This window comes from Crocodylus siamensis, chromosome 3, assembly GCF_052110815.1.
Source record: "Crocodylus siamensis isolate JL-2025a chromosome 3, ASM5211081v1, whole genome shotgun sequence".
Classification (NCBI taxonomy): domain Eukaryota; kingdom Metazoa; phylum Chordata; order Crocodylia; family Crocodylidae; genus Crocodylus; species Crocodylus siamensis.
Genome location: NC_143397.1, coordinates 167,043,415 through 167,248,513, shown reverse-complemented (window position 1 = coordinate 167,248,513; position 205,099 = coordinate 167,043,415). Strand labels below are relative to the sequence as shown.

The 205,099-nt window shown below is 43.1% G+C and overlaps 3 protein-coding genes across 11 annotated transcripts; 2 read left to right on the top strand and 1 right to left on the bottom strand.

The window, feature by feature from the left end:
- Window positions 1–906: 906 nt before the first annotated feature.
- Window positions 907–42,121, top strand: TWSG1 (twisted gastrulation BMP signaling modulator 1). 4 transcript variants are annotated; one of them, XM_090039685.1, is made up of 5 exons: window positions 907–1,052; window positions 4,167–4,330; window positions 21,649–21,748; window positions 29,303–29,569; window positions 39,881–42,121. In XM_090039685.1, the coding sequence occupies exons 2-5, from the start codon at window positions 4,208–4,210 to the stop codon at window positions 40,060–40,062; spliced, it is 672 nt and encodes a 223-aa protein (XP_089895811.1). In that variant the 5' UTR covers window positions 907–1,052; window positions 4,167–4,207; the 3' UTR covers window positions 40,063–42,121. The 4 variants fall into 4 exon arrangements, with proteins under 4 accessions (XP_089895811.1, XP_089895812.1, XP_089895813.1 ...); XM_090039686.1 differs by having other exon boundaries at window positions 932–1,043; XM_090039687.1 differs by having other exon boundaries at window positions 961–1,048.
- An 8,121-nt stretch (window positions 42,122–50,242) lies between these two features.
- On the top strand, window positions 50,243–96,760 carry RALBP1 (ralA binding protein 1). 2 transcript variants are annotated; one of them, XM_090039682.1, is made up of 11 exons: window positions 50,243–50,374; window positions 72,517–72,586; window positions 74,376–74,672; window positions 81,337–81,795; window positions 83,857–84,206; window positions 86,452–86,613; window positions 87,765–87,896; window positions 88,669–88,776; window positions 91,075–91,196; window positions 91,862–91,985; window positions 94,911–96,760. In XM_090039682.1, the coding sequence occupies exons 3-11, from the start codon at window positions 74,429–74,431 to the stop codon at window positions 95,175–95,177; spliced, it is 1,968 nt and encodes a 655-aa protein (XP_089895808.1). In that variant the 5' UTR covers window positions 50,243–50,374; window positions 72,517–72,586; window positions 74,376–74,428; the 3' UTR covers window positions 95,178–96,760. The 2 variants fall into 2 exon arrangements, with proteins under 2 accessions (XP_089895808.1, XP_089895809.1); XM_090039683.1 differs by lacking the exons at window positions 50,243–50,374; window positions 72,517–72,586; window positions 74,376–74,672 and adding an exon at window positions 80,662–80,797.
- Window positions 96,761–102,922: 6,162 nt separating this feature from the next.
- Window positions 102,923–175,907, bottom strand: PPP4R1 (protein phosphatase 4 regulatory subunit 1). 5 transcript variants are annotated; one of them, XM_090039680.1, is made up of 21 exons: window positions 175,523–175,906; window positions 175,359–175,403; window positions 154,494–154,554; window positions 148,322–148,406; window positions 139,236–139,342; window positions 132,762–132,904; window positions 131,649–131,795; window positions 128,327–128,434; window positions 127,491–127,556; window positions 126,044–126,202; window positions 125,011–125,141; window positions 124,114–124,643; window positions 118,257–118,429; window positions 116,078–116,173; window positions 114,960–115,145; window positions 110,129–110,290; window positions 108,960–109,060; window positions 107,607–107,727; window positions 107,383–107,517; window positions 105,640–105,781; window positions 102,923–103,975 (listed from the first exon to the last, which is right to left on the bottom strand). In XM_090039680.1, the coding sequence occupies exons 4-21, from the start codon at window positions 148,378–148,380 to the stop codon at window positions 103,812–103,814; spliced, it is 2,730 nt and encodes a 909-aa protein (XP_089895806.1). In that variant the 5' UTR covers window positions 148,381–148,406; window positions 154,494–154,554; window positions 175,359–175,403; window positions 175,523–175,906; the 3' UTR covers window positions 102,923–103,811. The 5 variants fall into 5 exon arrangements, with proteins under 5 accessions (XP_089895806.1, XP_089895804.1, XP_089895802.1 ...); XM_090039678.1 differs by having other exon boundaries at window positions 148,322–148,457; window positions 175,523–175,905; XM_090039676.1 differs by lacking the exon at window positions 154,494–154,554 and having other exon boundaries at window positions 148,322–148,457; window positions 175,523–175,907.
- Between the last annotated feature and the right edge of the window lie 29,192 nt (window positions 175,908–205,099).

The window sequence follows — 205,099 nt, the reverse complement described above, 5'->3', positions numbered from 1 at the left end:
ATGCGCGTGGCTCTCCTCTGGACTCTCTCAAGCTTCTCCACATCCTTGTTGAATTGTGGAGCCCAAAACTGGACGCAGTACTCCAGCTGCGGCCTCACCAAGGCCGAGTACAAGGGGAGAATGACGTCCCAGGATTTGCTTGAGAAGCATCTATGGATGTTTTGGTAAGTTCCTTTTCTGTTTGATGAGCAAAATTAACAAGAGCTTGTTGAGTTTGGGAAGAGCCACACTATGGCTCGTGGAAGACAGTCCCTTTAGATTTCAAGTTCCATTAAATATGTAAAGAATGAAGACTAATGCCTATTAGTGCATTAAGGCACTTTTTTCTAATGTACATTAAATTTACCATCTTCAATGTGAGGTACTAAACACATGCATGGTAGGCTTTCTTAATACACAGCAATGAACGTGTGTGGTTTTTAAGTGACAATGTGCAGTAGCCTATTTCATTATGTATTGGTGTAATTGCACATTTTTTAACCTGATGCTTTAATACACAGTAAAATAGGCTACTGCGCATTAAAGCGCACGTGTAGACACACCCAATGTATCTAGTTCACTGTGAAACTTGGTTACCTCTGCAGAAACGGACTTTATTTAGTGCTGCAGTTCACACCCCTTGGAAATGAGGGTTGGAAGGGACCTCAGGAGGTCGCATCTAGTCCAGTCCCCTGCTCGAAGCAGGACCAGCCCCGACTCCCATCGCAGCCAAGGCTTTGTCTGCTTGGGTCTTAAAAGCCTCCAAGGATGGAGGGCCCCGCACCCCTGGGCCGCCTGTCCCAGAGCTTCCCCGTTCTCCTTTAATTCAGTCAGGACGGAGCCGGGGCTGGGCCGGGGGAGCTCCCTCTCCGCCCCGCAGCTCCCCGGGGCCCGAGCTCTCCCCTCTCCTCCCCGGGCACGGACTGTCCCTGTCCCCGTCCCTGCCCCTAGGCGGGGCGCTGCCTCCTCGGCGGGGCGCTGCCTCCTCCCCCGCCTCCTCCTGGCTGCGGGGGGAAGCGGCGGGGCCGGGGCTGCCTCTGCCTCCTCGGGAGCGGCGCCGTGCGGTGAGGCAGGTCGGGGCTCTTTGTCCGGAGACCGCGGGGGAATGCGGCGGCCGCGCCGGGGCGGGGAGAGGCCCCGGGCCCATCTCTCCTCAGGGCCCGCGAGGGGGCTGCTGGGGGAGGCAGGCCGTGGCGGCCCGGCCGGGCCCAGGCGGGCTTCACCGCCACGCAGATGCGCGGCCCCGGCAGGCGCTGGGCAGCGGCGCCTCGGCCGGGCCGGGGGGCGGGCGAGGGACTGTGCCCACCTCGGGTTCACTTCGTCCCAGGCTGGGACCGGCCGCGGCTCGCGGGGAGCTGGTGCTACAGCTGTGCGTGTGCGCCCAGCCGGGCTGTAGGTCTCCGTTCATATCTCCGTATGTAATCTCGCTCCCTCTTGTTTCTCTCCCTCTCTATAGATCTCTATATCTAATCCATTATCTCTCCATTATATCTCTCTATACAGATATCTCTAATCTCTGTCTCTCCTTGTCTGTGTATACATTTAATCCCTCTCCCCATGCCTCTCTATATCTAATCTCTCTCCCCCCTCCATATATATAGCCATATCTGATCTGTATCTATATATCAATATATAGATAGATATCAATATCTAATCTCGCTCCATATTTAGATAGATATATCTATATTTATACTCTTTCTCCATATATATATATATATATATATATATATAAAAAATCCCTCTTCCCTAATATATCTACTTTCTCCCCTGTATTTATGTCTATAGCTATATCTAATCTCTCTATAAATCTGTATCTCATCTTTCTCTCCCCCTTCCTGTCTGTCTATATGTAGTTAATCTCTATGTATAGACAGATAGATATATGTGTGTGTATATATATCCTTCTCTATAGATATATAGCTATGTCTAATCTCCCTCTCTCTCTTTCCATATCAACTTTGGTTAGTTTATAAATTATAAATCTGCGCTGCCTTCTTGAGACACCACCATACTGGGGTTTTGCCGACTTCAGGAAAGTTTTGGCTAAAACAAGTTTGCTTTGGGCCGGGGAAGGTCAGCAGATTGGGTTGGCTGGAAGCATTGACTGTTTTACAGCATAGATCTAAGGGGAGTTAGCTCCAGGTTAACTAAAGTTGACCAGGAGTCAACCAGAGCCCTGTTTGTGGTTAGGCACACAATTTGGGAAGTGAATAACTGGGAATGAGTGGATTGATGTACACAAGGAGAAACCAGGGTAGGTAGCAGAAACTGAACAGGGGTAAGGGATAAAGATGGTTCACATTCACAGCAGTGAATAGTTTGAGGGCAAGCAGGATGCAGCAGAGATGTGTGGAGTAAAGATGCAGGAATGGGAGATGCAGGGATGTGGGGTGGGGTGGGGAGGGGGGCAATGAAAACTAAGCTCCTCACCCTGTTACAGGCATCTGTATTAATGGGACACTAGGAGTGTGTTCATACAAGGAACATCTATCCAATTTGATATTCAGAAGCCATTTATATACATAATTAAATCCAAACTGATGATGATGATGAAACAAATGTTTTGATTAAAAGCCCATTTTAATCATCCTCTATCAAAGCTTAATGTTTGCACTAGCTTCTCTGCTTGGGCTTCCTCTCTTACTTCGTTACCTTGAAGGATCTTTACTTTTGTCTCCTGCTTTTTTATTTAAGATAATTATAGTGAAATCTAGATTCTAATTATGGTGAGCATCAAACCTCATATATGTTTGATGTCTTAATAAACAGTGAATGTAAATGGTTTGTGGTTTTATGAAGGATCCTGTGTCTGTGGCTTGGGTAGAAGAAGCCCTGCAAAACTCTAAGTGAATATGAATCATGTTTTTCTAAATTAAAAAATGTATATTTAAGGACTTAACCTCTCTATTTCAATCCTACATCTTTATTTGTTTACATGTTAACATTCTTGACTCTCTTCCCACTTGTAGTCTTAAACTCCTCCAGAGGATGTTTTTGCACTGGTTTCTTAAATTAGTTTCCTACCTACTTGTGGAACTGGAGATCACATAGAAATGTTTTCTGAAAAGTAGTTTCACACTTAAAATGCTCATTGCTGCAAAAAAAAGACTAATCTAGAGTCTCATTAACATCCTCATGGTGAAAACAATAGCAATTCATTGTAAGCTGCTTGAGACTGAACTTGTCTTTTATAATGTTTGTGTACAGTTTGTAGCACAAAGGGGTTTAGGTTTATGATTAGAGTCCTTAGGCTACCATGATGCAAATAATGAGGAATGGTAAAAGCAGTATTCCATACTACCTTTGTAATAAATACTACTTACCTACCTACTAATAGACTTTCATAAGTGGAAAAAATGGAATGGCTTTAACTGGACTACTTTCCTTTTGGCAGGGTTTGCAGTTACAGGTGCACCTGGTCCCCTTTGTGCTTTGAAAAAAAATCACACCCTTAGCATTAGGTTCTTATTTTTGAAAGTTTGGGGTTGAGTGTAAAAATTTCACAATCCTTTTGTTGAAATATTCACATGTAAATTAGACTTTGTGTTGACACAAGCAATTTTATTTTGAACTGAAAGAGATTCCATGCCATTAAAAATGTTTTTGATACAGATAGAATTTTAGACCTTGGTGCTGCAAGTGAATAATTTTCATGTGAGAGAAGTTACGTACCTGATTACAAAGGCAGCCCCTTAATTTTTAGTATTGGCATGTGATTTTTTGGGGGGGGAATTATAACACTCAAATAAGATATTCTGTTAGTCATGGCATGTGAAAAACACAGGCATTTCATAATGTTTCCTCAGCCTGACAAAGGATGTTTGTGCCTGAAAGCTTGCTAAGAAGAATTTTTCCAACTATTTGAGTTGGTCTAATAAAAGATACCAGATTTACCCAAAGAACCTTGTCTGCCTGTGTCCGTAGACCAACACGGCTACAGCCTACACCCCTGAGGCATTTTATAATGTAATTTAGAGTAAGTTATAATCAAAAGTTATATTGGCACAAATATTCAAATTGTTTTTTCTATATATTCATATACACATATGCACTTAATTTGGTTTAAATTAGTTCACCCTACCAGAAATAATAAATGGTATCCAAAGAGTTACGTGAAAGAAAACAAAAAAGGACTTGGCTTCCACTCTAGCTAAAGCAGCCTTTTCAGTTGTGGTTTCTGATTTCAGTGCTGCTTGGAGGTTCCAGAAATTACCTGCCTGCAGGAAACATGAGGTCACAGTACGTCACAGCGCCTGCTGTAACTGTCTTAATGTTTTTATTATGGATTCAGCCATCAACAAGCTGCAATAAGGCCCTCTGTGCAAGTGATGTCAGTAAATGTCTAATCCAGGTATGAAAAGGTACTTCTGTTCTTTACCTTAAAGATTTAGAAACAGATTTGAAAAGATACGTCTCAAGTAGATCTAGTGATCTAAACAGTCAACAATAATAATATCCCAGTGAAATTTAAATGATAATTCTGGAGTCAGGCCCTTCATTTTCAATATGGCGGGGGGGAAGGGGGAGGAATGTGAAATATGAATCAAAACGCTGGGATTTTGAAGACACAAAGCTTTATTTTGCTTAGCTACTTATTAAGGAAGTTGAATTTTTTTTGGAAACTGTTCTGTTTTTGTATTCTTTTACTGTATGTTTTGTGAATGTTAATGGAAACCATTCATTTCAGATTTTAAATAAATACAAAATGGAGCTAGGCTCCTGTCCCTTATCTCCCAAATAAAGGTGGGTTCTTCTGTTTATCACCAAAGCGAGTTGGTTGGTTTTTTGTTTTTGTTTGGTTTGGTTTTTAAACTGGATTATAAATAAATATAAGTTCTGTTTTTCACAATTTTAGTAGTAAACATGAGGAATAGAGGATATATCTTATTTAAAATTAGGATGCTTTCAGAGTTTTTTGTAAAGTACCTGATGCTCTTTAAAATGGTCTATGATGTGAACATCAGTATCTACTTAAGTACCTGGTTGCAGGAAGAACTTCTTTTGCTTTTCTGTGGGCAATTAAGAAACACGGCATCTGGATGGGATGGCTAGCTTTCTAAATGCATAGCTCAGCTCAAGACTGCATAATGCAGTTAGGAATTGTGGGCAATGGGATTCTAAACTTTCAAAGCTCAGGTTTTAGATTACTGAAGTTAGGAAATGAGGGCGAGAAGGAAAACGTAGTAAGTCCGTAACATATTTTGTGTGTTTACTATACGTGTGGTTGTAATATAAAAAGTAACTTTAAAATGGCATCAAGAGTTTCCATGTTCGTTTCATTGGCTTCCATATAAAATTTGCTCAGTTTACAAATAAAAATGTCTGCCAGACTGGCAAATTCCTTTGGGCTCTGAAATGGGTTCTTTCAGGCACATGAATTGCTACTTGTAATAGGGCTTTTGCTAAGGGAACTAGTTAACAATTCTGTAGATGTGTGAGCTCAGAAAGCACCAACAGAAATTGGAACGGTTCCTTTTTTTTTTCTTAAGTCAACAAATAGGGCTCTGTGCTTGCAGTGAGTGGATGTTGTAATGATAATTTTCTTTATCTTATTTCCAACTACAAATGTGCTTAAAGCTCTCTAGAAAAGGACTGTCCTAATTGTGACTTTGAAGGTACATTGCAGTTCAGCATATAAGTGTTTACTGGAAAGTTCTTCAATAATGTCTGTTCCCAAAAGAAAGTGCTTCGTTAAAGTAGTTTAAGATGCCTACTAAGTAAACACCCAATGCTCAGATGTTTTGAGCACTTGCATGTCTTGCTGAATTAATTTGGAATCTGGATGCTTGAAACCACTGCCATTTGGATCAGAAAACTTCAAAAAACTTCAAAGACATCTATAACATTGAGAACCACAGCAAATGCAATTATATGTGGTCTCCTTGAATTGGCTTTGTCAGCTACTGTTCCCTTTTAATATACATATACTAAACTTCATATTTTGTAGTGCTCTCTTTGGCCTTGTGTAGACCAGCAATTTGCCCCAGTTACAGCTGGTGGCATACACTTGTACAACCTCAAAGTTGCTGTTTGTACTAGTAGGCCACATTCAGACATGCAGACACATGCAGTTTTCAGCACTGCAAACCACACACCCAGAACATTAAAATGTGCTCCATGCTGAAAATTTATAGGACAAGGGCAAAATTTGTTACCAGGATTTCCCAGTAGCAAAAAAAAGAAAGAAACCTACCAAGAATAAAAGCAGTGCATGCTACAGTAGCGTGAGCTGGAACAAATAGAGGCCCAGTCCTTTAAGGAGACACTCTGGCTGCTGGCCAGAGCCTCTCTACTATTTCATTTGTGCCCCAGCTACTCCAGCATGCTGGGAGAAGTGAGGCAAGGGCAATTTGCCTGAAGCAGGACAATTTGTCCCTCACCAAAGTGCACGTGCAGGGGTGTGCCCTGCAGTACAAAGTAGCAGCACAGATTTGTGCTGTTACTAGCGCATGCCCCTGCACATCTGGATGTGGCCCCAGAGTTTAGCCATTCTTGAGATAGTTATGTTCCACCTGCGCAAATAGGAGCTTTGTTTTCCTGTAGAACAGGTTGCTTCAGTGCAGCCTCAGTGATGGGTATCAGGGCAAATGTAGAGGGAGGTTTTCTTTTATTTTCTCGACTAATTATCTTCTTACTGGTATCTCAAACATTCATCTACTTAGAAGAAGAGATCCTGTCAAAGTCAGGAGACCCAACATTTAAACTGGCCTTTATACCTTGTTCTTAGTCACAGTTATCTACATCACTTCAAAACACCTCCCCACTATGAAGAATGCAAAATATATGTTATTCTGCAATAAACAAGCCTTTGTTTTATCCCTAGTTTTGGGGTAACCAGGCAGTTTGTTTCAGGCCTGTCCTTTTCTTATGAGTAGTCCTGACCTGCTTTGCCATTCTGTTTCCACAAAACATAAATTGGGTAAGGACAGTGAGGGAGTCACCTGAGTGTGCAGAGCAAAACACAGCTCATGGGGTTTTTCATGACTCCTAAAGCGTCAGCTGCCTCTCTAAATCAGTATATCATCCTTTGCTTGTTTCCGTAGCAACAGCATTGACTATGTTAGTTTAGTTGTGGGGCTAGTGTTAAGTGCCATGTGAGATGTACCTAATTATTCTTTGATTCTGAGCTCTGTGTATAAGTGTGCAGGTAGTCTAGATTCTTTACATTTTCTTAAAATTATCTTGGTAATACAGTTGTGAACTTAAGAAACGAGCAAAACCTCTTGATACGTTAAAACTAGAAGATAAAAGGCTTTCCCCGTCAGAGCAGGACAGCTGTGGGATAAGTAAAATTTGTGGCCTTAAAGTGAATAATGTGTCTTTTAATTTTGTTGGGGAGATGAGACAGCATGGGAATACTTTTTCATTTGTACAGATAGTGAAACTGCCTGGCTTGGAAAAATTGAAATAAAAGACAATCTCGCTTACAGCATGCAGTTGTATAAATATTTTTGCCATCATGGCTGGAAATCAGTACAGTCATTACTGCCACTCCTTACAAGCTGCAGTGTTTAAGGGTGGTCCCTACATAAATATTTATTTTGTTAGCATGAGATCAAGAACTTTGTATTCATTCAGCTTTCTAAGTACTCTTGCTTCATTTGTGTTCTTGTTTTGCTGGTTATAATTTTTGTATTCCCTGTCAAAAGACTACAGTGAAGTATTTTACAGCTTCTCCATCTTAAAAAGAAGCCACAATGCTCTAGAAACAGGCTTTTGTCTGAGAAGTTGTAGTGAAGCTTTCCCTTTTTAAAGGAACTAAGTACAATAAGACCATATAACAGCCCTTCTGTAACTAGGCATGTACTTTGGGGGCCCAAAGTACTTTCTTACCATTATGAAAACCTCCTTCTTGTGCTGTTGAGGTTTTGTGGACATTTGGGTTTGAAGGTGCAAGATGATAAAGTAGCAAACTTCCTTTATAGGGAGATAATTCAGTCCTGAATGCTTTTTAAAAACAAATGAGTAGCTAATATAAATTAGCTCTCTGAACAGAGAGTAAATTCTTGTTCCCTGCCTCTGTACATAGAATAGGTTAGAGAATGACGGGGCCTACAGACTTTTAGGGCCCTGCTCTAACTCATGACACTTTACACACAATGCCATGAGCTAGAGCCTTCCCCCCCCACCCAGCAAACATTTGCCTGTTGGGTGAGAGGGGGAGCTGGAGGCTGCCTGCTCCAGCCCTGGCCAGCAGGTGGGGGCACTCCAGGAGTCTTTGAGGAGATTGCCTAACGGTTCAACCCTCTCCCCAGGCCCCCCTCCTCCCATCTCTGGGCTGTCAGCAGGGAGAGGGAGAGAGGGAGCAGCACAGAGCTGCCAGCTGGTTTGCCTGGCCAGAGCTGGAGAGGAGTATGGGGTGGAACAGAGCTCCCTTGCCTCACGCCCCCCCAGCTACCCCAACTGAGGCATGGGGGGGAGCCGGGCTGGGCCCATGAGGCAAGGGATAGCTGTGGGGGGGCTGCAAGGAGCGAGGCCTCCATTCCACCTCCCAGTGACTGTGCTGTTCCCTTCCCCTCTCCCTCCCTCCCTCCCTCCCCACGGACAGCCCCGCAAAGCAGAAATAATCAACCCTGGAGGGAACCAAGTTCTCTAAGGCACTCTGCTTTAGAGCACCATCATCTTTTACCTGACTTGACCATGGTTAATTTTTCATGCTGCTGGCTATTTAAAAGTGCTCTGCATCCATGCATGTGTGTTGTGTCACAGCTTTAGAGAGCCTTCATGCAAAAAATGTAACTTGTGTAAGCACGCTGAGATTCATTCTAGTGTGATAGAGCAGAAGCTTTGTTAACAGTTTTGTTGTTTCCCTTCAGTACACAGAGTAAGTCATGAGAAGCACATGATTGTATGATGTGGTATCATCCCAACTGCTAAGGGACTGGCTTAGGAGGCAGGTCTGAGGTTTGCTTGTGGGTAGGGATCATTGGAATTTGTGCTGGAAGTGCGCTTCATGGTGGCTCCTTCAATTTTACAGATTCCCCCATGTGCCCCCCCCATTCCCCTTCTGATTGGTGGAGTACTAGCAGCCCTCCCACTTGCTCCTGGGAGCTGAAAACCAGAGTTTTAAATATGCCACAGTTTTTGTCTCCTGGCCAGTTAGGACCGTGTGGGGGCTGCCAGAGCCCTTCCACCAATCAGCAGCAGCAGGCAAAAAATGCATATTTAAAACCATGCTTTTTGCCTCCCTGTCAATCAGGGGGCAAATGCCAGCACTGACAGGGCACCTCCACCAATGAGCAGCAGGGGGCTCCCCAGGGGAATTTGCAAGATTAAAGAAGCTGTTGCACAGCACACTTCCAGCACAAATTCCAGTGGTCCCTACTTATGGAGAATGGGGCCCACTCTGGGGTAGTAGGAACTAGGGTATAGACACTTGTGCAATAGGGTTCCATAGCAGCATTGAGTGATAGGTATATGCTGCTACCATGGTATGAACAAACTCCTTAAAAAGTTCCTATTCTTCTTACTCCTCCTACCCAAGGACTTGTAACATGAGAAACATATTTCACCTTTGCCTTCCTTGCTAAAGTCTACCAAGTTTGAGCAGATGTATAGAATTACTTGAACTCTATTGTAGGGTGCTACCTTTTTTTTCAAACAGCTGCTGTAGGTAGTGGAGCAACCGCTGTAAATTGACACTTGAAACGCATGCATTTCAAGAAGTGTGTTCTACGAAGTGAAAAGATGGCCAGTGATGTTTCATTTTGATTTAATTTTTTTTAAGTGAAGATACAATCCACTGTTAATGTGCATGCACACTTTTAATAGCTGTAAAGGATGTTGACAGCCCTTCAGCTGTGTAATATCAAATAAAGAATATTTTTATAATCTTGTTTTTTATACAAAAAAAAATTAATGTGAGGTTTTTATGTGTAGGTTGAGCACATAATAAAATTGGATTACCAAATAGTTTGCATGTTTGTTTCCAAATTTGTCTTTTACCATGTTAAGAAAAAGTATTAGCTTTTGCGGTTTTTTAAATGTTACCAGTGCATTCAATTCAGGTTTCTCACTGCATTGAGAAAATAAGAGGTATATGTTAAATACTTTGTATCAAAGTTTTGTTAGTAAAGCATCTTTACAGGTCCTTTAATATGGAAGTATCTTCACAGGATGATCTTTTTGTCTTCCTACTTCCTGGTATATTTTTAAACTAAAAGGTCTCTTTCTTTGCATCACAAACATATACTCTGAGGCATCTTCAGCAGTTCAATTTGGGGAGTAGCCAAGATTGCTTATGAGTAATAATTTTTTTCCACTGTATTCTTACCACTCCCAGGTCTTAACAAGGAGTATTTTCATCCTATTCTGCTTTACTTCACCCACATCTTATGCAACCTTACTTTAAAAAGATATATCCTGTGCAGATATCCAGTTTGGATGACTCAGTTTGCGGAACTGTGAGTGGTTTAGAAAAACAACATATACGTATTTTATGGAAAAATATGTGGTTCTTGCCCTAAAAACATACAATCAAATTCTGAGGGGGTGGAGTTGAAGAATTGTACAAAGTATATTATCTCTTCTCCCCTTCTTTCCCACCTTTCTTTCCCCAAGTGTTTGAAAAAAATTAAGTAACAGTATTCATGAATATTTCTACTTTTGAAAGACTACTGTTTAGTATATCACTAATTCTATTCCAAGCTACAATAGAACAGCATTTCTAAAGCACTGGATATATAGAATTCAGAGTTTTATCTAGTTCTGTGGGAATACGCTTGCATGAACATAATCAAGAGTGTATCTACGGACTAAGCCAATTTAGTGCTCTGGCTCTGATTCAAATATTTTCAATTTAATAGCTTATAGAGAATAACCTACTCCCACACATTGGCTTGTTCATATTTCAGTTGCATGTGTAAGGTGGCTCACTCAGTTTTACTTGAAAACTTTCCATAGCTTCATATATGAATAATTATACACTTTCAATAGTCAAGGTAAAACACCATGCATTAGGGTGGTTAAATATTTTTTTTTGTTCAGGATTGTTATTTTAGTAAATGATATTGTACGGTTATCAAATATGGCAATAATGTAATATTGAAATATCATTCACACTGAAAAGGCATGAAGTGGTCAGACTGGCTCCCAGAGGAATTACTTCAAAGCAGTGTTATGCTTTGTCCCTATACAGGTGCCAGTAGAGGTCACTGAGCCATTTTCCCCACTTCTCTGCCACCACTTGTACCAACTTGTATAGTCAAGAAGATTTTTATAGGCAAACTTTCATAAGCACCCCTGTACTTTCTCCATTGCTACAACTTTTATATAGAAGAAATTCTCCTAGAGTCCTACAAACCCAGTAAATCAGGGGTTGGAGTGTTTTTGGGCAGAGTGCCAAAAACACCTATAACCTCGATTTGTAAAATGTTGGCATGCCAGGGATGGATGGCGAGAGAGCTGTGAGGGGCTTGATCCTCGCTGTGGGAGCACAACCCTGGCCTCTTCCCCACCATCCACCCAAGGTGCATGTGCTAAGTAAAATGCCTTCATGTGGCACACATGCCAGGGGTTGCCTACCCGTGCCCTACATGATTCTCCTGTCAGCTCTTTTCTTTCAAACCTGCATTTAAGACCACATTAGCCATTGTACACAGGTAGTACCATTGCTACTCTTTACTGCAGCAAATGCAGTTGTTTTCAGTGTCATCTTTTGTGCTACCTGCCATCTGTTTGTTGTAATCATCTGATGTCTCTAGTTTTATACCTAAAACTGCAAGTATAACTGGCTGGTAAACAGAAGTAACTTCCCAAAATGTATTTTTATTTTATTTGCTAGGCCTGCCCTGGAACAAAAAGTCATATTTGAAAATTCTCTTGGGAAGAAAGTCTCAAATTCCTTTTCAAGGTAATTTTTACAATTGGGTTTTTAATAGGGGTGTGCAAAATGGGCTGTATTCGATTCGAATTCATATTTGGCCCGAATTGGGGACAGTGGTTCAATTCATTGATTCAGATCACGGCCCAGTTCGATTCAGCTGAATCCAAATCTGAAGATTCAATGCTGATTCAGCCATAGACACAGCTTTAAATGTTTTTTCTACATACCTTGAAGTACCAAGTGCAGCTTATGAACACTGCAATGGTGGGGTGGAGGGAGCGTCCCACAGGAGCATGGGGGAGTACTTCCAGTGCACTTCCAGGTCTGCTGCCAAGCACATGCCCTCTCCCTGCACTGCACCAGCATGGCAGTTGGCTGTGAGGGTCCCTGGGTGCCCCCCCAGACGTAGGAGGCACCAGTTGCTGAGTTAGGAGGCACGGGGAGGGGCCCCCAGTGTGCTCCCTGGTGGACCTGGAAGTGGACCAGGAGTGTTTCTGGTTCACTTCCGGGTCAGCTGCCATGTGCGCTGGGGACCACCACCCCCCACACTCGTGTGGGATGTTCCATCCACCCCAGCATCTCAGCATTCATGAGCCGCCTGGTACCTTGAGATATGTAGAAAAAAACATTTAAAGCTGTATCTATGTCCAAATCTTTCCAAATAGATTCGGGGGGTTCCAATTCAATTTGGAGAGATTAAAGGGTCTCCTGATTCAATTCAGATATTCAGCTGCTGAATCGGGCTGAATTTCCACCGAATCAAATCGGCGACCGAAGCTTCACACAGCCCTAGTTTTTAGACCCCTTGCACAAGGATTATAAAAGCCCTCCTGCTCCTTTCCACCCTGACATTTCCTTTTCCATTTGGAAAACTTTTGACAAGGTCTAATTATAAAATTATTTGGAACAAGGTCTACCTTTTTATTTATTACTAGGGCTACCCCTGGGGTCTAAAATAAGTTCTCTCTTCTCCTGCCCCCTCTCTACCAACTTGAGACATCACCTCAAAATAAATAATAAACCTATATTTTTAGAAAGATAAAAACAGATGGTTAGCTTTCAACCACCCTTTTCTCTAACATTCTATAAAAGCCAATTGTAATAAAAGCAAACAATTGTTTTGTCTTAAAATGTGTGATCTAATATCCTTCAACTCTTCAAAGATATTTCGATGTCACTTTTATGTATGATTTAATCTATTGTTGTTACCACATTAACTCTTCCAGTGTTTTTGTCGTAGTTGTTTTTTCTATAACATACAAGAAACTGACCAAAAACTTTGTTCAAAATAAATTGGGTAAGTCAGGGTTGCCAATCTGCAGTGTACGTGCCACAAGTGGCACTGGCAGCTTCTTTATGGTGCACAGCAGATCAGGACGGGGCAAAAAGCAGAGCAGCAGATCATGCAGAGAGCACAGGGCAAGGAAGAAAGTAGAACAGCAGATCAGGAAGAGGATCAGAGTGGCACTTGGGGAGGGTATTGGAGCTAATTTGCAGCATGCCCATGAAAAAGGTTGGCCTCACTGAGCTATGTAATTTGACTTGTACAAAATTAGAAGTATTAAGGGTTACATGCATACTTAACTACTAAATTAAGGTCAAAGGGGTCTGAACTTTCCTTTCTGATGATGTATTAGCTGTGCTGATTACTGCAGGAGCAAATTAATGAAAGCCTTCCCAGGGCTATTGCTTATGTTGGAAAAAATCTATACTTGTGCAGATGGCCCTCCTGTCATCTGGATCCACACTGACATTTGTAGTTTTCACTTTTTAAAAGTATAGTTTGTCTGCGGTACAGTGAAAATTTGATGCTGATTTAGGTGTTAACACTTGCAATGACTGGTGCTTTGAGAGTGAAGTGAAGTGGCAGTCATATAGAAAAATATCAAAATAACTTTTCTTTCCATCCAGAATAAGTTAATTTTCTTGTGAAGATGTTCTTTAGAATAATTGACATGACTTACTCCCCACCTGTCAGTAGCTCCTGTCCTATCATGTAACATTTATACCTAATTATAAATCAGTAAATAGTATACAAAAACTCCGATTTTTCCCATACCAAAAATATACATGAATAAGTTATTTATTAAGAGGATGTAACAAACCTATTTTACTATTTACTCACCAAGTCATGTTGAAGTAGTTCTGTAATGTTCCTTGGCTATTACAGGCAGTGCATTATAGAGAAAAACCAAGTTTCTGTACTCTGTTCCTAAACTTTGATTAACAAAAGAAGGCCTTTGATATGTAGAGCTCCCCCCACCCTCCCCCAAGTGTTCTTTAGTTTAACTTAATTGAAATTTCTGTCTTTGAAGAGAATCAGGGGACTGGAGTGAGAGTTTTCTCTTGGCTTTTATCTAAAGCGTTGGAGCTAGTGAAACTTTATTTAAGAACATTTTCTTTCTAATTGGTTGTTGATTGTCAGCATGCCTGCCCGGTACCCCCCATCCTCGAGATTCTCACCTGCTACGACTTGGATCTTTAAGAAAAAATAGGGAGGAGGTGAGCGTTATGCCAGGGGGTACCTACAGGAAGTACCATGCTGGATCAGATCTATTTTAGATGCTTTTAGTCTGACAATTTCTGTTATTTATGGGTACCTGCTTTACGGGGAGTAGGCAACTTAGCAGATAGATCTTGGGAACCCCCAGGTCTCCTTGCCAGTCCCAGTCCAGCAAAGCAATAAATGGGTGTTGCACAAAGTCCCGGTCTCCGCCGCTAATTATCCTATCAGCTGCTTGTTGCTACTGCTGCCTCCACAGCTTCCGCTGCTAATTATCCTATTAGCGGCTTGTAGCAGCCGCTGCCTGTGTCCGTCTCTCCGGCACAGCCGGCGTGCAGGCTCTGCAGCCCTTTCTCAGGCCGTCCTACCCTCTCAGTCCCCGGCATTTCTCTCCTCTGCTGGAGCCTTGGACTCACCCGGATGCTTTGGGGTCCATGGCCTGAGTCACTCTCTGACAGAGCCAGCGTGTAGGCTCAACAGCTCGGCTCTGCTTATCCTGATCCTCACTGCTGTTCCTATTGACTCCAGATACGTTGCGGCGAGGTCTGTGTTCCAGGCTCTCCCTTCCCAGATCCTTCTCTTCAGAAGGTCTCCCTTAGCCACTCCTCACTCTCTTGCTCTCTCCCTCTGAGGTGCCCGAAGGCAATCTCTTCTCCACCTTCTCCCCCTCTTATCTGGAGAGTCCGGTCTTCTTTAGTTCTCTAGGGGCTGGTCCCCTCCCCCATGTCATAATTGTTTTCAGCTGTACCAGATCCTTTAGTGACAGGGTCTCAGTCGGGACCCTGTTACACTGCTATTGGAGTTAAATAGATGCTGTCACCAAAACAAATTTAGTCTGACCTAAAAATGACACCACTCTGAGCTGTTTAAGTTATATTTTGTGCTGTGATCTAAAAGTACCTCTGCTGTCCAGACAGCCACTATTTCCTAGTTTTAATTGCTCTATTTTTACAAAAGAACTTAGTGTCTGTAGGATTGTGTGACCTGCAGATCTGGGCAATTTTGTAGGCTTTCTGAATACACAAGTGGTGGTTCAACGCTAGGAAAACTGAAAGTAAGCTTAAGGGTTGTGCAAAGCTTTGGTCCGTGATTCAATTCAGAGAAGCTTTGGCCTGATTCAGAGGCCAAATCACCAAATCTGAATCAAATTGTGAGAGGGAAAAACCTCCAAATTGATTTGGAAAAAATTCAGAAGCTAGTCTTTCAGGGGAACAGAAACTGAGAAGAGAGAGGTAGAGCAGGTGGGGAAAACTGACATCTGTAGCTGACCTGTAACTGTGATCTTTCCCTGAGTCCCTTTCCAATCACAGTCCTCTGGGGGAGGGACGTAGAAACAGCATATAAGCCTCTGTCTGCAGGCTTTCTGTGCCTTCTATGAGCTGCTTCTGCTTGAGCAACAGCATCTGAAAGGTACTGGACTGGCTTGGCTTTCTACCTAGTCAGTGTCTTGCTAGTTTCTGTTCTTGGAAAGGATTGTCTGTATCTTACTAATGAGAATCCCTCTACTTATCTCAATCCAATCCATTTCTTTTAACTTATATTTGTTTTTGTTTTTTTCCCCACACTTTTTAAAAAGAAAGTTGTTTTCCCTAGCAGTGTGATCTATCACTGTGCAGGAAAGCACATACATTACACACACTCATACACATACAGCAAAGAAGAAGAAGTCAGATAGAGATTATTAAACACAACACAGAAGAAGTCTGATAGTCATACATGAGAGGAGAAGAGGAGGAGATATTATTAGTTAGTTACACACACAGACATATTTTCCAGCACAGGAAAGATTAGTATGAAGTGTGCTGCAAAGGCAGGTGCCAGGTCTTCTGGCAGGAGAGAGAGGGGCTAGTGGGGGGTAGGGGGAGAGCTAGAGCTGCAAGATTCTCCCCCCACCCCCTCAAACATAGTTGCATTTTCTGTCTTGGCAGCCATGAGTCTTCTGCTGCCAGTGGGAGCAAAAAGGTGGGAGCAGTACCTGTCCCTGCACCTGTACAATTTCCCCTAACACCAGAAATACCCACCAGCAGCAGAATGACGGTCTCCTCCACCCCAATTTCATCTCCCAGCATTGAGCCTCCCAGTGCCAGAGGACGAACTGGATCTGGAACCAGGGGACCTGAGCGCCCTAGCTAAAGAAATTATGGGGACCAAGGGGGAATCTGAGGTTGTGCTCCACACCCTGCCAGGACTGAGGATCCCCCTTGTGAAAGGCAGGTAGGAGGCGCCATAACCTCCAGCCACTGCACGCACACACACAGTCCTGGCTGGGGAAAGCCCAACCTGTCACATCTTTGATAGGCCTGAGGCTTGCTGGTTGCACTGGACTTCTGAGGCTCCAGGTCAGCTCAGCCCAGCTGCCTGGGATGCTAGCTTTCAGGTTGAAAAACACTTTGTCAGGCTGAGGAAGCACTTGCAGTTGGTGTGTGTACGCGCTCTTCCTGGATGGAAGGAATAGTAAAGAAGCCAGTGGCTGGCATGCAATGCAGGCAAGAAAGCCAGTCTGTGAAAATGGAAGTGGAGGCGTCAGGGGTGAGAGAGACAGGCTGGGGTAGCAGGGAAGGGGGACTCTCCATGTGGGTGCTCCCCTTCCTGCTTCTTCCCCTTTTTGTCACGCTCCGGCAGCCACAATGTTAGTTTCCTTATTTTGTTTCATGTATGGTCACCTTAGGGTGAGGGGTTTGTGGTGAGAGTATTGATTGTGTTCCCCTTTTTAGGGTTTATCTACTTTAGTTTCCTGGAGAGAGCAAATTAGCAGAAGCTCTTAGCACCAGGTTAGGGTAGGCAGGATTTCGTCCAGCAGCGGGAAAGGGACCATGTGAGAAGGCAGGGAGGGCCAATGGCTTCAGATTTAGACGGCTCAGGGCATCAAAAAAAACAAGCCCAAAAGCGGCGAGTGACCAGACCCTCCAGGTCCAGCCAGGGCCCAGGGTACTCATTGGCAGGAGGAATCGTGGGGACCAGGGAACCTATTGGCTGGGGAGTGCCACGAAAGATCTGGAGGCCCGCCCCAAAGGGTGATGCGTGACCGGGGTGTAGGGGAGTTTGGAGCCCTGTGAACGACCGCCGTGATGTGTGACAGCTCTGGACGCATCCTCAAGGGGACCCCCCTCCACCGAAGGAACATTCAGAGTTGTGGCAGGCGAGTTTGAGGATCACCCTGAAGGTAACCGAGGCATCCTCTGGGATCTGCACAAGGGTCCCTGGCAAGGAAGGTCAACAGCTCGGGCAAAGGCGGCGCGAGAGCGACCCACTGAGAGGAGGCGAGCACAGCCGGTTTTATGTTTTGAGCTGTAGGAAGTTGGCTTCTGGTGATGAGGTTAGGTTAGCAAGGTTTGAATTTACAAACCACTTTTCACAAGCAGGCTTATGAAGTTCACTTCATCAACCTCCTAGATACAGAAACTCATGGACTCAATATAGACATTGGATTTACGACACACTACAACCTGCCGGACATCTGACTCCCCAGATACCTCTCCACTTTTATCTGCTATATCCCCCTTCCCTCCTACCCCAGCCTGTCTCTCTCACCCCCTGACGTCTCCATTTCCATATTCACTGACTAGCTTTCTTGCCTGCATTGTATGCCAGCCTCTGGCTCTTTTACTATTCCTTCTTTCCATCCAGGAACAGCACACACACACCAACTGCAGGTGCTTCTTCAGCCTCATGAAGGATTTTTCAACCCGAAAGCTGGCTAAGACATTTCTTTAACTATTCAGTTGGTCTACCAGAAGATACCAGATTGACCCAGAGGACCTTGTCTGCCAGCGCCATGCTGTTAGACCAACACCCCTATCACCTGTCCCCAGTCAACTGACCAGAAGGACGCAAGGCCCTGGGCAGTGGGCACATCTAAGCCCCAGGGCTGGAGCTGTCAGGAAGAGTTTTCTAGTAGCTGCTGGTGAAGAAGGTCTTGCAGGAAAGGAAAGAAAGGCTGTGTGACAATTTGGTTGTCTGAGATGCTGCTACTAGTATTACTGTGCTGCTTACTAAATTATCACCTGTTGTTATTTAAAGTGGTGGACTGGACTGAGGCTGTAGGGGAGAAGGAGCCCCAACTGGGGCACACTTCCATGTCTTGTAGAGGCCCCAGCGCCAGTGGGGGTGCACCTTCACACAGACACACAGTGTCACACACGTCATGAGTTTTACTTGTCAGCAGCCTGAGTTGCTGTTTCCCAGAAACCTCTGCACCTGTCTCCTTGAAACCTAGCAGGCTTTGTGGCCTCAGCTGGGGGTACCATACCTGCATTTTTCACCCTGCTGCACCTTAACATACACGTGACACAAGTTTTGCTTGTCAGCAGCCAGAGGTGCAGCTTCCCAGAAACCCCTGCACCTATCTTCTTGAACCTTGGCAGGCCTCATGCCCTCCGAATGGGCTACCATTCCTACTATTTTTATCCGAATCAGCCAAAAAATGACAAAGTTATAGATACTTCAGTGATTCTTCATTATAGTCTATGACCAAACCTTCCGAAGTCAATTCAGTCGAATCAATTCAGGACAGTGATCCGAACTGAATACTTCCCTATTCACACAGGCCTAGTAAGCATTCATTTTTTTGCAGCAGGGCACCTCTGCCAGTTTTCCCAGGTCTAGGTCCAGGGAGTAGATGGTTTATCCTCTTATTGCTTCCATAGTTACTAATGTGGAAAAAAGTGACTAATGTAGGCAAATTTAATAAAGAAGCCTCAATAGAAGTGCATTCTTTCTGGTATCTATCACTGGCTTCATTTTTTTTTCCTCTTAGCAAAAAGAAAGCTAACACACGTTCTTTGTAGCACGTATCTAAGTGCTCTTGACTATTGATGTTGTTTTTGTTTCAGTTAAATCATAATGACCTGTTGATGATGGCAAATAATTCCCCTTTCCCTCTTTAGATGACAGTGGGCACATCTACACATTCATTAATGTGCCTTTGGTACTGCACATGGAGTTTAGTACCTCTGGGCATTTTTAGATGTGTAAGAGACTTGGCACTGGGTGCTTTTGAAAGCACCTGGTACTGTCTTGCATGCATTTGTATAAATGGCAAAATGCCTGTCAGCACTGAGAAAATGGCAGTGGCGCACTTTTGAACTATAACACCTCAAAGGTGTTTCAGTTCAAAGGTGCATAACCATCATTTTCCCAGTGCTGATGCACATTTTACCATTTATACAAATATGTACAACTCAACACCTGGCGCATCAGCTTGTGCATAGAGCAGACTTGATTAATCGAGTCTGCTTCAGTGTGCCAGAGATCCAGCGCATTGTAGCACAAAAAGGTATGTATATAGTATGTATGTATGTACATAAAAGTACCTATAGGTACATATAGGTCTGTTAAAAGGTATGTCTAATATTAGATACTAGATAAAGGTGCAGTAGCTGTGCTGAGGCACGGTGGCAAAGGCAAATGATTTTTTTTTTTACACTTAATGCACAGTAGACTAATTAATGCATTAACATGGTTTTTGCCATGACGTGCTAATGCACAATAGAACAGTCCACTGCGCATTAAGGTGTTTTGTGCAGGCATCCTCAGTAAGAACTATCACATAAGTGTATCAAAAGTCTTATTATCAACAATTTTGCTCTCTTTCTCTGACCATTGATTTTTGTCACTTTGATGGAGCAGCTTGGGTACTCCATCACTTTAAGGGCTGGGGCAGCCAGCCGCCAGGTGTCTGAGAGCAGCCGTTTTGGAGAGCTGTGATATAAAAGCAGAGCAGTTTGTGTTCAGAAGAGCTGGGAGCAATATCACCTGGTAGAGCTTCTGTTCTAGGAATATCTCAGAGGTGAGGGTGAGGCTATGGGGAAGGAGGAGGCCTCACTGGTCCTGGATATGACCTGAAACTGTACCCTGCTAGGATAGAGAGGCCTGGTGGTCCTGCCTGTGGTGGGACAGGGCCACTTAAATGCCAGGTTTGAGGACCATCCCAGTGTAAGGCGGGTCAGGGTGGCTAAACCCCTGCCCAAACCTTTGGGTGGGCTTTGGAGGCAGTTCAGGGCCAGGCACACAGAGAAATTGCACCTGAGCCCTGTAGGGTGGTAGACCCTGGAGGTGGGCCAGGCACAGCAGGAAAGTGCTACCTGAGCCTGCAGAGGTATTCTACCTCGAGCCCCAAGTAAGAGGGAAAAGTGGTGGGCCAGGCATGGCAAGCTGAGTGCCACCTGAGCTTACGGTGGTGGTTGACCCCGAGCTCAAATGGTAGGGTGGAGTAACAAGGCCCTGAGTCTGGGGCGGAGTAGCGAGGCCCTGAGTTTGGGGCGGTGTTGTAAGAGGTAGTTGAGTTGTGGGGCACAGTGGTGAGGCCCCGAGGTAGAGGAGGCAGTTGACAAGGCCTGGTGGGTGCCTCTTGACTAGAGGCCAGGTGCAAGGCCACATATATGAAGACCCGGTATGTGCCCCAGGTTGTAGGCTGGGTGCTAGGCCAGATATGGAAGGCCCAGTGTGTGTACCAGTAGAGAGGCCAGGTGCTAGGCCTGAAAACATCTGCGGGGGCACTGGGACCTCAAGCTCTGTTGGGGAATGAGAGTCTCACATGAGACTCTAGAGCTCAGGTCTCAGTGCTGCCTAGCTATGGGAAACATCTGCGAAGCATGGGATACGTGTAGAGGTGGTTGGAGCATTTGCATTTGGCCCTTGACAGGATGGATCGAAGGACAGCCTCCCACCTATTAACATCAAGGCATGGCAGGAAAAAGAGGTGGCCAGTTGGCCCAAGGACAAAGGAGTGGGCTGGTCTCCTGACTGGGCCGCAAGTTGGCTCCTTTTATCTTTAGTGACTGTGACAAGAATACAAGATGAGAGAGATTCTTAAAGTTAAATAGTATGATGGAAAAGTTAAACATTTAGTGATATATTTCAGATATAAATTAATGCATAAGAGGCATTTGTCTTTGTCCAAATATCTTGGGTTCAAGTGACTTCACCATTATGCTTCTATCAGAATTCACAAATAGATCATCTGCAGGCTACTTTTGATTCTAGGCAGTATGTGCATATTTATAAAGCTGTCTACAAGTTCTCTATTTTTTGAGACAGAAATTAAACCTTAGCAGACAAACACCTGTGAATGCTTTGTCCTGTATGCAAAATGATTTACTTTATTCTGCAGTGTTTTTAGGTTCAAGCATTCATGGGAAAACGGTCCTTTCCCTCATTTTGTTTTTAATACTCAATAACTTGATATCGCAGGTACTTATTAAAAATAAGTTTCTCAAAGATGCCTAAACTATTAAATCTCATCCTTTGTAAAAGAACAAAATAACTCTTGCTAAGGAAAGAACTGCTGTGATGTGGTGTTCTGTATCTCAGAAATCTCTGATGTAATGTGCTGTGTTTCTAGGAGTTGTGTCAGTGCCGACCTGGTGAAGGAAACTGTTCCTGTTGTAAGGAGTGCATGCTCTGTCTAGGCACGCTGTGGGATGAGTGCTGTGACTGTGTCGGTAAGTTTCATATTTATTGCCCCTGCTATTGATCATTGTCAGATCTGTATTTAGGTAATAAGCTCTTCAGAGTACAGCTTGAACCATTTGAATAAATTAACAGCACACTGGGTGTTGAATTCTAAACAAATGTCAGGTCATTTTGGTTGGTGGAATTGTTGACTTGACTTGATTTTTGTCAGTGTCATGCTAACTGATTTACTAATTCAGATTTAAATCATTTCATCTTGTTACTTTAAAGCAGGTGAGCTCAACCTTCTTTGCCTGGTAGGCCGGATGGGCAGTGCCCAGTCCGTCCATGGTCCAATCTGGCCAGTGATCCTGATCCAGTACCTGGGACAGATGCAGTAGGACCCTGTTCAGCCACATGGAGAGGGCTGGAGGGGCAGCCTGACCCTGATCCAGCTGTGTGAGGGAAGGGGACTCAGCCTGGCCCCAACCTGGGCCCACAGTACATGACTTGGCCTTCATCGAGCTGCACAGTGTGAGAGGGCATGACCTGGCCCCATGGGGACAAGATAGCATGGGCCAGCCCTGATACAGCATTCAGGAGAAGGGACAGGACTTGGCCCCTTGGGAAAAAGGGGGCATGGCAACACCCTAAGCCAGCCATGCAGAAATAAGGGGGCAAGCGGCCCAGCTCCAATCTGGCTGTGTGGGGGAGGGAGCATGGCCCTGCTCTAACCCACCATACTGGATTTGGAAATTTGGCAGCAGGGAGGGGTGCCGGTATTAATTGCCACTACTCTCCTGCTTCCAAATTTCCTGACGTGTGGAGACTTGTGGAACAATTGAGCATCCCTTTTTTTAAAACAACACTTGATACAGCAACTCCTTCACCAGATGTAATAACTGAATGCTGTGATGGTCTTCACATAGTGAAGTGCAATTAACTTATAATGCAGTTGCAGTGTAGAGTCTGCTCTTGTGTTTACTTTTATGAGCAGAGGACAGAACTCTTGGATCAAGTCTGTACAGTGAACCCATCTGTTTCTGGATAGTAGGAAAGATGACTGCTTCAACTATGAGCAGTACTAGTAACAAGAAAGTCAGGATGTTTGTGAGTGAGTGCTGCCCTTGCTTAGAAATGCCATCTTCTTGTTCAGCCACTTGCTAATGGAGCTCTGCAATAAAATTCACTGCTAGAAAGGTGAGCAAGACATTTCCCTTTCCTCTGGAGGTCCTCTTCACTTCTGTGAAAGGGGCCAGTTTCTGTTGTTCTGTATGCCCCAGGCTCACTGTTTCATAAAAGACTTACGTTTGGTGGGCATAAATGTTCAAGAAGGAAAATGTCCACTTGGCATTTGTGCAAGTACTTGGATTTTATGAATCCTCCAAGTGCTGCTGAACAGGAATGATTCCTGCCTTTCCAAAGGCATAGACTATTTCTAACCCTGGAGGTTGCATGAAATTGAGACTAAAAGTTGTGTTGCTGTAATGACTAACCTGGTGCTCATTTCTTTTCTTTTTTTTCTTTTTTAATTACTGTTGTGCTTTTGCCTTTATTTTTGGTAGGCTTTTTAGTGTGTAAATATTTAAATTTTTAACTGGGGGTATGTTTCATTCGTGTAACGTAGGAATAGGAATGTGTACTTCTTTGTCATTATCGTGAAAATCTGTTCCCCTGGGGAAGTAGGATACTTCTCTGTGTTAACATTTTTTGCCTTCTTCAGATTGGAAGTTTTGTCATATGCTTAAAAGCTGGCGCTCTGGTGTAGGGCCTGAAGACTGGAAGAAGGCCAATGTGGTGCCGATCTTCAAGAGAGGAAGGAGAGTGGATCCAGCTAACTACAGTACCATTAGCCTGACTTCTATCCTGGGGAAGATCTTAGAAAAGTTTATTAAGGAGGCCATCCTTCAGGGACTGGCCCAGGCTAACATTCTAAGGGATAGCCAGCATGGGTTTGTTGCAGGTAGGTCTTGTTTGACCAATCTCATTTCCTTCTATGACCAGGTGACCTATCACCTGGACAAGGGAGAAGAGATTGATGTCATATATCTTGACTTCAAAAAAGCCTTTGATCTGGTATCCCACGATCACCTCTTGGCCAAACGAGGCTCCACCACTATCCGCTGGCTGGGAAACTGGCTCCGTGGTCGGACCCAGAGGGTTGTAATCAATGGCAGTCACTCATCATGGTGCCCTGTGACCAGTGGGGTCCCTCAAGGCTCTGTCCTGGGACCCATCCTGTTCAACATCTTCATTAATGATGTGGACATTGGAGTCAGGAGTGGACTGGCCAAGTTCGCCGATGACACCAAACTTTGGGGCAAAGCTTCCACGCCAGAAGATAGGCGGGTGATCCAGGCTGACCTGGACAAGCTCAGCAAATGGGCGGACGAGAACCTGATGGTGTTTAACACCAAAAAATGCAAGGTTCTCCACCTTGGAAGGAAAAACCTGCAGCACCCTTATAGACTCGGCAGTGCTACGTTGGATAGCACTACAGAAGAAAGAGACTTGGGGGTCATCATTGACCACAAGATGAACGTGAGCCTGCAAGGCGATGCTGCGGCTAGTAAAGCGACCAAAACGCTGGCTTGCATCCATAGATGCTTCTCGAGCAAATCCCGGGACGTCATTCTCCCCTTGGCCTTGATGAGGCCGCAGCTGGAGTACTGCGTCGAGTTTTGGGCTCCACAATTCAAAAAGGATGTGGAGAAGCTTGAGAGAGTCCAGAGGAGAGCCACGCACATGATCAGAGGTCAGAAAAACAGATCTTACGATGACAGGGTGAGAGCCATGGAACTCTTTAGCCTGGAAAAGCGCAGGCTCAGGGGTGATCTGATGGCCACCTATAAGTTTATCAGGGGTGACCATCAGGATCTGGGGGAACGTTTGTTCACCAGAGCGCCCCAAGGGATGACAAGATCGAACGGTCACAAACTCCTGCAAGACCGTTTCAGGCTGGACATAAGGAAGAATTTCTTTACTGTCCGAGCCCCCAAGGTCTGGAACAGTCTGCCAGCGGAGGTGGTTCAAGCACCTACATTGAACACCTTCAAGAGTAAATTGGATGCTTATCTTGCTGGGATCCTATGACCCCAGCTGACTTCCTGCCCTTTGGGCAGGGGGCTGGACTCGATGATCTCCCGCAGTCCCTTCCAGCCCTAATGTCTATGAAATCTGTGAAATCTATGAAAAGAGTCCTAATCTCTACAGCTGTGATGAAGAGCTTCCAAACAAGAGTCAGGTTTGAACAGGTCTCTGCCCTGCTGTTGCTTCATGTAATGCTACCCTGTAGCACAGGGGTGGGCAATTATATTGGCTGGAGGGCCGCTTACCAAGTTTTGGCAAGCTGTCAGGGGCTGCATGGGTAGCCCTGCCCCTTAACAGATGCCCTACCCCTTGGTTGCCATCTTGTGGCTGGATGTTCCACCCTAAGTCCTGACCTTTGCCACCAGAAGTTCCTCCCCTTGTCCCTGGAAGTACTTCTTTCAGCAAGGGGTTTTGCCATCTCAGAACTGGAAAAATACTAAATTATGTTCTAAAAAGTGAACATCTACAACATTCATTAATTTGATTTCAGAAAATACTTTTGTCCTGATTTACATGCGTTTTGTGTAGTGTACATAGAGGTGCACAATAGATTCATAGATGTTAGGGTCGGAAGGGACCTCAATAGATCATCGAGCCCGACCCCCTGCATAGGCAGGAAAGAGTGCTGGGTTCAGATGACCCTAGCCAGATGCCCATCCAACCTCCTCTTGAAGACCCCCAGGATAGGGGAGAGCACCACCTCCCTTGGGAGCCTATTCCAGACCTTGGCCACTGTAACTGTGAAGAAGTTCCTCCTAATGTCCAATCTAAATCTGCTCTCTGCTAGCTTATGGTCATTATTTCTTGTGACCCCCAGGGGTGCCTTGGTGAGTAGAGCTTCACCAATTCCCTTCTGCACCCCCATGATGAATTTATAGGCAGCCACAAGGTCGCCTTTCAACCTTCTCTTGCGAGGCTGAAGAGGTCCAGGTGCCCTAGTCTCTCCTCGTAGGGCTTGGCCTGCAAGTCCTTAGCCATACAAATGGCCCTTCTCTGGACCCTCTCCAGGTTATCCATATCCCTCTTGAAGTGTGGTGCCCAAAACTGCACACAGTATTCCAGCTGCAGTCTGACCAGTACCTGATAGAGGGGAAGTATCACCTCCTTGGTTCTTTTTGTCATGCATCTGCTGATGCATGATAAAGTGCAGTTAGCTTTTCTGATGACTTCGTCACACTGACAACTCATGTTCATCTTGGAGTCCACTAGGACTCCAAAATCCCTTTCCGCTTCTGTGCTGCCAAGCACAGGTCATTTCCTAGGCAGTAGGTGCGCTGGACATTTCTCTTCCCTAGGTGCAGCACTTTGCATTTCTCCTTGTTAAATCTCATTCTATTGTTTTCTGCCCATTTGTCCAACCCATCCAGGTTTGCCTGTAGTTGTTCCCTGCCCTCCAGTGTGTCCACTTCTCCCCAGTTTTGTATCATTGGCAAACTTGGACAGAGTACACTTCACTCCCTCGTCCAAGTCACTGATGAAGACATTGAAGAGTATTGGTCCAAGGCCCGAGCCCTGTGGGACCCCACTGCCCACGCCCTTCCTGGTTGATACCGACCCATCCACCACCACTCTCTGGGTACGACGCCTCTAGCCAATTTGCCACCCACAGGACTGTGTAATCATCCAAGTCACAGCCTCTTAACTTGTTCACCAGTATGGGGTGGGATACTGTATCGAAGGCCTTCCTGAAGTCTAAGTGAATGATGTCAACCCCTACTCCTGTGTCCAGGTGTTTTGTAACCTGGTCAAAAAAAGAGACTAGATTAGTCAGGCATGATCTACCTGCTATGAACCTGTGCTGGTTTCCCTTCAGCATAATTTTTCCTGCTGGGCTCTCACATATATGAGCCTTAATAATGTTTTCAAAGACTTTGCCAAGGATGGAGGTGAGACTGACTGGCCTATAGTTGCCTGGATCCTCCTTCCTCCCCTTCTTGAAAATAGGGACCACATTGGCCCTTCTCCAGTCCTCTGGGACCTTTCCCATGCGCCACAAGTGCTCAAATATTCTTGCCAGTGGCTGTGCAATGACATCAGCCAGTGCCTTCAGTACCCTCGGCTTAACATGAAGTTTTACTTTTGTATATTGTGGGGAGGGTGGGGGGCACGAGGGGGTGGATATAGGTTTGTGGGGGGCTGTGGTATGTGGGGTGTGGGGGAGGGTGTGGTTGTGTCTATGAGGGGTGGACAGGTGTGGGGTAAGGGACCATGTGGGTGCACATGTGGATATGTGAGGTATCGGTGGATATGGGGTTTGTGGGGGGATGTGTGGAGGTTGGGGTCTGCATGTATGGCAGTGTGATGGGGTGTGAGTACATGTGTATGGCTTGTGTGAGGTGTGCATGTGGGACTCACCATACGAACAAACACACGCACGCACACACACCCCTCCCATTCCTGGCCCTAGGGTCCTGGCATGGGCCTCGTGCTCCCTCAGTCCAGTGATGCAGCCAGGAGCAGTGTGGTGCTGGAGCACTGTGGGCAGCAAAGCAGGGAAATTGCTGGGGGTGGGGTGGGACTGGGCTGCCAGGTCCTGCTGCCAGCTCCCCCTGGGTCCTACTGGCCCTGGCTCCTGTCATCCTTGATAGGCAGCCAGGAGCAGATAAAGATTAATTTTCTAAATACAAATTTCAGATAGAATGGCCTGATGGGCTGGATTCAGTCCGTGGGCTGTATTTTGCCCACCCCTGCTGAAACACATGCAGGGTAGAATTAACAAGGTGTTGGTCAGTTTTATTACTCCATTTAAAAACATTCTTAATGACTCCACTGACGTCATCAGAAAAGTCAACTTTGTGTTGTCCTTGTGTGAACTGTGAGTAACAGCAGAGGCAGTAATTGCAGCTAGTAAATGTGAAAAGTGGTGACTTGGAAAGTCCTAAAAAGAGAATGGGGTAGGAATAAGGGAGGGGTTCTCAAAGTTTTTATGCTGTGGCCTGGCAAACTGCAGCCTAGCAGTCACAGCTGATTGCAGCTGGAATTTCTAGCCGGCAGACAGGTAAGGATACCTCCACCCCCAGGCTGGTGGGGGTGGGCCAAACCCTGTACTGCTGCTGGCCCTGCAGAAAAGCCATAGCCTCTCTGCCCAGCTCTGAGGTGGGGGCTGCGGTTTGCCGGTCTGCAACCACTTCTGGTCCAGCAGCTGACTGCTGTGGACTGGCAGCTGACCAGGGATTAAGAACCCCTGGAACAGGATATCTGAAGATCCAATCACACTTGAAACAGCCAGGAGAGACTTTGGGGGTGGGCAGAAAAGTAGAAGAAGGACATTGGGTTTTTCACCTGACCTGAGATTTGTACATTAAATCATAATGTGTCTTCTGAGCATGTGGAGTTTAAAAATGTTTTAAAGCCCTATATATGCATGAGGGAGTGGTTAGAATTAAGGGTGAAGGGCAGTTGATAAGTGGGCTGTTGACAGACTGAGACTAGAAATGCGGCTAGTAAGATAATGAGAAGAGAGTGTAAGGAAAGATAGGAGTCGGGGGGAAGAAAGTAAATAGGAAGCCTACTGGAAAGCATCTAGAACACAGTGTGTCAAGAGGTATGACAGAATGAAAGCAAAAGAAAACTGCATAAAAAGTTGCCATAAGTACTATAACACCACATCTTTATTGCCTTCCGTCCACTTCCGAAAGGGCTGCAGTTAAGCAGCTGGTGTTTATTCATCCTAGTTTTTAGGTCACTATTGCAAAAGGTCTCTACCAGGAATGCCAAATTTAAATTGAGGTGTTAGAACTGGTGTGGAAGGGAAGGCATGTTTTATGAGCTCCAGTGTTTCTGTTCTGCTGAGAAGGCTTAGTCAGTCCAGATGGTCTCACACACATGGACAACTGGAATAGTCTATCTTTTTATTTAAACTTGTTTTATTGAAACTTTGCATTTGGAGGATGGCTGCTGAATGAATGTGAACATTTGTTTTAAATGTATATGATAGTGCTACCAACAGCTTCCACAGCTACTAATCCTGGAAAAAGAAGCAACAGTGTAATAAAATATAATGGAATTAAGAATTTTAAAAACTAAACTAATTTAACTAAATTGAAAGTGGAGTGAAATTATGATAGGACCTTCTTACATGTTCTTGTATTAGATGTCCATACACAGACCTTGCACTCATCAAATAATAAATCAGCAATTACTTGATATCACCTTTTGATGCTGGCTTGGGTTTGGGGCCCGGCCCCTCCCCTCCCCTCCCCTCCTCCAAGTGCCCCAAAACAATAGAAAGAGATTTCAAACAAGCTGTCCAGACATGGACTCCTTTTGTAGACATGTTACTTCTTTCAGGTTTACCATTTACTAATGGTATTGTATTAATATCTCTATGAAGCTTTTATGCCTAGGAAAGTTTTTAGACCTCCTTTAAATAAACTTTTAGATGGTCTTTCCTTCTTACAGGACACCTCTTCTAATTTAATTTCCCAGATGTTGCTTTTCCTCAGTCAAGGGAGAGCTAAAGGTATAGGAGGGCTTTTCCTTAATTCTTTGTTATCTGTTTCTCTCTCCTGCAGGTATGTGCAATCCTCGCAATTACAGTGACACACCTCCAACTTCCAAGAGCACTGTGGAAGAGTTGCATGAACCAATACCTTCCCTATTCCGGGCGCTCACAGAAGGGGACACACAGCTGAACTGGAATATTGTTTCCTTCCCTGTAGCAGAAGAACTGTCACATCATGAAAATCTAGTTTCATTTTTAGAAACAGTGAGCCAGCCACAGCACCAGAATGTGTCTGTTCCAAATAACAATGTCCATGCACCATACTCCAGTGACAAAGGTAATAGACTGTTTGAAGGCTAAATTCTCTGTCAAGAGCAAAATAACTTTCTAACCAGGTTCAAGTGTGCTAGGTAAAACAAAAGTCGTGCAGTAAAGAGTTTGGTCGAATTCTGAACAGGTTATAAAGGAGCGTCCAACTTAAAATTGGTTGTAACGCCACTGTAGGGACTGGAGGAGGACAGGGTTATTGGAAAGGCCAGTTGTAGGAAGTAATGACCCACATGACATCTTGTCAACATGAAATTCCATCTCCCAAACAGGGGGTTTTGTTTACAATGTTCCATAAAAATCTTGGAAGTCAAAGCAATACTTCTGATTCGGAACCTGAAAATGACACTACAACCAGGAACTGAACTTAATCCACCCCAGAGCTAAGCCATTAAGAAAGAGTTAGCTGTTTTGTTTGAAAAAAGAAAAAAGAGGGGGTGGAGGGGGGCAATACCAATTGCTATGGGTATGCAAAGCACGCCCTATTCGACTCGGATTTGGGCCAAATCAGGGACAGTGATTCAATTTGGCTGAATCCGAAGCTAAAGATTCGATGCTGATTTGGAGAATCAGCTATTTGGACATAGACACAGCTTTAAAGTTTTTTCTATGTACTTTGAGGTAGCAGATGCACCTTGTGATCGCTGCAGTGCATGGAGCATCCCACAGGTGTGCAGGGGAGGCCCTCCACATGCTCAGCAGCAAACCCTAAAGTGGACAGGAAGTACTTCTGGTCCATTTCTGGGTCTGCTGGGGAGTGCGCTGGGGGGGCCCCCTGCACCTCCCCGGCTCAGCAGTCAGCCACAGGAGGACCACAGGTACCCCCTCCAGACCCAGGAGGCACCAGTCACCGAGCCAGGTGGGACACCGGGGGGGAGGGGGAGAGGGGAGAGGAACAGCACACTCCCCAGAGGACCCAGAAGTAGACTGGAAGTGCTTCTGATTCACTTCCAGGTCTGCTGCTGAGCGCACTGGGGGGCCCCCTGTGCTTCTGTGAGACACTCTGTGCGCCCCAGCAACTTGGCACTCACGAGCCCCTGCTACTTAGAGGTATGTAGAAAAAACATTTAAAGCTGTGTCTACATCCGAATCTCCAAATCTTTTTTAATTGATTTGGAGGGTTCTGATTCAATTCAGAAAGATTAAAGGGTCCTCTGATACAGTTTGGATTCGGAGATTTGGCCACTGAATCTCCACTGAATTAAATCGGGGACCAAAGCTTTGCACAGCCCTACCAAGTATCTGGTGTGGTTTTTGGGGTCTTTACCACCACCACCAGATCTGAAAGACATGTTAAACACTTGTATGCTTGAAGCTGACAAACTAAAATTCTAGGTAATGCAGGCTTAACCAAAGCTCTGGACAAGCTTATCATTCCTGGCTTTGATGATGTCTTTAGGTGTAGTGAGTGACAGTTGTGGAGGAAGGAGACTTTTGAATTCCAAACAAAACTTATATTATCTTTCCCAGCAAATGTTCCTGTCAAACTTGGAGCAACTTCTTAAAATGTTCCTCCCTTTCATAAAATTTATCCTTAAGTCTGGTGCCTTTCCTTTTATTTATTTATTTATTTATTTAAATTGTTAGCCATATTTGGAATCAGCATTGGCCTATTGCTTGTTTTTCTAAACATTGGTAGCTTTCCTTTCTGCTCTTGTTCTGGCCTTCTAGCTAATGAATGGGATCCTAATTGATAGACCCATTGTTTTCCGTACTAGCTCAAACCTCTGACCTAGTTAGGTTTCTAAGCAAGACTGCTTTTAATTAAATGGAACTCAAACAGAGAGACTTTTATAATTTCCTTTGGTTAAGGCACATTAGGAAAATAAATTAATTCCAGATCCAGGAAACCACATGGGCAGAAAATGTCTAGTTCATATCTGTGTTTGACATTATTAAAATACTTGCTCTCTGTTATTGGAATAATGCAAATAACTATGTTAAATGGTAAGCCACAGCCATGTGTGTTGAACAGTGCATGCAATACAAGTGAATTATGCCTGCAAAAGAGTTATGGTAACTATCCTGAATCTGTCCCAGATAGCTGTGTTATGCTACCTGAGTATTGCCATCTGCGTACCTTTAAGGTGGACTAATAAATTAATTTTCACCATTACTGTAAGTTTGAAATACAGCTCAAGGAAGTGAAAGAGATAACATTAATAAATGGAAATAAGAATGTAAAACATCACTAACCTTGTTTAATTAAATGCCCCAATCCTGGCACCTACTTACCACACCTTGTTTCATGAAACTGAGTGTTTGATAAGGGTGTGCACACGATACAATTAGCACAGAGTAATTTACCCTGGATTTCATTCAATAGTGGACACAATTTCTTGCAGAAGGTGATATTACAGGACCTTGCCACTAGGTGGCAGGGGACCTGCTCTGTATTGGACAAATGGCTACCTGAGAATGAAGCAGGAGCAGAAACATGACACTTACACTTGGTGATTTACCACAGATTTTTTTGCAGGATAACTTTACCCTGGAAAAGAGGAAAATTATGCTGTATTAAAGGTATTCCTTGTGTGCTCACTCTATTTTTAGTCTTTAGTAAACACATAGTGTCTGCACTCCAGGTAAAAGCTAGGTTAAGTTAAAAAAAAAAACTTGCATGCTAAAAAGGAATTCCCAAACTGGCAACTGAGTGAAACTCAAATAGGTACTGAATGCATCTGTTACTGGACTGTAGTAGGCACTTAGCACAGAGATAAAAGTTAATTCTTTCTGTAAATTAGAATTAAGCAGAACTAATCCTTGGAAAGACTGAATTCAGATCTTCAGTGAGAATAGATCCCAAATTGCATTCAGCTTCATGTACACTGAGAAGAAACAGAAATCACTGGACAGCAGGACTGCTTATATGGATGGGCATGTGGGTAATAAGATCACAGGATACAACTGTTTTGCATTCAGGCTTCTCTACAGCTTATGTACAAACTGTTGTGTCCATACCCTCAAAACCGGAGAAGTTAGACAGGGCCTAAGCTAACCCAGAGCAACATGAATTGATCAGTCACATTATGGTAGTACCTGAGGACCATGTAAGAATGCCATCCCATTGTACTAGGCACTGTACAAGCTCAGATCAGTGGTAAATAGAATAGCTCCAGGGAAAAAGTGTGAGCTCAAGCAGAGTGAACTGAGGACTGGTGGCAGTTGTGTTAATTCCATGACTTTTGGGGGCATCAGGTTTACTTTGAATTGAATTAGCAGAACAGGAGAAGTGCAAGGGGGACAGGAATGGGGATGGAGTGGGATGGGATTTGCAGAGTAATAGGCAAACGTAGAACAAAGCTGAGATGATGAAGACTGCTCCAAACCTCCTCACAAACAGCTGGTCAACACATAGTAGAGGCAGTCCATTCTAGGACGGTCTCTGGAGAGTCAAAGAGCTCTGTTTTGGCTTCCTCTGTTCCCACCAGCTGGAGTTTGTCTGGCTCTTTTCTGTTGTTGTTTCAATCTTGAACAAAGAGGCTGTATCAGCAGTGAGCAAGGTTTAGCAAAGGCAGTGCCCTTCATACCAGTATACCTATGCCCATTCGTAGAAAGTACCTCTCTAAATCACTGGGAGCTGGAGCAATGTTTGGTGCAAAGCATTCTGTTCTAGTCTTGGCAAAGCATGAGCTATTGCACCTCACAATTGCTTGTTACCATCTCTCTGATTTCTTTCCTCCTCCTCTCTATCCCCTGCAAACTCAGAGTCGACATATGAGATGTTGCTTTGAACTGCTGGAACTGTTCAAATCTGGCTTTCCACCATTAAACTGTGTTGCAAAAGTTGATTTCCAGTTCTTTGCAATCTGATCTTTGCTTTCCCCTCCCCTCACGTTTTTAGCTTATTCTTCTAGCTGGTAACTTCAGAACCCTGAACTTCTTGTAGCTTGTTACCTTTTTAGAATTATCCCAGTTGTCACAGATGACAGAATCCTAGCAATAAGGAAAAGGTAGTAAATAACGTTTTGAGAACTGATGGAACAAAATCCATGCTACAGTCAAGGTTGCCTTGATTTGACTCCAACTCTTAATTGACTTTTAGCTCCCTTTTTCTGTAGCTCCAACTACGTAAGAACTTTTTCAGAAATGTAGTATAGCTGACTTGCTGAATGCAATAGTATGTTATTATAACAGTCTCTCTCCTTCACTTTTAATAGCCATGCAATGACATCCTACTTTGGAACTATTTGTAAAGCACTTTGAGTTTTACTGATGAAAAGTACTATACAAGAGCGAGGTGTTAGTTATTTGTTTGTAATCAGAGTCTATTTTGTAATCTTTTTTTTCTCACTCATATTTGTTTCTCTTCATTTAATGGGCAGAAATTTTATGGAAATTCTAAAATTTTGGCTTTAGAAGTTAGGAAAAATATTGCAGATCAGAAGTATGATTGTGCTCCATACTTATGTAGTACATCAGCCTGAGCCACACAGGTCACCTGAAAACCAACTCCCACCTGAACAGCCACCTCCCTGCTGGGCCCCCCTCGGGCCCCAGGGGAGGCACACCTGGGCCATGGGTTAGCGAGGATTTAGTTAGGGAGCTTCTGGAGGGGTTGGACGTATTCAAGTCAGCCGGCCCGGATGATCTCCACCCTAGAGTTCTAAAGGAACTGGCCGAGGTCGTTGCAAGTCCCCTGGCACGGCTTTATGAGCACTCGTGGTGTTCTGGTGAGGTACCGGAGGACTGGAAGAGGGCCAGCGTGGTTCCCATCTTCAAAAAAAGGCAGGAAGGAGGACCCGGGAAACTATACGCCAGTTAGTCTTACCTCGATCCTAGGCAAGCTGTTCGAGAAAATTATGCTGGCACACATCCAGGAGGGGCCAGCAAAGGACTGCATGCTTAGGGGCAACCAACATGGGTTCATCAGTGGCAGGTCCTGTCAGACCAACCTGGTGGCCTTTTACGATCAGATCACCAGATCGTTAGACGCAGGGGTAGCAGTGGATATAATCTTCCTGGACTTCCGGAAGGCTTTTGGCACTGTCTCTCACCCCGTTCTCATTAAGAAACTGGGGGGCTGTGGTGTAGACACCCACACAGTCAAATGGGTCGCCAACTGGCTGGAGGGCCGCACCCGGAGGGTGGTAGTAGATGGGTCCTTCTCAAGCTGGAGGGACGTGGGCAGTGGGGTTCCACAGGGCTCGGTCCTCGGGCCCACACTGTTCAACATCTTCATCAGTGATTTGGATGAGGGGGTAAAAAGCACCCTGTTCAAATTTGCTGATGACACTAAGATGTGGGGGGACCTGGGCACATTGGAAGGATGCAACAGGCTACAATCAGACCTAGACAGGTTACAAGGGTGGGCGGACGAGAATAGGATGGGTTTCAACATAGACAAGTGCAAGGTGATGCACCTCGGGAGGAACAACCGGCACCATACCTACAGGTTGGGGAACTCCCCTCTTGTCAGCAGGGAGGCGGAAAAGGATCTGGGGGTCATCATTGACTCCAAGATGAACATGGGCCGGGAGTGTGGGGAGGCAGTCAGGAAGGCCAACCGCACCTTGGCATGCATCCACAGATGCATCTTGAGCAGGTCCAAAGAGGTGATCCTCCCCCTCTAGGCAGCACTGGTCAGGCCGCAGTTGGAGTACTGCATCCAGTTCTGGGCGCCGCACTTCAAGAGGGATGGTGACAGCATGGAGAGGGTCCAGAGGAGGGCCGCTCGTATGATCAGGGGACAACAGGGCAGGCCCTATGAGGACAGGCTGCGGGACCTGAACCTGTTCAGCCTCCAAAAGAGAAGGCTGAGGGGGGATCTTGTGGCCTGTTATAAACTAGTCGGGGGGATCAGCAGGCACTGGGGGAGTCCCTGTTCCCCCGAGCACCGCCAGGAGTGACCAGGAATAATGGTCACAAGCTGGCAGAGGGTAGGTTTAGGTTAGATATCAGGAGGCGCTACTTCACAGAGCGGCTAGGGTCTGGAACCAACTTCCAAGAGAAGTGGTGCAGGCTCCTACCCTGGGGGTGTTTAAGAGGAGGTTAGATGAACATCTTGCTGGGGTCATTTGACTCCAGTACTCTTTCCTGCCATGGCAGGGGGTCAGACTAGATGATCTGCTCAGGTCCCTTCCGACCCTAGAAACTATGAAACTGTCTGCACACAGACATTGCAGTTCGTCCGATGAGCTCTTTAACTGTTGCACTATCACTTGTGTTTCTTCAAAACTCTAGATTTATGCCCTGACTGGAGCAAATGGTTGGGTTCAGTTGGGTCTGGGTACTACCTTAGGTTTTTATGCAAAAATTTAATAGCCTTTGTTAGCTTTAAGATTTCCCTCCCTTTCCGGGTTATGTATCTTTGACATTATGTAGTCCACTAACTCATAACTTAGATCAGTAACTCTAGCCTGAACCTTTATCACACATGCTACATTTGAAGGCAGCCTGCATAAGCATGTGGATTTTAGAGCTCTTAAACTGATCTTTAAAGGGTGAGGGTTTCTCGGTATTATTGGAAGCTGAGCTGGTGCTCTAATGTTGTATGAAATTAATCGTCAGCATGCACTTTTACTGTCTGAATCCCTGGCACAGGATAGAGCTGAAAGGATGGAGAGAAGGAAAAGGTACTACACATCTATCTTCAGTGGCTGGGTGTCAGAGGTGACTAATTTCCAACATCTCCTTGAGCACAATCCAGGGAGATGGATGGAGCCTGATACAATAGGCCTGAGATGTTGAAACTGCTCCATTATTTTTAAAAGGTGTCCTGATCCCCTGATACAAAGATAGTGCTTGAGCTCCTCACGCTGGTCTCAGCACTGTATACTTCATCTCTGTTCCCCAGCTGAAGAACAGGACTTCACCTCCTATCTCCGAGGAGAAACAAGTATATCTTATCAGGTACAAAGGAGAGTAGAGAGAGGACATGACCCAAAATCCTAGCACATGGGGAGGAAGAAAGTAAGTCTCTAACCTCACCAAAGAGGAAAAGCCCCCCAGGTCCTGAGTCACACCTTGAAAGTTGCAGTCAGGCAACCCATTTCCTTGATCTGAGCTCTATCTCCTGTATTTATTTATTTCTTCCTTTAATCCCTGCCTCTGAGCCCCCTCCTCTCCTAGCAAGTGTTCACATGTGAGATTTTAATCTCTCTACAACAAATGGAGTGAGCATCTTATTTAGTAGCTGATGTTTATGGTTTACATTTCCCTAAACTACCTCTCAGTAGATTTTTACAAACTGATTCTCAAGCTGTTTTTCAGATGGTATCCAGGGGTTAGAGTCAAACTGATATTTGTGCAGGTGTAGGTCAGACTAAAGGACCACAACATATCCCCTTGTGCCACCCAGCTTATAGGAACGTTGCTTTGCACACTCAACAATGCTAAGCGTGTGGCACCTTTTAAAGGATCTTGTCATGGCACCCCAGCTGAGAATCTCTGCACTAGATTGAGTGTGTACATAGTCACAGTCTATGAAAAAGACATGCTCTGTTGATTACTTCTACTTAACCTTTTTGTTCTTGACTTCTCCATAGGACAGCCAGAAGCCCTGCTCTTATTGTTAGATCATATAAATTTTCCTTAACACCTAGCACAAGGAAAACTAGAAGAGTGAGTTTGTTGTTAAGAGATGCTAAGAACAGCTGGGATCAAAAAGTCTTCAGCTCCTGTAATAGGCATCTAGGAAAGGAGGATTGGAGTTTGGGGTGAAGCTGTGGCCGAGGAAGGGGATTGTGGGAGTGAGTGTGGGGTTTCAGAGAAAGCAATCTAACAATGCTTTCTGAGCAGGGACAAGGACATCCTCCGCACTGGGATTCCAGCCGGACCCAGGGGAGGCACAACCAGGCCTAGGATCAGTGAGGACCTAATCGGGGAACTAGACATGTTCAAATCAGCAGGTCCTGATGATCTCCACCCCAGAGTGCTTAGAGAATTGGCAGAGGTCATTGCAGGACCTCTGGCACAACTTTACGAGCATGCGTGGTGCTCTGGTGAGGTGCCAGAGGACTGGAAAAGGGCCAGTGTGATCCCCATTTTCAAAAAAGGGAGGATAGAGGACCCAGAAAACTATAGGCCCGTTAGTCTTACGTCGGTCCTGGGGAAGCTCCTTGAGAAAATTATCCAGGTGCACATCTGCGAGGGGCCAGCAGGAGAGATTATGCTTAGGGGCAACCAACATGGGTTCATTGGAGGCAGGTCCTGTCAGACCAACCTGGTGGCCTTCTACGACCAGGTCACAAAAGCCTTGGACACAGGTGTCGCGGTAAACTTAGTCTTTTTGGACTATAGGAAGGCCTTTGACAATGTCTCTCACTGCATCCTCATTAAAAAATTAGGTGACTGTGGTGTTGACACCTACACAGTCAGATGGGTCACAAATTGATTGGAGGGCCGTACCCAGAGAGTGGTGGTGGATGGGTCATTTTTGACCTGGAGGGATGTGGGCAATGGGGATACCCAGGGCTTGGTCCTAGGGCCTGCACTGTTCAGTATCTTCATCAACAATTTGGACAATGGGGTGAAAACCACCTTGTTCAAGTTTGCAGATGACACTAAGATGTGGGGAGAAGTGGGCACACTAGAGGAGAGGAACAGGCTGCCATTAGATCTAGACAGGTTACAAGGGTGGACAGATGAGAATAGGATGGGTTTCAATACAGACAAGTGCAAGGTACTGCACCTGGGGAGGAAGAACCAGCAGCATGCCTACAGGCTGGGGAACTCCCTTCTCGTCAACACGGGCAGAAAAGGATCTTGGAGTCATTATTGATTTCAAAATGAACTTGGGCCACCAATGTGGGGATGTGGTCAGGAAAGCTAACTGCACCTTGTCATGCATCCACAGATGCATCATGAGCAGATGCAAGGTGATCCTCCACCTCTATGTGACATTGGTCAGGCCGAAGTTGGAGTACTGCATCCAGTTCTGGGTGCCGCACTTCAGGAGGGGTGTGGACAACATGAAGAGGGTCCAGAGGAGGGCCACTCGCATGATCAGGGGGCAGCAGGGCAGGCCCTATGAAGAGAGGCTCAGGGACCTGAACCTGTTCAGCCTCCACAAAAGAAGGCTGAGAGGGGATCTGGTGGCTGCCTATAAACTTGCCAAGGGGGACCAGCAGGCAATGGGAGAGTCCCTGTTCCCCTGATCACTACTAGGGGTAAGAAGGAACAGTGGCCATAAGTTGACTGAGAGTAGATTCAGGCTAGATATCAGGAGGCACTACTTCACAGTCAGGGCAGCTAGGACCTGGAACCAACTTTCGAGGGAAGTGGTGCTCGCTCCTACCCTTGGGGTCTTCAGAAGGAGGCTAGACGGCTACCTAGCCGGGTTCATTTGACCCCAGCCTCCCTTCCTGGCCATGGTAGGGGTTTGGACTTGATGATCTGCTTACATCTCTTCCAACCCTACCAACTATGAAACTATAAATAGTTCAATAAAAAGCCACAAGAATAGTGGTGTGTTAGAGATTAGAGAAACAAGGGATCTAACAATGCGTATCAGTCTATGCATATCTCCAGTAGTTTACTGATTCTTTGAACTGCACCCTTAGTCTATTTATCCTGTTTAGTTCATAAATTACCTGCTTGTAGTGGTCCAAGTTTACAGCACACTTGACACTGTTTTTACATTATAAGATCATGAAGATTGTACAGCTAAGTACTCAACTTGGGAAAGGCCAAAAGTTTATTCTTACTTCTGCCGCCTTAGTAAAGAGCTCTTACAGCATTGTGTTGGCTGGAGTACTTGAAAGTTTCTTGGGGTGGGGAGGTGTTATTTGCTTTTTAAGTTTTACAGATATTGAGACCTGGAGGCCAGGACTCATTGTATAGCCCTGCCTCATTTTCTCTGTGTTTTGCAAGGTGCCCCTTTTAACACTGTGAAAAAAGTAAGGGGTTCTTCTACATGAGAAATAGAATGTGATTCTAAAAATAAAGACCACTGGAATTGCTGCATTTGTCCCACGGTCTTCATAAATGAATGACTCCAGCCGGGGCAACTGCCCTGAGTGCTGAAGTGAAGGGATGCCAACAGGTGGTGCCCAGCCGGGGCGGGACATAAGACAGAGCTGCGAGTGGCTCATTTGGGGCGGGGGGGGCATGGGGATGGGGAAGGGTGGCTCCCACTGCTGCATTCACTCCCAGCATGGGGGAGGGAACACATGTGTGCCCCCTGGATCTGTGTGTGGGGCGAGGGGAGGCTGCCACTGTAGGTTTTGCCCCAGATGCCAAGCTGCTTTGATACGGTACTGACAGGCCTAATATTCTCACCTCTTCCCTTTCCAAAATCACTGCTTCTGTCGTCTTTGTCTCCTATGGCAGGTAATTTGAAAGACTCTAAAGTGCTGTCTTTTTTTCCCCTTTTGTTTAGAACACATGTGCACTGTGGTCTATTTTGATGACTGCATGTCAATACATCAGTGCAAGATCTCTTGCGAGTCCATGGGAGCATCCAAATACCGCTGGTTTCACAATGCCTGCTGTGAGTGTATTGGGCCAGAATGTATAGACTATGGCAGTAAAACTGTAAAATGTATGAACTGCATGTTTTGAAGCAGAGAAGTTGTATAATGGTATAGCCTGGAGGCCAAAGTAATCTTTCTTAATTAAAGAGAAGAGGATTTCAAGTATTTAATGGGTGGGATAGGTACTGGTTGCTACTAAATATCAGAGATTTGAGAAAAGATGTAAAAAAATTTTGAAACAACTTCAAAATTTGAAACAGGTCATTTTATTTGCTTTTTAACTTGTGTAAACAGTGCTGATTAGCAAATGTTTCATTTGTTAAGTTTATTCTTAGTTGAAGAGCACAGCCATGCTCATGCTTACTATCCTGGTTGTTTTGCTTTGTTTTGAATGTATCGTCTATATTGTTTTTCACAGTATAACATTGTAGTTAGTAAATTAGAATAGTGAAACCTCAAGGAAATAGCAACCAGATTCCCATCATTTAAGTTCCATCAATTCTCAAATGCGTAATGCTTGTACATGTTTGTTTTTATTACTCTCCACAATAAGGCTGATGTGGTTTATGGTCATATACCAGCGGTTAAGACTCCTACCATGAAAAAGCTGTTTTCAAAAATGGAAGAGAGAAATTGGGGTAATTCTTTTTCTTTGGCTTTTAAACATAAGATTTAACAGATAATATGGAAGCTTCTCAGGAGCCTTCCCACCACAATATGTGATACGAGCCCTCCTACTGTCATCTGCCTTCATTCTTGTGATTAGGCAAGTGATTACCTTGTATAAAGGAATGGTGTTCTCCTAGGTTCTCTGTTATGAACCAAAACAAATCTGTTAAGTTTAGTTGCATCCATTTCCTAATGCACTCCTTTTTCCTGGGTTATTTTTTATCCCTGGAATCTCAGTGCAGTGGTGGAAATATGGAAGACTGCAATGAACTAAAAGATGGTTTAAAAATAGGAATGAAATTGCAGATCCTTTGAAGCTCAGTGGATTTATTGGTTGACAGTTGACATGTTCCTGCACCTGGTAATATTCTGTGCAGAATTTTTTTCTACAGGTTTGTTTGGTTTTGTTTTGATTTATTCTTATGAGTAGAAGTGTCGTGATGGGGCAAGAAGTATCCTTGAAAATAAATGAGGATGCTCTGACTGCGGAACATTTTGTCCACTTCTGTGACTCATATTTTAATATGTGGAAGAGTTGAGTACAAGGCAGTCGCTATGGTACAAATATTTTTTTTAGTGATAAAGAATAAAATCAGAGTAGATAGTGATTCACTAGAAACTCAAAATGGTGTTAATAATCCTGACTTTTTAAGGTTGCTAATATGAATAGTCAAATCCATAACTATGTGTGTTTCCCCAACTCAGTTTAATCTTTATAGGTAAAGTGCCTTCTACTTGCATATTCCTCTGTCATGTACTAATAAGAGCAGTTATTTTGAACTTGCATTTTATTTGAAAAGTTTACTTGGGAGTCGTTAGTTCTCAATATTAAGCTCTTTAACTAAGATGAAGCAAAAAAATGACCGCTCTTGTACAGGAAAGTTACTCTCGGCTCTTTTCTAGATATGCGGAACTGTTTGAAAGTTGATGGTTTGCTTAGAAAATTTTAAACTGGAGGATAATAAAGTAGAGAGAGAATTTTAAAAGAGAGTTGTTTTATAGTTATGTTTTTTTTCCTGGGAATAGTAACAATGAGATTAAAATGAAGGAACTTTCCCTCCAGTTGCCTTTAAATTTTGACAGTTTATAACTTGCATTTTTTATATGATGTTCTGTTTAGGAGCCTGTTGCCATGGCTTTATGACATTACTATAACCTACATGGTTATGATTTTACTGTAAAATCCAGTGGGAGAGATGGCTGAGTTGTCTGGAGGAAGGGTTGAAACTAGTTTTGTTTAAAATTAACAAACATCCAGAAAAAGCCATGGAAAAAACACAAACATCGTGCAAAATACCCTGAAAGCTTTACTGAGTGAGGAGAACACACTTTAAATAGGATTTGCTTTATTTTTGTAATTCATGATACTCTCTGGAGAGTCTATGCTGTAAATTGTATATGATCTACAGCAATATCCAGTGTATTTTCTTATATTATACTTGTTTACAAAGTTATTTTAATAAAGAGACTTTACTGGGTTGTTTGATTTCTTTATTGCTGCTTGCCTCTCCTTAAACTCTATATGAGCACGATAAAGCTTTTTATCAGGTTCAGAAACCAGAACTGAGTTTATACTAATAATTCTATTTTTCTTAAATTGTGATTGACAGGCCTTTTCAGTAGTCAGAGAACCCTAATATTAGAATTTTGTTTTTAAATTTAATATTTTTGTTTTCCATAAAATGTAAAATCTAGAGAAAGTAATTTGTGAATGTTCTTAGCAATGAAAATTTCATAATATGGTACTACTGTGTGTTTTGTCAAAGCCATCTGAAAGTGGGAAGATCATAAATTTATTTTGGGGACATTTATTTCACTAGGCCCTTGATTTAAGCATGAGATTAAGTGCTTTGCTAAAATTCTAAATTTAACTATATACTTGAACACATTGCTGAATTAGGGCCTTATCCAGTTGAAGCACCTGAGTAATTTATATTATTACGCACTATAATATTGTAAGTAATTTTAAAAACTCAATAAACATGCCTTAGTGTAATAACCAGTTATATAAATTCCATATCTTTCAATCAGGATTGTGCTTAGCTAGATGTAGTTTACGTGACATTTTAAATACAGAAATATAGAAAACATTTTTTCAATGGGATTATGGTACTAACATATAGAAATGATTCAGATGCATAATCCCTGGTTTACTAATAAAAAAGTTAGTGTAGCATGATTTCATAAATTTTATATACATTAAGACTGGAAGGGACCTCAGAAGATCAGAGTCCAGCCCCCCGCCCAAAGGGCAGGAAGTCAGCTGGGGTCATAGGATCCCAGCAACATAAGCATCCAATTTACTCTTGAAGGTGTTTAATGTAGGTGCTTGAACCACGTCCGATGGCAGGCTGTTCCAGACCTGAAATGGTCTTGCAGCAGTTTATAACCGTTCAACCTCATCATCCCATGGGGCGCTCTGGTGAACAAATGTTCCCCCAGACCCTGGTGGTCACCCCGATAATTTTATAGGTGGCCACCAGATCACCCCTGAGCCTGCGCTTTTCCTGGCTAAAGAGTCCCATGGCTCTCAGCCTGTCATCGTAAAGGTCTGTTTTCCTGACCTCTGATCATGTGCGTGGCTCTTCTCTGGACTCTCTCAAGCTTCTCCACATCCTTTTTGAATTGTGGAGCCCAAAACTAGACACAGTACTCCAGCTGCGGCCTCACAGAGGCTGAGTACAAGGGGAGAATGACGTCCCGGGATTTGCTCGAGAAGCATCTATGGATGCAAGCCAGTGTTTTGGTTGCTTTACTAGCCGCAGCATCGCATTGCAGGCTTATGTTCATCTTGTGGTCAATGATGACCCCCAAGTCTCTTTCTTCCATAGTGCTAGCCAGCGTAGCACTGCTGAGCCTATAAGGATGCTGCAGGTTTTTCCTCCCAAGGTGGAGAACCTTGCATTTTTTGGTGTTAAACACCATCGGGTTCTCGTCTGCCCATTTGCTGAGCCTGTCCAGGTCAGCCTGGATCACCCGCCTATCTTCTGGCGTGGATGCTTTGCCCCAAAGTTTGGTGTCATGGCAAACTTGGCCAGTCCGCTTCTGACTCCAATGTCCACATCATTAACAAAGATATTGAACAGTATGGGTCCAAGGAAAGAGCTTTGGGGGACCCCAGTGGTCACAGGGCACCATGATGATCGACTTCCATCAATTACTACCCTCTGGGTCCAACCATGGAGCCAGTTTCCCAGCCAGTGGATCGTGGTGGACCCAAGTCATAATTGTCCAGTTTGGCCAAGAGGTGATTGTGGGATACCAGACCGAACGCTTTTTTGAAGTCAAGATATATGACATCAAGCTCTTCTCCCTTGTCCAGGTGATAGGTCACCTGGTCATAAAAGGAAATGAGATTGGTCAAACAAGACCTACCCGCAACAAACCCGTGCTGGCTGTCCCTCAGGATGTTGGTGTCGGCCAGTCCATTAAGGATGTCCTCTTTAATAAACTTTTCTAAGATCTTCCCCAGAATAGAAGTCAGGCTAATGGGTCTGTAGTTAGCCAGATCCACTTTCCTCCCCTTCTTGAAGATCGGCACCACGTTGGCCTTCTTCCAGTCTTTGGGCACTACACCAAAGCGCCAGGAGTTTTCAAAGATCTGTGCCAGGGGATGGGCTATGATGCTCCCCAGCTCCTTGAGTACCCTGGGGTGTAGATTGTCAGGGCCAGCTGACTTGAAGGTATCCAGCTTCTCAAGGTGTTCCTTCACAAGGTCAGCATTGATGGAGGGCAGGGGATCTCCCTCACCTGGACCTCCCTGTCCCCTAGTGGACATGGATGTCCCATGGGACTGATGAAAGACTGACGCAAAGTACCCATTTAATAGGTTGGCTTTTTCCTGGGCATCAGTTGCCCCATCTGGTTCAGCAGGAATCCAGTGTTGCCGTTGCTTTTCCTCCAGCTCCCCACATATCTGAAAAAGGACTTTTTATTGTCCTTGATGCTTGAAGCTAGTTGAAGTTCAGTTGCAGCCTTGGCTTTCCTGGTTTGCCCCCTGCAGGACCAGACCAGTGCAGAATATTTCTCCTTGGAGGTGAATCCCATCCTCCATCCTTTGTAGGCATTTCTTTTTAGCCTCAGGAGGTCTACTAGGTCCCTGGAGAGCCAGGGGGGGCTGCTGTGCCCTCTTGCTGCCTTTTCTCCAAGACGAAATAGACTTCGCTTGCGTATTGAGGATCACTCCCTTGAGCAGCAACCACTCTTCCTGAACTCCCCTCCCTCTGGGGTCTTGGTCCCTTAGGTCCTCACTGATGAGCTTCCTGAGCTTGTCAAAGTCAGCTTTTCTGAAGTCAGGGACTTACAGGTTGCTGACTGACTTGCCAGCTTTACAGCAGATGGTGAAGGTGATCGGCTCATGGTCGCTGTCACCCAGCTTTCCATCGATCACTAGGTCGCCAGTTAGGTTATCCCCAGTAGCCAGTACCAGGTCGAGCAGCACTTCACCTCTTGTTGGCCCGTAGACTTCTTGAGTCAGGTAGAGGTCATCCACGCATGAGAGGAAGCTTTGCGACCACTCGGATTTTGCTGAGTGATCTTCCCACAAGATGTCTGGGTAATTGAAATCACCCATGACAACCACAGTCCTGGAGCATGTAGCCTTAGCCAGTTCCCAGGCAAACTCCTGGTCAAGCTCTTGACATGCTATGTGAATATAAAACTAAGGCTTGTCATACAACAGACTAAACCCAGTGATACTGTTTTTTAATCCATCGGGTCAGGCTATCAGCTGAAGCATATTGGTTTTAGTCACTGGCTTCACTTGAAATTATGCCAGCATAACTCGTATTTGGCCCAGCAGTATCTCCAGCTGGTTTGTATATCAATTCTGGGTACCCATTCAACCCTGCAGTGCACATATCAGAAATAATCAGTCCTTTTCCTCTCATTCTTATCAAGTTTTATTAAACTTTGCCAGGTTATAAAATGTCCTGCCCCCCACTACAGAAAGGATGTGGACAAATTAGAGAGAGTCCAGCAGAGAGCAAGAAAAATGGTTTGCGGGCTGGGGCACATGACTTCCAAGGAGAGGCTGAGAGAACCGGGCTTATTTACTTTGAAGAGAAGACTGAGAGGGGATTTAATAGTCTTCACCTACCTGAAGGGAGGTTTGAAAAGGGATGGAGCTAAGCTATCCTCATTTGTGGCAGATGACAGAATGAGGAGCAACGGTCTCAAAGTTGCAGCAAGGAAAATTTAGGTTAGATATTAGGAAGAATTTTCTCACTAGGAGGGTAGTAAAACACTGGAACAGGTTACCCAGAGAGGTGGTGGAATCTCCATCCTTGGAGGTTTTCAAGACCTGGCTAGACAAAGCTTTGGCTGGAATGATCTAGCTGCGGGTGATCCTGTTTGAGCAGGAGGTTGGACTAGATGACCTGCCGAGGTCCCTTCCAACCCTCATTTTCTAAGATTCTATGATCTATTTGTGCATTTTCCAGGAAGTGACTAGTTGTTCCTAGTAGTAGTGTTCATGTGCTGCTATAGCCACGATGGGTCACAAGATGTGTAAGAAGCAAGGGGTCTTCTGGTGATAACTTTTATTTGAGCCGTTTGTACAGTTGGGAGAGATGGACAAGTATTTTGAGCACAACCTACCTTTACACTGGGAAAGAAGCACGTATACAATCTAAGTTTTGGCCTATTCTAAGGTACATTTGGGACAGACCCAGAGGGGACAGAGTTGCAGGAGTTGCTCCCCACTGCAGGAGCAGCAGTTGGGGAATCAAGTGCCCAAAACAGGTAGGAATTTCCCACCCTGTCCTCTGTGTTGAGCAGCACATCCCCTCCCTTACTAGCTTCTGGCAACTGTCTCCAGCTGCCCTGTGAGTGGGGGGAGCTCCAGAGCCTCTCCTGCCCCACTCTAGCGGGGCTCTGCAGGGACCCAGACTCAGCCAGGGATAGCAGCAGTGGCTGGGATCTTCCTCCCTGTTCGGTCCCTCTAGACATAGGCAATGCGCAGGAGAGGCATGGATGGGGATGGTACATGCCCCCCGAGACTGGTCACTGCCAAAGCAGCTGATGCTGGTTTCTGCAGGCAGTCCCCCATCACTCCCACCCTGCCAACACTGCCGCCAGTGCCTGTGGATGATCCCTGCTCATCACTGCTGCCACTTGCAGGCAGTCCCCACTCACTGTCAACACTGCCATTTACAAATAGTGCCCCCCAGGTCTTGGGAGGCACCAGTTGTTCATGCCCCTGGGTGTTCCCCACCACTTCTCACTTGGTATACAAGAATTTGTTTCCTGGATGACCAAGTAAAAGCATGACTAGAGAAGATCCTTAGTGCTTATGGTAACCCTAATCAATACTAGAAATCTGCTGGTTTGCAATTTTCCATATTTCCAGTTCCAAAAAAGAGGACACCTGCCATGTGCATGGGGGGCATATATGACTGTTAAGGGCAGTGATATGTCAGTGTCCTGGCCCTGCACATTCCATTGCCCCTCACTCCCAAGCCAAAGCCCCTCTGGCTCTACTGCTTCCTGTTACTCCTGACCTAGGGACCCCTGGTCCTCCCAGTGCCCTTCACTCCCAACCCATGCTATCCTGTCCCCCTGGGCCATGCTGGTGCCCCTCACTCCAGACGCACAACTCCCTGCCCCACATTCTGGACCCACAGTCTCCCACCCCTGACTTTCAACTGCAGCTCCCTGCTCCTTCCATCTCCTGGCTGCCCTGCCCTTGCAACACTTCCCTCACCGTGGACTGCTGCCAACAACACAGCGCCCTCCACAAGTTGCAATTCCAGACCCCAGAGTGACTAGATGCTGCTATAAGAGGGAGAGAAAAAAGCAGGTGCTAGGACACTGGGGTTCTTTCTCTGTTGTGGCAGAGAAGCTAAGCTAAACTTGGTAGGTGCTAGGATCCTGCAGACATCTCCTCTGCCCCCAGCTGGCCACCCAATTCCCAGCTGCAGCCCCAGCTTCTCCCAGCCTCTGCAGGCACCCACCCCACCTCACATAGCTGAGCTGAGCAATATCCCAGACATTTGAGCAGATTTAAAAAACCTGCTTGGAAAGAGATCAGAGGATAAAAAAAAAACTGAGACCTATGGTAACCCTAGTATCCATAGATGGCATAAATTATTATGCCAAATGTACATGTGGTGGAAGCCTGTTACCAGACCTGATCAAACAGAGTTGTGTCAATCATGAAATGAGCTGTTCTGGCAGTTATGAATACTAGGCATCTTTCATTAACCACAAAACAAAAGAAAAACCTGTCACGTCTTTCCTGCAGGAAGGCTACAATCTGGCAGGAGGTGGCATGAAGGGGAATGCTATTAATTCATATATCAGTGCTTTTTTCCCCGTTTCTTCCTTCCCTGCTTTCCAAAACTCTTCCCCATTCTTTATTGCACTGATTGAATGTCAGAGAAGAGGACCTGCCATTTCAAATACTTTAGCCTGGCTCTTGTTTAAAATAGCCAGCAAGAATTTGCCAACAGTAAATGTAATGAGGCATGTGGAGTGAAACTATCTGAGGTAATGAGGACCGAGACAAGAGAGAACTTTTGTAAAGGAACAAATCGCCCAGTGAACACACACAAATTGACTAAGCTAGAGATGCTCTTCATGCTTTTCACCCATTTGCTCTCCTCAGCAATTAGGGAAAGCATCGTTTTGCATCATGCATCTTATGGACCTTTATAGGCTCACAGTGACAATAGCCCATAGGAATCCTTACTCTTGGGGGGTGAAGTGGCTCTGGTGAATGTGCCTTAGAGCAGGGATCCACAGAAGCAAAGAACTACAGTAAGTAGTAATCTTTCTTTCCTCCTATGGCCTGCTGTGTTAGTCTTTGTATAGTAAAAACATTTGCTTGTGATGTTAAGTAAAATAAAACAATGAGTACTTGACATTAAGATAGCCTCCATGGGATAAAAAGGGATTTATGGGAGTTGCATAGTACATAATACATTATAAAGACAACATATCTGTGCTCAAAAGCAATCAGAGTATTTACAACCCTCTCTTTTATATTTCCTACTGAATAGACACACACACAAATTCCTGCGGGGGACCTTTTACATTACCACAGAAGGTTGCACAAAGAGCCCATTTGTAAGGGCTGAGGAGCACTGAATGTCAAGTGAATAAATGAAGCAGGTGGCAAGCTGCCATTGTATTCATGTGTCCAAAATGCTAGGATTATGCCTGGAGGCTGGGGAAATGAATCAGTCCACTTTTCAGGGAAACAAATTCCCTTGTTGACTAGGAGCCCTGAAAGAGATTCAAGATCTGCAGGTGTCTAACATATTCAGAAATTTGCAGTCGAATGGAGGCAGAATACAAGAAATTATTTCAAGGCCAGAGAAAGAAAGTAGGCACTGAGATGGAAGATGTGTTTCCAGGCATAGAACATGTACTCGCACAACAGTCAGACCCTTTCTCTGTTCTCTGGCATTCGGTGCACAAGCAAAGAAAAAAGATGCAAGACCAACTTCTTTGTCAAAGAAGCAGCCAAAATTGATTGCTGCTTTCTAGTCCCATTAAATTGCTTAGGGACACAAAGCTCTATAGTCAGGATAGTCGAGGAGCAAAGGAACAGTTCCAATCCTTGCAGCTGCTGGAACACTGATGCTTTGGTGTCCCTTAAACGCTGGTTGAATTTTCCCTAGTTGCCACATTTAATGGCCTTCTACTATGATAATTTTAACTCCATTCTAACAAGATCAGCAAATGCTGCTCTTTTCAAACATATCTGCTCAAAAGAACAGACCTGTGGCTGTACCGGCGGGTTCAGCACTGCTTTAGTGCACCAGGGAACCAACCTGCTTTGACAGATTGTACCACAAATTAGCTCCGATCCCCTGCCCAATCTGCCACTTTTCTTTCCGCTCCCTGCCTGCCCTATTTCCAGCTTTGCTTCCTGTCCTGTCTGCTGTTTTGGTTCCCAGTCCCTGCCTGATCTGCTTCTCTAGTTTCTGCTCCCTACCCCTGCTCAATCTGCTGCTCTGTTCCCCCTTCCTGTCCTGTACTCCTTCGTCTGCTGCTCTGCTTTCTGCTGCCTACCTAATATGCTGCTGTGCTCCCTACCCGATCTCGGGCTCTGCTTCTTGCTTCCTGCCGCGTTCACTGTGCCCCCACGTGCTTTTCTTTCTGGTCCTTGCCCCATCCGCTGCTCTCTTTTCCACTCCCTACCTGATCTGATACTCCCCCATCTGTTTCCTGCTCCCTGCCCAATCTTAATGCTTTGCTTTCTGCTCCCCACCATTTCTTCCGCAGCAACAAAGGATCTCTCCCCGGCCACTAAACTAGCCCCGCCCCGCAACAGTGCCTGCCGCGCGGCCCGCCGGGACCTGTAGTCTGGCCCGCCACTCTACCCGGGCATCTGCAGCTACACAACTACAATTCCCGGCATGCACCGGGCGGGCGCCGGCTGGAAGACGGTAGAACTTCCCCTGCGTATCCCCGCCCTGGCTAACGTTCAGGCTCCACCGCCGGCGCGCTGTCAATGCGCATGCGTATTCGCTCCCTCCGCCCCTGTCAATGCGCATGCGTATTTACCCTCCCCCGCTCGCAAAGCCGCACACTCCAGCCTAAGGCTGCTTCTCCTTTTGCGCAGGCGCAGTCTTCCCTCCTGGCCTCAGCTGCTTCCCTCACTCTTGGGGGTGGGGGGTGGTGCGCATGCGTCAGTAGGCTCGCGCTGTTGCCGGCCTGTCTTTACAGCCGCGGGCGGCGGCACCATGGGGCGCGCGTGAGGCCGAGGGGGGTCGAGCCCCCGGGTCAGTACTGAGCTCGCGCGTGTCGCGGGGGGCGCGTCCCCTCCCAACGGGCGGTGGGCGTGGGCCCGGGGCAGCCACTTCCGGGCTGGAAAGGGGCGGTTAACGGACGTTTCCTTCCCCCTCCGCTCCCCCCAGACTCCCGTCGTGTGTGTGTGTCCACGTGCACGTCCACGGGAGGCGCTGTCGCTTGTAGCAAGGCACCCACGCGAGGAGGCTGGGGGCATGGGCTGGTGCAGCATCTCTCCAGGCTGGGACGTACCGTGCCCCCCCCCCCGCCGCATGGCGGCCCTGGGCCCACCCCACGAGGCAGGGCATGGGGTTGGCGGTGGCAGCATTAATAGCTCCCAGGGTGGCCCTTTTTCTAGGCTGGTGGAAGCCCTGTGAGCCAAGTGACATGGCCCTGCACCGCAGCCCTCCCTGCAGAAATGCCCGTCCTGGAATAAGGAGGCCTTGCATATAGCAGTGGGGCTGTGTCGGTGCAGCCAAGGCGGTGCAGCACACCAGTGCCAACAAGCTATGTCGCATGTGTGCGCCTCGCCTGGTGCATGGGTTTCAGCAGGGGACTCCAGCAGGGTTGGAGTGATGTTGTGACTGTGATGGTCTGGCAAATGGATGACAGGCAAGAAGCTTTTGTCAGTGTCTGTTACTGGTAGTCGAAGAGTGATGGAATAGCTATGATGGCCTAGAAGTGGTGGGAGAGGCAAGGATTTCTTAGGGCAGTCTCTTATTGGGCCAAGTCTGTAGCTGGGAGAAAGTCAGACAAGCTCCCAAATGTATGACCTGAGGATGTGAGATCTAAGGAAAAGTGTCTGGCATTTAAAAGCTTGTCTGATTATGTCCCAACTACATGGTTGGTCCAATAAAAGAGATCACCCTAAAAAAATCTTGGTCTTTTATTGAGTATACCATATAGTTGGGAGAGAAGCTATACCAAAACGGTGCCTTCCTTCCAGGCTCTCCCTTGTGTCCTGTGCTGCCCTGGCCCCACTCCCTCCCTTGCCATAGGGGCCTCAATCTGTTCCCCTCCATGCCCCTTTCCACCCATAGACTTACCAGCCAAACGCTGCTCTCCAGGCTGATAGGCTACATTCCTGGCTGCTTGAATGCTGTGGCTGCATGCATGTGGCATTTATTGGTGGTATTATCAGCTACACCTGCCAAAAACCAATTGCTTATAATACCAATTTTCTTTTATAGGTGCCAATTTGATATAGACTGATATATCAGTGCACCTCTACAAAAAAAAAAGTTTTTAACATTTAAATGTACAGTATAATTTTATTTTTAGATACCTATTTGAAACTGGCATATTGCATAATATTATAAAATTATATTCAACCTGTATGTTTGCTAACTAGGTGTAAAGAAAGACAAAACCGGTTGAAATGCCTGGCTAAACAACTGGAACTACAAGTTTTTGAAGTAATAAACCAGCTCTTGAGAGTTGTAGCCACCTCTGCAGGTTTAAAAAAGAACATGTTCTTAATTTCAGTTTTAGTTCAATAATGTGTTTGCTCAGATTTGAGAACCCACTCGACCAATGATTCACAGCCTTTTTTAGACTCAAGACATTCCACAGTAGACTCGAGGCACCCTTCAGAAAATGCCAGCTCTTACCTTTCAATTATTTTTTTAAAATACAAAAAATAATAGCACAATTCTTCTGTTACAGAGTACTCAGAAAAGCCACAACAGGCAGAATGTTTTTGACTGTATTGATTCCTGTTTGAAATCTCTGAGTATATCTTGTGAATTGTGTGTCTGCGTTTGCAAGTCTAACAGAGCTGATATTGCATGACACACTTAAAAGGATATCAGGGTACCCTGGTATGCTGTGGCACCCTGGTTGAGAATCACTGTGCTTGAGAGCTGAAAAAGCTGGGACACTGGTTTTCCTCCTCTAATCTGTGAATAACAACTGAGTGAGAGAGGTTGAAGTCTACCAGTTCTAAAATATTGAAGTATGCAGTGAACTGAAACAACTGGTTCAGCTTAGTAACTACAGAATCTTTTCTGTGCTTATTAAAATGTTGCCTTGAAATGCAGAATACATTCTGATAAACTTTTTCTTGTATATCCGGAATATTTAATATATTATTTTTAATTATTAAAAATAGATTACAATTAATTAGATTAGATTTAAAATGCTGAACTTTAGCAATTTCAATTTTTGTCCCAAAGCAATTTGTTGTAAACCACAAGTAAAAAATTCATCATCTAGTAAATAAATAATGCAGTTCACCATTTTATAACACAATAAAATGTAACAAGTATCTGAGTACATGTATATAGTTGCTTAAATGTGTAAGTATCCTGGTTAGCAAAAAGAAGAATCAAATTTAGTATAAAAGCTATTTTTAGTTGTATAGCTACATGTTTTAATGGTTACCAACCAATGAAAATCAACTTAGGAAAATAATTAGAAGCTCAACAGTTATAACAATTAAAAGTGTTAATGTAAAACAAGATTAACATTGATGATGTAAACTGAGTCTTCCTGCTTGCTGATTTATATCAGTCCATCATGATGGGAATGTCTCTCAACATTGTTATTCCGTTATCACATTTCTTTTCCTCTTGCACGTTGTATTTCTGCCTGTTAGATCCTAATGTTTACCGCCAACTTTTCCCAATACTTTATTTTAAATATAAATAGCACTTCTTTTTCAGAATATTCTAATTTACTGTTGCTCAGATAACATCACAGGTTACTGTAAATGAAAAAGGTTGTTTATGCTTGGTTTCTTGATTTCCTTAGCTCTGGAAACAGTTACGCATGTACTTAACTTCATGCAGCAGAGTAGTCTATTACAGTCAAAGGGATTGTTCATGTATAAATGTTTATAAAGATTTGGGGCCTCATCTGTCCTTTTAGTAATGTTTTTCATACTGCAGAAAGTAGAGGGGGAAATTATAAAATGTGACTGCAACATATTCCGTATTTACTATTTGTATAAGAATTCATGGGGCTTTTAATTTTAATTTTTTATTTTATAAAAATACCTATCTTAAGCTTTTCAGGACAGAATAAAGCTGCTCAGGTTTGGCACAAAAACTTTTTGAAAAGTAAAATCAAATCATAGTATTGATGAATCTCTTCCCCCTACCCCCATTACATGCTGGTACATATCAGCAATGGATCCAAAAACACTTTACTGATCTCATGGAAAGAAATGAGAGATGTGTTTTTCATAGAATATTTGGGCACCTTCATAAAAGTGGAAAAAGTTCCCCTAGTCTAGTTGCCTCCCTCACATTAGAGTTTTGGGGAAATTTTAATCTTTGCAGGATTTCCTCAAGTATTTCAGGACTTCTGCTAAGGAAGTAGTATGGGCTCGGTTGATGGGAAAGTGACTTTGAATTGAATTGGTTTTGCTCAGGCAAGCCATAAAAATTATTTTTTGATAATCTGTCTCATCTGTATTCTTCTAATGTATACTGTTTTCCTGACTTAAACAATATATTAAGATTTTTTTCAATGAAAAAGGAAATGAGTAAACCAAGAGGAAACCTGCAAACTTTCCAGTCTCCCTTTATAGGAATGCATGGCCTTGACTCAGACTAAAGTAAAGGTTTGGTGTTCAAGTGTTTTAAAACAAACATACAAAAAACTAGAACTCTTGGTTCCAAAATGATACCTTTTACAAAGGGTATCATTTTGGAACCAAGAGTTCTAGTTTTTTGTATGTCTTTTTGTCTCAGACTGACACAGCTACAAAGTACTTCTCTTAAAACTAGCGTGAAGTAGTTAAAAGCAAATGTTAGCTGAGTAATAGTCAACCTGTGCTGGTTTTTGTGTAAATAAGGAAATGTCACTAAGCATTGCTTGTGGTTGTCTTTGTGTATGTCAAAATTGTTTATACCATCTCCTAAAATCCAAAGGACAATTTTTGGTACTATGGTCACTCTCCATTGGATGTGCCTGTGTGTAGCACGTAAACTTGCTTCCTGCTTTGCATCTCAATTTCAGCAACAGGACCACAGGCTTCCTGCACAAAAACATATCCCTCAGAAATGCTGTTCTAATAGAGAGGAACTCTCAGGGATTGAGTGAGCTCTTATGTTAATAGAATAATATGAAGAATGGTTTAGGAATGCCTGCACGCAAGTGAAAGAAGAGGCATGAGAATGTTAACAATTGTGGCAAGAATTATCATCAAGAACAGTATCCTAAATGTTTCAAATCAATTTTAACATGGATCTCATTTTTACACAAGGAAAGGAAGACAATGACTCTGATACTGACAAGTGTGTTTTTAGCTTACTTGGTTCATTGAAGGAATTTAAAAGTCAGTGTCAGAAAATCTATGTAGGGTAAATATTTAAGTTAACTTTCCTTAATAGACCTGATCATTAACTTTAATTGTTTGTGTTTGTATTCTACTTGATCTTTCTTCAATACTGTAACTATCATTTTTAACAAGCCTCTCCATCCCCCATTACCTTGCATGTTACATCTAAAATAAACTGATGTATGTTAATATTATTAGAACAGAACACATGGATGAACAGTGACCACCTTCAAAGTTAAGCATTTCAGCTGTTATGCTCTTCCATTTCCTAGTGGTAACAGTATTTTTCCTCTTCACATTCCAGAAAAGCTCATAAATTCTTGGTTAGTGTTTTTTTTCTTTAAACCAGGAAAAATAATATAGTTTATTGGACAGTACTGAGCAGGACTCATTAAATAGCACCTGTGAAGTAACTATGTAGGATAACGATTGTATGGGGAAAGATGGTCATTTCTAGTAATCTATTCTATCTAATATTATGAGCCAAGTGCTGTATCTCTTGCTAGGAACAAATGTAACATTAATCCAGCAAGGGTATAAAAACACTTAATTTTTCTTCATACACAATAATATTCCATCTGTTCTCATGTTGATATTTAATATTTCAATCTGTGAATCAAATTAAGTTACTCAGTACCAGCCTGATATTTTTCATGTGTTTAAAAACTAGTTGCAGAAAGAATTTTTCTTATTGAAAGGGCTAAAAATAATAATGACAGAGAAGAAATAAGGCTATAGGTTGTAGCCTCTGGCTTCTTTACTATTCATTCCATCCGGGAAGCGTGTATACCAACTGCAGATGCTTCCTTAGCCTGACAAAGGGTATTTATACCCAAAAGCTTGCTAAGAAAAATTTTTCCAACTACTTGAGTTGGTCTAATAAAAGATATCAGATTTACCCAAAGAACATTGTCTGCTAGAGACGAAATAAGCACTAATTCCTAATACGGTAAAGGGGGACTGAATGTTAGATTAAACCCACTGGTTTACTTCAATCTAGTTAATATATTCTTGTTTAGAAGTTTTAATCTCTACAAATTCTGTAAGAAGGGCTCTTCATATTGCTACTTGTCTTCTCCAAAGTAATCTCAACTGATAAGATCTTTCACAATGAACAAATGGCGCACTTCTGAAAATGTTTAATCCAGCAATCTGGCTTCAGAGTTCTCTGAATTTGCATAGCAACTCAAAGATTACGCGATGATAGGGTTTGTTTGGCTTTTTCTCAAAAATGATCTAAAGATGCTTTTAGAACGTTGTTGGAGGAAATGACATTCAGGAGATAAAATTTAGCAACTACAAATTCCAGCGCATAGGGTGGAATAATTGCATGAACAAGTTCAGACTGGGGAATGACTGGCTAGGCCACAGTACTCACAGAAGTACCCCGGGGTGACAGTGGACCATAAACTGAATATGAGCCAACAGTGTGCTCTTGTTGCAAAAAAACCCAAATGAACAACTGCATTCTTCATGGTATTAACAGGAGTGTTGCTTGCAGATCAGGGGAAGTGATTCTTCCATTCTGTTCAGCACTTGTGCAGTCCAGTTTTGGTGGTCTGCTCTTTTTTAAGATGTAGAAAGATGGAGAGTGACAAAAATGATTAGAGGCCTGGGAAACGACTTGTGAGGAAGGGCTGATAGTAAATAAGTTTCTGCTGAACTCGAGGAGGCAGCTAGTCAATTTTCGCAGGCAAATCCAGCAGTTGGCTGCCATTTTCATGGGCTAAGCATGGTGTCCCCCTCCCCCCCACCTCTGATTGGCCAAGGGGCCCCAGCAGTCCAGTTTGTCTCCACAGATTGCCAGATGCCCGAAAACCATGGCTCAATTACCCTGATTAAATCCAGGGAAGCCATTAATCCTCATGCTATTAAGCATGGATTAATGGCTTCCCCAAGCTTAATCGGGATAATTAAGCTGTGGTCTGAGGCCATCCCCGAGCAAGGAGGATGAAAACAAGCGCGCCAGGATCCCAGGCTGGCTGTGGCAGGTAGACAGGAGGCTGCAAGCAGCTGCATCATGATCTGCAGAGCCACAGCCCAGCTCACTGCTGATGGCAGGTGCAGCACAGCTCCAGCTCCTTCCCTGCCATCCACCCCAAGGTGCATATGCACCCAGTGTCAGCAGTGGGCTGGGTCAGGGCTCCATTGACCCCAGTGCAGCTGCTTGCAGCTTCCTTGCCACCTGCCACAGCTAGTCCAGGCTTCCCAGTGGCAGAGGCCTGTCTACAGCCTATGCCCAAGCTGGCTGTGGCAGGCAGGCAGCCAGGAGGCTGCAGGCAGCTGCACCAGGGTCTATGGAGCGCCAGCTTGGCTTGTTGCCAGCAGCAGGTACACACATGCAACAAGTTTCATGGACTCCGGAGCAGCGGCTTGTAGCCTCCCCGCTTCCTGCTGGGTTTAAACATGTAAGAGCAAATATCCTCCCTCACTACTTGTGATCTGGATCTCCATTACATGTAGTTTGAGGGAAGGAAAGTCTTCTGCACTCAGTTAAGCTATATAAAATTCTAATTATCCACTTGGTGCAAGTCAGTTGGTAAGCAAGTAAAATATAAGGTAAAATGAAATACTGTTTTTTGGAAGCCAGAAAGATTTTTCTGGAGTCATGGTCAACTATATGACACAGAGTAAGTCCTCCTGAAAATGTAGTGTCCAAGAAGTGTGGCATTTCAGTCTTGGTGAGACAGCAGGGCATTCCTGTGTGGCAGGACAGACAGCAGGGCTGATTTTGAGTTGGGGCGGTGGGGGGAGGAGTGCCTGTAGTAGCTGAGTAAATATAGTAGATTGTCTGGTTTCCTTTGTTCATTTTTGAGTACTTTTAAAAGGCTGAATAATGCATCACAAGTACCATGCACTGTAGGTGATTGTATTAATCATAATTAATAATATACTAACTATGCTTACAGATTTAAATACATCTTCACCCAAGTCTTCACTATAAATTATTCACTAAGATGAGAAACAGAACATAGCAATCTTGTCTCCAAGTAAGGCACTGAAAACTTAATAAATAAGTAAAAGTTTAGACATGGCATAAAGGAAAGTTTTTTTTCCTATAATTTTACTGCAGTACTTTTAATTCACACGGGGCAGGGGGGCAGCTGTTGTGGAATGAGGAGAGTATACAGTCTGAAATTTATGCAGTGAACCATAATCACAAATGGAATTCTGTATTTATTTGCTGGATGAATTTGTTACCCTGTTACTGTACCAGTAGACCCATACTAACAAATCCCGCTTATATAAATAAAGTTTGACCGGTCAAAGAGATTTTCCTTTTTTGCTAGTACCGTTCCAACCAGATCCCTGAATGGATCACCAGCAAAAAGGTCCTTTTGTTGGTAACTTTACACATGCACACGCTTTGGTTAGTCTAGAAGGTGTAAATCTATCTTGCTTTCCAAATACCTAAATGCCATTTTTAGCCCTTACACAGTTGGTAGTTCAGCTCTGTGCATCTTCATGTCTAGCATGCATGCTCAATAGGGCTGTTCAGCCCAGGCAAGGAGGCACATGAAGCTAGGTAAGTCCCAAAACTGCACTTTACATTTAATAGTAGATAAAGAGCAGCAAGGAATATCTCTGTCTCATACAGCATATACAGGACTGCTGGCGGTGGTACGGCACGACCACTAGCAGAGGGTAGTAAACAACAGTAATTGGCAATATGTGTTGCTCCCCCATTTCTTTCTTTCTGTATTAAGTATTCTGTATTGTTTATGCAAGTGCTGGGGTAACTAATAGTAATGCCCCCCCACAACATGCCCTGGCTACCTGCAGTAGGCTGTGGGAGCAGGGGAAGGGAGGGAGGGATGAGCAGGAGCCAAAAAGACAACAGCTGCAAAATAACAGCAGCACCTACTGGCCAAAGGCCTGAACTACAGAAATGGGCAACACCACCTGGTGGCAAAAGAAGCAATTACAAGTCTTTGAGTCACTTGGTGTTTACTTGCCATGAATCCATAGATAGAATGACATAATTAGTGGTGACACAAGCTAAACTATGTACGAGCAGTTTTACTCTAACGTGCTGAAAAGACTTTTAAACCAGTGGGAAATCCTACTTGGGCAAATACAAATGCAGTTGTGGCACCGTAAACAGGAAATCTTGTGGTGTGTACATGCAGCCATAGGGAGCAGTGACCAAGGGTAGAAACCAGGCCCCCTCCCATTTAGAGCAGAATCTGTCTCCCTGAGCCTTATACCTTCTACCTTCTGTTCCTCCAGGCCTCTCATATTTTTCTGTCTTGACTGTCCAGGGTGGGTATTTCAACGTGCAAGTTGAAGAGTTGTTTAATTCTATGAATTAGTGCCTGCCCTGTGCCCTGTACTAGGAAACAAGTGATGGAGGTTCAAACCTGCTTGAGGTAGGGGTTCGAACTTGGGTCTCCTACTTCTTGGGCAAGTGCCTTAGCCAATGGGATAAAGCAGTCTCCTTCAGCTTGTCCTGCAGGGTGATTCTGTTTTCCTGTCTGATGAAATAGAATCCAAAATTGTGTGTAAATGCCAAAAATAGCATTTATGCAGCTGCGTAACTGGCACTTAGGTGTGTAAAGCTAAATAAGATTCTGCCCTAAGCCTTTGTAAGCATAACTGCACGGGTTCTGCTGATGAAAAGCATAGACATGGGCCACAAATGGATTTTCTTATATCAGATCTGAACTAGTATCTGTTGAAGTCAGCAGTTATCTTTTCATTGACATCAGGTGGCTGCTGGCTCAGAAACACACAATACACAGTGTTCTTTACCACAGTGCCTCCTCCTTCAGAGTTGAGGCTTAATTGGTTTTCCAAGGCATCAAAAGTTCCTATCATTCAATGGAACTCTTATGCAATACATAGAAGCAATACCGAATCATGCCAGATTGTAAGCTTTAACCTTTTCTTTCGTAATCTTTTCTTTCTCTTCTAGCACTATTGTACAATGCGCTTTAAATTTTAATTGCATTTTAATTACATGAAGTTGATTAAATGTTTGTTAGAGGTTGCAGTAAGTTATAATGTTACATTGTATCATCCATACCAGTATGATGTCTTCATTTTTTTTCATGAATGACTTCTTCAAGTTTATCTAATTTTGTGTCTTATCAGTCCATGGAGAGATCAGAGCAGTTATTTTCAGCTTCTTTTTGTGTTTTAGGTTTGTCAAGGTAAATGACATCTTGTGTTGTTAAATGCAGCTTTTGAGCCATTTGCAATATTTATATGGAAAAAAATGAAGAGGAAGCAACACAAATTTACTTACAATATCAGTTCTAGAAAAATGCCACTGTATTTACTTGAATCCAAGATGAATCCCTTCCCGTGCTGTTTTACATGGGGGGGAAAAAGACCCTCATCTTGGATTCCAATGTGAGGTGTCAGTGGGGCAGGTATCTGCTGCAGCTCTGACTCCAGCCTTGACCTGGAGTCAGAGTTTCCACCCCCGCCCCTGTTCCAGCAGGGCCCCAGCCCCAGACAGAGCAGCATGTGGTTGCTCTGGCCCATTCTGACCGTGCAACAGCGGCAACAGCTCTGGCCCTGGCTCTGGGGCCTGAGGGGGAGCTGCTGTTGCTACAACAGCTGCTGCATGGTCTAGCTGGGACTAGAGCAACCATGTACTCTGTACCGTGGGCTAGAGTGGGTTTGGAGACATTCTGGAGCTGGAGGGTAAACAGAAGGGGGTTAGGTGGGGCAGATGCCAGCAGGGGAGGCACAGAGTGGGGGAGGCAGGCAGCAGGGGAGCGAGTAGTGCGTGGGCCAGATGGCAGAGGGCAAGGTGGGGAGGCAGCCAGGAACAGGGATCAGGCCACTTGTCTCCCCTTCCTCCTACTGCTTGCTGACATTGCTTTCTCCACTGTGGTGGTGGGAGGGATGATTTTAAAATGATCCTCTCATAATTAGATCCTGTACATGGAAAGTTACAAGAAATTTATACATTTTCCTTCTATATAATCATTGGGGGGAGGTCATGTTAAATTCAGGGTTGTCTTGGATTTAGGTAAATATGGTACTTCTCAATGCATATTTTAAGGTTTGCATTGTGTTATCCTAATGGCAGAAGATACTTTAGTTTTACTATAGTTTTTGTGAATTATAGTTCCCCAGTATTAGAATAACCATGGATCACACAAAAGTAGACTTTTTTTTAATATTGTTCTCCCAGATAAAGGATTGTAGAGCAGCTTTCATAAAATGGACCCAAGCATTTTTCTGTTTCCAGTTCCTAGCCCATTTTTGTCCCTTCCCAACTCCTAGTTTACGTGCAAGTGTGTGGGGCCGGTCAGTGGGCTGGCTTGTCCCTACACCACTGACCTTGGCCCTGTGTCATCCTGCAGAGGCCCAGTCAGTCCTTTGCCACTCTGCAGTGCCCCACTCAGCCTCATGCCAACTAGCTTAGTCCTCCATGCTTGGTTTAGCACTCAGGGCCTTGCCATCCAGCCTGTGGCACCCCCTCCAGGTTTGGAAATTTGACAGCAGCAGACTGGCAATTATCTGTCACCACTCCTCCTCCCCCCACAATAAATTTTCAGATCTGTGGGGAGTCTTGTAGGCCAGATGACATGCCTCTGTTGGGATTGAGCATCCTTGGTCTAGGACCTAATCTTGCATGACATAGAGGAAGTCCTCCTAGGAACATTGTGTGTCTAGGAAATGAGGCATTGTAGGAGACAGCCTGCCACACGGAGAAGTTACTGATGCCATGCTTCCTGGACACTTATATTTCCAGGAGGACTTACACTATGTCATACAGTGGGCCTTTGCTCTGGAAAAATTTTTTTTTTCTACATTCTGCCTTCCAAAAACAAGGTATGTCTTAGTTGGTGACATGTTATATGCAAGAAAATACAGTGATTTCCCACTTTAAAATTAAAGGTTTTGTTTGTTTGTTTGTTTAAATAGGCAAACTAATGTATTTTCCCCAAGCTTTGTTCTCAGAATATGTTGAACTGTTTTGACTGAATTTTTTTGTGTCTGTTGCCTGCTTGAGGTTTTTGTTTTGGTTTTGTTTTGTTTTGTTTGGGGGGGTTAAGGGGAAGGGTGTGGGTTTTTGTTTTTTTTATGGAATTTCACTCAAATAGTTTGATAAAATTTATAAATAACTAAGGACAGGGTGACACAAAATTAACTATGGGTTAAAATACTTGCTACACCTGGACTACTAGAAGGTAACATTTATGACTTTTTATTGTATGTTATAAAACATTTTCATTCTGGAAATTATACTTTTTTAAGTTTGACCTCATGTCCACACTTTGCTACTACAGCTCTTGACAGCAACAGTAATTTGTTGCTGTATATTTGCCAAATGCCTAGAAGTGGCTTGGTCTGCAGTATTTATACCTAAAACACCCTACAGAAAAAGGGAGGAAAGTAGAATACAATAAGAACATCTGACAATAATTCCCATATTTGTTTTTACGTAGTTAAGTACCATAACACCATCACCAGAGGTGTATACGTTTTACATGATCTACAGTTTCTGAAAAAGTCCTGGAAAGGGCCCATGATTCTGAGTGATGATAAGTCTAAAGCAGCTTCATCTTGCTAGTGGGCAAAATGTATTCCTGTTAATAATCAGTGAGTTAGTCTCATTTTCTTAAACTTTTCAACTGGTTTAAGTGAAATAATGCAACTTATTTAAGCCTCTTAATTATTGTACTGTATGTAACAATCTCAGACACACACACTGATCTCTATATTTAAAGCTTTATTTGCTTTCAAACCATTTTAGTCACCCTGGTAAAAACAAGAACATTCAATTAGCTGAGTGTTCAATTCAGTTCAATTCAGAAAAAATATCAAAAGAACCCCAGTAGAAATAAAACAAGTTGTATGCAGACACCAGATCTGGCACAAGGTGTTTGAAGAGTTGTGTGCAGTTTGGTGCTCTTTCAGCTATGTGTATGCATAGGTAAGAAAACAAAAGGACAGCAACTGATTTTCTTTAATAGGAAAAACAACAACTTCATACCTTTCATTCCGTTACCTTAGTCAACCTTATAACAGTTTTTTGCTTGCAAAGTTAAGTTCAAAACCCAAATACTGAATTAGTTGTGCACTTAATTAGGAGGGTAGTGGGTCCCATGAACAAAATAGTATGCATGATCATGTAATTAAAGCATATGCATGATCATTATGCATATGCACAAGACAGCTGAATTAGGAAACCTTAATTCCAGCATTTCCTAAATTTGAGGGCTTGACTTTGCAGACAGAATAGTGTCATTTTAATATGGTTTTGTTAAACTTGGTATGCTTGTGTAACATTTGTAAAGCAGGCTTTATTCTTTTGAAGGAAAGCATGTTAATTGATCATCTGCTGAAGTTGTACAGGTAATCATTTTGCAAAACACATTTTAAATAAAAAATAAGTTTTTAGTTATTTTAACTTTAGAAGAAATGACATTAGAGAACTCTTTAGTTGAATAATATAAATGCTGTTATTTAATATAGCCTTTATTATCTTCTATGAATCTTCAAGGAGGGTCTGTACAAAAGTTTTAATTAGTAGTTGTGCAGGGTTTATGAGTCACCTGTTTGATTTGATGCTCATCTACGCCATTGTGCTGACTTGTGGAATCTAGGCTTGTTTTACCTGTGTATAAGATGTACTTTCTGTAAGTGTCATAAAGAAGAGTAAGCCTGGGTATAAATACAGGCCTGCATACTGAGAGAGGTGATCAGGATTGAAAAATAAGCGTCTCAAAAATAGCCCTTGAGTGTACTTAAAACCTAGCACAATGATGAACAAGCTTTATTCTGACAGCAAAATTATACTAGGTACCTATTTTAATAGTTAACTCTCATAAATTTTAAATTACATGTTGCTTCTGAATTTGAAACTTACTTTGTGGGACTTACTTGCAGAGACAGATCTGGAAAATGAAACTTCTCTACCTGTGCAAGAGAGGGCTTCTGTTTCATTTTTATGCATCCATTCTTTACACAGAGCCAGGAGGACTGTTTGAATTGTTATTTAGATTTCAAAGGATGTTTTTCTACACACGCTTCAGAGGACAGCACTTTAAGTAGAGTGGCTCAGAGAGCCATTCTAATGAAAGCACCCACAGTGTCACATGTATTCAGCATCCTGCACTTCAAAATGGTAGCAGGGGCGCTTTAACTGAAGCTCATTTGGTGAGCTTTAGATAAAGTGCCCCTGCCGACATTTTGAAGTCCCAGGATGTTGAGTACCCATGATGCAGAGGATGCTGCAGCGTGCTACTTAGCACGCTCTAGCAGACTAGATTAATCGAGTCTGCTCTGACACATGCTAATTAATGTGTTGGAGCAGACATCCGGCACATTTGTAGGTGCCTCAACAGACCAGGCTGATATTGTGGATGCTTACAGATGTAGAAAATAAAAACCAACAAACCACTTTACTTTTAGTTTGGCTCAGCCCCACGCTAAGTGCAGCACATGCCCAGAAGAGGAATCATGTCAGTTTGACCCAGTTCCCCAGCGTCTATATAGCTTGCATGTTTCAGCAGGGCTTTTTGGCGCTCTTATCTAATAGCCGATTGAATCAGCTATTAGATAAAAGCACCAAAAAGCCCCACTGAACCACACAAGATATACAAATGCTAGGTGAGTCAGATCAAACTGATGTGATTCCTCCTCCAGTAAAGCAGGTTTTTTGGTGGGGGGAGGGGGTTTCCACATCTGTCAGCACCCAAACATTTTTGTTTCTGTTTTCCTTGGTCACTTCACCTTGTTAGATTACTTACGGCTGCACTTATTGCACAACTGAATTCTTGTTTTTCAAATATTGTAACTTGACTTTGACACCGTTGTTTGTTCATGGGTGTCAAAGATACAGCCCGTGGGCTGGATTCAGTCCACAGAGCCCTATCATCCAACTTGCAGTGCTTCCTATGGGACTGAGATCCATGCCACATGCAGCATGTGCTAGCCCTGGTTCTGTGCTCTACATCTGTTGTGTGGAGCCTCTCTGGCATGGGCTACACATGGCTGAAGCTACTGCACACAGGGTTGATCCGGGCCATGCTCTGTATGAGGCACCTGGACCATACTGGCTCTGCACCCTGGATCTGAGGCCAATCCATATCGAGCCCATAGACCAGCCACATGTGCTGGGTCCAGCATACAAGGCCAGTCTGGCTCAGCTGCCACATACAGCACGCTCCCTGAACTGTCCCTGTGCTGTGCAAGACTGCACTCAGCATGTGGGTCTGGGCTGGGGCCAGCCCTGTATACAGCATGTTATCTGAACCCATCCCACACCCCATGTGCAGCACACACCAGATCTGTCCTGCACACTGGATCTAACAGGTGGGGCTGGTCTGTGGGCCATTTCCACCTGCAGACCAGCAGCTGGGGGGGGGGCAGATGAGTTTGATACCCTTGTTTTAGATTACAAGTAATTAATTAAACCAGTAAAAAACCTTACCTACTTGAATAATATTTGAGCTATGGCAATATATTGTGTGATGTTTCCTTCAAGAAAAGACTGATGGGAATTATTTTGATGTATTTTGTAGAAAGCAGATAAATTTTTTATTGCAGTTTACAGTCAAATTATTTAAAACTAATAACATCCTGGGTTTTTTTTGTGGGGGGTTGCTTAAATGGTTGTCAGATTTGACAGCTGTCAATTTATTTATGGAAAGATTAATTTTAATAATTCTTACCTGAGAAATCACACTTTTGTGATTAACATATTGGTGTCTGTTTGTTACACATGGGTTATGTATCCAGCTCTGACTGATGTTTATTACTGCAGTTATTTTGTTCAAGGTCACTGTTCTTTATTTACTTAATATGTCCAGGTCTTTTAGATCTAAAGCCTAAGATGATCATGCCATTCTGTATTCTGGGGTTTGCTTTTGTGTCGCTCATAAAACTTGTTCCTCCATAGTTGTTGGGGGCCTGCTTTGGTCCTCCCCTCTGTTTCCATCTCTTGTCCGTAGACGTCTCAACATCAAGGAATTCATCTTCTAGTAACAATTGACATTTGCAAGACTCTGAGGAAACCGTATATTCTTTGGGTTTTGGAACTATGTATGTAGGCCGGCCTTGTTGTAGGCTGGCCTAATAATTGCTGCTACAGTAGAAGTGGCAATACACCTCACCCTGCACAGCAGTTGTACAGAATAGCAGTTGTACATGCTACTGCCTCTCAGGGTGGATTTGATTAGAATCACTGGTCAGTGATTTAAGCATTGTTTTCTGTAAAAAGTGTATTCTTGTTTGATATCCTCTGTTCATTTAACTTCTTGAAACTTTGCACTTTTAGAGAAAGGTAAGGGCTTGACTGTGTGTATACAAATTCGCAGGAAGACAGTAGGGCTGATAGGTGGGTAATCAGGTCTGTTATCTCTCATCTCCATATACTGGTGTTAACAAGGATGTTATCTTTGGAGACGATAAACTCTCTCTGTGCCTGAAGAAGGGCATTTGTGCCCGAAAGTTTGCAAAGACCAATTTTTCCAACTATTTAGTTGGTCTCATAAAAGATATTGTATGTACCCAGAGATCCTTGTCTGCCTATGATCTCTGGAGAAACAAATCCGCAGTTTGAGAACTAAAACTAACCATTACAGAGATGCTAAATGGCATCTTTTAGAGACTGAGTACTGAATCTCATTGAGTAGATTAGTTTTCTTTAATCATAGATTTCATAGACATTAGGGCTGGAAGGGACCTCGGGAGATCATCGAGTCCAGCCCCCTGCCCAAAGGGCAGGAAGTCAGCTGGGGTCATAGGATCCCAGCAAGATAAGCATCCAATTTACTCTTGAAGGTGTTCAATGTAGGTGCTTGAACCACCTCCGCTGGCAGACTGTTCCAGACCTTGGGGGCTCGGGCAGTAAAGAAATTCTTCCTTATGTCCAGCCTGAAACGGTCTTGCAGGAGTTTGTGACCGTTCGATCTTGTCATCCCTTGGGGCGCTCTGGTGAACAAACGTTCCCCCAGATCCTGGTGGTCACCCCTGATAAACTTGTAGGTGGCCATCAGATCACCCCTGAGCCTGCGCTTTTCCAGGCTAAAGAGTCCCGTGGCTCTCAGCCTGTCATCATAAGGTCTGTTTTCCTGACCTCTGATCATGTGCGTGGCTCTCCTCTGGACTCTCTCAAGCTTCTCCACATCCTTTTTGAATTGTGGAGCCCAAAACTGGACACAGTACTCCAGCTGCGGCCTCACCAAGGCCAAGTACAAGGGGAGAATGACGTCCCGGGATTTGGTTGAGAAGCATCTATGGATGCACACCAGCATTTTGGTCGCTTTACTAGCAGCAGCATCGCATTGGAGGCTCATGTTCATCTTGTGGTCAATGATGACCCCCAAGTCTCTTTCTTCTGTAGTGCTAACCAACATAGCACTGCCGAGCCTATAAGGGTGCTTGCAGGTTTTTCTTCCCAAGGTGGAGAACCTTGCATTTATCGGTGTTAAACACCCATGAGGTTCTCATCTGCCCATTTGCTGAGCTTGTCCAGGTCAGCCTGGATCACCCGCCTATCTTCTGGCATGGATGCTTTGCCCCAAAGTTTGGTGTCATCGGCGAACTTGGCCAGTCCACTCCTGACTCCAGTGTCCACATCGTTAATGAAGATATTGAACAGTATGGGTCCCAGGACAGAGCCTTGAGGGACCCCACTGGTCACAAGGCACCATGATGAGTGACTGCCATCAATCACAACCCTCTGGGTCCGAACACGAAGCCAATTTCCCAGCCAGCGGATCGTGGTGGAGCCAAGGCCACAACTGGTCAGTTTGGCCAAGAGGTGATCATGGGATACCAGATCAAAAGCTTTTTTGAAGTCAAGATATATGACATCAATCTCTTCTCCCTTGTCCAGGTGATAGGTCACCTGGTCATAGAAGGAAATGAGATTGGTCAAACAAGACCTACCCACAACAAACCCGTGCTGGCTGTCCCTTAGAATGTTAGCCTGGGCCAGTCCCTCAAGCACGGCCTCCTTAATAAACTTTTCTAAGATCTTCCCCAGGATAGAAGTCAGGCTAATGGGCCTGTAGTTAGCTGGATCCACTCTGCTCCCTTTCTTGAAGATCGGCACCACATTGGCCTTCTTCCAGTCTTCGGGCACTACACCAGAGCGCCAGGAGTTTTCAAAGATCCGTGCCAGGGGCTGGGCTATGACGCTCGCCAGCTCCTTGAGTACCCTGGGGTGCAGATTGTCAGGGCCAGCTGACTTGAAGGTATCCAGCTTCTCAAGGTGTTCCTTCAGGAGGTCGGCATTGATGGAGGGTAGGGGATCCCCCTCACCCAGATTTCCCTGTCCCATAGCAGGCATGGGCATCCTGTGTGACTGATGAAAGACTGACGCAAAGTACCTATTTAATAGGTTGGCTTTTTCCTGGGCGTCAGTTGTCAGTTGCCCCATCTGGTTTAGCAGGGGTCCAACATTGCCCTTGCTTTTCCTCCAGCTCCCCACATATCTGAAAAAGGACTTTTTGTTGTCCTTGATGCCTGAAGCTAGTTGGAGTTCAGTTGCAGCCTTGGCTTTCCTGGTTTGCTCCCTGCAGGACCGGAGCAGCGCGGAGTAATCCTCCTTGGAGGTGAATCCCGTCCTCCATCCTTTGTAGGCTTTCCTTTTTAGCTACAGTAGGTCCGCTAGGTCTCTGGAGAGCTAGGGGGGCTGCTGTGCCTTCTTGCTGCCTTTCCTCCGTGTTAGAATAGATTTAGCTTGTGCACTGAGGATCGCTTCCTTGAGAAGCAACCACTCTTCTTGAACTCCCAACTCCCTGGGGTCATGGTCCCTGAGGGCCTGACCGACTAGCCTCTTGAGCTTGTCAAAGTTGGCTTTTCTGAAGTCAAGGACTTCTGTGTTGCTGACTGACTTCCCAGCTTTACGGCGGATGGTGAAGGTGATCAGCTCGTGGTCGCTGTCACCCAACTTCCCATCAATCACTAGGTCGCTGATTTAGGTCGTCCCCCGTAGCCAGTACCAGGTCAAGCAGCGCTTTGCCTCTTGTTGGCCCATAGACTTCTTGAGTCAGGTAGAGGTCATCCATGCACGAGAGAAAGCTTTGCGCCTGCTCAGATTTAGCTGAGTGATCTTCCCATGAGATGTCCGGGTAATTGAAGTCACCCATGACAACCAAGGTCCTGGAGCAAGCGGCCTCAGTCAGTTCCTGGGCGAACTCCTGGTCAAGCTCGGGACTTTGAGTGGGAGGTCTGTAGTAGACTCCCACCGTTGTGTCCCCTGTGCCGTATTCCCCATGAATTTTTACCCAGAGGGTCTCTAGCTGGCCATGCCAGTCGCCAACATCAGCTTGCAGGGTCATGTAGCTTTCCTTCACATAGAGAGCTACACTCCCGCCCCTTTTGCCAACACGATCCGTCCTGTATAGGGTATAGCCCTCTATACCCGTGGTCCAGTCATGGTCTCCGTTATCCCAATGACATCATATTTCTTTGCACTGAGCAGGAGGACGAGCTCGTCCTGCTTGTTGCCCAGGCTCCTGGCATTAGTGTACAGGCAGGCAAGTGTGCCCTTGGGGGCTCTTACCTTGCCCACGGATTGTGCCAGGGCTGGGGCAGAGGTGGGCTCCCTTAAGTGCCCCCTTAAGTGCCTTGGACCGCTGGCTTTGCAAGGGCCGTTCAGCAGGCCAACAGGGACAGTAGTCCCCCCATCCCCCAGCGGGCTTAGTTTAAATCCCGGTGGAGCAGGTCAGCAGCCTGGCTGAGAAGAGCCTCCTCCCCAGGGGAGAGGTGGAGGCCATCTCTTCCCAGCAGCTCACTGCCTCTCTCTCCAAAGAGCGGGCTGTGGTCATGGAAGCCAAAGCCTTCCCGATAACACCAGCGCCGCAGTCTTTGGTTCACCATTTAATCTTTACTAAACTATACAGGAACCTCCAGGAACCCCCTAAGATTGGGCCTCTAATATAGTCCATGGCCTGTTGTGACCTATTGATAAAAGTTCTAAAATATTATATGAATATGTTGTCTCAAATAGTATATAATTAGAAGTTATAATCCCTATTCCATGATGATATCTTTGAGCTTTAACATATCTTAAATAAAAACTATCTTTATATGTTTATTTTTTAATCATCTTAATAAAAAAGTGGTTAAATAAAAACATCTGATTTAAATTTAAAAATCCTGTGTTTTAATTTTTAAAAAATTGTTGATTTTTATCCACCCTGCGGCCTATTTCAATTTGGTCCTGTTGTTGCAATCTGACACAAGGCACAAGGTCAGGAGAGAGGCTCAGCAGAAAACTGAAATAATGGAGTCCTCTGTACTGAAAGAGTTTATGGTATAGTTTGGAGAAGCACAGACTGAAAGTGTTATAGTCCAGAGTGTCAGTTTTCATCCCCCCTATTACAATGCGTGCAGCTGGTAGTTTGCCTCACACTTTCCAGCCCAGCCCCTATTTTCTGCTTCTTATAACTTATCCCAAGCAGTAAAAGTCTGGCAAAAATGTTACTTCCCAGGTGTCTGCCTGCAGCTGATATTTATTGGAAAAATCCAGCTGTTTCCAAGAATGGGCCAGGGTAAAAGGGGAAAATGTTGTTTACTCCATATAAAAAAAAAATCTGAAGACCTTGTCTTCAAAAAGCTATAGCACTCCATATTTTGCAGCAGGAACTAGAAATTTACTGGGGGTGTTTGGCATTAGGGATCTGTCTTTTGCTGTCCCTTTAAAACAAAACAAAACAAAATATACTAGTTGGTCAAATTTCAGTCTTTGAAAAGTAGCATTTTTTCACATGCTCAATAAAGGTGCCTTAGGGTTTTGGTTTTTGGAGGTTTTTTTAGGAGACAGTTTCCTTGACAATTTTACCAGTCTAAGCAGGGCATGCTTCACCATGGGGCTGAACAAGGATTTCTCAGATCTGGGTGTCTGCACTGAGAGCAAGGAGACATTTTCTTGCCCTTCAACACTTGAAAGAACCTCCACCCAACCTGGTGCATTGTGGAGAGTCTCCAGGCTTCCTGTCTCTTCTCCAGCTTTTGCATCCTGCCACTATCCCGTGGCGGAACAGGGTGTGGGCTGCAGCCATACACAAGGTGCTGTGCAGGGGGAGCACCTCTGCGTGGTGTGGAGCAGTGCAGCGTAGCATACACAGTATGGTGCAGCAGAGCCAGGGGTGGGAAGGGGGAGGGGAAGTATCCATGTGCACAGTGTGATGGAGTAGAGTGGGGGAAAATGGCAAATGGGGAAGCGTCAGTATGTGCAGTGTGGAGCAGTGTGGTAGAGGGGGGACATGTGTTGCATGGTGGAGCTCAGTGGAAGGAAGGTGGGAGCACATGTCCGTGTGTGTGGCTCTCAACAATTCACCACAACTCATTAAGTGGCCCTCCAGCTTAAATACTTGCCTACCTCTGGTCAAGACTGAAGCCTAGGATCTTGAAATGAGAAAGAAATAGACTGGAAGGGCAGGGGAAGAAGAGGTCAAGTTGTGTGTGTGGGGAGGGAGAGGAGGAGGGGACACTGAGCAGAAATGAGTGACCAGTAGAGAGGTTCTCCTCCAAAACTTTGAATGGGACCTTTGATTCCAGATCTTACTGGTCCTCTGTTGTCAGCAAATATCTGTAAACCATATTATTGAAGTGTACTGTTTTCCATCTAGGTCTGGGCTGTCTGGAGCAGAGGTGGCCAGCCAGCCCATGGCATGTGTGCCACAAGTAGCACAGCCAGCAGCTGTGTTTAGCATGTGTCAGATAGGTGGGACAGGGAGCAGAATGGCACTTGGAGATGGGGTGGGACTTAACTTGTATGCCTGCCAAAAAGGTTGACCATCACTGATCTAGATGAAGATGACAACTTACCATTGCTGTCATTTACTTTGTTAGCCCAAGTGTCAGAGGTCCACATCAGGAGATTTAAAGATTCTGACCTTGCTGATAAATCATGAAAGTGAGAACATAATCACAACCTAATGGAATTTGTATTTATTACAGGGGGTTTTTCTTTTTGTTTTGTTTTTAAAGAAAACTTGGAAATTATACACACACTATTTTTAAAAAGTTAGGCTGCAAAGTCCAACACCCAAAAGTAAAGAAAAGACTTTTGAAAGCTGCTCCTTTTTTATATGTACATTATGATAATCTCTTTAATTATATACTCACATATTGTTGCTCAATGTTTTCTTTTTCTCATCATTGCTTGGTGTGGTTCTAATCCTTGTTCAAATCCTGGGTATAATTGGCTGTTGGGTTTTGGTACATTGCTTATTCCTACACTATCTGAGCACTTCACAAACAGAAGTTACTTTTTCACTACACCATTTCACTAGTGAAAGGGGCATTATTGTCCCCATTCTGCAGGTATAGAACTAAGACACAGATTAAGGTAAAAAAATACCTGTTTATTTGGGGCATCAGAATTGAGAGGCCTATGCCTGAATTTGCACTTCTGAGTATGCACTTCTGCCATTCTGATACTGGGAACCCAGGAAATGACAGAAATGCATTTAATGAAAGTGACTTTAGTAGTATCAGTTTTAGGAACTGTTTGGTGAAGGGAGGGATAGAATCAAATTCTCTAAATAGCACTGAACACCTTTAACTGTGAGCATATTCTTTCTTTTCTGTCAGTCCCCTGCCTCATTCACTCCAGACCCTCCTCCAACTTCTGCCGCAGGTAAAACTTAATCTGGCAAACAATGGGTATCTTTACGCTGCAGCCATGATTCATTCCTAAATTGAGCCCCTCCTGTTCACTGGAAAGATTACAGGTCACATGGAAAAAAATGTATTCATGTAATTACGGGCTGTATCATAATTCATCAGAACAATGGTGCCAAATTAAAGTTGCCCAAGCATTTCATATCTTTTGATTGCTTAATTTGAAACCTTAATAATAATCTTTTAGTATAGTTTTTACAAGTATTATATGACAAAAAAGTTTTTTTGTGTGTTTTATAGTTTGTGAAATGGAGGTCTTCAGCATATTTCCAGGATTCCTGCTGCTATACTGGCCTATACTCTGATCCTGGTGAGTTTCTCAAGTTAAGAGGGAGGCATTCAATAAATATCTGACTAGAGGAGGATGTAGCAGTAAGTGAGTTATAGAAGTTATTGCAGAATCAGTTCTTTAGCAGGGTATTCAGGAGCGTGTACTGTGGGAAATGCCATCTTTTAAGTAAGATGTAAAGCTCATGTCCTCTCCTTGGTAAGCAAAACTTGTCCTTTTCTTCTTTTTTCCAAGAGTTAGGGTGTGAATCCAGGTGCTGTGCCCAAAATTCAGTTAAGATCATTATATTTTACCACTACTGTTTAAGTTGTACATAGCTGCAGTACATACTTAATGGCCTTCCCTAAACTGCTGTGTAATTTTAAACTCCACTGTTAAACAGCTTCTGTATTCCACCTTAAATAGCTGCGTTTCATTGATGCGTGAAGGGACTTTTCTCTGTCATTTACTTAATCGGGGGAGTTAAGATGTTTAATTTTCTAGCTTTTGTAAAGCACTTTGATATGCTCAACTGAAAGATGTAATGGAAGCGCAAGACTGTATCATCTTTAATAACAGCTGTGGTTTTATGGATTGTTTTGGTCTTGGATGGTAACAAGTTTTAAACCTGCAAAACTTCTAAGTATTTCTGTTACAGAGCATATGTTGTTAGAGCACAGAATTTATTTGTTTTTATGTAAGAAACAAATTAGCTCAGCTATAACAAAATAGCCTAATTGAAAAAAACTGATTCATAACCATAATGCATATAGAAATAGTGGAACAAATGAGACATGAGAAAAAATGAGACAGTTGTGAGAGAGAATACTATTAAGACAGGAAAGCAGATTTTCATGCTGGTAAAGAAAGAAGTGTATGCAGTTTAATGTATATAAATGATCAAGTATATTAATAGGGGGGTTTTTCATCCCAGCCAGTGTATGTTTTGCTTCCCCAAATGAGGGTTTGTGCACTTTCAACTAGGATTGTTTACTTAAAGTGGAAGCAGTGATTTTTCGCTGTATTGTGTGGTATATCACTGCTTAATAGCAGGAGCTCTGGGCCCAAGGGGTTACAAAGAAGTTAAACCAGTGATGTTGTGTTTAGAAGCACCCTTGTCCTAACTTTTGTCCTCTTCAAGTGGGATTGACAGTTCTGCGCTCACATCTCACTGGAAACCTGTTCTCTGGGCCTTTGTCTATATGCATCAATGGATGTGGGAATGGAGGAACTCTGTCTTCCAATACTGGGCAGAAAAAGCAGGATTCCCTCCCCCTCCCATTCCCCTTCCAGTTAAACTCTTTCTTCAGTTTAAAAGGAAGCGTCATATTTTAAGATAACTGTTTAGATTCTGGAGGCCAAACTTATTTACAACTAATGCAGGCAAGAGATGAAGTCCTTCAGACTAATTTACTCATGCTTAGGGTAGGTAGAGTTTCTGCATCTGCCCTTTGAGTCTCTTGGGATGGGAGGAGTTTTAATTAAGGAGTTCTGCTGCTGGGAGCCTCTGAAGGAAGCAGGAGTAGACTTCATGGCTGTCTTGGCAGTGCACCCTTAGAAGGCACAACATTCACGTTTTGGGCTCTGTTAGCTGTACAGCTCTCTGTAGTCTCCATCATCTCTTTTTGTTAGTGAAGTTATGGTTGCTTTGCATTAGATCTAATTTCCCCTCCCTCATTTTTCCCACTGCCTCCCTTTGCACCATCATGAGCTGGTGATGAGAGACCTCAGGGATCTCTTCTTACTGGAACAGGATAGGCAGTTTCTTGCTTGCATATAGAAAAGATAAATGACAGAAGAACAGATGAACTCAGTATGCTTTCTGTTATAGGTGTGATGGACAGGTAACAGAAGATTGTTCCACTTTGCTGTCAGAGAACCAGAATGACCGAGTGCTTCCTGCCTCCTACCAGCAGCCCCAGTGAACACCGCAGGGTAGAGCATAGTGGAGGTCTTGCTCGTACCCCAAGCTCTGAAGAAATCAGCCCAACAAAATTTCCTGGATTGTACCGAACTGGTGAGCCTTCACCACCTCATGACAGCCTCCATGAGCCTCCCGATATAGTGTCTGATGATGAGAAAGAGCATGGCAAGAAAAAAGGAAAATTTAAGAAAAAGGAGAAAAGAAGTGAGTAGACATTTTCTCATACCCGCCACGTGTGCGTTTCTTCTATATTTAAGAGAAACTTCCTGGAAGATACTACCTAAGTTTTCAGCTTTTTTTTTTTTTAAATAAAAAAAGCTTTGCGCTTTGGTTTTGTTTTTTAAATGCAAGTGTACTATGTTCCAAATGGCTAATGTAAAGGTTTATCCAAAGTCTAAGTAGGTGCTGAGTCAGTTGTCTGGCATGATGCTCTTTTCATCCCATTATCTCCCCCTGCTCTGAGTGGGGAGTTCCCAAAGTGTAATGCCAAATAAAAGCTCTTTGACATAATAGCAGCATGCTATCTAAAACAATGTGCTTTGGTTTCAAATATGTTTAATTGAGCAGGAGAGGATCTTTCAAAATTATAGAAACCAATTTGAATCTAAAAGTGGAGACTTTCTTCATGGGCTGAGGACAGTAAACTGAAGAACAGGTACATATATATTTTTTCTTATGTTTACTTAATCTAATCATGTATTTTGACTTAGTAGTATATTCCTATAGTGTCTTATTAATAATATCCGAAGTGTAGAAGCAGATCTCGAGATCAGAATCTTTTAAAAAGGGACATGTAAAAAATGAAAGAAAGTGGTTGATTATAAAATCCATTACTTACCACAGAATTATTCCCCAGAACTTCAGTTTTCACTTAAATCCTCCCCCCCAGTAAAGAAAATCTAACTGCTTCCATAGGTGCTAAGAACTCCAGCTTCAACAGGACTTCTTTGTTGATATAGTTAAATCTTGTATATACCAATGCATGCTGCATATTGAAAACAGGAAACATGGACACAGGTTGAAGCATATTCAGCTTTTATTATACCTATTTCTGTTATTTTTATAATATCCTTCTTTACGTATATGCCTCACGGTAATCTAGTTTAAAAGAAAATGGAAAGGACACTGCAGTGTAGCAAAGACAAATCTGATGCTGTGCACATTTGCCTTAATTGTTCTTTTAATGAGATATTACAAACTACTCTGTGAAAGATTTAAAGCATTTTTTGTGATTTCAGAGTAGCTTTAAAGGTGTGAGACAAATTTAAGCAGAACCAATTAAATCTTTGCACCTGAGAGGTAAAGTTATCCATCATTCCACATTCTGTTAGTAAGCTGTGTACTGCTCAAAAGCTGTGCGTGGTAGGTTGAATTATATGTGATGTTTTAAGTATTTTTAGTTACAACCCAACTGTTATCCCTGTAAAATTACATTTTAAATTATATGACTTTTTGGATTCAAACAGCAAAATGCCTCGGAGCAGGTGTTTTACATAAGTTTATGCCCAAGGTCTCCTTAAAATGATATAATACCATGGATTACAATAGCTCCCTTTTCAGCCTTGCTTTACAGTATGCTTTGCAAATTTTAATGTTATTTTCAGTCTCTTCCAGCCCTAATTTTTGCTCTACCATTTATTATTCAGCTTGCCCCAGTTTCCTATCTACTCTCTGTCCTTATAGCCCCTCAGCCCACATACACAGCAGCGTACACAAGCTAGCTAGGTGTCATAAAAACTAAGATTTAAACAAATACAATTTCTAGCAGAACAAATGTTTCAAAAAGCTTGGTCTTCCTCCTCTTTCTTGGATAGGAACATTGAGTAACTGTAGCAGATTCAAGTAATGTGTTCAATGCTTGACACTGAATGAGGGAAAGGAAGGGTGCTGTTTTCAGACTTTGTACATAAAATTCAAGATGGAGCAAATGTTTGTTTGGCTTACAATGTCAGTATATTAATGATGGTGTCAGCAGAACCTTTTATGTACAGAAACATTGTGCCAACAGTCTTTGTTCGCTAATTAGTCAAATAGTATTACAAACTCTTTTAGAAAAGTTGTCGTGGTAGGTGGAAATGAAGGGGCAGTTATCCTGACTGACTGGACTCAAGAGTAGACTTTTAGATGAAGCAGTTATTTGTAAAATGGTCATTGTTTCTACTGAACTGTTGCTATGTTTTTCTGTACATTAGTGTGGGAGATTTTTATCTCTGTAGTAATCTATTAGGGCTGTGCAAAGCTTCGGTCACTGGTCAACAAGTAGGAGGAGCAGGCCTACTTGCTCTTGTTCCCCTATATCCCAACATCTACAGGTAGACCTCCAGCTCCAGCCCAAAGTATCCAACTTTGGAAATGTACCTTCAATCTGCACTGCTGGCCACAATATAAAAGCATTTCTGTTACCATCCCCAATTTAGGTTGGGAAGCAATGAAAGGGTAATTCTGTCCCCCTCCTGATACAATCCTTGATTTCTCTGCAAAGTGACAACAAAGATGGATATCACAGTGTTTTTTGTGAGGTGGATGCTTGTTTATCTGGAATTGTATTGCAGCCATCAGTGACCAAACAGATGCTATTATTTAACAATATTTAATTTCTATTGATCTTGCTAGTCTTGAGGTAGTGCTTTTAGGGAATAGCTTTGTATGCAGCTTTAGGATTTCTGAGGTATACATTTCTTGGTATTCTCTTACCTTGATGTTTATGCCTTAGTGAGGAGATCTAAAACTCTGCTTTTCCACATTCTTTTTCTGATGCATGCTGTACAGTAACTTTGATCTCTACTTTTCAAAAATCAGTACAGTCTTTTAAAATGAAAAGAAAATGAAGTAAAGCACTTCAGTTTCTCGTGCTTCCTATACCCAGCAGACAGCAGTAGCCCGAATGTGAACTTGCACTTTGATGTGCTTTGCATGTTAAATGACATACTATGCTATGATCTATTTGTAAGCTGGACACCAAAATGCCTGCTAATAGACAAATCCTTTGCTAATTTTCCAAAGAAGAAAAAACTGGAAAGCTATTTACAGGAGGTAGTTACGCATGTATCTCTGTCTCTTCTTGATACTTAAGGGACCTTTGTAAATTGATGATAGAACCTCTGACAAATGGAAGCTGAATTTATATGTCAGTTGCACAAAAGCTAGTGTGCTCATTTTTCATCCCACCTCTTACTGCTTGTTTAAAAGAGCCTATGATTTATAAATGTGTTGATTGGAAGCAAGCAGAATGATCCAAAAAGCTACAATAAGGATATGGAGTATGTAGATTATTTAAAACTGTTGCATCTAGTACCTACTTCAGAGATGTATCTGGCCCTTTTAAATTCAACCTTATTTTATTTAAAATAGAGGTGCACCAATAAAGGTTTTTTTGATTTAATACAAATGGCAGATGATTAACCAGCCATATCAGCTGATACCAATCCAATAGTTCAGAGGTGGGCAATTATTTTGAGTGGAGGGCTGCTTACCCAGTTTTGGCATGCTGTCGAGGGCTGCATGGGTAGCCCCACTCCTTGACAGGTGCCCTGCCCCCTGGTCACCATCTTGGGACCAACATCCCAATGTCTTGGGACCAATGTCCCAGGGCCAGCACCAGTGGGGCCCAAAGCAGGGCGCAGGCTGGCAGGGGTCCGTGGAGCTGGGCTGCACCAGCAGCGAGGGGGGAACTGGCCCGGCTCCCTAGAGCCCCTGCCAGGTGGGACCCCGCACTCCTGCCACCCTGCTCTGGGCCCCACCGGTGCGGGTCCAGTGCTCCCACTGACTCCCCACCTGCTCACACCCAGTGCCCCCCAGCCCGGCAGTACAGATGGGGAGCAGCATACAGCCCCAAACCCCCTGCTCGCCAACAGGGAAGAAGCTGGTGCTAAGCACGGGGAAAAGTGGCCCCTCACCTGCTGCATGGCCGGCGCCTACGTTGCAGGTACTCACAGCCCACGTAGGGCTGTCCAGAGCAGGCACAGGCAGGCTGCAGGTGGCAGCAGTGTGGGGCGCTGGCCATGGGGCAGGCGGGGGGCCACTTTTTCCCCACGCTCAGCACCAGCTTGTAACCTGGCGGCAGGGCAGGATGGGCAGCAGCACTGGGCGGGATGGCTACAGAGAATTTTGGGGTGGCTATAGCCTGCCCTGTAGCCCTACCCCCCCACCGGGAAGAGGCCAGCTCAGCCCCCAGCCCTGAGCCTGCAGTGGGCAGCCCGCCCTCACCCTGCAGAGAAATCCAGGGGTGTGCACAGCGGCTGGGAGCTGCCCCCCCCCCTTCTGGTTGAGCTGCCCCCAGTACCATCCCATGCCCTGCTGCACTCCAGCTGGGCAGCACCTGCCCATCCCACTCCCTCACTGTGGGAGCCTCCATCTCCCCCCACCCACACACTTTCCCTCCGCCCGCACAGACTTGCCGGCCGGATGCTGCTCTCCAGGCTGCCGGGCTGCATTCCTGGCCGCGCATATGTTTTGGCTACACACATGGCATTTATTGGTGATGTTATTGGCTACACCAGCCACAGAAAGCTGATTGCCAATAATATCAATTTTCCTTTTATCAATGCCAGTCTGATATGGACTGATACATCGGTAATCTCTAATTTTAAAATAAACTAGAATATATTTCCAGTTCTTCCAATCTAAATATGGACACAGTGCAAACAATGAAAAGATATTGGAGTCTGCAGACCAACTGAAACAAAAGCTCTAACAGATGGGAAAGGGTCTGTCCATCTCACTAGGATGTTAACTTGGGTTTATAAAAACTGCTCTGCATGAGCTAGATTCAAGGTGTTTAAACATGGATTTAACTTGAACCAAATCTTTTTTTTAATCTATTAAAGCTTTGGCGATCTTTGGTAAGGCTGCTACTTACTAAAACATAACAATACTTTAAATAAAAAGAGGGCAAGCATACGTGTTCACTGTTGAAATTTTAAAGGAAGTTAAATTACTGAAGTAGTGGAAGTCGGTGGCTAAGCACCTGGAACCACAGTTCAGCAATGTTATAAATAAACCTTTGTCAGCAGCCACTCTGATACAGGAGCAAAGAGTAGTTTGTTCAGTTTTTTTACCTTACTTTGTTCATCTACCTCAGTTCAATGGCAAGTTCTTTCAATGCTGAGAAACCAGCTGGGAGTTAAGAAATCAGAAAGAAAGCAGGAAAGCAGTTTTCCAATCTGCGAGTAACAAATCCAAGTTTGAGAGGTGTTTCTATCTACTAGTTTGAAATCTGAATGTACGCAGTAAAGAGAAACAAGCAGTTCAGTTCACTAACTGCAGATGATGCCACTTTGCTTAATAAATCAGGTAGTTTTTTTCTTAGCTTTTCAGTGTATGTAAGGTAATTATGCTCCAACTCAATGACTGTGGATATCATGCAGTAATTTTATTCACTGAAAATCTCACCAATTCTAAAGGATCAGGTTTTAGATGCTTTAGGAATAAAGGGAGAGAAGGGGAATGGGGAGAGAGGTGTTCGTACTTCCTGGATCTCTCTCCTCCCACATGAGGGGTGTCTTGTGGGGGAGACCATGGAGGATATGCTGACCAAGTAACTACCGTTTCTTTAGTATATGGCAAAATTCTGTATCTCTCTTTGCTTTACAGTTTGGAGATTTGTATGGTAAAATTACAAAGATCTGCTGTCCATAAAGCAGCATGTGTAAAGTATGCCTTGGGCCTCCCGAGCCTTTAGAGCAGCCCAGCACAGGGAAGGGTACAAAAGGGTTTTAAATTCACAAGAGCTCTTTATGCTTTGAATTCTGTGCTGCACTGACAAAAGCAGTAGCATGGACTTTCACCCCAGCTGTCTTCTCTAAGTAATGTATAAGTTAAATAATAGGCCTGTAAGAAATGAATGCCCTCCTCCTTCATGCAAACAGCAAAGTTCATGGTTAATAGAATAACATGAAGAAAACTGCATGTCCTAGTATCACATGAGAGCTAAAGCTGGTTATCCAGAAGTTGAGGGGAGTTAAGAACTGCAGACCACGTGTAAGGTATTTCCTTTTCTTTTTTTTTTTTTTTTAATATACTTCATATTTACTTTCAGTCTTAGGATGGTTTAAGGTGGAAACCTACAATTAATTAGGTAGATAGGTTCTTTTTAAAACCACCTTTAAAGTTTTACCTGCTCTTGCCTGAAGCGTGGGCAGGGATAGTTGCAAAGGTATAATGTATAGCAACTCGCGCACATATTTCACACACAGTACCTGGCATTCTGCAGCTGAAGCTCAGTATTATTGCATTGTGACCATAGACTCCCAAGCTCTCGAACAGGCTCTACAAGGCAACCGTACTGCTATGCAAGTATATTTGGAATAACATTATGTCTCTAATGGACAGTAAGTTTTTTCCCTCTGATTATATTGTTGTCTAAGGCTAGAATTTTAATATTTTTTTACATTCATCTTAAGAAGAGGCTTAACATTTTCAAAAAGGGAGTGGGCAATTAAGTGACTCAGCCCTTTGTTAGAGATATAAACACGTAGATTATCTCTCTTAAAAGTGACTCAGACTATTGATTAAAGGAACTATACTATATACTGCCAGAGAATTATTTTATTTTGTATTTCTTAGACTATTAAGTGAGCAAATAACAAACAAGATGGGCATTGTTGTATTAAGTATGTGTTTAAAATATCAAATGTTTAGATCATACATGATGTGTTTTTTCCATAACTGGATGAGATTAGGCAACCCTGGATTTAATATTTGTTCTACTTTGTAGAATGTAAAATGGATCTTCTGAAGCATTGTACAGGCAGACACCATGTCCTGCTTCCTACTATATTTCCCTGGTTTTCTTCCTCCTAGGTCTTGCTTATAAATTAAAATGGCCTGTAACTTTCTCCCCCTTGCTTCTCATCTCTTTTTCCAATAGCGGAAGGCTATGCTGCTTTTCAAGAGGACAGCTCTGGTGATGAAGCTGAAAGTCCTTCTAAACTGAAGCGGTCCAAGGGAATTCATGTCTTCAAGAAGCCCAGCTTTTCCAAAAAGAAGGAAAAGGATTTTAAAATAAAAGAGAAACCCAAAGATGAAAAACATAAAGATGACAAACACAAGGAAGAAAAACATAAAGAGAAGAAGTCAAAAGACTTAACGGCAGCAGATGTTGTAAAACAGTGGAAGGAAAAGAAAAAAAAGAAAAAGCCAACTCAGGAGGCAGAGATACCTCAGCAAGATGTTCCAAGTCATAGACCTGTGTTTGGGATTCCTTTGGCTGACGCAGTAAACAGGACCATGATGTATGATGGCATCCGCCTGCCAGCAGTTTTCCGTGAATGTATAGATTATGTAGAGAAGTATGGAATGAAATGTGAAGGCATCTACAGAGTTTCAGGTATACTGGGCACACCAAGTATATGGCATACCCAGGCTATTGTTCCCTTTGTCTAACTTTGTCTATGTCAGAAATATGGTTGCTGTGGTGGTTGAGTTGAAAAACATTCTAGGATCCTCGCCAGTATATCTGGAGATGGATAAACCCAGTCTTGTGGAGCAAGGAGAGGAAAGGGTTTATCAGAAGTGTACTGAATCTCTCCTTTCCTGGCACAGCCACCATTGTGCCATTTTCACATGATTCACTGACTACTGTGGCTAGCCACTTGCTGAAAGTGGCAACAAATACGTATGCGAGTCAGTCTTTATAATGTGATGGAAAATACACATGGAATATGCCTTTTTGTTTGCCTTAATGCTTATATCTTTTGGTTGGCCCGTGCTATTATTTTGAATAGGTTACTGTTACTCCTAATTTAGTAATAAGAGATTATACTAGGTGATGGATATAGAGAGCTGGTGGGAAATTTAGGAAATAAACAGGCATGCTCCTAAATGTGCCTTCCTCAGTCCCTTGCATTATAATTTCCTTCTGAAAAGAAATTTCTTTTTGTTTTTAGTAAATCCACTAATAATGTAGAGCAGCAGTTAAGAGTTCCAGCTTTGATTTGTCGAAAAGCGTTAGTAGTAGCAGCACAGTAATTTGCAGCTTCGATCATTATTGTTAATGACTTGTATACGTAATCCATTAACATTGACTTATGTATAAGTAACAACAATTTCAGCCAAGTTAATTATCAGCTGAGTTTGACTTAGGAAGTCTACCAGCAGTGTTTATAGTTTAAATATTCCAGTTGTGGAACATGACCTGTTTAAAGAAAAAGAAAAAGGAGATTGGGAAAAACATTTCAAGTCAAGTATGTATCATCTAAATATATAAAACAGTACATGGAACTAATATGAAAGGCTTTATCAACAGGTAAATCCACTACAAGTAAAAATGTATTAGGTGTGCATATATATGGCAAAAGTAAAACCAGCCTCTCAGCCCTTGCATACCAAAGTATTCCCATCACAGCATCTTCTAGTGACATAACATAGTCACTTCTTTCTATGACCCATTTTTGATGGTTGAGATTTCCATTTCTTTTTTCTAGTGGCCTCCTCTATACATGTTTATGTAGGGCATAGAATGATTCAAACTCAACTAGTTCGCCAGACTGGAATCCTTCTCTTTATTATGTAGCTTTACGAAGAGGCTTATGCAGTTCAATATGAGGCTCATGCAGTTGAATCGAAGTCTAAGCAATAGCAGCAGAAACAGTTACTCTGGCAGTTGAGTGCTGGAGACTTGCTCTTCACAGTGATCATTTACCTTGGACAGCATTTTAATTCACAAAATGCTGCCCTGTCTGGGACTTTTTGACATGAAACACTTAGAAAAATCCACACAACTTTATAGATGTGTTAAAATCCTCAGTTTAAAATTCCCCTGTACAACTCTACAGCAGTCTGAACCTGAACCTTCCACTTGAGAGAGAGATTTTCCTCATTTGTGTTTGGAGATCAAGACCATGCAGATGAGTAATGTACTTAAAGTACTGACTGGAGATTTTTTTAGTCATACAATACAAACATACCTTTTTTATATAGCTAGTGCTTCACACCAAGAATCTTACCTTACAGGGGAACCTCCAAGGAGAGATGGTTTTGTAACCTTTACAAAACCATCCCAATATGGAAAAGCAGCGGCTTCTTCCATATTCATACTTGTGCTCACAAACAGGATCTTTGCTTCAGCAAAACTATATTGCCACATCAAAGAGGAAGTCAGTATTTTGTGACTTCAGGGGACTTAAAAGAAAATAGACACAACACGTGCTTACATCCATCAGTGCCCATTTTAGTCTTGATGTCAGAGGTATTGAGCACATAACCCTATTAGAATTGATTTGGTTTACGGTTTTTGTTTCTGAGCTTTGTTTTGGGTTGGGAGAGACAAATATTAATCTAAAATTAAACTGTATGGAACTAAGGAGACGGGAGTAGGAGTAAGGCTTTGTAAAGCCAAATGATTTACATTTGCAAAGTGGTCTCTGATTTCTAATCTGAATGTTTTCAGGAATAAAATCGAAGGTGGATGAGCTGAAAGCAGCCTATGATCGAGAAGAATGTCCCAACCTGGAGGAATATGAGCCCAATACTGTAGCCAGCTTGCTGAAACAGTATCTGCGTGAACTGCCAGAAAATTTGCTTACCAAAGAACTGATGCCCCGTTTTGAAGATGCTTGCGGAAAGAGCAATGAGGCTGAGAAAGTTCAGGAGTGCCAGCGGTTGCTGAAGGAGCTGCCTGAGTGTAACCACCTCCTGATTTCTTGGTTGATAGTGCATATGGACCACGTTATTGCAAAGGAACTAGAAACAAAAATGAACATCCAGAACATTTCTATAGTGCTCAGCCCTACTGTCCAGGTATGTGCGTACCCAGCAAAGACTTCATCCTAGCAAGAAGTTTTCTCTCTGAGGCAGGCAGGCAGGAATGGGATAAATGGTAAGGTTCAGTTAAATTGCAGGTTTTCTTTAAATACTTGTCACGCCTTCTCATTTCCTACCCTCCCCCTCCCCCCAACACACACCCGTTTTCTTCATATGAGCTGGCAAACACCACTGTTGTGAGCTTTCAAGTATAGTTATATTATTAAAGCATTACAAACATTGCTTTAATAAGAGATGATAAGAATACTGGAGTTCAGCCCTCAACACCAATAGGTTTGTGCATATACTAAGAATTTGTTAGTCAGCTGTTCAGTGACAAGTCATTGCCCAAGAGTATATTATTGCTTAATGTGTGCATCAGGCTGGTCAGTCCAGTTTTGTAAACCCACATCTGCCTAATGAAATAACTTCCATAGTAAGAGTTGGCTTCCAAATTCATAAAAAATGAAATGTGAGATTTCTGAACCATTATAGCTGTTGTCATGCTTTAACAGCCTGGAGTCCTGCAGATGCACTTGGAACTGCAGTTTCTGCTGCAGGATGCTTTGTTTTTCATTGGGCATCTTTTTAATAAAAACCTACCTCCTTATATAATCTAGGTGTGAGGCCCTTGGGCAGGAGGAGGGTTTGCTATTACTCACTGGTATTTTCTGTGCCAGTCCCAATTCTCCCTCTTCTACCAGACAAGCACAAATTATTGCAAAACAATTCATACCCTATCATGTTTTGTTTGAATAGATTCAGGGGATGAAATCAGTCACTTGTTTCGAGACAATTCTGTGAATTTTAGCTTGACAGATAGTATCAAATCAAATCTAGCATCAGAGCAGTGAATACGATAGTAGCAGGTCTTTCCAAAATATTGTGTGACCAGCGTTTTCCCTGTTTAAAATAATTGAGGAGGGTTAGAGGATGTGAGAAATCTGCTGAATTACTAGGGAGAAATAAGGTAGTTATCCAACAGGCATTAACTCAGTGACTCTTTATCTTTAAATACTTTGTAATGTTGCTAGTAGCTCTAGAAAGAGAATCTTGTTGGATTATACTAAAATGCTGCAAGTACTATCTTAGCTGAAGACAATATATGTAAGGGACTATAATAATCTGTATTTTAGTAAATACAGTGTTTGTTAGCCAGGTTGTAGTGACTTAGTAGGGTTATACAGTATTTTGTCTAAGAACCAGTTTCTGGATGTTCCTGACTCTCAGCCCATTGTAAATTAGTAGTTTAAGGTGGTGATACAGTCTGCAATTAAGAAGTTAATAATTCTGTTGAACACAGTTACAGTATCAGACAATTATTCTCATTTTTCAGGAAGCTCTAGAGGAAAACATGATTTTATGGATGAAAGACAAATATTTGTTATTTAAAATGTAGTAATTTTCTTGTTGGTTCTCCTGTGTGTTGCTAGTAATGACTCCAGTGTAAGGGACCTATCAAATTTGCAGTTTTGCAGTTTTCACAGAAACAAATTTGGTAGGTTCCCTCTGGAAAAGCCCAGTCCCTGCAAAAAAGTGTGGGGACTGTGAAAAAGCGGGAAAATGGCCAGCAAGCCTGCGGAGGGAAGGGAGCTGCAAACAGAGGTGTGAAGCCCTGGCATCCTGAAGAGGGTGGGCAACAGAGCCAGGCAGGGGGGCATGCCTCTGTTTGACCAAGTGGCCCTCGAAGTCCCACCCCCGCACTGGATATTGACAGGTGGCTATCTGTCAATCTCTGGGGAGGGGCAGGACTTCTGGACTCCCTTGGCCAGAGGCGTGTGGGGGCCCACTGCGCTCAGACTGCAAAGTCTGGAGGCACCTGCCATAAATTCGGCAGGTCCCTACTTATCTACACACAGAGAGAGAGAGAAGCATAATAAGCTAACAGATTTCTCTGTCTGTCATCTATAAAACTAACTGTTAACATTGCAGGCCAATTCCAAAAAATTAAGCTTGGAAAGAAAAGTTCTTATACCTCAAGGGAATTAGAAAAGGGAGAGACAACCCAGTGAAAACAGAATGAATACTTCCTTGAGGTCAGCAGCAGGTATTTTAAGACATTTTTAAACCAGCTGTTGAATCTGCAGTAAGTCATCTGAGTTAGCTGTCTTCAAAGATCAAGAAAAAGCAGTAGTCTCATCCAAGAAGATAACCTTTTGAGTTAGGATACAAAATAAACTAAAAGACATGGTATTAAAAAATCATTTTCTGAACCAACATTTTGACTCTCCTTTCTTCCCAGATCAGCAACCGTGTCCTGTATGTCTTTTTTACACGTGTCCAAGAGTTCTTTGGGAATGTGACTCTAAAGCAGGTGACGAAACCCCTTCGCTGGTCTAATATGGCAACAATGCCAGCTCTGCCAGAAACACAAGAAAGCATTAAAGAGGAAATCAGGCGCCAGGTTTGTTTTGCCTTCAGTACACCTCACTGGCTGTCTACTTTGATTATTACGTTGCTGATTTATGTGAGAGGCAGGGATTTCTTAGGGTGATAACTTTTATTGGACCAATGGCATAGGTGGAATAGAGTGAGACAAGCTCTTGAATTCAAAACGTTCTTTTCCAGGTCTAAGGAATGAAAGCCAGAGCTGCGTAGTAAAAAAACACCTGGAAGAGTAGGGAGAGAAATTCCCAGGGATAGCGAGCAAACAATTAGCAGAAGAAAAGAAGCTAACTGGGAGATTAAGGCTTATCAAAAGGGAGGAGGGTCATTATCACCTTTATTGTTTAGGCAGAATTCAGAAATCAGGTAGGTTATTTATAATGTGTCATAAAACCAATATCAGTGTTAAATCCTTAGTTCTTAGTGTCTAGCCAACTTATGAATTTTTGTTCCAAAGGTTGCCTTTTAAGCATGAAGACTATCAAGGTTAGAGAGGATAGTGAAATCAGAGGGGGAGTGGTCGTTCTGTGATAACTGTGCTCCTAATAGTGTATCTGTGTTTCTGTCTTGTATATGTTTCTTCTGTGAGAGTTTAGTTTCACCCATATAGTTGCCATGAATGCAGTTGTTGCACTGGATCAGATATTTTGCATTTTGGGAAAGGCATATGTAGGAACCATGGATTTTGAGGCTAGTTTTGTTATAGGGAATCTTGGCTGTATTGGCAGTGAAGATGTGTTGACAAGTTAAACATTTCTTGCTAAAGGAAGGCTCTGTGTGAGGAGTTTGATTCCACTGATCAGTTAGGAAAGATTAGAGCAGGGATGGGCAAAATGCGGCCTGCCAGGCCATTCTATCCGGGAATCTGATTTTCAGTTTGAATTGGCTGGGATTTGGAAAGGCCTATTTTGTGATGAGAAACAGACAAAAGAGCTGAATGGGGGAAGGAAGCATGGAGAGAATGAACAGTATAGGAGGAAGGAATGAGTAACGGCTGCATTAACATCACAGTTAAATGTGAGCAGGGTGATGTGTTTACTAAGCACTTTCTACAACCAAAATGAAAGATATGATAGCATGAAAAATAACTATTTTAAGGCATGAAAGCATAGTATAATGTCCTTGCATTCCAGTGACTGGTGAACGTGATGCTTTTGGTCTTGTTTCTAGGAGTTTCTTCTGAACTGTTTACACCGAGACTTGCAGGCAGGGATAAAAGACTTATCCAAAGAAGAGAGATTATGGGAGGTGCAAAGAATTTTAACAGCCCTCAAAAGGAAACTAAGAGAAGCTAAGAGACAGGTGCGTAATTTTCATTTCATTGATAAGAATTTACATCACAGACACTACATATTTTTAAACAGGTCAGTGAACCAACGAAAGGCTTCTTGTAACTTCCTACTATAGCTTCATTGTTGCATACAATTATAACATTATGTTAAATCCTTGCCAGTACCACACTGCAGGAAACTGAGGAATGTGAGTCTGTTAGAAGTATTCTATGATAGTCGAGATGCATTTCATGTGGATTTATAAAAAATAAGTTTTGCTCTGGGATTTTAATGTGATTACCTTCCTGCCAATGAATGCTGAACATAGGTTCAGTAAGAAAGGGGCTAAATTTGCTCATTCCACTGAATTTCTTTATTTCCCAAGATGCCTTAGAACTGTACTTATATCCCATTGCTTATTTCTCAGGCTTCTGTTACGTTGAAATTGAATCTTAGGAATCTGGCACCTTACTTTTTGTATGGCATGTCCTGCAGTAAAACAGCATGTAACTGAATGTCTATCTTGGACAGCCTGCTTGCTGCATATTTTGCTTGCCCAAGAATGAGTAAAGTACAGCAGCTGTCCTTTAAACTATCGTCTTTCCCCAAAAGGTGCATAAATGTTTAGCTTTACACACTGATATGGTTTAATTGATTTTAAATTAATAGGTAGACCTCAGCAGAAACATCTGTCATGACAGTGACAGATGCTGTCTTTGGACAAGTCTGTTCAGGATTCTGTTACATAATGCATGGTATGATTGTGTCAGGGAAACCATTTTAATCAAACTTCTATCTTTCAGGAGTGTGAGACTAAGATCGCTCAAGAAATTGCCAGCCTTTCTAAAGAGGATGTCTCTAAAGAAGAAATGAATGAAAATGAAGAAGTTATTAATATTTTACTTGCGCAGGTAGATAGTGTTCTAATCCCATTATTTTCCCTAAATCCTCTGGATTTGTTATTCTTCTGTCAGCATACCAGGAAAGCCAATTTTGGAACAGGGGACTAAAGAGATGTAAATGTATTCCACGGCTACTGAAAACATTTTTGCTCGTTAGTAAAAGGGGCTGTCGTGTTCTGTTATTAACTATGTCTGCACCATAACAAACCCCCCTAAAGTGCCTATGTGGTAGGGCAAGGGGGTTCAGGACTGTGGATGGAGTGACTGGCAGGTTGTAGGGATATGCCTAAGACAAACACTTTAACAGGTGCTGAAAACAAAGCACTATGGCTTGTGAAAAGTATAGCTTTCTACTGCACACTTTTTTTTGAAGTCAGTAAAACAATTTTCTTGATCTAGTTAACAATCTCAACTATTTTGCTGAAAATAGACACCATCCTGTTATGCAAACATGTCCAGTCTGAGTAATGTCTCATTTTGGCATCAATAAATGAAGCTTGGAAGGAGGGAGTGTAATCACAACTTCTCCCCCCCCAGTCTGACTCCTGCTTGGTAGTAAATCATGATGTAGCTTTTCAAATTTTGTCTGGAAAGCCTTGATGTATAAGGCTGGTTTTGAAGGCTGTGAACAGAAAGGGTAATGTGGCACAATGGAGCATTTAGCCTTGATGCCACAGTTACATTTCCTTTAAATTCTGTTAAAGTGCTTTAAATCATCCCAGCCACTCTGGAACCAGGGACTTTTTCATGGGAGATATCTCTTAACTCCAACACAAACCCTTGCAGTCTCCTTGGAAGTCATTTTAAAACGTACCTTTACATCTCTGAAAGTACATCCGTAAGACAGTGATTCGTAACCAGGGTGCCACGGCACCCTGGGGTGCTTTGAGACTTTTTAAGGGTGCTGCAGGATGCCACACAGTGTTGCCATTGTTAGGTTTGCAGATATGATTCAGAAGATAAGACCAGAGATTTCAAATGGGAATCCATGGCATGAAAAAACATTCTGCCCTACTGTAGTCTTTTTGGGTTCTTTGCAGAAGATTACTCTACTTTTTTCTGCAGTCAAAAAAGATGAGCTACCAGCAGCTGGGGACAAGGCCCACTGCAGAATTTAGGGTCCCTGGACCCCAATAGACACGGCCTTTAGTGGCAGCCTCCTAGCTCTGCACTGCGAGTACAGCTCTCTAGTACCACCCCACTGGCTTCACACCCCTGTTTGATGAGAGCCCCACACATTCACATGCCCCTGGCTCTGTGGTGATGTCTAGCCAGAGCTCCAACATGACTATCCAAACGCCACCCTGTGCCACCACCCAGCCCCAAGTGGATCCAGCCTAGAAGGAGCCCCTGAAGTCTGGATCCAGCCTGGGTCCCCCAGGATGAGTTTGATATGCTTGGTTTAATGTAACAAGTGAATCCTGCCATACTGGAAAAGTTACTTTATAGGTAGCTAATTAAGTTATGCAGACTTTTCAAAAACTCATATTTGCTTCATTTGAGACAAAGTGATGTGCTCTTTGTTCTTTGCTCACAGCCTCTTTGTGTAAGTTTATAATTTGCTTGCTTAAAACGAAAAGGGTGGAGCAAACAATGTGCTGTAAGGAGACTAGATCTCTGAAACGGGAAGGAAAGGGCACTTTTCCTAATGGGCAAGTTTGGAGACATATGGGAGATATGGCAACAAACGAATTAGTGCCACACTACGTGTAACAGGGAGTGGGAGGAAACTACTCGGCGTTTTTCTTTTTTCCTTCATCTCAAACCTCCATTTTTGGCCTTTCCTCCACCTACTGTTGCATCCATTCCCTTCCCATCTCTTTGGCCCTTCCGTCACAACACTCCTCTCTGCAGTAATTCTTGCCAGTCATTTCTGTCATAACATTTTAATTGATGACCTGTCTGCTTCTGTAATGGACCCCAGTGCTTCCCCTTTAATTTGAACTTTGGTACCTACATCTCAGGAGCACCACATCCCAGCCTTGCATGTCCTGGCTTATGCTGGACTTTGGACACCACTGTGCACCAGAGAGCACACAGGAATTCAGTAAGCGAAGCAAATGTTACTTGGTCCCAGGCTTATTCTGGCTCAGCAGGCTGGTGGCAAGCAGAGTAGGGGACTGGCAGGTCTCTCATGCTATGTAGACAATAGGACAGGCCACCACTCTGAGCAGTTAGACATTTCCAGTGACAAGCCTGTCCAGTCGCTCCTGAGGATGTGGCAGTGGAAGAAATACTTCTTTGTAGCATGTTCTTTATAGACTGTAAATCCAGCACCTCACAAGAAGAACTGATTGATTATTGCAGGAGAATGAGATCTTGACAGAACAAGAAGAGCTACTGGCAATGGAGCAGTTTTTACGCAGACAAATTGCTTCTGAGAAGGAAGAGATAGACCGCCTCCGAGCAGAAATAGCAGAAATTCAAAGGTAAAGAGGAGCCTGCTGATAACTCCCAGCAGGCAAGAGTTTTTGTTCTATGAGAGTTTCCTTATTTATACCTACTTTTCTATAAAGAACGGGGTTTTCCAAAGCGTTTTAGAAACTGTAAAAGAACCTTGGAAAGATCCTTGATTCTCAACCAAAGTACCATGGCACCCCAGAGGGGGTCTTGAGCTCTTTTCAAGGGTGCCATGGGGTGCCCCACAATGTTGGCACTGTTAGTTATGTGCATATGATTGACCAGATAAACCCAGAGATTTCAAACAGGAATACATAGAGTTAAAACATTCTACTATTCTGTTTTTTCTGAGTTCTCTGCAACAGAAATAGTGCACTAATATTCTTCTGTGGTCAAAAAAAGAGTGAAAACTAAGAAGTGGCATTTTCCAGTAATGCCTTGAGTCCACTGGGGAGTGCCCTGAGTTTGAGAACAACTGCTGTAGACTATCCACAGCGTGGCATAGTAGATTTCATTGCAGTAAGGGAAATCATACCTAATAATCAAACAACCTGTTGCCTCTATGAACAGCTGTAAGAAAAGTTTCATTTCCTACCTCAGCAGAGAGGTGGTTCCAGAGCTGCTTTTCCTCTTGTAGTTCTGGGAAATTTGCATTTGAGCAGGGCTTAACCTTAAGGTTTCCTTTGCCCTTCAGTCGCCAGCAGCACGGTCGAAGCGAAACCGAGGAATATTCTTCTGAGAGTGAAAGTGAGAGTGAAGATGAGGAGGAGTTGCAGATAATCTTGGAAGATTTGCAAAGGCAAAATGAAGAGTTAGAGGTGAGTGAATTTTACCTTTGTGCTTCTTGCTGGCTTCCTGCCTTTCGCTCTGCAGAGAAGCTTTGTTACATAATTGGAAGAGTCCCAGGCTCCAGGGCCATTTAAACGTGCAAAGTGGATATAAAACATCTGAATTGGTCGTGCAGGCTGCAGGATCCTCTGGAAGGGAGGGTTCCTGTGTGGGCAGCAGCTCTGTTCCATTCAGGCAGCTACACCTGGTTTTTTTCCTTCTCTGGCCTGAATGTGACTTCTCAGTAAAAAGGAATCGGAACTCTTGGTAGAGGTGATATCTTTTATTAGTCCAACTAGATATTTGCAAAAACATTTTTTATTTGCAAGCTTTTGGGTACATGTGCCCTGAGTTCTCTGATCTTAGCCACTTCTTCCACTAGTGGGTGAGAACCTCTCTCCAGATGCTTTGTGTGACTTGTTTTGAGGCATAATTTAGAGTACAGAGGGGCAAGACCCTTAGGAGTCAGCTTTTCTTCGCATTAGTCTTACCTTTGTGGTTTGAATAGAGCTCCTCAATTGGCTACAATAATGTGAAGGCCCATTCATCATTCCTAAAGCCCTGTGCCTGGGATGTTATGGTGTCTTTGATTAGCACTTTTCAGACATGAGAACTTGCACTTCAAACCCCATGTCATTTACTGTTTTCATTTTATTACTGGCGGGAAGACCAGCACAGAAAGGTGAAGTGACTGAACTGGGAGCATGGCCCAGGTTTCAGTACTGCTTGTCCCTGTGTGATAGTGACCAGCTGGATTTGAACTGTTTGGCTACTGCTGGACCACATTTGTAACCCAGATTGAAGTGTGTCTGTGAGGGGGGTGTTGTACAGCTTTAAAAAGGCAGTGGTCTTTTTGTGCTTCCTAAACAGGAGAGCCTCTTTGCAAGCATGGAAATCATTGCTCTCTTTAAAACAGCTTTGCTTGTTTATATGGTTATTCCTGACAGAAGAAAACAAGCAGTGTCAGCACTCATTTACATATAAAGTGCCTGTTGGACTTGTCCCAGGTTCAGAACCCACATGCTGACTAGTATTGAATTCAAAGGGCAGTTTAAATAATCATTAGTGTGTTCTGCTAGGTGTTAGGTGTGTGGGTGCAGGGATGGATACTAGGAGCGTTTGTTTTTCATGTCAAAATGTAGGTTTGGTGCCTGCAGCTGTTTGTTCTGTTGTCACACAAGCCATCTTTTCTAGACGGGCGGCAGCCTTTTTGCAGGTGCCACAAGTTAAGCTCCCCTCCTCCTCTCCCAGCAGTAACCTGCTAGTTACTGCCCTGGGGAGCCAGAATGGATGCAAGGGGCAGCGTTCAGCAGTGCAGAGTGGAGCAGCAGCATGATACTGAATTTGGCAGCATCTGTAGGGCCAATGAAGTCTTAACCTGGCAGTGACACCTCCTCTTGCAGAACTATCCTGGTGCCACGCCACTCTGTATGGCTGGAGGCTTCAACCCCACACCACCCTTGCCCCCAATCTGGCATCCCCTTTACTGAGCACCCAGGGGTTACAGGCTGCTGTGGCACACGTGCTCTGGGTTGGCCACCCCTGTTGCTTTGCTGCTCTTAGGCTGGGAATTAAAAGGAAAAACAAAATAATTTTGAGTAAAGATTGTAAGGAGGTGGAAAAATTACTGTGCACCAGTTATGCGGGGGGGGAGGTGATCTTTGGTGAGTGAGTTTCAGGGCTGGGGGAGAGGGGCAAAGTTTCATGTCCTTTATCAGCAGTGAGTTTTGTTTGGTCATAGCCGCAGGTGTCTTTACCCCTGTGACCACCTCATTGGAGGCACCTTTCAAGGCTGCATCCAAAGCTACTTTCAGTGATGGTTTCGGTGTGCCCAGTGACGGCCTCCGGGCTCATTCACCATGTGGGACAGAACAGGCAGGGTCCTGCTGTCCTCGCTGTGATGCCTTAGCACCACATACTCTGTGCCAGCTGGGGCCTTGGGATGGACCAGCACTGACATCTGCGGGGCCTGGTGAAGTAGTGCCTTCAAAGCCAATGACCAGAGCCTTTAAAACCTTGGGCAGCCCAAGGAGGTGGCACTAGGAGGCCTCTGGAGCAGAGTACTCTCTCCTCCCTGAGCAGCTCCTTCAGCAGGAACTCTCTTTAAGGGGTTGCCCCAGTTGCACCTTCAGGGTCTGAGGCACTCCATGGGGCAGTGGGATGAGGTGTCCCTGAGGGCTGGCTTCCCAGGCAGTGCCCTCTGTGGGCTCCTACTGTTATCAAGGGCTGAGGACTCCTTGTGGGGCAATGGCACTGGTACTGCAGGTGGGAGTAGGATTTGGGGCACTGAGGCTGGAGGGTTCAGGTGGGATCTGGCTGCATGCAGGGTGCCTGCTGCATTCCTGGACTACCCAGTGCAAAGGTTGGCAAAGGATGACGAGGCTATCCTCAGTGCGCTCCCTGGACTCAGCTTGCTGCCAGTGTATAGGTCTTCATCTGGGACTGTCAGACTGGGCTGAGCCCAGGCAGAGCTATAAATAATAACGTTGCACCCTGGGCAAAACCACCCTGTGCTCTGAGTATGGGGTGGGGAGGGGGTGATCTGACCTGCCAGGTAGCCAGCTCCTCTGGCCAGGCTGAGGTTGCAGTGGGGGGGCAGGGCAGGGGCATGATGAGCCCTGCTACTCTGGCCCCTCAGCCAGCGCAGTGCAGACCCAGTGAGCTGCAATGCCCCAGACCCTGCCGTAATCTTCCCCTCTCCTCCCTGCCCCCAGCCCTGCTCTAGTCCCTGGAAGGTTAGTTGTCCATGAGTTTGTTTCCTAGTAGCTCCTGTGCGGGTGTTTACACACAGTCTCCCATGTTAGCACAGCTTACAGCATACAAAGCCCAATTAATGATTGGGTGGCTGTGGAAGTTACTGAGTCTATGCAGTTGTTCTTAGGCAAGTGATACTTTTCTTCCTGCTTGCTCAAAAGATAAAGAACAACCACCTGAACCAGGCGATTCATGAGGAACGAGAGGCCATCATTGAACTGCGGGTGCAGCTCCGGCTGCTCCAAATGCAGCGAGCAAAGGCTGAGCAGCAGGTGCAGGAAGATGAAGAGTCAGACAAGCGCGGAGGGGGTTCTCAGCAGCAAAGAGACAGTGTCCTGGAGACAAAAGCAGCTAAAGAGCAGCCAAAGGCAGTCAAGGAGCAAGTCAAGCCATCGCCAAGCAAAGACAGGAAGGAAACTCCCATCTGATCCTCCTCGGGGATTCAGAGAATCAACAGGACTGAGCAAGGACTGTGCAACTTACTGTAATTCTGAAGCTACAACTGCACAAATGGATAATGGCTGTGTACATGATGTAAAGAATCTTATCTTTTAAACCCTGGAGACGTTAGTCTCCTTCATACTTGTGGCTTCTACCATCACGCTCAGGTGAGTTTGGAGGGGCCAGAAGAGTTTTCCAGCTAATGTCAGATGGTTTCAAGACTGACATGCTTCTGGTGACTTACAATAATTCAGTAATGGTTTTATTTAAGCCAAAATAATGATTTGCTTTCATCAGAGCAGAGTTGGAAGATCTCCCAATAACCCACCCACAATCATTAATTATTTGCCCTGTGGATCTGTTGATTCTCATTCATTTCTGTTTATCTACTCACTCTTGCTTGTGCCTTTTATACCTAATGCAGATTATACAAGGGAGCTTTAAATTATTTCCTGATTGGCTAAAAAACTGAAGGCTTATCACTGTTACCTAACAAATGCCCGCCTACAATTCTACAATATACTATTTTTTTTATTTTTTTTTTTTTTTAAATCTCACAAATTATATTTGTCCCTGTCCAGTGGAAACACTCATCAAGAGCTATTGAAGTCCTTTGACAAGATAATTAACCCATTTGCTGGTTTGGAAACAAGCACTCGTCTCTTGTGTATGCTGTATTCATGCTGCTAGCATAGAGCAACAGCCTTCTCTTGTTTTAGAGAAAGGGGCCTTTTGCAAAGGTTTCACCCTCTGGTCAGTAAACCTCTGACTGATGTGCAGGTTAGTAGAGCGGAGGGATTAGGTTGCTTGCTTAAGTTCTCTTTGGCTGATCAAGCAATATATATTCAAGTCATCCATTGCTTTCCAGAGAAGCCTGAGAAAAGATGCCCAGTGGAGAAAGCAGGGTTCAGCAATAGACTTTATTTTTTCCTTTTTGTAAGAGTAACTGTGATTTTGCTTTTGGTTTAGCTATTTACTGCTACCAGCAATCAAAGGCCTCCATAAAAGCTGGGATTTTAGGGGCATTTTTAGTTTCAAATGCACTCACTTATATCAGTTCATCTAAACAATAGTCCTGAGACTGGTCAGGGATAGCTAGCTCAGCTATTGACAATAACTCCGTAGAGTGCACCATGCCTACTTTATTTCTAGAATCTGGATATTTATTTTCTGCACGTGTTGGACGTGGTTGTATTCTTTACCTATTGCACTGTTGTGAATCATTGGCCATGATTTGATTTTGTACAAATAATGCTTTGATATGTTATAGAAAACAGCATAATATTTTTTTAAAAATTTGGAGAAAAGAATTTATAAAAGACTGAAAATGTGGTCAGATGACAAATGTAAACTTGTAAAGTGTTCTCTCTCCCTTGCCTTTCTGTTACATGCATTTTATATTTGCTGGCAGTATTTAAGCTTTTTTTTGTTTTAAATTCATACTAATTCCTATCAAGTTGTCATGATTTTTTCTAATCAGTGTTCTTCAGACAAATCTCTTAATAATGGTTAACTTTTCTTTTGTTAGGACCATATTTATCAAACAAATAAATTCAACAGCCATTTGAAAGATAGTTTTTAATTTATCTACCTCACAATATATGTTCATGTTTCTAAAGCAGCCTAGAGCACTTGGCATGCACAGCTCTCGTCATTGTGTGAGGGGTTTGTAGTAGTAAATGTGTTATATTTAGGCTACATCATTAGTGTCTAGATTGGTCTCTAAGGATGATCACAGCACTCTAATTCTCAAGCTCTGCTGAAGCTTGTCAGGTTTTGGAAAAATCTTGGCTTAGAGCCAATTAAATCAGAACAAAACGATCCTTTTTGTTGAGACTTTTCCCTGGAGCAGTTGCCAACTACTGGCAGGTGTCTGCCACTGTCCTGAGTTAGGCCTGAAGTTTGTGCTTTCATACAGGAATTCATTTTTTAAAGTTATTCTAACTATAAATAAACCAACTTTCTACAGTATTCTATATTTGGAGACCTCTGCGTTCCTAGGAAAAGGTTTTTACTGTTTTTCAAGGGGGAGAGGAACAAAGCAGACTCTGTATCCTTCCTTAATGCTAATTCATAAAACCTTTCCTTAAAAAAAATTATCTTAAAGAGTTACAAGGCATGAATTTTTGGTTTGGTTTGTATAATTATAAGTTATCAGTTAATTCAGAGTATTTCCATCAACAAATGCTTAATCTGTCCATTTATAATTTTTTTTTTGAAGATCACATCTAATATTTAGTCATTATACTGTCAAGCTGATTTTTAATTGGACAGTGTTTGCAAGTGATCTGGGCAGTGTAAAATAAGATGCCTTATCCTGGGAACACCCCAAGGTGCCTTATAATAAAATTAACAAAACCTGAAGTAGACCCCCATCAAGCCCCAGGGGAGGTGCACCCAGGCCAAGGGTCAGGGAACTTCTGGAGGGACTGGATGTATTTAAATCAGCTGGTCCTGAGGATCTCCACCCCAGACTGCTTAGGGAATTAGCTGGGGTCATTGTGGGACCTGTGGCACAGCTTTACAAGCACTGGTGGTGCTCTGGTGTGGTGCCAGAAGACTGGAAGAGGGCCAATGTGGTTCCCATTTCCAAAAAGGGGAGGAAGACCCAGGAAACTACAGGCCAGTAAGTCTTATCTCGATCCTGGGTAAGCGCCCAGAACTGAATGGGATGGGCGCTGCACTTCAAGAGGGATGTGGACAACATGGAGAGGGTCCAGAGGAGGGCCACTTGCATGATCAGGGGACAGCAGGGCAGGCCCTATGAGGTACTGGACCTGAACCTGTTCAGCCTCCACAAGAGAAGGCTGAGGGGGGATCTAGTGGCCTGTTACAAACTAGTCAGAGGGGACCAGCAGGCACTGGGGGAATCCCTGTTCCCCCCAGCACTACCAGGAGTGACTAGAAATAAGTCACAAGCTGGCAGATGGCAGATTTAGGCCAGATATCAGGAGGCGCTACTTCACGGCCAGGGTGGCTAGGATCTAGAACCAACTTCCAAGCAAAGTGGTGCTGGCTCCTAGCCTGGGGGTCTTTAAGAAGAGGCTAGATGAACACCTTGCTGGGGTCATTTGACCCCTGTACTTTTTCCTGCCATGGCAGGAGGTCAGACTTGATGATCTGCTCAGGTTCCTTCTGACCCTACCAACTATGAAACAAAGCTGAGTGGGTATATCCACATGTTTATTAATTATGGCATGTAAGTTTAGTTAGTACCTGTAAAAACAGGTACTACTTAATGCCCCATAATTGGTGCTACTGCGCAGTACCATACATTAACACTTTTTTAGTGACGTTAATGCACATTAGACTAAATCTACTGTGTGTTAGCATGTGCTTTGCCTGCTGCATTAATGCGCAGTAGAACTAGTCTTCTGTGCATTAAGTGTCTAGTGTAGATGCACCATATCTAGAGGTAGATATAGAAGGATGATCAGTCTTCCTCTTCTGTCACCCTGCTTGTCTGAAAAAGCACAAAACATTTACCTTTGTTCTAAAATAGGGGAAAAGTTAGTTTGTAGAAGCCCTCATTATGCTGCTGGCCTCCTAAGCACAGCAGCTGGAAAAGCCAAGGTCAATGGCTAATGGCAGCAGGCAGCCTGGCAAGGTTGCTCATTACACTGCTCCAATGTGATCAGAGTAAAACTATGGTACCCATTTCCTCAAATGAGCAATGTGTGGCTGGGGTGCTGTTATTTTAATCACAGGAAAACAGCTCTGCCTGTGGTTCCTTCGAGTCTGATCTATAAAACGGGAGTGATGAGGGCCTGAGCTCTGCTTACATCGTTATTAATGGCTGATAACGCAATAATGGTGCGATGGTTTAACATGGACCACTATTCTGATCTCTGAACTAAAGAATAACCATTATAGTTTACCTGTCATTTCATCAAGACTTAACCATCATGTCAAAAAAGCCCTTAACTTTTTAAATTGTATACTACACCTTGAAGTACATTTTGGTAGGCCATGCCAGCACACATCAGGAATAGTTCGCCAATTAGCAAGCCAATTACAAGTGAAACTTTCAAATGTCAGCTAAAGGACAACATACCCAATGAATACACCAACCAAATCCACGTGAATTAGGAAGGAAAGCCAGTGTTAAGCAGAGGATGTTCCATGCACCTGAAAGAGGAACTTAAAGGCTGTTAATGCTCCTAATTTATTGAAATACTCCAACTGTACAAAAGCTGTCACATATTTTAAGAAATATTTTTAATGCAATAAAAAAAATGTTTGTACCTTGAGAAGTAGCTTGATGTGAACTCTTGCTTCTTTGCAAGAGGCAACTGAACTGAAAGGTGGTTTGTCAAATGATGCAACAATCAGATTCTTTTCTTAATGCAACTCCCTGAAATCATACTGAAAAAGGTCAGCAAGTACACCTATTTACATCTTGTGGTAGCTGCTTCTCTGCTGGGCTGAATTTAAGTGAATGCATGCTGTTTTATATAAAAAATTAGAACACAGAAAGGGCCACATTCATCCTCCCTAAAAGGAGTTCCTATGTGGTCCAAACCTGCAAATCTAATGCCAGCAGATGGGTTCCACATCAGTACAACTGAGCAATGCCTTGAATCACTCTACCTTTAAGGGTTTTAAGTGGCTAATTTAACAATGAACACTTGACCATTATACTTCAAGATAGCCAAGGTGTTCTGCTGTGAAAGACAAAAGAAAGATTGTAGCCAAAGGACAAAGGGGTTCTCAGCCATTCTGTTTTGCCCAGTATCCCACCCACGTGATGTACTAGGTTGTGGATTTTGATCTTCACTATCTTCTGGGTTTGTGAAACCTATAGGGAGTTTGTGAATTTGCCCTCTAGGTCAGGGACATTTTTGAGCAGTGCCAAAAACACCTGCAACCTCGACTTGTAAGATGTTGGTTTGCCACGGGTCGCTGGTGGAGGGGCCCAATCCTTGTGACAGCACAGCCTGGCCTCCTCCCCAAGACTTGCATGCCAAGCAGAATGCCTCTGCACGCCACACTGGCAACCCAGGGTTGCCTAGTCCTGCTCTACATAATGGAGCCATGAACAGTCTGCCAAGCCATTACAGCTGTCCTCATCCTTAAAAATCAATCAAGTACATTGAAAACTTACAATCAACAACACGTTGATGAATTACTCCAATGGCCAGAAAGGGGTGCAATCTAGCAAAACCTTCTATTCTTGGTTGTTGCAAGTGGGCAGCTCTAGGATCTGTCAGTGTCTTCTTATCTGCCAATGAAAGATGTCTCAGCTGACTCTAACCAGAGTTCAGTATAACACTTAAGTGTCCTAGCAACATGTTCACTTTATGACAGTGTCTTCTTGCTGGAGACAAAGCCTTTCAGGCCAGATCCAAGATTATCTCTCTGCTGTGACCAGGCTTTGACTGTTTTATTCACTGGTATCATGGGTCCAATACTGATGTTCAGAAGTGCTACTTCTAACTGGTTGGTATTAACCGTAAAACCATTTTCTTAAGTCCATGATTTCTGGTGCCCAATAGTTACAAATGTTTGTTTTCAGGCCCATTTTCTGAAGATATTGTGCAGGTTTCCTTTAAGGATAAGGAGGACACTGAAGTCAGAGGTGGGAGTGGCTGTCCTGTGAGAAGTGTTGTCACACTGGTTATCAGGTGTTTCTGTCCTTTATCATTTTTTCTGTGAAGACAGCAGTTTAGTTTCACCCAGTTTCCTGTCCTTCCACCTGGGAATCTTCTGACATTTCTACTGCCCCTCAGCAGTACAAATGAGAACATGCAGAGATCGCTATAAGGAATGGGGGTTCCTTGTCCTTAACTTGAATTTCTAGAGGGAAGCTCTTATCCCAGTTCCCTGCTCACCTTCCCTTTTTCCTTGGAGGCACAAGATATGAATCCTCAAAAGTGGCAAAAAGCAGCAGTGTCAAATTCTATCTGATAATAACGGAGGCATATGAATCTGTTTTGCCATCACAGTCAAGGTATTTTTTTTAACCTTTTTGTCCTCATCTGTGTAAAACACAGACTTTTGATTTTTAAAAGTAATTTAAAGTTTCTTTTGATCTTCACATATTCAAACTGGCTGTCCAAGATGGTAACAAATTTGCTAGACACATTCATGACTGAAAGAAATGTCAATGGGACTATGAAATCAGGACTACACTGACATCTCTCACAGGACAGGACAGGAGAGGCCTAGACTAGAGGATAGTGGTTAAACAGTGTGATCACATAGCCTGAGGGACAAACTTGGACAAAAAAGTCAGTTAATTGCTGATGCAGAACTACCTTGATGTTTCACAGAGGCAGTGGAGATGGGATGGGGAAGGTCTGATGCTGCTTTGGGAACCTGAAGACAAGACAAGTCGCAGCCTAGGGACTGTACCTGGATTCTACCCTACAGATCATGTCATGCCCCTAGCTGTGCCCAGTCACAAGTCTTTTTGCCCATCTTTCTTGCTGGAAGATGTACAGAGAAGGAACTGATGCTTTCTTTGGCAGACTTCCTAGACCCTGCAGCATCTGGAGAAAATAGCATATTTTCTCCACTTCTGATAGCGATGTGAACTACCCCTACAATCCCATTGCTTTAAAAGGCTCCTTTATTCATCCATGTCAACAACCCAACCTGAAAGGGGCTGAGGTGCTCGCCTAAGAACACTCTCTCAGTTCAGCAAAGGAGCTGTGTGCTAGATTTCCAGGTGGCTTACAGACCAAGCCCTCAGGTCAGTGGAATAAACCAAGACTTTCTCCTGCATATGGTTAGGAATCTCTGAATAAGAAAGGTGGGAGGAAGCAAAAAAACTAAATACTGAATGACTTCTGGAAAAGGCTCCCTTTCTAGACACCCCTCTGCGGTATGAGCTTGGGTACTGGTGACTTTCAGAAATAACCATATCGTATAACTGAAAGGACTCAAGTGACTTCCCTTATCAAAGTCAGTTCCTGGAAGAGACTAGCGATTCACCCTCTCACAAGGCTGAAAGAAGAGGTAAGGCAGACCATCCAAATGAGCGTCTGGTTTGAGTGGTATTCAGGGAGTGGATTCGGAAAGGAGGGGCATACAGATCTTTGAATCCACAGGTCTAGAATGGTTTTGAAAAATGAAGGTAGCAGACGTGCATGAACTATGCGGAAGGACAACAGCCCTTCCATGGTTTTAGGGAGGCCACTGTGGGAGTCCTGCTTGTTAGTAGTAGTTCCATGGTACCATGGAAGACAGGAGAGGTATCACCTCAGTCATTGTTATTTTGAATGACAGGAGAGAAAGGCATCCAAAGACAGGATGAATTTTCTATACCAACACTATACACTCTACTCAGCTCGAAATAACAGAAGTTAGGCTTACCTGGTTCTTGAGAAAAACCAGGATTAAGGTGGGTGTCCAGACTGTCCTCAGCTAAAAGGTCATTCTGCAAGAGGGTGACTGGAGAGTCAGTAAGCCTCTAAGACCAAATAAAAGACAATTTTGGCAACCACTTCTCATCTTACTAAATTACATAATTAAAAAAAACTACCAATTTTAAACTCAATTTACTACACTAACTCTGTAAATACAGTGGTTAGTAAATATTATATTACTATACTGAGATTTCACTAAATACACATCTTCAAAACTGAAAAAACTATGGAAAAAGACAAGTTATAGAAATCACTGCATTTTTGCCACATCTATTACACTGTAAGAATTGGGGGGAAAAAAAGACAGTTAATTCCAAATTTGTTCTTTTAATGTCTTAAAAAGGTAACAAGATTTTGTTCAATATTATTAATAAATTTTATTTGGACAAGTAGAGAACAACTTGTATCACAACAGTTTTAAACAACATGATTAAAGACGGCAGCACTCCAGCGAGTGATCACAGATATGTACAGTATATGAAGAAAAGAAGTTGCACCTTAGAGCCAATCATGATCAAGTTAAAAACACCTGACGTAAAGTACATGTGCTAATAAATTTCCTTTAGGTCATGACCAGCATGAAAATTAGGACACAGGTACTCAGCAAATTTTATGCTAATGGATACAGCAATATGCTGCATTTAAGGATTAAAATCAGATTCTAGTTTAGTGTTAGCACTGAGCCCTTGAGAGAAATCCAAATTTCTAACTTTCTCCATTTACACCATCAAAACTATTCATGCTTGAGGATGTGGCTGGTCGCACACAATCAAGTCCTTGCATGGATAAAACTTGTATAACTAATACTGGAGGGTCTTGCATGTTGGCATAAATTTGCCTTGCTGGCTGTACAACTGCCAGCTATCAGTTACTAAGGGAAAAACTTGCTAAGTTAACTCCTCAGGAGAAACAATGCAGGTCTCTGGAAATCGCATCTCTTCTACAATGAAAACGGTCTGCCAATTCAAGTTTCATGTGTTCAGGAAGACAGAAGATTTAAGGCTTCGGTGGCAAATATAATCCTCTGAGCAATAGTTTTCTACAGTCAAAATAACATAAGTAATGTTTATTTTTCTTGACTCTTAAAAAATCCCTGGTATCAGGTTTAGATAATATCCACCTGTAGTTAGGTCTGGCAAGAGATCTCTCCGCCTCCAGAAGAGGTTGTCCTAGATCATCCATTTCAGGAGCACTTGAGGATAGTTTTGTTTTGTATTTTTTAATTAAAATTTAACAACATTCAAGAACTTTTTAATAAGTTGATGAAGCTGTGCTCATGGCATCATCTGCAATTTTGGTACTGGCAGGGTGAATACTTGCAAAATATTTGACATCATTGTCATCATCCATTTGAAGTGCCATAATTGTTTGTTCGACAGCTTCTTGATGAGAGTTGGCAGAATTCAGAAAATATTCTGTTAAGTAACAGAGAATACAGAAAAAGGTTTATATGAAAAATGAAAATATATTGTGGTGTAAATTCAAGCTACAATACTATAAAACAAGCATGAGAGTCCCAGTAATTCATAGAGGAAAGTTTAATGCAGAAAAGGCAATGCTAGACTGACATTTCATGTTAGCAAACCCAAATAGTTCAGGTTGGTTTTGTTTCTTTTCGTTTAATCCTTAAACAGCTTTATTGCCTTAGCAGCCACTGCTTCACTGATGTGAGTTGCACCTAAATCCCTGAAAAGCAGCACATGATACTCTCCTAAATTTTTTATACCCATGTAAGGATTTCTATTTCTGTTCTATCATTTTGAGATGGAGGAGACTGGAGCTGGACAAAGTACCAGATGAGGTCACTCCAAGTCATATAACAGCACAATATTGCTGGTATTATTTTCCTTCCCATTGTTTTAACATTCTAATACGTTTGGCTTTTCTGAACATAGCTCTGCACTGAGGTAGCTAGTCTATGCAATGTCTGCAGCTTGAAAACACCACATTCAGATCCATTATGGAAAGGTTAGAAAAATCTCCTTCCCATCTCCTGCACCTCCTTTATCCCAGAGAGGCAATCAAGGTAGGGTTGGCAAATCTAAGCATTTCTCTTGAGCTCCCACCATGATTACACATAGCATCAATTTACGAAGTTTTAGATTGAAGAGCAGAACATTTGCCTTTATCATGTCAGCACCCCATCAGTATTCAGGTTAAGCAATGTCCCAACCTGTTTATACAGCAAAGTAGCAAACTATCTAATTTGCATATTTAAATCTAATTATTACGTGTGGGGGTTGCGATGATCAGATCAGGTTGGGGCACTGCAGCCACGGGCACCATGGGACCCTGCAGGGGAGGGGGCTGTACATGCAGTGGCCTGGGGAGATCCAGCTGGGGCTGCCCAGGAAGAAGGGGCTTTGCTGCCTTTCCTAGGAGCAAGCAGTGGAGCCGCCTCCCCGCTTTCCATCCCAGGTATTTTCCTGACCGCATCCTCCTGCTCCCAGCCACGGGTGGGGCTGGGGGTTCCTGCTCAGCCTGGCATGGGCCTCTGTACCTGCTGTGCAGACAGCACCTTGCCAGGCACAACCATGGTGGTGAAAGCAGGACAGGGCGCACAGAGCCAGCTGCCTCCCTCCCAGGGCTGCCCCACTGCCCAGCTTTAACACCACACAACTGCTGGCAGCAGAAACAACCCAGCAGCCAACCCACTGCAACGCAGTACCAGACCACAGCCCGGTGGGTGGGAACCTCTGGCTAAGGACATTGGCAGTTCCTAAAACTAGCCCATTTAAGGAAAATGCAGGCGGTGGGGGGAGAAGGGAAGAGTTAAGGGAGGACACAGGAAGAAGGCTTCATGTTCTCCAGCATCACAAAGTAGCTCAGGACTTCTGATGCTGCAATCCATCTTGAGGTACTATCAGGGCCAGGAGGGTTAGTTTGAACTACCCAGAGGTAGCTTAGGAGACTACAATGGCAGAACTGATTTGTTACACTAGTGCCATTTTCTCCACCTGGCTACAGCAAAATTATGGCAAAGGGAAATATAGGAACTATTCAAGTCACCCTTGACACGTATCATTATCTATTAAGAAATATTCCTGTTGAATATCTTGTTAACTCCAAGATTACCAACCTTTCTCTAAAAGGGTTTGCCGTAATGTCTTTGCAAGGAGTACTCGAACATTTGGAACTCTATCAGATGCCAAGTGCAGTAAATGTGGCAGTAGGTGCAGAGCAAACTGATCCATAGGCAGGCAGTCATCTTCAATGACAGTCTATAAGTAAAGAAGAAACTGCATTAGCTTTCAGTGATCCAGCAAAGACAGACTGCAAATTCCCATGCCTTAATAAATAATCAACAAAATTATTTATCATCTTTTTCTTCATAGATCTCCAAGTGCTTTACAATGATAATGTATTTAACATTCAAGCAGGAGGTCATACTTTATGATGCAAAATGGCTCTCTGAACTTCAAGCCCAATTAGAAAGTACTACCAATCAGTGTCAGTTATTTTACTATAAATTTGGTAACTTCTTATTGTGTTGTATTTTAACAGGAGAAGTTTATAACAACTTCACCTGCAATCAGGAATAAAACATGTTTTACTGCTTTGCTCAGTTCACAGAGTTATTGCCACCTAGCCTCTCTTTTATACATTTAGTCTTCCCTGTAAGTAGATGATGTGATAAGAACTGAATTATGCAAAGCAGTACACAGAAAGGGAATGGCAGTGCATTTTCAGGAGTTGCCATTACACACAGGCTGTCAACTGCCTACCCCTCCCTACTCAAAACACCCAGAACAATATTTAGTTCTGGGTGTGAGACCAACCTTCAGAAAATCATGCAAATGTTAAGTACACCTATCCTGATTTCATCTAGGTCCTTTAAAAAAACCACTCAAGACAGTAACCAAGTCTCCTGCTTAGCTGGTCTCCCAGTAAGGACTGAGAACCAGTTGCCACCCTGCCTCAAGCAAAAACGCATCTTAGAGACTCCGTAAGGCTCTCTCACCTTAAAGGTTCAAAGAATCAAGGAGACAGGTGTTACATCACCAAATATTTCAGCTTACACCCATATTTAAGCTTCTAAATCAAACTACAAGCCTCAGAGAAAATCCTGTGGGAGCCACCCTCTGGAGCCCACCTAACCAAACAATATCCAAACACTGCATCTTTGCCACCACTGGTCACGCCACCTTCACCTGCATTCAGTTCCCTCTCTATGGCTCTAAGCTGGCATCAACTGCAGCCTGTTTAGCTGATGTTATTTAGGCCAGCATCTAGGCAACCTGTACTACCTGGCTGCACAGACATAGTATTGGGTATATTCTTGCTGGCTAAAGGGGTCACCCAGCAAAATGATAAGTAGCTGCCAGCACCATTGTTATCACTAGCGAACACTTTTACTTCATGATGTTCCATGAAACAATTCCCAGAAGCACGTATGCTACCTGGCATTTTCTACATACATTTTTGTCCTGTACTCAACACCCCATTTTAACACACTGAAGTCACCAGGAAGCAGAGATGGCATTTAGATGGTGAATTGTAGGTATCCCTATAATGGAATTCACACTGCAAAAGAGACTGCGGAAATTGTGGCCTATTGTTAATTAATGCAGCTAACTTCTTTAGGTAGGGAGTTAGAGACTTGTTTCTATAGCATCCCCTGCTGACTTGCCGGTAGAGCAGCACTGAGCAGAGATGGTAGGAAATCTAATATCCAGGTTGAGAAAGGGCTTTCTGGTAACTATTTCCATGAACTTTAAGATGAAAGGCATGGGTATGAACTATAGCTGGTGCCTAAAGGATGCCAGTCACACATCCCCTAACCCCTTCAACCAAAGCAAAAAAAAAAAATCAAGCCTCTTACCTGGCAAATAAAGACAAAAGTTTGCCGACCAGACCACTTCTGGCATCTACAGAATTTTTCAACAAGTTCATTCATGAGGTCCACCATAAATGTTGGTGTTGAAGCCATATATAGCTTTTTTACCATTTCACTAACCTATAAGGAATATTATTAATATATAAATACAAAAATAATTCCCATCACCACTTTGAGATACAAGATTTATATTAATTTTTAGCTCATACCAATTTATAGGAAATCCAACGAACAGACGAAACCTTGTCTGCACAGAGGTTGACAGCAATAGGTCTCAAATAGTCATAGACATCTCTGGCACTGTACAGATCTAGAAGCAAGATAAGCTGTCTAAAAGGAAAACAAAGCAAGAGGTACAATTAAGTTAAAATTTACATGAAAGATAATTGCATTACAGGGAACCCTCACTATTCGCAGATTCGAGTATTTGCAGATTCAAATATTCGCAGTACACTGTGCCAATGGGGTGGGTCAGGGCGAGCACCGCCGCAGCTCCCTCTGGCATTGCAGCAAGCTTCTGCCTCTGCGTAAGAAGGCACAGAGCACTGCACCGGGCAGGGGAGGGTAGAGCGGAGAACAGAACTGGGTGGGTATAGGGGGACGGCAGAGCCAGGCGAGCGGAGAGTGAGCACCAGGGATGAGGAGGGAGGCGGCAGTGACATCTTCTCCCCCACAGTAAGCCACAGTCAGTCCCCAGGCACTGCGGGGGATCCCCACACTTCGAGCTTCTCATGGGGGGGGCGCCGCTGTGGAGTCTGACAGGGAGCCCCATCAGTATTAATGGATTTCGCCACTCAGGGATCTCCAGAATGGATCCCCCAGGCATGGCAAGGGTCTCCTGTACTTGAAGGTGCATGTGTGTAGTGAGGCTTACTGCTTATGTGTACACATTGTTTGGTCCACTGTAACCATTTCACCTGTCCACTTCTACCCTTCAGTTAGCAAAGCTAAATGGCAGTGATTTCTCCCTAAATAAAACAGGTGGTACTTACCATGGAATAGAGTGAACAGATGAAAGTTACAGTTGCACCACGTTAAATTCCTCCCATTCCTCTTTTCAATCCATGCATTGTTTTAGCCAGTCACAGCCTTACTGTATTCTTTGGCTTTGTTCTGAAGTTGCCATTTAACAGTCCTTCAGTAGTATGACTGCAGTAGTGCAATTATGTGATAACCACCACTTAAGCACACATTCTCATTTTAATTTTTTCTCTGTTACATAGTAACTTCTCATCAGACTTGCACTAACTTTCAGCAAAACCAAAGATTTCTACTGCCTTAATAGGAGTTGGATTCTATCTAGTGGAACGATTTTTTATAGTAAAGTAAATAAATGGTTTGAAAGTACTAATGGAAAATATTTCTATTCAATTTGTTGTATAACAAGAGGCTAGATGGAAGAAGACAACAGTAAAGCCATAGTTGAAAACAAAACTGTAAAGCAGCCACTATAAAGATTGCTCTATGGCATTTGATGAAATGTAATTTGTTGATTCTATTTTAAAAAAAACCAAAACACAGCAGAAAAAGTTACCCCAACCGAAACCTCACGAGCAACATACTCAGCCAGCTCGGCTCGGAAACGCCAGTTCCTGCTGTTATCAGTCACTAAGAATTCCTGGAGTTGATAAAGATATTCTCGTCTTTTATCAGGATGAAGAAGCTGAAAATAAAAATAAGACCGTTCACCACAGTGCAGATTACAAGACTCAGTGTCAACAGATGGAAGGGCAGAAGGTAGGGTACAATGAACCCTTAGAAGTGTGAGCTTTTGTAGCCAACAACCTACTTCAGATGCTATCAGACCCATCAGCCAAAGCAGGTTGTTGCCTATAAAAGTTCATGCCTCTCTGACTGTTAATCTAAAGTGCTACCTTGCCCTACCTTCTGTTGACTTCAGACTAATTACTTAACTACCTCTCTGATAACGAATGGACCATGAGCAAGGTGTTTACTATATATCACAAGGCATCCACAGATCGAAAATTACCCTTTAGCTGAAAATAAGTATAATCCCTGTAGAACAAATTCTGTCACAGAAAATTAAGGTTGGAAGAGACCTCAGGGGTCATCTAGTCCAACCTCCTGCTCAAAGCAGGATCATCCCTAACTAGCTCATCCGAACAAAGGCTTTGTGTAGCTCGGTCTTAAAAACCTCCAAGAATGGAGATTCCACCACCTCTCTAAGTAACCTGTTCCACAGTTTTACTACCCTCCTAGTGAGAAGTTTTTCTTAATATCTAACCTAAACTTCTCTTGCTGCAATTTGAGACCATTGCTCCTTATTCTATTATCCACCACCACTAAGGACAGTCCACTTTCATACTAAAATCAATAAAACTACATGGCATATTACGAGACAGAATTTACCCTGTATCTGCTTGTATTATGCAAAACATGTTAGTGCTTATTTTCAATCCATTATAAGTTATGTATTTCAAATCTAAAGAATGGTGTTCAGTACAGATGTTTTTTAGAGGTTAAGAAGAAAAGCACAGAGCCTGATACCATGAGAAACTCAATTCAATTCAGTTACTCAGAAAGACAAAGTCAGAAAGAGAAGAGTACCACAAAGCTCTTGTAAGACTTGCTTTGATGTTAACCGGGCATCTGGTTGGATTCCTATAAGGAATCATAATTGTGTGATCTATAGATATAAATTTACGAAGGCAAAACAAGCGTCACTAAGAGCATAATTTAAATTTTGCCCAAAGTCAAATGTGAGACCTACCTTCAGAAAATCGTGCAAATGCTTAAGTACACCTATCCTGACTTCGTCTAGGTCCTTTAAAAAACCATTGAAGACAGGAACCAAGTCTCCTGCTGTGAGCTGGTCTCCCAGGATGACTGCAAGCTCATGTATTGAGAAAGCTAACGTCCTTCGAACTTTCCACTGGGAGGGGGGCAAAAAAAAAAAAAAAAAAGACACAAATAACTATATTTGGGAGAATTTAACTTCAAGTTTAGAGCTTGTCTGTGTCATCCAGGATGATGCAGTACAAGCCATTAAAAAGACAGCATTACCAAAAACAAAGCACATGCATTTAAAAATAAAATAAGATTAAAAAGAGACATGAATGGGATGGGTCAAGGTTTATTTTTATTGCACCTGCCTATCAAGGAAGGACACTTTAAAAGGGGGAAAAAAGTAAAAAAAGGGTTTGGATATAATTTTATTCTCAAGTCAAATGTCTCTTACACTGACAGAGCATTTTATAATTCCTATATGCAAGTTCAAAACAGGAGTTGGGAAGTTTTATTACATGGGGGTGGGGGAGCATGACAATTCCAGGAGTCTGACTTGAGAGACAGACAAACAGACATGCTCAAAGACAGACATAGTCAAAATGCTAATGATGGCAGAATGAAGTGATAAGCCACAGATGTGCTAATGTAGGAGAAACGGTGGGGGAACAAATAGGAAGGAAACTGGTAGGCCAAGGTGTTAAACAGATTGGCTGGAGAAGGTCTAAGAGGACCTCCAAAAACACATACAGAACATAATAAGGTTATCTGTATTGAGAATAACAAGGCAGAGTGGGTAAAAATCAGCTTTTTTTTTTAAAATAAAAAAATTGGATTTTTTTGTTTAAATCAGACATTTTTTTTACTTAATCATATTTATTTTTTGTTAAGATGCTTTTAAAAAATAAACATATATAATTTAAGATATATTAAAGCTCAAAGACATCATCATGGAATAGGGATTATACATTCTAATTATACACCACTGAGACAGTATTTTCATGTAAACTTTTAAGAAGTTTTATCAATAGGTCACAACAGGCCATGGACTGTATTAGGGGCCTGATCTTATGGGGTTCCCAGAGGGTCCTCTATAGATTAGTAAAAAATTAAAGAAAACCACTCTACCCATGGGACTCAGCGCTCAGTCTAGAAGATCCCATTTAGCATCTCTGTGATGGTTAGTTTCAGTTCTCAAACTGTGGATTTGTCTACAGAGATTATACGTGGACAAGGTTCTCTGGGTAGATGTCTTTTATTAGACCAACTAAATAGTTGGAAAAATTGTTCTTTGCAAGCTTTGGGGCACAAATGCCCTTCTTCAGGCACAGGGAACGTTTATTGTCTCCAGAAATAACATCCTTGTTAACACCAGTATATGGGGATGAGAGATAACAGACCTGATTACCCACCCATTAGCCCTACGAATTTGTATACCAAATTCCTGCGAATTTGCATACGCACAGTCAAGCCCTTACCTTTCTCTAAAAGTGCAAAGTTTCAAGAAGTTAAACAAACAGAAGATATCAAACAAGAATACACTTTTTACTTTTAGAATACACTTTTAAGAAAACAATGCTTAAATCACTGACCAGTGATTCTAATCAAATCCACCCTGAGAGGCAGTAGCATGTACAACTGCTATTCTGTACAACTGCTGTGCAGGGTGAGGTGTATTGCCACTTCTACTGTAGCAGCAATTATTAGGCCGGCCTACAACAAGGCCGGCCTACATACATAGTTCCAAAACCCAGAGAATATACAGTTTCCTCAGAGTCTTGCAAATGTCAATTGTTACTGGAAGATGAATTCCTAGATGTTGAGACGTTTACAGTCAAGAGATGGAAACAGAGGGGAGGACCAAAGCAGGCCCCCAACAACCATGGAGGAACAAGTTTTATGAGCGACACAAAAGCAAACCCCAGAATACAGAATGGCATGATCATCTTAGGCTTTAGATCTAAAAGACCTGGACATATTAAATAAATAAAGAACAGTGCCCTTGGAACATCAGCCCTATTGTCTCTCTGCAAGTTTGTATACATACAGTCAAGCCCCACAGCCAAGCCCTTACCTTTCTCTAAAAGTACACCGTTTCAAGAAGTTAAATAAATAAAAGGATCTCAAACAACAAGAATGCATTACAGTAAAATCTCTGTTATGCAACATTTAACTAACCAGAATACTTAATTAACCAGCATTTTAGTGGTGGGATGCACACAGCGCCATATCGCACCACTTTTCTGCCTGCTGCGCTCCTCTGAGGGTATCCACATAGGGTACCTAACTGTGCATGCCCTTCCCCCTGCTACAGCAGCCTGCAGCCAGGCTGCCGTAGCATTTGGGGTGGCTGACTATTATGGCATTCCCCACTCATGCCAGATAACAGAGATTTTACTGTATCTGTAGAAAATGATGATTAAATTGAGGCTTCCTGACCAGTGACTTAAATCATAATTTAAGCAGGTTTGATTTATATCAAATCCGCCCTGTGACAAGGTAAATCTGCATAGAGATTTGGGCTAATTCTAAACCCTTTCTTTAACTCAAAAGAAGGTAATATAATGAGACATCTAGGGGGATAAGAGAGGCAAGAAAGACAGGTTCTTTGCTAGTGTGAGCTGATCTGCTAGTCATTCGAATTACAACAATACTGAATCTTAAAGCCTGCTCTCTGGGTTCTGTAATTTACAAAGCAGAAAAGGAGAGAACGTATTCTACCATACTCTGGAGTGGTGTAAAGAGACTTACAAAGACTTTCCTATTAGGCAGCCAACATGTTATTTCCACAAACTGTAACAAATACTCCATCTCAAGGAACAGAACAAGCATGCTATCTTGCTCAATTAAGAACCATGAGGGTTATAGTTTTTACATGGCTGTATTTTGGAGGAAAAAAAACAAGTCATCTCTGTGCTTTAAAGGAACTTTTTCTATGTCCTCAAAGGTAAGAGGAACGAGGATTCTTGCGAAGATAAAAATCTCATAGTAATTTGCTTCTGAAAATGACCTGTTCTAGGGAGTTGCCCCCTTTAGTGTGGGGGTCTATGGGAAGAAAAAAAGCCAAGGTGTGCAAGGTTGGTCTAGAGGTCCAGTGTTCCCCTCTGTAAAGCGTTCCAGAGCCAAGCTCATGTGTAAAAGGTGGCTGTCCTGGGAACTAGCCTGTCATTCCTAGAGCTGAAAGGGAGAGTGCCACACGAGGAAATCTCAATTGTTGGTATAGATTGACCAGGAATCGGGGATGGTTCCCTAACTGTAATAGGAACTATAGCCAAAATATTTGGGATCAGTCAGTTGGAAAAGAGCACCAGGGGGCATGAGCCAGGCTAGACAGTAAGGTTGTTTGAGGCAGTTAAACAAAGAAGCTGAATTATGAGATTTCAGAGCTGATGGATGGTACAGAGTTTAAAAAGGCTGGGGAACAACTGATGTTGTTTCTGAAACCTGTAAAGTCAGGGTAGAAGACAGGGCTAGAGCATCAGCTTTGATGACTACATGCCACAGAGAAGTTAAATCATGCTTCAGATGCTTGTCCTTTGGTTTCCTACGCACTTGAGGAAACTATCTCCAAAACTAAGCTGTGACTTGGGTGTTAAAGAAGCTTCTGAGCCTCAGTGGGATCCACATAAGGGCTGCTGCCAGGGCCAGGACAAATGTCCCCCTGCCCTGGCAGCAGGGATCTCCTAGGCTGTGAAATACCTTCTCAAAGAACCACAGGACAGCGATCTCCCCCTGGAGCCTTCAGTGGACCTGCACGTGCCGGATAACTTCTCTGGCACTAATGCAAAGGATGATCTTCTTGAAATAGAATTTCAATCCACTAAAGATCTGTGCTCAACCCAGTCCTGAGCAACAGGGTCAGAAGGCAACTCCATAAATTCATCCAGGATATGAACGCAGAGTCCTTTTGAGCCTGAGAAGTGAAATATTTGCAAAGAAAACACTTCCAAGGGATAAGGGACTTCCCTACACAAGAAAGGTGCTAAGGCAGTCATATTCCTGTTGCACAAGAAATATATGTTGAAATCAGTTGATCAAAGCAAACCATGCTGATTGTAACAGAGAAGAGTGATCAGAGTGAGGAGAAAAATGGAACTGCACTCAGCTAGAAAAGCCAAGTAACATAATCCAGGAGAATCTCAGGTATTGTGAAGGGGTGGGGGGAAGGTGGGTAACAACACTGGACAAAAAAACCAGAACTAGAAAGGTACAAAATACTTTCTGACGTGTAAAAAGATAAACACATTCAAAACGATGATTGTAGGGAAAGCATGCAGTCTGGAACAAACTACAGAAGCTCTGTCTTCAGCCAAGGTGGCTCAGGGGAAACAGAAAGCTCACTATTATCTTATGAACTCTGCTTGAAGCATGGGGATGTGAAAGGTCTGTGTGGTAGTATGAGATCAACTAGGGTAAAAAAAAATTTAGACCTTGAGTTCTAAAGGCACATATGCAACATATGCATTCATAGCAGGCTGTACACTTGTAGGAGAGTACTTTTTAAAAACACTTTGCAGGTACCATCTACAGTTTTAAAGCAATTTATAATTACACATACTTAACCCTAATTCATTGATGCAGTTTTAGTTCATATAATATGTGCAGCAGATTCAACATAATGTGTGTGGAAGATTCAAGACAGCTCTACAGTGATTAAACTTTACTCATAGTAAGAGTACCACTTCTCAAAATTACTAAACATCAGTGCTAAATACGGAAGGTAGGCATTAAAAAAATGCCAACACTACAAAAACACTGTAATATAAGTTTACATGCAGTTTATTTTCAAAGTTTCTGAGTTAAAAGGACTTACTTACCTGCATGTCAGATGCTAATGTCTCATAGGTGTCTTTCAAACAGTGCCAGTTCTGCCTACCTAAAGTAAGTGCCACACCCGGAAGGCTATAAGCACAATGTTTAGCAATCTCAGTATCAACTGTTTGTGCACGAGACGGATCTGTCATGGATAAATACTGATCTAGCAAGGCTTGAGGTACAACATCCTAGAATGAGAGCAGAATTTAATTTCCACAAGGTTCCAGTTACATATATAAAAAGTATGCATGCATGTTCTTCAAAGGATAATTTTTATCACCTATGTAATACTGTTAAAACTACTTATAGATTAAGAATGCAAATAAATGTTTAATTCATAAAAGATTATATACTGTATATTAAAAACACACAACATTTTAAAAATATTTTCTTAAAATGCTATCAATCCAGAAAAATTACTGAAAACAGAGGATTATTCTCTGAAAATACACGCACATTATAAATGAGTAAGTTTGTCTATTTGCCAAAAAGTCAAAATTGTTCATGTGCATGTGTATGGGAGTGGGGAAAAGGGGGGGGGGGAAGAATTTCAACATGCTGTAGTAACTTCAGAAAATAAAGTAAGAAAGCATCTGTTAAATTGGCAAGATGCTTGCTAATATCACGTCATGGTATTAATCGATAATACTTTTTCTAAACCTATGCAGTATCCTTTTTTCAGAGCACCATAAACACAATACTACAAATTCACATTACCATGCAATACCAGGCAAGTCTGGTATATGCATTTACAGCTTGGCAGAAAATAACCCAAAAAACCTAGTTTTCACAAGCAGCTTCAACAACAAAAAATTCAACCAGCACTATATGTGATTAACAGAAAAATATGCAGCAAACCACTGGCAGAGAAAAGAAAAACAGCTTTTACTACCAACTATATAAAAATTATACCACCTCCCAGACCTCTTCTACTCTCATTTTTAAACTGGAATAGACACTTACCTCTAGAGGTATTCAAGAAAGATTATACAGTGACTTTCCAAAAAGTTTTTTACATCCTCTGAAAACTGCAAAATATACCCATGGACTACACAGGCTAAGATTGTTCAAACAATACCACTTCCACTTTTTAGATGCATAATGAAAAAACATCCTTTACCTGTACTTTTGATTTTCTTTCCTCTTCAGGGCTAAAACTGCTATTGGTACTCAAGTCTGAATCATTATGAATATATGGGAGAGCGGAACCCATGTTCTGCGTATACGAGAGAGGACAAGGTTCACTTACAAAAAGGGATGTTCAAGGTTTATACAAACTGAAATTATCACAAAGCTTCACACTTTATCGGGGAGGAGAGGGAAGGCTAGGTTTGCTTCAGGATTCCAGCTATGCATTTTTTGTAGCAAAAGGATTTAATAAAATGTTGCTATGTATTTATATCAGAAAAATCACACAAATATGTCTTGTACTTAGAGTGAATGATGAGAAAGTTTCTGATAGTCCTGGGTTGCTGGGAGCATTCATTCTAGTCCCAAACCAGTTCTCCTAGGAAAATGCCATCTCCACAATTAAGATAAAACCTAGTTGCGTGGTAGAGCTGCAGCATGCTAACAATCTTCATAACCTAGGCCCAAGGTATGGAGCACCGTGAAGACAAGGACTGAGATATTGAGCCAGATTCAAAATTCTATGGGAAGTGAAAGACATTTGATACACTCATGGTAGCTGGCATCATGCCTACCATTAACACAGCTTTCTGAGTTTTCCCAATTCCCGAAGGCTTTTATTTGCCTAGATAGAAAGCATTTATGTAGCCTAGGGAAGCAACAAATGCATGCACAATCAACAGCTGGGTCACTGTTCACCAGAATGGGATGAATCTCCTAGTTAATCAAAAGACTGTGCAAAGAACAATGCAATGCAAGTTGTCAGTGTTCACAAGGAATAATCCAAGAGTACTCCTAAACTATGGACTGAATAAACCAACTGTGCATCCATAACCTCAAACACAGAAGCTTAAAATATGTCTACAAACTCTTTCAAATGCTTTCTTCTTCCCACCACCATTATCTGTTTTCAGCTTCATCCAGCTATTTTTCTTCCATGAGCTAATTTAATCCAAACTCAGGTTCATGATTCACAAGATAAAACCAGAGATGTTAAATAGGAATCCATACCATCTAGCAAGAGGTACTTTATGTCTATCAAGAGATGCCTTGAATCTTAAAAGGTTGAGAACCACTGAATATGGTACTGCTAGAACTGGTAGCATGTAGATGTTGAAAAGGACCAGAGACAAAACTGATTCTCATGGATGCCACAACTGGTGTGAAGAGTAGAAATATGAGTAGAAATCTAAATAGCATACAATAAAACCTTAACAGCATTGAAATCTGCTGCACAGGGCCTTGGCCAACCAGCTAGCTACCTACCTGCTTGATATTTTAAAAAAAGCCTTCTTCAAAAAACCTGACCAGACACCTGTAACAGCACAAAACCTGGCTGTTTCAGAACACAATTATACTGGATGGAGCTGGGAAAGGGGAAGGAATGAGAAAAGCAGAAACAAGTAAAAATTTAGAAATTGTGTTTCATGGTAGTATCATCCCATACACACTAGAACAGCGTTTCTCAACCTGTGGGTATGAAAGGGTCACAAACAAACTTTAAAAATGGATTCTCTTTTAAAGGAGAAAAAACACAGGAAACCATGGCTTTTCCCTTGCAGGCTGGCAAAGTTCCTGCCTATAAGGGGCTACTTGGAGCTACCCATGCCCACACTGCGGGGCTAGGGTCTGGAGGCAGTGGGCAGCGGGTCAAGAGTGAGAGGCACTGGGTCAGCATTGGCCATTGATGTTTACAAATTGGTCCCGATACAAAAAAAGGTTGAGAACCACTGTTCCCACAGGGCCTCAGGATCTGATTATCTCCTGCGCAGAACAGTACGGTATGCTACTGCTGGGTGCAATAAAACAAAGCGTCTCTTTCTCAAAAAAAAAAAAGGAGCAACTAACATTAAAAAGAGCTTTTTGCCTCTGACAAGACTATTTCACTGCAGAAAAACGAGAGCAACATTGAATTGCCTCAAAACGGTAAAACAACAGAAGTGAGGTTTAGACTTAAGGAATCCAGTGACTGTTACACACAAATAAAGAACGCTGGAGAATAAACTTAATGCAATAGGCAGAGCTGCAAAATCAGCAGACAAAAAACTGGACATCATGTCAGCATTAGATGTAAAGAGTTACACCTCAAAACAGTGCAAAATTCAGCTCTTACTGGTGCTCTGAACTGAGGTGGCTGACTCATCTAAAAAACACACAGGTATGTTTCTTACCTCAACAGTGTCACTAATCAAAGGCACAGTATCATCCTGAATTAGTTTACTATTTAGTTGGTCTTTGACATCCAGGTCATTTTGTGAGTACATTCCTTTGCCAATTCCTGATGTTTCTTCCTGAGGGTCAAGACTGGATGCTCGGAGTGCAGCTGAGAGGACTTCCACTTGTGCTATACAAAAAAAATACATTAACTGCTTCACAAAGAATTGTTCACACAGCTAGCAATGGCAAATGCACAGCAAATCTCTGAGAATTTTATTTTTGATTTATGAAATAAACAGAGGGAAATTGAAAACTTCCCAATCAGATAACCTGTGGAGAGTCCCAGGTTATCTGATTCCATCCTACAGGAACCTGGAAAGATGAGACAGTCACATGCTGGACCTGCCTACACCTCAAAAGATAAAACAGAACTGAGAAAGGAGAGTAACTATCCCTGATGCAGGAAACCCAGAAGGGATTAACTGCTGTCAGGACAGTATCTGTTCAGAACCTTTTAAATAAAGCTAAGATAAATAAAAATGTGACAAGTAGCTCCAGGGCTAGGTACTACCTTAGCAATAGGCAAAACACTATTTTATTATCAGCTTTCATGGAATGACAACTGCCAGTAAGGAGTAGGAGTACCCTGACTCTTTAGATTTTAATTATGTAGATTGGTGAAAAACTAAAAACTGCTAAAAACTAAAAACTCTGTAGGGGCTCAGAGAAAATAATTCTAAGGACAAAATGGGCAGGGTATAAATGTACGAGCAGTATATAACTGCATCCCTCTATACCAGGAGTGTCAAACATGGCCTGTGGGCTGGACCTAGTGCACAGACCCTCTTTGTCTGACCCACTGAACTACTAGTAGGCACAGGAAGTTGAGGTGCATGGCCTGCAACAGAATCCAGAGCACTTTGGCCATGCTGGGCATGGCCATCAGCAGTGAGCCTGGCTTGCTGTCACCAGCCCTAGACTCCTTGCCACTGCTGCTGACACCCACTGCTGCCACAGTGGCCACTGCAACAGAAATAATGCCATAGTCTGGAGGCAGCCCACAATCCAGACCCACCTGGGCCCCATGTGACTGACACCCCTAACTGTATACCATTTCCCCCGCTTAAAAGGTCAAATTATTGGCCATATCAGGCCAATTTTCAATACAGACAATTTTCTTTATATCGGTGGTGATCCAATATTGGACCAATGTATCAGTGCACTTCTAGAGAAGAGAGACCAAAAATAGCTAAACAAACAGCAAAATGGCTGAAGAAAGGTTAGCGACTAGTGAAACAAAGACCATCAAAAAGAAAAGGCAACTGTTAACACCTGTTGACAGAAGACCAGTGAGCCATTAAGTCAACTGCCTTCTGCAGCTGCCAGAACTGAAATACCACTGCTGCTGACAGGAAGCAGATTTTGGAGCAGGAATCAAAGTGAGGTGTTTCTGTTCTAAGCAAAAAAACAGCTTTCCTGCTTATAGCACACATCCCAATTTTGAGAGGTCTTGTTTTTGTGGAAAAGGGTATGTGGTACGCAAGAAAATATGGTACTACACTCATTCTGAATAAAACACAAGAATTCTCTCTTACTCAAAAGTTCCTTCTTGGAATTTCAAGTCGTTTCCCTGTGGATTTACCCTGACAAGTAAAGCTGACAGGATCTGTTTGCACTGCCGAAGCCAACTGCCAAGTTTTTTTAATGTTCATTAAAACCATAACTTGGCACAATGCTGGTTACTAAATACACCATTGTAAGAGAGTGACACGGGGAAAATGTATACCACCACGAGTTAAGATTAGACTTAAGCTGCAATCTTATGCCTGGAATGGCCTGTAGATTGGGCAAGATGAGCAGAAGTAAAATCAGTAAAGAAAGTGGATTTGATCTTTATGTAGCATGGCCAGTTCTACAATCAGCATCTAATAAAATACCAGAACGAAAGATTTACAGTAAAATCATTGCAATCCAAAAGTGAAGGGAAGCCCACTGCAAGTTAGCAAATAAAAAACATCAGTAATACTTCACAAACAAACAAAAATCATGTACTTTACAAAACATAGCTTCGTTTTAATTAATACTATAGACCATACTATATTGTTAAATATTCTATTCTACCCTATGTTTTGTAAAATTAATAAAGCCTTGATAATAGGAAACAAGCTCAGTATAATGTACACTAGTTACTTCTTTAAAGAACAGTAAAAAAGGAGAAACCCATATTTTTAAGGACAAGAACAGCTGCATGGATCAGCAGGATGAAAATCAGCAAAATTCTACTAAATTAAGTAGCAAGGGAAAGGAATGTTACCTTAGGGCCCTTCTCACCTGACTACTTGGAATGAAATGCAATTTCAGATTTCCAAGATATTTTATTCTTGTGAGGAAAAGAAACCGGAGAAATAAACTGAACTTTTATCCTTATGCAGATATGGAACTCACCGCTTCCTTATAAACTAGAACCAATTTAAGTGCAGGTCTTATATCTTCAACTGAGTGGTAATATGTCAGTTTACTGCAGGGACGGGCAATTATTTTGGGTGAAGGGCCACTTAACGAGATTTGGTGAGCTTTCGAGGGCTGCATGGGTAGCCCTGCCCCCTGACAGTTGCCCTGCCCCTTGGTTGCTATCTTGGGACCAAAAGTCCTACCCCTACCCCTGACTTTTGCCATTGGAAGTCCCTCCCCTTGCCCCCTGGAAATACTCCTTTCGGGAGGGATGGGGGGATGCCATCTTAGAAGGAGAAAAAACCCAAATCATACACTAAAAGTCAAGTGTCTACTATACCATATTTTAATTTTATTACAAAAAATATTTCTGCCATGATTTGTGGTTGCATAGCATGTACAGAGGTGATTGCATAACAGCTCAAAAAATAAATTCTTAGTCTTGCATGTTGGGGGGGTGTATGCATGTGTGGGGGGTTGTGAGGGTGTGTGTGTGGGAGGCATAGGGTATATTGGGGGTTGTGGGGGAAGGGTGTGGGTGTCTGGCTTTTGTGGGGTGTGAGGAAGGGTGGGGGTGGGGACTGAGCAGGGTGCACTTTATTGTGTGGTGCCACAGGCCAGATGAAAGTGCCTGGTGGGCCATATCCAGCTCATGGGCCATATTTTGCCCATCTCTGATTTAATGAGAGGACAGGTAGCACAACAGCAGATTGGGCAGACAGCAGAAAGCAGAGCATCAGATCAGGCAGGGGAAGTGGATCAGAGTGGCACTTAGGGAATGTGTGGGGCTAATTTGTGGCACACCTGCCAAAAAGGTTGTTGCCCCCGCCCCGACTTAAAAGGTACAAGTTGGTATGGTGTTATCTAGGAGTGAAAAAATTTAATGAAAAAAAGAAATCTTATTACCTATTTAAGATATGGGACATCTTATAACTTGAAAATCTTTTCTAACTACCAGTCCTTAAGTTTACTGCTCTCCAGAATGTCTCCCATCAGGGCACTGTATTTCCTTCCTGCTTTTCTCCTTGCATTTCATTAAAAGAAATATTTTTTTCCACATGGCAATGCAACATCTCCTTCTTCTTCCCCACCCATCCCCCTTTCAACTTCTCTTTTGTGCTTTCCTATGGGTCACCCCTGCTTTTTCTTTCCTTGGTGTTCAGTTATTACCAGCCAGCAAAACTGCCATGGTGATTATGTAAAAGTGTTATAACGATGTAGATCGGATATTTAAAAATACATGTTCTACAGCAAGTGTTAAGGAAAGAAAAGCAACAGAGCTGGGGGAAAAAACTAGGGGTACATGGGTACAGAAGGCTGCGATGACTGTATAGAAGTGAAGAACAAGGACCAGGAGAGAACAGATAGAAGCAGAAAGACAGAAAAACAAAATGTCTCTAACCATTAGAAATATTACTTTACAGAACCTGGAACTGAATTCAGGAGTCCTAAACCTCCATATACCTCTGGGGCCAAACAATGGCTGTGAAACTGACTGAAAAGTACATCATTCACCACTACTAGTTGTTTCACAGAGGAACAACAGTTTTACTATTCACAAAGAATAAGTACTACAAGACCAAATGGTAGACCTTCAGGTTCTAATCCAATGGTGACTAAACTATGGCTCACAAGCTGCATGTAGCTTGCTAGCGTGGTTCTTGCAGCTCTCTGGGGCTTTGGCGGAGAAGCTCACCCCGCTCCCACTCTGCAGCCATGCTGGGTCGCTCAGCACCCCCTCCAACTCCCACTCTCTGGCTTTGGTGGAGGATTGGATGTGGCTCCCAGGGTGAGTAACTCTGGCCACCCCTGCTCTAATCTTTAAGAACTTTGAAAATTAGCTATACTGTGGGTTAATATGGTTCCATGATAGAAACTGTTCTCAGTTTTTGAGATTTAAAAATGTTATACAAAACTAGATGAAAAGAACATTAAAATTACAAAATTAGATTAACCAGAATTAAGGTGGCTTGTCCAATCTTCATTTGGACCAATGTACAAGATATTATGATAGAGTTGCTGGTACTACTTTTGCCACAGAATCCCTGTTCTGATCAAACCCGCTTTGGGGACAAGTCAGGGCTGTATAATTAACATAAAACACTTAAATCATTTGTGGCAAAAGCTGGAAAGACTTCAGAAACAGAATGATCACAAGCCTCATGATTACAGTTGAATGTCACCCTTGAGTGTACCCCTGCCCCTGCAACAAAATTCTTATGAAATGCTGAACAAGTCACTGAAACATTTTTTTTCAGGTAATTGCCAATCCCAACGTTTTCTGGAAGCTCAATCTGAAACACCTAGGACTTGGTCTGCAGAAGTGTTGAACTCTTGCAACTGACTGGTGCAGTGCTTGAATGTGAACTTCTAAACTTCTATAAAAATGCTTAATAATCTGAGGGGAAAGAAACCCTAGACCAGGGGTTGTCAACCGGGGATACGTGTACCCTCAGCGGTACTTAGAAAGGTCTTAGGGGGTATGTATGGGCAGGCCGGCCAGTGGGCAGAAATGAAGCGTGCCCTGGAGCGCAGTGGTGGCATCTCCCTGGCACGTTCCCACACTTCGCTGGGGAGGGGGAGGGACGCATTAGGCGCTACCGGCCCCACACTGCACACAGTGGTGCCTTCCCACCCCCTGCCCCAGCTTGCTCTCCCAACTGGTCACTAGCCCCTTACAGCAGAGCTGAGAGGATCTGAATATCATGGGGGGATGGGGAGAAGCGTGTTTCATGTCCACCCCCTGGTTCATGACTGGCTGGGCACAAGGCCCGTCAGCAGCCTGTGGAGCCACATGTGCATTATAACAAAACTTGCTGAGCGCTAAGTGAAATCATGTATTGATTTAAAATGAGCATTATAGCGAAACAGCACTAAGTGAAACAGCATTAAAAACACCGTTTCCTGTAAACAGACATGCTTCAAGAAATTTGAAACATGCAACATGCCTTCAAAAAACTTCAACTGATAGTTCAAGAGGTAAAAAAATTATGTTCAAACTTCATCTTCTGAAATAAAATCTTAATGTGGTTTCTAATTCTCCATGTAGGCTAATGGCAACATTTTTTCCCACATCCTTCAATACTCAGGTGACTTATGCCCCTGGCAGGTAGAAGTGTAAGTACTAAGAATTTCAGATGCTAATTAGGCCTACAATTAAGCATTCAACAATCAAAGCAAAATAGCATTTGTACTATTAGAGGCTGCTTCTCAGAAATGAGGGTCCTTTCAGTTTGTCATCATTTTTCCCTAATTAAATAATACCTACTAAACCTATTTTAATTAAAATTCCCCCAAAACCCAAACATTTACTTTTCAGAGTCAATTTTTAAACAACTTTGTCCAAAAGGTTAAAAATGAAAACTTCTAGGGGAAAATATCATACAAAAATTCCCACATACTTCCATATTTTTGCTATACCTTTAACATCTGGATCATCAATGTGAGGCTCCAGATTTTCTATCATTTCTTCCAACTCCTTCCTTGTAGCCATAGTAATGTTTGGAGAAGCTGGCACAGTAGCTTCTTGTGTTCCTTCCTGAATGTCTGGAGTAAAGATTATATCAGAGGCTTGCTGAAGCTCTAAATCAATATCTATCTCAGGAAGCGGAGTCCTCCAGAAATGGAAAGAGTTGTACAACTCCTGCTCTGAAAGGGAGGTTTCATGGGAGCTCAACCCTGACTCCTGCACCATTGTTGTACAATGACTAGAATTTTGCTCATTCTCCTCAGCTAGTTCTCTACAAGAGTCTGAAGACAAAGTGCAACTTAAGAAAGTCTCAGTCGAGAAATCAGTTTCATTCTGGGATTTACTGGATACAAGGTTTTGATCTTCTGCAGTGTTTTCACGTTTCAGCATACAATCACTAATATCAACATCTGAAGATATGTCTACTGTCCTGCTGCATGCATCCTCTGTTATGAGATTTGCTGTATTCCTCATCTTTTCACTGTTGGGTATCAAATAAAAAAAAACAACATACATTTATCTGAGGGGGGGGAAAAAAAGAACCTGCAACCAATATACAGCTTGTCAAAATTTATCACAAATATCATAGATATGTTCTACATTTGATAGGTCTGTAATTAGTCAACTATGCTATAAGTAAAACTAAGTGAAGCACCTGAAAAGAAGAGTTACTGAAAACTTAATTAGTTAAAGAGGAACCCAATAGTCACTTGCTATAAAAAAAGAAAAGTTCTGGAGTATTCACCTACCAAGACATGCAATAAAATTAAAAACAAAGTTTCTTAAGTACTTGTATATTTATGCAAAAGAAAGTTGGGAATGAAATCTAAACCCTGGAAAATTCATACCTATTTTCCTCTGCAGCTCTATGATCCTCTGTAGTTTTACTTTCTTCTTCTTTAAAATACTGGCCACTGCTAGATGGATTAGCAAAAGTAGATATAAAAGGCCCCAGGGACTGAAAGGCAGCTTGGCGGACCTAGGAAAAAGGGGGCTCAAGATAAATCGTTTAAATACAATACCTGCTCCTTCCACTCCTAAGAGGCCTACAGCCACTCAGGAAGTGATATGAGAGACTTGAACCTGAGAACTGTACCAGTACGCTGCATACGCCAAGTGGCAAACAAAACCTAGAGCTGAAGAAGGGCTGGAGTGATGGGTGAAATGCAGTGTCAGACAAAACTGTCAACTCAGGTAATTGTAGACATTGCCACACGGATTGTGATGGAGGTTAATCCTCTGAAGGGATCAGAAAATAGGAATTAAATCTTAGTGCACCTATTTTACATCATCATTGAATTCAAGTTGATCCACTGAGAACCCATAAGTTTGGAATGTCTGCATTTACAACCTATTATGTCCTGTCCTTCAATTATTCCTCCTTCCCCCCCCCAACTTACTCCTAGTAAGTTTCTCCTGCCTGCAGTTCTACTTATATCTTTCATCATACCCAACTGGCCCAAGCCAAAGAGTTAGTGGTTCTGGGCAGGGAGACTTCCCTCTGGCTTTGAAAATAAGATTCTGCTTGTTGACAACCTTGTTACAAATTTTAAGGAAGGATTTTCAAGGCTAGGGGAAACAAATCTCATGGAGTGCAATGTAATTACATCTGCAATTTTCCAATGGTCCTGATGACTGCAAAGCAAGAAAGCCTGCATGCAACTCAACAGACCTTGCCTCAGTGGTATAATTACGCTTTACAACATAGCATATGCTCTAATTATACTTTCGAGTGTAGCCTTCCTTCTACCTGCAAAGCCACCACTCTACTGTTCTTTTCATACCATACACATGAACAAGCTATATCTTTTTGAAAAAAGTTTACATAGGGTATCAAACTGAAAAATTAACGGTATAATCAATAAATAAAACAATTCTTACCCATCGTGAAGGGTCACTGATCAGATTAATAAAAAGAGTTGACAATTTTGTCCGCCGGACCTCTTGTGATGTTGCACATGAAACTGCCATGAAGCATTCAGCGCAAGCCTTCCGGACTCCCCAGACATTATCAGAACAGAGCTGGAAAAACCTTGGGAGCTACACAGAACATGGTAAATAAGCTTTTATGTAGGCATTATGGTGGGTGGAGGGGTTACTTGCTCCTTTATCATATCACTTTCTGTCAAAGGCTCATCCTGACGCTAAAGGCAGCATCTGTTCATTTTTTTACTGTAAAAGGATATGCCAGTAGTAACTACCTTCTTAAATCTGTTCCCTTCAAATTGATTTTAGGGATATACATTGAAGAACATATATCTAGATTCAAAACATCTTTTTGGCTGCAGAGTTTTTTTCTTTCCTACCCCCATCTTCTGCATCAGAATAAGTGACCTTCTATAAAAATGTAAACTGCCTTTAAAATTCTTCAATACATAATTTCTTTGGGAAAAGATAACATTAAAAGGTACAATGAAATTACACTTGCCTGCCAACTTTCTAGTCAATAAATACCGGAAAGGACAAGATTGGCAACTAGAAACAAAGGGAGAACTTCTTCAGAACATGGAAGCTCTAATGATAAAATATTCCCATTTCCTAGTAGAAACAAGGTCTGAGAGACAGCAGACCTTAAAATCTGAGAAAATGTAAAATTCCACATTTGATGTAAAGGAAGCAGTTTTATTGTTAGACGTTTTATAAAAATTGGAATTTGTTTGCAGTTGCTTAGGTGCTCAGAATTGTTGAAACAATCCCAGTAGACATGGTTTTGCAAAGGAAGTGCAGCTGAGGTATTTGTAACAAAGTTCACCTTAAGATCATAGCCACTTGTGGTATGGAGAAGAGAGAGTGGTACTGTGTAGATTACAACCCTGGGTTTCAGGTGCTAAAGAAGTCTCCCTTGGGGCTGAAATTTCCAGATTTTGTTTCAGACTAAAACGTGATTTTTTTTCAATAAAAACAAACAAAACAACAACAAGTTAAAAAAAAAAGTCATTCAGCTGTTTATAAAACGTAAGGAAAGCACAAAAAACATATACTCTCCAACATCCGAAGAGATTCGCAGCTTTTTAAAAAAAACTCTGCAACTGAAAACACCTGGGAACTAAAAACTGTATTTTTACCAAACGGCTCTCAGTGAGGAAAAACATCCACTCTTGTACTAAAAAACAGACCAATTTTAATTTCATAACATTATCTAAAAATTTCACACTTGTACATACAGTATATCCTCCACAGTTTTTGTTTTGTTTTAACATAAGCTTCAAGTATCTCCATTTAGAAGAGGCATATTCTCCCTACCATCACCTCCCCAAATGAGAGAGGATACCTTAGTGATGATTAGCTTAATAGTTTTAGATTATGAAAACTGAATAAAAAGACCTACTAGCATTTCTTCAGTAGCTTGCTGCCCAACCACACTGCAGATATCTCCAAAATTGGCTGCACAGACCTGCAGATAAGTTAGAGGTACATAACATTATATGATTTACTGAATTTGCAGAAGTACTGTAATAGCCAGTAAAATATTACAGATTTAAGTTACTCAACATGAAAACCTGAAATCTAATTAGTTTAAAAATGTGAGACAGAGGCAGAATTAGAAACTACATCTGAGCAAATCCTCTATCCATTTCAGCAGTTATAAAACAAAAAAATCCTGTGTTGAAAATGTACTTTTTCCCCTTCTAGAAAGCCTACATAAACAGCTGAAGAAACTAATTAAATACAAAGTTACTATCAAAGAGCAATCAAATGCACACAGTTAAACCAAAAAGATTTTATTCTAACATTTGACCCTCTGTTGCAGAACAAAACCAATTACATAGCAGCAATGCCTATATTCCATGATAACTCTCAGTTATTTGCCCATGTTCCTTAATAACTCCTCATTCCTTTCCTCCTATTTACAAGAAGAAAACTACAGCTCAGGCAGATATCACATCTGTTTATGCTTGGTTCATGTTTTCAAGATTACCTCCACAAACATGAGGGCCATGCACTTTTATTAAATGATATTAAAGATTCTTAAATGCAGTTCTGCAGCACATTTCACCGCTCTAGATCTCTAAACCACCTGGAGCCCTGTAGCTTTCATTCTGTTAGTTATTCTAGGTATACAAATAATAACTGGAAAAAATTCAGACAAAAGGTAGCTGATGGTTCACGTTTGAACATTAAAGTAACAGCAGCTTAATCAAACCAAACAGGGAAAAATGATACCTTACGAACATGAAACATTCTGCAATCACAACACATCTCACAAAACCTAGGCAGAATGAGTCTCTCTGTGATGTCTTTCCCCACCATGGAAGCCATTTTGCACATTATCTAATGACAAAGAAAGCATTTATTAGGAATGCCTACCTAACAATCTCATTTTGCATAAACAATAATGCTTTTATATTATTAAAATTGCTGCAACAGTCAAGCTTACATCCTAATGCACATAATTCTGTTTTTTGTTACTTGTATCAAAAACACTGAAAAATTTGTGCATTCGCTAAGTAGTTTTAACCATCTATTTCTCTGCATCACACTGCAATAGGGCAGAGGAGAAACAACGGTATTTCCCCAGTGGGCACGTCTACAAGATGCTAAAAGTGCAGTAGACTAATTCTACTGTGCATCAGCATGTCATGGCAAAAGCCAGGATAATGAGCAGTAGAATTATTCTACTGTGCACAAGCGTCATGTGAAAAACGCGTACCAGCAGTACTGCACAGTAGTGCCAGTTACAGCACATTAAGTGGGTACTAAATTTAATGCACCATAATTATGGCACATCAGTGCCCATGCAGATGTGACCAATATAATGCAACAATCAGAGGCCTAAATCGCAGAAACCACCAGTCTTAAACAAAGCTGGTAGAAGTTTAATGAGGTTAACTCACACTACCATGTACTATTCTGTACAAAAGTACAACATTTATTAGGCTTTAAAGCAGTCGAATATGAGACTTAATTCTCCATTTCCATTAAAATGTTCCACTGCTCAAAAGCAATTTTCTGACATTTTAAAACAAGCACATCCATGTTTTTAGCACAACCAAGTTTTTCCTACAGCTCTCTGAACATTCAATATTTTATTATACAGATTTCTAAAATTCTTTTTTACTATAAGAATATTAGCCTCTGTAATATCCTTTATAAGCTACAGAAAATGTCTTAAGCAAAATTAAGTGACAATTCCTTCTAATATTTAGGTCATTTGCTGATTTCTAACAATTTTTTTCTTAAGAAAAATGGAGACAGCTGACTAGCTCTCCTAGGGGACTGATCAAATAAACTATTCTCCAGAAATAAACTACCTATAATTTTCAAATTTCTATGTTCTGATGCTCAAGATGGGAACTTCTGATGAATCAAAAAGAAAATGCAACTTCAATACAATGAAAAAAACTTTGTAAAACAATTTACTGCTTTAAATTTATTCTCACTCTTACTACTCCTCTCTGTGTCATCTCTTTACTTTTAAATTTAAAGCTTAAAAAAGGATGTCAAGTATAGTGTCTAGGAAAACAACCAGGAACCTGGCTTTAGGTGCTAAAGGTTAAACAACAGTTTAATAAGAACACTTCCTGCACATGAATAAAAAATGGTTAAAGTAGAATGGAAAGGTTTACAATGCACTTAACAAAAGGTGAGCCTTTTTACTATATCCAGCATTTCATTAACTTGCCAGATGGCTTAATCAATCGTTCTTTTATTTTTCAAAAATATTCATCATTTTAAAACATTAGTAAGTGTATATATTCCCAGGTCAAACAACTAAATTCATTTTGTCCATTCAATACAGTAGATTTCACATAATAGAACTCATTCAAGATGATCTTTGAGAATTATACAGAACCCGAGATGGGTGCAGTGGGACAGAGAACAAACCCACAAGGCAAAGGTCAGTAAAATCCAAGAACCAAGAACTTTCCACTGAAAAGGGAACAGTACAAACAAAAGCAAGTGACACAGAACAGTAAGCAAGAGCCCAAACTAGCAGGAACATTACCAGGTAACAGTACTAATCATAGTTTCATAGTTGGTAGGGTCAGAAGGGATCTGAGAAGATCAACAAGTCCGACCCCTGCCATGGCAGGAAAAAGGACTGGGGTCAAATAATCCCAGCAAGGTGTTCGTCTAGCCTCGTCTTAAAGACCCCCAGGGTAGGAGCCAGCATGACTTCGCTTGGAAGTTGGTTCCAGATCCTAGCTGCCCTGACAGTGAAGTAGCACCTCCTGATGTCTAGTCTGAATCTACCCTCTGCCAGCTTGTGACTGTTATTTCTAGTCACTTCTGGTAGCGCTCGGGGGAACAGGGACTCCCCCAGTGCCTGCTGGTCCCCTCTGACTGGTTTTGACTCCCCTCAGCCTTCTCTTGTGGAAGCTGAACAGATTCAGGTCTCTTAGCCTCACTTCATAGGGCCTGCCCTGTTGCCCCCTAACCATGCGAGTGGCCCTCCTCTGGACCCTCTCCATGTTGTCCACATCCCTCTTGAAGTGCGGCACCCAGAACTGGACAGTGCTCCAACTGTGGCCTGACCAGTGTTAGAGGGGGAGGATCACCTCCTTGGACCTACCTGAGATGCATCTGTGGATGCATGACAAGATACAGTTGGTCTTCCTGACCGTATCCCCACACTGCCGGCCCATGTTCATCTTGGCATCAATAGTGATTCCAAGATCCTTTTCTGCCTCTGTACTGACGAGAAGAGTTCCCCAGCTTGTAGGTATGCTGCTGGTTCTTCCTCCCCAGGTGCATAACCTTGCACATGTCAGTGTTGAATCCCATCCTGTTCTCATCTGCCCACCCCTGTAACCTGTCTAGGTCTGATTGTAGCCTATGCCTCTCGTCTAGCATGCCCACACCCCCCACATCTTAGTGCTGTCAGCAAATTTGAACAGGGTGCTTTTTACCCCCTCGTCCAAGTCACTGATGAAGATGTTGAACAGTGCGGGCCCAGGAACCAAGCCATGGGGGACCCCACTGCTCACATCCCTCCAGGTCGAATAGGATCTATTCACCACCACTCTCTGGGTGCGGCCCTCCAGCCAGCTAGCAACCCATTTGACTGTGCAGGTGTCGACACCACAGTTCCCCAGTTTTTTAATGAGAATGGGGTGAAGACTACATCCACTGCTACCCCTGCAACTAAGGATTTTGTGACCTGGTCATAGAAGGCCATCAGGTTGGTCTGACAGGACCTACCTCTAATGAACCCGTGTTGGTTGACCCTAAGCATAACCTCCCCTGCTGGCCCCTCATGGGCATGAGCCAGTATAATTCTCTCAAAAAGCTTACCCAATCTCCTGAATGGTTTTGCCCTATTGGAACTTTCTTTTTTTAGGGAATGTACAAGGAGTTAATTTGAATCATGACCTAGATTAGGTGTCAGATAGTGCAGATGATACTATAGATTAGTTAACTGACAACCATTTGAATCTCTCGGGCACCTTATTGAGGAGTGTCTTTGAAATGCTTATATACCTATATAATAACAGCATGCTCTCAATCCTTAGACTTAAGAGTGCAATTGCACCGATTTACTTACAGCAACTGCCTCAGTCTTCACATCATCATTGCTGTCTGGGGCCGTCAATTCTATAAGAACTGGGCATACTTTGGTCTCCACATCATACCTCTCAATAAGTTCTTGTTCCAATAAAACAAGCAATGCTGCCTGGCTTGTTTTTCTCACCTATTACAGAAAAAAGCCACAAAGCAAAAAAGCAAAAATGTAAAGTAGATTTTTTCTTTTAGATGCACAGTAAAGTCCGAAAGCTACATCCATATACTGTTCCTAGCACTATGTGATGACTATGGTGTATGCATATTAAGTCCTCCTGCAAATTATAACATTTAAAATAAAGTTAACCCCAGATACATTCATTTCTTTAAAATAATGCAATGATACATATATTGCAAAACTGTACCCATATACTTTATGAAAGACAGAAAGGCTGATGATTCAGTAAACACTTCAAGAATGATAACATAATTAAAGCAAATCAACTCTGTTTTATGGAAGACAACTTGCTAAACAAATCATCTTGTTGATGAGCTACCAAGCAAAAATGTAAGTAGTAATATGCTGACATTAAATACATTGAGAATTTTCTAAGCCATTTAATTTAGTTTTACATGAGACTGAAAAGGGTAGCATTTTGATCTGCATCAATTTTAATATAAAGTGTCTAAAAATGATTAATCAACAGATTTCAAAAAGGAACTGCAAGCAGGGGAAGAATAATTCAACCAGACTGTTTCTAATTACATCATCGCCAGTGCTGTTCACTATGGGCTTGACCTAGAAATGATGGTGAGAGTCTATGGCCTACACTGTAAGTGCTCAAACTAGACAATGAGATCATGTTCTCTTCTGGTCTTAATTTCTATGAATTATATTTCACACTTCTGTTTTGCTTCTTTCCTTCTTTCGATGCTTTTACAGTGTATAGGCCTATACAAATAAGAGCGTTTATTTGTGTACTTGTGCTCTGGCAAAAAGATACCAAAGGCCAACTTACGATCCTATTATTAAAAAAAAAACCCCAAAGCCTCTCTCAATCAAATTCAACGTTCCTCAAAACTGTATTTGCTCCAAAGTGTAAACATATAATAAGTCAGAGAAAGTACTCATATTCTATGTATAACGGACTCTTACCTGGTTATTTTGGTCTGCGAGGTATCTTACCACAATAGGCAACAAATATTTGGAAAAAGCATAGGGGATTGATGGCCTGTTTTCTTGACAGAACATAGCAATATGAGGCACCTGCTCCATCAGCTCTGCTCTCACAGTTGGCTCTGTTAAATAAACCAGAATGACAAAATAAAAAAAGCACTACTTATACAATAATGCTTCAATGCTTAAATTAAGCTCTTTACCATTTTAAATAAATGAATGACATTCTTAACCCTTTATATTAAAACCGGTTTAACAGAATACTGTTCTTCTGCAACCCATGAAGCAGAGTTTTATCTGCACTTCTTGCCAGCACTTGGACTGTCAAGATGAGAACAGAGGCTAAACACTTAAGACATTCATGCACAGAATTTCAACATTTAAGAACCAGCCCTATTCCACATAAATCACAGAGTAGAGGGGAACTATTTGAAAAAGAGGACAACCTTGATACCTGCAACACCCTTGTCACCAAGATGAAAGAAAAGGAACACTCGACAAGCTGCAAATTGACTAGTTTGAAGAGGAACCCTGCTCAGTAAAGCATCTTGGGATGATCACATATGTTCCTTAGGGCATTTCATTTTTTCTATTAGTTAACTTTTTTTTTCTTTTTTTTATGAGTTTTGTCAGCTTTGATACTTATTCATACTCGAAACTGGTATATTAAATATGGAAATATGTAACTGAGTCACTGAAGTTTTCCATTTAGAATATATTTTCATACTAAAATATGCAACTTTTAAAGGAATATTAATACAATTTCTGTAAAGGAAACAAATCACTACCTGAGTGAACCCAGGTATCTACAAGGACGAAATGTACACCTGAGCTGAATCCAAATGGGATGTTCTGCACATTTTTATTTAAATAGAAAGCAGGCCTTTTATCACAAGCCTAGGAAACAATCTATTTCAAGCCTGAACATTGTACAAGTTCTGTCATTTGGAACTTACTGATACTCTTAGCTGACGTTACAGAACAAATTATTTATGGCCCTGAAAAATGAAAAAGTTCATTGCCTTCAGCTTATAGTAATTTTGACTATTACAAATATTTCTATGCAATATTATTCCAGAATTCCATTTTTGTTGCCTGTACCTACTATAAATTCAGGACTTAGGTAAATAAAGCCTCTGAAACAACAACTAACATACTAATCAAACAACATTTATTAAACCAGTGATTGTAAAAAAGAAAAGTCTTTATTCTTGTATAAAAAAGATAAAAATTATATTTATTTCTAATACGGACTATTTGCATCTAATCTTGATTAGCATTAATTATTTGACAGCAGCTTCTGCTACATGTGCCACTATCAGCATTTCCTCCAAGCTATGCAGTGTGGACAGCCACGCAGATGTGCTCATGCCACACTGCCAGGAGTGCCTGCGCAGCCGCGCACCTTGCAGGGAACCCGGGCCACTATGCTGAGGGACCTAAGCAGAATGGAAATAAAGCAAATAAAATGCATTGTATAATCACTACAAGCATGGGTTACGATGGCTTGGTAATGCAGAAAATACTGTATTTACCAGAATCCAAGATGACTTCCCATTTAAGATGCCCCCCAATAATTAAAGTCTATATCTGGAAAATTTATAAAATGTATTTATAAAATGTAAAGTATCTAATTATTGGAAGATCATCCAAGACAAGGGGATCTTTTACCCCTCCCTCCCAAGTTGACTGACGGAACCTCATCTTTGATTTAATATGTTAGATTTAGATTTCTGCCAACCTGTTCCATTATTTGTAACATATTTAATTTTATGAAGCAATCAAGAAGAAAATCTTGTAAGAGTTATTTTTATAAGGCACTAACAAATTCCCAAATAAATCAAATTGCTTGGCTGTTCTACGCATTAGAAAGCAGAGTAGAAATCCACAAATTGTACATTCAAGCATCCATCCAAAAATAAAACCCTAGTACAAACCCTTTGAACATGTTCAATGCTTAATCAGAGCTGAATTAAATACATATTAACACTAAAAAAGCTTAAACTTCAGTTTACTGAGAACACAATTTTGGCATGTATGATCATAAAGGTAGAAAAATTTAGCCAACTTGACTATTTTGACTGAGAAGACAAGAGCTGCTGACAGTTCAGCAGTGAAAGGGTGAAAATTGTAGTTTGATTTTTTGGGGGGGGAGGGAAGAAAGGAGGGGAGAGAAGGGGGTGGAAGGAAGAGGGGGGAAGAACTGCCTAAGAAGAAAGGGAAGGGTGAGCGAGATGAAGATTAGACTCTGTCCCTGCTACACAGTCAAAACTCTAAAAAAAAAAAAAAAAAAAAAAAAAAAAAAAAAAAATCTTTTTTGATTTAATGTTAGATTTAGATTTCTTCTTGTTCTTAGATTTGTTCTTCTTCATTCTGCCTTCCCAAAAAACACCCAAAAGGTGAGTGCCTTACTTCAGTGGGATATGGTATGTGAGCAAATATTAGGGATGTGGGATTTTGCTTTGCTTTTAAAAGTAGTATTAGATTTGAAATTATCTGTTTATTAAGGTTATCCCATACTTCCTATTAGGAAGACCCAGCTTTCCATTATTTGTAACCTTGCCAAACTCATTATTAGTATGAAATATTACATGCTGGATTCTCCTTCAGGCTGAATTCCTTCGGGAACGTTTCAGACAAAAAGATCAGCTGTTTTCATGCATAAGCTAAAGGAAATAAATGGTTTGCATATTTTAAATTCCGGTCATATTTCTTTAATATGCTCTGGCTTCCTCATGCTTTGAAGCAGGGACTTGAAATATGCCAGAGAAGTGCCTTTACCTCTGTCAAAATCTGCTCAAAACTGAACAAGTTAAAAGCCTCTGAAAGCTTCAGTTTGCAGACTGAGCAGCAGACTACAGAGAATACAGCTACTTAAAAAGGAACACTAAACCCACACTCCAAAGATGCCTCCTTCAGCAAGCGTACTCCAACTGTCTCTCACCATTCCCATCTCTGATCCAGTGCCATGCTCCATTCCCTCACATTGCCTGGTCCTGACCAGACTGTGTGTGCACAGAGTAACTGAGTATAGGCTATGGGGCCAAAGCAAACATTCCCTGTAATGGTTCTTCCAACTGTACTGGGCCAGGCACCAGGAGTAAAATATGCAAGTTTATCTTACTTATACCCTTAATAGTCCACTGGCTACAACCTAGGCAGCACAAAGGAGGAAATCCTAATCAAAATCAAAGGCAGAGGGGAGAAAGGTCAGAAGAGGAATGAAGAAAAAGAACAGACTGGGAAAAAACTGTTTGGAGAAACTGAGAAAACAAAGGAGAATTGGGAGAGTGGGACTTGGTTCATCAGTCAAATAAAAAGCCAGATATTTGTGCTGGGCAACTGGGAGACAGCTAGCAGGTAAGACCGTTGCTACCTGAGGAAATGTGGAATGAATGCAGTTTGGGATTTTGGTATAAGCACTTGAGACTAATGTGATAGGGTTCTCTACTCAAAGATGGGGAGAAATGACTGAAAGTAAAAGGAGACAATTCCAAAGGGACAGCTCCATTAGATGAGACTCTATTGCTGAAATGAGAGGCAAAAGGCATCATAAACAGATTTCAACTGCTCTTTACCCAGCTGCCAAAAGTTTCCTCTTCCTTCCACAAGTTTTGTCAGAGCTGATATCAATGTATAAACCATGCACACAGTGACTTCATACTTAACCATTTAGACTTTAACATTAAATATATATAGGAAACGTATCAGCCTGCTTAGGGTCTGGGTTCGGGTCTGGGTTCAGATTGCACTAAAGTCCAATTATGAGGAATTAGATTCACATGTCAGTTATATGTTGGAAGAAAAAGGAGGCTTTTTTTGTTCATTTTACAAAACCCATGACCATTGGCCATCTTAAAATGGAAACTGACCAACACATGTACTCCAGAAGAGAGTGATCATGTGGGAACTCTTTCACTGTAGTTTTGCCAGAATAATTATTTTGGTTTGCTTTGGAAGCAGAGTTATTAATCTAGAATAGAATGTCCAAAATGGAGAGCTATTCCAGAATGACCAATACACAGATGGTGCAGATTAAGTTAATTTCTCCGAAGTACATAAGACCAAATGTACTTGGATATTGTGAGATTTGGGTTGTAATGCACTGGACAGAGATCGCAGATATTTAATGTTATCTTAACGGGTAGTCCTTTTGGTGCATTAACACAGTATATATGAATCTTGTTACCTCTTGTCAATTTAAAGGATTCTTGCATGGAATATGTTTATATATCTGAATTAACACTTTAACTTAAAAAAAAGAGTCATCTCCTCATTAAACACATTTAACATTTAGTTTACATGTGCTGAAGAATGAATAGGTAGCATGAAGATAAAACACCACATTAAACCTCCTTCCTGCATACATCTCCATCTGTTTTTCTTAACATAAGGTACAGAATTTGTAGCACCGAGAACCACAACAGCGCCTTACCAAGAGCATGGGTGGGAGTAACATTAAATCTGCATGTGCAAGATCTGGTCCCAAGATACAGTTAGAATTTTACCAAACTTAGCACATAAACCATAGAAGAAAGTTAGCTGTATTTCAGAGAAAATGTGCTGAACCTGGACCAATGATGGAAAAACCAAATACCAGATATTAGTGAAAATGCTGAAATAGAGGAGCACTTACTGATGAGCCAGAGGAGTGACATCCCTATATTGCAGACTGAGAAGAGAAGTAACTTAACTAGGCTCCTATATAAATCTGTAGCAGACCTAAGTAATCTACCCAGATTTCTTGAATCCTATTCCAACACCTTTTCCACAAGCCTATCTTTAAGGAGGGGAGAACCACATTCCACACCTGAAGGCTGTTGGAGGGATAAGGTAACAGTTGTAAAGCATTTAGACTACTGTACTGTATACCATAAGAATACATATAGACACAAGGCAGAAATACATTTGACTATAAAACTTATGTTCATCTGCCAATATATTAAAAAAAAAAACCAAAAAAAAAACACCCAACAGTAAAAAAACCACATTTCCCAAACCAAACTGCAATTGGCCTGTGGAACTCTTTACCACTAGATACTCATGAGATCCAGAGTTTAACAAGATCCAAAACAGCACCAGACACTTTGTACTGGGAACAATAATATGCAGGGATAGAACTAAACTATAACTGTATTTACCCAAATATGAGACAAGGTTCCCCCCACCCCAATCACCATGGGGGAAAAAAAGCCCCTCATCTTATATTCACATACAAGGAAACCACATTAAATACACTGTCTATCTTTGAACTGCTGCTAAAAGCAGCATGTGCTCAGCAATGGAAAACAATTAGTAAGCTGATAAAACACAGCCAACACTGAGCATGACATGAAGTACATGGCCCATGGTACTTAAAAAAGGACAGTTGCTCCCCCAGGAGAAAATGAGCATCAGGCCAAGAAGTACTACATTACCAGGCTATCACTCAGAGAAGCAAGTTCAGACATCCACCCCTAGTGTCAAAAATGCTGGAACCCTTTTTTTTTTTTTTTTGGTAAAAATGTCATACACACACCCCTCCTAGTCATTGTTCATTACCTCTATATCCATCATCACTCTCTGATGAAAGGATGCCATTAAACTATGCTACACAGTTTGTACTATATAAAGGTACATCCCAAAGTGCTACTTTAACATGTGTTTATGGAGAACCTGTGCTAAAACCTGCAGCAGTTTAAAAAAAAGGCAAATCCTGTCCAGTCAGAGTGAACAAAATCTATGGGTACTATATGTAAATTATTACAGCTATGTATATTTCAAGGTCAGCTTTTTCAGTTTTGCCTCTCACTTCTATGTGCTCAGGGAAAGCAGGGTCTGACAATAAGAATGAGAAAAGGAGTACAAGGAGAAGAAGCTGGAGTGGGGCCAGAGGGCAAAAGGATGACCTGACCACAGAGATTTATTTTCTCCACTGTAGCAGTGGACAGGGGGGTAAACTCAAGACAAACCTCCAATAATTAGATTCTATCCCTGGAAAATATACCAGATTTATAAATTTTCCATATATAAACTCTAATCATTGGGAAACTGTCTTGTATTTGAGTAAATATGGTAGTAAGAATTTGAGGAGGAACAGAGGAGGAACAGAATCTCTCGTACTTCAGAACAAAAGCCAGGTACAAGAACCACTGGGATTAGGAGAAAACCTCCCTGGGAGGTGCAAATTATTCTGATGTGGACTACAGGTTTCCTCTGAGAAAGTAGCCATTACTGACCACTGTACAAGCCAGGGCATTTGATTAGAAGGACCACTAATTCCTGTGTTCTCTTGAAATATTAATTGTGGTATTATTGTTTCTGAACAGTTAACCTTTACTGTATTCCCCTGTATAAGACTAACTAGTCCCCCAAAGAGAGTATAATATGGTGGGGAAAGTTTTAAACAATTCTGATTGAATTTTTCCATTTTTAATACGTCAAATACTTTTCACAGTATTTCATACTACATACCTGAATCATCAGCCAACCTGCTGATTCTCTCCAGCACAGCAATACAATCCCTTTCATCATCACTGACTTCTTTCAAAGTATCCAGCAAACTTCGAGCCACCATTTGCCTAGTTAAGGAAAGAATAAGTATCAGTTTTTGGAAGAAGCAACGGTCCAGTTTTGTTTGGTCAACATTTAGAGGGCTGAGAAGTCTCTTAGCAACACTGGAAAATGAATTTCAATAGTTAATAATGTTAACTGAAATAGCTTTAGGAATACTGAAGGATTTTCAGGAGCTATAATAAATAGCTAAGTGGACATTAAATGTAAAAACCCCAAAACACATTGAGAGTCTACAACTTTCAGTTTACATGGGCAAGACTACAATTACTCTATCTTTGGAAGAGTAGTCAACATTAGATTTCCACCCAACTATGAATTACTTACTAAGATGAGGAAAACCAAGGCAATACTGTCCATGTTAATCATTTTTGTATGAAACTATGGTTTGATTTTCACATATGAAAATATGAGAACCCCAACTGATTATATTCAAAACAAAAGCCACAAAAAAACTAACATCCTTCTTCCATGCCTATCTAAGCCATATACAGGCACTGTGAAACCAGCACATGTACAGCTGTTCATATAGAAAACAAGTATGACATTAAGGTAAATCAAAACCATCTTTACGATTTTTAATTTATATGAAATTTGTCTAAGGATAACAAGTCAAATTGATATTGGAACCATTAACTATAAGAGAAATTTAGAGGACTAGTTCCTGTCCACAACAAGTTCTAATCAGAACTGTAACCTGTTAGTGCTATGGGTGGTTCTAAATACAGTCTTCAGATATCATAGTTATTCACTAGTCAGTAATCATTTGAGCCATCAGCTTTTCCTTTTGTCAGATGCCTATATTGTCATGACTGTCTCTCCAAAACCATCTTGCTCGATATCTGGACAATGAAACAAGGGGGTGAGGGGATGGGAAACAAAGAACCTAAATCACCAGTTTTGTGGACACCTCTATTCTCTACACACAGACCACCAGCTCCCATATAACTGGCTAGGCAAGTACCCCTACATGTTAATGGCTCTTCCTGTGGGTCCTTCAGACAAGTCATCACATTATTTAATCAGGAAAGGATGAATGCCCAGCTAGAATGAACAAATAAGCAGTATGAGAAAGTAGGTATATCATAGGGTTACCATATTTCCAGTTTCAAATAGAGGACACCTGTGGGGGCAGAGGGGTGTAATATGATGGGGTGGGCAGTAATATACCCATGTCCTGCCTCTGCCCCTGACACCCAAATCACAGCCCCCCAATCCCTGCTGCTACCCCTCACTCCCAAACCACAGTACCCTACTCCCAAGGCCATACTAGTACCCTTCACTCCCAACACACAGCCCTCCCACCCTGGCAGACACCCACCCCCCTTGAACACACACACACGCAAGCCCTGGTCTTATCTGCCTACAGCTGCCAGGGCTTGCAAGCAAATGCACATGATGCCCCTCCGCGGCTACCCCCAGCCCCAAGCAGTTCCTTGCTGGAGCAAGCCAGGGACTGCCAGGAAAGCAGAGGCAAAGCAAAATCCTGGACATTTGCTGATACTTAAAAAAAACCACAACAACACCTGGAGGGAGGTGGAGGGACCCAAAAAGATTACGTCTGGGAAAAACTGGACATATGGTAACCCCAGCACAGCACAAGCATTGTTGGCAAACTGCAGTGCCATTATAAAGAGCATCTTTGGGGCTGGACTCGAATATCTTCCAAGGTCCCTTCCAGCCCTAATGTCTATGAAATCTGTGAACGCAAGCCCCGCTGCAAGCAGCCCAAGCTCCATGGCTGACAGCAGCTACCCAGAACTTGGGCCAGTTGCAGGGACAGAGCCAGCCTCTTCCCAGTGGGGGAGTTATGGAGCTGTGCTGTGGGCAGAAGCAGGGCAGGCTCAGCTGTGTGATGCAAGCAGTAGCAGCCTGGGCAGTGCTAAAGGGGTGGCTACTGGGGGAGGGTGTGGGGGGGAGAGTTGAAATGAATTTTGTGGTGGCTATAGCCCCCCCCCTCCCCCCAAGCACCACCCCTGTGGACTCCAGAGCCCCAGCTGGGCTTTGTGCCAGCGACAGCTGCATGCACCCCTTTGGGAGGACAGCATGGGAGGGGCACGTGGCAGTGCAACCCCAGAGCTGCTACCAGGATTCCAGAGCCCCAGCAACTCCAGAGTCCTGTGTGCTAGAAGCAACTGCACATGCGCCTTGGGGTGCAGGGTTGGGGAGGTGCTGGGGCAGATGGTGGGGGAGAGGCCTGAGGTTTCACTGCCTCAGGCCCCTCCCCTGCCATCTGTCCAGAGGCATGTGCGCAGCCACCACTAGCAGAAAGCCTGTCTGGGGCGCTGGAGCCCACTGGGACAGTGCTAGGGTGAGTTGGGGGTGGGGGCTATAGCCACCCCAAAATTCAACTTAGCGCCCCCACAGCCACCCTTTCAGTGCTATCTGCCCTACTCTGAGCCCAGCCCCAGCCAGGAGCACCACACCTATGTTTTCTCTTTAACCAATTCTTCACCTCCGTTTTCTTGTGCAGGGACCGGGACTTCCCCGCTGTGATGCCACACAGACTCGAGGGGAACGCCTCCAGACCTCAGGTTAGGGAGGACAGGGTTAGAGAGCTTCTGGAGGGGCTGGACATGTTCAAGTCAGCGGGTCCAGATGCTCTCCACCCCAGGGTGTTGAGGGAGCTAGCTAAGGTTATTGCAGGGCCCTTGGCAAGGCTTTACGAGCGCTCGTGGTGCTCAGGCCAGGTGCCAGATGATTGGAAGATAGCTAACACGGTCCCCATCTTCAAAACAGGGAAGAGAGAGGACCTGGGCAACTATAGGCCTGTCAGTCTTACCTCAATCCTAGGGAAACTCTTTGAGAAGATCCTCAAGGAGCACATCTGTGATGGGCCGGCTTCAGGGATGATGCTCAAGGGAAACCAGCACGGTTTCATTAGGGGCAGGTCATGTCAGACCAACCTGATTGCCTTTTATGATCAGGTCACAAAGGCAATGGAAGCAGGTGTCGCCATGGACGTAGTCTTTCTAGACTTCAGCAAAGCCTTTGACACAGTCTCCCACCCCATCCTCATTAAAAAACTAGGCGACTGTGGCATTGATGCCTACACAGTCAGATGGATTGCAGATTGGCTAAAGGGTCGTACTCAGAGGGTGGTGGTGGACAGGGCATATTCAACCTGGGGTGAAGTGGGCAGCGGAGTCCCCCAGGGCTCAGTCCTCGGGCCCGCGCTGTTCAATTTCTGCATCAGCGATTTGGATGACCGGGTGAAATGCAACCTGTTTAAATTCGCTGATGATACCAAAATTTGGGGTGAGGTGAGCACACTAGTAGGGAGGGAAAGATTGCAGCGAGATCTGGATAGGTTACAGGAGTGGACTAACATAAACAGGATGCATTTCAATACTGACAAGTGCAGGGTGCTGCACTTTGGCAGTAGAAACCAGCAGCACACTTATAGAATGGGAAACTCCCTTCTAGAGAGCACGGAGGCAGAAAGGGGTCTTGGAGTCATTATTGATTCCAAGATGAACATGGGCCAACAATGCGAGGTCACGGTTGGCAGAGCTAACCGGACCTTGTCGTGCATCCACAGGTGCATCTCAAGTAGAGCCAGGGAGGTGATCCTCCCCTTCTATGCGACGCTGGTCAGGCCACAACTGGAGTACTGCGTCCAGTTCTGTGCGCCCCACTTCAGGAGGGATGTGGGCAACACTGAAAGGGTCCAGAGGAGGGCCATCCACATGATCTGGAGTCTACAGGGCAGACCCTACATTGAAAGACTGTGGGACCTAAACCTGTTCAGCCTTAACAAGAGAAGGATGAGGGGGGACCTGGTGACTGTCTATAAACTCACTAGGGGGGACCAGAAGGGTTTGGGGGAGACGCTGTTTCCCCCAGTGCCCCCTGGCATGACAAGGAACAATGGACACAAATTATTGGAGAGTAGGTTTAGATTAGACATCTGCAAGAACTACTTCACAGTTAGGGCAGCTAGGAGCTTGAACCAACTTCCTAGGGAAGTGGTGCTGGCTCCTACCCTGGGGATCTTTAAGAGGCGGCTTGATGCCTACCTGGCTGGACTCATTTGAGTCCAGTTTTTTCTCCCACCCAGGCGGGGGGGGTCGGACTTGAAGATCTGCAAGGTCCCTTCCAACCCTACTTCTATGATTCTATGCACAGGACAGGTGGCAGCCACAGTGGGAGGGGTGGCTATGGGGAGGGCTAAGTCAAATTCTGAGATGGTTACAACTCCCCCCTAGTGCTGCCCCTGCATCTGGCTGATGGGTGGGCTTCAGGCCAGGGCCTTGGCAAACTATGCTGCAGCTCAAGGGCTGGCTCCCCAGAGAAGCACAGGGGCTGTGGTGGGCCCAGGGCATCATCAGGTTGGTCTTTGTCCTGCTAGACAGCCTCCCAGGTGCATATGCATGTGTGTGCACGTACGCGCATGTCTGTGATTGTGTGCCTATGTGCATCTGTTTGCCTACATGCATGTCTGTCTGCATGCACGCACGCACAGATGTGGTTCTGGGTGCACATGCACGCATACGTGTGCAGTTCTCTCTCTCTCTGTTTTCTCTATCTCTTTTTCTCTTTAATTTTCTCTCATCACAACATGCTTAACAAAAAAAATACACAATAACAAAGGTAGTAAATGAAGTTTTACTTACTGTCACCAGGTTTAGAATGTTTACAAATCCTGTTTTTACAGTAAAAAACCAAAAAACCCCAACCTTAATTATTATTAACTATATTAATAGGCAATAAGTCCTGCCATATACCCTCACTCCAGTTTTGTTTTTCTGGCATGCCAGCACTCCAGAACCTTACAAGGTAGACACTGCACCTTTTTTGGCACTCCGACCAAAAACGTTGCCTACCTCTATCCTATCAGAATGCATCAAACTCCATCCCAGGAAGTCTTTGTCCCTATGCTTGAAGCTGCCCTCTTAGTGCAAGTGAAGCGGTCTTCAGTGTATGGATGTAAATATAGTTTTAAAAAATGTTAGTTTAACCTCCTCTAATTATATTGGCCAAACAATTAACTGATAACACAGCAGCTTAGACACAGCTGCTGCTGGGAGCCACTCCTGACTCCTGGAGCCCTTTGACTAGGGGAAGAATGGGAGAAGGCAAGCCCAATCAGACAACACAGCCCACTGGAAGGAGCACCTGTGAATGAGCAGCTCACTGCTTAATTGACAAGCCATCATTAGACTGCTGGCTGTTTTTCTCTTAAACTATGGATACTAGTTGCCATGGGTGACTGGTCCACATACCACCTCCCCCCAGGATGGGGGCAGGGTCCCAGCGGCCAATTGCACTGACAGGCAGGGGAATGATCTCACCTCACCAAAAAGTAACTGCACTGCTTCCAGAAGTCCCACTTTTTGCTGGCAGCCCCACTCTCTGGCTAGTGCTCACAGGAGGGGCACTGGTGCTCCCATCTGCTCCACTACCCACCAGCTAGACAGAGAGCATGGCCTAACAGAGGTTGCACCAGCACCCTCAGGGAGTGCACGTGCACCCCCATACACCTCCTATGCATTGCCACTGCTAGTCCCCGCCTTGCCCTTCCCCTCCTCTTCACTCCTACCTCTCTCCTGCCTGCCCTGCTGCCTTCTGATTCCTGCTGGAGCACTGTGCAACTTTTCTTTCCCTCCTTCTACCAGATTGTGCCTGCCTCAAGCTAAATGATAACTGGTAAGCTAACCGGTTATCACTGTACTTATCCATTAAACAATTAATCACTTAATCTTTCACATCCCTAATTCAGAGATTTCTTTTTTCTACTGGAATATATGTTTACAGAGGACGTTTTCTGGCATCTAGAAGGATCTGATACATTTCTCCTTCGGGTCCAAAGAGACTTTTATTGGTTGTTCCACTAAGCACACCCTTAAACCAAGCATCCTACAACATGCAATATCTTGAGGAAAATAGCTTACACACTGAGCGACTATGTAGTAAATTGTCATCCAAGGCAGAAAACGTGTTTTCTGTGCATGCTGATGTAAGTCATTTGACTATCACATGATGGATATTGTTTAGATGCTCTGAGTATACACTGGTGTGCAAGCAGGTGGTTGAAAATAGGTATAAGAACATAGAACATAAGAACATAAAAACTGCCATTTACTGAGTCAAACCATAGGTTCATCTTGCCCAGTATCTTGTGTCACAATGGCAGACAATGAATGCCAAAAGGGAGAGTGAACCGAGTATGACCAAGGTTTTTTCCCCCTACTATTCCCCTCTCACTTGAAGGCTTAAGCATTTAAAAGGTATAGGAAGTTCTAATTCATACGCTTCCCAAATCCTGTGCTCAATAGCTACTGATGCCCCCTTCCTCCAAGAACCTATCCAATGCCTTTTTTTGAGCCTGGCTAAGCTGTCAGCTTCCACATCATCTGGTGGCAATGAGTTCCACAATTTAATTACATGCTGTGTGAAAAAACTTCCTCTTGTTAGTTTTAAATGTCCTACCAACTAGCTTCATTTTGTAACCCCTAGTTCTTGTACTGTGAGGCAGTAAATAGTAAATCCCTATTCACCTTCTCTTCTCCACTTAATATTTTGTACACCTTTATCATGACCCCCCCACCATTAACCGTATCTTTTCTAAACTCATATGGAAGCACCTCCATACCACTAAACATCTTTGTTGCCCTTCTCTGTACTTCTTTAGTTTTTCTATATCCTTCAGCCCACTGCAAAAGACAGCAGAGAGGCGCTAACTTTTTTTTTAGAAGGTCAGATGAAAAGTAACAAACAGAAGAATGGGAGAGGAGGGGAAAGAAATTTCTGCATAATAAGGTGAAGTGGAAGGCCCTAGAAAAAGAAGGTCAGAAGCCTTATGTTCCACCTTGCTATCATAGGAGGTAAGACAGAACTGAGGGATGACTATGGTTTTGCAGTTTGGCTTCAATGGTCAATGCTATTGAAAAGATCCCAAGCTTGTGCACAAGGTGCAGGCACACATATAGTGGCATCCACACTGAGACACACTCAAAACACAGCTTCACTGTTCTTAAATGGAGCTGAAAATCTCCTGAGAAAAAATACAAGTAAAGAGTATTATTCCTGTCTAAAGTCTGAAGGAAACAACCTGGAAAACAAAGCTTCTGAAAATGTCAAATCTGTCTTGGTTTTTATTACATAATTGTTGCAATAAAATACCATAAGCTTTAAAGTCTATTTAATAATAACAAGATGGGGAGGGAAGGGAAAGGTTACAGGCTTTAAGAATCTACTTATTTAACCTTAAGTTGTTAAATGAGGTAGGTTTTAGGCACCAAACTTTTCTTCAATTAGAAAAGCTTAAGTTAACCCCCTCAATTTTTTTAAACATTAGGTACTTAGAGAAAAAAAGATTCCTTTTTAGGTTCTAATGTGCCAAACTACTCAAATTTAGAGCATCTGAAACTTTAGTTCAGTTTAAGTAATAAAGTGGAACAGTCTTGTAAACTGGAGTATATTACTTAGTCATTTACATAGTATTTTCATGCTACTACAATTAAGCACGTGGGTAAATCCTTGCAAAACTGGAACCCCGAACAAAAAACTGAAGACTAATCCACAGTGTGACTGATTAAGAGTACATGGAAGGCAAGCTTTTTAATTAAAACTGAATGTAAAAACCAAACACGTATTCTAAAGGTTTAAATTAAAAAAAAGTTATATTAAAAACACCAGATAACTGTAATTTCATAGACGTTAGGGCTGGAAGGGACCTCGGGAGATCATCGAGTCCAGCCCCCTGCCCAAAGGGCAGGAAGTCAGCTGGGGTCATAGGATCCCAGCAAGATAAGCATCCAATTTACTCTTGAAGGTGTTCAATGTAGGTGCTTGAACCACCTCCGCTGGCAGACTGTTCCAGACCTTGGGGGCTTGGACAGTAAAGAAATTCTTCCTTATGTCCAGCCTGAAACGGTCTTGCAGGAGTTTGTGACCGTTCGACCTCGTCATCCCTTAGGGCGCTCTGGTGAACAGATGTTCCCCCAGATCCTGGTGGTCACCCCTGATAAACTTATAGGTGGCCATCAGATCACCCGAGCCTGCGCTTTTCCAGCCTAAAGAGTCCCATGGCTCTCAGCCTGTCATCGTAAGATCTGTTTTCCTGACCTCTGATCATGCGCGTGGCTCTCCTCTGGACTCTCTCAAGCTTCTCCACATCCTTTTTGAATTGTGGAGCCCAAAACTTGACGCAGTACTCCAGCTGTGGCCTCACCAAGGCCAAGTACAAGGGGAGAATGACGTCCCGGGATTCGCTCGAGAAGCATCTATGGATGCACGCCAGCATTTTGGTCGCTTTACTAGCCGCAGCATCGCATTGGAGGCTCATGTTCATATCAGGCATTGTAAAAATTTTCAGCATCTTTAAAAATCAAGCCAAATGTTTTTACGTGGATTTAAAAAGACCCCTTCAGCATTAAGTAACAAACATTGTAGAATGCCTGATGCGACTACACAAACTCCTGAAGTGACGAGACTTGTTTTCTTGCATTACCAGAAACAAAACCAGGAGTGAAAAAAAATAAACCAGGAACATAGATCTACAAAATGTAAAATTTGTTTTAATAACTGAAAATGGCAATGACCCCAGCGAGCTGAGGTGTGCTGAGAACCGGCACATCACAAAATTGGTAGGATTCCTTGTTTGCAGATGCCAGTGCACTGAATATGTACCTAATACAACTTTTCCAAAAAGCTATGGATAAACAAAACTACTATATAAAAGTGTTAATGGAAAGAGGAGTATATGCAACAACTTTTAATACAGTGCTCTTTATGATCCCTAAAAACAAAACAAAACAGGTAATAGTATTTTCTGCTACCTTGCTTTTTTGGAGAGGTAGGAGAAGATGGCATTGCAGGCAGACAGACTGAGAGGAGTTTTAATGTAAGAAATTGTACCTAAACATGTATTTTTAAAAGAAAATACATTTATATTTCACACACATGAACTCTATAGTTAAATATTTAAAACATATGAACCTCCCACATGCACACTGTTACTTACACAGAACAAAAGAGCGTACCTGTTAAATATGTTCTCGCTTGCAGCGTATTTGTCCAGTCTTCCCAAAGGCGTCAACATTTCATCTTGTGAGACAAAGTCCAGGGCTGAAGGTATAATAATCACATCAGACTCTGAGCTGTAGTCATCCACACCAACTAGCAGAGACATCAGAAATATTCCTTATAATCACAGTACTTGAACACTAAAATGATGCCCATTGTTTTTCTGAGACAAGCAAGTCTAGGCAAGAATCCATCTCTGAGGTATATACTGAACCAAAAAAAAAACAACACACACAAATTTTCCACTACAGCAGTTTTCTTCCCATAAAGCCTTTTTTATATAGTTCAACAACTACTCCAAAAAGGCATCTGGCCCAATTTATGTGCAATATGTTCCAGTGTCCCAAGTACAAAATTTCACAAATGTCTAAAGTAACTGAGGTTATACAACATTTCCATTTGTTTGTCATGTAGCCAGATAGTTCATTAGCTTTTTAAAATATCTTCATAAAACTCTTAACTACAGCTGTCAACAGGAAAATAGTGCATCTCTCGACTGAAATCCACGCAATTGAAAAGAACCTCTAATAAATACAAAGCAAAGCAAACACACATTAAAAAAAAACCCATGCAAACAAATACCAAGTTAGAAAATATCAAGCATCTCAGAGACTCAGTTGAGCAAAGCTGAACCAGTGTCCCCTCAAAATTTAAAAAGTTGGGTCCTACTTTTAACCTTATTTTTCCCCCTCCAGGAAAAACCTCATTTCACCGATTAATTTATGCTGTCCTAGTACAATGACAAGCAACACCATACAAAGACACACTGCTCCCATTCCACATGCTAGTTCCTGAATGTGAAGCAGCACAGCTGCCTTAGTACACACAGCCTACTACTGTATGCACAGCACCCCACTAAGGTTACTAGAATATTTTCAATTGGGAAGCAGCATTCACAAAATAGGCACGGTGCTTACCACTGTGCAATATAAATTCCCAGTTGAGGCTCAGAAGCTTTACCAAAAAACATTCTGACACATTTATTCTATACAGACTACATATATGAACCGACTGCCATGCACATCCACTCAATTCAATAAAAAGCTCAAGAGGTACACACATCCACATTCAACCTCAATGAAGCCATTAAGCCTTTCCTCACTGACTCAAGTTCTAATCGTTCCAAGCATATTACTCCTCCAAACTACTTGAAAACTCAATACAATACATAAAAAGGACACAATTTTACTTATCTGTATATTTCCTCTGACTTTAAAATAGTACCACTCCTACTTGTGAGACTGTAAGATAGAGCCCCCAAGTCACACGTCTGCCCCTATAGGTCTGATATGCTATCGTATAACTGCATCTAGTCTGACTATACAAGTTCTGCCACACTATATTTCCAAGATGGAAGCCTCAATTTATAGCTTAGAATAGGGGTACTCAACCTCCAGCCCGTGAGCCAAATGTGGCCCTGTGAAGCCTTGGAATCTGGCCTACGAGGCTCCAAAGGGGTCAGAAAATTCGGCAGCAGTGGATATACTGCCCCTCTTCCCTGCTGCCAAAATCCCAAACTGCATGTGGTGGATCAGAGCTGGGCCACAACCTGCTCCCTGCACAGCCAGATCAGGGTCAAGCCACATCCCCTTCCCTTTACCCAGTTGGGTTAGGCCTAAGCCATGCCCCCTCCCCCTGCGCAGCTGGTTCAGGGCCAACCCATGCCCCCTTCTCCACCCCTCCCCACGGGTCCAGGCCAGTCCATCCTCCCTGCCTCCTTGCAGGTCCAAGCCCACCCCCTCTTCCCTCCACCCAACCAGGCTGGGGCTGACCAAACCTCCTCCTACCTCCACAGGTAGTTCAGATCCAGGCCACACTCCCTTCCCCCCACCCCGCAAAACTGAATCAGGACCGGGTTGTACACCCTCCCCACCTCCCACAAGCTGGGTCAAGCCCCTCTCCCCCACACAGCTAGATTGGGGATGAGTTGCCCCCAACCCTCCTCCACACAGCTGAATGAGTCCCTGGCTGCACCTGCTCCAAATGACCGATTGAGTCCACTGACTGGATCCAGCCTGCAGAGGAACCAAACACTGCCCATCCAGCTTACAGGACAAAAAGATTGAGCACTATTGGTCTAGAAGTATTTTTTTTAAATGAAAGAAAAACTGCCACTCCTCTCCACTCATCTGTTATAAAATTAAACTAAAAGATATGAGTTACGTTTTTAGACATGCCTCTCTCCCTCTGGAAAATTTTCAATGCTTCATATGCAGGCATCTCTGATTTTCCACAGAATATTTACATTTTTGTTTCAAAATGTATTTTTCCTTAATACTACACTTTTTCCTATACACTTACAGAATCTTTTCAGATTTAGAAAGTGTGTATATTCAAGACCACCAAGTAAAATATGCTATCCTGGTACAATGACAGATAACACCATTAGTTGTGAGTAGACAGAACTCCACCAAGATGACCAGGCTACTTTAATTATATTTCCATTCACTAGAAATAAATCCTATCCTTAAAAAAAAAAAAAAAAGACAAAATGATCAAAACCTACAGTAGCAAGTAGTCAAATGTATGCCGTTTTTAAGAAAACTGAGATGGAAAGTGAAAGAAGTAAGATTTGTGTAAGTGGGCAGCTAGAGAGATAGGGTAGAAAGGCAGTGGAAAACTTGCTGGGTAGAAAGGATAGAGGTTAGCAACTGGTAAGTGTTGGAAACAGTGAAACAGGAGGAGAAAGAAAAGTATGTGCCAGAAGTGCAATAAGGCTAGGTGGAGAATAATGAACTACCATATTTACCTGAATCTAAGACAACCCTGAATTTAAGACGACCCCCTCCAATAATTAGATTCCATATATGGGAAATGTATAAATTTGTTACAATTTTCTAAATACAGAATCTAATTATTGGAGGATCATCTTTAGTTCATCCTTCCCACCACTGCAGTGGGGAGAAAGTAGGAAGCAGGTAGTGAGGGGAGGTCAAGTAGCTTGCCTCCTACTCATGCCTGCCCCACTCCCACTGCATCAGGTCCCAACCTTCCCTAGCCTCTGCTTCCCACCCCCTGCAGCCACTGCTCTGTGCCAGCAAGCTTCATCCCCATTCTAACCCAAGGCATGTAGCATGGCCCCACCCTGGCCCCATAGCAGCCATGCGGGCTGCACACTACAGCTACAGAACCAGGCTGAGGCTGTGCTCAGTGCCCCAGGCTGCAAGGTGAACCGAGCCTGTCAGCGAAGTGGGGAAAGGAGAAAGGCAGATGGGAGAGCAGATGTATATGGGAAGGGAGAGATGGGGTAGAAGAGGTTGTAGGGGGGGAGACAGGGCTGGCACCCAAGCCACAGCAGCCTTCTGCCCACTACCACCTTCATACTCAGTTGTAAAATTAGGTACCTTTTCCCCCATGCCAAACTGGGGGGGGGAAGGGGCCAGGATTTATCTTAGAATAGAGTAAATACAGTACTCATCAGGAGAACTCAGACATCAGTATTGTAAAACAAGGGGTTACAGCACTAAGCAAAAGCACTTAGCAACCCTGTTTGTATACGTGTTTGAAGAGGACTAAGGTGTCTGAGATAAAGAGTTTATTTTGAGAATATGGCCATATCTTCATAGGGAGGAGGGTGGATAAAGGTGCATCATTAAGTTAACTCAAAGTAAAGACCTACTAAAAACAAGACAGGCTGTGGTTTTCATATGAGCTAAAATATGGCTCCCCCTCATATAATTTGATTCTACCTGTTAACTCGCATAAAACTCGCAAGCTGCTCTGCCTTCATTATGACTTAATTCAAGTTTACCAACTAAGGACTAAGGAATACACCCTTTTTCATTAAGGAGGATGCCAGTGATGAGAGAGATACAGAGTTAAAACAATTAGAAAAAATAATACTGCAACAACCATTTGTGGTTATGCTGGTACTGTTCTTTCATGAAAAGAGTAATACCAGTACAGCTACATAATCATGCTAATTTTTAATTTTGTACAGCTGAATCAAGATAAATAACTGTAGGTAGACAAACACTGTTTCATGTTAAGTGACATTTGCCACTTCTGTATTGCTATGTATAAGTTTTAAGAGATGCCTTACTACCTAGGATCCTAGGTGTGGTTTTGGCGAATTAAAAAAAAAAAAGCCTCTTGGAAGGATCCAAATCACACGCAACTGAATAAAGAGAGAAAGTGTGAGCTCTTGTAAATCTGTTTAGTAAGTGCCTATACAGCACTTTATACCTGGAATGCAAGCCATCAAAATAAGTACAAAGAACTATGGAAATGTGTTACTGACAAAAGAGTCAAGATTATTTAGAATTACAGAACTTTGCTAGACCTCAATTTATTTGCTAATCACAAAAAAGAGAGAGAAAAGAATCTTTGCAGCAACCCTGATTTACTGAAGCACAAATGAATTTCTAAAACCATCCAAAGCCTCCTTCAGAAGCTTTGTCTTGGCGTTTCATTTTCAGAACCACCATATTCTTAACAGTCCCTAAGCTCTCTTTTCTCCATGTTGACCCAACAGGGTACAACACTTTTCTTTATTTACAATGGTTTAATTTGCATGATTTGCTACAGGTTTAGGGAATTTTATCAAAAGTAGCTGGCAGAGTTCACCAATCTTCTGGTAACAGAAGGCAGCCAATGATAGCAAGGGATAAGCTGCAATTCCCTTCGTATTTGTCTCACTTTGTCCGGAAAGAACAAAGAGATAGCCTCAGGGACAAATGCTGCTTTCTGAAAGGTATCTCAAGAGCGCCTTGCTGTGATGCACAGACACCTTTGCTAGCTGAAAAATCATATACAGCTTACTAGGTAGGAGTTTTGGTCCAATGAGCAACAGAAAAGTTCATACACCAGTATAACTAGCAATGAAGCAACTTTGTAGGGGCAATGGGTGTGAAAAGGCAGGATAAATCCGCCTGATCTCCATGTCTCCAAACCCTGCCATCTCCCTACTCAAGCTGTATGTATTTAGTTCTCAAGAACAACTTGCTCTCACTAGGCCTGTGCTCCTGGTGAAAGTCTATTTGGTTAAACACACTCACCAGCCACTGCTTTGAGTCAGCTATTCCAGGAGTGCATGAGGAACCATGCACAATCACTGCAAGGACTCTAGCTAATGGTCCCTACTTCTCCATAAGTACTGTTAGAATATCTATCATTTTGATGTGCAAATGCTTTTGAACAACTCCAGCGAGAGTCAAGTATTCATCCTGTTCTCTGCTTCAAGAACCAGACTTCAGAAACTGTCCTTATACGGAAGAATTTGAGAACTTTGCTTCTTCTCCCCAGAGTTCTACTTGACATTTTCAAATCTCACACTGCTTTGGTGACAGGCCAGAAACTAAACAGCGGTCTCCAACATTTTCAAGAAGGAGATCACCTTTGGCATTTAAAAACAACCTAAGATCTACAGTGTGCTGCTGCCACCCCCTCCCCCCACCCAGCAGGTAAGTCTGTGGGGAGGGAAGTCAGAGGGTGGGAGGGGGGAGAGGGGGGCACATCAAGACAGAGGGAGAAAAAAATATTTGGGGGTGCACCTCCCCAGCAGTTAAGTCCCACCCATCCAGGGCCCCACTCAACCTACCCCTGCTACTGCCTCTACACCACTGAAGCTCCCACAGTGAGGGACAGTCTAGCCCCCACCCCTTCCCTCCCCCATGGACTGACCTGCTGGGCTGGGGTGCATGCATGCATGCAGACACTCAGCCCCCCACCCCAAACTCAGATGGACTCCAAGAGGCTCTGAGATCTACCAGTGGATCTGATCCATTGTTTGGTAACCACTGAACTAAAGGGAAGATAGTCAGAGGACAGTGGTGCTGCAACAGCATAGCACAAGCATGGAAAAAACAAGTTCTAACTACAGTAGTATGTATACCACACAGCTTAAAACAGTGCTATCCCAGTTTTCTATGCTACAGTAAACAGTCAGACATGCATTCTAACATGGCTGTTAACAGCTACCATGGATGCCGTGTCCTTGTGTTAGGGAAGCATATTAATCCAGTTCCAGGTGAAGACATGCAAGAAAGCTCTTCTGGTTTATAAGACCTGCAATACCACCTTCATGTGCATTTAAGGGAAACGTGTTATTGAAAATGGTTTACAGTAAATGTTTGCTGTAAGTGTTAATGAAAATAGTTTTAGCATAGATCAGACAAAATAGTTTAATACCTTTTCAGAAAGCATGCTTGAAGCATGATGAAAACCTGTGTGAAACATGGTTAAATGTAACCTGAAAAAGAAGAAAACAAAGTACTGGGCTTACTCTTTGCTTCTTAATGATATAAAAAGATAGCTTGAGATTTTTATGGGGTCTTCTCTCTTAATAAAAGTGGTGTGCAAGTGAGGAAAGAGGTTCTTACTGGTCTGTTATCCAAATCCAAGTCTATCCTAAACTCTGGTTGCTCAACATCCTACCAAAGTTAACACATACCAGAATCTGTCATCAACAGTACCCACAAGGGAATGATGTGGCTGCTATCCCATACAGCATGATAACCAGGTACCAAATCACAGCATGGTTAACTGGACCTTTGGGACAAGTCTGGAGTGGAATGCAAATTCATGACTATGGATCTGTAGCAAAACGTTCACTGTTTTAACATGAACCCTTATCAAAGCTTTATCTACCTTAAAATATACAAAAGCAATTAGAAAAAAATACTTAGATTACTGTAAGAGATTCTATTAAAATACATTAAATAATTTTAGTCGGAGTCTGAATTCTGTTTTCATGAAATAATTTAATACTTACACCAAACCGGCAAAGAAAAAATGCTGTGTTATAGTTCATTTTTTCAAGACCTCTCCTCTCCTCCTTCAATTAAGGTGCCAAATCTGGAAATATGTATTCTTTAACACCCCGAAAGGATTTGTTCCTTTGAAGTGAAGAATGAGAAAGAGGTACCCCTTTCAGTCTTTCATTTTATATCATAAAGTAGGGGAGGAAACAAAATATTTTTAACATCTTTGCAGAGAAAATGTAAACTTTAATTTGGCACTGTAAACTGAAACCATGTTTGATTCAGGTTAGTAGGCAAGTTAGCTGTAACCAGTTCCTCTATCATGGTTGTATTTGTAGTACCAAGAGGACTTCTTTTCCACTCTACCTTGACTATTTCTTTCTGCAGTTGCAGAAAGAAACCCTAAATAGAGTTATTTAGAGTAACTCTATAGAACCCAAGATACACATTTTAGTGTGTTTAAATACAAACAGTATTTAATCAATATCTGCACTGATTTAGCACAGCACTCTGCACTCCTCCTTGATCATACTTGGGACCTATATGGATACAAATTAGATTTAACCCCTTCTCAATGTGTGCTTATATTTCCGAATGTCAAAATACTTGATCATTCATTTCACTTATATGACCTATAACTACTAAGAGTGAAAAATGTTCCTAAGTGTCTTGCCATACACTGACGATTTCTTGGAATCATTCACATTAGCAGTTGAACAATAACATGGAACATCTAATTAAGGTGAATGAGGTTGGCAATAAGTTACATTGTTCTCCAAGGATCACAAAGTACGCTGTGCATTCAAATGGTTTCTTGTTAGACTTTTTTTTGTAATGTTGCATACAGAACACCACTATCTTGGGATAGCTATGAACGCAAGTTTTTCTCTTGGAAAAAGTAATTCCACAAAGCAGTCAAGTTGTAGAACATTTTTCAGTATCTGGAGGAATAAGGAAAGGGGGTAATCTCTTGTCATATTAAAACTGTTGAGGTTCCTGGTTTTTGCTCTCAGCCACATGCAAAGCTCTTGAGGACCAACATGGTTCACTACAAAGCATTGTAACTTTCCTGCCTCAGTTCTTGTGCCAAGTGAACATAAAATGAGTTTGACAGAGAAATCTAGCAAGACATGTAATTTTTCCCATCTTTAAAAGCAAACAAAAAAGGATAAGGATAAAATCTGTTGACTTAAAATGGAATGTAGGCAAGCCCTGAATATCCACAAGAGGAAGTTGACTGAATAGCTACCTCTGAATAAGTAATTCTGCAACTACTCTTTTGGAATATCTCCCTGGGGAGAGCCTAGATTGAGGGTCCACCTAGGGAGCCACTCCAGAATAAGAAGCAGGAAGCACCACAAAAATGCTGACTTCTCTGGATATGACAAACTCGGGAAGATTTTACAATTTTAATGATAGCTGTTTCACATGTATTTATTATTCCTAGGTTAACACTGAAATGTCATTATACAAGTTACTGATTTTCTGTTTCAAGATAAGCTTCACTATATGAAAGTCAATATAAACACCTTGTTTACTGAGCAACCAGATAGAATAAAACAATATGCCTGTTCATTCGATATTTAGCATTTACTTCAGGGTAATTCTGACCATTTAGTCTTTACTTTTCCATTTCTAAATAATTAAACTCAAATCTATAATACATTATGATTCATGGTAACCTTTTTTAATCCCAAACGGATGAAAACTTGTTTCCTGACCTTACCCACACATTCACTGAACCATTACACATTCTACTTCTACTATCTGAAGCACTCTCCTTCTAATATCTGAAATATGATTCTAGACTGGGTCCACGCAATTCAGATATCTAAGAAGCTCCTGTATCCTGTTTCAGTCTTCAGTATGGGCTGGAACATACAACCAGGCTAAACAAAAAGGGAGCCAGTTACATGCATATATATCCTGACAAGTTGGTTTTGTAGTTTCAGGCAGGAACACTGCATAATGCTCCTTGAATGCAAGGGTGGAGGGGAGGTAGGTCAATTCATCTAATCCATTAGGAACACTTTCAGGTAGCCCTCATATTGGCCTTACCTATAAATAAATTATTTAACCTCTGTTGTAGTAACAATTTCAAATAAACAGAGAATAGACATTACTAGCTAGCCAGCAAAGCAACATTAGAGCCACGTTTGACAGTGTCTACACTAACTTTTTTTCTTCAATATTCCTTCACTGTCTAGTGCCAGTGACTGCAGGTAATGATAGTTACAACAGCAGTGTAGACCAGGAGTCAGCAACCTTTCACTAGCAGTGGGCCAACACCTGCAACCCGGACACTGCCAATCCCTTGCCATTGACTCAACCTTCCCCACTCTGTACAAAGGTTGGGGAAGGGCTATTCTCTTGCCCCCCTAATGCAGCCTCCACTGAAAAACAGGCTGCCGAATATCATGGCAAGGGATGGTTTCAAGTGGCCTACTCAGCAACAATGGTAAGCAGAGGATACGCTTAGGGGGCAAGAGAGAAGCCCTCCACATAGAACAGGTACAGCTGGAGCAGCAGGAGGAAACTGGCATACCTGTAGTAAAATATGGATCAAATCTGACAGCTGGGGTGACAGAAGGGGACTGGTGCATGGTTAACAGACATCAGCCAGATCAGACATTTGCGGACGAGATCCAATCTCTACAGCCAATGGGCCACAGGCTGCCAAACTCTGCTGTAACCCATCCTGGCAATGGGTTAGATCAGGGATGTTAAACCCCTGGCCCACAGGACAAATCTGACTCTTGCTGACTTGCCATCCGAATCTAAATGTGGCATGGAAGGTGGCACAGGGCTCTAGTCCCGGTGCACAGGACTGAGTGGGTCTCTGTAACCCTGTGCTGCCTCTAATTTCATACATATGGGGCTGGGTGCAGCCCGCACGGTTTAGATCCTGGGGGGTGAGGTCGAAATCTGGCACACAAACTGGCCCCATGCCATTCATTTGGCCCACAGAGCCAAAACGCTGAGTACCACTAGGTTAGATGACACTGTTTACAGATTACAGAATTTAAACCCAGGCCTGTCTGGCCTGTGTAGAAAGAAACCAGAGTGCTGTAGTCACATTACTGAATAAGTCTATAATCTTGTGCAGGCAACAGCAATCAAATTCAAATTTGACAACTCAGAATATACCACTCACTTCTACACAGGAAAACTAAGCTAGTTTAAACATGTTCAGGCACTATCAAATTATTCTTTGTCCCAACACTCCTTTACCTATCATCTCATCACCCAACATTGCTAACTATAGTGTAAAATGCACCTTACTATTTTTGACCAAGAACTTGCCTCTAATGTTTTAGTTTTTGTAAGTCATAAACTTTAGTTGCATAAACTTGGAAAGAAAGGCAGTTCAGCATAGCATGAGCAATCCCCATTTTAGGGGTAAAAGGATCAAACTAACATGCAACATAATATTTCTTTTTAATTCTGTTTATTCTAAACAAAAATAAAACTCACCATTTTCACCTCTCAGCAATGCTTACTTATTCAGTCCTCACTTAACACTTTCACTTCTGTACTGTACTTATAAAACCACTTTTGCAATTGTCCCAAATTATTCTACTGTATTTTCTCACATATCATTCACACCCATAAATAAAACATGGATGTTGTCTTTGGAAGGCAGAATGTAGGAAAAAAAGATTTTAGTTATGGCCAGCTGTGACAGAGAAACTCCTTCTGACAACAAAGCATGCTGAGAGAGAATGGCATCCCAGGATACAGTATGGGTGAGGCAGCAGAAGCTTCCTGGTGTTACAGGACAGGAAGGCTAGGCCCCAGACCAGAGATTGGCAACATTTTTGGCCACAGTGGCAAAAACACCACAACCCTGACCCATGCCTCAACTCAACATGCCAGGGCAGTTCACGGGAGAGCCATGAGGGGCCCAATCCTTACTGCTGACAGCAGCTACATGTGTACCACCACGGCGTTCCAAGCAAAACGGCCTTGCGTGCCATGCTCTGGCTGTCATTTTGGGATTTGTTGCCTCCTCCCCCCACCACAATCCACATGAGTCATGGCATCTATTTGCTAACTCTACTCTGCTTCTATTTGGAGGGGGAGGAGAGAACAATACAACCTCCTTGCTTAAGACAATTCATCTGAATTTTCGAAGGACGATTCTAGGGCAGGGATGGGCAATCATTTTGAGCACAGGGCCACCGATTGAGTTCTGGCAAGCCATTGAGGGCCGCATAACAGGCAGCCAGGGCAGATAAATACAGTAAAAGCTCTGTTAACAGGCATCCATGAGAATTGGGGGGTGCTGGGTAATCAAATATGCCAGTTATCTGAGAGGTATTTTGTTCAAAAAAGAAACTAAGCCTTCATTTTAAACTGTGATATAATAACTTTCAATATAACATTTTAACTATGATATAACAACTTTTAATAATTTAACTACATTAAACTTTAAATATTTTAACTATGATATAAGGAATAATAAAGAAAACAGTATACTGTACTATTACTGCCTCTCAGCTGCTTCTGAAAGCTCTGCTTTGGAGTGTGCCTCTTCTTGAGGCTCATCAACATCAATATCTGATTCTTGACACAAGCTGCAGAAGCTCTTTGAAGCAACCTGCGGATGTCTGCCTGCCTGCAAGTCAGTTGCATTTTTTTTCAGGAAATTGTTGTGAACATGAAGTTGCATCACTTCCTGAGCAGAATAAGGAGACTGCTGCTCAGCAAATCTCACAAATGCTTCCAGACATTGTGCAGCAGTAGCCCAAGCCACTTTAGTATCTTCACTGTGGTTGTCTTCTTCTGGGTCTTGTTCAGGTGCAGTAGATCTATCAGGATGCACAACCTTTTCTATAATTTCAGCATCAGTAAGGGTTTGTGCAGCATCAAGGTCTTGATCAATGTTCACCCGCTCTTCAAGTTCAGTATCTTTGAGTTTAGTGAGTGGGTTAGTGGGGTCAGCATTTTGAAGGACATCAAGAATCTCTTTTAATGATTCTTTTTTATGTCTCACATTGAAACCTGCAAATTCTTCATCAGAAGATCACTATGCAAACATCACTGCTGCCCACAATTTTCTCCAAGCCTTCCTTAAAGCTGTATCCTTCACAGCACACCAGGCACATGCCACATTGAAAATTGCATCCTTAATGGTATACTGTGACTGAAATTCTTGGAGACTGCCTTCATAGTTGAGTAGCTTCCTCATAAAATCCCTTCTGTAGACGGATTTCAGGTTTCCGATAATCCCCGGATCCATAGGCTGTATGGCTGAGGTGACATTTGCAGGCAGAAAGATGGTAAAAATATTTCCAGATACTAACTCTGCTTCAGGAGGGTGAGCTCGACAGTTATATAAAATAAGAATAACTTTTGTGTCTTCTGGCTTTCCAAGTTTCTTCAGATGCTCTTTCACTGCTGGTACAAAGACACGGTAAAACCAGTGCAAAAATATTTCCTTGTCCATCCATTCATTAGGTTGGTGCCTTGTACTCAACATGTAGATACCCTTGAAAGCTCTTGGTCACCTGAATTTTCCAACCACTAGCAACTTGATTTTGTGTGTGCCTGCTGCATTTGCGCACATAAGTACAGTCAGGTGGTCCTTACTCTGCTTAAAACCAGCTGCACCAACCTCACCTGTACCAGTCAGGGTAGAAGCTGGCAAACAATGCCAAAAAAGGCCAGTTTTCATCAGCGTTGTAGAGCTGCTCTGGGGATACGTCATACTCCACAACCAATTTCTGGAAAAATCCACAATATTTTTCAGTAGCCTCATGATCAGCAGATTTTTTTTTCTTCAGACACATCAAGCCTTCTGATACCATGGCGAAGTTTGAAGCAAGACAACCATCCATCTGAAAAAACACAGGCCTCGGTCATTCCCATTTGTTGATAGAAGTCTTTTGCTTTTTTGATCAGCACTGGGCCAGAAATTGAAGCTCCCTCTGAATGTTTTAAGGTAAACCATTCATACAATATCTTGTCTAATTGTTCCAATTTTGGTTTGTGCAGAGTATGGCATTGCTCAATGAATTTATTTGTCTCAGAATTCATCATGCACTGGAGTAACTCTGCTCTCTGTGCCTTGATGTCATAGATGAGCTGACACTGAATTCCTGCATCAACTTGTTCCTGTTTTCTCCTTTTTTCAGGCACTTAATTATGTCTAATTTCTGCATAATCGTCAAAACAACATGCTCTCGCTTCTGTCCTCTGGTTGTTGATGGAGTATTGGTAGCCATAGTTGCAGGATGGGCGAGATATTCAGCAATATTGTGCACAGGCACAAGCTCAACGCGATCACAGCATGATCAAAAGCACAAGCACAAGCTCAATACGATCACAATGGCGGATGAGACTGCCGCTAGGGACACCACTCAGCTGCATCCCGAACAGCAAGACGGTGTCTGTGACAGATGCCAATTAATAGAGAATTCTGGATGATAAAGTGCCAGATAACGCATCTTTTACTGTATTAATTTTCTAAATTTTTCAGGGCCCCACGGGCCAAAGAGAATGACCTGGCAGGCCACATCTGGCCTGCAGGCCACATTTTTCCCACCCCTGTTCTAGGGGAAAGGGTGCATGCTATATGCAAGTAAATATGGTACATAATAAGAAACAGATTCCAATGAAGTGTTAAAAATCCTGGTTTATAGAGGGTTTTAATTAACATATTTAAGCATGCACTATAGTAATATGCTGTTGCAGACACAGATGAGTAGCAGGCACAGATGAATACCTCAGCTGCTAATATTGACAAAATAAGGTACTTTGACAGAATCCTGGTGGCAAACCCCACTTTTATTCCTGTATTACTTGGGAAGCCAGTTTTTCCTTGCCAGTGCCGACCCGGTTCTGCCCAGGTGGGGTCCTGAAGCACCGTGTCAACTCAGGCACGGCACTAGCAGGCCAGGCGGGCCCCAGGTCAACCCTGGCCTGGGCCCACGGCTTCTCCAGCACCAGGTCAACCCGGTTGTAGCCAAGCAGCTCCTGCAGCACGTCAACCCAGGCACAGCACCAGGTCTGTAAAAATACTGCCCAGTGTTCAGCTTGTGTTTGCTTCTGTTTCTCTTTGTGCAGGATTGGGGTTCAACTTGTTACTGCTTGATAAAGATGTGTTACTAACAAGTTATTAACTCAATAAAAGTAAATCTTCTTGAAGATTATTCTCAAAAATGCCCATATTTTGTTGCTTTGATTAGTTTCCACTCTGGCTGATATCTTTTCCACATTTGATCTGTCGACTTGTGTTATGCTTCTTTCATTCATTGAGAAGTGAGTAGAAGCAAAAGTGTTTATTTTAGTCGAGTGTTTGGTATTATTTCATTCTTGCTTTTATATTGTTTTTATTTTGGATTTTAAACCACATTTCCAGACCCATTTCATTGTCACTTCCTGCAACTTCAAAGATCACATGACATCACTTCCTGATGTGCTACCACTTCCTATGAGGTCTTTGAATATGGCTTGCCGGCCCACTGCGTGATAAAAAGTTTGTGATCCAGCCCCACATTCAAAAAGGTTGGACACCCCTGGTATAAAACCACTACAGAAAGCAGCAGCAGGATTTGAATGAATGTAGAACTGGGAGGGAGACGTAGTTTCTATTTCTTGTTCTGCCAATAACCTGTTGTGACCGCAGCAAAGTCCCATTCCCATCATTAGTCTCTCTTGCCAATTTTATTTACAGTATTTTTTCACATACAGCATACCCACCCAGGAATAAGATAGGCAAATTAGTTTTTGAGCAGCAGAATGAAGAAAACTATCTTTTCTTGTAGTAAGTAACTCAATAATAACAGCAGGTAAGGAGCCAAGCTTGCTCATTGCTCAGCAGTTGCAATATGGAACATCTAAAGTACAAAAAGACTGTTTAAACAGTAAAACTGAGTTTAGTAATTACTCTGTATAAATGTGCTATTAAAACTGTCATTTTTCAATACAGAGCAACAGCATGTTTTGTTCTAAAACTTCTGAGGGACATAATGGATATATTTATCCATCTTGAACTCTTAATTCCTTTTAACCACATTCCACCCTTTCTGTATTATTTTAATCTATTCTTTTCTCATGATGGACCATCTTATGTTTGAATGCTCCAGACCAGAAAGTCCACAATGACAGTAGTAATATGAATAAAACTGCCTTTTTTTTAAACTTGTCACTACACTTTATGTCTATTTTAATCCAGGCAGAAGGCAGGGGTACCTTATAGACTAATGAAAGATGTGTAAGCTTTCATGATCACTCTGCTCATTTGAATACAGTAACATCTATTACAGCCTTAAACACTGATGCAGTTTAATTTGGTAGCACAGATTTGTTTCCCTCCTGGTTGTGTTTGTTTGTTTGCTTAACCTAAACACTGTAGCTAAAGTAAATATAAAAAATAATTACAAAATATACTAGAGACCAATCTCACTACCTGACCTGCCAGACCAAGACATCATTCATTGGTTATAAACACAGATCCCATTACCAAAACAGTCTAAAGATCAGTTTATAGGAAATCTGCTATTTCTCAAAATACAGAAGCAGTGAAAGAAATATGGAACATAAATATTAGAGGCTTAGGTAGATATTGGCAGGTCTTTTCTAAGAACTGGGACTGTGAATGCTGCACAATTTCTTTCAGCAAAGTTACAAGATAAATGGAAGTATGGTTCAGCTGTTTCCATGCTATAATCATCAAGACTTTGAATTCAGAAACCCGAATTCAGATCTCAGAGAAACTTCCTGCATTTTTCCTGCATTTGTGCAGAGGGGTGGATCAGATAACCCTTGAGCTTCCTTACAACTCCATGATTCTATAAATACAGGTCTTCAAGAGAAAAAGAGAGCCTTACAACAAATACCAAGCCAGCGCCCACCAAATTACCCTGGCACAAAAACTTGAGACTAACCATAGTCGGCTACTTTTTTGTAGAACATTTACATTCAGTGAACACATTTTTTATTGTTTTTGAAATAACGAGCAGAACAATAATTGGAGCTGCTAAAAGAACTGTGACATTCCTTCATCAAAAAAAAAAAAAATCAATAAGGAAGCAAGGGAACTATGCAAGATTATTTTAGTGAAACAAGTGAAGCTAGAAATAGTCTGTTTTCCCCTGCTGCTTGTAAACAGCTTAGAAAATAACCAATTCTGTGCTACTCACTCATCATTAATATGGATAAGATCAGAACGAACTTTGTATCTGCAAAAACTGAAGTGACAATTTGGTTCAGAGAAAATTAAGAAAAAGAAAGTAAAAAAGACTAAGGGGTAAACTGTTATTTAATTTGCATTTTGTCTACAAACTTCCTTCCTTCCTTCCTTCCTGTCTAGATTTTTATGCCACACCCATCACCATGATATGCAAGCATGTTACTGTTTAGGTTTCTTTTTCCCTTCCCAAACAGTTTAATATTCCCAGTGTCTCTAAATGAAGACAAGCTGGCAAAGGACTAAACCTGACAAGACTCAGGAAGAGCAAAGCATTTAAAAACAAACAAAAATAAAAATGCTTCTTCCTATACAGCCTTCCCTACTGTCAAGGAAGTGAGTCTGCACTTTGGGTGCCTCTGCACTACAAAACACCATAATAGCAAAAAAACATTCAATTCCATCTTCAGCTGACCAAAAGATAGCACTAGATCCAATGCAACACAGTAATCCACACATTTATGGCTTGATCTTGCAACAGCAGTTCTGTCCGTAAACCAAAAGCCTGCCAGGCACAAAACCATGTAGGTGAAATTAGGCGGTACTTCAAGCTTGAACTAGCTGGCTTCCGTGATATGAAAATTGAGTGCTCCAGAGTTTGAGCTAGCTATGCTGTAGGGATGTAACAGCTTGAGTAACAACGATTCATCATCCAGTAATCGAATCATTGTCTTAATTCAAATACGGTCTTGCTAAATGGTCACTGTTCTTGCTCAAGCTAAGCTAGTTCAAGTACTGGAACTTGTGGCCTAACTTGAACTAACTGTTGCCATGAAGACACGATTTGCATTTAGGAAAGGAGCCGCGGCCGACAGATCCAGATGCCCATCTGTTTAGCTGCACTAATCACTTCGAAACGTCACCTCAAGGCTTCCCTCTCTGCACTTACATTCCAATTAATCTGTTTCAGGGACTCTTCCCAGCAGTCAAAGACCTTCATAGAATAGCCCAAGCTAAGAGATCCCCAGTGATCCTGGCTTTCCCTGATAAAAAAAACTGCAAATTCTCTAATAAATCCCCTAAAATCTGTGATTAAAATTAAAGGCCCCCCACAGCTCTCCCAGCCCTGCTGGTGTCCCTCACTCCCCACCCACAGCCCCCTGGCCCCACTCATGCCTTTCACAACTCCCACAGCCTTGCTGGTGCCCCTTGCCCCCCCACCACCACCCACAGCCCCTGCTCCCCAGCCCTCAGCTGCCAGGGATATGGACCCAGGTCTGCAGCCACCTGCCCGCTCTCCCCCTGCAGGCTCAGGCACAGGTGGGGGAAGCTTCCCACCCCCACACACACCCCTGGGAAGCAGGGATGATCCGCACCCCACAGATCTGTATGTGCAGCAGGCACAGGCTATACAGGCTGCTTCCCTCCCCCAGGGCTTCCACAACCCAGTGGGCTCCACCCAGCATGACAGGGAACAGCGGAGCTGCACAGAGAAGCTGCTCGCTGCTGCTCGCTCCGCACTGCCCTAGCAACACACCTCCTGCACATGACAGCAGTGGCTGCAGTAACAGCAGCAGCGCTGGGTTGCACCCCTCAAAGCAGCAGCATGCACAGGGAGCACATCGCCAGGGCAGCACAGACCTCACAGTGGCAAGGAGATCCCTGCACGGCTCTGCTGTTCCCTGCTGTGCCAGGTCATGCCTGCTGGGCTGCAGAGGCTCCAGGGCAAGAAAACAGGGCAAGAGCCTGAGTGTGGCAGCCCATGCCCACCCCACACACAGATCTGGGGTGCGTGGGGCCCACCTGCCCCTTGGGAGTGCACGCAGTAGGGATCCAGCCCCAGCTCCGCTGGAGGAGACACCTGCAGCCCTATCCTGATCCTCACTGGGGTGCTGCAGCTGCACATTGCAGCCCTGGGCCCCAAGCACCGCCAGACTGTGCAGCAACCCCAACTCCGCCCAGCTCTCTCCCTCCCTACAGAGGCCTCAATCACCTTCTCCCCCCTGCTTACCTACTGAAGCTGCTCTCTCGGCTGCTTGAGTCCATGTGCATGTACATGCACATTGTGCCCCCTTTCTGACCACCCTCCTCCCATTCCTCCCAGCTCCCTGCAGGCTGGAACTCTGCCAGCCTGCAGGGAGCTCATTGCAAAATCCATTGGTTTCTCAGGTAAAACAAGAAATCCACGTTTGTCTCCGGTAAAAGGTAAAAATGAGTGGTTTACTCTGTTTTTCTGTGGGAAATCTCCCCGATTCCTGGAGATCACTCCTCCCTTGGGACTGGGACAATGAAAACCTACAAAAGATTACATATAGTCTTTTTGAGAGGGTAGAAGGGTGGGGGTAGAGAGGAAGTAAGAGGGCAAGACTGACCACAATAGGAGGAGACTCACAAATGCAGGAACTGCCACTGAAGCCAGAACTAGCCCGAGAGAATTCATAATTATGGAAGATAAAGATGACCACCAATATAACCATTTTCTGAATTAAAAATGCAGAACGTAGTCCTTTGATCTAGTTCTGCCTCAGCCAAATTCTTTACATACACACATGCACGCAGGCTACAAACTAATCCAGTTATTTCCCTTAGAGGCTGGGGAGGAAACAAGAGATAACTTTTAAATACTTAGGGGATACACATGCAAAGTAGGGTGACAGAGGCCTTTATTGATATGTTTACCAGGGAGCACACTCATATTACCCAATAACTTTTATCCCAAACAATTTGAAATATCCTCTCTGTAGAATGGCACTGGTAAAAGCAGACTTAAGCATTGCACGGAAGGTCTTAACTTGCATTACAGTGAATATGTATCACTATTTCCTTATTTTAAAATTTATTTCACACAATCCAAAGTAGCTTTAGGCAGCCCTGCTACACCCCGTTCCTTCAGGGGAGAGACTGTGCTGCCTCCAGGACTTGCTTCTGCTCCCCAAGAACCAGAATCAGAAAAGCTATCCTATCCCATTCTGCATTGTTACAAACATCCCTTGTTGTTACTGCTACAGCTGCACACAGAAGCCATAGCAACAGAAATCCTGTTCAGAAAAGAGGTGGTTGCTCTTCACTACCCCATATTCTCAATCTCTATTTTCAGTTAGCAGGCAGAAGGCAACTTAGAGAACACTGATGCTGCCCTCTATACCATCCTTCCTCCCCCCACCCTCTTTTCGGACAATAAAGTCTTGCACTTATCTCTCTTTCCTCCATCCTTTCCCCTTTTGGGCATTTTCCCCTCACAGGGAAAGGATTTCCAAGGGGGGTGGGGAGGAGGAGGAAGCAGCAAACAAGATAGAAAGGAAGGAACTGGTGTCCTTAACTCAGAAAAGCAGGAACATGGAGTTAAGAGGTAAACACCACAGATTTGCCTCTAAGAAGTGATGCTTGGGGTCTGGCAGGCACAGCAGGGGGACAGACAGAAAGCCATTTTCCCCTTTGCTCAACTGCTTGGATTGGGCGTGGCGGGGGGGGAAAGGAGGGGGGTTGCAGGGAGGAGTGGCAGCAGTGTGAAGTGCCATAGAGGGATACATTGGATCACACATGATCTCTCCCCACCTCAGCTCTTGTTTCTTTGGCTTCAAATAGGTTGACTGAGAAATAAACTAGAAGCAACCTTTTTGAGACAATAAAATAATAGGCATATACAGGAATTATGCCTCTCCGTCCTACTTCCTGGTGGGTCTCCCCATCTCCTAGGAGATTCAGGCATCCCCTCAGGAAACCAAAGGAGAACTGAAAAATCAGAAGACTTACCATGTTTGCTCCAAGCGAAGTAGCAGGGTTAATAAGTATGCCTTGTTCAGTACGAAAAAACTAAATACAAAAGACATTCCCAACTAGAATCAGTCACACCATGATACTCAGAGAGCTTTTACTCCTTTGTTTTATGTTGACACGATACTACACACATCACTGACAACTCGGTCACAAAAGAGCATGTACAACCAGCAAGGTGCCAAACCACTAGCAACTCAAAAACTTCCTCAATCTTTATTATTCTCATAGGGACTCAGTCCCTATCATTTAAAGCAATGATTTTGAACCAAGGTGCCATAGCACTCTGGGGTGGCATGAGATCCCCTTAAGGGTGTTGCAGGGTGCCACTCAATATGAGCACTGTTAGGTGTGCAAACACCTACATGATTCAAAACAGAGATTTCAAGCAGAACCCAGTGTCAAAAACATTCTGATGTACTGTGATCTTTCAGATCTTCACAACAGAAGAACTGCTCTATTATTTTTCCACTCAATAAATAAATTAATTAATTAATGCTAAGACCTGGCATTTGCAAGTGGTGCCTGGAGTCTACTGAGGAGGGGTGTCTTGAATCTAAAAAGGTTAAGAAGTACTACTTTACAGCAGTGGTTTTCAACCTGTGGACTGCCAGCTCCTGGGAGTCCTCAGACTATGCCTAAGGGGTCTGCAAAAAGATGACTATGATCAAAAGTATGTAAATACCCACATTTACAATTCAAAGGGGTCTGCACCTCTGTTCAAAATTTCCAAAGGGGTTCACAAACCACTGTTTGAAAAGTTTGAAAACCACTGCTTTAGAGGAACCAGGAGTTAGAACTGCTGCTAAGTGGCGCTTCTAGTGGCCTATAAAAATACTGATTCCTACCTATAGTGAAGTTAACCATGAAACAATATAAATTCCTGACCAATAAACAGCTGCTAAAATCATCATAAGGGTCTTAGTTAACTCTCTCCTTGTAATAAAGATAACAAGCACAGAGAGCAGAATGCAAACACCTGCCCATTATCAACTGCACCAGAGGCAGCAGGCAAGGGTTAACCCATTGTACTTGTATCATGCCAATTTATACAAGTACCAATTTGTAACCATGCACACTTGGTTACTATGCAACACTATAAGCAAAAGATGGTATCATAGTATTACTGTAATATTACACCTCACTGAACAAGTAATTTTAAAAATCAAAGTTTTTATTTGAATATTTTCTTCTTAAAACTAATTTTGAAGTTGTGGACAATCTTGGAGGCCTAAACTCACTATAGTCTGTTAACAGTTAATACTCAACTAAGAGATGTTTGGTACTGAAGAAAAAGCAAACTACTGAACTGGGGAAGTCATTTGTAAAACACCTGGAACAAAAGGTTTTTTAAGTGATAAACCAGCTTTTTACAGCTGTAGCCTTCTCTGCAGGTGCACAGAGATTTTCTTCACTTCAGTTTAATTCAGTAACTAGTTCATTCAAAACTGAGAAACCAAGTGGGAGTTGAAAAGCTTTAGTTACAGCTTCTTCTACTGAGCTGCGAAACATGAAAAATAGCAGAATAATATTTGATGATAAAGAGTCCTTTATGATTCACTACTGGTAAGAATACTTTTTCCACAATTTACTTTCCGCACTTTTATTTTTTATTTCTCTACTCTGCTTTACTTAGACAATTAAACTATTCTATTTGGATATCTCACACACAAAGCAAATACAAGTCTAATTATTTCTATTGATTTTTCCCCTTATTATTTTAAGCCATGCCAGTGACCGTGCGGAATGTAGGACTTAAGTCCAAAGATACAGCAATATTCTATTTAACAGATTAAACACATTTGCTCTGGTGCATTCTAAGATTATGAATAAATGCACAACTACACAGGAGTTTTACAAGAGTTAGGAAAAAAATTAAGTAGCTTCTGCTACCACAGGCTAAAAACACAGTTTGCTTGATCAAAGGGCAGCAAACTAACATATGCTGTATTTGAACCGTTTTCAAGAACAGCTAAAACTCCAGTGTGAATAGGGCCCAAAGGTGGCAATTACACTTAACTTGCACTGCTGGGTCACTTGAAACTGAAGCAGAATTAACCTATTTTATACATAACGGCCAGATGACCAGAGGATGGATTCAAGCTGAAACCCTAGAAGTAAAGAACTCTACCATAATACCATTACTTAAAAAAAAAAATCTAGTAGAACCTCGTTGAAAAGACATGCAGTCTGTTCACATTAGATAGTTGATGTCACCTTCCCATATCTATCCCACCATTTCAAAATTATGCTTTGGGACTAATCTGTCAGCTATTTACTTAAAATAGATTTTTGAAAAATGTAAAACATTTCAATTATATTTGAAAATATGACAATGTTTTTAATGCCAAAAATCAAGGAATTCAGGGGTGTCAACCATATCAGCTGGAGTAAGATACTTGCTGCACCCCAATGCTGCAGTGACAGTGTGCGAGTGTGGAGAGGGAGAGACCCTATAGGGATGCAATGAGTGAATGAGGGAACAGAGTTGAGTATGTGATCCTGTGCCACAGCAGCCAGAGCAGGGGCTCTGCCCCTGGTGGTAGAGTTTCCCATTGCAGCAGCCAGTACCACAGTGACAGCCAGGACGGTGACAGCCCCAGAACCACTGGGGAAAAAGCCCTATGGCTGCAATGCCTGGGCTTCTGGCAATGGCAGACAGCACATTGGTGAAAGCTGGTGTGCTGGCATCCTGAGCAGCACTATGGACAGAAAGTCTAACAATATGGCCAGAGCCAGGGCTTTCGGCATATGCCAGTAACCCCAGCTTTTGCCGGGGCACAGGCAGTCCCAGCAGCACCACATTAGGCTCTGCTACAGTGGCCAAAGTTCCAGGTCTAGCCATGGTGGCATGGCTTCCCACAGGCAACAAGACGACTCCTGGCTTTTGCCAGGTGTGGGCAGCTCCATCAGCACTGAGGGCAGAAGCAACTAAGATCCAATCACCGACACCTTGAGCAGCATGGAAGGTTCCTTTGGTGGCAGCCCATCATGGTGAGAGCACAGCAGCCCCAGCAGTCAGGGCCCAGAGCCTGGAAAGATGGTGGCACTTCCTGTTGCAGAAGCAAACGCTTTGGCAAGAGCCAGGGATGCAGATATCTCCAGTGACACCATGGGCAGAAGCTCCTTCACATGGCCATGGACCAGATGACAAAGTCTGACACCCCTACTATATTCCATTCAAACCATTTAAATTTAAAAAAAGAGTACACAGCCGCAGAGCAGCACATAAGCAGTGAGGAGCAAAGCCGGCAGCGTGGAGTGTTGCATGCAGCTGCTAAGTCTGCTGTGGTGGAAAGGGAATGGAGCGGGGAGGGAAGAGGGGTGTGGGAGGCAGATCAAGGCCCCCACGGTGAGGGAGGGTGGGGGGGTTGGGGCTGGAGTAGGGGCTGAGGCAAGAGCTGCCCAGCTGGGGCCAAAGCAGGCACAGGACGGAGGTGCAACTTGTGGGTGGCTTGGGGGCAGCTCCCACCACTGCGCACAACTCATCCAGTGCTCATCTAGCAGCTTCTGCCACTGCTGATCCAGGAGGGCACGGGAGGGGGAGCCCCCAGACCTGCATGGGGTGGGGTGGGCTGGGGTCAGGCAGATCAGAGGCACACGCCCCTCCTGCCCTCCAGGGACAGCAGTGGGAGCCACCCCCCCGCTTCCCGCACCTACCCTGGCCCTGGCCTGCAGCTGCAGCCCACCCTGCACAGATCCAGGGGGTACACACTCCCCCCTCAACCCCAGATAAGCTGCTTGCAGCTGTCCTGCAACCTGCCCCGGCTGGTCAATGCCTTGCCTCTGCCCCAGCCCCATTCCCCCCCTCCTCCACACCAGATTTACCAGCTAGACGCAGCTCTTCAAGCTGAAGAGCTGTGTATTGGAAATCAGATCAGTATTGGCCAATTGCCTCCTTAAAAACCTGCTATCAGTATCAGCCCCCAAAATCTCCATCAGTGCATCCCTAGTAGATCATTTGGATTCAAACAGAATCTACCGAATATTGCATGACATTTAGGCAGTCACCTTCCCCTTTAAAAAAATAAAGTGCTTTAGAAAGTAAAGCCAGTTCTCAGCTACATTTCACAACTTCTTCCTTTTCACTGAGAACATATTTGTCAGCATTGTAAGCAGGGGTTGAAATTTGGTTGTTTTTCTGTAATTAGTCTAATATCAAAGGATCATTCAAACACTGGGTCATTGTTTCCAAGACAATACACAGTCAACCGATCTTATTTCAAATATATTTTTTAGACACACATAACACAAGTACATCCAATTATACCAAAGTTCCTAAAACTATGCCTGCACTACAAGAAATAATACATAAACAGTTGCATTGTCTGTCCCTGCAAAAATTCAGGTTAACTGCAAGACCATATTTGACAGAATTACATGTATGAGTATATTCAAAAGGCTTTATAACCAAGAATGTTCCAATACGTTCTAAGATTTTTTTAAAACTTCCCAGAGCCCATTCCCAAGCCTGCTGCTGGAAACAGGCTTTCACGCAGTTGAAAAATAAGAGCTTTAAGGTCATTTAATCTAATTCCGCAACAATACAGAACTGTTCCCTGCATTAAGTTTTAGTCTGCTTTCTGTCCAGTTCCTTACCTTTTCTAAAAAAATAAGTGTGTGTGTGTTGAATTGTTCATTCTTATTTAATTTATAAAAAGCTTCCCTCTCTTCCGGTAAGGTCCTTTAAAATCTTTCACCTGCTTCTTTCATAATTCTGGCCTAGGGCAGCACTCATCTAATCTTCACAGCCTACAACCAAGTATGTAGATGACTTTGGAAAGGAAAAAAATTATAGTAAAAATCATAATGTTCCATCTATTTTTGGGAGACTAAGAACAAAGAATCAGACTGTGTTTGCAGGGCGGCTATAGCATGTGTATGTTCCATCAGTAATCTCCTTTATTCATGTTTTGTCTTTTACATTCAAGGAAAGTATTATGAGGCAGACCAAGAGAAATCTTTGCCCATTCATATAGAGCTCTTACACAAATTAAAGATATGCTATCAATCTGAAATCTGGTCAGACTGAATGAAAAGAAGCCTTACAAGAGATAACTCTCTCTCATGCTAGTCCACAATGAAACATCCAAAAACAGGATACAAGGCAGAAATACTGGATCACTATCACTGAAGTGGAGAAATGTTACTTAAAAGTGTTTGAATTTTGACTAATTTAACAGACGAATTGCTATTAGTCTTAGATTCCTTAAAGACTATTTTTAACCAAATTAAAGCCACAATTCTACAATCTGCTTACAGGGAGACACCCCTTCTACCTGTCAATGGCTGGAAACAGACATCCTCTTTGGAGCGCAATCAGCTGTGCTATGACGTATCGCAGCACAGCTAATCCACTTCAGAGACATCTAACAGACATCGTCAGACCTGTTGTTCTCCACAGTCCATATCCTGCCACTCCCAGGGCTTCAAGGACCCAATCCTGGAGGAAACAGGCACTGAGTTCGGGTATGCATCTACAAGGGGGGAAACCCCAACTTGTAAATGTGCCCCCATGTTGGGATGCAGGGGAGCCCTTCAGAAGGGGAATCCCCCAGCTTGTGCCTGCCAAGCATGGCGGGGAGAATTCCCCCTGGTGTTCCCTCTTCTAGTTGCAGGTAGCACCCCAACCCAGGAGCAGTAACAAGAAAAGGCACCGGGCACCAGGGCCATGTGCAAGAAGAGGGCAAAACTCCTAGAAATTCCCCTCCCCACATCTGCAGAGCTGGGGGCATAATACCCCCACTGTAATGGGCAGGTGGGAGAAGCCCTCCACACTTGCAGATGTGCACCAGAGGTTATTCTGCCAGCCCGCAGTCTCCTGCCATAAGTAAACAGATGTCACGCAAAAGGCAGCACAAATTGTTAGTACCGTTATTGCTGTCACAAAATGTAAGCACTTTTGGCCCAACAAAAGGCTATGAGGTCTGTTCACTCAGCTGTTGTACCTCCATAAAGAATTTAATTGCAGCACATAGGTAGCAAACAGACACTGACTATCAGTCTCCAGACAGGAGCACAGGCATGCCTCAGCAGAGTGCAGGACTGATGTCTAAAACATAAACCACATAAAAGAACCATGTTTCTTCATCCCTACCTTATCGTTAGCATTTGATATCACCTTTGTTCCGTTTACAGCTCTCCTCTAGAGCCAGAATTTCAGAATACTTATTTATACAATGAGGTACTTTCTGTCTCATCTAGCACCACAAAATACCAGTCACTGCACAGAGTTTCTTTACCTAAAAAGAACACCCTTTCCGTTGCTAATAGAGTTCTACATCTATCTTTTTACTATATTACCACAATGCCAGATTCATTCTCCCTCATTGCAAGCATTTTCATTAACAAAGAAGAAAGCGATTTAAAGGGGGGAAAAAAACCCTTCAGGCAGAAAAAAGAACACATCTTGGATGAGGTCACAGACACAACAGGCTCTCCTAGGGTTTCTTCTTGCTTGCTCCCTAGATCCTTTCCTAGGGTTTCTTCTTGCTTGCTCCCTAGATCCTTTACACAAAGGTCCTCAGTTTCTGAATGGGGTCAGTCTTCTGCAAGTCTTAGCCTCATCCTAATCTCACCATGTCCTCATGCTCACGTCAGGCTGTTTACAGAGAACTGAATAACACGGTTATCCTGGGCAAGTGCATGGGAAACAGCCTACAGCTTCCTTAGAGTTCAAGAGCCCAAGGAGCCTCATGTAACCAGCATAACCCACGTGGCCAGCTGGTGAACCCCACACACCCCAGCCTCCTGCAGGGCAAGAAAGCGGGTGGCCAGCCACACCCACACAAACGGAGAGGGGAGTGCGGGACATACACCCACACACACATACAGGGAGGGGTGTAGAGGACACGTGTACGTGAACACACACGCAGAAGTGTAGGGGACACATGTGCACATGCACGCACACAGGTGTAGGGGACACGTGCACATGCAGAGAGAGACACAGGGTACACGCACACACGCAGAGAGGGGTGTAGGGGATGTGTACACATGGGGGGGCATAAGGGACACACGCACACAAGGGGAGGCATGGGGACAGGGAGGCAGCTTCGGATGTACATACAGATATACACACACAGATGGGGAGCAGTTTAAGACACGGGCACACAGAGCAGCTCAGGACAGGCAGGGAGCAGCGCAGGACATGGACACGTACCACAAGCTGAAGAGCGACACCCGCGCCTGCTGCTTCGCCAGGGTCTAGCCCTGCCCCGCCTCGCTTGACACCTTCCCACCCGCACTCACCCACCTCCGCCCCTCGCGCTTCCTCCGCGGCCGCCAGCGCCCCGCGCTTCCGGCCCACCCTCCCGCGGCTGTGTGCGCGCCTGCGTGCGTGCGCGCGGGGCGGGGCTGGGGCCGGAGTAGCGCCCGGGCCGTACTCACATGCCTCTACCTCCTCCTGCGCGTCCTCCTGCAGCAGCGACAGATCTGCGGAGAGACGCGCACAATGTAGTGCCCGCCCGCGCTGCCCCCCTCCTCCTTGGCGCCGCCCCGCCCGGCCCCACAGCGCTCCTGGCGCTCCGAGGGGGGAGGGGGCCGGCACCTACCCGCCATCTTGCTGCGGCCCCCGCGGGGCTCCGGCTGCCTCTGAGCAGCCGCGGCGGCGGCGGCACGGGGGGAGGGGCGGCCTTGCGAGCCTGCAGCTCTGCCTCCAACTCGGGGCTCGGGCGGCGCCGGCGGGTGTCCCCGAGAGAGCCCCGCGCGCAGCGAGCGGCAGGGAGGGAGGGAGGGAAGGAGCGAGGGGGCTGGGCCGGACACGCTGCCCCCGCCTCCGCCTGGGAGCGGCGCACGGCGCTGCCGGGCCTCCCCGCCCCCCGCCGGAGCCGCCTTCACCCGCCGCGCGGCGCCAACCGCCTCCTCGGCACCAACGTTCGCCCGCCTCAGCTCGGCCCCGCGCACTCCCGGGCCTGGCGCCGCGCCCCTCTGCCCTCACTGGCGCTCCCTGCGCCCCGCGTTGGCAGGGGGCTGACTGCGCTGGCTGCTGCCCCCTCCATCCCAGTGCCTCCCTGCCTCTCCCGCGGTGATGAGTAGGGATCCTGGTTTTCTCTCGTTTCAAAAAAAAAAAAAATCCCACACTTTCTGACTCAAAAAAAAATAAGCCTAAATCCTCCTTTTTCCCTTATTAAAATTAAACAACACACACACATAGTATATATATATATAGAGAGAGAGAGAGATATTAGATATCTTAGATATCACATTGTTATAGTATGTACTTTGTGTGTGTGTGTATGTATATGTATATGTGGATATATACGGTGTTTCATTTTTTCATATAAAGTGATATATAAAATATATATAGTGTATATCACATATATTATGTATCACATCTTTCCATGATTAAAATTAAATAGCACTAATACACACGCATACTTATTAGCGCAGTTTCATTTTAATCACAGAAAAATGTGATATATAATGTGATATGTCTAATATATACATATTATATATGTGGTGTTTCATTTTTATCATAGAAAAATGTGATAATATAATGTGATATAGATATAAGTGGTATTTCATTTTAATCGTGGAAAAATGTGGATTTTGGATTACTTTTTTGAGTCAGAAAATTTGGGATTTTTTTTTAAATGAGAGAAAACCAGGATCCCTGGTGATGAGGCTGAAGCTAGTTGGTTCTAGGGAACCAGCTTCCCATCTCATCTCAAGACACAGGGTTTGGGGGGAGGTGACTTAAATGGACTCACTAAGCTGAGCAAAGCGGCCCTGTGGGTTTGCAGCGCGCTTACACCATGCTCCCAGGTGGATCCCGCCATTGTGATGTCACTCCCTGAGAAGCCAGCTCCCAGAGGTGATGGTTCCAAGGCTGGTGTCACCGTGCCATAGGGTGGGGCGGTTTTTTACAGATTCATAGATGCTAAGGTGAGACCCCCGCCTAGGTCCAACCTGGCATTTTAAACAAATATATTTTTGAACAGGGATGGCTGAGATTTTTCTGGATGGGCTGATGACCTCAAGTGTCTCAAAATATCTACAGACCTGCTGACTGGTTGTGTGGATAGAGTTTGGGAGTTGTGGCCTTTCGAAGTCTGAAATTGCTGGAAAGGGCAAATTTACACAAAAGTCACCAGCTACCTCAGAAGAAGAATCCCCCATCCTGATCCACCAAGAGATCCCTGAGAAGACATTTTCAAATAGGACAAACCAGACAAGCCACCGTCTTTAAAACCAGAAGGAAGGAAAAATCCATTTGGTTGGCTGCTGGCATGTTGGCTTCAAACCACAGATTGCGTGCTTACAATGGCTGTTGCCACGACTCTTGATTGTGTAATGTCTAATGTCATGTAATGCCACCACACCAGCCAAAATATCCTTACTATTTTTGCCCACCTGGCTGGCCACGGAGGGTTAGTAGGCCAGCAACACTGATACGCCGATAACAGCTGGCCAACACCCCACCTGTCAACCCAAGCTGGCAAAGCTGAGAGGGCCACCAGGTCACGTCTTCAACCACTTGGCTGACTTATTCCCCTCTCCCCATAATCTAGAGCTTCTGGTGCCAGTTTAAAAGCCACCTTGAAATGTCTTCAGTGCCTTTCCACTTCAGAGCAATTTGGGCTTGTGGGATTGCAGAAGCCCAGTGTCTAAACTGGTGGCTCTCAACTCTTTATAGTCTTGATGTCCCCCTCAGAAAATGCCAGCTCTTAGTTTTCACTTGTTTTTTGACTGCAGAAAAACAATAAAGCTGTTTTTCTGTTGCAAAGGACTCAGAAAGCCCATAGCAGGTTGGAATGGGTTTAACACTGTGGATTCCTATTTGAAATCTCTGGGTTTATCTTGTGAATTGTGTTTGTGCACCTAACAGAAGTAATAACATTGTGTAGTACCCTTGAAAGGATATCAAGGCATGCCATTGTACCCTGACTGAGAATCACCGGTATAATATCTAAACAACTTTTAATTCAAAAGGTTAAGAAGAGATTGGTTACCAAGTATGTCATGCCTGAGGCTTATTTCTGAACCTTTTTCCAACCCATTACAAAAGTGTAATAAAGTATACCAAAACACTATGCATCCATTACCTTTTTATAATTCTTATAAAATTAATTTGTGTGTTTTAATATAAGCGTCTATAATTTGGAAATGCAGTAAGAGCATTTGCTTGCAATTGGGCATTAGTAGCGTTTATTTTTTAATCATGGCATTTTTATGTCACTTTGGGGGGAAGTAGTCTACAGGGTATTTAGGAAATTTAATTTTTCTATAACGTATGTTTAAACAGGGGAGCTGCTATTTATCCAAGGAAACAATGTAGAACGATTAGTTTGAGAGATTTTTAATATAGACTTATGTGTTTTCCTGACTTTGGTACTCCTGTTAAGAGTACTGTTTTTGTTGCTATGTTCTGGATATACAATAAAATGGGATGTTTTTACCTTGCAAAGTTAATTACATTTTCAGTTTTTTTGGAACAAGTTACTTAAATAGGTATATGGCTCCTCATGTGCAACCAGTGGTAGATGTATTATTTATAGCCACTGTAACAAATTTATGCAAATAAGAAGGCAGGTAAGTGGGATATGATGTTGGTCTACATACGTTTTGCCTATTGGAAGTCCATGGGGTTTGCTGCATTTGACCTTTCATATAGCTGGAAGATCAAGGGCCCTCTTGAGTTTGTCCATGACTCCTGAGAGGGTAACATGGAGACAGGGGGAACCAACCACAAAATTTGTCCAAAGATTCTGGATGATTTAAGAGCTATGATGGATTTGATGCATCAGAATCTGGCTGGAACCAAAGAGAATCAAAGGTCAGAGGGGGCCTTGGTTCTATATTATCACCAGGGAAGTGCCACAAAATACAGAATTCATGGGAAGCAACCTTTTGAAATTGTAGAAAAGCAGAATGATATGACTTAGCATGGAAAAGCCTTGGAGGGTGTTCCCAAAATTACAGCAATTCATTTTGGGGGCACTGCTTTCTCACATAATTCCCCCCAAATTGGATCAGTGTAGATTTGGGTACCCCATGACAGCCTGTCACAACAGTGTCCACTTCTGTAAATGAAAATACTGAAGCAAGATTTTTGGTTATACAGTAACACATGAGGAAGAGAGGAGGGAAAAAACTCATTTTTATCTGGAAATGTGCCACCATATGCTGCCAGCGTCTGCCTCCTGAATATGGATGTCCAGATGGCTGTATTTCTAAACTTTCTGGCTGTGATGAATGGGATGTCAGTCTAGATCTTCAGTCTTTCAAGGCCTGATCCACAGTCCACTTAAATATCTGATAACACTTCCACTGATCTCAGTGGGCTCTGGCTCCAAATAAGGAAAGAAACAGAAAACTTAAAGTGTATGACACACAAAATGGGTCTTGAGATATGTGATGAATTGCCAGTTTCAAAGATATTACTGCTACAGAATACCGTCCAGGGGGTGATTGCTTGGGACCACCTGGGCTTTGTGTGGTCTCAGAATGTATCCCAAAACCAGACCAGGTGTGGCCTCTAAAGCATGCAGGGAGTCCCGTTTCTCTCCCATTCTGAGAGACTCACACTGACTTTGTTCCTCACCCTCCCATTTATTTCCATAACCCTGACTCAGGAACCTAGCTCCTGAGAGATGGACTTTACCTCTTGTTGGGCAGACCAAATACAACCCAAAGTTTATTTCTCTGTCTTCCCCTAGATATCTGTAATCCCCACCTTTGTTAAAATGTCAACAAAGCTATTTGAGTCTCTATAGAAGTATGCGATGGATCTGTCTTCTTTCATGTAAACCAAAAACTCCAGCTTCACTGTCTCTATACCCATTCCCCCTGCCTCCCGACCCCCATCCGTCTCCCCTATGTTAGCTACAAGGAAACAGAGGCATGCAACACTGTTACAATAAGAATACAGTTAACATAGAAATATTACAATGAACACCATAGTCCATCACAATTGCCAATTTAAAAAAAAGTTACCAAGACTTTGAAATCAAAATAATATTAAAAAAAAGAAGCAAGAGACATTTCCTAATACTAGATTAAAAGATTTCAAAGAGATGTTAAGCGCTCAACAACAAATCATTTAACCAGTGGTGTAGTGGGACCACACATGCCTGGGGCTGCCAGGACACATGGGACTATGAAAACATTCAAATAGATTTTATACTAAAATTGGAATGATCTTTCTTTCTCCACTCCCAAATACAAGAAATGCAAAACCATAAAAATAACTAACTTGGGGCTTGATTTCATCAGAAAGTACCATAAATCTATGGAAGACTATGTAATTATGTTGAAAAGCCAAGGGTATAAATTAGAAGACAAGAATGGAAAGCACTTGACATGGTGTTTCATACATGAAGAAAATGAGTGTATGGTATCTAGGGGTATAGGTTGTAGTTGTGTTGGCAGAGCTATCCCTGGGAGGGATGAATTGGGGCCACCGCCACAGACCCTGTGCTTTGGGGGGCCCTGCAGTCAGTGCAGTATAGGCCCTGCTGCGGCCACCACACACTGCCACTGGTAAATGCTGCTGGCTTCAGCTGCTCGTCACCCCACCTCTGGTCCCCACACAGGCTGATATGCCCCAGGCCCTGCATATCCCTAGGTATGGCTCTGCCTGTTGGTCTCAGTTCTAATCCTCTCAGTCATTGGCAATGCATTGGGTATACATGCAGGTGCACATGCACCCCCTGAGATTGGCGGTGCACCCCCTGCAAAAAGCACTGCCAGCAGCGCATGCTGGCAGTCGCTGCTCACTACCTCCCCTCACCACCAACACCACTGGCAGCATCTGTGGGCGATCCCCGATCATTGCTGGCCACTGCCAACACTTCTGGTGGCATCTGTGGGTGATTGCCAACCACTGGTTGGCACTCCCCCCCCACTGCCAACAGTGCCATGGGCACTTGTGGGAGCTTGCCTCTCGCTGCTGCCATGCTCCTGCTGCTGACAGCACCACTGCCATCTGCAGGAACTTGCCATGCTGTGCCAGCCTCTGGAGCCACGTGGCATTCATGCTGTCAGTACTCTCATAGCTCTCAGTTTTAATCCTCAAAGGGAATTTACAAAACACCTTTCAAAGACACACCTACGAACTTCACTTCATCAACCTACTGGATACAAAAAATCATGTACTAAATATAGACATTGGATTTATGACACATTATAACCTGCCTAACATCTGACTCCCCAGGTAACCTCTCTTCTCTTAATCAACTGTATTCATTCCCTTTCCCATCCCCCCCACCTATCTCTCACCCATGGACTACTTCAATTTGTATTTTTACTGACTGGCTTTCTTGCATGCATACTGGCTTCTGGCTTTTTCACTATTCCCTCCTGGAAGAGCACAGACCAACTGCAGACATTTCCTCAGCCTGACGAAGGGTATTTGTACCCAAAAGCTTGCAAAGAAGATTGTTTCCACCTATTTGAGTTGATCTAATAAAAGATATTGAATTTACCCAAAGGACCTTGTATGGTATCTACTGTCGTGCTAAATTATATATCTCTAGCTGTTCAGTGTTACAGGGTTTTATAAAGTACTATGTTGCTCCATGCAGACTAACAAAAATGATAAAAACATGCAATATTTAGCTAGCACTAATCTCAATGGAACCCTATATCAGGATGTAGCTGAGTTGTAAAATTACCACAACCAAAACTGTGGTAAATCTGAAGGCATGAAACAAAGACAGAGCGGCAACCCCAGATAGTATGTACATGGGAATAGCCAAATAATAATCAGGAAATTCGCAAGCCACCTACCATCGCTCATTCATTACCAAGTAATCAATTCCAATTTCAATCGCTGGGAGCCAGTCTCCCTCTCTCACTTGTCAAATTTTCAAACAAACAGCTGTGTGCCTTCTCCCACACTTGCCCTCCTGTATGCCTCATAAATATTTGCAAAGCTACCTCATTATCCTCCTTAAACACTCTCCATTGCTGTGATGCTTACAAAAATTTGACAAGAGTTAAGTCGCTGGTGCACTGACTTAACTGGTTATCATGCCGACTAATGTCTGCTAATTTTCCTGTACACTTCCATCTGTCTGTCTGTATCCATCTGCTGTCTCTTTTCTTAGACTGAGCTCTTCAGGACAGGAAGCCTGGCTAAGATTCCTATGTTCTGTCATGTAAATAATATCTAATAATAATAATGATAATGGTAATAATAATATAGCTTATACATGGACTGTTGCACCTATTTAGAGGCCCACTGGGATGTGTTAGATTAGTAGTCTGAGAAAAATTCTAATATTCTTGCATTAATTTACTCACAAAAAAAGCTATATTAATGCCTAGTTAAGGTAGCCTTGTGATATCTTATGCCCTTCTGGAATGTCCAGTTCAATAACACACAGCTGAAAACCAGGAAATACAGAGTTAGGGTAAGTACCAGTGTGACTTTAACTGTATGAATTATGCAATACGTACTGAGAATTGCCTGCATGCACTCCAGCCACATTTGTTGTGTTAAGTATAGCTGGATTGATTGGTGGAGGGATTATTCGAAGCAGCACGAAAGAGCTCATGTTTGTGATCTAAGGAGATCTGGGAACAGCCTGATGCTTTCAGTAGGTCTGACTCCTGATATATTTATAGGGGTCTACTGAACTTGAGGCAATGGCTGGCCAGTTTCACAGGTAAATGCCTAGGCAGCCACCATTTTCACAAAGGTAATGTGGCAGCCCCTCTCCCCGACACCTCTGATTGGCTGTGAGGGCTATCCCTCATGCAGTCCCACTCCTTGCCGCCAACTGCTGGAGAGGGGTGGGGCCATATGATGGGCAACCCTTGAAGCCAATCAGCAGCAAGGGGTGAGGGTGGCAGCTATCTTAGCATGCTGGGAGTCCACTTTCCCCTTCCCATCCCTGATGAACTGCACAGCTGGGCCATAGTAACCATGAGGACTGCTGGCTTCCCAGAGGGAGCCAACATTTTTTTGGGGGGGGGAGGGTAGTTTTTTATTTTTCAGGGAGGCTGCCAAAAGTATGGAGCCTGCCCAAAATTGCAGTTTCTGCAAAAATTGCAAAATTGCAATTTTGGTAGGCCCCTATATATACACTATCAAAGGAAAAGGGTACATTGATCTCTCAAGGTGCATAATCTACTTCCTGGTGGTGTAGAGTTGTCTAGACTGTAGTAGTGATACATAGCAAATTTTTGTCCAGGCAACAGATAGCAGTAAAGTGGGATACAAGAGTGAATTTAATGATGGATTTTAAATGAGATGAGATGGCATATTGTGAGTGAGAATGTAGGGCTTGCAAAAGAGAGCAAAGGGATTATGGAAGTGTGAGGTTATTTCAGAGAGTTGGCTCTAGGTTTGAGTATGCAACTGGTATAGGTAGCTCCCTTTCAGTACAGCTCACTTACCACATGTTTTTGCATAGGAATAAAAAGGCATGTGTTTTGTGGTAAGGTTTTAATGTGCCTTCTTCCCTAAGTGATATGCACTGTCTGCAAAGGCATAATGCAAGCGGGCCCATATATTTTATGGGCATATTGTGGTGTTGCTCAAAAGGAGGTAGAGCTAAGATTGCATTGGTATGCACTTTAATTCTGTGGCCTGGTTTTTAGAAGTTTGAGTGTTGTTGAATGTGACATCTTGGAAGGAAATAAGACACCAGAGGACTAATAATAATTTAAGTAAGGTCTGAGTACCTTCAGAATTCTCTACTATGCTTCAGGTTACATTACCCCAAAAGAAAATAATAGAAAACCTGATAGAGGTGGATTTTAGTGACATGCTTAGCTATCTTTTTTCAGATTTCAGTTAGCTGAAGGTCAGATTCAGTGGCTGCAGCTTACCTACATTCAACTTCTGTGAATTAATGACTGGCTAAGAATCCCCTTGACTACTCTGTCCAGCCATGCACAATATATTTTATTTAGGGCATACCAGTTAGGGACATGTCTTTGTGGACAGCTAGACTCTTTTTCAAATATTCTTTTCAGTAGATATCAGCAGGATAAATATTGAGTTGTTAAGCCTATTTGGGACATAGAGCAAGGCTTTTATACTCAGGTCTGAGCAAAGAAAGGTTGGTACCATCTGTTACCTTAAGAAATACTAGTATATGTTTTTCTTTTGTTTAGCGGATCTGTATCTCTGGAATTACAGGCTCAAATGACTCCAAATGTGCTTTGTTAACTGTCATTCACACTGCCAAGCATACTATATTTCAAGGCAACTTAAGGAAGCATGTGGATTTTAGAGCATACAGAAATGTTGACTTTTAAACAGTAAGGGAATGTCAATCCCAATTTAACAAAGCAAGCACCCCACTATGATAACGTGACTGCATAAAACGAGCCCTAGACTGGGGTGCTGGGGATAATATTCAACTCTGCCAGTGGCCTGCTAGATGTCCTTGAGCCTGCTAGATGCCAATTCTCTGCCCTCCCTTGCTCTCACCATTTCTAAAAGGGAGATGATGATACGGTCTTTGAAAAACATTTTGAGATCTACTAATGAAAAGTTCTACATAAGAGGTAGTTATTATTATAACATGCAGAACAATGGGACCTGGCTCATACTTAGGTCTCCCAGGTCCTCTAATTATAAAAATGATTAACGGGTGCTTCCACATAGGAACATCAGTTTGTTTATGAACAACATAATGCAGGATTGTAAGCTTGGATGTAAATTAAGACAGAATCTGTCCTTAAATGATTTTGGTCCCCTCATATTGCAATTTTCAATTTTAAAGGTAAAGGGCCAATATATTTCTTTCTTCACATATGTTAGAGGGAGAACTTGTCTCTGAAAAATAGGGACCATAACAAAAAAAGCAATACTTCTTCCATTTTTTTAAGAATTTGTTATACTAGAAACACTCAGAAGCACAATGAGGATAAATTCCTTAGGGATCTGATTAAAGTTCAGACTCAGATAAAACTTCTGTCAAAAATGGTGACTACAAAAACTCTTTTATGTCCTCTTTTTATTGTAAGAATTAATAAAATCTAGGAACTGTTAGCAAGGATTATGTAACTAACAAAGAAAACAATCAATAATAAATAAAGATGATAAATGTCATACTTAATCTTTGAAATATGCTAATTTTACTTAATTTTGTCTGGAAAGAGGATTCAATGGATGATGCATTTTAGCAGAAGTAAATATAAATGAAAGCAATACAGATATAGATAATAGGTGTTTCTACAATCTTTAAGAAAATTTTAGATTAAGGACTATGAAATCTGGCAAAAATACAGGGCCAGATAGCCTTATAATACAAGGTATCAAAAGTTTAAATATTTGTTAGCTTCAAACTTAGTTTTTCTTCATTGGTTTAATAAACTGCTCCAGAAAGTTAAGCACTTCATACTATATCTTGAAAAGTAACTCTAAAACAATAATGTCATAAGGTTCTGTGTTTATTATCTAAATAATTTTCTGATCAAATTTATTTAGTTTACACACACGAGAATGTGAATTTTCTAATATGATCCTCCTGGATCATCCCAATAGGCTTTGGGTCATGATACTTTTCAGGGCTATTGTTGACTCCAGGTTGAACATGAGCTGCCAATGCAAGGAAGCTGTCAGTAAGGCTAACTGCATCTTGTCATGCATCCACAGATGCATCACAAGCAGTTCCAGGGAGGTGATCCTTCCCCTCTATGCAGCATTGGTCAGGCTGCAGTTGGAGTACTGCACCTAGTTTTGGGCACCACACTTCAAGAGAGATGTGGCTAGCATTGAGAGGGTCCAGAGGAGGGCCACTCTCATGATAAGGGGGCAGCAGGACAGGCCATACGAGGACAGACTAGAGTGCCTGAACCTATTTAGCCTCCACAAGAGAAGACTGAGGGGGGATCTGGTGGCCGTCTACAAATTCACCAGGGGGGATCAGCAAGGAATAGGAGATGCCCTGTTCCCTCAGGCACCACCTGAGGTAACTAGGAGTAACAGCCACAAGTTGATAGAAAGCAGGTTCAAACTAGACATCAGGAGGCATTACTTCATGGTTAGTGTGGGTAGGACCTGGAAACAACTTCCAAGGGAAGTGGTGCTCATTCCTACCTTGGGGTCTTTAAGAGGAGGCTAGATAAACACCTGACTGGGGTCATATGACCCCAGCATCCCTTCCTGCCCAAGGCAGGGGGTCAGACTTGATGATCTGTTTAGGTCCCTTCTGACCCTAGCTACTATGATACTAGGATATTAATGAAAAAGTAATGCTTTAACACTCATGGGCAACTGGTGCATCCTGAGTCTGGGAGGGGGCACCCACAAAAGCCAGCAGCAGCGTTGGCAGCGGGGACAGAGCTGGCAAGCACCTGCAGATGCTGGCATCAGTGTTGGTAGTGGAGACAGAACTGGGGAGCACCTGCAGACACCAGCATTGGTGGTCACAGGGACGGAGCTGGTGAGCACCCGTCAGTGGTGGGGACAGACCTATCAGGAGGGGCACGTGCCCCAGCCTGTTCCCTCCCCAGTCGCCTATGTTAAAACTGAAGTCATAATCCAGTGCTGTCAGAGACAACTACTACCAACACTCTCAACATTTTTCAGAATTCAAACTTTTCCAGAATTTGAATAATAACAACATTTCAGATCTGAACCTACATTTAAAATGAGATTTAATGTATGTGGAATGCAGCATTACCAATAATCTCTTGAAGTAGGTGTGTTTTACTGCATGATTCATAAAGACAAGTCAGATGTAAAGCATGCAGAGTAATACCAGTGTATGGGTGGGATCAAAGTAATGATTTAGTGGAATATATTTGTCAGGCATGCCCTACAGGAAAACTTCTCTGATTACAAATGGACTTACTTATCCCATGGTGAGCAGTAATGCACGCACATGTAAAACTCATTTCAGTGAACTCCCAGACAACATGGCACATTATAAAGAAGGAAATTCAACATCACTTGCCCTCAGATATTCCACTGGCCATGAAAACTAACACGTTGTAGTTGGGGTGAAACATTAAAGTGCACAAATATAACATTTATTTAAAGGGCCTCTAGCTAAAAGTAATTGCAATCTATTTTCTTTAAACTGCCTCTCAATCAGATTAATTAGGAAAATAACAACCTGAAGTACTGGGTTTGTTATGATTGCAGCATTTATTGCTTACTTTACTCTCTCTCTATTCTTCCTGCCCAGGTGACACTGTAATCTGTAATACTGATTTTGCTTGTAGCATTAAAGATCTGCTCCTATTCAGCCTCGAGATTATGGCCAAAATAACATTGAATCAGACCCTAACAATGGGGAGTTGATTATATTATTCTAGCTAAGGTGGTACAACCTTCTTAAGTCTAGTTAAGAAAAAATGAGTTGTAGAAAGATGTGTTGTCTATGAAAATACCACACTAGAAAGGGATTCATGATTGAAGAGCCAGATTTGTTTCCAGCAGCTGCATAAGTATGTATTGAGGTAGAAAAGGGTGTAGTAGGTATTCTGCCATGCTTCCTTATGCTTCTCGCTAGGGATCAAGGACAAGAACACTCCCTACTGTCCATTTCTGTGAACTCCTGTACACTAAATACTCAGAGGAAAACAGCATGGACTTGATTTTCTTTTGCACTTTAGAGTGGAAGGAAGTCAGTCTGAGCCCCAGAACACCTAATGTGTGCACCTCAGGGAAACAGTAGAGCATGTACATTTCTTTTGCATGCCAGAAAACAAAAGGAGGCATAATCCTCATCACTGCTTACTTTAATATAGAAAAGTATGGCTCTAAATCAGTGGTGTTCAACCTTTTTAGACTCAAGACACCCCCAGATAGACTTGAGGCACCGCTGGGGAAATACCAGCTTTTAGTTTTCACCATTTTTTTACTACAGAAAAATAATAGAAAAGTTATTTCTGTTGCAAAGTACTCAGAAAGCCTACAAATATGGATTTATATTTGAAATCTCTGGGTTTATCTTGTGAATCATATTTGTAAACTGAACAGTGCTAACATTGTGTGGCATTCTTGAAAGGATCTCAAGTAACCCCTGGGGTGCTGTGGCACACTGATTGAGAATCACTGCCTTAAATGCTGTAGATCCTGAATGACTCATACAGACACTGGATTTTTGTTGAAGGTCAGGAGTCAATGTATCTGAGTTTGCTGTTAAGTTGAGATGGCACTACAGAGGTGGATGGCCTCCTTTGGGATGTAGGTATGGGCATACCCATGTGTACTGGAAATCTTTCCAGTAACCAGGATTGGGATACTTATTGTATCACTAGAATGCTTCTAAGTATGCATCAGCAACTAAGAACATATGTACCCCTTCCTTGGGTATGGGTGGAAAGTGGAATGTGTGTGTTGAGTGGAATTTGTATATGCAAGTGTTTTGTGGTTTCTGAGGTGTTTGTATTCATATTGGGACAACTACATTTCCATGGAAGTGCATAAAGGTGTGGAGCAACAGTGGGATGTTGATGTATTTACACCCAAATTCTGAATCTTATTCAATTTATATTGAATAAAGTGTAAGTTAGTGGAATGACACTAATGCAAGTCCAACAACAAACACACAGAAGGTTGCATCTCTACAACATGGTTGGGCAATTGCCCTGTGTGGGCATGCTACTACCTGATTTACACAACAGTGTTTAGCGTAGTGCAGTGACTATTTATTTAAACTTGCTAGAAATTTTGAGCATAATCCAAAGTTCAGTTTTAATCATATATGCCTTAATTGGTCAGTTTGAAAAAAAATAGAAAAGAAAACCTGAAGCAAAAAGCTGATGTGTTCTTGAATTATTAGTGTACAGCTACTGTCTTAAAACATTGCTTTTCTGCTGTACCTTATATCTGATTATGCCAAATTACTAGTTAATATTATTTATTTGTCTGTGATGTTTGAATGTCTAAGAATGTGCAAAATTAGAAAAGATTGATGCTTCATATAATCTGTCCAGTACTCCAGATCCTCCATTTCTTTTGGCCCTGTAGGGAGATGAATAGTGTGCTTCTTTCTAATTTGTGTTTTTAACTTAAGCTACCAGTAAAATATTATATTCTTTCACTTGAATATATCTGCTCAAGATTCAGATCAGATTAAGTACATAAATAAGATTTTACTTTGCCTCTCTGATTTAGAAAGACTAAGAGAAATCGACGCTTTATGCTCTGTGAGGTGTCCTTTTCTTTAGGTATCTGGGCCTGTCAAAACTAGTTGATATAGTTCTTAGTGATGTCAATCAACACCACTTTGGAGAGTAGGAAACCTATTCGTTTCTTGTGAATTTACTGCAAAACTTTCTCTTTGAAAGAACTTCTTACTGAAAGGTCAGTTCATATGCACTACTTATCTAACAGTGATTCTTGGTAAACAGCAAAGGATCCTGCAGCTTACACAGCTGTTGATGAAACAGTGAAGATTTCTGGAGTGCTTTTTTTCCTTGGATCCACAGATACACTTTTCATCCATTGAAGTGTGCTCCCAGATGACATAGTCTATGGGTGGCTAAAGTACAGCACAAGTGGCGTGGTGCTGTGTGTGGCAGATCAGGGAGGGGAAAAACAGCACAGCAGCAGGTAGGTCAGGAAGCAGAAGGCAGAGCAGGAGACCAGGCACAGAACAGGGAGAAAAGCAATAGATGGAGCAGAAGAAGGAGATCAGAATGGCTCTCAGGGAGGCACAAGACCAATCTGTGGCACACCTGCCAGAGAGGCTGGGCTCCACTCATTTAATTCATACGATCCTTTACTTGAGGAGGGAAGGATGTATCCAGGAATCCCGCCCAATGGACAGAAATACTGCTTGAATCCTGCCATTCAGTAGCTCTGTTCTGACTAAGATCTTTGCACATTGTTATTTACAAAGTTATTAGTGAGCCAGAGGTCATGTCCTCTTCTAGCTTTGTGGGCAGTTGACTTCAGAAAGACCATATCTCTCCAAACTTTTCTGAATTTTGAATGAATGCCTATATTCTCTTTGGTTTCTCCCTTGGCATTTCAAGGATACTAGTTCTTAACTTAATTTATTATTTTTCTGTTCTGGTTCTGTGACTATGGTGGCTTCTCTGGCAAAGCATTCTCTTCACTCTACAGTCAGAAATAATTTAAGAAAGATCCTAAATTTGTTGCCCAGCCTATACTGTTGTGGCTGAGTACTGTCATTTAATTTAGCTGTAAACCTTCACAGTAGATTTTCACGGTAATTCTCTATGGAAATGTATTCAACAGTCTTCATGTCTTTCAGTCTTAGTGTGGCCCAATGTAATTTCCTTGGCCTATCTGACGTGGTAAAAATATGTGGCTTTGCAGTTGAGGAAGAAAGCTTATTTTGGAACTTTGACTGGTATGTACCTCTGTCCAAATAGCAGCATTTGCAGCCTACAGATCTGTAGCAAAGTTCTAAAACCAGCCACCCTACCTTTTCTACAAACCATCATCAAGGCAGATGTGGGGATTAATCAAAAAAAAAAATCTAAAATCTACACTATTCAAATATTTTCCTTTATTTCCACACCAGAAATGCAAATTTTGCTCTGTGATATACTTGTCTGAGTTTGCAATTAATTCATTCCAAGTTATTCTCTTAGCCAACATCATAATTAAAATGTGACTTTTGCTTCCTATTAATATATCATAAATAAAATCATCTCTTTGTCTTGATCCTTCATAGTATATTTTGTTACCAAATGTAAAGTAATGTACATAACAAAATATGCATACCTCCTATATAGGCACAATGGGCCAAATCTTAAAGTCCCTACCCAGGTAGAATTTCCACTGCAGTAATTTGGAGTTATGCTTGAACAAGTTCAACTGAATAATAATAATACTGACAGAATAACCACAATAACGATAGAATATGCTTGCATTAGAGCTTTCTGAAATGTGCGGGGTATGACTGTATGAGAGCATTTTCTTTGCTCTTATACTAGAGATAGCTCTGGTTCCTAAATCTTCCCATTTTTCAGGGTTGTTTGCATATAGATGTTTGTTCAGGTCATACCTAAAGCCTCAAAGTGAAACTCAGTCAAAACCATTGAGTTTTACCTCATCTCCAAACAAAAAGCACTGGGAATCACCATTTGTTGCCTAGCAGCCAGTGAGAGTTTTTTTCAAGGGTGTTAAGGCAAGCTTTGTGCAGGCTTTCTTTCAGCAAGTACCCTGACTTACTGTCTAGTTTATTGACAAATCCATTGCATCTATGATATGCAAGGCATCACTAAAAGGTGTTTCAAGGTAACAGTGAATCATGGAAAACTAATCTATTTTGCTTAATTGGACCCTTCTATCTAACCAGCTAAGTAAAGGTGAGTCACTGGGGTGAGAGTTTATTGTGCTCACTCATTTCCTTTGGGTGTGCTCAGCTTTTATCCTATCCTTCACAAAGTCCTTACAGTAACTACTTCTAGTGCAATCTAACCAGTGTAGATAAAAAGAGCGGAGGTGCTAATGTAGACTTGTAACTGGCATGTAACCACCAGTTAATAGTACTGCTGAAGCCAGTATGGATGTTTGAAGCTGGCCAGTATTTGTACCAATTTTATTTAAATATTTGTAGAATCTTTTCCAGGAAGTAGTTGTGGAGAACTTTCTGATCTATATCGTTCTACAGAAAACTACCTACAAATAGGCATTCAGCAACTGAACATCAGTTTGAAGCTAAGCTCTACTTGGCTGGTACTACACACACTGGGTACTTTTTAAACAAACCTTATGCCTGTTTGGCAGTACACAAATTGGCCATCTATAAAAGAACCCTGTTATCTCTTCTTGGCAATACACACAATAGAAGCCTGCTTACTTGACAATAGAACTTTGGCCTTAATTTAATGCTTTTTTCATACTTTACAATGTTTAGCTTAATTAAAAGGAGGAATTGCTATCCTTTCAGCTGGCAACAAACAGAGGCTATGGCACCAAAATAAAGCTAATGGTGTGTGGCATGGTGCTAAGTTACAACTATCTACTATATCATCCAACATAATATAATAAACTATTCTAAGGAATTTACTGATAGCAAGTTACTGAGATGCTATTCAGTGAACCCATCTGTATTTTACTGTGGGATTCCCATTGAATTGCTCTTTGGGTGATTTGGAGGCATAGAGATGTTGTTGTTCTGTGACTACTGCAAGGTCTGACCCAGTGCTAGCAAGCCTCAGGCACTGCCTCATAAACTAGTATATATGAAAGCAGCTACTTCAGGATCCTAAATTGGACCAGAAGAAAATAGCATGTCAGCAGTGCAATCCATACAACCTTGATGGACTTGCTTGGAATAATTATTACTCCTGACATTTCAAAGGGCACTCAATAAGATCAGGCTGAGGAGAATTCTATAAAGGAAAATTATGTATAGTAGCTACTGAGGCTTTTGAACTACAGCTTTGTAGACACATGTCTAGTAAGACTCTATGCAGAATATGCAATGACTACATAAAATCCTAAAAGCTGCCTTGCTTATTTTGCTGTTTATGGTGCAAGTATGTACATGCCCAGACACATTCTTTGTGCTGAATGCAACTTAGTGGCCAATATGTGTATCATAAAAGTGATGGATACTTGATTACTAAGCCTGGCCTTACCATATTATTATTTTGAATTCAGCTTTGATCCATAGAGGTTCAAACACTGGCTGTTTGGTGGACTGAGGCTACTTACAGACATTCAGTTTCTCCTGGGAGGGTTGCTGCTGCCCCAGGAGAAACCACCAGTGTACTGATGTTCAGGAGTTTACTCCCAGGGGACAACCAGGGTTAAATCATTCTCAGGAGAGTTTTTCCTGGGAGACTGAAAGTCTGTGCAATTTACCCCTTTAAGAGAAGCCAAAGCACAGTTCTCCAGCATCCCAGGGTGCCTTTCCCTCCCACACAGGTGGTCTTGGAGCCCTGCCAGAGCTGGACACAAGGCAGGTTGGTTGAAGCCTAGAGGGCAAGAGCCTGAGCTAGGCAGGTTAATCTAGAAGTGGCCTGAGGTCAGGAGGGCCAAGGCCAGAGGCAGAGCCTGAGAAGGGGATACACAAGAGAAAGGAGCCTGAGACAGGCAAGAGTAAACCTGCATCCCAAGAAAGGCAAGAGCATGAGGGAGGGCCAGGGGCTCAGAACAAAAGACCAGGGTTGGGACCTGATAGCCAAGGTGCCCAGACAGTGAGCCTTGGGTGAGGAGCCCAGGTAGATAAAAGGAACCAAAGGTGGGAGGGCTGAAGGTCCCACAAAGGCTTTGAAGCCTGAAGGGCCAAACATTGAGTTGGAGCAAATCACTCTGTTGACATGATAATTAGTAACATTTGTGAAGCTATAGATGTGGTCAGAGGTCACAAACACAGCCCTAAAGGCATTTGGTGTCTGAAGAGTGACCTGGCAGTGGACTAGATTCCCTCTGGGCATTGGCTATACTCAATATAGGGACCTAAACTTTCCTTTTCAAACAACATCAAGATCTGGCAGGAAATTGAGAAGAAAGGGCCCAAGGGACTGGGAGAGTGTCACAAGAGATCACTATAGCACTGCTTGACTCCAGCCCTGCTACTAAAGGATGATATAGTTCAGGGGTGTCCAACTCGCCTAGTGCCCTGGGCCAGATCCAGCCTGGGGCACAAGGAGGCAGTGACGGCAGTGAGGTATACCATAGTAGTAGTGGTAGCAGTGGAGCATGTGGTGGCAGCTCCAGTCTTTGGCACATGCCTTGTGCCAGAGCTGCTGTCGCTATGTGTCATAGCAGCAACTCCAGCTCTGGCTACAGCATGGGGGACATGGTAGGGGCTGGAAGGGCTGCCACATACTCTTAAGCTACTGCTGCTGCTGCTACTTCTGTGGGCACTGTCACCATCACTGTATACTCTGCTGCCTCTGCATACTTTGTTCCTTCTGTATGCTTTACTGCCTCCACTGCCACTACCACCTCATGCCCCCAACTTCCAGTGTTCCACTGTTAGTCAGTGGGCTGGATAGAGCAGCTCCACAGGCTAGATCCAGCCCACCGGCTGTATGCTTGACACCCCTAAGATAGATATTTGTAACTTTGCACCATGCTGCATCCTCCACCTCTCTTTTTCTCATATACATTTTATGTACATTGTGTGTGTATACATTATTATGAAATACAAAATTGTGTGTATATATTTATATTATAAAATGTACATTAGTGTGTGTATGATATCTGAGGGCAGGAGCAAGGATGTCACAAGCAATAGTAATGTTGGAATATGATATTGGTGTACAATAAAATATCAGTCATTTAGAGTTTCTTATAGAAATGGCATTTAAGAAAGAGTCACTGGACTATTGGCCTTAATTTTCCTTCTAGGCTTGTGAAAATTAGAAGTAACAATACTGACACTAACAAAACTACACAGCTTTCAAACCACTGCATGTGAAGGAGAATTGGGCCGTCTAAATATAGAGGCTGGCCAACCTATGGTCCATGAGCCGGATTGAGCCAGTGGAGCCATTGGATCTGGCCTGCAGATGAAGGGGCTTTGCATGTGGGTACCCTTCTCGTGTTACTGCAGACTCCCCAGGTCCTAGCAGCACCCACCTGTCTCTGACCCCAGGGTGGGTCAGTCTAGCCTACAGCCAGAAAAGGTTGGCCACCTCTGCTTTAGCTTGTATCTATATGGCGTAATAACTGAGCTAGACCTGCATTGTATCATGTAGACTCACCTTTAGATTTGTGTCTTTTAAATAATATAATTCCACTAGTACTAGCACAGGAGGCATGGGGCTCATTATATAGATCAGGGAAGCTGGACATACAGCCTGCAGCCAGATCTCAACCTGTGTGGTTCCAGGCAGGCCACAAAATTACTGAGTGGGCCCTGCTGCAGTATCTGAGAATATGGGGCCCATTGGGCATGGCTGTTGACAACTGGTGGGGTGTAAGGGCTGGCACAGTCCTGTTTCCCCTGCCACCATTTCCTTTACCGTTGTTTGCCCTACTGCCATTGACCCCACTGCCTCTGCCAGGTCCAGAACTGGCTTGTGAGGAGCATCACTGTCCAAATCTGGCCCAGGGGATGGGATGAGTTTGACACCCCTGATATAGACAAACCATTTCTAATGAAGAGGGAAATTTAAAATTATAAAATGTAAGAGAAGACCAATTCCAGTTTTAAATTATATTCTTCCCACTAACTTTCTGTACAGTGTGTGGTCTAAACTACAAACTGCTCTTACTCTGCATCTGCTGATGTGGGCTACTTGCTCCCTGTGGCTGGTCTTTAATTAATAGAACTGATGTTTTCTAGGGACCACATCATGAATATTTCTCTAGCAGGAAATTAATGATTATTTTATTAATTCTTGTATTTTTATTATTCACTGAAATAGGTATTAAGTCTTAGCAGGTAATGCGTTAACTTTATGTATTGGGAATAACTGTTGGGATGGCAGTCCACAGGAGAAGGCCGTAGGAGTTGAATTCATCTGCATGGAAGAGGGAAAACATTTTTGCGTCAGAAAGACGCTTGTTATTTAGAAGGACAGTAACAGTTGGAGAGGGGAACTCATTATAATGTTACTACAGTGCTTCAAGGAATGAATAAATATAAGGTTCCTGAAGGGGTCTATGTCTACATCTGCCCCTCGAAAAAGAGAGAAATTGGGTGAAAAGAATAGATATTTCCTAAGCTCTGAGAAAAATTCCCATGAGTTAGAGAACTGCCATTATCCCTCTTTTATAGACGTGAAACTGAGGCACAGAGCTAAGATGTGGCTTGGCCAAGTCACACAACAAGTCTGTGATAGTCAGAAATAGAATCCATATTTGTCTTGTGTTCTCATCTTTTCTTCTTTTTCCTCTGTCACACTCAAGCTGGACTCTGCCAGCTTTGCCCAGCAACAGATGCCGTCAGCACTCTCCCCACAGTCTGGAAAGCCCCTGTTTGGCTTGCTGCATGGCCGTGGCCATGTGCTGGGGAAACTCCGTCCCCTGTGGAAAAAAAGGGCAAACATTTTAGCGCGAAACTGTGACCAATTGGGGCTTGAAATTGGGCTTGTCATCTGGCCTATAAAAACTAGGGTTGAGTTTCCGCCCAATAGAAGCCAGAGCTTTCACCGCTCAGTGGGTAGGGCTGGCCAGCTTCCCACGGCTTCTTCTGCCTCCGGAACCATAGGCAATCGTTTGTGCACTCGTTCGTATCTGTTCGTTCATCGTCGTTTTCGATCTCGGATCCATCGTTTTGTTTTTCGTTCGTTCGTCCCTCACCTGAACTGGGACAGATCCAAGTGTAACCGCCTGCACAGCCACATCCACACCGGTGGTACATAAGTAAGAGATCAAATGAAATGTTCTGGAACCATTATGAGTCCACCTCTCCCTCTCGCAAACTAACATCAGGGGATAGAACCCACCAGGGCAACAGTCACAACCTGGCTCATGCCCCACACATGGCGACGAGGATGGGATCCTCAGTGGAGGGAGATGAAATCCAAGCGGGCTTGAATGCCCACTGCCCATGGGGTTGCAGCCACCGATCTGTGATGACCCCAGACGATCTTTGGGCCCACATAATCTTCCACCAGGTGGGTGGCTCGCAGGACGTGGAAGTGTCGGGGTATCTCTCCTTGACAACGGGAGGGAAGGAATGGGCATTTTCGCTCACCCCCGCCGCATTCGGCTGTGTGATGGGGAGCCCCACGGTCACATTCCAACCGAGGGGAGAAGAGAGCGCCCTATTGCTTGCCGGGGTCAAGTCGAGTAAGATCGCTAACCCCACTCTGGCACAGGAATTTGTGTGCTGCATTCGGTGTGTGCGTGAAGGCGGAGAGCCCACCCCAGCCGACAACTTCAGCTGTCCTCACCTGAGTGAAGGAACTGCAGTCAACATCGCCGTTGAACCTAAGGATCATCCACCATCTGTCTGCCTCAGAAGCACGACTTGTGAAGCCCTGAGAGGCCATGGTGGCACACCCCAAGCTCGCCGGCCACCACCTGACTGATCCCCTCATGAACGGGCTATGTTCGGCCTCCTCTTGAATTGTAGCGGCTTGATGAAGAAACAACTGCGCAGACTAGGGGACGAAGGCCAAGAAGCTTTAGCTGCCACCCTAGGCTTCGGTGACTGGCCCACCACAATTGGCTAGCCGGACGACCAAGATCCACCTAATCACGGTTTAATGTTTGAATTTTTATGTTAATATTTCTTTGCTTGTTTCCTATAGGTGTTCGCCGAAATTGAAGGCAAGGACAATGATGTGTTGTAGTTGAGTGTTTGACGGCAAGGGGGCATGTCACGCTCAAGCTGGACTCTGCCAGCTTTGCCCAGCAACAGATGCCATCAGCACTCTTCTCACAATCTGGAAAGCCCCTATTCGGCTTGCTGCATGGCCATGGCCATGTGCTGGGGAAACCCTGTCCCCTGTGGAAAAAAAAGCGCGAACATTTTAGCGCGAAACTGTGCCCAGTCGGGGCTTGAAATTGGGCTTGTCATCTGGCCTATAAAAGCTAGGGTTGAGTTTCCGCCCGATAGAAGCCAAAGCTTTCAGTGGGTAGGCCTGGCCAGCTTCCCACGGCTTCTCCTGCCTCCAGAACCATACGCAATCTGTAGCAGGGCACCAGGGTGCCTGCTACTAGCAGTAGGAACAGGGCTGCTGAAGCTCCCTGAAGCAGCACAGATGGGGGTTGCTGGGGCAACCAGGCAGGTCACATGGCCAAAAGGGGGCAGGGTCAGACCATTATAAATAGCTAGGCCAAAGCCTAGCTAGCAGTTCCCTCCAGACAGCTGCAGGGGTTGGAGCTCTGTGGGAGAGCTGAGTAGCTCGAGTTGATGGTTGCAGTCGGACCACTCTGACCAGCTGCAATGATGCAGGGGTAAAGAGAACCCTGACGGAGGTAGGAGAGAGAGCCAGCAGAGAGTGGAGGTGGTATTATAAGCTCGGGGGCTTATGATGGGTTATAGCTGGCTGGCATATAGTTTGTTGAGTTGAGTTACGTGCCTGGAGGCTTATTACATTTATGTTACAGCCGTTTGGCCTTGGGTTACTGTTTAATACTGGAGGACTGGGTGAGGCTGTAGGGGTGTGAGGAGGCCTCATGGGAGCTCCCCAATAATCTGGGGGTCCTGGGTGCCCAGTGGGGCACTGCTGTTTGCGCCAGAGAGGCGTGGTGTGCGGGGTTTTGGACCCCAGCCTGTGAGGGCGGCATTTTGCCCAGTGGGGCAAGCGACCCAGGAAAGGGTCAAGGGGGTCAGGCATAGCCACCTGAGCCCCAAGTGCGGGAAATGTGCAAGTGAGGCCCCAGAGGGGGGGCAACGAGCGCGAGAGGTGTGGCATAGGCCCCAGAGGGGGGGCAATGAGTGCGAGAGGCACGGCATAGGCCCCAGAGAGGGCGAGGGTGAGGGCTCAGCTTTGTTTGGGGGCATGTTGGCCCAGCCCCAGAGCAAAAAAGGGGGCAGCGAAGAGCCCCGGAGCCAAAGGGGCAGCAAAGAGCCCTGGAGTTAGTGGGGGATCCCGACCCCAGCCCAGCAGGGCAGTATCGGGAGTAAAGCCCGAGTAGGGCATGAGACCCCCCAAAGGAGGGTCAGGGGGCCAGGCATGGCTATGGCCACCTGAGCCCTGACTGCAGGGAGCATGGCACTGGCCCCAGAGGGGGTGAGGGGAGTGCGGCACCGGCCCCAGGAGTGGGCGCGTGTAACCGTCGGACACCCAGTGGGGGTGTAGACCAGAGAGGACCTGGAAGGGCCAAGGGGACCAGCAAGCAGGGGCACCAGAGAGGGGCGCTAGAGGGCAAGGGACTGAAGAACGCCCAGGAACAGCTGCGAGGCTTGGGGCATGCTGAAGGGGAGGCAAGGAGGCATGCATTGCCCATAAGGCTGGGGGTGTTGGAGCACCCACTTGGAATGGGGAAGTAATATCAGTATAGTGTCTAGGCTATAGGTGGCAGCCTCCTTAATTGAACCATTTGACATCAAAGACATGGCGGGCAAGGATAAGAGGGTGCTGAATCGCCTAACTGGCACAGCAGGAGGGGCGCTAGTGGGTTCACGGCGCCCCTGCGCCCTGCCCCATGACACAGTCGTTTGTGCACTCATTCATATCCGTTCCTTCATCGTTTTCGATCTCGGATCCATCATTTTGTTTATTGTTCATTCGTCCCTCACCTGAACCAGGACAGATCCAAGTGTAACCACCTGCGCAGCCACATCCACACCGGTGGTGCGTAAGTAAGAGATCAAATAAAATGTTCTGGAACCGTTATGAGTCTACCTCTCCCTCTCACAGACTAATATCAGGGGATAGAACCCACCGGGGCAACAGTCACAGCCTGGCTCGCGCCCTGCACATCCTCCAGTGCTTGTTCCGCTGGAAAAAAATAGCATTTTCCCTACCTGGGTAGCCACTTTTCCCAAAAAGTAAACATAGCCAATATTCAATACCTAATAAAGTTTGCCAGTGCTGCCTTTAAGCATCTCTGTAACCATGTCTTTGATGATCATGACATCAGGACCCAAAGCAAATTTCCTGTCTACCAGGCTATTGTTATCCTTACTCTGTTATATGAGTGTAAAACTTGGATGATGTATCAGAAACACCTGAAACCTTTGGAACATTACCATCAGCTATGTCTTCAGAAAATCCTCCATATTAACTTGAAGGACAGAAGAATGAATGCCAGAGTTCTGGCTCAAGTAAACATCACAAGCATTGAAACCATGTTTATAGCGTACCAGTTCTGTTGGTCACAACATGTCATAAGGATGCCTGACAACCACCTCCCAAAACTGGTCCTATACTCCCAATTCACTGATGGTCATTGCTTTAGAGATGGGCAAAATAAGAGATTTGAGGACACCTTGAAGGCCAGTCTGAAGAAGATTCAAGCACTGAATCATTCCCAGTGGCACTGTGATACATGACGATGCATCAGTCATTTTGCGCAAACTTGCTTATTATGGGGGTAACCCAACATCACCATGATCTCCTTCCTTCTGGAGTTATTTGCCATGTCTGCAGTTGAACATGTGACTCTCAGATTGGCCTCATCAGTCATCTGTGCAGTGCACTTACCATTGACTTTCTTATTTGCTGGAAGTCTATCATCATTGTATTGAGGGACTGCCAATGCTCCTATAAAAAAATTCTACTTTCCCACTATAGTTAGTGCTATACAGTACAATTGCAACTTACATGGGGGTTACATTCCCAGGTCAGTGCGTATAGCTGAAATCACCAGGCTCGGCGCCGAGCAGTCGCCGCCGCTGCTGGGCCTGGACAAGGTGGCCAGCTAAGCGTGAGCCCCCCAGCCCTCCAGCCACGCTGGCATGTGCAGGCAACACCATGTGGTGCCGCGGAGCGCTGCACTATGTGCTGTTTCCCAGCCGGCACCCAGTGGCCAGCCCTAGCAGCTGAGCACATAAAGCCAAATTTGCGTAAGTTGTACTGTACTCAATATAAGTACCTGAGTTGGGGCCTAAAGAAATCTCACAGACCCAGGTTTCACACCCATCAACAGCTGGAGCAAGATCAAAACTTTATGGCTTGAACTCAATCCTAAAGGTTGCTTACGCCAGAGTAACTGTTAGTAACAGGTCTGGGAAGGGTTCTTTGGCAATTGCCTGCATATTCAATTTAAGTTGATGTTACAGGCTAAAAACAGATGTCACATTTTTCCTAAGAAAATGCCTTTTGCCCTGGGATCCTACTAACCTATTTTAAGTACCTCTGATATATGTGAGAGAAAATGTGAAAACTCCCCCTTCCCTCCCCCCCACATATACACAACAGTGGCTCATTTGAGTTAGTTGCCATTCACTCCAGGGGTGAGCTACATATGTATAGGACTATACAGCTTTTCATTTGTCCCAGACAGTGATTCTCAACTGGAGTGCCTTGAGATCCTTTTTAGGGTGCCATGGGGTGCAAGCAAGCATGATTCACAAGGTAAACTCAGAGATTTCAACTAGGAATTCACAGTGTTAAAAACATTCTAACCTGTTCTGGTCTTTCTGAGTTGTTTGCAGCAGCAGAACTGTAGTGAAACAATTGAGTGTAAACCAAGAGCTGGCATTTTCTGAGGGGTGTCTTGCATCTAATGAGGGGTACCTTGAGTCTAAACAGGTTGAGAAACACTGGTTCCAGGTTTTAATTCAGATCAATCAGAACTGCCTCAAATCCAAAGTCTGGATAGTTTAGCCATGGTGATATAAAATTATGGGAGAGGCAAGAATTTTTAGGGCAATATCTTTATTGGACAAGCTATGTAGCTGGGATAAGGTTAGACAAGCCTTTGAATGCAAGGCATCCTTCCTCAGGTCTCTGCTAACAGGAACCAGGGTAAATTAGAGGAACATCTGGCTCTAGCAGTCACTAGAAACTGAAGTAAATGAGCTCAGAAAGGGGATATGGCATGATTAGAGAAGTCTAAGAGAAATACTGCTGAAAAACTGAGCCACTTCTTACTGGAATATCTAAAAAGCAAAATAAAGGCTGGGGAAGAGTGAGGCAAGATGTTATTTTAAAACACTATGAATCTTATAATTATTAGTCAAAATAAGCTACCACAAAAGGAAAAAGAAACATTTAGGATATTAAGGCTTGTTTTCCTTCAGTTTCAAGCAGACATCTAAAAACACTAAAACATGACAAATTCCTCAAAAATGTTTCCCTGACCACAGCTCCTTGCATGCAGACAAACACAGAGCTTCCAGTTCTTGGAAGAGAGAACGTCATTAGCTGTTTTTAATCTTTAAGCACATGTCTGTATGTGTTGTTTTTCTTTCTCGGTCATTCAATCTCTGTATTTGCAAGCAAAATGTGGTGTCGTTTTCTCGTTTTGTTCTTTCTCAGTCCCTTTGCTAACAGGCAAAATGACCTTAGCTGCTTTTGCTCCCTCTAGTTCATCCTGACCAGTTTATCTTATGTTACTTTTGTGAGCTGTTTTTCATTTAACAAGACCTTTTTTTCTGAAAATAGGTGGCTCCCCGTTTATCTTCCTTAGGTTTTGAAGTAAATTTACAGTATTTGAAATTTCAGCATTTTAATTAGGGCTGCTATTTTCTCATAGTTAAGAAAAAATCCTAGTGAAAAAACCCAAATATAATGGAAATGTAGGTTTGGGGCTTTCTGTATTTTGTTTGTGTCCATTATGTTACATGTCATGGGCATTGTATTGTATCCCAGTGAATGTGAACACAGGCCCACTCCTCTTTCTGACTGTATATAACCCCTAGACGAAGACACAACAGATAAATATTAATGCAGTAATTACTTATGGAAGTTGGAAGCTGCTTTGAATCAATTGTGTTGTAAGCAAAAGGCTGTTTATGTTCTTTTCAACAAATATAACCTTGTTTGTTGATTAGCTTGTTATATTTTATATTATTTTATGAACAAAATATTAATTTATTAGAATTATGTGATCTCCTTCCCAAAAAGACTCAGGGTGGCATACAATAAAAGATAAAATAAAAGACAAAAAAGAATAAAATAAGATACAACCCACCCAAAGCCCCCTAAATTTAAAAGCATTCCATTCCCTCTGCTCCCTTGTCTCCTACCAAAAACATGTATTTCTACTGCCACTACATCCCCTTGTTGCCCAGCCCAGCCTTGCTTCCCAGCCTACTTTTAATATTTCTGTAAAAAGAAAGTAAAATCCCACCCACTCCTACTCCCCTCCCTCACACAAGGGAGTTCCCTCTCCCACTACCTGTCCTTCTCAAGTTGTACTGCCATTCTCAAAACTCATATTCCTCTTCCCCTGGAAACACAAATATTTCTAACAAATGTTTAGAAGAAGCCATACAATAAAACACCCCTTTCTTCACCTCTGTCCCCACCAAAGGACAATGTCAAAGTGTGCCCTTCAGCCCTATCTGCCCCAGGGCAGGCTCCAGTCCTTTTATGGGTCCAGTCTGGCAAACTCCAGATGGGGTCCACCTTTTATGGGTCCAGCTCTATATAAATCTTAGCAAGAGGCCTGTTGTAAGGGTGATTGGAGAGCCTGTCATCATTATTTGCAGGGGTTAGGTATTTTCTGCCCTGAGTTTCTGTATTGTGGTATGCTCTTAAAAATGCTTTTGACAGAAGACAAGTTGCAACCACAGATATCTCTACACAGACCCTGTTTGTTCTTGGATTACATCTTTCCTGATAGGCCAGGATACTTGGGATGCTAACACACCTGCACTATAACAGCTTTTCCTAATCTCTTTAGGGATAACAACTATTTCTCCTTAGCCATTTCCTTTGCCTAGGATTTTGGAGGTTTGGAAGTCAGAGTTTAAACATGGGATAAAATGTGGAAGTAATTACCAGCATGATGAACACAGCAACAGTTACTATGGCAGGAAGCTCCAAGTGACATGGGGATAATTTCAGACTGACCAATAAAAGTTTTCCATAGTTTTGTTCTAATAATTCTGTTTGGACTAATTACAGTAACAAAAATAGATCACAGTTTAGGGGATAAAATTAATGTGACTACAGTTACTATGACAGGAATCTTCAAATGACCTGGGAATAATTTCAGCCTGACCAATAAAGATTTTCATAGTTTTGTTTTAATAATTCTATGTTTAACTAATTAATGACTGTAACAAAAATGGATCACACTATTTTTGGAATAAAGCAAAGTTATGGGATAAAACAAAACCTGCAAAAGCATGCTTCTGTTAATGGCAGCATACCAAGTGGGGTAGCACATAATCATACTCCACTGCTTGTAATATTTTGTCCATTGAATGCGGAGGAAAGATATGGTAGAAATTAAAGGCCCAGTCCAATGCCCAGTATTACTGATGTCAGAAACAGCACCCACATGGACTTCAGTGTCCTGGTCTTAAATTAAGTTGCAATATACAGCTAAAAATACATAAATAAATATTCATGAGATATCATAAATTCTCGTTCATAAGATGTAGGTACCCCTCACCCTGTTCACTTTTCCAGCTCCCCAGAAAAGATAAAATCTTGGAAAAGCTCTATATTAAGCATGGCAATGCAACAGGACCCAGGGGTGAAGGCTCTGGATCGGTGGCCAATCCTGACCCAGTGTCCACTGCCCTCTGCCTCCAGACCCACAATGTGTGGGGTAGGGGGTGTGTGTGTGGGGCAGGGTAGGATGTGTGTGGGGGCTCTGAGCAGCCCCTTGCCAGCTGGAACTCTGCCAGCCTGCAAGAGAAAAGCCACAGTTTCCCACAGTTTTCTCCTTAAAAGGAGAATCCATGTTTAAAGTTTGTTTACAACCCTTTCATATATTCTTGTGACCCACTTTTGGGTTGCGACCCATGGGTTGAGAAACACTGGACTAAATGACATCTGCAGGTCCCTTCCAGCTAGGGTTGGGCAATTATTTGGGCCTGCAAGCCACCTAGGCAGCTTTACTGAGCTGCTGCAGGCCAGGTCAGCACCCGACCCCCGGCACAACAACTCCACAAAACTCCCTATGTGGGACAGGGTTGTGGGTGGGTGGGTGGGGAGTGGTGTTCAGGAGCAAGCAGGACAAGGCTGGGATCACAAGGTGGTGACAGTACAGAGCTGGGGCCCCAGCAGAGCCAGGATCCACTGCCCTCACGCCCCTGTGATGGGCATGGGTTCCACGGGCAGGGGCATGCAGGGAGTGGATCATGGCTCTGCCCTAGCTCCAGCCCCAGCCCCATGCTGTTACAGCCCCAAGATCCTGGCCCCAGCCCTGGATGCAGCTTCCTGCCTGGTTCGGGGCTGGTCTCCCTGGAGACCCTGGGATTGTCAGGTGATGACAACATGGGGCTGGCAGATTCATGATGCGCTCTCTGCATGTCCCTGCTCACAGAACTGGGGCTCTGCCCCAGCCCCAAGCTGTCACAGCCCTGCGATTCCAGGGTCTTCATGGAGACTGGCTAGGAGTGGCATGAGCAGAGTGCATAGCTGGCCAGGGAGCTGCCTCCAGGTCGCGGTCGAGGATCTTAGGGTGGTGACAGCGTGGGGCCAGGTTTGTGGCAGAGCTGCAATTTGCTACGCCCCTGCCCACAGAACCCAGGCCCGTCACAGGGGCAGGCTGGCAATGGATGGTGTCTCTGCCCCATGTCCTAGCCCCGTGCTGAGCAGAATCCCTTGAAGGGCTGGATTTGGCCTGCAGGGCTGGATTTTGCCCACCTCTTCTTCCAGTCCTACTTATCTATGCCAATGTCACCACTCCTGCTAGCCGCTGTATTGCAACCTGAGGCCTCCTGTGAAGAACCTCAGCAACCTTTCCTCTTCCTGCAGTAAAACCAAAGCCAACCACAGCAATTCACAAAAAAGGTAGCAGCTGTGGCAACAAC

What these genes read in the sequence shown, in the direction of transcription:
- PPP4R1 (XM_090039676.1), bottom strand. An exon ending in TCAGTGACCCTTCACGATGG is followed by an intron (nt 125,142 to 126,043) that starts GTAAGAATTGTT and finishes CCTTTTTCCTAG; the next exon opens with GTCCGCCAAGCTGCCTTTCA. An exon ending in CATTAGCATCTGACATGCAG is followed by an intron (nt 110,291 to 114,959) that starts GTAAGTAAGTCC and finishes CCCCCCTCCCAG; the next exon opens with TGGAAAGTTCGAAGGACGTT.
- TWSG1 (XM_090039684.1), top strand. Translation starts at nt 1,213, where the DNA reads ATGCGCGGCCCCGGCAGGCGCTGGGCAGCGGCGCCTCGGCCGGGCCGG. An exon ending in AGGTCTCCGTTCATATCTCC is followed by an intron (nt 1,394 to 4,166) that starts GTATGTAATCTC and finishes TTCTGATTTCAG; the next exon opens with TGCTGCTTGGAGGTTCCAGA. An exon ending in TGAGTGCTGTGACTGTGTCG is followed by an intron (nt 21,749 to 29,302) that starts GTAAGTTTCATA and finishes TCTCTCCTGCAG; the next exon opens with GTATGTGCAATCCTCGCAAT.
- RALBP1 (XM_090039682.1), top strand. Translation starts at nt 74,429, where the DNA reads ATGACCGAGTGCTTCCTGCCTCCTACCAGCAGCCCCAGTGAACACCGC. An exon ending in TAAGAAAAAGGAGAAAAGAA is followed by an intron (nt 74,673 to 81,336) that starts GTGAGTAGACAT and finishes TTTTTCCAATAG; the next exon opens with CGGAAGGCTATGCTGCTTTT. An exon ending in AGGCATCTACAGAGTTTCAG is followed by an intron (nt 81,796 to 83,856) that starts GTATACTGGGCA and finishes GAATGTTTTCAG; the next exon opens with GAATAAAATCGAAGGTGGAT.